Genomic DNA, 288358 nt, shown 5'->3' on the forward strand with positions numbered 1-288358 from the left:
TCACACTTAATATACATAAATATCCTTAGGAAGGAACGGGGCATTTGTATTGATAGTTTAATGTGTTGCAAAGCAGGATATATCATTATATACTAAATAAAGTTTTGTATAAGAAAAACAAAGTCTAGAAAGGGCTACAAGAAATATATGAAAGAGAAAGTAGTTATATATCATGTAGGAAATGAGAAATAAAAATTTAAAATAATTAAAAATGAAGATAATGGGGCCAGGAGTTTGGCCTAGTGGTAGAGTGCTTGCCTAGTATGCACAAAGACCTGAGTTCTATTCTTTGGTACCACATACACAGAAAAAAAGCTGGAAGTGGTGTGTGGCTCAAGTGGTAGAGCCCTAGCCTTGAGAAATCCCACGGACAGTGTTCAGTCCCTGAGTTCAAGCCCCAAGACTAGCAAAAAAAATTTTTTAAATGAAGATAATTAAAATATGATTGTTTTGATAGTTGACATAGGAACAAAACGATTGGACTAGGGGAAAACAGCAGAGAAGGGATACATTTAAAATTGTGATATTAGTTAAGGCAGCTTCTTCATTTTTGCCTATGCTGGGATTTGAACACAGGGCTTCTCTGCTGGGAAGATGCTCTGCGATGTGGGTCATACACCAGAACTTTTTCACTTTATTTTAAGAGAGTGTTTTGCACTATTTCCTTCTGTAGGATTGGCTTCTAGCCTTGGTCCTCCTACTTATGCCTCCCAGTATCTGAGATGAGAGTTACACTACCACATCCTGTTTGTTCATTGAGATGGAGTCTCACTAACTTTTTGCCTGGGCTAGACTTAATTGCAATTCTGTTCTCTGCCTCCCCAGTAGCTGAGATTACAAGTGTGTACCACCACTTCTTTTTTTTTTTTTTTTTTTTGCCAGTCCTGGGCTTGAGCTCAAGGCCTGAGCTCTGTCCTTGGATTTTTCTCAAGGCTAGAACTCTACCACTTGAGCCTCAGCACCACTTCTGGCTTTTTCTAAGTATGTGGTACCAAGGGATTGAACCTGGGTCTTCCTGCATGCTAGGCAAGCACTCTACCACTAGGCCAAACTCCCGGCCCTGTACCACCACTTCTATTCTTCAACATATCTTGAAGAACAATTGCAGACAGGTTCCCAAAAAGTTAGTTTCCTCGCCCCCCCAAGGAAGAAACTGTTCTTGTGTCAACTATCAATGTTCATTTTTAATTATTTAAAATTTTTGTTCCTCATTTTTCTATATGAGTCATGGTTCAAATGGTAGAGCACCCAGCCATGAGCAAGGAAATTAAGTAACTTCGAGGTCCTGAGTTCAAAGTACCAGCAGAAAATAAAATAAAATAAATGCTATTCAAAACTATTTAATTCATGAGGCCAGGAGTTTGGCCTAGTGGTAGAGTTTGCCTAGCATGCATGAAGACCCAGGTTTGATTCCTTGGTACCACACACCTAGGAAAAAGCCTGAAGTGGTGCTGTGGCTCAAGTAGTAGAGTTCTAGCCTTGAGAAATCCCAAGGACAGTATTCAGGCCCTGAGTTCAAGCCCCATGACTGGAAAAAAATTTAATTCATGAAGTATAAATTTAGTAAGGCAAGAGTAACTTTGTTATTCAATGAGAGAAAATGTGTAACATATAAACTTCTTTTTTTGAGACAGCCTTGCCATGTAGTCCAAGTTTGTCTCAAATTCTACTATGATCTCCTGCCTTAGCCTTCTGAGTGCTGGGATAATGTGTTCCCACACCCGCATCTGTGCACAAATATTTTTTAAATAAAAGCTTGCACTGAAGGGCAATGAGTATCGCATTTGATCTTGTTTTGCTGATGTTGCTATGATGTAGAAAGCGGGTGCACATTATAATATGATAGAAATAGGTTATGATTCATACTGGGAAGGACTAGAGAGGGGAACTGGGTCAGAATAAGGCACTAGACATGGAAATTATTAGGGCTACCATTTACCCCAGTTGGTCCAAAACAGGTCTGGTTTTATGTAGTTGTCCCAATGTAACTATTATTTACTAGTGTCTGCTTTCACTTTCAAAGTGTGCTCGTTTGGATGACTGACTATGGTGGCCCTTCATTCTGATGGCCATGCAGTCACATTATAGTTCACTTGAACGCACACTGCTAATAATAGTTCCCACTTTTAAGGCTGCCAAGTAATGTGCTGAGTACTTTACTAACAGTATTCCATTTAGTTTTGCCAGGGATCTGTGAAGCAGTTAGTATTTTAGTCTCCAATATGGAGATGAAGAAGCTCAAATTTATTTTTGCAAATGTTCTTGTCCAAGACTATCAACAGCTACATTGCTCATACCAGCACCCTTGTTTCAGAAGACACACAACATCAACATTTGGTATTGTGGATTTTCTCCACGTGTTTTAAAATGTCTTAAAATAAATTTAACTTTGATCATGTACAAAATGGTTAGGATAGGAAAAAAAACCATCAAGCCTATTTGGTAGTTTCTCTTTAATCATAGTTTCACTTTCCAGAGTTTCTGCTACCTATAGTCAACCATAGTGTGAAAATATTGCATGAAGAAGTCAAAGAAATGAACAATTCACAAGTTTTCAGTTGCATGCTGTTCTGGGGAACAGTGTGATGAGAGCTCATGCTGTTCTGCTCCATCCTGACTGGATGTGAATCATCCCTGTCCAGTGTATTTACACTGTATATATTATCCACCTACAAGTCACTCCGTAGCTGACCCAGTTACCAGATCGTCATGGTTTTTCACAGTGCCTGTGCTCAAGGATATTTTATGTAATAGACTAATGCTATGTCATGTCATTTATTTCATTATGTAGGCATTTTATCACCTCACCTCATCATAAGAAGGGAAAGGATACTATAATGAAATATTTTGTACAGTAAGTTATTCCCACATAACTTTTATTATAGTATAGTGTTACAATACTTCCATTTTATTAACTGCTGTTTCTAGTCTCTTACTGTGCCTGATTTATGAACAAGGATTGGAGCTATGGCTCAGGTGGTAAAGCAACAGCCTGAGCAAAAAAGTGCAGTTACTATGGCAGTCCCTATATTTAAGCCCCAGGACTCATATGCACGAGTGCTAGTGCGTGCACACATACACACACATCAAAAACAACAACACTTCAAAATGTTTCAGAAAGCTTTTCACAAATAGAGGCAGATTTTCCCTGTAATTCATAGTGCATTTTGACCTAGTTCATTTAATGTTTCTACATTTGTTTTCAACCTAACTCTATGCTAGTCTTAAGATTCCTTTTTCCTAAACGCTAAAACCAACAAGTAATTGTTTGCTATGGACTAGAAAAGGAGAAAGGAATAAGAACTTAAACACTGTGCTTTGTTGGCCTCCCAGTGCTTGTGCTTGGTTGCTCTGACAGGCAGTCCCTTTGAACAACAGTAGATATATTTTTTCTTTTTTTCTTTTGATGGATGACTTGTACAGTCCATGGAATGCTTAAGGCCTTCAGGCTGTCATGAGACAATGTCGCTTATCTCTAGCAGACAGTATTTCTTTCTTGAACTCTAGCTTTGGGAGGGAGAATCTCAAAGAAATATTTCAGGCCTTTTACAGATAATCCTAGAGAAATGGAATAGGAAGATCACGTTTTACTCTCAATAAACATTAGCTTACTCTCTAAGGTGGTCCTGGGATTCAGTTAATCATTTCAGAATCATAGCTAGGCAGTCTTGTTGAAGGTGGAGTTTTAGTTTTCTGTTTAATTATAAATGAAAAGTTCAGTCCATCTTTAGTTCAAGATCCTGTGGGAGGATTATAAAAGGAAATGAATTTGTAGAAGCATGGAACAGGAATGCCTTGTAAGAAAGTCCAAATGGAAGATCTGGCTATTTCTCTGTATGCTGCTCATATGATTTAGAGTGAAAGAGTCAGTGCTGAATAACAAAGATGAATCATTATCTCTGATTATTGGATGACCTGATCAGATAGTTCCTAATTTTACAGAGGCAGAATTTCTGGGAAGATACTTTATAAAGAGATGATTAAAGAATGAGTTGATAAAGTAAATAGCTACTGACAAGTGTATCTTGGCTTCCAATCTCTTAAAGCTAATCTTTCAGGATTCATTCTTTTTTTTTTTTCCAGTCCTGGGGCTTGTACCCATGGCCTGAGCATGGTCATTGGGCTTTCTCAAGGCTAGAGCTCTACCTTGAGCCACAGTACTACTTCTGGCTTTTTTCTATGTATGTGGTACCAAGAAATTGAATCCAGATCTTTGTGCATGCTAGGCAAGCACTCTACCACTAGGCCAAACTCCTGGCCCAGGATTCATTCTTAGAGCATGAGTAAGCAGGACTTATTTAACGATCAAATGATGGTCATTATATTCCAGTACTGCTCTATTTTCCATATGTTGTTCCAAAGAATTGAGGTACATTTCCCTCTCCTATCTACTTATACTCAGCATATGTTATTTCTATTTTTCAAATGCTGCTTTTAGGGAAACAACCTGATGAATTAGGTATGAATGAAGAGTAAGACTTAAAATACTGCCTTTTCTGGATTATGTTTGGTGCTTGAGACATGAACTCTGACTGGTGAATGGTAGAAATTGGGTTTTGATTATAGGGGCTTCTCTAGCCTGAAAGATTCCAAAATTGGGTCTGGGCATGAATTTAAAATAAAAAGGGCTAGGACCAGAGCAAGACTTCAGCCTGCAGATGTTGTCTGGTTCTACTTATTGTGGTTTGGAGGGAAGGTTTAGATTTATTTGAATGTACAGTATAGTATCATTTTTTTTTTCTGTGGTGCTGGGTATCAAACCCAAGGTCTGCTGTATGCTAAGTAAGTTCTCTGCTACTGAGCTACAAATAGAACATTAATAGGGTTTAAAATTAACCTGAGACAGGATGCAGCACTGGAATACCAGGATCCAGCTGGTTTTCCACTGGTTTGAGACATGCTTCTTCAGCTTACAGATAACCTTTTGAGTTCAGAGCCATGCGGATTCTGATCAGACTCAAAAAAGTGGACTAAGAAACCTTGTTCGTGACAATTAAAACCAGCTTGTACAACACAGTAACTTTAGCATTTTTGTGTGTGCAGTAGTTTATTCACATAAAATAGATATGCATCTTGATATTACTGATATGTCTGCCATTTCCAAGCTCCTAATTACAACAATAGCTATAATGCTATTACTCCTTTTTTAAATTTATTTATTTTTTTTGTGGGTCATGGGCTCTTCACTCAAGGCTACTGCCCTACCCTTGAGCCAAGCCCCACTTGGTTAATTGGAGGTTAATTGGAGATAAGAGTCTCAGGTCCTTTTGTGCCCGGGCTGGCTTTGAACCGAGATCCTCAGACCTCAACCTCCAGAGTAGCTAGGATTACAGGCGTGAGCCACCACGGCCCAGCTTAATGCTATTACTTCTTTCCAAAGAGACTGTCTTTGGAGTGACTTCAAGTGTTGGTCATAGCATAGACCTCACTTTGGTTTAATTCTTTGATGGATTTTGATCCCCCCCCACCACTTTGGATACAAGCCGAAACTGGTCTGTAGGACATATAGCTCTCTATTCAAATTTGGGGATACATTTATCTCTGGGCTACAGATGGAAGATCTGAACCAGTGACTTCAGGGACCCGGAGGCTAATAACCATCCGTGTACCCGTAGGTACAGTAGGGTGTGTGTGTAGGATGGTTTGCTCACTATTTCGTTTCCTTTCCGGGTAAAACAAGGGTAAGTCTTGTCTGTTAACATATTTAAAGCAGCAAGTGCGAAAACTGTGCAATGTTATGGTTGAGGCTTGTGATGCCATATGTGTTGACAGAATGCTTAAAGAGTCTCTCCCCGCCATCAACGCGAACCCTGCCAGGCGGAGCGATCCGGGCCGGCTCGGTTCCACGCCAGCGGCCGGCGGGAAAGGGCCAGGGCCGGGAGCCTACGTGGTCGCACGCCGCGCGCATCCAGCGTTTCCACGAACAAAGGCACTGTCGGGAGGCAGCGCGCGGGCCATTTTCCCCTTCCCCGCGCCAGCTTTGTCTCGCGGCCCGGGCGAGGCCGAGCCTTCGGGGGAGCCGGGGCGGCGGGGCGGGGCGGGCGGGTGTGGGAGGCTCCGCCGGGCCGCCGCGGTGGTTTCCTGCGACCTGAGCTGGCCGAGCGGGCGATGTCGGGGGGCCGCGGCTGAAGCAGATACCGGCCGCCTGGAAATCGGGACTGGGCTCGCGTCGCCCCTGGCGCCGGTCACAGACGTACAAAGAAACTCGGGAGGCGGCTTCCCGCCGCGTCCCCCGGGGGCCCAAGGCGGAGGCGGCCCCTCCCGTGGGACCCCCGGCCCGCCGCCGACTTCGGCCGGCGCGCGCTGACTGGCTCGCGCCGCCCCAGGGCCCGGTGGCGAGCGGCGGGGGTGCAGCGGGCAGGAGGCCGCCCCGCCCCCCTCTGCGGGCCCCCGCCCCGCCCCCGCTACTCCCCCCCCCCCCCCCCGCCCTCGCCTCCGCCGCCGGGGCGGTGGCGCTGCTGCCGCCGCGGTCTACGAGGCGGCGACTCCCCCCCCCCCCCCCCCCCCCGCCCCTGCCCCGGTCCGCCTCTTTTCTCTCCCTCCTTCCCTCCCTCCCTCCCTCCCTCCTCGCCTCCCCTCGCGGTCTCTCACTCGAGCGAAGGCGGCGCGGCGGCGCGGGGGACGCAGCCTTGCCCCCTGCCGCGGCCCCACGAGCTCGCGAGGAGACCGGGCTGCCGCCGGCCCCAGCCGCCCGCACCTCGCAGGGGAGCCTCGGACGCCGGGGAGGAAGAGGAGGGCGGGGAGCGGAGGGACAGCGGCGGGAAAACGGGAGCGGGAACCGAGAGGGCTCCGGGGCCAGTGGAGAAGGCGGAGAAGAGGGACGGAAGGGCCGACCAAAGGGCTGACCGACGGCCCCGGAGAGGAACCCGCCACCGAGCCTGCCCGGCTCCTCGGTTCCCCCGGCTCCGGGCGGCGGCGCAACGCGGGCGCAGGGCGCGGCAGGCTCATCCGAGACAATAACCCCGCCGCCCGGCTCGGGGGGTGGCGGCCAGGCGGAGGCGGCCTAGCGCGGCCCAGGCCCGCCGAGCACCCCCGGCCGTGTCCTCGCCCCCGCCGGCCGCTTCGGGCCGCCGTCGGGTTTGCGCGGCGCAGTGCGCCGGTGCCCGGGAGCCCGCGGCTGGGCGGCCGACGCCCCCCTCGGCCCGGCCCGGCCCGGCCCCGCTGCGCCCGGCTCGCGTCCCCTCCCCCCCGCGGCGCGCGCCGAGCTGGTTTTCCGGGTTCCCCTGGCCCGAGCTGGATCCTGCTCTTCGCCAAGGCAGGAAGTGAGTTTCGCACGGCAATTCCGGGCGGTGTCACGAGTGAAAAGTTGTCTTTCCCCCCCCTCCACCTCCTTCGACGGAGAACCTAGTCGGGGTGGTGGAAACTCCAGCCGAAGTCGGGACCAGGAAGCCGGCTCGCACCCCGGGCCCCCCGCCGCAGCCACCCACTCCCGGGCCGCGGGAGGCCGCCCCACATCCGCCCTCGGCCGACGCAGAAACTCGGTTGGCTCCCGGGGACCCGAGCGAGAGAGGAGGTCATGGCCCGCCGAGCCCCGACGCCGCTGCCCTGAGACACTCGTCCGGACGAAAGGTAATTCCCACGGAAAGTCGCGCCGTCCCCCTCTCCCCCCGAACTTCCCTCCCCGGGAAACGCGCTTCTTTTTCGTGTTTTGTGTTCTTTCTTTTCTCTCCCACTCGGCCCAGGTTGCCCCTACGTCCTCCTCTCGGGACTGCCGGGATCCGGGGTTTTAGTGGCGTGGGTTTTTTTTCCCTCCTGGCTACCATCTGGACTCGGGGGTTGCGTTTTTACGCGAGGTCGTGGCCAGGGGACGGGACGAACCCTTGGGCGGCCGTCGGGAGAAAGCGCGCCTTTGTTCGGCCGGGGCTCCGCGAGCTGGACTTTTTCTGGAGCGTCCGCACTGGAGGGTCGAGTTGCTGAACTTGGCAACTTTTTGTTTTGGAAGAAAGGTAGCTAGCTGCCGGGAGGGACCTGGTGGTTCCCGAGATGGCTGCCGCCCCGGCGTCTGTTTTGGTTTCTTGCGTGAATCGCGCGTTGGAGATGTTTCTGCCCACATCTTTACGCATGTTGTTTGTTGGACTTTCGAAACAAGCCTTGTCTTTCTAGTTGCTCTTTTTTTCTTTTTTTTTTTTTTGAGGGGGGTGGAAGAGAGAGGTGAAAGCGTGCCTTAAGTCTTGTGTTCTTTTCGGAAATTCAGCATCTGAACGAAAGCAAGTTTTCACTAGACTTCTTGGCAGGAAGAGGAGGTGGTAGGGATCAGGGGATGGAGAGGAATGGGTAAGGAAAGAAAACAAATCGTGTTAGTAGTTAGTTGATTCGTTGCAACTTCAGCCCTTGAGATTGAATAAGAAGGGAAGTAAAGCTCCTCAGGCGACTTTCATGGGAAATGTGTGATAAAAAGCTGGGCTTTGTGAGTTGCACGGTCTTCACATTTTTGTGTTGGCCCATCTGTTTTCGTTTGGTTCTGCCTAATGAGAGGTAGGTAGGGGCCATGCGGGAAGGAATTCGTGACGTTTGGCAGACATTCCTCCAGTCAGTTAGCAACACTTCGAACCAATGGGTAGTCTCCGCGCACCGAACTAGTTTTGCATGCAACCAACTCCAACTTCTTTTCAATGGCGTTGTAGTGTCGATTTTACCTTTGCCCCAGTGTTTGTGCGGTAAAAGGGAGGCGAAAGAGGATACTCTACTTTTGAATAAATATTAAATATAGGCTTTCTGTTAGTGTATCTTAAATACAAATTAGCTCACCAAATGGTACCGAATTAATTGCTAGAAATCTAAAGAAAAATAATTGCGTTTCCTGAATGGAAAGAAAAAAGATCTGTCTTAAAGGCCAGGATCAACTTATTTCACAGCTTGTTCTTTGCTATAGCATATTTTTATTAAGAACGCTCAAAAAGAAAAATTTTATTACGCTGCACTGCTTTGTTTTTCTACATTTGATTAGCGATTTGTTTCTCCAAAAGTTAAAAAAAAATAGTTGGTAATAATTTTCAGCCACGTAATTCCTGGTAAGACAAACTACCCTTATTAAGGAATTTGAGACGCATAACTGATCTACTGTGTGATTTGAACATAACATTAGACAGCAAAAGAGATTGTTCTTGGGTATTTGAAAGAGGGAAACATAATAAATGACATTGAACTTCAGTTTCCTTTTATGGCTTATACTTGGCCTGAAAGCAATAAAGCCTTGATAGAGCATGTCTTACTGAGAATTATCACTTTGCAAAGCTGTTTCTCTGTGTTAGTAAATTTGTATATAAAATGTATTATAGCACTTGAAAATGATGAGATCCTTGATTTCGGAGGGTTTTTTTTTTTTTTTCCTCTTGAGGACTGAATAGTTCTAGATTCTGACAACATATTTTTAAAGATGTATTCATCTTTGTAGTTGTCTTTGGTTCCCTTCCCCCTTCAACAGATTTACTTACAATTGTCAGCACTTACGTCTTTTAGGCATTATACTATTCTCACACTGTAAATGTTTTTAAAACTTCATTTAAAAATTGACAGTAGGTTTAGAAGGTTTTAAAAAGCAGTCATCAGTTAAGATTGATGTATTCATAGTATTGTGAATTTTTGTATTTTTTAAAAGTACGCTGTTTTTCCATAGTGTTTGCTCATGTTGTGTGTTTAAAGACATTGCTTATTAAAGTAATCGCTAAGTTTTCAGAGCTTCAGTTTATTCAAGTAGTAGTTTATGGAGTCTCTTTGCCACTTAAGATCAAGCTATTGAAAATATATATTAAAAGCTTACAGAGGTTCATATATGGGAACCAAAATTTTATTGTGTGATGCTTCTTAATAACCAAGTCAAGTGTTAACAAAAGACATCTATAGTTGATTAAAATCAGTCTAATTCTAGACATTGTATTGATTAAGCAGTATGTAAGAAACACTTGAAATTTCAGAAAATTGGGTGCATATTTAGCCATTTATGTGAAATAATTACTCATAGATAGTATGATTTAGAGTTTAACCTGCTTTTATTGTACGAATGGATTCTGGAATTATGCAGAATTTTAATGATGTTGAATAGCAAAACAATTTGCTTTGTAATTGTTACTTACCCAGATTCTTTTTAAATGTGCCTATTTTGTTGCTTACATTTTCATTTTGGTCCTGTCTTTACTCATTTTTCTGTTACATGCTTTATTAATTCTAGTAATACGATTGTTATAAAATATTTACAGATGTTTTTCTGGTTTTCTTCTCTGATAACCTATAACTCTAGTTGTTCATCATAGATGATTCAGTTTTTGAATGCAGTATAATTGTTGCTATGGAAAAATATTTTCATGAATTGTGCTCTTAGTATCTACTTTTGAAGTAGCTAAGGAAATCCATCCATCCTCCCTCCCTTCCTTTCTTCTCTCTCTCCTCTCTCCCCTCTCCTCTCTCATCACTAACTCTTTATACTACTACTGTTTTCGAATTTACATTTAAGTTTTCTCCTTTTTCCCCCTAATTGTAGAGAAGAAATGTAGCTATTACTCAACTTTCTCCTCAAATTCCTTTATTTTAATAGCTTTATAGCTGTTTTAATAGCTAGCTTCATTTACTTTACTTAATTTTCCGTGCTAATTATTTCTCAGTTATATTTTGCCTTTCCCTTCTTTTACAAACTTAGTTATGTTTATCATCTCAGAAAAACTGTTCAAAACATGCTATCTTTATTTGAGCAATCCCATTTAGCTCTGAATGTCTTTTAATTCCAACTTTGTGTAAGTGTCAATATTTTTATATTTAGCAGTATACTGTTCTATATGTGTTATTCCTCAAGTTTCTTTTTTCTCTTCCAGAATTAACTGTATTTAGGTTTTTTTTGAGGGGGGGGGGAGTTGTGGGCCTTGAACTCTGGGCCCCAGCACTGTCTTTGGAATTTTTCTTAAGGCCAGAGCTCTACCATTTCAGCCACAGCACCACTTCCAGCTTTTTTCTATGTGTGGTACCAAGGAATTGAACCTGGGCCTTTGTGCATCCTAGGCAAGCACTCTACCACTATACCAAACTCCAGGCCCTTGTATTTATGTTTTTATACAGTATATTCTTAGGCTTGATTGTGGTATCTAAACATAAACTCATTCTCTATCTTCCTTTTTATTTTATTCTTTACTTTTGTCTTTGCACTCAAGCTAGGTCTTATTTCTGTTAATGTCCCTACAATTTTGAAATATTCTTTCCCACCCATCATGAAACAAACACATTGGAATTTTGTCATACTCTTTATTCCTATCACCTCAAATTTTGTTCCAGATGGCCATTGGATGAAGGCCTTGCTTAACAGGCTTTACAGGTGATAGTTAATAAGACAGTAGTTAAAAACAAAAAAACACACACGCGCGCACACACACACACACACACACACACACATTATAAAATAAAGCTTACTTATCTGAACGTTATTTATTCCTAGGAAATGAAGATATCAGTGTAATCAAAATAGGTATATTGAAGTCTGGGATTTTAATTCATAGGAATATTCTTATGTAGATATTTGTACAGGGTTTACTATTTCTTTACTTTTTTTGGTGTATCAGAAGGGGTGAGAAAGAACACTGTCAAGCCATTATCTAACAAGAATTATTGTGAGCCAGGAGTTGGTGGCTCACACCTGTTATCCTGGCCACTCTGGAAGCTGAGATCCGAGCATCACAGTTCAAAGCCAGCCTGGAACTGGAAAGTCTATGAGACTCATTTCCAATTAACCAGCAGAAAAATGCAAGTGGCACTGTGGCTCAAAGTAGTAGAGCAGTAACTTACAGCAGAAAAGTTCAGGGACAGCGCCTAGGCCGTGAGTTCAAGTTCTATAACTGACCTCCTCCTCCCCCCCCAAAAAAAAACCCAACAGAATTACAGTGAATAGAAAAATGGAAAGAACACTAAGAAAATAACATATGCTCCTCAATTTGTGATGGAGTTATATCCAATAAACTCATAATAACTGAAACCATGCCAGCAATTCTTAGACTGAGATTGACTCAAGTGGTAGAGTGTTCACCTAGCAAGAATGAAGCTCTGCGTTCAGTTCTAGTATATAATGCAGGTTAATGGAGGGAGGAGGAGTAAGAATGAATTAATTTGTTCTACCTGCCAAGTATTATGGCTCCATAGCTCAGCCTCTATTAAACATGTCCATCTACTTGCTAATCTTACAGTTGACCAAAATAATCCAACACAAAGCTTACTTGGTAATATTTTAGGATATTTCTATTATATATTAATACATTTATTTATAATACTGGATTTCTAATATTTATTGAATTACCTGTATCCAAAATACCCTAGCAACACAAAACAGTGTAGAGTACTAGTTATTTACTCTTGGGATCCCTTGTTGTGGCTTGTACTTTGTACCCTGGATTGCTGGCTGGGCAGAAGATCAAAATTTGAAGCATAGTGTCCACTGATTGTTTATTGTTTTTGCATTATTGTGAAGTGAAACTGTGGTAAACACAACCCTTGTTAAGTTGGGGACCACTTCATTGAGTAGTCTGAGATGACTTATTTTGGGACAGAGTGCCATAAACCATTTCAAATATTTTCCTGTCCTAGGTATTACTCTATTAAGATATGGTGCAATTATGAGAAATAATAATAACCCTGTGGCTACTGTACTCAGTTTTTAGTTATTACATCCCTGGGTAAGTTTGGATTTATGTGCATTATTTATTCCTGTATTAGACATTAAAACAAACAAACAGCAATAAGCTGGGCGTGGGATGTGACTCAGTGGTAGATCACCTGTCTAGCAAGCATGAAGCCCAGAATTCAAACCCCAGTAACTTTTTTTTTTTTTTTTTTTGCCAGTCCTGGGCTTGTGCTCAGAGCCTGAGCCACTGTCCTTGGACGTTCTCAAGGCTACCACTCTACCACTTGAGCCTCAGCACCACTTCGGGCTTGTTTTCTATGTATGTGGTACCAGGAATCAAACCCAGGTCTTCGTGCATGTTAGGCAAGCACTCTACCACTAGGCCAAACTCCCAGCCCCAAACTCCAGTAACTTTAAACAAGCAAAACAAAAACCAAGACAATAAACCACTGCATATTGACATTGTTTTAATGAAAACATAATTATTTCTCAAAACAAGTAAAATTGTAGCTTTATATCCACGGAGGATTATTCCAAGCTGCTTCCCTCCATACCACATTTTGTGATGTTCAAGTCCTGTATATCAAATGGTAAAGTGTACATCTACTCAGAATACTTTAAGGCACATCTAGATTACTTGTAATACTTAATGCAGCATAAGTGGTAAGTAGTCATACTGTGTTTAGGAATAATGGTAAAGTTTGTTACGTTTAGTACAGATGATTTTTTTCCTCCATCTTTTGCAACTCGGTATTGATTGAATCCAGAATATGGGGGATTAACTGTAATTCAGCAAAAAGAATACTTAGTCATGTTCAGCTTCCTGTGGAAAGCAGCTCAAATCTCACATAAAGATTCTTCACTTGTTGCAGTAATGTTTTGGTTGAAATATATTGAGGAAATTCAGCCTTATACAGGTATGTTGAGGGAAGGCAAGGAATATTTAGATCTTATGAATACTCTGATGATAACAGAATTTGATAAATTACAGTGGTGTTTTTTTTGTATTGTTTTCAATACAGGGGCTTGAACTCAGGGCCTGAGCACTGTCCTTGTGTTTTCTCAAGGGAAGAGCTCTACCACTTGAGTCACAGAACCACTTTCGGCTTTTTCTATGTGTGTTGCACTGAGGAATCAAACTGGGTCTTCGTGCATGCTAGGCAGGCACTCTTACCCCTAGGCCAAAAGGCTCTGGCCATTGGCTCCCTTTTTTGTGCTGGTTTGGGGGCTAGAACCCAGAACCTGGGTGCTCTCCCTTAGCTTCAGTGACTCAGTGTCACTGACTTTCCTGCTTGATTGAGCTGGTTTAAAACTGTGATTTTCAGATCTTAGTCTCCTGAGTAACTAGAATTACAGGTGTGAGACACCAGCACTCCACTCCTGAGGATTTTGAGGCTAGTTTGGGCTATATAGTAAAACTTGTCTTAACAGAACAAATCTGGAATATGTGAGGATGCTGCTTGTGACACTGCTAATAATGGTTTCATTCTTGCTAACATACTAACAAGTTTTGTTTAGTTTTGACTTTGAGCCATTAATGTAAAATGTTAACATAATGGAAAAGGGAAAACATGAATTTTCAGTGTTAAAAGGAAAATAGTTTGAATTAAAAAGATGCCTAGAATGTGTCTTTCCAGAGTTAAAGACTGTTAGGATCTGTGAACCACACTTCCATTTAACTTTGTTTTTGTTTTTGGCATTATATTGTGGGTATCTTCTTTGGCTCACTTCCTTGGTTTTCAGTCTTTTGTTATTTATTTTTGGAATTAAAGTTTTAATAACTTTTGTCTGTAGTAGTTGATTTGTACTTTTATTTCATCATTATCATCTTCATCATCTTCATTCTTATCACCATTCTCATTCTCATCATTGTTATTATTTGCCATACCTTGTGCTTGAACTAAGAGCCTTCAGCTGGTGCTCTACCATTTGAATCACACCTCCAAGCCCAGCTTTTTGTTGGGTATTTAAGAGATGAAGTCTTTTTTGCCCAGGCTTGCTTCAAATGTTACCTGTTGGATCTCAGCTTCCTGAGTAGATACGGTTACAAGTGTGAGCCATAAGGCTTGGCCCTGAGTTTTGTTACTTAGCCATAATTTTGGTGTACATACAACATAGTCTCTGAGATAGTGGTTGTTATTCTAGGCTTGTCTTCTGTTTCCTGCTCGGATTTGGGTGTTAATTGTGTTTGGTACATCTGTTTTGTTTTGTTTTTTTCAAATATTAGAATTTTTTTGTAGTCAAGTTTTACATTATGGTCTAATTTATACATGCTGTATTGGTCATTTGATGTATTTCCCTACCCCAGGGGAATATGGTTCTTTTGACTTGGTCATTGCTTAGAAGAGGAAAAGGGAATGTTTAACGAATGGGTTTCTCCTGTAGGGTATGTGGACAGCTTAACTTCTTGATACTAGTGTTGGTTGTTCCTTAGGAGATGCCCCTCTGTTTTTGGTCACACTGTACAGTCTCCCATAGGACAAATAGCTGGGCATCTATGATTTTATTAACCAGTCCACTGACTTCCTAGATACAGTTCTCTTGCTCAGTCTTTTTTTTTGGCCAGTCGTGGGGCTTGAACTCAGGGCCTGGGCACTATCTTTGGACACTTTTTGCTCTATTACTACTTGATCCACAACACCACGTCCAGCTTTTTCTGAGTATTTGGTATGGAGGGATCAAACCCAGAGCTTTGTGCATGCTAGGCACAAAGTCATCTTCTTGCTAAGAAAATTAGTCATGTTTGCTTTATTCTTACTTTTGGTATCTAATCCTTCAGGTGCATAGTAATAGCCTTTTATCTTCTGTGAATAAGTTCCATGCCCCCTACCCACCCTTTTTGAACCATGGATAATGCCAGTATATCAACAGTGGCCTTTCCATCTGAACTAACTACTTTGCCACACATTGTGGCTGGAACTTTTTTTCTTCTAATTGCTAACTTAGGGCCTTATTCCTGCTAGGCAAAATGTTCTACCACGGACACCCCCTTCCCCCAATCCCTAGATGCAACATTTGCAGTGTGAGTGATAGCAAAACTAGCAAGAATTCTTTTTTCTTCTTTACAATTTCTTAGGTAGAGAAACTTGTTTTCTTTCTTTCTTTTTCTTCTTTTTCAAGACTAGCACTCTACTGTTTTGAGCCACAGTGCCACTTCCAGTTTTCTGGTGATTAACTGGAGATAAGAATACAGTAGGTTTTTTTTTTTGTCTTTATTAAGAATTTGTACCTTTTAACTGAAAAGTAAGCACTTATGGCTATTCTTTGGCTTAAAAAATGAAAAATTGCTCTTTGAGGCCATTCTTAATGTAAAATAAGGGTCATTTAAACATAAACACTAGGAATACTTGTACAGTAGAATTTTTTTTCACCAGTCCCGGAGCTTGACAGGGTCTGAGCACTGTCCTTGGGCTTTTTCAAGGCTAGAGCTCTACCACTTGAGCCACAGCACCACTTCTGGCTTTTTTCAGTGTATGTGGTACCAAGGAATGGAACCTTGCTAGGCAAGCACTCTACCACTAGGCCAAACTCCAGGCTACTACAGTGGAATTTTGATGGCAGCATAAGTGTGGATACCCTGGATATATTAAACATTCAGTTAAATATTTTCTTTCTTCTAAGCAGTTTTCAAAACAGAAAGAATAGTATTTATCTGGGCTGGGGGAATGTAGTTAGATAATCAACGTTGGACAATGGGCATGACATGAGCTTTGGCCTTGCTATTCAGAAATGGCATCTGATTGAAATCTATGGATAATTTCTGGAGTTAAAAATACTTTGGTGTTTAAAAGCAGGGTCTCACTATATATTCTAAGCTGGTTTTCAACTCATGATCCTCCTTCCTCAGCTTCCTGTGTTAGGATTGTAAGCATGTGCCATCACACTCACCTTTATCTAATATTTTTGGACAATAACTGACCATAGGTAACTAAAAGGTATAATTTGAAACTGTAGGGATGAGGGTACCTACTGTATTGCATTTTGGTACTGTGCCTCTCTAATCCTTACAGTATTTTCTCTCAAATTGTTTCTGCTCTTTTTTTTTTTTTTTTGCCAGCCCTGGGGCCTGAACCCAGAGCCTGGGCACTGTCCCTGAGCTTCTTTTGCTCCAGGCTAGGACTCTACCACTTGAGCCACAGAACCACTTCTGGCTTTTTAAATTTATGTGTTACTGAGGAATTGAACTCAGGGCTTCATAAATGCTAGGCAAGCACTCTACCACTAACATTCTCAGCATAGTTTCTGTTTTTGTCTATACACTTCCTTCCTAGGTTTTTTAGCATTGTTACAGATTATTTGGAGCTTTTGCAACTTTTTTTTTAATTGGTTTTTGAAAAGTGCTGGACATACATGAAGGTTGAAACAATTGCTCTGCACTATTTGACAGTTGTCTATCCAGTGCCCAGTCATTCTGAAATGATTTCATGTTCGTTCTACATGACATTCAGGACATCAAATCAGATCGTTAACACAGATACATTACTAACTTCTAAACCTCAACAGTTGTTCCCTGATGTATTATATTGATGCTCCTTCAATTGAAACAATTTCTGCCTTTATTTTGAAAGCATTGACATTTAACAATTATAAGCCTCATTTTGTAGAATATTTACTTTCATTTTTCTGATTTTTTTTTTACTGATTAGGTTTTGCATTAGATTTCATAATTGGATTTTTGTGATAATTTGTTTAACAGGGCCATAGGTTCACATCTATTTGGATTTTACTGACAGTATAGAAGTGCATCTTTGGAAACATTTTGGTCTACAGTACATACTAGCGTTCTATATTAGTCTTTTTATGTTTTTTAATAATAATAAGGTTTATATAGTTCACAGTTTGGGAGGTTGAAAGTTTAAACAGTATAGTGCTGATTCTGATGAAGATGGTTTTGGTAATGTCCCCATATGGTGGATGGCACCACTATGGCAGAGTGCAAGAGGGAAAGACCACTTGGCAAGAAAGGAAGACAGGGAGTTACTAGAGTTACACAATGGGCCCAAGGCTTCCCACTGTGCCTCAGTTTGTATGAGACTCATGAACCCATCATACATGCATGCTAAGCACATGTGCTACCACTGAGCGATATGTCTATCCCTAAGCATTTAGTTCATTTCAGTTTGTCTCCCACTTATTTCCCAGGGCCAGCCTTGGACTTGAGCCTTTTCCCCAACCTCTTAAGTGGGACTACACATGTCATTCACCACACTCAGCTCTGGTGTTTCTTGTTAGTGTGCATGTTCTATGTTCTAAGAAACAAGTATGTTTTGTTTATTTTAAAAAAAACATTATGGAGGCTGAGAGGTGCTGTTTGGGGGCTGGTTTATTCAATTTTATTCTTACCTGGCTAAGTAACTGTAGGGAGCAATTAATTTTTAATTACACTCTGCTAAAGACTTTTTAAAAATTCCCTTTAGATTAATATGTTTTCAATCTGTACAATTACAGATTTACCAGCAAAATCATATTTTATAATTAACCATACATATTAAGTTGTATATTCTAGTATTTTATAATTTAATATGAATACTAACATATTTAAAAATAATTGTTAGTTTGTAACAACTCTTCCTCCTCCTCTTTGTCCTCCTCCTTCTCCTCTTCCTTCTTTTTGTGCTAGTCCTAGGACTTGAACTCATAGCTTAGACATTGTTCCTTAGCTTTTCTGCTCAAGGCTGGTATTCTACCACTTCAGCCATGGCTCCACTTCTGGCTTTTTTGGTGGTATAACCTATTATTTACTTTTTTTTTTTTTTTTGCCAGTCCTGGAGCTTGAACTCAGTGCCTGAGCACTGTCCTTGGACTTTGTCAAGGCTAGAGCTCTACCACTTGAGCCATAGCACCATTTCCAGCTTTTTTTTTTTTAATGTATGTGGTACCAAGGAATCAAACCTGGTCTTCGTGCATGCTAGGCAAGCACTCTACCACTAGGCTACGCTCCTGGCCCACCTATCCTTTAAATTACACAATTCTCCATTTAAGTTCCTCCCATTGGTAGATATAGCAGTCTACGTAATAGCTTTACTGAGGAGGTTACAGAATTTTTATTGCTGCTCCAAGACCAGCATTGAAAATGAGGAGAAACAGGAACTCTACTAATTCTGAGTATCAATCTTCACTAGAGAAGCAAAAATCCTTGGGTCCTTTTAGAAGTTGGTGTCTGTTTTTTTCTTTTGTCCCATAATTGTTCCTGGGAGATACATTTAATTATATGAGAAGGAAATCTTGAGACTTGTCCTTTCTTTGCTACCTTTTTTTTTTTTTGGTCTGTCATGGAGCTTGAACTCAGAACCTGGACTCTGTCCCTGAGCTTTTTCACTCAAGGCTAGTACCACTTTAGGTTTTCCTGTTATTAATTGTAGATAAGAATCTCAAGAACTTTCCTGCATGGGCTGGCTCTCCTGAGTAGCTAGAATGGTGTGAGCCACCAGTGGCCTGCAGTCCACTGCTTTTCAAATTGTCTTAATTTTTTTTTTTTTCAGATGGTCGTAGGGCTTGAACTCTGTGCCTGAGTGTTGTCCTTGAGCTCTTCAGCTCAAGGTTTGAACTCTGCCACTTAAGCCACTTCCGATTTTCTGGCAGTTTAATTGGAGCTAAAAGTCTCCAGACTTTAATGCCAGGGCTGGCTCTGAACCTCATGTTTGACTGGCTCTGAACTGTGATCCTCAGATCTCAGCCTCTTGAGTAGCTAGGATTACAGGCATGAGCCACCAGGGCCCGACTTTGTCTTTAAAACTTTTTTTTATTAAAGAATTTATTCATGTTGATTTTTACATCATATTTTAAATGACAAGTTTAACAAACAAGTTCAAGAAGGGAATCTCTATTTACAATCACTGGGACTTAGTATTTAGAACTTAATCAAAATTAGGCTAAGGGTTTGTATGTCATAGAAACATTAATTTATGAAATAAAACATTATGTCTATAGAGTCATAAGTTTTTGTTTATAGTTATGTTTATGTTTCCATTACCATGTCCATAGCATTGGGTATGCAGATATTGAGTCCTCGCTCTTGTACTCTTTGGATTTAATAGCCACATATTAAGGATACCATGCGCCTTTTGTTCCTGAGGTCTTGACTTGTCTCACTCAACATGATTCGCTCTAGATTCATCCACTTCCCTGCAAATGCCATTATTTTATCTTGTCTGTTGGCTATGTAGAATTCCATTGTGTGTGTGTGTGTGTGTGTGTGTGTGTGTGTGTGTGTGTATATATATATATCACATTTTCTGTATCCATTCATCTGCAGTAGGGCATCTGGATTGTTTCCATTGCCTGTGAATAGTGCAGAGATGAACATAGCTGAGCAGGTGTCCTTATAATATCGTGGGTCATGATGTTCGGGATAGATGCCCAGAAGTGGTATGGCGGGATCGTAGGGAAGGTCTATTTTCAGTTCTTTAAGAAACCTCCACACTGCTTTCCAGAGTGGCGGAACTAGTTTACATTCCCACCAGCAGTGTAGTAGGGTTCCTTTTTCTCCACAACCCCGCCAGCAACTGTCATTGTCTGAGTTCAAAATCTTGGCCATTCTTGTTGGGGTAAGGTGGTATCTTAGGGTTGTTTTTATTTGCATTTCCTTTATGACCATAGATGATGAACATTTTCTCATATGCTTTTCTGCCATTTTAGTGTCTTCTTCTGATAAGTCTCTCTTTAGTTCCCTTGCCCATTTAGTGAATGGTTTATTGGGTTTGGGGGGGATTAGTTTCTTGAGTTCCCTGTAGATACTGGCTATTAAGCATTTGTCAGATATATTGTTGGTGAATATCTTTTCCCATTTGGTTGGCTGTCTCTCTACTTTTGCGACTACGTTTTTATCTGTACAGAAACTTTTTATTTTTAGGTAGTCCCATTTATTGAGTCTCTCTCTAATCTATTGTGACCCTGGGATTCTGTTCAGGAATCTTTTGCCTGTGCTTAAAAACATTTTATAAAATTTTTTATAAACATTTTACTTGAACTTATTTAGTATGGTGCACAGTAATGATTATGTCATTAAGTGAGAGTCAGTGGATCCTTCATTTGATTTTCATAATAAGTACTCTATTAAGGTATTTTCTTTTTCTTTTTTCTTTTTTGTGTTGGTCTTGGGCTTTGAACCCTGGGCCTGGGTATTGTCCCTGAGCTCTAGAGCCCAAGGCTACCGCCCTATCCCTTTAGTCACAGCACCACTTCTGATTTTCTGGTGATTAATTGGAGATAAGAGTAGTCTCACAGACTTTTTAGTGCCCAGGCTCACTTTGAACCACGATCCTCAGATCTTGGCCTCCTGAGTAGCTAGGATTACAGGCATGAGCCACAGTTCTCGGCTTCTACTAAAGTATTTCCTCTTGTTGTTCTGTTACCAGTGCTTGAACTTAAGAGTCCTGTATTCTCATTTAGCTTGCTCACTGCTGGTATTCTACTACTTGAGTCTGGCTTTTTGTTAGTTACTTGAAGTCACAGACTTTTCCTTCCAGGCTGGCTTTTAACTGTGATCCTCCAGATCTCAGCCTCCTGAGTACCTAGGATTACAGACATGAGCCCCAGTGCCTGGCTGCACTTATGGGATTTACACATAATATTCAATAAGGATCGCCCCTCCCTCCCTCCAGTTCTGTGGCTTGACTTGGCCTGGGTGTGTCTGAGCTTCTCTGGTCAAGGCTAGTACTATACTGCTTGATCCAAAACTCTACTTTTGGCTTTTTGTGCGATTCATTTTTGTGGTTCATTGGAGATGAGTCTCATGGATTTTCCTGCCTGGGCTGGCTTTATACTGTGATCATCAGATCTCAGCCTCTTGAGCAGCTAGTATTATAGGTGTGTGCCACTGGTGCCAACTCATTAAGGATTTTTATCACTACTTATACCTTGGAATTAATGTCTGTTGGGGCTGAGAGTGTGGCCTAGTGGTAGAGTGCTTGCCTAGCATGCATGATGCCCTGGGTTCAATTCCCCAGTACCATGTACACAGAAAAAACCAGAAGTGGCCTTGTAGCTAAAGTGGTAGAATGCTGGGTTTGGGCAAAAAGTGTCCAAGGACAGTGCCCAGGTCCTGAGTTCAAACCTGTAGACTGACAGAATTTTTAAAAAAATATCTGTTAATTCATGTTTTCTCTTCTTGTGATATACCTAATAGATACTTTGGTGAAAATGAAGAGTATATTCTCCAGAATATTGACCTTTTCCTCATATTCACTATATCACTGTAAATAGTTGATTTAGAAGTAGTTGAGCTTGAATAAACTACCTTCTTTTCTTTTTAATTAACAGAAACGGAAACTCTTAGCACAGTAGGGGAAGTGAACTCCTGGAGGAAATTTAGTTTATTAGTGACATTAAGTGAGATTAGAAGTAAATCCAGATCTCCCAATACTGTTAGTATTTTTTTTTCTTGTATTAACATTTTCCTGAGTATATTTTTAAAAATATATAATTATATATAATTTATTTAGAATAGTACTGTTGCCTAGTGTTTTTAATTAAGTATTAGGGGAAAACATTTTGGGTTTTGCATTAAATGAGAAAATTCTTGGCAGATGCCAGTTTGTGTTGCTGATTGCTTTTTAAAATTTTAGGAATAACTGAAACAAGAGCTAATTCTTTTTCTTGTTTTTTACTTTTTAAGTTGCTATTATAAAAGTGATGTACAGAGGGATTTCAGTTACATAATCTCTTTTTGGACATTTTCACTCCTTCTCTCTTTCCTCCCGTTAGCAACTACAAGTTGTATAGTTCATTTTCAGCATAATTTCTAAGGAGGATCACTGTTGCTTTGCGTTCACCTTTTGTCCTTCCATTCCTATGTCCCTTCTGTACTCTCCCAAAGACAGAAAAATGAATGAACAAGACAAAAGAAAACAGTCAAGCCCCATGACCGACTCAATATACACTCCCACACACACACACCCCACAAAGAAGAAACCTCTTTCTAGTTCTGGAGTTCATTTTGATAAATATTCTTTTATATGATCAGAGGCACAAAGGCATTGAGCCTTTGTGTTCCTCTCCTAAGAATATCCTCCTCTCTTTCTTCTTACCGTGTGTGAATGCCTAGAGTCTTGTATAATGTATCATGTCTCATTATATTTTAGATTTAGTTTTCACATGAGAGAAAACTCATTCTGAATAACAGCTAATATTACAAGAAATGTAAAAAAATCAAGCCTGATGCTGGTGGTTCATGCCTTTGATCTTGGTTAGTGAGAAGGAGTCTCAGATATGAAGTTCTTAATTTAAAGCCTGTCTAAGCAGAAAAGTCCATGAGACACTTATTTTCAGTTAACAAGCAAAATGCTAGAAGTAGAGGTATGTCTCAGTTGTTGGAATGTTAGCCTTGAGTAGAAAAAGCCAATTGAGATTACGAAGCCCTGAGTTCAGACCTGCCTGTATTGGTGTACACACACACACACACACACACACACACATATACAGACACACACGCTCGCGCCAGTGTGCGCACTCGCACACACTCACTAAAGTTGCCATGTCCTCGTTCTCTCGATTCTCTTTTTAACATCTTGAATTAATATAGTAATCTTTAGAATTTAAGAGCCAATATTGATACACATTATTATTATTACTAGGTTTTTTTTTTTTAATTGGTGATACTAGGCTTTGAATGCAAGCTTCCATACTTGGTACGCAGAGGTTTTACCACTTTAGCTTCATCCCTTCACGGATACTTTACTAATAATGTCAGTTGATTATATTAAAGTTCCTTCTTTAGTGTTTTATATTCTATGGGTTTTTGACAGATCTGTAGTGACATCCATGAATGTTGCTACAAAGTATATTCAGTGATACGGATTAAATGAATTGATTGGCAAATTTATCAGAGATGTAAGGGACTGAAACCTACCTCCCTCCCTTCCCCCCCTCTCTTTCTCTCTCTCTGTCTCTCCCTCCCCCTTCCCTCCCTCCCTCCCCCTCCCTCCCCCTTCCTTCCTTCCTTCCTTCCTTCCTTCCTTCCTTCCTTCCTTCCTTCCTTCCTTCCTTCCTTCCCCCTGCGCGCTCGCTCGCTCTCTCTCTCTCTCTCTCTTTCTTTCTTTCTTTCTTTCTTTCTTTCTTTCTTTCTTTCTTTCTTTCTTCTTTCTTTGTGGGTCATGGGGCTTGAACTCAGCCTGGGCACTGCCCCTGAGCTCTTTAGCTCAAAGCTACCCACCTTACCCTTCAGCCAAGCCTCACTTCCCATTTTCTAGAGGTTAATTGGAGATGAGTCTCAGTTCCTTTTGTGCCTGGGCTGGCTTTGAACTTTGATCCTCAGATCTCAGCCCTGAGTAGCAAGGATTACAGGTGTGAGCCACCAGCACCTGGCTCGCTTGGCTCCCTTCACCTTTTTGTGCTGGCATATTTTGAGATAAAATCTTGATTTTTTTTTTTTTTGTCCTGTTATGTACCCGGACAAACGTGATCTACCTATTTTAGGCTTCCCTTCACAGCTGAAACAGAAACACGGCCACCGTCAACACATTGGAATGGAGTTCTGCAGATTTTTCTGCCATAGGCCGACATTGAGCCATGACCCACCTAATCTCAGCCTCTCAAGTAGCTAGGATAAGTGAGCCACCAGCATCCAGCTTTTTTTTCTTTTTCTTTTTTCTGGGCACTATCTCTGAGCTTCTTTTACTCAAGGCTAGCACTCTACCACTTGAGCCACAGCACCACTTCTAGCCTTTTCTGTGTATGTGATCCTGAGGAATCAAATCCAGGGCCTCATGCCTGCTAGGCAAGCACTTTACCACTAAGCCACATTCCTAGCCCCATCCTTTTGTTTTGTTTTGTTTTGTGGCTCCTGGGGCTTGCACTTGGCCTGGAAGCTGTCTCTGAGCTCTTCAGCTTAAGGCTACCGACCTACCCCTAGGCCTGGGTGCTGTCCCTGAGCTCTTCAGCTCTAGGCCACTGCCCCTACCCTTGAGCCCAGCCCTACTTTGTTTTCTAGAGGTTAATTTGAGATAAGAGTCCTTTTGTGCCCAGGCTGGCTTCGAACCTTGATCCTCAGATCTCACCCTCCTGAGTAGCTAGGATTCAGATGTGAACCACCATACCGATTCCCATCCTTTTTTTTTTTTTTTTTTTGCCAGTCCTGGGCCTTGAGCTCTGGGCTTGAGCACTGTCCTTGGGCTTTCTCAAGGCTAGAACTCTACCTCTACCACTTGAGCCACAGCACCACTTCTGGCTTTGTTCTATGCATGTGGAACTGAGGAATCAAACCCTGGTCTTGCGTGTATGCTAGGCAAATACTCTACCATTATGCCAAAATCTCGGCCATCGCATCCTTTTTAATCTGCTGGTAAAGATAAAGAATGGTTGTGTTTATCACTAGGATCCTAGTTGTCCTTTTAGTAGGAGATCCCTTTCTCTCATTCTTCCCTCCCTCCCTTTTATCTTTTCTCCCATGTGTTAAATAAGTGAAATCATACAGTATTTACAGTACTAACTGTAGATAACTTAATCTGGAGGTTCAGACTTATTTTAGTTGTGGTTTGTTCATTTTCATTGTGTTGCAGTATTCTGTAGTATGGATGTACTACCAGTTTATTCCATATTGACGGGCATCTGGATTGTCCTCCCTCCCTCCCTCCCTCCCTCCCTCCCTCCCTCCCTCCCTCTCTCCCTCCCTCCCTCCTTCCACCTCCTCCCTCCTCCTCCTCCTCCTTCTCCTCCATCCTTCTTCTTCTTCCTTCCTCCTTGCTCCTCCCTCCTCCTCCTTCTTCCTTCCTTCTTTCTTCTTCTTGCCAATCCTGGTGCTTGAACTCAGGGCCTGAGCACTGTCCTTGGGTTTTCTCAAGGCTAGCACTCTAACACTTGGGCCCCAGCACCACTTTCGGCTTTTTCTGTATCTGTGGTAATGAGGAATCGAACCTAGGGATTTGTGCATGCTAGACAAGCACTCTACCACTAGACCATGCTCCCAGCTTTTACCCCTCCCTCCCTCCCTCCCTCCCTCCCTCCCTCTCTCCCTCCCTCCCTTCCTTCCTTCCTTCCTTCCTTCCTTCTCTCTCCTTTCTCTTTTTCTCTCTCTCTTCTCTTTTTCTCTCTCCCTTTCTCCCTTTCTCTGTCTCTCTCAGACTCTTTCTTTCTTTTCTCCTGAGGCTTGAACTCTAGGCCTGGATGCTGTCCCAGAACTCCTTTTGATCAAAGCTAGCACTTTACCACTTGAGCCTCCACAACTCTTCAAGCTTTTCCTGAGTAGTTTATTGGAGATGAGAATCTCTTAGACTTTCCTGTCTGGGCTGGTTTTGAACTGTTATCCTCCGATCTTAGCCTCCTGAGTAGCTAGGATTATAGGTGTGGGCCACTGGTACCTGACTATCTGAATTATTTCTAAAGAAGAAGGTGAGTCACATAGACTTCTTTTTTTGGGGAGAGGATCCACTGTTTAATTTTACCTCTATATGCAATAATATTGTTTTCATTAACTTACAGTGGTGTCTGTTTGGGGAAATCTTTTCAAATGATACAGGACAGCTTTAAAAGTATTCTTTATCCTTGTTAGTATTATTTAAATCAGGATCCCTATATGTTCAACTTGATTATTATACTTTTTGGAATGGGTTGATTGTTTTAGTACCTTTCTTAAAGATTTGAGATGACTTTTAATAAGATGTAGATATCGTTAATAAATAGAAATAGAAAACAAGATCCAAGGGAAGGAATGAAGAAATATATGTTTTAAGTATTTAGTATATTTACTGGGATAAAACATCACATTTAGCTACAGTTTCTTGGAACCAGGGTTCTCATTACCTAAGTAAAGAAATATACCACAAATTTTCCAGATTTTCCTTGCATTGAAGTCTAAACAATTTCTAAAAATGTAAATTCCTTTAGTATTCTTATATAAGCTACTGACAAGTGAATGGATGGTGTTACTGCAGTGATTTTAAGTACATATTCTATTATCTCATACTTTAAAATTTTTAAATATAACTATTGTTATCATGAAGGTGTTGTACAGAGGGATTACTGCTTCATAAATTGGGTAGTAAATACCTTTCTCTTTGGACAGTGTTATTACTTCCTTTACTTTCCCCGGTTCCCAGTCTTGTCCCTGTCTACAAGCTGCATGGTTCATTTTCTACGGTATCTAAGTACATGACTGCATTTACTCACCCTTCCTCCCTCCATTTCTATGCCCCTTTACCCCACTCAAGACAAAATTAAAGCAAAAACAAAAAACACCCCCAAAGCAAAAAGCAAATACCACCACTGCTACTGTAAACAAAAACCCCAAGTTTCCTGGAATTAGTTTCAATCAATATAGTATTTTAAAGGTTCAGAGTACAGAGCCTGGTTTCTGTCCCTGAGCCTCTCTGTGCTCAAGCTAGTGTTCTAACACTTGAGCCACAGAGCCTCTCCTTTTTTTTTTTTTTTCTGTTTATGTATTACTGAGGAATTGAACCCAGGGCTTCATGCATGCTTGGCAAGCATTCCACCACTAAGCCACATACCTGGACTTTCATGCCTTTTAATATTGATTTATTTTTAAATAAAGACAATCATAAAATAAAGCAGATATTTAGGGAAGAGGGATTATATATGAGGACAGGTTAATAATGTATTTCAAAAGTGTAGATTTTTGGTTTATTAGTCTGTTAACTAGATCTGAGGGAAAACACATATGTACCCAGTATTTTTTACTTTCCTCTAAGCTCCATTGTTCAGAGTTGGACTTTTGCTAAATTATGGTTGATAATTTTAAGTCTTCCCTTCCTCTCTCCCTTTCTCCCTTTCTTCCTTCCTCCTAAGTAGGAGGGTTCAACTAAGGGCCTTACATTGTATCTCTTTGCTGGCCTGCTCAGTTGGTGCTCTATCCCTCGAGCCTTGCTTATTTACTTATTTTTTTATTCTTGAATTTAGGGCCTAGGATCTGTTCCTGATCTTCTTTTGCTCAAGGCTAGCAATTTTGAGCCACAATTCCACTTCTAGCTTTTTTGTTAGCTTAATAGAAATAAGAGTCTCACCGACTTTCCTGTCTGGACTTGGCTTCAAACTGTAATCCTCAGATCTCAGGGCCACTGGCATCAGGCTTCAGCTTAGCCATTTTATGGTTAATTGGAGGTGGATGTCTCATTGACTTTGTGCTCCATTTGGCTTTGAAGATTACTGTCTTCCAAATTTCAGCCTTTCCTGAGTAGCTAGGAATATCCCACTCAGGATTTCACTTTTTATCTAGTGGAAGGATGGCATATCAGAATTTTGTTTGCATATTGACGCTCTAGAAATCATTTGAAGAAACAATATATTTAATAATAATGGGAAAGTTGAAGCCAAACACTGGTGGCCTGTACCTGTATTTCCAGCTACTCCGGTGACTGAGATCAAGTCTCTGCAACTCTTACCTTCGAATAACCCTAATCAGAAAAAAGTTAAAAATGGAGATTCGCTCAGGTGGCACCAACCTTGAATGAAAAAGCCAACTGAGTGTGAAGCACTGAGTTGAAGCTCCAGGACACATGAAAGTTGAGAAAATATTTATGTGTATGTAGAGTTCACTTCTGTTTTTTTTCTTTTTGTTGGTCATGAGGCTTGAACTCTGGACCTGGGCCCTGTCTCTGAGGTCTTCAGCTCAAGGCTATTTGAGCCACAGCACCAATTCCAGTTTTCTGGTGGTTAATTGGTGATAAGAGTCTCAAGAATTTGCCTACCTGGATTGGCTTTGAACTGTGATCCTGAGTTCTCAGCAGTTCACTTCTTTCTACCAGAGGAATTATACGTATTAGAAAGCTTGTATTTCCTCAAGAATAAGAGTTAGATTTCTCCTCCCAGTTAATTAATTGAAGAGCTTTATTGAGACCACTGAATATAATACAGATGATTTTGGTTTAGGGGATTTTTCAGACTTGCTCAACTAGTATTACCAGTTCCATATCTCTGCTGTTAAAAGCAACTCCTCCCCCCAATGATAATTCCAGGAAATGTCTAATATTGAACAGGATAGTGTTCTACTTTGCTTGGCAAACTAAGTTAGCTAAAAAGCAAATAAGCAAAGAACATATTTCCAAGTAATATGGAGAGGGTTCAATTGCAGTGAAGTATTATTTAAAACTGTTTAGTGACTGGATATTAGAATATGAGTGTCACTGGCAGAGATTATAATTCTTCTAGTTAATATATAATCATTTCCTTTTTTCAACTGTAAGTTAAAATACCAGGATTAATTGTTTCTAAACACTTTATTTTGAAACAATTTTGTATTTATAGAAGAATTGCTAAGATAGTTTATAGGGTTTCTGCATAGCCATGGTTCATTTGGCAAAAGTTAGAAATTAACTTCAGTATAATATTATTTAATTTACAGTCATTTTGAATCTTAACAGGTTTTCATTTAAGGTCCAGTTACTATTGTAGGATCCAGTTTAATGTACCATGTAAAATTTAGTTTCAGATCTTAGTCTTCAGTTTGTGACAGTTTCATGTCAAGACTACCACAGAAGGGAAATACTGTTAGGAAGATTACATAATTTTAGCATGATGCTAATTTTGATGACTTAGGTAATATCTGACAACTGTCTTCACTGTAAAGTTACTTTCTTTTTCTCTTTCTTTCTTTCTTTCTTTCTTTCTTTCTTCCTTCCTTCCTTCCTTCCTTTCTTTCTTTCTTTCTTTCTTTCTTTCTTTCTTTCTTTCTTTCTTTCTTTTTTTTTTTTTTTTGCCAATCCTGGGCTTGAACTCAGGGCATCAGCACTGTCCTTGGGCTTTCTCAAGACTAGAGCTCTACCACCTGAGCCACAGCACCACTCCCAGCCTTTTCTATGTATGTGGTACTGAGGAATCAAACACCTGTCTTTGTGCATTCTAGGCAAGCACTCTGCCACTAGGCCAAATTCCCAGGCTTAAAGTTACTATTTTTGACTTTCCATAATCTTATTTAAAATCTAGCCTACCTTCAGCAGAAGAACTAATTAAGCTCTACCTCCGGAAGAGAGAAAATATTAAGGCTTTTGTTCAAACTAGAAGATAAGTTATTTTGGGGAACATACTTTGTCATTTTATGGATACATTGTTTCTTCTGAAGGAAGATCTAAATTTTTATCTTGGGGACCAGTTATCTTTTAAGGAATGGCATATTTTTGTATATGAATGAGAATATCACATAGCAGGAGGGCTTATATCTTCTTAATCCAAAAGCTTTAAACCAGTAAAGAATACGTTAATAAGTGATTCAATCAAATACAGTCATTTTGTATGCTTGAAATTCATTTGATCTATACAATGTTCCTGGGCCTGATAATGTTCGGATGAAGATCAAGGGTGTACTGGGGTGCAGTTGGGTTTTTCTATAGAAACTGAATGCCAGTGACAGGCTAGTGGAAACCCTCAGTTTAACATTCTTCACAAACATTTGTCAAAGGCAATTCAAGTTGGCATTATTAGAATTATATTTCTGAAGACTACTTTTGCTTCTTAATGTGTTTTTCATACTACCTTCCTTCTGAACACTTTCCTTATTCAGTTTATTTTATTTTATTTTTGTCTTTTGTGTCTCTTTCTTGCAATAGAAGATCCATAGAGGGAAATATATGTTTTGTTCTGTACCCCATTGCCTTGAACAGTGTATGGCACATAGTGCTTAATTAGGTAAGTGAATGGAAAAATAAAACATTCTAGCCAGGCTCTGGTAGGTCATGCCTGTAATTCTAGCTACTCAGGACGCTGAGATCTGAGGATCAGGGTTCAAAGCCAGCCCTGGCACAAAGTCCGTGTGACTCTTACCTCCAATTAACCACCAGAAAACTGAAAGTGGCACTGTGGCTCAAGTCATAGAGCACTTGAGTTGAAAAGCTCAGAGACATCGCCCAGGCCCAGAAGTTCAAGCCCCCCTACCGACAATAAATAAATCAAACAAGCAGGGAAGCAAACATTCTGGTGAAGAATTTCTATATTGATGGTATATTCAGTTAAATATCTTGTGTAATTGTGAAGGACCGAAGTAGACTTTGAAATGGTATATAACTTGAGGGCTCTCTGGAAAGACTTCTTTTGGGAGGTGTTGGTAGTGGTATTTGAGTCTCATGCTTGCTTGGCTTTCTTGCTCACAGCTGGCACTCTGCTACTTAAGCCATACTTCCAGCCTAGCTTTTTTTTTTTTTTTTTTTTTTTGCCAGTCCTGGGCTTGACCTCAGGGCCTGAGCACTGTCCTTGGGCTTTCTCAAGGCTAGAGCTCTACCACTTGAGCCTCAGCACCACTTCTGGCTTTTTTCTATGTATGTGGTACCGATGAATCGAACCCGGGTCTTCATGCATGCTAGGCAAGCACTTTAACCACTAGGCCAAACTCCCAGCCCCCAGCCTAGCTTTTTGCTGGTTAGTTGGAGATGGACTTTCCATGGACTTTTCTGCCTATGCTGGCTTTGAACTGTTAACCCTCTGGATCACAACCTTCTTATAACCCTAAATAGGATTATAAGAACAAGAACTTTCATAGTGAATAATGTGATAGGTTTGGTCATTATAACTTTAACTTTCCCATGATAGGACATCAAACTGTCCCTAGCCTGTAGACTTTTCTGCTGGTCTAGGAATATATCGCTAAGGTAGGGTACTTGCTTAGCACATGAACTTGACTGGGTGTTTTCCTAAGTACTACATTCTCATAAAAGTAATTCCTAAACTTTTGTAATTTGGGGAGTGATACTTAAACTATTGGGGGGGGGTTGGTCATGGTATTTGAACTCTGGGTCTGGGCATTGTAAGCTGAAGGCTACTGCCCTACCTCTTGAGCCACAGTGCCACCTCTGGTTCCTGCACTTTCTAGGCAAGTTCTTCAGCCTAGCTTTTATAATTTTTTAATAAGGTTTGGTCTCATTTAATGAAAAACAGAATACTACTTCAGTGCTGTAAACCTCTTGCGTTTTTAGATTGCATACAATTAGAATATAAAAATTAGTAAATATTTTAGAAACAGTAAAATTGATATAAAATTTTTTGTGCTAGTCCTGGGGACTGAACTCAGGGCCTGAGCACTCTCCCTGGGCTTACTCAAGGCTAGAACTCAACCACATGTGCCACAGTACCACTTCCAGCTATTTCTATGTATGGTACCAAGGAATTGAACCCAGGTCTTCATGCTTGCTAGGCAAGCACTCTACCAAACTAGGCCAAACTCCCAGCCAAAAATTGATATAAATTTTAATGAATGGTTTTAAAATCTTTTTTATTTTTCTCTCCATTATACCTCAGTACTGAGGATTGCATTCTGGGCTTCATTCTTGCTAGACAAATACACTTTCACTGTGTCATACCTCCACTCCAACAACTTCAAACATGGTGTTTTATTGAGGGTAAAGTGGTTTAGTCATAATTGATCAATTTGTGTTTGACAAATATGTTCTATTAGTGCATTATGATAATTTTTATATTAAAAGCTTGGATAATTTCCAAATAGCTCCATAGATTTTTATTTTAATTTTTTTTGGTGAGAGTTCTGGGGTTTGAACTCAGGGCCAGGCATGAGCTTTACTGCTCAAGCTTAGCATCCTATCACTTGAGCTACAGTTCCAGTTGTGGCTTTTTGGTGATTAATTGGAGATAATAGTCTCATGAACTTTCTTGCCTAGGCTTGCCTAGGCTTCAGCCTTCAGAGCTCAGCTACTAAAGTGGCTGGGATTACATAAGTGAGCTGCTGTTGCCTAACTCATCATATATTGACTTTTCAGATACAAAGTATATTGTATATGTGTTTGCATATAAAACTGGTGTTTTAGTCTCAGCTTGTACTCACCACGAAAGTGATATGTCACTTGAATCATATCTCAGTCCTTTTAGCTTTAGTATATTTCAGATAGGGTCTCCAGGGTCTCAGGTTATCCTCTGACCAGGATCTGCAGTCTGCCTCCCATCTAGTTGGAATTACAGGTGTGTATCACTATACCTAGCTGTTACTTTTTTTTTTTATGGTAACCTCCCTAACTTTTCAACCTTTTACCTTGAACAATAATCCTTTGCCTCCCAAGTAACTGTGTTACTTGCTTAAGCCACTGTGTCAGGCCTGAGTCTGCATTTGTTTAGTACTCATTCTTCATCTGTGTATCTTGATGGTCAGACTTGCAGTCTTCAAAACAACAAGTTAAATATCCCCCCTCTTCTCCCTCTCTTCCCTTCTCCGAGAACTCTGTGTAGCACCGGTTTTGGATTCAGGGTCTCATACTTGCTGGACTCTGCAACTTGAGCTATACCTCCAGCTTTGTTTTTCTTTTTCTCTAGTTATTTGAGAACAGGTCACTAAGGTGTGTGTTTGAGCCATGATCCTATTTTAGGCTTTCCCCATAGTTGCTGGAATCACCGGCACATACCACCACATTTAGTCCTGGTGATGGAATTTTTAGACTTTTCTGTTTGGGCTGGTCTGAAATGGCAATTCTCCCCAGTTTCTGCCTCCCACATAGTTTGGGATGATAGACAGGTGTTATGATAGGCACTGTATGCAGTTATGGATTGATACAGGGTCTCTTGAACTTTCTTGCACTACTGGCCTCAAACTGTTGATCCTCCCAATCTCAGCTTCTCAAGTGGCTGAAATTATGGTTCCTGCCTCTCTTTTACCATATATCGGCCTCAGGCATTTTGTTATAGCAATGGAAAATTACTAATAAATGTAACATTTTTAATGCCTCTCTTCCAGTCCATACAACAGGGTTAAAAAAGAGCCAGAACAACATTTAATTTCCTACTGTTTTAAAATTGCATATATACTACATTATTTTTCTAAGTATTTTCCAAAAAGAAATGAAATGATGTTCTCAAAATCTGTTGGGAGATGTGTAACATCCTTAGAGTTCCCAAATTAAAGCAGCTGTTTATTATAGAAATGGATAAACAGATTATAGCATAATCTTAACACCAAGATGCCACTTTCCAGTCAAAAAAGAGAGAATTAGGGATATAACATAATCTCAGAAACAGTATTTAATGAAAGAAGCCAGACTCAAAGGAACAGATCCTTTATAGTTCTCTATTTATATAAATTTAACGTTTTACACATGAGACAGAGGAGTATTGCTTCTGGAGAGCAGGGGCATAAAGTAGATGGAGGACACAAGGGAAATTTCTGTGTAATAGAAATATCCTATACTCTCATTGAGTGTTGTTCTTATACAAATGTACACCTGAGACCTTTGCATTTCACTGTGCATAAACTTAGATCAGTGAAGCAAGTATATTATAGAAATTCTGATTTGATTTCTTAAGGATGTTGACAATTTTGAAAACCACTCCTGGATGAATTTCCTACACCTTGCAATCTGTATTCATTTCGTTTATAATAAGAGGAGAAGTTTTAATATGTGATAAAAGAAGATCCTTGAAACACTTGAATTTCAAGTCTAATAATCCCTTCTGTGAAGTTCCGGAATTCAGTCCTCCCCTCCCTCCCCCCCCCCCCCCCCCGCCCCACTGACTTGGTACATAAAATCTGTGTCGTGAGCCTTAGTTTTGGTATTAATTTATAGTATTAACTTATAGTATTTTGCCATTATGGTTATTTTGCACATTATACTTGCAGACATTTATAGATTTATAGTTTATAAATTATAGATGGGTGTTACTATTAGGTGGCTAAAAGTTAACACCAGCAAACATACTATTTTGAGAGTGATCTAATCAAATAGGTTCTACTAAAAACCTATAAAATTAAAGATAACTCTTGATGACATTTTCATTAGTTCTTTATTCTACAGTTGTGCTACATTTTCATTTGAATTAGCAAATGTGTGATGATGCATTTTTTAGGTATCTTTAGAGCCAAAGCTCAAACGGTTTTGAGAAAAAGTCAATTTGATACTCTTTTAACTGATACTGGACAATGTAATGCAAGTTAGAGTACTATATGTTTGCTGTAGAAAACTAAATATCTGATACTTGACCACAGATATTTTGTAAAATAAAGTATGTGCATGAATATAAATATCTGAATGGTTTTTTTTGTCAGTTTTGGGACTTGAACTCTGGGCCTGGGCGTTGTCCTTCAGCTCTTCAGCTCAAAGCTACTGCCCTATTCCTTGAGCCATGGCACCACTTCCAGTTTTCTGGTGGTTAATTGGAGATGAGTCTCACTGACTTTAGTGCCGGACTGGCTTTGAACCATGATCCTCAGATGTCAGCTTCTGGAGCTAGGATTACAGGCATGAGCCACTGCGCCCGGCTCTCAAGTTTAATATGGCACATTTATGTTTAAAGCCTGGAAGAGCAGTTATTTATAAGGTTATACAATAAATAAAGATAACTTGAAAAAAATTAGAAATGATTTTACACTTTTGGGCCTTTGACTTCTTTTCCGATGTGTCCCAAAATTCATTTGAATAGATCATATCATGTTTTCTGATTTTATCACCACTTGGAAAATTTTGTTGTAAGACTGTAAAATTGCCTTAGTGTGTGTGTGTGTGTGTGTGTGTGTGCGCGCGCACACGCACATTAGCTTGAACTTAGGGTACATGCTTGAACTCTGGGGCCTTGGCTCTGTCCCTGAGCTTCTTTTGCTGAGGCTAGAGCTCTACCACTTAAGTTACAGCACCACTTCTATCCTTTTCTGAGCAGTCTGAGTCTCATGGACCAGGCTTTCCTGTGCTGGCTGGCTTAGAACCTCAGATTTCAGGTCCTAAGTAACTAGGATTTACAGGCATGAGCCACCAGCACCCAGCTTCCTATGTGCTGGGCTTTATTTGCTCAGCCTGTCACTACTATTTGAGCCACACTTCCGCTTCCAGCTTTTTGCTCAGTTGGAAGCAAGAGTCTCTGGAATTTGTCCGTCTGGACTGGCCTTGAAACTTGGTTTTCAGATCTCAGCCTCCTTAAATAGAATTACAGAAATGAGCCACTAGTGCCCAGATACTATTTTTTTAACTACTGTAATTTTTAAATTTCTGTAACTTTTTAATTTTCAGTATGTTAAATGAAGGTGTATTTATATAATTAGGCATTTCATAAATGATGGTCTTTTTCTTTTTGGTTAGTAATGGGGTTTTATGTGTGGTTTATTGCTTGAAGCATGACTCCAGCCCTTTTTTTGCGATAGTTATTTTTGATATAAGATACAGCTTTCTTGCCTTGATGGCCTGGACCATGATCCTCCTATGTATGCTTCCTTGCAATAATTGAGATGACAGGTGGTGGACCTTTTGATACGTTTAGCTTTTACTGTTGAGATGAGGGTCTTGAGGATTTTTTGCCCAGGTTGGTCCATTTCTTTCTTTCTTTCTTCTTTTTTTTTTTTAACCAGTCGTGGGGCTTGAAGTCAGCACTTGAGCACTGTCCTTGGACTTTTTCTCTAGGCTAGAACTCTACCACTTGAGCCAGAGCACCACTTCCAGCTTTTTTTCTATGTGTGTGGTACTGAGAAATTGAACCTGGGTCTTCGTGCATGATAGGCAAGCACTCTACCACTAGGCCAAACTCCTGGCCCAATCACTGACTTTTTAAAGAAAGACTATGATGCCTTTACCCTTTGTTAAGACTCTTGATATTCTGGCTGTCTTGCCCAGTATATTGACTTCAAGTAAACAGTCTGGGGATTTATTTGGAAGTTAACAAATTGTTATAAATGAGTATGCTAATTAATTCATTGTTTTTGTTGTAGGTATAGATACTGGCCCTTGAATTGAAAGCCTGGGTGCTAGCCTTGAGCTCTTTTGCTCAAGTGTAGCACTATACCAACTGAACCACAACTCTGATTCCTGAATTTTGGTGATTAGAGATAAAGAGTCTCATGGACTTTCCTATCTGAGCTGACTTTGAACTGAGATTCTCATAGATCAGCCCCTGAGTAGCTAGAATTACATGAATGAGCCACCTATACCTGGCCGTCCTTATATTTTTCAGAAGAGTTAGTATTTGGGTTTGACATTTGATTCTATTTTTGGTTTGTAGTGGTTAATGTTTTAATGTCAATTTAGCATTTGATATGTTCCTTAGTTATAAAGATGCATTTTTATTGTTAATTTTGGTTCTCTTTTGCTTTTCATAGAATGTTGGCTCAATTAAGAAATACCAGGGAGATAAATTCAACCCAGTGGTAAGTAGTTTTAATTTCTTGTTGATCATGCTCCTTTTTTGGATGGGTTCTTTTTTCTCCATTGTAAGGAGGGTGTGTGTGTGTGTTTGTTCTGGAGCTTCAACTCAGGGCCTGGGTGTTGTCCCTGAGATTTTTTGCTGAGGGGTAGTACTCTACCACTTGAGCCACAGCTCCATTTCCTGCTTTCTGTCAGCAGTTAAATTCCTTGTACTTACTAGATGAATTATTTATTCCTCAAATGTAACCTTATAGAAATGTAGTTTGTGGGTTGTTTTGCAGTAGGCCTGGGGTGTGAATTCAGGTCCTGGCATTGTGCCTTAGCTTTTTCACTCAAGGCCCTTGTAGTGTATATGTACTACTTGAACCATAGGTCCACTTCTAGGTTTTTTGCTGGTTAATTGGAGATAAAAATATCATAGACTTTCTTATTTTGGCTGGCTACAAACTGTGATTCATACACCTTAGTTAGCCTCATGAGTAGGAGTGAGACACTGGTGCTTGGCAGGATCATAAGTATTAAGTAAGGTTTTCTGAATGTAAACTAGAGTTTTACATCAATTTTTTTTTTCAATGCTGGGCTTCCAACCCAGTGCCTTGCATGGCATGTGGTAGGTAAGTTTCTATCCTGAGCTGCATCCCCATACCTGGATGGAAATATTTGATGTTTGAGACCTTAGTGTCCTTTTGTGAGTCCTGATGGTATGTAGCAAAGACGTATGAATATGCAAATAAATCATTTTGGAAATCTAGCTCATGTATCAATTACTATAGAGAAGAAGCATATATGGGCAAACTCAAGTTACTTTATGGAAAAGAGACAATAGTTATATGCCTTAGAAAGTTGTAATCATGAAGAAACGGGGAAATGCATATACTTAAAAGAATTTCTTAGGGCTGGGAGTTTAGCCTAGTGATAGAGTGCTTTCCTAGCTTGCAAGAAGACCTTGGTTTGATTCCTCGGTACCACATTCATAGAAAAAAAGCCAGAAATGCTTCTGTGGCTCAAGTGGTAGAGCTCTAGCCTTGAGAAAGCCCAAGGACAGTGTCCAGGTCCTGAGCTCAAGGCAAAAAAGAGAGAAAGGAGGGGGGGTAGAATTTTTTTTTAGCATAATACTTTTGGTAATTGAGTGAAGGTAGGTAGAAATTGCAATCTTGCCTGTATTCAAACCCTTGAGTATCCTATATAATTTGAAGTAAAGAGTTACTAAATACAGTGCTTTTATAGAGCCTGTTTGATCCTGAGTCAAAGGAAAAATCAGTAATTCTAATCTCTATTTGAATACTTGGCATTTTGTTCATAAATGGACTATTATTCAATACTTAAAAGTTGTGTTGTGTTAGGATATTAATCTTTTTTTTTTTTTTTGACTAGTCCTGCCTTGAACTGAGGGCCTGAGCACTGTCCTTGGGCTTTCTCAAGGCTAGAGCTCTACCCCTTGAGCCTCAGCACCACTTCCAGCTTTTTCTAGGTATGTGGTACTGAAGGATCAAACTGGGTCTTCATGTGCATGCTAGGCAAGCACTCTACCACCAGGCCAAACTCCCTGCCCCTAGGATATTTATTAATCTTGATTATGGAGGTTTAAATATATTTTTCTTATATTTTGTTGCTTGAGGCTTCATTCATTACCCTTAATTTGGCTTGACCCTGGTTTGATGTAATCTAATATTCTGTCTCTGCCTAAGGGAAGAACTTATCATTTTGTACAAAGAATTGATAACACTAATTATCAGCCATCCTTAACTAGTTATTAAAATAAACCTTTCTTTGCTATCACAATCATAGCCTATTTGGAACTGACTATGGCACTACATTATATACATAATAAAATTGGTGTTGAATTTTCACTGTTCAAAATTGGCTTTCTTCTGTTCATTTGAAGTCTGTACTTTAAGTGACTCTTTGGAAAAAAATCTTAAAGACCAGCATTGGATTGGAACAAATATACTTAGGTAGATAGGGATTTCCACATGGAAGAATCGTAGGTAAGTTAAATAGTGGTTGATCTCTTGATGACTGGTTAAGAAATCCTAGAAATGCCTTCGCAGTATGATTTCCTACTCAGAACTGCATATAATCACTTTACTGTGAAGCATAAAACAAGAAATTAAGTCTTTGCTATATTAAAAGTGTTTTGAGTGCAGTCATATTCATGAAGCATGATTTTTGTAAAAGCCAGTAAATGGCTACTTCTTGGATTCCTTTTTTTTTTTTTTGCCAGTCCTGGGCTTGAGCTCAGGGCCTGAGCACTGTCCTTGGACTTTCTCAAGGCTAGAGCTCTACCACTTGAGCCTCAGCACCACTTCCGGCTTTTTTCTATGTATGTGGTACCGAGGAATCGAACCTGGGTCTTCAGGCATGCTAGGCAAGCACTTTAACCACTAGGCCAAACTCCCGGCCCCTGGATTCCTTTTTAAAGTGCAAAAGTACCTGAGTTTAGTTTGAAATCCAGTAGATACAGATATTGATATTAAAGCAGGGCTAAATGGTTTCCAGTGGGTGTATAAAAGAAGACAATTACTTATGTGTGACGTGAATTGTGACATGTGAATTGTAACAATTTATTCTGAAAAATTGTTATGATTATATTATAATTTCTCTATTCAAATATTACAGTATCTAAAATGACTACAAAACGAAGTTTGTTTGTGCGTTTGGTACCATGCCGCTGTCTGCGAGGGGAAGAGGAGACTGTCACTACTCTGGATTATTCTCACTGCAGTTTGGAACAGGTTCCCAAAGAGATTTTTACTTTTGAAAAAACATTAGAAGAGCTCTATTTAGATGCTAATCAAATTGAAGAACTTCCAAAGGTATGTTAATACTGTCAGGAAATTTCTATATTTCTGATGTTACCCTAATGCTGTATCTATGTGTGTTGTTTCTATTTTTAGGGTATTAGTTTTACCTTAAGGGATACAGTGCATTTCAGAAAATTTTAATTTATTTTTCTTTTAGACTTTTTAAAATTTTTTTATTAAAGAATTTATTAACGTTGATTTTTACATCATATTTTAAATGACAAGTTTAACAAACAAGTGTTCAAGGAGGGAATCTCACTGGGACTTAGTATTTACAACTTAATCACAATTAGGTTAAGGGTTTGTATGTCATAGAAACATATTAATTTATGAAATAAAACATTATGTCCATAGAGTCATAGGTTTTTATGTCTGTTTATCTGCTTTAATAATTGTCATATAACTTAAAATTTGTATTTACTTTTGTCATATGATAGCCTCTAAGTTAGGTAATGAGATTATACAACTGTAATCTTCATATCTCAGCCTCCTGAGTAACAATGATTACATGCACCAGCAAGCACCCCATGTGCTGATAATTATTGAGGCAGGGTTTCACTTTTTGCCCTGGCTGGACTGGAATAAAATCCTATTTATGCTTCCCATTGTTGGGACTTCAGAATGTACTACCACACACGAATTCTTTCTGTTGAGGTGATGTCTTACTAACTTTTGGCTTTAGATGATCTTGAAGCCCAATCCTCCAGTTCTTTTCTTCCTTAGTAGCTAGGCTTCCAGGCAGAAGCTACTGACACCTGGCGTATTATTACTGTACTTGAGCTACTTGAGCCACGGTACCATTTCCAGCATTTTCTATGTGTGGTACTGAGGAATTGAACCTGGGTCTTTATGCATGCTAGGCAAGCACTCTACCACTAGGCCAAACTCCCAGCCCCTGTACTTTTTTCTTTTTGTTCTGTAGTTTCCTGTGTTTTAGGAAAAGAGTGCATTCGTTTTAATTGTTAGGATCTTTGACCACCCAAACAGCAGTGCTTTTGAAACCATGACAGAGACTCATTGGCGGCTTGTAAAATACTTTAAATTTGTATCGGATGGGCCATGCTTATAATCCCAACGTTGAGGAGGCCAAGATAGGAGGATGTTTACTTCAAGGCTAGCTGGAACATCATAGTAAGACCTATCTCAGAAATGAACCACTAAATGATAGGAGTATATGTGGTCAGCAGATTTAGGATTATAAAACAGAAATGTAGAATATTTACTAAGAACACTAAGATAAGATTTTTTTTTTTGCCAGTCCCAGGGCTTGAACTCAGGGCCTGAGCACTGTCCTTGAGCTTTGCCCAAGGCTAGAACTCTACCACTTGAGCCACAGCACCACTTCTGGCTTTTTCTATGTGTATGGTATTAAGGAATTGAACCTGGGTCTTTGTGCATATTAGGCAGGCACTCTACCAGTGGGGCCAACTCCTGGCCCCTTAAATAAGTTTTAGATGAACAAGATAAGCTTGTACAAAACTGGGTACGGTGGCTCTCGCCTGTAATCCTAGCTACTCAGGAGGCTGAGATCTGAGGATCACAGTTCAAAGTCAGCCCAGGCACTAAAGACCATGAGACTCTTATCTCTAGTTAACCACTAGAAAACCAGAAGTAGGGCTGGTGGAGCAAGGGGTAGGACGGTAGCCTTGAGCTGAAGAGCTCAGGGACAGCGCCCAGGCCCCATAGCAAGCCCCACGACTGACACACACAAAAAGATATGCTTGTACAAAAGTTACAGTTTTTCTGAAATTCAAATGTAATTGAGTATCCTGTATTCAATCTAGCAACCCTAACTGCAGAAAGAAAAAAAATCTGTGTTGTGTATATATATGGCCTTTTTTGATAAAATCATTTATTTCAGGTATTAGTATTTACAAATACTAATGATAGGCTTTATTTGTTTATTTTTCCAGGGGCAGTGGTAAAATAAATTTGAAAGCCAATAGATACTTTTATGGAGAAATCTGTAATGGCTGTAGATAAAATATGAAATATCAGTTATATGGCTATGAATTACATAGCTGAAGTTATTGTAGGGTGCTTTTGTCATCGACTGTTTTTCATTTATGTCATTCTTCAGCATGTAGTTTATCTTTCATAGCCATTCTCCTAGAGAATATGAAAGACTAATTCTTTTCCTTTTTATGGCCAAAGAGGGTTTTGCTGTAGTAGTGCACATAACTAGATCATTTATCTATTCCTAACAGTTTTTACTTTTTTGAAAAATGTTCTTAAGTATAGCTTTCATTTTGAAATAAGATTACTTCAACGACAAGTTCAAGAATTTATTATATGTAAAACCACTTATTTTTTTACTATCTCAGCAAGAATATGTATTCTCATTATATTCAGTTTAAGGTAGAAATTTGAGGCTGCAAACTGTTCAGACCCATTATAACATAGCTGGAAATAATTAGAATTTTTTTGTATTTGTGTATATATTTTTTGTATTTGTATATATCTTATTTAGCTTTACTGTGATAATATTTGGCATAATACAAAAGAAAGCTTAGAATGTTTGTCTTTCTTCAATAGCAACTTTTTAACTGTCAGTCTCTACACAAACTGAGTTTGCCAGACAATGATTTAACAACGTTACCAGCATCCATTGCAAATCTTATTAATCTCAGGGAACTGGATGTCAGCAAAAATGGTAAGCATTGGAACATGTTTTACTAGTTGATTTCTATCATTCCTGTAAATAGAAATATAAAAGAAAAGTTTTTTTTTTTTTTTTGCCAATCCCCTGAATATTGTCCTTGGTTTTCTCAAGGCTGGAGCTCTACCACTTGAGCCACAACACCACTTCCAGCTTTTTCTATGTATGTGGTACCGAGGGATCGAACCTGGGTTTTCGTCCATGCTAGGCAAGCACTCTTACCACTAGGCCAAACTCCTGGCCAAAAAAGTCAAATTTTAATGTATTTACATATCAACTTCATTTAAGAATAAATATTTTATAAAATACTTTTTGCCATTGCAAAGATTTGTATCCTGTTTTATATAAAATGTAAAATTTTAATGTTATATGTTTGGTTAGGAACTAGTTTAAAAATATAAAACTTGACATAGCTAGAAGCAAAAAAATAAGTATGTTACTTTTGTATCTTCATTACTACTTGAATTTTTTCAAGCCCATAGATTTTCTATGTGTAAAAATTTATCTTTTTTAAACAAGATCAGTTTAACTTCTTTGATTTCAGTTTGAATGCCTTTTATTTCTCTTGCCTAATTAATCTGTTTTTTTTAGTTGCTTTAGGATTATTCTCTGAAAAGCACACTAAATAAAATGACAAAAATTACAAGAAACCAGAAAGAGTAGCTCAGATCTTTCTGTTTTATAATAGAAATGCTAGCAAAGTTAACCAAGACCTTTTTTGACTGATTCTAAATGTCCTGATTGAATTGAAAGTTTATGGTCAAAGTAGAAAACATTTGAACCTTTAAAAGAATTCAGATGACTAGTGATAAACTTGTGGAAATCTTTTCTCTTTAACCTAAAAAGAAGTTAATTAACAAAGTGTTACAGGTTGCTAGAGAAGTCTCTGTATTTTGATCTTACGCTTCAAATTTCTAAAATTACCTGTACTATATTGCTTTATAGTCAGTATAGGAGTTTGTGTTTCTGTATATGAGTATGTACAATAAGGACATGAGATGTGCTTAAGAGTTTAACATTTTAGATCACAATATGTTTTGTAAACAAAATGTAAATCTCTTCCTCAGTAAATTGGAGAGCACTGTTCTAGAAGGATACTCAACATTGAAATGTCGAATTAGATCTCTTGAATACATTCATTCTAGTGTATAGAAACTGCTGTACTCCTTAGGCAGTCACATTGTGAGCATGCCCCACTGGATTATATGAAAGAAGAAATTTGAGAAAAAGGAAATGTGAAAAATGGTAGGAAGCAAAGGAACATCATATGTAGGAAAGAGATGTTTCATTATCAAATGGACAGATAAATTATTTTAAAGCACATCCAAAGTTATATCCAGTACAGGTTTTTCACCTCTTCTGTCTTTAACTTTGTTTTCAGCTATATTTGTTTATGTATATGAGGAGCCAGCTCAATTTCAAACCTAGAATTTTAAAAGCAGTCGTTCTTTTTATAGGTGAAAGCTGCACAATGTTGAATTTCTGTGTTTTGTGTCCTGATTTTCATAAAGTCAAGGAAAACTAGTCAAAATAGTTAAGAGATATAAAGAAGAAAATGAAGAAAAGATAAAATAAAAAGAAACAAATTGTTATGGAGGTGATGTTGTGGTTTACATTAGTGGCATCCTGTTATTTTGTTCATTCTTTGTTAATACATTACTTTTTGAACCTGCAAACACACACACACACACACACACACACACACACACACACACACACACATATTGATGCAGATCTATAGAGATATGTGTTTTATTTTGTAAAATTAACTCCTTTGTTTGATTCACTAAAGTGCTAATTCTTTGGAATACATCATATGTTTTTTATCTATAACTAGATAACTGTGAAACATCCAATGTAAATAAGAAGTCTGAGGTGTAGGATAGACAAATAATGACTACCCTGACCATGTGGATGTTATAGTATTGTTGCCTTTTAATAATTGTTTAATTTGACTGTTGTTTGTTTTCTAGGAATACAAGAGTTTCCAGAAAACATAAAAAACTGTAAAGTTTTGACAGTTGTGGAGGCCAGTGTAAACCCTATTTCTAAGTAAGTCATCTCAGTTAAATTCCTAGTTGTTTTTAATAAAAACAATTATGAAACACTAGTAGAATGTTGCTTACATATTTTAACGAAATTTGTATTAATCTTTTTTGGGGGGGTAGTACAGGGCTTTGGACTCAGGATCTTGCACTTACTGGGCAGATGCTCTACCACATAAGTTATACCCTCCAAGTCATAATTATGTCAGTGTCAGTGCTTAAACAAAGATTCAAGTTTAGAATTTTTTTCAAAACTCTTCTAATTTTTATGATCCCAAATATTAGAAATATAAAACTGTGATTAAAAAGAGTCAAAAGGTTTTGCTTCAGTTCTCACATATATTTAGTATATTAAAAAAATGAGACTAGAGCCAAACATGGCTAGCTGATGCCTGTAATCGTAGCTACTCAGGAAGCTGAGATCTGAAGATGGTAGTTTGAAGCCAGCCTGGGCAGGCAGATTCAAAAGACCTTTATCTTCATTTATCTACTGAAAAGCTGGAAGCTGTGGCTGAGGTGGTAAAGTTCTAAATTTGAGCAAAAAGGCTCAGTAACTGCACCCAGGCCCTAAGTTCCAGCCCAAGTATTGGTGTATATACGCAGAAAGAAAGGGAAGGGTGGTAGCTGGGAAGAAAGGGAGCGGGGGGAGAGGGGGATTCTGTCATATTTTCTTGTTTACTGTTATTTGTGTCAAATATCTTTGCCTTAGAATCAGATTTATGGCACATTCAAGTTTTTTAATATAAGAGAAACTAGAAGGTCAGGAAGGAAAGCAAAAGAAAAATTACATGGTTTCAGCATTACCAGAGGTTATGTGTGTTCTGTGATCATGAAGGGTTATAAGCAAATTTTTCCTGGCACCAAAGCTGTTAAGTTTTTCAGAAATGGAATGGTAAAGCTAAAGATGAATAAAGGATAGCTTAGTAGCAATAAGTTGAAAGTGGAAACTGAGTTTCACATAACACTATATTTATTGATAAGTTTTTTCAAACTTAAAAAGAGTGTGGTAAATAGAGGCTTGTAAGGTTAAGGAAAAACAAGATGAATCAAAGTCCTCATACTGCAAGAAGATTTTATACTTGTTAAAATCTAGGACAAATGTATATAGGAAGGAAATACTCTTCATGGAAAGTATTTTTCTAATATCAAGTTCTGTACCTGTAAATTGTTTGTAAATAGTAATACTTGGCAGTTTTAAACATGTTTCTGGTTTTCACAATGGAGATGTGCATTTATTTTTGTGTATATGCACACACTATTGATGTCTAGTTGAGTAAGTATTGTTGCCCAAATCCTAAGGTGTACAAGACAGAGTCCTCACAACAAAGAATTCAACTCAAGATACCTCCTTCAAGGTGTAAAAAAATTGGTTATGTAGTCCTTTGAATTTTTGATGTAAGGTGAATTTGAAAGGTACTTACTGATTTCATACTTATGTCCTGTGTATATTTCTGTGTGTTGTGGCTCATGTGTTGACTACTTTGTACAGATTTTATGACACAGAGACACATTATCTCACTTCCTTTTCAAAAAGAGATGAAGTTACATTAAAATAGGTAAGTTATTACAAAAGGCAAATCTGAATTTGAGTGTTACTATTAAAAGAGGTTACTTATCTATTTAGAAATGTCTATTATATGGATTCTTCTAGAGATTTTAATAAAAGGCTGAAATTCTAAATATGAATTTAAGTTCTGGTATATTTTATATAGGCTCCCTGATGGATTTTCTCAGCTGTTAAACCTAACCCAGTTATATCTGAATGATGCTTTCCTTGAATTCTTGCCAGCTAATTTTGGCAGGTAAGTTACCATTTCTTCTTAAGGTATTTAATGTTAACTTTTTAAAGTTTACAAAAGTACAACCTAATTTAATATCACTTATCAATTACAGTTTTATAGACTCTTCTTTTGTAATTATTTCTAAGTAATGTGGTTCTTAAAGTGTTTTTAGATATTTTTTATTTTTTGCTATGAACTTACTTTTCCAACAAAAGTATAAGCAGAATTTTTAAAAAATGAAATTGGTTTTGGAGATGACAATCCAGACTGTTTTAATGGGTATTTGTAATACTGAATTGCTATTTCCTTAGTTTTTAGCAATTTCTAAAATGATTAACCTATTTTCCCCACTGGAATCAAAATTCTTGAGAATTAAGAAGCTGTTTCTCCACCCTCCTGCAATCTCTGAAAAAAATTTTTTTAAACATCAGAATGAGTGAATGATAGACACCAATTTACTGTTGAATTAATTACTGCAGAAAGGATTATATCAATTTTAAGAGTTATCTTTTTTTTGAAATAATTAGTGCACTTACTAGATTACTGTCTATATCTAGTATGTACATGACTTTATTGGCTCATTTCCCTCTGATTTACAATGAAATGGGCATCATTAAAATGCTAGAGGACTTTTTCTCCATGTCTTTTATATTTCCTTACTTAGTTTTTCTCAGAACTCTTCTCTAGAGTGGTATTAGTGTTCTGTAATCTACAACAATAAACAATGTTTGTTTTCCAATGAAAGATAGGACATTTCTTCTTAGATTGATAGTTAAGGACAATTTGTCTCTTTGACATTCTTCCCCACCCCCAGTATAATGTAAGAAGCAGAAATAAACTGTTCTTTTGTCCTTTGCAATATTTCATATATGGGTCTGCATAGTAATTAAAGCAATTAATGTTGGTTGTTTTAAAATATTAAAATGTCCATTAGTTTGTTATAGTCTTGTTTTATATATATTTAATCTTTGTTTTTCAGATTAACTAAACTTCAGATATTAGAACTTAGAGAAAACCAATTGAAAATGTTGCCTAAGTAAGTAAAGGTGCTATCTTTTTAATACTTTAATTTAGAAATTTTAATATTTAAGTTAGAAAGGATTAGTTTTGTTTATTTCTTGAGAAAAAGCTTTGTTCTATATCTCAGATTGACCTTGAACTAATAATTTCCTGCCTCTTAATTATTAGTGCTGGGATTATAGGCATGTGCAAGTATAAGCTGGCTTAGTGTTTTATTATCTAAAAATTTAAATGCAAAGTATTTTGAAGGACATTTGTGCTCAATCATATTTTACTTTATGGTGTTAAATACAAAAATATATGTCTGTTGTTGATGTTTAACATGACACTATGGTAATGGTGATTTTACAGTTCTCCAGAATTCACTATTTTATGTGACACAACTAAAAATAAAAAATAATCTAGCTGGATGACAGTGGCTCATGCCTATAATCCTAGCCATTCAAGGGGCTGAGATCTGAGGATCACAGTTCAAAATCAGCTTGGGCACAAAAGTCTGTTGGACTCTTGTCTCCAATTAACCACCAGAAAACCGGAAGTGGTACTGTGGCTCAAAGTAGTAGGGTACTAGCTTTGAGCTGAAAAGCTCTGGATAGCACCCAGAGTTCAAGCCCAACAATCGACAAAAAAAAAAAAATAATAATAATCAAAACAATAAACTCCACTTGGATCTCCAAAGGGATTCACTCATGAGAGAGATTCATGGGTTTTAATTCATAGGTCTTCATTCCTGTAGCTGTTTATCATTCTGGTCTACTGTAAATTAGAAATGTGTTGGTCCTGTAATGGCAAGTTTAATACCAAGAATAGATGGCAGTCTAAGAATAAAACTAGTTTGTTTGATATGGTTTCTTACTTTTAAGTAGAGTTTAATGAAACAGTCATACTCACATTTACAAACCACCTGCAGCTGCTATTGCAACAGTGAAAGACTATATGTTATATAAGTGTTTTAAGCTATGAAATTGAGAGCTTTTATGTAACTAGTATTTTTTTATACTTAATTCTTTATTACTCCATTGTTATTAGAACTATGAATAGACTGACTCAGCTGGAAAGACTAGATTTGGGGAGTAATGAATTCACAGAAGTGGTAAGTTTTCATCATTCTTCCTATCCAAATGTCTTACAATGAATTAAGAACAAAATGTAAATATGGAGTCATTTTTTTTAAAAATATAATGGATAAAGTACGACACTTCTGGTTGGTTTGTTTGTTTGTTTATTTATTTATTTATTTTATTTTATTTTATTTTATTTTATTTTGTCAGTCATGGGGCTTGAACTCCCCTGGCTTGAATGCCCTGGACCTGGGCATTGTCCCTGAGCCATTCTATCCCTGGAGCCACAGCACCACTTCCGTTTTTCTAGTGGTTAATCTGAACTTGCCAGATAGAAAAATGAACTAGATACATGGGAAAATCTAGCAAAAGTGTAGTTATACGATTAAGAGAGGCCCACGAAAGAGATACTTTAAAGTATTTAGTCGAGGATACAGAAAATTTGAGAGGTTTTAAGTGTAAAAAATTTTGATCTGATTCCAATGACGCGTGATATAATCCTGGCTACTCAAGAGTGAATCTGAGAATTGCACTTCTAAACCAGCCTGAGTAGGAAAGTCTGTGAGACTTTCTACTCTCCTGTTAGCTGTCAAAAGCTACAAGTGGAATGTGTGGCTCAAGTTGTCTTGAATTGGGGCACAAGTGTGAGCTGTGATTCTCATCCCGGGAAGCTGGGATGACTGGCATGTGCTACTTCATTTGGTTGAGAAGGGATCTCATAGATTTGACAGTGGTGATCTGAACTATAGTCCTTCCGTTTTCCACCTCTTGAGAGATTAGGGTTAGAGTCATGAGCTACTAAGGCCAGTCTAGGAATCAAAAAGAACATTCTTTCTATGTGATTATGCTTTTCTTTTATTGGACATCCAGGATATAAATTGCTGGGGTGTTTTTGTTTTTGTTTTTTTACTAATATAAGGAGGTAACAATGTTTTTTCTTCAGGCATTTTCTTAAGGTTTTTTGAAAGGCCTTATCTTTATATTTAATAATGAATGAGAGAATCTTTTTGTACATTTCTGGTCAGTAGATCCAATATTTTATTAATTATGTATTCAACTTTATTTTATAATGTAAAGCTTACATGAGTTTTATGTGATTTATGTTCTTATCCCTTTTCTCTTTCCTTAATATTTTAAAACTGAAGATTACATTAGAAATTACTATACCTTCTTTCACTACATAAAGACATCCATGTAAATTTTGTTTTCCTTTCTTAACTAAACAGCCTGAAGTTCTTGAGCAACTAAGTGGATTGAAAGAATTTTGGATGGATGGTAATAGACTGACTTTTATTCCTGGGGTATGTATAGAAAATTTTAAATGGCTTTACTGTTGGTGACTATCCTTTGCATTATTTGAATTTTTGCATTTGAAATTACTTTTTGTGTGTGTGCTGGTCCTGGGGCTTGAACTCAGCCTGGCGCTGTCCCTGAACTTTTATGCTCAGTGCTGGCATTCATCCATTTGAGTTACATCTCCATTTCTGGCTTTTTTGGTGGTTAATTGGAGATAAGTATGATGAGCTTTCCAGCTTGGTCTGGCTTCAAACTGATTTTCAGCTCCAAGGCTGGGATTACAGGCATGAGCCACCAGCAACTGGCTGAATAAGTTAAAATAGATTTTTATTTAATTACACTTTTTGTGGGCAGGTTGATACTGGGAATTGAACTCAGCCTTATATTTGATAGGTAAATTCTGTATCATATCACTGCTACACCCCTTTAGGTATATGGGGTGAGGAGAGCATACGTGTGCACACACTGTGTGTGTGTGTGTGTGTGTGTGTGTGTGTGTGTGTGTGTGTGTGTGTGTGTGTGTGTGTGTGTGTGTATGTGTGTATGTGTAGGCTTGAACTCGTCCTGGGTTCTTTTTTTTTATTGGTCAGTTGTGGAGCTTGAACTCTGGGCTTGGGGTGCCTCTACAACTTTGAGCCACAGCACCACTTTGAGTTTTCTGGTGGGTAATTGGAGATGAGTTTGGAAGACTTTCATGCCAGGGATGGCTGTGAACTGCAATCTTTAGATCTCAGCCTACTGAATAGCTACAATTACAGACGTGAGCCATAGAAGTTCAGCTTGTCCCTGAGCTTTTTTGCTAAATGTTGGCATTCTGCCACTCGGGCCCACAGCTTTACTTTTGGGGAATTTTCTTTTGGGTGGCTAGCTGGAAACTTAGCCTTAGATTGTGATCCTCAGGTCTCAGCCTCCAAAATAGCTAAGCTAGGATATAGGTATAAGCCACAGGCTCATCTTACTAATGTCCAGGAATCCTGGATTACTATTATCTGATTTACACTTGATCTCTGGGCCTGGGCACTGTACCTGAGCTCTTGGGCTCAAGGCTACAGCCCTACCCCTTGTCCTGGGCATTGTCCCTGAGCTCTTCAGCTCAAAGCTACCTACTTTTTGCTTAGTCTAGGCCTGGTACTGTAATCCTTAAGATCTTTACCTCCTGAGAAGCTAGGATTATAGGTGTGAGCTACTCATGACCCACTTAACTTATACTTTTTACTATGAGTACTTCTTAATTAAAATTGGAAATTTTCCATGATAAGCTTTTGTAAGACAGTCTGTTATAATGTTGTAGAGCAGTATATCTTACCTTCTGTTAGCAAGTGAATTTATTTCCTAACCTAGTTTGTAAAACAAACCTTTTACAAGTCTTTGAAATTATTATTACAAAGCAATTACAATTCCATAAGCTAGGTAATGTGTACTTTGCCTCTTGAACAATGTCACCCTTTCCTTTCCTTCATTTTTTCCCTCCTGTTTTACCCACAGTTTCATAATTCATTTTTTTAAGATTGAAATTTTAAATTTAAGTATTTTTTATTAAAGAATTTATTAACATTGATTTTTACATCATATTTTAAATGACAAATTTAACAAATAAGTGTTCAAGGAGGGAATCTCTATTTACAATCACTGGGACTTAGTATTTAGAACTTAATCACAATTAGGCTAAGGGTTTGTATAATTCATTTTTTGCATACTGCATTTTCTCACCTTTCCTCCCTCCATTCCTGTGTCCCCCTTTTGCCCCCACTAAAACAAAACAATACAAAAAAAAAAAACATGTTTCTACTCCCTGGAATTTGTTTTGATAAACAGTATTTTAGATGTTCAGAGGGATTATGCTTTTGTTTTCCTCCCCTAGCTATACTTGTTATACAGTTTACTCCTTGATGGTATTTTTTTTTTGGTGGGTCATGGGGTGTGGGCCTGGCTGCTGTCCTTGAGCTCTTTAGCTCAAGGCTACAGCCCTACCCTTGAGCCAAGCCCCTACTTCCCATTTTCTAAAGGTTAATTGGAGTCTCAGGTCCTTTTGTGCCTGGGCTAGCTTTGAACCTTTATTCTCAGGTCTCAGCCTCCTGAATAGCTAAGATTACAGGCTTGAGCCACCATGCCCGGCCTTGATGGTACTATGTTTTTATTTAAAGAAATTTTATTTTTGTAATTATGTTAATTAAAGGCTTGTGCCACCACCCTCAGCTATTGAGATGACATCTCTCTCATGTATTGACCAGAGCTGGCCTATAGTCTTCACTTTCCAGTCTGCCTTTTAAGTAGCAAGAATTAAAACTGCTATACCCATCTTACTACCTGAATTTTAAGAAGCATTTAGTAGAGTAATTATATTTTCTGTTTTCTTTTTTTTTAATTTAGTTTATTGGTAGTTTGAAACAGCTCACTTACTTGGATGTTTCTAAAAATAATATTGAAATGGTTGAAGAAGGTATTTCAGCTTGTGAAAACCTGCAAGATCTCCTGTTATCCAGTAATTCACTTCAACAACTGCCTGAGACTATTGGTAATTTGCATTTGTTACTTTTTCTTTTTTTTTGATTGGTCATATGGCTTGAACTCTGAGTGTAGGTACTGTCCCTGAACTTGAGCCACAATGCAACTTCTCGTTTTCTGGTGATTAATTGGAGATAAAAGTCTCACCAACTTTTGTGCCTGGGCTGGCTTTGAGTTGTGGTCCTCAGCTATCAGCCTCCTGAGTAGGTAGGATTACAGACATGAGCCAACGTCGCCTGGCTCTCAAGTCATTTTTATTAAACAAATTTCAGCCTTCTATGTAACTCATAATTTGTTAGTTTCACTGGATAGACTACCACAGAATAAATTGTGCTTTAATTTTTCTAGTATTATCAGCTGTACAATTTACTCCTTTGTTGATATTAGTACCTTTTATTTACTCTAAAGAAAATACATCTTTTAGTTTTAATACAGCAATCCCACCTTACAGATAATATAATGTTTTTTGTTCAAGTGTGATCAAAAATTTTTTTGCATATGCTTTATGTTACTTGGAGATGTGTGCTTAGTCCCGTGATATGATCAGTTGTATTTAGCCTCTGCATCTTCAATGTTCACAGCTTTTCCTCTTGGCAGTTTCATTGGAACTACATATCCACGGATACTAAGAGTATACTATATAAAGTTAGATTCCTTAAAAAGAAGTTACTTTTAAGCCAGATTCAAAGGAACTTAGGCTCAATGGTTTCCCTCATTCGTCATAATCAGTAGAAACCTTGGGCTCTACTAGCAGAGATTTGCAATAGAGCAAAATCTTGATACATAAGGACATATAATGTGAAGCTAATTGAAAGGACCTCCAGGATAGTGAAACAAAAGCCATATAATGAAAGATTGTTGTCCTTAATGTACTATGTTGTCTCTCATCTCCTTTGCTGTCCCTTGGTTATCTCATATTGGTATAGTATCTCACTTTGTTATCTGATATATTGAATTTATTTGTATTTGGATATTTGAAATTTGATAGGGAAGGGGGGAAAACCAAGACGGGTGAGGGGTGTGGGGGGGGAGGGAAAGGGGTACCAAGACATGTGAAAGGGTATCAATGTATGTGAATTAAAGCACCTTCTATCTGGCAAATATCATGTAACCCTTTTACTAATTACAATAAAAAATAAAATAAAATAGCAAAAAAAAAAAAGAAGTTACTTTTGCAGTTGGGGATTTAGCTCAGTGGAAGAGCCCTTGCCCGGCAAGTGGAAGGCCCTGAATTCAGTCCTCAGCTTCTTTTTTCTAAAAAGAAGTTACCTTTCCTAATTTTCTTTTAATCATAGTCCATATTTAGTAACTTTTTTTTCAAGTCTACTTCATTATAGGTGTAAAGGAAAAAAAGTCAACAGATACTTTTGGGAAAAAAACCATGTAGGGATCTATAGTTGTTACTGTATTGATATTTCTGGAGTCATTTGTTCAATGACGTATCAAGGGAATTTACTTATTTTAATGAAAGACTAACATCTTTGTGATGTCAATACAAATTATTTTTTGTTTTCCTCATTAGAACTATATAGTTGTTTAAGGTATATTTTGCAAATTCATTAGGTTTTTTTGTTGTTGTTTTTGAGACAAGTTTTCTGTACATACTGAGTAGAAACATTTTTAATTGAAAGTTTGATTCATAGATACTATCCCTGGAGGACAAATCCTGACTCCTCCTTCTACCACACATACACACTGGTTTAAACCCAGGGTCTAGTGCATACTAGGCAAGTATTCAACTACTTCAGCTCTGCCCCAGCACCAGGGTCTGTCCTTTGTGTAACCCAGACTGGCCTTGATCTTACCCTTCCCACTCTTAAGTAATATGAGTTTAAAGCTAGGTCTCACATTTCTTAGACTGGCACTCTTGACACATACTTGAAGCACACTTGCAGACCTGTGTTTTGTTGGTTTGTTTTTGTTTTGATAGTTATTTTGGTGACGACTAGTAAATTATATCCTGTCTAGGCTGATCTTTCAAACCAAAGTCCTTATATCTCAGACTTCTGAGTAGCCATGATTATAGATGTAAGCCATCCACACTCTGTTGGCCTTTATTAATACTCTTGTCTCAGCCTCCTGTGTATTGAGATTGTAGATATTTGCCATTCAGTCTAGCTGTTTTATTTAACTAGTAATTTTGTTAATTTTTTTTTTTTTGCCAGTCCTGGGCCTTGAACTCAGGGCCTGAGCACTGTCCTTGGACTTTCTCAAGGCCAGAACTCTACCATTGGAGCCACAGCACCACTTCTGGCTTTTTTCTATGTATGTGGTACTGAGGAATTGAACCCAGGTCTTTGTGCATGCTAGGCAAGCACCCTACCAGTAGGCCAAACTCCCAGCACTATTAATTTAAAGTTTTTTGTCATCCAATAATGAGACTTTAATATACTTTTACTGCTTTAATGCTATATACAAAGAATAGTTATATATCTATAAATAGCCTATATCCTGCCATTTCTTTGTTTCTGGGCCTGGAACTTGAACTCTGAGCCTAGATACTGTCCTTGAGTTTGTTTCACTCAAGGTAGGCACTCTACTCCTTGAGCCACAGTACCACTTCTGCGGTTGAGTAGTTTATTGGAGATAGGACTCTCACAGACTTTCATGTCTGGGTTGGCCTCAAACTACAATCCTCAGATCTCAGTCTCCTGAATAGTGAGGATTACAGGACTGAGTCACTGGCACCCTGCTAATTTCTTCAGTCTTTCAGTTCAGAAAGTTTGCAATAAGTTTTTCTTTGTTCTGTGGCATTGTTTTTAGAACAATTTTCTCATCTTACAAAGTTTATATTTTAGTGGAGAAATCAATAGATCTGTAACATATTAAAAGTTATATAGATAAATTGAAAATCTAACATAAGGAAAGTTAATGGGGTTGAAACACTGTCTATTTTAGATAGAATGATTTGGTAAAGTTCTGATTTTTGTCACATATAAGGTATCTCACATTGGCTGTTAGACTTGCTTTCTAGTTTGAGCAGTTTTATATGTTCTTCTCAATAGGTTCATTGAAGAATATCACAACTCTTAAAATAGATGAAAATCAGTTAATGTATCTGCCAGATTCTATAGGAGGGTAAGTTTTTTTTTTAACTTAATTTTTAAATGTGTTGACTTTGAGAATTGTGTTTTTATGATAGAAGGGATGACTGATCAAGAAACATAAACCCATAGGTGGACATGCTAAATTGTAACCCTCTTGTACAAGCTTTGAAAGTTCAGAAAAAAAACTAATAAAAAGATTTAAAAGAAAGGAAAGAAATTTTATTTTTAGTTCAGCTTGCATATATATTTTAGATACTTACATAAAATATAAAGGAAATTTCATAAATATTTACATAAGTAAGTTGAATATTTTTATAATAAAGATAAAGATAGGCTTTTTATTGGTGAAGTTTTAATTTTAACATTATGAAATTTCATAGGGCTTGGTAAAGTCATGCCAAAATATTTATTTATTTATTTATTTTTGCATTTTTTTAAATTGTAATTAGTAAAAGGGTTACATGATATTTACCAAATAGAAGGTGCATTAATTCACGTACATTGATACCCTTTCACATGTCTTGGTACCCATTTCCCTCCCCCCCACACCCCCCACCCATGCCAAAATATTTATATGCTGTTAAATTTTGGATTAGATATACAGAATCTTCTTAAAATGAAACATATTTCCCTTGATAACTAAAGGTTAATATCAATAGAAGAACTGGATTGTAGTTTCAATGAAATTGAAGCCTTGCCTTCATCAGTTGGACAGCTTACTAATATAAGAACGTTTGCTGCAGATCATAATTACTTACAACAATTACCCCCAGAGGTACTGTAATGTTTTACTTTCTTATCTTTTTGCCTTTTTCTTATTTACTTTAGCTCTTCGGCATTTTATTTCCTTCCTAAAATAACTTGTTAATTATTTCCTGAATAGTTATTAGCTATGTTAATGTGAGAGATATTCCTAAATATTTCAGTACATACAGTTAATAATTAAAAAGGTATAAAGTTATTTTTATAATTGAAAATACTTTTTATAGCTTTCATATGTTACATTCCTGTGCTTATTAACCTATAGACCATATTTTTTTATTTCCAATTTATATTTCTTTTTCAGATTGGAAACTGGAAAAATATAACTGTATTGTTTCTCCATTCTAATAAGCTTGAGACACTTCCTGAAGAAATGGGTGATATGCAGAAATTAAAAGTCATTAATTTAAGTGACAATAGGTGTGTAATGCCACATTTTTCACTTACCTTGTAGAATACATTGACTGAAATTAAAGTTGCATATGAAATGTGATAAAAGTTGATGGTTGTTTCTCATTTCATGTGTATTTGAAATTTTTTGATAGAATATTTTTTATTGTGTCTGCTGTAATTTTATCAGGCTGTGGTTTGTACTGTTCATTTTGGATCCCCACATTTTGTCAACCCTTACTCTCTTTCTATAATAAACCTTTCATCATTACTGAAGTCAGATCTTCCCCTTAGTGCTATTAAACAAAGCAATATTTAAATTTAACCTGTTGGTTATACTTCTCTGTGAATTTACTCAGCTTGGGCTATGGAGCCTGGATGCAAATTAATCACTAGCAAGCTAAATTGGAATAGGATTTATATTAAAACAGAGTATTCATAACTTTTCCTGAGGTGAAGATACTAAGAATGGTAAAGATCATTGTATTTTACCACTTTCACAGTATCTTAGAAGAGCTTCACAACAACCCTATGAAATAATAGCCTGACCAGTATTTCTCTTCTATATAAGAAATTTAAAAACACATATTTAATGTTCACACAATTAATGTATATTAAGTCATTTTTAAAATGCTTTCTTACTAAATCTTTTTAATTTTACATTTTTCATAAACTATGTACTAGGTTCTAACAAATTGCCTTGAAAAGTAGGCATAGTTGAAATATACCTAAATGGCAAGGTTGAAGAGACTTTTTGTTTAAATAGAATACCATTTTATCATTCTAATAAACCTGTATTACTTTGTTTTTACATATTAATTGTTTTTACATATTACTCATTTTAAAATAGTCACCTTGACTATGTAAATACTGGCTCACAGAAATCAGAGTATTACGGTTTTTATAACAGACTATCTTTAGGAATGCCTTCTATACCAGATTGTTCTAATACAAATAAACCAAGGCAGTTTTATGAGCTATTGCTTAATGTATCTCCCTCCCTCTCCTCCCCTCCTCTCTTTTTCTTTCTTTGTCCTGGGGACTGAATTCAGGGCCTGAGCACTGTCCTTGGGCTTTCCTCAAGGCTAGAGCTCTACCACTTGAGCCACAGCACCACTTCTGGCTTTTCTATGTATGTGATACCAAGGAATCAAACTCGAGTCTTTGTGCATGCTAGGCAAGCACTCTTCCACTAGGCCAAACTCCTAGCCCCCTTGTCTTTCTTGTAAGGCAGACAGTTGGCAGTTGTTTAACCAATTATTTGTGAGGGCATGCAAGTACCCAGGGCACCAGTGGTGGCACTTGAACTCGGGGCCTGCTTCCTGAGCTTTTTTGTTCAAGGCCAGCACTCCACCACAGCTTCACATCCAAGTTGTGGGGTGGGGGTGGGGGATAATTAGAGATAAAAATCTGATGGATTTTCCTACCTGGGCTGACAGTGAACCAGAGTCTTCAGACAAGCTGAGCCTCCTGAGTAGCTAGGATTACAGTGAAAGCAATTGAACTGTTACTCAGCAGATAAAATTTGAATAACTAGATTATTTGTTTTTGCTTGCTGAATTGGTTAAATTGAAATTTTTATTTTTAAAATTTGATAATTATGACTTAGATTCTATACAAAAACTATATTCTTTTCATTCTAGGTGCATATACTATTTTATAGCATATACTATTTTATAGATTTAGCTTTAATTCTTTTTTTTTTTTTTTGGTACTGAGGTGTCTTTGTACCAGAAGTCTTGTGCATGCTGTTACTGCTCTAAGCTATATCTTTAGCTCCACTTTGGAGGCTTTTTAAGTATTCTCATCTTAAAGTTTAATTATTGTTTGTTTCCCTACAGATTAAAGCATTTGCCCTTTAGCTTTACAAAACTGCAACAGTTGACTGCTATGTGGCTATCAGATAATCAGGTGGGCATTTGATTTTATAAATTGAGTACCATTGCTACATTAGTTTACCCTTTGTCCCTCTATTTCTGTGCCTTCCCTTGTACTCCCAAAAACATACAGGCAAACAAGACAAAAAAGAAAATCAGCAAAAAGGAAAAAATTTCATGTGTCCATTTCCTGGAGTTCATTTTGATAAATTATTTTGTAAGATCAGATAGATGCACATAGGCATTATGCCTTCTTGTTCCTCTCCTAAGAGTGTCCTCCTTTGATCTCACTGTTGTGAATGTCTCTTTTGTTGAGATGAGGATCACATTAACTTTTTGCCCCTGGTGGCCATATATCACTGTCTTTTTTTTTTTCCCAGTCATGGAAGTAGAACTAGACATTGTCCCTGAGTTCTTCAGCTCAAGGCTACCTCCCTGCCCCTTGAGCCACAGTGCCACTTGTGGTTTTCTAGTGGTTAATTGGAGATAAGAGTCTCAGGTCCTTTTGTGCCTGGGCTGGCTTTGAACCTTGATCCTTTGATCTCAGCCTCCTGAGTAGCTAAGATTACACCTAAATCACTGTCCTTTTTTCTTTTTCTTTTTTTTTGCCAGTCTTGGGCCTTGAACTCAGGGCCTGAGCACTGTCCTTGGGCTTTCTCAAGGCTAGAACTCTACCACTTGAGCCACAGCACCACTTCCAGCTTTTTTCTATGTATGTGGTACCGAGGAATCGAACCTTGGTTTTCATGCATCCTTGGCAAGCACTTTACCACTAGGCCAAACTTCTGGCCTTAATCACTCTCCTTTTGATCTCTGCCTTATGAATAGCTGGCATTACAGGCATAAGCTACCTCTTCTGGTCCATCTTTTTGCTGTTTAAAAAGCATAGTAGTAGGGCCAGGAGTGTGGCCTAATAGTAGAGTGCTTGCCACATAAGCAGAAAAAAGCCAAAAGTGGTGCTATGGTTCAAGTGATAGAGCACTAGCCTTGAGAAAAACCCAAGGACAGTGCCTAGGCTCTGAGTTCACAAGCCCAGGTTTGGGGAAGGAGGGGGGAATTAGCTAGGTACCAGTGGCTCACATCTGTAATTTTAGGTATTCCGAGGGCTGAGATCTGAGGATTGTGGTTCAGAGCCAGTTGTGGCAGAAAGCCTCTGGACTCTTATTACAAATTTGTCACCAAAAAACCAGAAGAGATGTGACTCAAGTGACAGAGTACTAAGATAACTGAGTAAAAAAACTCAGGAACGGGCTGGGAGTTTGGACTAGTAGTAGAGTGCTTGCCTAGCATGCACAGAGACCCGGGTTCAATTCCTTGGCACCACGTACTTAGGAAAAAAAAAGCCGGAAGTGGTGCTGAGGCTCAACTGGTAGAGTTCTAGCCATGAGAAAGTCTCTGGCTCTGAGCTCAAGCCCAGGACTGGCCAAAAAAAAAAAAAGAAAAAGCTCAGGAACAGCACCTAAGACCCCTGAATTCAAGTTCCAGAACCAACCCCCCCCACACACACACAAAAAAAGTAGTTATTGGGCTTGGACTCTGGCTCTGGATGCTGCCCCTGTGATTTTTTTTTTTTTTTTGCCAGTCCTGGGCTTGAGCTCAGGGCACTGTCCTTGGACTTTCTCAAGGATAGAGCTCTACCACTTGAGCCTCAGCACCACTTCTGGCTTTTTTTCTATGTATGTGGTACCGAGGAATCGAACCCGGGTCTTCATGCATGCTAGGCAAGCACTTTAACCACTAGGCCAAACTCCCAGCCCCAACCCCTGTGATTTTTAAAGCTAAAGGCACTACCACTTGGAGCCACAGTGCCACTTCTGATTTTCTGGTAGCTAATTCTAGATAAGAGTCTCAGGAACTTTACTGCCTGGGCTGGGTTTGAGCCACAATCCTCAGATCTCAGTTTCCTGAGTAGCTAGGATTACAGGAGTGAGCTAACTGCACCCAGCTTTGGCTCCCGTTTTTGTGTCACATTACAGTTCTGCTGAACAATACTGACTTTCCTGAATTATACTATTGAGAGAGCTTTGTAGCAGGTCTTTGCCTTCATTATTCCTCACACTTTTAGCATTATATTACATCCATTCTGGCCCACACTATGTGAAACTTAAGTGATCTTTTGATTTGATCCTAACACTAAGCTGATTTTTCTTCCTACCATGTAACTTAGACCTTATCATCCTGTAGCTACATATTTACTCTGTATATATTCATACTTTTACTAAATGGGTTCTACTTTGTAAGAATATTCTTCACCCTACCTGCTTCACTATTTTCTTTTTCTAACCCTAGATTTACTTGCAGGAATACTTTCATAATCATTCAAGGCAATGAATGATAATTGAATGAATATCTCCCCTATGTGTTCTCTAAGCACCCTGTACTTTGTAATTTACATATTGTTGCACTTAACCTATTTTGTTACCTGTGTCCTAAAGGCCACCAAGATAATTGTCATACTCCCATCTAATGGGGCCTTCTTCCTCCTTCTTTCACACTTGTTACACTCTTCAGAATTCACTGGGCCAATAGTTCATATATGTTCATTGTAACTATGGAAAAATTTTGTAATAAAAGCAGTGGTAATATAGGCTGAGTACCCTTATGTACTGTGCTTGAGGCTTAGAGGTATCTCTTAGATAGCCTGAAGAAAATTTTGTATAGTACTTGTAGACATGAGCTATGTCACATGAGGTCTGGTGTGAAATTCACGTAGGACACCAGGCTGTGCTCAACATTGTAAAATTTTGGAACATTACAGATTTTTTAGATGATGCACAACCTGAATATCAATACTACTGGTAGGTGAATGGATAACAAGAAATTGAATGTAGGGCCAGGAACTTGGCCTAGTGGTTAAAGTGCTTGCCTAGCATGCACGAAGACCCGGGTTCCATTCCTTGGTACCACATATATAGAAAAAGCTGGAAGTGGTGCTGAGGCTCAAGTGGTAGAGTTCTAGCCTTGAGAAAGTCCAAGGACAGTGCTCAGGCCCTGAGCTCAAGCCCAGGACTGGCAAAAAAAAAAAAAAAAAAAAAAGAAATTGAATGTAGAGGCAAGGTTTATACATACTTCAAAGGAATAAGAGTTTAAATTTAAGAATAAAACAGCAACAATCTCACAGTGGTATAAATGCTATCCTCACCTCCTGGTTTGGGGTGGATGTGGTATGGGAAAATAATCATCCTATTTTTGAGATTTCAGGGAAGCAGTATTGTGGGGAAACTATACTTCTCCTTCCCATTATCTTTGGAAGTTGATATTTGCCAGCTGGCTTGTAGTAGACAAGGAAGGGGGTCACAAAGTTTTGAATACTTGATCAGTAGTAAGATTACAGAATAAGCATAGTTATCAGGTTTTCACGTGAATTAATAGTATCATGAGAAGGGTGGGCTGTCTACCCTCTTGTCTACCTATGTTTACTCGAGGCTTTTATTGGGAAAATTCTAGCTGAACAAGTTGGAAAAACAATCAGGCATATTAAGAAGTTGATAGCATTTTTTAAGGAAAGAAAAAAACTGTAGGAAAAAAATGAAGTGTTCAGTATCTGGGGGCACCACCTCTGAGTAACATGGTGCCTTTTGTGAAGATGAAACAGTAGGGGAGAGAAGCAGCTTACAACTGGTTGTAAAGGTTATAACTGGATACAAATGGTTGTTCTAAGCACTCTACTTTTAGAGTGCTACTAACTAGAATAACTTAGATAATGAGGTTAGACCTTCCAAATGATTTTTTCCAAAAGCATTTTTGCAAAAGGAAATACCTGAGGAGGCAAAATAACATAAAATGGAAAGTCCTATTTTGTAGTTTTATTAAGTAAACACTGTAATAAAGTAATTTTTGGACTATATATGTACCTGGTGTATTCTTGGACTATATCTGTATATGTACCTGGGCTATATACAGTACCTGGTACTATTGTTATTTTAGTGATAACTACAGTACCCTGAGTTTGTCTTAAGCCAAAAACAAAAAACGTTTTTCCTATAGGTTTTTAAACAGTGCTTAGGAAAGTTTTTATATTTATATATAAATTTATGTATTTACATTTATACATACGATTTTTTATATATTTAAATGTTTTTATAACTTATGGTGAGTTTTTGTGAAGAAAACTTGCTAGGTATATATTTGCTTCTAAAGATTAAACATTTATTTTCTTTCCCTAGTCCAAACCTCTGATACCTCTTCAAAAAGAAACAGATTCAGAGACTCAGAAAATGGTGCTTACTAACTACATGTTCCCTCAGCAGCCAAGGACTGAGGATGGTAGGAATTTAAGAATTTCTTTTCTTTTCAAAAAAAAAAATACTGAATAATCAAAACAAAGATGCAAAATGAATTTTAGTTCTCAAAGACATTACTGCTTATTTGGAACTTTAAAATATTGATCAAAAAAGTTCTCCCATAATAATGGGAAAATAAAGTAATATCTCTTGAGTTACAGTCAATTAAACTTGGAAATTTAAGTGTATCATATGCTTCCTTAAATTCCTTCAATTCACATTACTAACATCAAGTGTAGATCTTTTTATTTTTAAAGCTCCATTTATTCAAATGTTAAAAATGCATCTTCAATGTATGTAATTAGAAGTACTAAATCAGAAGGTATTTCTAGTAATACCCTTGGATTCTATACAAAATTAGATCAATATAACCTATAAAACTCTGACTGTAAATATTACTCTTGCATTATTTGATAGTTTGTCCAGTAAGGCAGAATATACTCCTTAGTACTATGCACATATGTGTTTTTGTAGAATACTGTCTGAAGACTCAGGAACAGTTGTTTCTGACATACATTTTGTGTGTTTGTGTGTGTGTCTATGTGTATATGCATACTGTGTATTTCCTTAGCAGCCTAGGACTGAACTTGCTTTTTACAGAAATATACTGACTGATCAAAGCAAAAGTGCTAAATGAATTTTAAGTTACCGAGACTTTTTACTGTTTGTGAGGCTTTGGAGAATTTTAAGTAATTCTTAAAATATATGATTTTCATGTTTATGTGTCTTTTTTCTGAATTACTTGTAAACTAAGTCTTAACACAGAAGAAACTATAAAGTAATCGTGGTCTTAATTTGTAAGGGGTAATATATAGAGGGGTCACAGTTACATTCACCAGGTAGTAGGTACACTTCTCATACTTTGATAGGTGTTACTTCTCACACATTGATACCCCTTCTCGTGGTTTTTTTTTTCATGGTTTAACATATGATTATTTTTATTTTATTTTTTATTGTTGGGGTAATGTATAGAGGAGTCACAGTTACATTCACCAGGTGCATTATTTCTCACACAGTGATATCCCTTCTCATGTTTTTGTCCCCATTTCCCTTCCCCCACCTCCTCCCAATCATCTTGTTTTCCCCCCTTCCCTTTCCTATTTCAAATAAACAAATGTATATACAGTATACTAGGTAACAAAGTCAAATACAGTAACAATGTGAGATTGATCAAAGGGCAACAAAAGAGAAGAGAAATAACATAGTACACTAGAACAACAATCACACAAAGTAAAGCTCTTGTTTCCATATCCTAGAGATCCTTTCAATTAGCCTCATCCATCTTGCCCTTCTCATGTTTTTGTCCCCATTTCCCTTCTCCCCCCCATCCCAATCATCTTGTTTTCTGCCCTTCCCTTTTCTTATTTCATTAATTTGTAAAACATTCTACAGACAAGTTAAATATAAATAGTTAAGCTTTGGATTTCTTACCTTGAAATAAAGCTAAAGTTTCATTTGAAACCAGCTATATTCAATCATTTACATATTATTTATGACCATGTTTTTCTCCTCCAGATTGCATATTAGTAACAGACACTCTAAACCTAAAATACTTTACTAGATGGCCCATTGCTGCAACAGCTTTTCAAATTTACAAACAGGACATTACCGGGTTTCTAAGAAGTCATTCCATTTCTTTCCTCACAAGTATTAGGAATTCTCTTCCCACATAAAAGAACAGTCCTGAGCTAGGACATGATTCGAATGGTAGGCTTTGTGTTCAGCTTCTAGTACCACAAAAAAAGAAAACATTTGTACCTACTATGTAGCCAATCATATTTATAAGATGATCACACTTTCTATTTCCTATTAATCATATTTGGTGGTGGAGAAAAATGAAAGATTGAGACGAATTCCAAGTTAAACAAAACTTCTGGTGTATCTATTTAGTACAATTCTCCAGTGCTATATTTCTAATTAATTTGCATGTCTTTAATTTGCATTGTCTTTAATTGCATGACTTTAATTTCTAAAGTAAAATTATTATTACTTACATAAAACAACACATCAGTGCTGACACTGAAAACAAAGCAGTGTTATATTTGTATGGAAGTATATGAAGATTAGAGATGGAGTTGAATACTTGTTTTTGTTTTGTTTTTGATTTTGTTTTTTGTTTCCAGTCATAGGGATTGAAATCAGGATCTGGATGTTGCCCCCTGAGCTTTTTGGCTCAAGGCTAGCACTGACCCTTAAGCCAAAGCTTCACTTTGGGGTTTTTGAGGGTTACTTGGCAATAAGAGACTCATGAATTTTTTACGTGGTCTGACTTCAAACCTTCTGAGTAGCTAGGGTTCCAGGCATGAACTGCTGGTGTCCAGCATGGAGAGTTCACTTTTAAACCCATTCTCAAGCCCTACACTGAAACTTTTTTCTTTCTTTTCTTTTTGGCCAGTCCTGGGCCTGAGCTCAGGGCCTGAGCACTGTCCTTGGACTTTCTCAAGGCTAGAGCTCTACCACTTGAGCTTCAGCACCATTTCCGTTTTGTTTTGTTTTTCTATGTATATTGTACCAAGGAATTGAACATGGGTCTTCGTGCATGCTAGACAAGCACTTTAACCACTAGGCCAAACTCCCAGCTTCTTTCTTTTTAATTTCTTTCTTTTTTTTTTTTGCACAAAGCCAGGGCTTCAATTCTAGGTCTGGGTGCTGTCCTTGAACTTCTTTTGCTCAAGGTGAGCAATCTACCACTTGAGGCATAGCACCATATCCAACTTTTTTTTTTTTTTAAGTTTATTGGAGGTAACAGTCTCACACAGTTTCTTGCCTTTTCTGACTTCAAACTGTAATCCTCAGTTCTCAGCCTCTTCAGTATCTAGGAATATAGGCATAAGCCATAGGCTTACAGTGAAACTTTTTACATTTACATTTTAATTTCAAATTTAGTATAAAAGCTAAGAAGTTTTTACTACACCTAAATAAACATCAAATATACCTTATGAAATAAGTCTTTTTCCTTTAAAGAATAAGAAACTGGGAAATGTAAACATGTTTAGGTTAGGGGAAGGACTTTTCAGGGAGGGGAGAAGAGCACAGGAATAGGTGAAGGATGAGCAAATTCAGTGTATCTTATGTAAACATTGAACTATGTAGCTTGAGAGTAGAGATGGGAGGGGAAAATGAGAAAGAATGATGGAGGGGATGACATTGATCAAGATGGCTTGCATTTATAACCTGACTTATGGAATTGAAACCTTTGGACAGCTGTATCATCATCAATAAAAAGAAATAAGCTGGGCTGGAGACATAACAATGTGGAGAGCACCAGTCATGAGTGAAAAAGTCAAGTGAAAGCTGAAGGTCCCGAGTTGAAGTTCTGGTGCTGGCACAAAAGAAAAAAAAAATAAGAGACACAATAAGGCAGTATGGTTATGCATACCTATAATCCCAGCCCTAGGATGCTGAGGCAGAGGGGTCTTAAGTTTGACATCAGCCTAGGCTACATGACTCAAAAAAAATAGTGGAAAAGATAGTTTTCTTTTTTTTTTTCTTTTTTCTTTTGGTGAGTCATGGGGCTTGAACTTGGCAGGCCTGAGCTCTTCAGCTCAAGGCTACCTCCCTACCTCCTTGAGCCAAGCCCCACTTCCATTTTCTAGAGGTTAATTGGAGATGAGAGTCTCAGGTCCTTTTGTGTCCGGGCTGGCTTTGAACCTTGATCCTCAGATATCTCTCAGCCTCTTGAGTAGTTAGGATTATGTGCGTGAGCCACCGGCTGAAAAGATAGTTTTCTACTTACCACTAGTTATAGAAACAAGTTATATAAGTTCTTGTCTATTCTCTTGAAACTATTAAGCCTACCGTAAAAATGTTAGTTTGATAGCCAATTTGTTGTAGTCTAACACAGGATTAGGTACTTTATATCCTTCTCATCTTTACAACAACTTGGAAAATATAAACTGTTATCAATTGCCTCAGACTCAAAAACTTGAAATGTTTATCATCTTTTATAGAAATGTTCCCTGCTTTTCTTTACAAACTTTTATTATGAGCCTTCATCATGATTTAAATACTTGTGCCCTTGTTTTCCCATTTTGTCATTTCAGCTTATTTCATTTTTCTTCTTTTTTTTTTATTGTACTAAGATTTAAACTGGGCTTTATGCTTGCTAAGCAAGCAGTTTACTACCTGAGCCATGCATCAAGCCCTTTTTTTGATGAGTATTTTTAAGATAGAATTTGTTATTTTTGCCTGAGCTGGCCTAGATTGTTATTTATGCTTTATATACTCTACCATACCAGATGACAGATGCACATCTTTTGGGTTGAGGTCTATTTAGTAACTTTTTTTCCTGGACCGTCCTTGCTTTATAATCCTCTTGATCTTAGTATAGCTGCGATAACACTGCACCCAGATCTGAGTTAAGATAAGGCTCTCAAACTTTTTATTTGGGCTTACCTCAAACCACAGTTCTTTGCCTCCAGAGTAGCTTGGATTACAGGACCCAAGTGTTCCTACTTCTTAACCATAGTTCACATAAGAAGTTCATTTCTGATAGAAAGAATACAAGTAGCACTGTCTTGCCACTTCTTTTTTTTTAATTTTGAGTTGTAAAATGCAAGAGTCTGTTTTGAGAATATTTATGATACAAGAATCAATCATGATCTAAGTCTTCTTAAAGTTTACTTTTGGTGGTTCTTGGTTTATGACATCTCCATGTATCTCACTGTGACAGAACACTGATACAATAAACTCACAGTCTTGACTCAGAAACCACATCAGATATTGTAAGATGAATTCCTTTGAAGTTACAGGAATGCATTTATTTTTTTCTCATGCCTTGGGATGATTCAGACTACATGTATTATTCTTAGGTTGAGGTTTTTAAACTAAGAAAAACCCACACTTAGGGGCTGAGAGTTTGGCCTAGTTGTAGAGTGCTTGCCTAGCATGCACAAAGACCCGGATTCAATTCCTCAGTACCACATACATAGAAAAAAAGCCGGAAGTAGTGCTGAGGCTCAAGTGGTAGAGCTCTAGCCTTGAGAAAGTCCAAGGACAGTGCTCAGGCCCTGAGCTCAAGCCCAGGACTGGCAAAAAAAAAAAAAATGTTGAGAGAGATCATAATACTTTGACATCATTCAGGGTATTGGCAAGTCTTGGGTGAGAAAGCTTGGGGCCAAATGCTAGGATCCTCTGTGAAATCAAACTGTTCATGTCTAAGATGGGTAGAAACAATTACTTGATTTCCTCAATTTCAGAGATGTGTGACTTATACAGAAGAGTAAGTGTAGCTGCCAGAAGTTGGTAAGAATGAGAGGCATGGTCAAAGTTTACTTTCTCTATCTGGGATTCAAAATTAACTTTGGTATAAAATTACTTCAGCATAATCTAATGCAATTACACATTTTAGGACTGGCTGGTAATTGAATTACTACCCATGTCATATGAGGAATTATATGAATCATATAAATAGGTTTTGTTGAAAACTGTCTGGTTCTACTTGCTTTCCTAATGATACCACAAAGGTATTATCAACAGAAGTTTGAACTACATCCCATTCCTGTTTTAAACAAAAGGTCTAATTCATTAAATACAGGTTCAACAAGTTAAAAAAGAATTCATTCTTATTCATTGTGTTAGTATAAGTCTCTTATCCCAGTACTTTGGAGAGGGAGCCAGGAAGATCTCAGTTCCAGGCCATCTTGCACTACATGGTTAGACCCTGCCTTAAAAACACATAAACAGTTGGGTGCCAGCAGCTTGCACCTGTAATCCTGGCTGCTCAGGAGGCTGACAGCTGAGGATTGTACTTCAAAGCCAGCTCAGGCCGGATGGTCTGGAGACTTTTGTCTCCAGTTATGTTCCAGAAAGCCAGAGTGGTAGAACATCAGTCTTGAGCAAAAAACCTCACAGAAGGTGCCCAGGCCTTGAGTTCAAGCCCAGTATTGACAAAATTAATTTGAGTAAATGAATTAAATGGAAAATTTTAAATGTCCCATTATTTGTTGTTCATACTTGTTTTTATAACATTCTTAAGTCTGAATTTGAGATTTTAAAAGTGAAAATAGTTCAAATAGTCAATATAAATGATCATTTGAACTTTTTGGATATGCTGCCTCTATAAATGTTTAAATTGAGTATTTGATAATTCCAGGAACTTTTTTTTTGTTTTTTAGCTAATTTGGTGCTTTTAGTTTCTGTTTTGAATAGTAAGGATAGTCATTTTAATTGACAGTAGGTTGTGCTTTCATTTTGTATTGTGTTATTTTTGTAGAATGCATTTGTTAAATGCATTATTTTAAAGTTTTTCAGATGTCTAATAATAGCAAAAAAAATTCCTGACTGGTTAACTCTTCTTTAAATAACATACATAAGTTGAAATTTACATTAAATTTCCATTTTTTACACTTACATAGAAAATATGTTGTACTTTGTTAATAAGTACAGTCTATATGATGCATAATATTTAATAGCGACATAATTAAATGCCATCAAAGTAATTCTTGTTTTTGGTGGTGATATTAAGGTATGAACTCAGGGCCTGTGCTTGATAGACCAGCATTCTACCACTTCACCTTGGGCCAAGAGTAATGCTTTAAAAAAAAAAAAATAGCTCAATCAAACCTGTGTGTGCTCTTCTTGCGGCTTGAACTCAGGGCTTAGGCACTGTCCCTGAGTTTTTTGCTGAAGGCCAGGCCAACCGACACTCTACCACTTGAGCTAATAGCTTTACTTTCCAGCTTTTTTGGTGGCTAATTGGAGATGAGTCTCATGACTTTCTTTTCCCCATTTACTTTAAATCATGATCCTCAGATCTCTGCCTCCTGAATTGCTAGAATTATAGTGCCTAGCTTTCATCAAATCTTTTTACTCTTCTATAAATACTGAATTCTTGGAATTAGGAAGATGCAAAAAAAACAGGAAAGTTTGAATGAAAGGGCTTAGCTATAGTAATATCATGGTATATTGCATAAAACTAGATTATCTGTAGTGTTTTTAGCAACCATTTTTTGTAGTAAAATAAGACAAACATCAGATATGATTGACATGCAAAAAATCTTAATATCAGAGCTTATATACTATCTATCCTAATATTTATTGCTGACATTGACCAGCTTTATCTGAATTAGACATGTTGTGATGATTGTAACTTAAAATGAAAATTATGAGCAAAGAATAGTTTTCTATAATTACAGTAAAATATAATCTTTTTTTCTCTAGTTCTATTCATATCAGATAATGAAAGTTTTAATCCTTCCTTGTGGGAAGAACAGAGGAAACAGCGGGCACAGGTAGCTTTTGAATGTGATGAAGACAAAGATGAAAGAGAGGCACCTCCCAGGGTAAGTGTTAGTTTTTTTCAAAACTTCAAACAGGATGGCTGGTAATTAAGTGATACTCTATGCCTATATTATGTTATTTTGTTGTTTTGCAGTTACAAAGAATTACTAGATTCATTCTTTGTCCTCAAGTCACTGATTTGAACATTCTACATATGAGACCGTATAAAATTATATTGTGCTGGAAAACTTAATGTTTCAATGCTTATTTTTTTTTCTTTTTTTTCCTGTTTGGGGTTTTGGTTTTTGGCCAGTCCTGGGGCTTGAACTCAATTATTAAGGCTAGCGCTCTACCACTTGAGCCACAGCACCACTTCATCTTTTTCTATATATGTGGTACTGAGGAATCAAACCCAGGTCTTGGTGTGTGCTAGGCAAGCATTCTGCCACTACGCCAAACTCCTGGTCCCTTGTTTTTTTTGTTGTTGTTGTTTTGTTTTTTTAATTGAACTCCAGGATTGTAGCGCTTTCTGCTTTTCCTATTTGTAGTGATTGTGCTTTTCTTTCATTTTTAAAAAAAAATCAATTTCATTTACTCTATATAGGCACTAGTGACTCATACCTATAATCCTAGCTACTTAGGAGAATATGAGGAATGAAATAAAGTATATGAGACTTATCTGATGAACTTACAAATAGAGCTGCAGCTCAAATGATAGAGGGCTAGTCTTGGGCAAAAAAAAGAACTCAGGGATAGCACACAAGCCTTGAGTTCAAGCCCCAGGACTGGCACCCCCCACTAAAAAAAAATCTACATGAATTCTACAAGTAAAGAATTCTTCATTACAGACATTTCAGTTCTTTATAGGTTTGAGAATGAGTATTAAACTGTTTGAGTAGTATATAGCCTATTTTTAGGTTACATATTTGCCCCTACATTAATTAGTTGAATCCTAGAATATGATAGTTAAATTGACCTTGAAATGCTTAGTTTCTGGTGCTTGACATCTGAGTATACAAATGTCTTAATTTTACTTGTGTTCTGACAATATTTATTTCAAACATGATAAGTTTATGGCAATATTTCCAGCATATATCTTCAAATGAAAAATATTAAGTATACTTCAAAAGCTTTTGTGATATTGAAATTTACTATGGTGTTTTTGACTTTTGTAATAAAACTACTTATTTATTTACCCTAAAATGCTTTTAGAACCTATCATCTGTTTTCACAGTTGTCAGTGTGACCTCAGTGTCTAGCAGTTCAGATAGATTGAACGTTAAATTCTGAGATTGACTTTAGAAATATTTTATACTTTGTATTTCACTTATTTCTCTAGGAGGGAAATTTAAAAAGATACCCAACACCATATCCAGATGAGCTTAAGAATATGGTCAAAACTGTTCAAACGATTGTACATAGATTGAAAGATGAAGAGACCAGTGAAGACTCTGGGAGAGATTTGAAACCACATGAAGATCAGCAAGTTGTAAATAAAGATGTGGGTGTGAAGGTTAGAAAACTGAATTCAAAATAATTGACTAAAGCCACTTAAATTTTTTTTAAATATTGATAAAATTGTCACTTTTATCTACTAAATGTAGTCTGTTTTATGATTTTGTTCTGTGCTGCCTGAAGTGTGTGGCAAGCTCAGTGAACTACCTAATTGCTGTTATTCTCAAGCCATTGACTATCAGATTTCTATGATGTGTCATCATAACCTTTAGAACATCATTGTCTGACACAAAATAAGATGATTGACCAGGAAAAAAAATACTCTTTTTCCTCAGTTTTAGTAATACTGATCCACTGATTTTTAATGTAATTTATTATGACATATGACATTCACTCTCACGAATTCCTTTAATAAACTTCCCATGCACATGGTACCACAGAAACAAGAAATTTTATCATGTCTGATACTATGTATTACACAATAAGCAGAGGACATTCTTTTTTTTTTTTTTTTTGCCAGTCCTGGGCTTGAGCTCAGGGCCTGAGCACTGTCCTTGGGTTTTCTCAAGGCTAGAGCTCTACCACTTGAGCCTCAGCACCACTTCCAGCTTTTTTATATGTATGTGATACCGAGGAATCGAACCCGGGTCTTCATGCATGCTAGGCAAGCACTTTAACCACTAGGCCAAACTCCCGGCCCAGCAGAGGACATTCTTAACTATCCTTTGGTAAGTGTGCTAAGCTTAGGGACCCACATATCCTTTTGTCTGTCTTAAGCCTTTAATGTAGTTCACAGATTTATAGGCACCTGTCCCCAATATGGGCAATATTATCTTGGGTACTACTGTTTTCATGATTACAGTTTATGGTCCATTTAAAACTGAAGGTGATATGTTACTTAAAATTTTTAAATCTGAACTTCCATGCAAAAATAGACATAAAACTTAAAGAACATGAGGTCTTTTATCTTTTCTTTTACATAGACTGCAGAAAGTACAACTCTAGTAAATAATAATGTCAATGAAAGAGAAAAGTATATAATAGGAAACTCTGTCCAGAAGATCAGTGAACCTGAAGCTGAGATCAGTCCTGAGAACTTACCACTGATTGCAAATATGAAAGCCTCAGAAAACTTGAAGCATATTGTTAACCATGACGATGTTTTTGAGGTATGACTTCATGATTATTCCAGAGTAATTGCAAGAATTTTCAGTATGTTTAATGTTGCTACAAAAAGATAGACTTTATATTATTATAGAAAATAGGTTAATATATCATTCAGGAATTTCTTAATGTTTTCTAAAATATTACTCATTTGTCTTTTTGGGGGGGAGGGGGCAGTCCTGGGGTTTGAACTCAGGGCCTGAGCACTGTCCTTGGGCTTTCTCAAGGTTAGTGCTCTACCCATTGAGCTGCATCAGTTCCTGCTTCTTCTGTGTATGTGGTGCCAAGGAATTGAACCCCGGTCTTTGTGCATCTAAGCAAGCACGCTACCACTAGGCTATGCTCCCAGCCCATCCACCAATTTCTTTACCTGTATATCTTTCTCTGTCTCTCCCTGCCTCTGTCTGTCTGACTGTCTGACTGTCCGTCCCTCCCTCTCTCCCACCCTCCTTCCGTCCCTCCCTTCCTTCTCTTTTCTCCCTCTCTCCCTGTCTCTTTCTTTCTTTGTGGGTTCTAGGGCTTGAACTCAGCCTGGTCATTGTCCTTGGGCATTCTGAAGACTAGAGCTCTACCACATGAGCCACAGCACCACTTCAGCTTTTTCTGTATATGTGGTACTAAAGATTGAACCTAGGTCTTCGTGTGTGCTAGGCAAGCACTCTACCACTAGGCCAAATTCCAGGTCCATTCTCTGTCTTTGAATTCAGGACCTCATACTTGTTAAAAAATCCTTTATTACTTGAGCCGTTCCACCAGTCCCTTATAGTATTGGTTTTATGCTCTTGTACCATTGTTCTCAGTAGTTGATTGAAATAATGTCTTGCAAATTGTATTCCAAGATAGTCCTTGAACCATTTTTTTTCCTGGGCTCCACCTCTCAAGTAGTTTAGGCTTTCAGGATTGCACTAACGCAATGGGCTTCTCCTTATATATTTATTTTTTAAGTAATTGTACAAAGGTGTTTCAGTCCAACATATCAGTTTTTGATTACTATGCATCTTGATCAGTGTCATGTTTTCTGGTACTAGGGCTTGAACCACAGTCTGAACCCTGTCTCTTAGTGGTTTTACTCAAGGCTGATGCTTTACCACTTAAAATTCACTTTCACTACCAGCGTTTTGGTAGTTAATTAGACATAAGAGTCTCATAACTGGGCCGGGAGTTTGGCCTAGTGGTTAAAGTGCTTGCCTAGCATGCATGAAGACCCGGGTTCGATTCCTCGGTACCACATACATAGAAAAAATCCGGAAGTGGTGCTGAGGCTCAAGTGGTAGAGCTCTAGCCTTGAGAAAGTCCAAGGACAGTGCTCAGGCCCTGAGCTCAAGCCCAGGACTGGCAAAAAAAAAAAAAAAAGAGTCTCATAACTTTCCTCTGGGGCTGCCTTAGAATGCAATTCTCTTACTTTCTTTAGTGGTTAGGATTACAGGCATCATCTACTGGTGCTTGGCACCTTTTCTTTTGTCCATTTCTTTCTGTTCAGAATGCCACAGAATGTCATTTTTTTCACACTTAAATACTAAATGAAGTTACTTAAAATTTCTACTTTACTATCCACCTTCCATTGTAGTACAGTCAAGAACATGGTTGACAAATGTAATTTAGCCCATGGCCTAAATCTAGCCCAGTGCCTAGCCCATTGTCGGTTTTTGTTAACAGTTGCAAGCCGAAAATAACTTTACCTTATTTAAAAACTAATTAAAAACCAGAAGATTCATATTCTATAACCATGTGAAATTAATATAAAATTCAAACTTTGCCTACAGTTTTATTGGAACATGGTCGTACTCAGTTGTTTGCATATTGTCTGCATAGCATAGTTGATTTGAAACTAGTTGTGTGGCCTATGGCAACTGAAAATACTCATTGTTTCCTTTTTGAAACAATTTGCTTATCTCTGTCTTTATTTGGATACTGTGAGCACCTCAACCGTTTATTAACAGAGGTTTTTACATCATATTTTAAATGACATGTTTAACAAAAAAGTGTTCAAGAAGGGAATCTCTATAAAATCACTGGCACTTAGTTTTTAGAACATAATCAAAATTTGGCTAAGGGTTTGTATATCATAGATACATATTAATTTATGAAATAAAACATTATATCTATGGAGTCATAGGTTTTTATGTCTATGTAGTTGTGTTTATATTTCTAATACCATGTCCATAACATTGGGCATTTTTTATACTTTTTAAACAGCACTATTGATGTTCTTAAGTACTCATCTATGAATGACTTATCTTCCAGAAGATCTGATTTCATATTTATGTTCTATTTATAATTATTTACCAACAGATCTGGGACAGTTGCCAAATATTAGGGTAAACATCATAAAAAACTAAAGATTGTGTTTTCACATAGGGTAAAAATTTTCATTAGTTCATATTATAGTAGACCATCTCAGTCTACCTTATTCCTTGGAACCAAGAAAAAATACATAAATAAATAGATTTATTCTTAGCAAGAAAAATTTGCTGGGTGCTAGTGGCCCATGCTTGTAATCTTAGCTAAACAGGAAGCTGTGATCTCAGGATTATAGTTCAAAGCCAACAGCAAGGTCAGGAAAGCCTATGAGACTCTTTTCTCCAATTAACCAAGAAAAAGCCAGATGTAAAGCTATGGCTCAAGTGATACAGCATTAGCCTTGAGCAAAGAAGCTCAGAAATAGCTCTCAACCCTGAGTTCAAGCCCCAGGACCAGCACCAGGGAAAGAGACAGACAGACAAGAAAGGGAGGGTGAGTACATTTTTTGAGGGATGTGGGAAGGAGAAAGAGAAAGAAGAATTGCAGTTATAGTTTGTTCTTACCACTGAACGACTTTCCCAAAGAGGAGGGATGGATGTGTTCTATCATCTTGGTTTATCTATTATTCAACATAATACAGACACATAGTAATCACTAACATAATTGAATATGGCCACCACAGCAAATTACTCCACAGGTACTTATAGCATATTGTTAGTAAGTAGTAGTTTTATTGCTATATCTTTAAAATTTTAGCCAGGCGCTGATGGCTCATGCCTATCATCCTACCTGCTAAGAAGGCTGAGATCTTAGGATCTTGGTTCAAAGCCAGCCCTGGCAGAAAAATCCTTGGGGGACTCTTACCTCCAGTTAACCACTCAAAAACCAGCAGTGGTGCAGTGACTCAATTGATAGCCTTGGGTACAAAAAAACTTAGGGACAGCATCTAGGCCCTAAGTTCAAGCCCCACAACTGATGTTCCCCGCAAAATTAAGTTATATAATGGCTTTTTTATCAACTATTAACATGAAAAGATGATTTTAGACATTACATGTTCTTAGTATTCTTGGTTTCCTTTTGAAGTTTTTATGACATACTTAACTCTTTTACAGAGTGCATAATTATAACATTTTCCTCTTTTTCATTAAAATAGGAATCTGAAGAACTTTCTTCTGATGAAGAGATGAAAATGGCAGAGATGCGACCACCATTAATTGAAACTTCGATTAACCAGCCAAAAGTTGTAGCACTTAGTAATAACAAAAAAGGTTAGATGTTAAAGGATTAAACAAAGAACAGAAATGATCTGACTAAAATTTATAACATTTTTTGAAATAAATTTTCTTATGAAAATTATTATTGGAGGGATACAACTGGTAGAATTAATATATCTTAAACCTGTCTGGGAAAGAAAGAGTTTTTTTGTTTTATTTTTTGTTTTGCCAGTCCTGGGCTTGAACTCAGGGCCTGAGCAATGTCCTTGGGCTTTCTCAAGGCTAGAGCTCTGCCACTTGAGCCTCAGCACCACTTCTGGCTTTTTTTTTTTTTTGTGTATGTGGTACCGAGGAATCAAACCCAGGTCTTTGTGTGTGCTAGACAAGCACTCTACTACTAGGCCAAACTCCCAGCTGAAACAAAGTTTAAAGACATACCTTCCTGAAAATATCTCCTTTGTATTTCTTATTTTTAAGAATGATCATAGCATATCCTTTCTCTCCTTTCATTCAGGCTTACTTGTAAAGGCATAAACTTTACAGGTAGATAATCCTAGATTATTATAATTCCAGTTCTGCTTATCTACCATACCATCTTTGGATTACTTTTATTCATTCTGTATCTTAATTGTATATGCAGTAAGGCTAATATATTAAATATACTTTATTCATATTTAGCACAGTACTGTTATACAGTCATTCACTATTATTTTAGTCTTACATATCCTCAAACATTATTTTCCTACCCCCAACTCTTACCAGTTTTTTATGTATGCATGCATGCATTTATTGCCAGTCCTGGGGCTGGAACTCAGGGCCTGAGCAGCATCCTTGGGCTTTCTCAAGGCTAGAGTTATATCACTTGAGCCACAACACCATTTCTGGCTCTTTCTGTGTATGTGGTACTTAGGAATAGAACCAGGGTCTTCGTGCATGCTAGGCAAGCACTCTACCACTAGGCCACACTCCCGGCCCCAGTTTTGTTTTGTGTGTGAGTGTGTGTGTGTGTGTGTGTGTGTGTGTGTGTGTGTGTGTGTGTGTGTGTGTATAATTGCTAAACTCTTTAAGGAAAAAAAAAACCTATCTTAAAAGATACTTACCTCTTCACTATTCATCAATGTACTATCAACATGGCCCTTGTATGATAGTAATACTACTCTTATTTATCGAGCATTTCATTTACTAGTTTAGGTAATATGCTCATATCTTACATTTTATTATATGGTTGTCAAAATAATTTTATAAAGAGAAGAGAAAAGAGGAAATGATAGGAAAATGCATTTTTTTTAAATCATGTAATTTAATAATTCTTAATTTTTAAAGAATCCAAGATCCAGTTACATTGAAATTGAGATTACAAGACTTGAGCTCTGCTTCTAAGACCTGAAAACAGCAAAAATAACTGAGTTCATTATCTCCAATGGATGTGTCTATAGACATTGTTAACATAATTTGACTACAATAGAATTTAAAAGTCCTTTTCCATGGTGACTTTCAAAAAATATTACTTTGGCCACTCTGTGGCTCACGCCTGTGATCCTAGCTACTCTGGAGGCTGAGATCTGAGAATCAAGGTTCAAAGCCAGCCCGGCACAAAAGTACCTGAGACTTTAATCTCCAGTTAACCTCTAGAAAACGGGAAGTGGAGCTTGGCTCAAGGGTAGGACTGTAGTCTTGAGTTGAAGAGCTCAGGAACAGCGCCCAGGCCAAGTTCAAGCCCCATGACCCACCAAAAAAAAAAAAAATACTTTGTACCCTTCAAACATACTGTTTGAGTTCAGTGTAATTGTTAGATACACAGCCTTCTCATATATTAAGAGACTGACATTCATAGTTCTGTAAGTTACCATAAAAACATGTAGAAATAAAGAGCTGACCTTTGAAAAATCCCTTGAATTTGCCTATTGTATGTTTGTGTATTGATTGCATTACTTATTTTTATTGCTAGAAAAGATTGAACAAAAATTCCACATGCATAGGAAGTAATTTCTTACCCATGTATATTTAGAAAGATAAACTTCATAAAGAATATTTTAAATTATAAATTAATTGATTTACAGCTTAAAATTGTGAGAATACGATGTATGTCATGTTGTTAGTAAACTAAATCAAATTCATTATCCTAACATTGATTACATAAAAACTGATGTCATTTTTTTGTGTGTATATATTTAGGATTGGACTTTTATGGGTCCCTCTGATTATCTTATCTATGCAATCTATTTTAACTAATGTAAAGAACCAGAGCAATATAAATTTCGTTTGTAATAACTGCAAACCATATCTTCAAGTTCTTGGTGAATTTTTCATTAGACTAAATTTTTATTGTTTCAGATGATTCAAAGGATACAGATTCTTTATCAGATGAAGTTACACACAATAGCAACCAGAACAACAGCAATTGTTCTTCCCCATCTCGGATGTCTGATTCAGTTTCTCTTAATACTGATAGTAGTCAGGACACCTCACTCTGCTCTCCAGTGAAACACACTCATACTGATACTAACTCCAAAAACAGGTTTGTGAACATTGTAAAAAATTAAATACTTGTACAATAACTGTCAGTTTCTTGATGAAATGAATATACATCAATACTTTTAAGTATTGAGCAATGCATTTTGGATAATTGAAGTCAAAAGTACTGCTTTTGTAAGAAATATTACATCATTGGAGAGATACCATTGAACATTCATGACTAGCTATATATATATTTGGCTTAGACTTAAATTTGTATAACAAACCTTATGAGAGCAGAATAAATGTTAACAATTCTTGTAGCCTAGAATTTAATAGAAGTTTAAAACTAATTGTACTATCTAAGCTCTTTGGTTATTAAAACAAGATGACTGTAAGATCATGCCAGTAACTTTGACGCTATTCTGTTAGTTGGAGTTTGTGTATGAGAAAGATTTGAACTACTGATGAACCAACTGCTGATAGTACAGATATTTTTAACTATCATTTAGAGTTAAATTGCTCCTAAGTTCCAGGAATACTAATGAAAATTATTTAATATCATTCTGCCAAGAGGAAGAATTTTCTGTTTCTAAATACCTTTAGATATTATGTTGTTACAATGATATTTAATGATCTATATCTGTTCTCTGAATTTTAGACTATGTCTTAGATGTTTCAAATATTAAATTTATAATCCCTTAGCTGTTAATGCTTAATTTTAAAATTTGAGAGTTTTACTGTTTTATTGTTGAGGAAGTATTATGATAAGGCATGCTTTTTTTTTTTTTTTTTTTTTGCCTGTCCTGGACCTTGAGCTCAGGGCCTGTGCACTGTCCTTGGACTTTCTCAAGGCTAGTGCTCTAGCATGACTTTTGGCTTTTTTCTATGTATGTGGGTCTTCATGCATGCTAGACAAGTACTCTACCACTAGGCCAAACTCCAGGCCCATAGGTCATGCTTTTTATATTATGGAGTAAGGATTGAGCAAGCAATCAATGCATGTGGAAATACAACATGCATATAAAAGGACACCTTGTTTCTACTAAATATAAATAAAATATTTTGTATAATTTGGGAATAGCACTGATTATAAAACAGTCAAATGCAGTAGTCAAATGTAGTCATTAAGACTTGTGATCAGGCCGGGAGTTTGGCCTAGTGGTTAAAGTGCTTGCCTAGCATGAAGACTCGGGTTCGATTCCTCGGTACCACATACATAGAAAAAAGCCGGAAGTGGTGCTGAGGCTCAAGTGGTAGAGCAATAGCCTTGAGAAAGTCCAAGGACAGTGCTCAGGCCCTGAGCTCAAGCCCAGGACTGGCAAAAAAAAAAAAAAGACTTGTGATAAGGTTTCGTTTCTCTTTTGATCATTTAAAAATATTTAACACAGAACTTTGAGATATTATGCAGTTCTTTGTTTTATATATTTGCCTATATATTTGAATTTAATAATTAATAGTTAATGTAAAGCTTTAGAATTGTCACAGGTATTACCTGTGACAATGTCTTGTGTCTTTTAAATTGCTCAAGTTACTAGCATTCTTTTAATTTATCTGTCCCTTTTCAATCATTTCATTTTTTTTTTTCTTTTTGCCAGTCCTGGGCCTGAGATCAGGGCCAGGGCCTGAGCTCTGTCCTTGAGTTTTTTTTCTCAAAGTTAGAGCTCTACCACTAGTGCTACAGCACCACTTCCGGCTTTTTCTATGTATATGGTACCGAGGAATCGAACCTAGGTATTCATTCATGCTAGGCAAACACTCTACCACTAGGCCAAACTCCTGGCCCCATCCTTCTTTTTTTTTTTTTTTGCATATTTATGAAAGATGCAAGAGCAGAAGGGGATATATAATTTCCTTTGTCTTCATAGTTTTGCCCTATTAAACCATTTTGTGACAAAATATATTGAGCATATTGATGAAAACTAATCTTGATATTATCAGTAAGTTTTGCTTAGGTCTTGCTTGTCTATAAATTCCTATATACTTCTACTACTTTTGTCTATAGAGATGTGTATATGTGTGCATGTGCACGCCCGCCAATTCTGAATCTTGATTCAGGACCAGTGCACCATCCATGAGCTTTTTTTGCTCAAGGCTAATACTCTACCACTAGAAGCACAGCTCCACTTTGGCTTTTTTTTTTCTTTCCCGTTTTCCTTCTGTGTCGGTAATTAGAGACAAAGTATCTCACAGACTGGTTAGGCTGACTTTGAACTACAATTCTTAGATCTTAGCCTGCTGAGTAGCTATGAGCCACCAGTACCATGAGAGACAATTAAAAATACTTTTTTATTGTTACTATAAAGAGGGATTATAGTCACACAAGTCAGGTAATGAGTACATTTCTTTTTTTTTTTTGCCAGTTCTGGGGCTTGAACTCAGGGCCTGAGCACTGTTCTTGGGCTTTTCTCAAGGCTAGAGATCTACTAAGGAATCGAACCCAGTCTTCGTGCATGCTAGGCAAGCACTCTACCACTAGGCAACACTCCCAGTCCCATGAGTACATTTCTTTGTCCTTCCCTCACTCTGTCCCCAAACCTCCTGTCCCCACCCACAAATTGTATAGTTCATTTTTACCATAGTGTCTAGTAAGTACCATTGCTCAATTTTTTTAAATCTAAATTAGACTAATACATAATAGCAGAAATTACACATCAACATGTTATGGTAATGCTTGGATATGTGTATATTTTGAGACATGATAAGTTACATGAATAATAAACACTTTTCATCTGGGCTTTTATCAGTTCTCTTTAACTTATGCTAGGGGACATCTTATAAGTAGTTAAGAATGGTCTCCCATACCAAGAGAACAACTTTTTTTCATAAATTATCTTTATTTTAGGAAAGAAGATGAAAACTTTAACAGTCTCTTACAAAATGGAGATATTTTAAACAATTCACCGGAAGAAAAATTCAAGGTTCATGATAAAAAAGATTTTAACTTACCTCAGTATGATTTGAATATTGAAGAGCAATTAGTTCTCATTGGGAAAGGTGTTGACTCAACAGCCACATGTGATAAATCTCACAAATTAGACCATATCAACATGAATCTTAATAAACTTGTGACTAATGATACATTTCAACCAGAGATAATGGAAAGATCAAAAACACAGGATATAGTACTTAGAACAGGCTTTTTGGGCATTAATTCAAAAAGGGAAACTGAGCACTTAGAAAATGGAAATAAGTGTCCTAATTTGGAATCCATAAATAAGATAAATGGTCATTCCGAAGAAACTCCACAGTCTCCTAATACAATGGAACCACAAGACACTAATTCTTCGGTTGACATGAGTATTTCTAAGAGCACTGAAAATCTCTCCCCCCAGAAAAGTGGTCCAGTTGGATCTGTTGTGAAATCTCATAGCATAACTAATATGGAAACTGGGGGTTTAAAAATTTATGACATTCTTAGTGATAATGGACCTCATCAGCCAGCTACAACAGGTAAAATGACATCTGCCAATGATGGAAAAAATATTGTAAGGAGCAAGTCAGCCACATTGTTGTATGATCAACCATTGCAAGTATTTACTGGTTCTTCTTCATCTTCTGATTTAATATCAGGTTCAAAAGCAATTTTCAAGTTTGATTCAAATCATAATCCTGAAGAGCCAGATACAATAAGAGCCCCCACAGTAAGTGGCTTATCATCTACACCGCAAACATATGGTCCTCCACAATATAATATCCAATATAGCAGTGCTACAGTCAAAGACACTTTGTGGCACTCCAAACAGAGTCCCCAGATAGAGCCTGTCAATTTTCCTACTCAGCGCCTTCCTAGATCAGAGAGCACAGAAAGTCACAATTACGCTAAACATTCTGCCAATATGAATTTTTCTAACCATAACAATGTTAGAGCTAATACTGCATACCATTTACATCAAAGACTTGGTCCTGCAAGACCTGGAGAAATATGGGCCATCTCACCAAGTGACCGGCTAGTTCCTGCAGTAACTCGAACTACAATTCAGCGACAAAGTAGTGTGTCCTCAGCAGCCTCTGTAAATCTTGCTGATCAGGGTCCCACGAGACGTGCCCAAATTCCTGAAGGAGATTATTTATCATACAGAGAGTTGCATTCAGTGGGAAGAAACCCTGCAGTGTTGTCAGGATCTCAGAGACCTCTTTCTGCACGAACATACAGCATGGATGGCCCAAATGCATCAAGGCCTCAGAGTGCTCGACCTTCTATTAATGAAATACCAGAAAGAACTATGTCAGTTAGTGATTTCAATTATTCACGGACTAGTCCTTCAAGAAGACCAAATGCAAGGGTTGGCTCTGAACATTCTTTATTAGATCCTCCAGGAAAAAGTAAAGTTCCTCATGATTGGCGCGAACAAGTACTTCGACATATTGAAGCCAAAAAGTTGGAAAAGGTAATTGAACATACATTTGTTTTCAGATTCTTTATAAACTTATTTTCCTTAGGAATATTTGGCATTCTTTGATTTTTTTTTATCAAAAGTGAAACAAGACTAAATTATCTGCTTACAGGAATTTTTTTTCTGGTACAAGGAACATATTTAAACTTAACTAGGAGAGTTGAGATGCTATTGTAGGTATAGTTTCTAGTGGTTTTATATTCGCTTTATATCTTCATGTGTATACCTTTTAGGTACATGTACATATGTACCTCTTCAGAGTTATTCTGAACTCACTACCAATAATTACTGGTAAATATTATATATAGTATAATAAATAGTTTAATTGTATAATTAACAAATGTACATATTTCAACTAAGATATTTTTTCCCCACATTAAATGAACTAACATTGTCACTGACAGATGACTCTAGCATGGCATTTATTCTTGACTTCTCTGAACTGCATTTCTGATACACTTGAACACAGATGAGTATTTTGTGGTTCTGTACAGTTGATAAATGCTTATGTTCACTGTATAACTTTACGCATACATCTTTATCTTTTGAAAGAAATTAAACATTAAAAAAACAGAATAGTTCTGTAAAATTGCTATTATAGGGCTGGGTATATGGCCTAGTGGTAAAATGCTTGCAGGAAGTCCTGGGTTCTATTCCTCAGTACCACATATACAGAAAAAGCTGGAAATGGTGCTGTGGCTCAGGTGATGGAGTGCTGGCCTTTAGAAAGCCCTGAATTCAAGTCCAGGAATGACTAAAAAAGCAATGCTGTTATATAGTGATATGACCCAAATGTGTAAAGAATTCAGATTTCATTTTATATCTCTCACTGGGTTTTATCTAAGAATTATCTTTTCTATGTTTACTTTCTATTACTTTCCCATGTTTAGTCTCTATTAAACAGTACTTTTTAAAGAATTCCTTAATTGCCCAAAATATTAGTACTTCTCATCAATTGCATAATTATCAGCCTATGATTGTTAGCTCTTTCCATTGATGTTCACGATAGCAGGACATCTGCTGTTTCATTCCCATCTGTTCGTTTTGTTTCAGCTATAACTGAACATACCATTGAGGCTATTGAACATAGTTGTATTTTATAAGTAAACTGATGATGGCAGTGTGCATCTGGATTTTAAGAGGAAGATGATATAGTTGAGGTCAAGTCATGAAGCTACTAAGTGATTCATTTTAGAAATGAAATGTGGGGCCAGGAGTTTGGCCTAGTGGTAGAGTGCCTAGCATGCAGAAAGACCCAGGTTTGATTCCTTAATACCACATACATAGAAAAAAGCCGAAAGTGGTGCTGAGGCTCAAGTAGTAGAACTCTAACCTTGAGAAAGTCCAAGAACAGTGCTCAGGCCCTGAGCTCACGCCCAGAACTGGCAAAAATCATAATCATAATCATAATCATAATTTAAAAACATTTTTAAAAAAGAAATGAAATGTGAAGCCAGGTACGGTGGCTCACACCTGTAATCCTAGCTACTCAGGAGGCAAAGATCTGAGGATTGAGGTTCAAAGTCAGCCCAGGCTCTAAAAAACAAGTGACTCTTATTTCTAATTACTAGAAAACAGGGCTGTGGTAAGTGGGGCTGTGGCTCAAGTGGTAAGGCGGGAGCCTTGAGCTCAAGAGTTCAGGGACAACACCCAGGCCCAGAGTTCAAGCCCCATGACCCACTGAAAAAGAGGAAGAAAAAAAAAGGATGAAATGTGAACTGTTCAAGTAGAGTTGAGAACCCAGAATGAGTTCAAGAGGCATTTTGAAATAAACTTTACCAGGGTTTACTTCAGTTTGAAGCTTCCTATATTGAGTCATGGGAATAAAGGGGTAAAGCTTGAGATTTGTGCCTGTTAAAAATGCTGTTATTAGTGGACATAGGAAAGGAGTTAACAGATTTAGAGGAAGAGATGCATTTGATGTACAGTTTCTTGGAGAACATGAGATAGTAGTTTTCTAGTTGTATACTTAGATGTAAGAACTCAGTGAACCTTAAGAGAAGGCTTTAGAGGAAAACAGGGAAGACTCTGCATACAAATCTTCAGCCAACAGATGAACTCCCTATTTCTAAAGATACATGCATGGCACTCTTCGCCATATGGTACAAGCCATTGACTTCCCAGATTGCCAGTTGGATATGTTGTTGTATATTCTAGCTTCTTTCCAGCAAATACTATGAATGTACATTGCTCTGCTATATTTTTTTTCTAGGCCATTTTATTCTCCAAATTTTTAGTAAACTGATTTTCTTTATGCATCATTCTCTCTGGACTTAACATTTACATGAGACTGCTTATGTAAAAATTTTATCTTCAGATATTATGAAAATTCATATTTAAGGTGTCACATTTTGGAATAATTACATGCTAACTCTTTAAAAAAATGCCTTTTTAAAATTTTGTATAAGTCAATTTTTAATCATGCATTTTAATGGGATATGCCCATAGCAAAATTCATCACCTCACAATCTAACCAGATTCAGTTGTATATAAATTATGTCTTTTACAAGTATATACTTCAAAAATTGGACCCTTAAATAAACAAAAACCCAAACCAAAAAAATGGGCTAATTGCTTAAAGAGAGACTTTTTAGAAGTAAAAATGACCAGTAGACATATGAAGGAATGAATATTCAACCTCTCTGGCCATAAAGGAAATGCAAATCAAAACACTGAGATCTCATTTCACCCTAGTTAGAATGGCCATTATCATGAAAACTAACAAAAACAAATACTGGCATGGATGCAGCCAAAAGAGAACTATGGTGAGAATGTAAACTTGTTTAACCACTCTGGAAAACAGTATGGAGTTTCCTGAAATGACTAAACAGAACTACCCTATGATCTAGCAATTCCACTCCTGGACATTTATCCAATGGAGCACAAACAAGAATACACTACATTTGCCAAAACAGCCAAGTGTGTAGGTGTTGTACCTGAGCTCTTCAGCTCAAGGTTACCACCCTACCCTTGAGCCCAGCCCCACTTCCCGTTTTCTAGAGGTTAATTAGAGATAAGAGTCTTAAAAAATATCTTTTAACCCAGTGATTGTAAATAGAGATTCCCTCCTTGAACACTTGTTTGTTAAACTTGTCATTTAAAATATGATGTAAAAATCAACGTTAATAAATCCTTTAATTAAAAAAATATCTTTTAAAATTAAAAAGAAGCCATTCTGTTATATAGCATTAATTTAAACAACATAACTGTTCAGTAATCTTTTTCTGCTACAGTTTGATCCTATGTTATGGACCAAACATCCCAATTTATCAATGTTAATATCCTAGATAAACAGGGAAGTAAAACTAGGCACTTAAAATATTCTGTTACGGGGCCAGGAGTTTGGCCTAGTGGTAGAGTGCTTGCCTAGCATGCACGAAGACCTGGGTTCAATTCCTCGGTACCACATATATAGAAAAAGCCAGAAGTGGTGCTGTGACTCAAGTGGTAGAGTGCTAGCCTTGGAAAATCCAGGGACAGTGCTCAGGTCCTGAGCCCAAGCCCAGGACTGGCCAAAAAAAAATTGTGTTACCTGTTCAGCCACAAAATGCAACTTCTTCATTAGTAAGAGAGTTCATCCATTAGTTCAACAATTGTATTCTCTGGGAGAAAATGAGGGAGGGGTTGACTGTTCAAAAAGAAATGTACTGATTAGAGGCTGGGACGTTAGCCTAGTGATAGAGTGCTTACCTAGCATTCACAAAGACCCGGTTCAATTCCTCAGTACCACATACATAGGGGAAAAAAGGCCAGAAGTAGTGCTGTGGCTTAAGTGGTAGAGTGCTAGCCTTCTGGACAAAGTCTAAAGACAGTGCTTAGGCCCTGAGTTAAGCCCCAGGACTGGCAAAAAAAAAGTAACCTTTCTTATATAACTGTAACCTCTCTGTATGTCACCTTTACAATAAAAATAAAGAACATAGGTACTCTCCTAAAATTTCCTCTGATGTTAGGTGGATATTAATAAAATCTATACTCGATTTTTTAAATGTGTTTGATGCACAGTAAGCTAATTGAACAGGTAAACTTAGATTTCCCTTATCTTGATTGCTTCATCTGTAAAGTCAAGTACTAAGAAAGGACTGCTTAGAATTGTTATTAAAAATTGGGGGCTGGGAGTCTGGCCTAGTAGTAGAACAGGACAGGAGTTTGTCCTAGTGGTAAAGTGCTCCCCTAGCGTGCACAAAGCCCTGCATTCAATTTCTTGGTACCCCATACACAGAAAAAGCCATAAATGGTGCTATGGCTCAAGTGGCAAAGCGTTAGCCTTAAGCAAAAAGTGCCCAAGGACAGTGTCCAGGCCCTGAGTTCAATCCCCAGGACTGGCAAAAAAAGAAAAATAAGTTAGTTAATTTATAGAAAACAACAGTACCTGATACATGTCATAGTGATTACTATCGTTTTCTTTTTTAATAGCATACTATATGTATTTAATAGACAGTATTGGTCATAATTACTGAAAAACTCTTATTCTGAAAGACTATGGATGAGCACTTCTATTACGATTATTATCTTTTGTTGTATAAAGGACTTGCCATTTAACAAAGCAGTTTATGAATATATTATATCTTGATCAGTGTCAACATCCTCATTCATCTCACCCCAGCCCACTCTTTCCCTCACTCTTAGATTTCTAGTATAAAAATTGGATTCTTGTGTCTTAGATGCTTCTTCTCTTCATTGGTTTACCCCTTTCTAGTACTCACTTCTATGTTTTATGTTGCTGAATTTTGATTTGGGCTTTCTCAGGATTATACTAGTTGGTACTTCTCTTGAACCTACAATATTTCAGTTAAAATGTTTATATACACTTGCATACCACCCTATGTATTTACTTAGGAGTAAGCCAAATCTCGTTTCCACATATGAAGGAAACATGCATCCTTTGTCTCTCTGTGCCTGCCTTATTTCACTAACCATAGTTTTTTCCAAGTCTTTCTTTTCTTTAAAAACATAGTACATTATTTCCTAGCTACTCAGGAGGCTGAGATGTGAGGATCGAGGTTCAAAGCCAGCCCGGGCACAAAAGGACCTGAGACTCTTATTTCCAACTAACCTCTAGAAAAGGGAAGTGAGGCTTGACTCAAGGGTAGGGCTATAGCCTTGATCTGAAGAGCTCAAGGACAGTGCCCAGGCCCAGAGTTCAAGCTCCGTGACCCATAAAAAAAAGTAGAGTATCATTCTTTTTTAATGGATGAGTAAAATTTTGTATGCCTTTTCTTGGTCCATTCATTCGTTGAGGGGCATCTGGGTTCATTCTATACCTTGGCTATGGTGAATACTGCTGCAGTAAACAGCATCACAATATATGAACTGTTTTTGAATCAGCCAATTATGATTTTGTGGGGGGCGGTGGTCATGAGGCTTGAACTCTGGGCCTGGGTGCTGTCCCTGAGCTATTCAGCTCAAGGTTACCACCCTACCCCTTCAGCCACAACACCACTTCCCCTATTCTAGTGATTAATTGGAGTCTCTTGTTATTTAGTGCCCGAGCTGGTTTTGAACCTCTATCCTCAGATCTCAGCCTCCTGAATAGCTAGGATTACAGGTGTGAGCTACCGTGCCACTGTGCCTGGCAAGATTGTTTTGCTTCAGTCTTTTTGTGTGTTATATGAAGGGAAAGGAACAATTTTAAAAGTGGAAGAAGAAAAAATTTCATTTGGACACAGTAAAAATGAGGAGGGGCACTTTTATGTTCTGAACTGATTGACATCATTGAGGATGTATTTTAGGATATCTCATGTGTTCCACATGAGCTGGTAAGAGTTAGTTTAGGAATCAAGTTCAGTCATGAACTGCCAAGTAATACCTACCTGGGCTAGTATTGTAACTAAAATTGGAGATGAATCTGAAAGGCTGATAAAATGTACAGTTGCAGGGATTGCAGTCTTTGAAGTAATATGGTAGATTGGAGAGATTTAGCAAAAGGAAATGTAACTGGTTTTGAACATATTGAACTTAAATGTGATGATAGGATGTACAAATGGCTTGGAACACAATATAAAATTAGAGTTAATGACTTAGATTACAGTGGCTCAAGCCTGTAATCCTAGCCGCTTTGGGAGTAGATATCCAGGGATTGCAGTCTGAACAAAGTTAGTTCATGAGGTTCTATCTCAACCAAGGCTGGGTATTGTGGTTTGTGTTTTTCATCTCCAGAGAAAAGGGGAAGTAGTAGGATCACAACTCAGGCTCACTCAGGCTGAAAGTAAGACGTTGGCCTCAAAAATTACCAATATATAGAGTGCTTTCCTAGCATGCACAAAGACCTGGGTTTGATTCCTCAGTACCACATACATAGAAAAAAGCCAGAAATGGTGCTGTGGCTCAAGTGGTAGAGCTAATTTAGCCTTTAGAAAGCCCAAGGACAGTGCCTGACACTTGAGTTCATGGCCCAGGACTGGCAAAAAAAAAAAAAAAATTACCAATAGAAAAGGATGTTGGAAGCATGGTTTAACTGGTAGAACTTCTGCTTGGGCAGAGAGAGACCCTGAATTCAGTCTACATTACAAGCAACAAATTGAAGTAATAGATATAAACCCACACAAAGGAGGAAGGATATATGTGTGTATACATACACATAATACGTTTAAGTGATTTAGGTAATTTCAAATTTATAGTGGTACTAGACACATTGAGGTAGAATGTTTGAACTCCATATATATATATGACTTCTCCAACATCTTTATCCCCATTATTTGCTGCCAGGAATTTTAAAGGCATATTAGTAAACATTTGTGTGTAGACTTTTACCTTTTTTTCCTTTAATCTAAGTAAGTATTCTCATATTTTGTCATGTAGATTCTAAGGGATCTTGGAGATTCCCCCCCCCACTCCCCCCACCCTGGTCATAGGGCTTGAACTTTGGGCCTGGGTACTGTCCCTGAGCTCTTCAGCTCAAGGCTGCTACTCTACCCTTGAGCCAAGCCTCACTTCCCAGTTTTCTAAGCCTAACTTGCCAGTTTTCTAGAGATTATTTGGAGATAAGAGTCTCAGGTCCCTTTAGTGCCCATGCTGGCTGTGAACCTTCATCTTCAGATCTCAGCCTCCTGAGTAGCTAGGATTACTAGGATTATAGGCATGAGCCTACAGTCCTATTGTCAGGGTTATGTACAGATCGGTTACAGTTTACATATATAAGATAATGAGTACATTTTTTTCTCAAACATTGTTACCCCCTCCCACTTTTTTCTCTCACTTTCCTTCCCTCTTTTGGAGATTTTTAAAGATTAATTTTGACCATTTTGTGGGTTTTTTTGTTTTCGCATTTAATTTGAAAACTTGATCCTAACCCCTATAAATACTATATGGTGGTTTTTATTGAGGATAATCTGCTACTGTTTGCCATTATCATTCTAAAATACTGAAGCATAATTTGAGTAACCTTGAATTTTAATTATATTTCTGTAAGTTCCAATGCAGTTTAAACAGATACTTTCTGAATATGCTTCTGTTTGCCTTTTCTGTATTCTTGCTGGTATTCATGAAGTATAGGAATCATAATGCACAGCAGCATAAAAATATTGAAAATACTACTTCAGCTTTTGCTTTTTCTTTTCTTTTTTAAAAAATTTTGCCAGTCCTGGGGCTTGAACTCGGGGTCTAGGCATTGTTCTTGGACACTTTTTGTTCAAGGCTAGTGCTCGGCCACTTTATCCACAGCACCACTTCTGACTTTATCTGAGTATGTGGTACCAGGGAATCGAGTCCAGGGTTTCATGCATGATAGATAAGCACTCTACCACTAGGCTATGCACCCAGCCCTGAAAATACCACTATAGCAGCATATGCCTTATATGGATCATCATTTATTGCCTACATGCACAGTTAGATGGACATATCTATACGCAAACACATGCATAGCATAATTCTGGCAGACTAGGCATTTAAATTTTTCCCCCACCTTGTAAGTTAACTCCCCAAATTAAAATTTAGAGCTTTGCACAGTAAAATTCAGTAATATAACATCTTATTGAAACTTAGTTTTAAGCCTTTTTAGTTGCAATCTACTTATTCCTCTCCAGTAAAAACTGTGAATCTCTCCTTGAAAATCTCGACTTAATTAAAATAGTGAGCAAAATTTGAAAAGAAATGAGTTTTTAATCCCAAAGTTGAATTACTGTAATTGATAATATTCCTTTCTTCATAAAAAACTCTGATATAAAACACTTTTAAACTATGTGACTAATAACATGATAAATTTTCCATGTTTACTTTTTTATATATATATATACTGTTATCAAACATAGGGACTTGCTTACACTGAGCCATAACACCAAATCCTTTCCAACCGTGATCACTTACTGTACATCTGCCAGCATAATGAATAACAACATCCAGAACATCATGCTTAGCATTTCATTGAGCTGTGTACATTGTGTAGTTTTACATGGATGATGTCTGTGTACAAGCCTGAGTTAGTCAGTGAAAGGGTTACATTAAGCTTTCACATGTTTAGAGATGACCTGGAAAAGCTTTGTTCCAAAATCTGCATGTATTAGAAGATTCATACCTCCCAACACATTAATGCTCTGTGTATATAGGCTTATATACATATATAAAGGTTTTCTTTATGTTTATATCTGATCAAATGTTTATAAAAACCTGAAATTTCTCTGGAAAATCCTTATTCTTGGAGAAATGATTTGAGAACATGTAAGTCTAAACATAATGTCAAATTCATTTTTCTATTAGTTATTACCATAGAAATCACAAAATGGCTAACAAGTGTATAGTAATCCTGTTTTTTTCTTCTATTGGAGAAGGTATATATTTTCTTATACTAATATGTAATTGCTTATTAAAACATCTTAATAACAAGTCATGACTGGTTTCCCCAGTTTGACAACCAAGTGCTCAATACTCAGGGACATGACTAAAAATACCACATGAAAAAACAACAAGCAATTAACACACTGGGAATAAACAAGCAGGAACAATAAGAATCAGGGTGCGTGTTTATTGAGGTACATCTTCAATTTGGGATTACTGACAAGGATATTCATGTAAACCCTGAATGGGAGGATTCTAACACTACCTCTCCTGGTGCTCTTTTAGTGTGTTTTATCTGAAGGGCAAAGAATTTACTACACATGTATTTTCTACATTTCTTATCTTGTAATTGTAAAACTTTTCTAGTAATCTTTTAAAAATTACATCCTAAAAATTTTGCATATATTGTTAAACTTTTCTCTATGGTAATTTTGTAAGTGTGAAGGGAAAACTTTTTTTTTTTGTCAGTTGTGGAACTTGAACGCTGGGCCTATGCGCTGTCCTTGAGCTTTTCAGCTCAAGGCTACTGCCCTACCTCTTGAGCCACGAGGCCACTTCCAGTTTTCTGGTGTTTTAATTGGACAGAAGAGTCTCACAAACTTTAGTGCTCAGGCTGGCTTTGAACAGTGATCCTCAGATCTCAGCCTTCTGAGTAGGAAAAAAAAATTAATGTCAGTGAGCATTACTTTTTTTAAATCAATATATTTTTGTCAATATTATGTATACTTATATGTTCATGTTATTTAGACATTTCATTATATGAACATTTCTTTATAATGAATTGACTTTCTAGAAGTGCATTTGACTTAGAGTTAGTTGCTAGTTGTTGGCAAAATTATTCTTATATAGAGAAAATAGTTTAGGTATAATTGTATATAGATAAACATAACTGGGTATGTCAGTTTCTGTTTTCTGACCTGTTAGGAGTAAAGGAAAGAATATTAATAAAATAAATGTATGTTCTTACTTTCTTCCTTGGTGCTTAAACATGTGAATGGTTGTATTTACATGTAATTTATGTATATGTGTGTGTTGTCATGTAATGTGTGGCAGGTAGTGCCAGTTTCAGAGGCCCAGACTGTTGCATGCTATGTGGTAATGGGTGGGGTTATTTATAAGTAAATCTGCATACATAACATGTCTTGTGGATTTTGCATGCTGCACTAATCTCTGTTAACTCTATCCCCTCTTTATTCAGAGCATGCTGTCAAGGTCCTTTAATTCCAATTTCACTGCTGTAAGCAGCTGTCACTATGGCAGCTCTAGGGATCTGCTTGGCAGCCAGGGCAGTCTTGCCTTGAGTGTTGCAGACGGAAGAGGTTCTGGTGGGCACATTTTTCGAGTGAGTACCTACAGTAGACCAGTACTTATAGAGCATAGAAAGGAAAGCTCAAATTCTCAAATGTTTCAACATTCCTAGAAAAAAGCCCCCTGTCAGTTAGAAATTTTCATTTCCTTTTGAGTTCTTTCATGACTTAGTTCTAAAACTTTCCTCAAAGCTTGTTTACTTCTGGTTTAGTTCAAAACTTTATTTCCTCAGTTTCTCCCATCAGACCCTAATGATATAGTCAGTTCTTGTTCATTTATACAAAGAGGTAAACAGGCTGGGAGTTTGGCCTAGTGGTAGAGTGTTTGCCTAGCATGCGCAAAGACCTGGGTTCAATTCCTTGGTACCACATACATAGAAAAAAGCCAGAAGTGGTGCTGAGGCTCAAGTAGTAGAGCTCTAGCCTTGAGAAGAAGGTCCAAGGACAGTGCTCGGGCCCTGAGTTCAAGCCCCGCAACTGGCAAAAAAAAAAAAAAGAGGTAAACAGTAGAAATAACTATTTGAAAGGTTTTTTTTTTTTTTGGTGCCAGTCCTGGGCTTGAGCTCAGGGCCTGAGCACTGTCCTTGGACTTTCTCAAGACTAGAGCTCTACCGCTTGAGCCACAGCACCACTTCCGGCTTTTCTTCTGGCTTTTTTCTATGCATGTGGTACCGAAGAATCGAACCCAGATATTTGTGCATGCTAGGCACGCACTCTACCACTAGGCCAAACTCCCAGCCCCTAAAGGCCATTCTTTACAGTGTTTTGGTTTTTTTTTTTAATCTTCCTATTAAAATCAGCTTCCCACATGGTGTTAAGACTGTTTCGTACATGTGAAACAGGTAAGGTGGATTTCCAACAGTATTACAGTTTGAACTCAGAATCTGGGCACTGTCCCTTAGATTTTCTTCTCAAAGCTGGCACTCTGCCACTTTAGCCATAGCCACTCTGCCACTTTAGCCATAGCTCCACTTCTGGCTTTTTGCTGGAGGTAAGAGTCCCATGAATTTAGCTGTTCTGTCTGGCTTTGAAACTTGTTTCTCGGATCTTAGCCTCATGAGTAGCTAGGATTATAGGCATGAGCCACTAGCATCCAGCTAAGGAGGAATAAGTTTTTGTTTTTGGACAGTGTCACTCCTCCTTTCACTTTTCTTGTTTCCCCATCCCATCCCTGCCCACAAGTTAATATAGGTCATTTTTCACATAATGATTGCATATTTTTCATCTTCCCTTTCTGACTCCCCCTTCCCCCTAAAAGAAAAACAAAGTGAAAGCAAAATAAACACCAACAATAATAACAAGAAAAAAGCCATATTTCCATTTCCTTGGAGTTCATTTCAATAAACAGTATTTTAAGTGTTCAGAGAAGTTACACCTTTGGTTAAGGTGGAATATTTTTAACTTCATAAAATGAAAAATTTGCCACTAAAAAGTATATGTACATAGGTTTAGTCATACTTTGCTGGATGTCAATTTCAGACTAGAAATTGTAGTAAGTATCAGTGGGAAGGCAAATTCTAAATGCTTCATTGTCCATATTTCATCCTTAATCAAGACAGATTTACTATTCTAATGAAAGTAAAGGGTAAATCAAAAGGATACGCCTCCTATTAAGAACAGTAAAACCTTTGTAACTCATTAAAATGTTCTTCATGAGAACTTCGGGTGTTAGCATAGCCTCTAGATAATTTTTTTCTTCAATTCAATTCAGTTCTTTCTCCTTTTATTTCACTCCTTATCACAGTTTCGTTTTACTTTGCTCACTTTCTTCTGAGCTCTTCACTTCATTCCTGAGCATCCACTCCTTCTCATACACATCTCTGGCTTTAATCAGTTGGGTTAAGTTTACTTTGAATTCACCAGACCTAGTCTTGCTCTGTCCTCTGTTACCTGCAATCATTTGTTTTCTGTGCTTACAACAGCACATTTAAAACTTGCCATTTTTTTTCTTTTTAAAAATTTAAACTTTATTGTAAATGTGATGTACAGAGGGGTTACAGTTACATAAATAAGGTAATGAGTACATTTCTTTTTAAACAGAATTACTCCCTCATTTTCTCCCACTTTTTCCTCCCCTGACCTCCCACCCCACCCCCAAGTGGTAAAATTCATTTCCAACATAGTGTCTAGTGAGCATCAATGTTGAACTAGTTAACCCTTGTCCGATTGATTCTGTGATTCCCCTTTCATTCCCCAAATCAGATAAACTTCCTTATACTTTTATCATGGTAAAACAAATATTTCCTCTTTAAGGTCCATGTGGTTGCAAATAGTATGTTTCCTTCCTTTTTAGAAAAAATAATATTTTTATCTTTAAGAAGCTGTACAAGCCAGGTATGGTGGCTCATGCCTGTATTCCTAGCTCCTTAGGAGGCTGAGATCTGAGGATCGAGGTTCAAAGCCAGCCCGAGCACAAAAGAACCTGAGACTCTTAGCTCCAGTTACCCTCTAGAAAAGGGGAAGGTGTGGGGTGGCTCAAGGGCAGGGTAGTAGCCTTGAGCTGAAGAGCTCAGGGACAGCACCCAGACAGATTTTAAGCCCCTGACCCACAAAAAAAAAAAAAAAAGAAGAACCTGTCCAAAACAGTTTATGAATAAAGTTTGTGAACAAAGCAAATTATGAATACCATATATCTTACTCCATTTATTTCTCACTCTTAATTTTGTAAGCTGTGTTGGATTCTGGTTGCATTTTCCCAGTTTCTCTTCTTCATTAGTCTGCCCCTTTCTCTTGACCCTACCTGACCCCTTTCAAGAATCTGCTTCTTTGTGTTTATTTTGCTGAACTTTTATTTTGTCTTTCTCAGGATTTAAATTATTTGAGACCTCCCTTGAATATACCATATTCCAATCAAAACATATGTATACGCTTGCATACCACCCAACATATTTACTTACGAGTTTGTAAGTGAAAATCTCACTTCCACATAGAAGAGGATACATGCATCCTTTGTCTCTCTGGGCCTGATTTACTTCACTTGACATATTTTGTTCCAAGTCTTTCCATTTCTTTACAAATAGCAAAATATTAGGGCCTGGATAATGACCTTGAACTTTTTGCTCAAGGTTAATACTCTAACACGTGGGCTCTAGTTCTGCTGGTGGTTTTTCTTTTTCTTTCTTGCAGTTAATTGGAGATAAGATAATTGGACTTCCATGCTGGACTGGTTTTAAATTGAAATCCTCAGATCTCATCCCCCCCAAGCAGTGAGGATTACAGCCATGAGCCACTGACACCTGGCTAAATCGAGATATTTGTTTATGAGGTCCTTGGATAGTATTTGGCAGTACTAATAGTAGCGGGTATTATTGCCTATTTAGCAAACTTAAACACTTTTCTTGATGGTGTGGTTATTCAGAGAATTAAATTACTTATTTTTATAAAATGTACCATGTAATTACTATCACAAAACTGAAACTAAAATTTATACATTTTGTAGGAATATTTTTAAAAAATCATTCCTCTTAAATAAACATGGGGACAAAAAAATTAACAATTTTGTCTGTAGATGTGCAATCCATCACTTATTCTCTTATTTTTTTGGCCTACCTTTAAACCTGTCTTCTCTTTTCCTATTGCTCATTTGAACTAACCTGCTCATGTAAGAAATAGCCTACTTGGGCTTTTCACTTATCACAGCTTCTGTATTATACGTTCTAGTCTAAAACTTGTCATTTTAAAGGAGGGATAAAAGGGTGATAGCTGTTCAAACTTCATTCCAGCAAAGTCCAGGGAGTAAAGACTAGTCACTTTTATTAACTCTGGGTAATCATTGCCTCTAAGGGTTGTCTGGAACAGGTGTTCTTTCCAAATCCTTTTACAGTAATATTTGTGCTTAGTTTTCTTAAATCCAGAATCTTAAGTCTGTAAAGTTGTACATTTTCATTCATAATATGTTTGCTTTTTTAAATGTTGGTAAACTGTGACAATAAAATTTTTTTAAAAGAAAGAAAAAGAAAATGTTGGTAAGCATAGTTACACATTCAGCCTTGAGTTCAAATTTAAGCTTTAGCCTAAGTTGTTAAATATACTCAAAGCATATTGCAAGAAGAGAGAAGGAAAATGATGTATATTCTGAAAACATGAAATTAGATCAGATCATATCCAAAATTGCTAAACCATGGATTGACGTAGCTACTACTTGTGGTAGATCTAATGCAAATACAAGTTTTTAAATATTAAATTCTAAATTCTTACATTTTCTATAGTATGTCATAGTTACGTGGAATTCAGATTTTCAATATGCTGAATTTACATTTCTTTATAAAAATACAATCTGTTCTGTTTTCTAAACTATGTATGTGTATTAGAATTGACAGTGAAAAATACAGATCATGTATTTTCCAGTAGAGTTGTCAAAAGAAAGATTTAGAGATGATATATTGGGTCTCATTTTTCTTCCTTTTTAAAGCATTTGGTACGGTAAATTTTAGTAGACAGATATTATTTGGCAAATGAAAATATGAACTAATTCATTTTAAAGCATTTCTCCACATCACTAAACTAATGTTAATGTGATACAATTTAGATACACCAGATTTTATAAAATGATAAGTTTATTGATAGTGCTATTGCTATAATTTTTTAATTCTATATGGTTCTATGCTGTTAAAAAGGCAACATTAGTGTTCAGTGGGAATATATTAGTGCTTGTGAATATTAAGAATATTAGGACCAGAGGCTCATGCTTCTAAATTCCAGCTGTTAGGGAGATGGAGATCTGGAAGATTGTGGTGGTTCATGCCTATAATCCTAGCTATGTAGCAGTTGTAAATAGGAGGATGATGATTTGGGCTGGGGTCCAGCAAAAACCCAAGAACCTATCTTAATAAAAATCTAGGGACATAGGTTAAGCCATAGATTTCTAGCTTAGGAGTTAAAGCTTAGAAAGCCGTGATGATTATACTGTCTGATTTGGATCTGCTTTTTTATACTGCCTAGCAATATTTTTTCCTAATCATGTTTCAGGCATCATTGTCATTTTGGTTTCACATCATAAAGAGTATTATTATTTTTTTACTTTTTATTTCCTATACATTGAAGCATCCTCAACCATCCAGTCCAGGAGATCCTTGCCAAGATGATATGTTCATTTCAGGACAGCAGAACTACTCATCAGCTGCACTTAGTCACAGAGATGTTCTTCCAGACAGCTTGATGAAAGTAGGTGCTTAGCAAATATTAAAGAATTCAGAGCTGGGTGCCAGTTGCTTATACCTGTAATCTAGGAAGCTGAAATCTGATCACGGTTTGAAGCCAACCTAGTCAGGAAAGTCCCTGAAACTGTTACCTCCGGTTAATCACCAAAAAGCCAGAAGTAAAACTGTGGCTCAAGTGGTAGAGCCTTGAACAAAAAAGCTCTGGGAAGAGCACTCAGGCCTTGAGTTTTAAGACCTAGGACCGTTACCAAAAAAATCAGAAGTAAAAAATAGAATTTGGGGGCCGGGAGTTTGGCCTAGTGGTAGAGTGCTTGCCTAGCATGCACGAAGACCCGGGTTCTATTCCTCGGTACCACATACATAGCAAAAAGCCAGAAGTGGTGCTGTGGCTCAAGTGGTAGAGCCCTAGCCTTGAGAAAAATCCAGGGACAGTGCTCAGGCCCTGAGCCCAAGCTCAGGACTAGCAAAAAAAAAAAAAAAAAAATAGTATTTGACCTTGTTGCTTCTCAGTGTATTACATGATTTCTCCATACTGGAGAGCCATTTCCCTTTTGCCTTTGGATTTCTATAGTAGCCATTACTTACTATTTCAGACAAGGACTGTTGTTTTTTTGCTCCTGTTTTTCTTTTTTGAATTCTTGACAGTAAACCTATTTGAATAGAGAGTTGATGACAAATTAGTCTTAAATTCTTCATTCTAGCATCTCTTACTATTACTGAAACATTGAAAAATTCTTTGAGCTGAGTACTGGTGCCTCTTGCCTGTAATCCCAGGTATTAGAAAGCTAAGATCTGAGGGTCACCGTTCAAAGCCACCCAAGTAGAAAAGTCTGAAATTCTTACCTCCAACGGCCTAAAAACAGGAAGTGGGACTGTAGCTCTAAGTGGTGGAGTGTTAGCCTTGAGCAAAAGAGCTCAGGGATGGGGCCTTGAGTTTTTTACTGATAAAAAGAGAAAAAAAAATCTTTGAATATAGTTATAAATCACCCTTGGGAGTCTTTGTAGCAGAATAGGTAATGGTTTTATTCTTGAACTTTTTGCAAAAACAAAAAAGAAGGAAAGAAGTAGCACTCATATAAAGATGGCTTGTGGCCAATATTAGATAGATTGTAACCTGTAGAGATCTTGCTCAGCTATTCTTTCTCACTTTTTTAACTAATTACAATCCACTAATGTAGCTAGGTATACCTATGAAGGACTTTATTGCATAAAACTTTTATACTGCTCTTGAGAGCAGGCATTCCCTTTTAATCAAGCATTGTCATGAAGTTTCCTTATGTACATTTTGTGGTTTAGATTACTGAGTTTTTCTTTTTTAAAATTTCAAGGCATTGGCTAATCATAGCTTATTAAACATATGCATCCCATGTATATATTTAACACTAGCCTAGGCAAGACTAAACATGCAAGTGTCAGGGAAGGTCAAGAATAGGCTAGGGGAAGTAGTGTGTGTCTCAAGGGATAGGATGGTCGCCTTGAGCTGAAGAGCTCATGGACAGCACCCAGGCCCAGAGTTCAAGTCCCACGTCAGACAAGAAAAAAGAATAGGGTAGGCCAGGCAGGCTGGTACATGCCTCTAATCTAGCATGAAGGAGACTGAGGAAGGAGGATCAAGAGTTCAAGCCCATCCTGGGTTAGAGAAAAATTAGTGTCTTTATAAATTTCTTATAAAACAGTATTCTGGAGATGTAACTTAGTGGTAGCATGTTTGTCTAGCATGTGAGAGGTACTGGGTTAGGTCCGTTAGTGCAGCTAACACACACACACACACACACACACACACGTAGTGGTCACTAGTAATTATTGTCTAGATTTTTCTCAGGTGAAAGATACTGATTAAACAATATAAATGAAGAAAAAAGCCAAGGGTATATACATGCCTGTATATATACAATAAAGCAACTTGGTTACTTAAAGCAACTAGTTAATTACTCTTGGCATATCAGTTACTTTAAGTCCGGTTACCAAGTAATAATAGCAACAACCATCATTCTTTGCTTTATTTTCAAAAATTGTAGGGATAATTTAGCACCTCACTTTTCTTCATCTTTCAGGGAGATACATACAGGTTCACATTAAAAAGAGCAATTCTGAAATTTTGTCAAACTGTTCTCATAGTGTTTCTACTTTGGAGTAACTTTAGGGAAATGTCACTGAGCTGCCTCGTTACCTGTATGTTAATGATCAACAAGGATGCTTTAAATGAATGAATAGCTTTAAGCATTTACTTGCTTTGCTATGCAAAAAAAAAAAAAATCTCTCTTCCCATCCCCTTGGTAGGATTTGAGCCACATCTACAGATTCTTTATTGCTTTAGTTTGTTTTTCAAGTAAAGCCTTTCTTTGTCTTTTGCCTGAGTTTGGCCTCAGACCAAAATCCTACCTCTGTCTCCCAAGTAGCTGAGATACGCAGGCTGCCATGCTTGGCTACAAAATCTTCTTATATGCAAACACAAATATAACATCTTATTTTTTCAGCCAATTCCCTCACATTAACAAGTTATTTGATGCATTTAAGTTTAAATTCAGATTCTATGTATAAAAATTGAAAGGTATTAAAGATAGTTGTTAAAGTAGTAGTCTCACAATTTTGTGCATCTTGTGAAAAATTAGAGTAGCAGCCTTAGGTTTTATGGTTGATATTCTATGGAAATTAATATTTACAGAGTTTAAAAATTGTTGACATGTGCATTTTCACACATGTAAAGAATAAACCAGTTTCTACAACACAGATACCTGGATTGAATTAATTCTGAGAAGGAAGAAGTAAGTGTGAAAAATATATTCAGATTAAGAAAAATTTGCACCACAAGATTAGTTTATTTCCTGAGGAAAAACATTACTCCTTTTGCATATATGTGTCTAGATTTAGAAGGAGAAAGCATACCCTTCTGGGAGGCTTACTTAATGAACACAGTTCTGGCATCCTATTTGCCATTTAACATTTGGTGGTTGTAAGAAGGATACTTATGTTTTATATAATTTAAAATATAAATATGCTTTTTTGTTTAAAGAGTGAATATAAGATTTCTAAAATGTATATAGATGAGCTTAAAAGAATGAACTAGTGAACTAGCCATCTCTCAAACAAGAATTAAGTCATCTTTTTCCTTTAAGGTTTAAAAATAGAGGAAACTAGTAAGAGGCATGTTTCTGTAGAATGTAAAACTCCAGTGATTTTTGTAATACTCCCCCAAGAAAACCCAAGTATTTGTAATAATACTTTATTATCGGTCATTTTAAGATACTTCATGTTTTTCTTAGATGCCTTTGAGTAATGGACAGATGGGCCAGCCTCTCAGGGCTCAGGCAAATTATAGTCAAATCCATCATCCCCCTCAGGCATCTGTGGCAAGGCATCCCTCTAGAGAACAACTAATTGATTATTTGATGCTGAAAGTGGCCCACCAGCCTCCATATGCACAGCCCCATTGTTCTCCTAGACAAGGCCATGAACTGGCAAAGCAAGAGGTAAGAATAATCAAGACTGTTTGAAATATCAGACAAAGCTTTTCTTGTGTCTTTACAGGTTATTAGTAACAAATTCATGTAGAATTTTAACATAGCTTTGAAGTACATCTTTGTTTAAAATTTGAGTTTTCTATTATATTTATAAAGTGTTAAATTGTAGTTTTTAACTTGGCTTTATGATCATATGACATAGGACTTAATATTTGGGTCATTATTCTTACTTTTTTTGTTCAAGACTGGAACTCAAACTTGATAACTGTTGCTTTGGTCATTTTTTGGCACTTTACCACCTGAGCCTTACCTCCAGCCTCACGGTTATTAATTTTAACTCTTAAGACAATTATTTTTCCAGAACTACTTGATGTAACAAGTAGTTAGCCTTTCTTAGGAATATAAATAATACACCATTAAACTGAAATGCTGTATAGTCTTCTGAGATTTTGAAATTTCACTGTAGTTTCTAAATTACTCAGTATTTAATTTTAAAAATGTATATGGGCTTATGTATCTTGTTATATATCATTTTATATCTTATTAGCTTATTAATAAAACTATCAATAATATTAGAAACCTGCTTAGAAATCAGTTCCTTTATTGTAGTTGAATCTCTGGTAAAAGATTTTGTAATAAAAATTTAATTTTTAAAACTGAGAAAAGTGGCTCATGTCTGTATTTTCAGCATTCAGATGGCTGAAGCAAGGGCCAGTTTTGGGCTATTCCAAGAGTTCCACACTTAAACAAGAGCTTGTCTCAAAGAAAAAGAAATTTTTGCATCTTCTTTTACAGCAAAGTTAAATTACCAACTGATCAGCTTTTTTAAAAATCCCAACTACTTTGAAGCATATAAATAGAGTTAGGAAGTGAAGAGTCACTATAAAAAATATTAATGGATTTTTTTAAGCTATCTTACAAAGCCAGGAGAAAAAAAAATACTGTGTAATTTAGAGGTTCCACAAATGGAAACTGATAATAAAATACATTTTCTGTCTGTATGTACCAGGTCATGAAATTCATGTTGTCTAAAAAGTAAAGTAGAGTAGATAGACATTGTTGATGGACTAGTCTCATAGAATAAGCAATGGAATTAGGAGCTATGCTTTATAATCCCACTCTGCCTTTAACTCACTAACTCATTAACATAATGTTCTGTATTGTAGTTCCACTTCATCTGTGAATCCTTACATATCCATTTCCTTGAACTTAATTGATCCTCATCAGTATTTAAATAAGGATTTTGTTGTAAATATTTCTGAAATAGTAAAAGTTTCCTTTATTTTCATATTAAATCAGATTCGTGTAAGAATAGAAAAAGATCCAGAACTTGGATTTAGCATATCAGGAGGTGTTGGGGGTAGAGGAAACCCATTCAAACCCGAGGATGATGTAAGTTTTATTTATATATCCTAGAACTATTAAAAAGTTTATTTCAGCCCTTACATTTAAGAGAAAAATTGAGTTGATGTTTATGTAAATCTATATAGCTATTAATTTGTGTTGCCTTCTTTACTTCTTTTGAAACTTGGTCAGTTAATATTAATTTTTTAGAAAAAGAAAGGTTTAAATATTCATGATTTTAAGTTTAATTTTCTCACTGCTTCTCTATATATCAAGTGATTTCAGCTGGATGTCAGTGGCTCATGGCTATAATCCTAGTTATTCAGGAGGCTGAGATCTAGGATCATGATTCAGAGACAGCCTTGGCAGGAAAGTCTGTAAGACTCTTACCTCCAGTTAGTCCCTAAAACACCAGAAGTGGAGCTGTGGCTTGAGTGGCAAGGGTTGCCAGCCTTAACTTTTCAAAAGCTAAGAGACAGTACCCAGGCCAAGATCAACTCCCAGTATTCTCATTCACATGCATACTTGTGTGGGCATGTATGTACATGCACACGCGCACACACAAAAGTAATTTCATCACTTTATCAGAACTCCCTAAAGTCAAAATTGTTATAGGTAAAAATTACTTTGGGTTGTCTCAGTAGTACTCAAAGATGTCAGAGAGACAGCTTAACATGGTTTGAGGATTACTCATGGCTAGTCTTGTTATATTAAATTATCTTGTTTTTGTTGTTACTAAAGGGTATATTTGTAACAAGAGTACAGCCTGAGGGGCCAGCATCAAAATTACTGCAACCAGGTGATAAAATTATTCAGGTAATGTGAAATTTATATTTCTTTTTTCATTTTCATCTCTTCCTAATATTTTTGTAGCTTAAAATATTTCCATATTAAACCTTGTAAAGCATACTTCTATCTCATGCAGCATTTTGTTTTTCAGTTCCAAAATGTTTATTTTTACTGAATTAGAAATCAAAGTACTGGGGCTGGGAGTTTGGCCTAGTGGTAGAGTGCTTGCCTAACATGCATGAAGACCTGGGTTAGATTCCTCAGTACCACATACATAGAAAAGCTGGAAGTGGTGCAGAAAAGCCGGAAGTGGTGTTGTGGCTAGAGTAGTAGAGTGTTAACCTTGAGGAAAAAGCCCAAGGACAGTACTCAGGCCCTGAGTTCAAGCCCCCAGGGCTGGTAAAACAAACAAACCAAAGTACTACTTCTTGGAGGCAGGCTATCATGTCAAAATGGAAAAGAATATCTAAGAAACATTTTTGCTTTCCCATGTCCCCTCCCTTTCTTTATTCCTTCAACAACTCATTATACCTAAACATGTGTTATAGAAAGACAAGCTTCATGCATGGTCTCATTGATACGTGGCTATTAGATCCAAACTGTACAAGAACAATGACTCAGTATTTGGGTACCTGAGGTTATTGACACACTCTTGAAGTTATAAATATAACTAAAAATTTATGATGGGATATATACACTATAGATATAATGGTATATAGATCTACATGTATCTATGACATAGAAACTCTCAGCTTAATTTTAATTATGCTCTAAAAAAATCCATGTGCCAGTGATTTCATATAGAGATTCCCTTCTTGAATACTTGTTAAACATGACATTTGAAATATGGTGTAAAAATCAGTGTTAATAAAATTTTTCAATTAAAAAAGAAAAGAAAGACAAGCCTTAGACACAAATGCCTCTCTTTCTCGATCCCACCTTCATTGTTGTTGGTTCGGATGACAATGAGATAAACTTTCAAATTAAAAAAAGATGAAAATATTAAAGAGCATTCAGTAGCTGAAATAACTGTGGAGCCAGAAAACTTGAGCTTCAATCCCAATCCAACTCTTTTTAAAAGACATAATTTATAAAATAATAGCATTCGCAGGGAAGTGGATGAATCTAGAGCGAATCATGTTGAGTGAGACAAGTCAAGACCTAAGGAACAAAAGGCGCATGGTATCCTTAATATGTGGCTATTAAATCCAAAGAGTACAAGAGCGAGGACTCAATAACTACATACCCAAAGCTATGAACATGGTAATGGAAATATAAACATAACTATATAGACATAAAAACCTATGACTCTATAGACATAATGTTTTATTTCATAAATCTACGTTTCTATGACATACAAACCCTTAGCCTAATTGTGATTGAGTTCTAAATACTAAGTCCCAGTGATTGTAAATAGAGATTCCCTCCTTGAACACTTGTATGTTAAACTTGTCATTTAAAATGATGTAAAAATCAACATTAATAAATTCTTAAAAAAAAGACATAATTTAGTGCTTTCTGAGATGCTGCATATACTAAAATTGGGATGACGCAGAGGAGATTAGCAGGCCTCTGTGCAAAAGATGGCATACAAATTCATGAAGCATTTCATATTTTTAGGAAAATAAATTATAATTTTAATTTGAAACTCAGTGAAAATTTGTAAAATAATTAAAACCTGTGTGTGCATCATTTGGTTACCACATTGCCTTTAGCATTCTTTCTTTTTTCCTTCCCTCTGTACCCACACACTTTCTCAGAGTCATTTATTTTTGTGAACCATTTGAGATAAATGGTTTCATTTATGTAATTGAGGTTTCTGTTCCTGTCTGTGCTTGTGTTTCCTCTTAAATAAAATGAGAAGATTTTTGACTGTTAAAAATCAAACTATTTAATTCATGTGAAGCACTTCAAACTGTCTGCTGCAGAGTAAAACCTTCATAGGTATTAACTTTAATAATAAAAGATCAAATAACTCCAAAACAGTGGGAAAAGGATCAGTTACCCCTGCAGTTTGGTCCACCTGGATGCACAGCATGGACATACAGAGGAAGTACCTGTATGGCACTTTCTTAGAGAAGTGCTTTCTGACATTGATTAGGCGGTATTGTCTTGAGAACTTGGACGAAGTGTGAACTGCAGGGTCCATCTTTAGAGATTGTATTTCCTACCTATGGAATAGGGCTTATTAGCCTACATGTTTTAAATTGCCAAAGTGGCTCTTTTTCTGTCAAATTTATGAATTACCTGGCAGAATTGTACATGCATAAATGTAAATAAGTGACTATGAAAAGTTTTTCCTAAAGGTGTTTTTTTTTTCTTCTAGGCTAATGGCTACAGTTTTATCAATATTGAACATGGACAAGCAGTGTCCTTGCTAAAAACGTTCCAGAATGCAGTAGAGCTCATTATTGTGCGAGAAGTTTCTTCATGAGCACTGTGGGGAAATGGGGGGAAGGACAGCAAGAATTATTGGAAGATACATGCAGGGAAATTAATATTTTGACTATTTTTATATATAAAGAAGAATTCAATTATGTTGAAATTTGTACATTAATGAAATAATTGAGCTTGTGGTTAGAGGGAAAGAACCACTGTACAGAATATAAAGGAGACTGTTGAATTCATAACATATAAAACTTGTTAGGTTTTTAAACATAGCGATCAAAGCTACAAAAACAAATGTAGGTTGTTTTTGTATAAATTTAGTTTTATTTTTGGATTTCATACACATGACTGAACTGTATGCAAGGCAATAGTTAGCCTTGATTATAGCCCAGAGACAGATGGCAGAGCTATCTATCTCATAGCTTTTATGCCCTTGTTTTTATTCAACTGGTTTTCTGCTGAAACTACTTTTTTTGATGTGGGCAGGAGATTTGAAATGTTGGGTTTTTGCTATGTGTATACTGAATTGAAGAATGAGTAGGTGAAGATGGTGCTGGTGGGTTCACTTTCCAAGGCCAGATTAAAAGTTATTATAAAAATCTGCAAGCAAAGTAGACAATAAGTGTCTGTTAATGTGTTTTTATTAATAGAATAACGCAATAAAATATGCCATGTCTTTTTAAAGAGGTAAAAGACAATAATTGCATTTTATGAACTCTACAAGATCTGTTCTTATCATAGCCACTGACTTTACATTTGCTACTGGTGACTCAATTTTTAATTTTTTAGTTACAGGAAATTTTTAACTCTAGTGCATGTTCATAAATTTTCTGTACTATGGAAATCTCCTGATTTTTTTTCTTTATTTTTCCCCTCCAGGCAAATGGTGGTACTTTGCAATCTGTTTTATACTTAGTACTCCAATTTAATCTAATGTACAATTTTTTGTTTTAAGCAGCAAATGAAACTAAAATTTTTGGCCAGTTTTATGATTATGTTACCTGTGACAAAATATAAGAAGGTTCAGGAATACCTCTTTTGAGTTTTGTTCGGCCTTGCATTGCCTTGGTGAAGTAAAAGGAAACATGGAGCTAGGAAACCAAAGCAAGTTTGTGAAATTGGCACAGTGATGGGGAATTGCTGTGGAAAGTTGTAGAGCAGAAGGATAGGTCTTGAGGCCTACTAGTATCTTCGTGATGTTCAAAGAAAGGGCTGTTCTTACAGGTAACATTAAATGTGAACTACTCGACACTTCAGAGTCTTTAAAGGGTTTCTAAGTTGTAATTGTTTTACCGCCAACTGCCTTTGTTCCTACTTACTGTAACAACTATTGAATGATAGAGTTTTATTAATTTTGTTTATCCAAACCATTAAATTTCTTGTATGTAATCAAATAAAATTTGAGTAACATGCAATGGTAAGAATTAATGCATGGTTATTTGGACCAGCAAAACGTGCCATAAAAGACCAATAACTGTTTTAGTTGAAGCTAGTCTGAAATCTTTTATTAAAGCAATTCTTATGTTTATATGTTGTTAATTTCAAAGAAATATTACAGGAATTTTTAATGTATTGTGCTTTCTTTTCAACCTTGATTTAATTATAACTTACAGACTAGCTAAAACACCAACATTAATTTTTGCAAAATTTTGTTGGGTTCAGTTCTATTCATTTAGTCAATATTTAGGCAGCACTTTTTAAAAAAATATGTGAACTCAAATATTGCACTTCTTTCACATGTTAACTGGTTGTTGTACTGTATAGTTTTAGTACTTTGATTGAAACCCTTTAACAGCTCTTTGTAAATTTTAACTCATTTTAGTTGATTTTCAGTACTATTTACATAGGATTGATTTTTATGGATATAGTAGAAGAAATGTGCTGTATTTTGATAAATTCACTTGTATGTGTGTTGTAATCCCTAAAATAATGACTGCTTCTTTATGACAAGTCTTGGTGTTCTCTTTATTCTTAGTTTATTTTAAAATACTGATTTTGACATCGTAAAATAGTCACCTTGTCCTTTTACTAATTTTAGATTTTCACATAGTTCTACCTTTTCATAAGAATAAGTAGGTTGGGCTGGTTATGTGGCCTAGTGGTAGTGCATGTCTAGCATGCATGAAGCCCTGGGTTTGATTCCTCAGTATCACATACACAGAAAAAGCCAGGTGTAGCACTGTGGCTCAAATGGCAAGTGCTAGCTTTGAGCAAAAAGTGTCCAAGGAAGATCCCGAGCCCTGAGTTCAAGGTCCATGACTCCCCCCCCAATAAAAAAGTAGGTATAATTAGAAAGTTTTCAACTACTTAACCTTGAACCATATATAGAGATTATAACTTTGTAAAAAAACAAAATTATTCCCTACAAGATTGGGGCTTCTTTACCTACCTTCAGTTTTTTATTTTATTGTTGAGGTGATGTACAGAGGGGTTACAGTTACATTCATCAGGTAGTGGGAACATTACTTGAACATTGTTAGTAACAACATGAGGACCAAGAATTTGGCCCAGTGGTAGAGTGCTTGCCTAGCAATGCATAAAGACCCAGGTTTGATTCCTTGGTACTATATACATAGAAAAAAGGCGGAAGTGGTACTGTGGCTCAAATGGTGGAGTTCTAGCTTTGAGAAAGCCCAAGAACAGTGCTCAGGCCCAGGACTGGCAAAAATTAATTTTTTTTTCATTTTTTATTGTAATTAGTAAAAGGGTTACATGATATTTGTCAGATAGAAGGTGCATTATTTCACATACATTGATACCCTTTCACATGTCTTGGTACCTTTTACCCTCCCCCCACCCCCCACCCCCGTCTTGGTTTTCCCCCCTTCCCTATCAAATTTCAAATAATCAAATACAAATAAATTCAATATATCAGATAACAGAGTGAGGTACTATAACAATATGAGATACCCAAGGGACAGCAAAGGAGATGAGAGATAACATAGTACATTAAGGACAACAATCATTCGTTATATGGCTTTTGTTTCAATATCCTGCAGGTCCTTTCAATTAGCTTCATACTATATGGCCTTATGTATCAAGGTTTTGCTGTATTGCAGATGTCTTGCTAGTAGAGCCCAAGGTTTCTACTGGTTATGACAAATGAGGGAAACCATTGAGCCTAAGTTCCTTTGAGTCTGGCTTACTTCACTTAATATGATCTTTTCTAAGTCTTTCCCTTTCCTAACAAATGGGTCGATGTCGTTTTTTCTGACAGCAGCATAGAATTCCATTGTGTACAAATACCACAACTTGTTGATCCACTCATCAACTGAGGGACATCTAGGTTGGTTCCATATCTTTGCTATGGTGAATAGTGCTGCAATGAACATTGTTGTGCTAGTGGATTTAATATGCTCTAGTTTCTGGATGGTTGGGTAAATGCCAAGTAGTGGAATTGCTGGGTCATAGGGGAGCCCTATGTTTAGCCTTTTGAGGCACTGCCGTACTGCTTTCCATAGTGGTTGAATGAGTGTGCACTCCCACCAACAGTGTAGTAGTGATCCCTCCTGGCCACATCCCCTCCAGCATCTGTTATTCGTTTTCCTGATCCTGGCCATTCTAACTAGAGTGAGGTGGAATCTTAGAGTTGTTTTGATTTGCATTTCTTTTATGACCAGAGATGTTGAGCATTTCTTCATGCGTCTATAGGCCATTTGGTTCTTTGAAAGAATTAACAAAAATGACAAACTCTTAGCAAATCTTACCAAAAAAAGAAGAGAGCATATCGAAATAAACAAAATTGCAGACGAAAATGGTAATATCACAACTGAAATTACCAAGATCCAGAATATCATCAGGGAATACTTCTCAAACCTTTACGCCAACAAATTTGAGAATCTAGAAGAAATGGATGAATTCCTAGCCAATATTAACATACCCACACTGAACCAAGAAGAACTAACCCAACTCAACAGGCCTATATCAAGCTCTGAAATAGAAACGGCAATTAGAGAACTTCCACCCAAGAAAAGCCCAGGGCCCGATGGATTCACAGCTGAATTCTATAAGGTCTTCAAAGCAGAGCTCACACCAATACTCCTCAAGCTCTTCAACGAAATTGAAAATGAAGGTTCTTTACCAAACTCATTCTATGAAGCCAGTATAACCCTCATCCCCAAATCAGACATTCATCAAAGAAAGAAAATTAATTTTAAAAAAACTTAAGGGGAAAAGAAGAAAAAACAAATAGAACAATAATCACAAACATATCTCTTGATTCCATATCCTGGAGTTCATTTCGCTTAGCCTCATCCTGTATGGACATATGTATATAGCTTTTGAGCTATTATGATCCTCTGTTAGAATCTTAAATGTATATTAATTATTACAAATGAAGGGAAACCATGGAGCCTATATTTCTTTGAGTCTGGCCTACTTCACTTAATATGATTTTTTTCCAAGTCTTTCTATTTCCTTACAAAAGGGGCAATGTCATTCTTTCTGATGGCAGCATAGAGTTCCATGGTGTAAATATGCCACATCTTCATGATCATTCATCTACTGAGAGGCATCTAGGTTGGTTCCATATCTTAGCTGTGGTGAACAATGCTGCGATGAATATAGTTGTGCTGGTATGTTTAGTGTGGCCTTATTTCTGGATACTTGGGTAGATGCCCAGAAGTAGAATTGCTGGGTCATGTGGGTCATGTTTAGTGTTTTAAGGAACCTCCATACTGCTTTCCAGAATGGTTGAACAAGTTTATACTCCTACCAGAAGTGTAATAGCAATCCCTTCTGACCCCCTTCTGACCACATCCCTGTTAGCATCTGTTGTTTAGATTTCTTGATCATGGCCATTCTAACTGGAGTGAGGTAGAATCTCAGTGTTGTTTTAATTTGCATTTCTTTTATGACCAGAGATGTTGAGCATTTTTTAATGTGTTTATTGGTCATTTTTATTTCCTCCTCTTTAAGTCTTTAGCCTACCATTTAATGGGATAGTTGTTTCTTTTTTTTTTTTTTGCCAGTCCTGGGTCTTGAACTCAGGGCCTGAGCACTGTCCTTGGGCTTTCTCAAGGTTAGAGCTCTACCACTTGAACCACTAGGCCAAACTCCCACCCACCCCCCCCCTTTTTTTTTTTTTTGCCAGTCCTGGGCTTGGGTTCAGGGCCTGACCACTGTCCTGGATTTTCTCAAGGGCTCTACCACTTGAGCCATAGCACCACTTCTGGCTTTTTGCTACGTATGTGGTACCGAGGAATCAAATCCAGGTCTTTGTGCATGCTAGGCAAGCACGCTTACCAGTAGGCCAAATTCCCGGCACTAATTTTAACATCTGTATATTATATTGAAATACAACAGACATTATATGCATTAGCATCTTATGCATTGTAATTTTAAATTTTATTATGTTCTTGAAACACTTAATATTGAGTGAAAAAGTTGGCTAACAAAAGGAGTAACATATATAGCATTTAAAAAAGTTTCTCACCTAATAATTAGTTCTCAAGAATATTGGAAAATTATTATGGTAAAAAAAATAGTTTCAGGGCCGGGAGTTTGGCCTAGTGGTAGAGTGCTTGCCTAGCATGCACGAATTCCTGGGTTCGATTCCTCGGTACCACATACATAGAAAAAAGCTGGAAGTGGTGCTGAGGCTCAAGTGGTAGAGCTCTAGCCTTGAGAAAGTCCAAGGACAATGCTCAGGCCCTGAGCCCAAGCCCAAAACTGGCAAAAAAATAGTTTCAACATTCAAATAGAGTAACAATTTTTTAGGAAAACAAGGCATCTTTATATTCTGTAAATTATTCAGTGCTCAGAACTGAATTTTAGCAAGTATTAAATGAATTTTAGGCCGGGAGTTTGGCCTAGTGGTTAAAGTGCTTGCCTAGCATGCACAAAGACCCGGGTTCGATTCCTTGGTACCACATATATACAAAAAAAAAAAAGCCGGAAGTGGTGCTGAGGCTCAAGTGGTAGAGCTCTAGCCTTGAGAAAGTCCAAGGCCGGTGCTCAGGCCCTGAGCTCAAGCCCAGGACTGGCAAAAAAAAATAAAAAAATAAAATAAAAAAAAATAATAAATGAATTTTAACCAGTATTTTTGTTTATAAAAATTTGCCAGTAAACATATTACGCCAGGTACCAGTGGCTCACACTTGTAACCCTAGCGATTCAGGGGGCTGAGATCTGAAGATCACAGTAAAAATCAGACCAGGCAGAAAAGTCTATGAGAATTTTAACTCCAGTTAAGTACCAGAAAATGGGAGTTGGGCTGTGGCTCAAGTGATAGACTGCTAGCCTCGAGCAAAAGTGCTCGGGAACAGTACCCAGGGTGAGTTCAAGCCCCACAATTAATAATAACAAAAAATTACATTGATTAGAATAACTTGTTCAGTTCAGAATTACTGATGAAAATTTTATGCTGATTAAAGAATCATAAATTTGCATCATTAAAAACCTAAAATTCCTATTTTGTAATTTTTTTTTTTGCCAGTCCTGGGGCTTGAACTCGGGGCCTGACTACTGGTCCTTGAGCTTTCTCAAGACTAGAGATCTACCACTTGACCCAAAGCACCACATCCAGCTTTTTCTATGTATGTGGTACCGAGAAATCATACCCTGGTCTTAGAGTGCTAAGCAAGCACCCTACCACTAGGCCAAACTCTGGGCCCCCTATTTTGTAAATTTTGCCCCCTGTTTTGTAAATTTTTTTAATGCTCAGAAAATTTAATAATATAATCAGAAATGATATTCCTATTCTTTAACATGTATCACTTAACACTTTATTAATTTATTAACATTGATTTTACATCATGTTTTGTAAGTTTTAAATATTAATTTGCTGCAATTTAATAATTTCCATTAGTACTTTTGTAATTTTATCAGTCATCATTTACCAGGCTAAATTTATATAGATGGCTGATTGTTGAAAGTAGCACATAGAAGATAGAAATTAAAAGTAGTGCCACTTAAAGTTGTGTTTTATTTTATGTATACATGCCCCTATGTTTCTGAATTTAATTTATTTCAATATATTGGGATTCTGTTTTTAACAGAAGCCATGAAAACTGAAAAATGTTTTTCCATTGGAGATTTGGAAAGATTTTTTTCATGTAGAATGTTGCATTTTATTAATGTATTTTAATGTTTAGTAAAAATTTAAAATAGTTATAAAAGACTAAGCCTGGCTTAGTCCCAGTGGTTCACACCTATAGTCCTAGCTACTCAGGAAACTGAAATCTTAAAGAACATGGTTCAGAGCCACCCTGAGCAAGAAAGATCATGAGACATCTCCAATAAACTGCCAAAAGAGCTGGAAGTGGAGCTGTGGCTTAGGTGGTAGAGCACTAACCTTAGCACTCAGGCCCTGAATTCAAGACAATACGGGAAAAATTTTCTCTCTCTTTCCTTTTTTTTTTTTTTTTGTTTTGTTTTTTTAACCAGTCCAGGGTCTGAGCACTGTCCTTATCAAGGCTAGAGCCCTACCATTTGAGCCACAATTCTACTTCTGGCTTTTTCTATGTATGTGGTACCCAGGAATCAAACCCAGGTATTTTGTGTATGCTAGGCAAGCACTGTACCAGTAGGCCAAATTTCTGGCCAACATGGTAAACTTTCTAGCCATCATCTAGACTCAATTTTTTGAACATGATTTTATGCATTGTGTCACTTTTCTAGAATTTCATATACATTTGTTAGTGAAGCTTATTAGCACCATTCACAGTGCTTTTGTTCAGTATGTCTTGGTTGGGGTCCAAAATTATTCACTTTCCTAACTAAGCAAGTTCTCAAGTAATGTTGAGGTATGTAGTCTGGTAGTAACTGTCTGATAGAATAATTCTTTGTACCTGAGTTTTCCACACATTTTAGGGTAGGGTTTTGGCATTGATTCTCTGGCCATGATGGATGTATGATCCCTCCCAAAGTAATAAACAAACCAGGCAAAATATATGATACGGTGACTTTAAAAACATTGAATATGAAACGATGACAGGTTCAGAGGGCTGGCCCTGGAGAGACATGAGCCTCATGATTGCCCTTGGACTGCTTTCTTGAGAGAATTTTCTAACTTACGATGCAGGAAGAGAGAACCCAAGCAGAGTCTGATCCAGAACCTGAGATGAGATGAAGTTAAGAGCCTGGGCTGTTGAGACCAGTGCAGTGCAGGTATGTAACTTTACCAGGGAGAATATGAAGAAGAAACAGCAGCATGGAAAGACTTCAGAGATCTGATTTGTGAATTCAGCCGAGTACTGAACGTGGACAGAACTGTCTAAAAGGATTAGAGGTCACAGTCACCTGTAGTGGCAGGTGATGCTGCCTTTGTGCAAACAGTGTAATAGTGCTTATTTCCATCAGCGAGACTGGCCCACTTGGTAACACACACATAAGAAAGTGTATACAGAAGATTTTTACCTCCATGATAGGAAATATATCAACTATTCAACATATCAACAATATCACATTAAAAGAATCATATGGCACAACTTGGAACTGAGGGGTAATACCATATAAGAAAATCCAGTACCATACATACATACATAAAGCACAAAAACCATATGAGTCTTGAAATCAGTGCCAGGAAAGCTTTCACAGGTGATGGTTTTTGAAAAAGAATAACAGAAAACTGCCTCAATAAAAAGTTCACAATTGGCACATTAATCAGTCTTCTAAAATCAGTGACAAGGTTACTTTGAGGTGGGGAGAGGTTGGGTAAGGGTCCTCGGGCTTGGACTGTGGGTCTGGGCACTGTCCCTGGGCTCCTTTTGCTTAATGTTAATGCTGTGCCATTTGAGCCACAATGCCATCCCAGCTTTTTCTGTGATTAGAGGTGAGAATCTCATGGAGTTTCCTGCCTGGGCTGGCTTCATTCTCCTGAGTAGCTGGGATGAGTATGAGTCACTGGTGCCTGCCTGGTATACTCAGTTGTTAATAACAGTTTCAGCAGAGTTGCAGAATACAAATCACAGAAAAATTAGTTGCACTTCTATGCAAATGATATTGACCAATCTGGAAAGAGGTGATTTGGTCACATTGCAGCTAAAACTGCAGATAAGATGACTTTTAAAAAGTGGGAGAAAAGGGGCCAGGAGTTTGGCCTAGTGGTAGTGTGCTTACCTAGCATGCATGAAGGCCCGGGTTCGATTCCTTGGTACCACATACATAGAAAAAAGCCAGAAATGGTGCTGAGTCTCAAGTGGTAGAGCTCTAGCCTTGAGAAAGCCCAAGGACAGTGCTCAGGCCCTGGGCTCAAGCCTAGGACTGGCAAAAAAAAAAAAAAAAAAGTTGGAGAAAAGGGCCGAGAGTTTGGCCTAGTGGTAGAGTACTTGCCTAGCATGCACAAAGACTGGGGTTCAATTCCTTGGTACCACAAACATAGGAAAAAGCCGGAAGTGGTTCTGAGGCTCAAGTGGTAAAATTTTAGCCTTGAGAAAGTCCAAGGACAGCGCTCAGCCCAGGACTGGCAAAAAAAAAAGGTAGGGGGAGCAAAACATGGGAAGGGCATTTCAATGTTTAAGAAGTAATGTACCCACTACCTGATGAATGCAACTGTAACCCCTGTAACCCCTCTACCACTCCAACTGTAAAATACAACGTTAAAAAAAAGTAAGTGCCCACTCTCCTGAGAGCTAGTTACCCACCTCTAAAGAAAGCCAATATCTCTGTCCAAGAATTTCTCCTTTTGATTTTTTGTTTTTGTTTTTTTGGTCAGTTGTGAGGCTTGAACTCAGTCATGGGCAAGCACTGTCTTGAGCTTTTTTGCTACTCTGCCACTTTAAGCTACAATGCACTTCCAGTTTTCTAGTGCTTAATTGGAGATATGATTCTCGTAGACTTTCCTGCCTGCATTGGCCTTGGGCGCTGGTCCTCAGGACTCAGCCTCCTGAGTAGCTAGGATTACAGGCTTGGGCCTTCAGTGCCCATCTCTGTTCATTCTTTTTTATCCCTGTCAGCAAGATATAATCTACCTAATTGTCTCTTTCCCAGCTGTCTCAAATTCCAGATCTGTCACTTAGCTGGTACTAGTTATATGACCTTACACAACTTCTGGTGCTTTTGTGTTTTATTTGCATCCATGAAATAAAGATAATAATGGATAATAGTAATTGTCCAACAAATTACAAAAATTAAAAAAAGGATAAACGAGTCCCTTCATGATGTATCTTTAAGCTAGAACCAGAGAAGAAGAAATAATAAGCTAGAAGAGCTGCAGAATTAGTGATAACATAAATGAGTCCAGGCCTTCTTTGGAAGAAGGCATATAAAGCAAGCATTGTCACACTGTTCACTTTGAAGAACCAACCAGCCTCTTTGCCAACTGCCTGTGGAGAGGGACAGACCTTAGGAGCCAAGAGCCTCAATTCTGCTTACAACCTGAATGAGACTGGGAGAGGACCCAATCTCCCATGAATAATGCTTCCCAGTCAATAACTACAACCTATAGAACTTTGTGCACAGGTCTTAGGCAAACCCTGCCTAGATTCCTGACCCACAGAAGCTGAGATGATATACATACATTATTCTAAGCTGCTTAATGTGTAGTCATAGCAGTAGAAAATGAATGCAACTAGCCACAGTTTAGTTTGTTCACCTATTCTTTTAACCCTCTCAGCACTACTCAACAGGACTTATCCTGGAGAGCTCAGCACCCTGGCCCTGCCTTCATGCACAGAATCACACTTCCAAAGTTCCTCTCCCAGTCACTACTTTTGAGTCAACATGGTCTCCAGTGGGACTTCTTAGATTTGGACCTAGGGAGAGCACCTCCCGTCCTCCTCAGGCCAGAATGTCCTCTGAACAAGGTACTTAATATGATCCTCATTCTGCTGTACGCAAAATGGATGGAGGTTCAGAGTTGGTAAAATAGAATCCTAGAGTTGGTGAAATTGAAGACAATTGCAACCCACTAATGGCAAGGTTAAGGTCCTGGGACAGGAGAAGGGGATCTCTACCTAGGACATACATAGCAAATGTCAGTCAAGTGAAATGGAGACAGTGTTGGAGTGTTGGTGATGACGTCCAAGACTGGAGCTGGAGTTGAAGGGTAGATAGTTGCACCACAAATTGAAGTCAGAGAGAAAATAGGACATGATATCTCATGCAGAGGAAGTTTGTGTAAATAGACACCGAGGCCATTGTAAAGATAACATGAGGGCTTGGAGTTTTGCCTAGTGGTAGAGTGCTTGCCTAGCATGCATGAAGACCCGGGTTTGATTCCTCAGTACCACGTACATAGAAAAAAGCCAAAGTGGTGCTGTGGCTCAAGTGGTAGAGATCTAGCCTTGAAAAAGCTCAAGGACAGTGTTCAGGCCCTGAGTTCAAGGCCCAGGACTGGCAAAAAAAAAAAAAAAAGATAACCTGAGCACAAAAAGGAAGTGATGAATAGGGGGGGAAAAGGGGCAGGAAGGAGAGCCATGGACATTCATAGGAAGTTCCAGGCAGACTCACAGATTATATCCTTTGAAAACAAAAGATTTGCTATATATGTTGAAGCACTTGAGTTCAGTGAATATTTGCAGCTAAATGAATAAATTATGCATGTGCTATTCAGATGGCAACATGCTGTCATATAAAACAGTAAGGTTACACATTGATAATATTTCCAGGCATGAACTTACACAGTCACTGGAAAATTAACAATACTGAGGCTGTCAAAAGTAAGTTTCTACTTCGGCTGCTTGGCTCCATAGGAAGTTTTAAAGGAGCTACTGCTCTTGGCTTAAGAAAAAGTAGTTAAGATGTCTTCTGATTTGGCAGACTCTGATGGCACTTCTTTAATTGACTGAGATATTATGAGCACCGTATGCTAGGGCATTAGCCAGTTCCTGCTGCCAGCAGTCAGAGTAGCCTAGGGTTTGCCAAAATTCCCATCTGCTCTCCATCCTCAGTTTCTTCACAGTTCATCGGCATCTTCATTATCTTTAGCAAAAAAAAAAAAAGAAAAATTCCTAGTTTTTATTTTAAAATGAGCTAGATACAATTGGCTATCTTTTTCAAGTATTATTTGTTGGTTAATGAGGAAACCATACATGTATTGGCATACATCATCAGCTTTTCCATTTAATTTTTTTAAAACTTTTACTGCTTATGGTAACAAAATGATATGCAACTGCACATATTCATATCCTCCCTTCTGTGTGTGTGTGTGTGTGTGTGTGTGTGTGTGTGTGCGTGCGCGCACGCACACACACACACCATGAGGCTCGAACTCAGGGTCTGGGTGCTGTTCCTGAGGTTTTTTTGCTCAAGGCTAGAATTCTGCCACTTGAGCCACAGCTCCACTTCAGGCTTTGTGGTGGAGAACTGAAGGCAAAGAGTCTCAATGGACTTTACTTCCTGGACTGGCTTGGAACCTCAGTCCTCAGATCTCAGCCCCCTAAGTAGCTAAATCTACAGACATGAACCACAGGCAGTCAGCAGTGCATGAACTTTTGAATTGGTCATCATTAGGCAAAAATAAGATTTCTGGTATCAGTCTTACAAAGTTACAAGCAAAAAGCAACACAAAATAGTCAATAATATGAGAAGAACTAATGGTATAAAAATATTAACTGATAATTAGGAAGGCAAGAAGACATTATAGCTAAATGCTGTTGCATGCATAAGTGGAAAAATTATAAATACATATGATTGTTGCTACAGAAAAATTTATAGAATGTCTTCAGTGAAAAGTTTATGGAAAGTTAGTCCCTTAACAGCTTGACTTTTTTTTTCTTTTTTGCTGACCTAGGGATTGAAAACACAGGGTCTTTTATTTTTTTCCTCTGTTGGGAGGGTTTGAATTCAGGGTCTGGGTGCTGTCCCTAAACTCTTTCAACTCGAGGTGAATGTTCTACCACTTTAAGCCACAGCACAACTTCTTATTTTCTAGTGTTTAATTGGAGAGAAGCATCTCATAGATTTTCCTGCTGGGGTCTTCAAATCTCAGCCTTCTGAGTATGAACCACCAGGGTCTTTCAAATTGCTTTGTTACCTAAATTTCAGGAAAACTAGTGATCATGAGTGATTGTCAAATACAATAGCACATTTTTATCAGAACTAGTAGAGAAATTTGGAAATAGACATTGTATATAATTGAAAACAAAATATATTTTAAAAGATGTAATTCTTTTTCTGAAAGGATTACTTCACATAATATAATTTTTGTATTTACTATATACATGGAAGGCAGTTACTTTTCATAATGGGTCCTCTTCATTTCTCCAATGTTCTTCATAGTTTGTGTTTATCTGAGAGTGAATCAATATACCCACTCTGAATGTAATTTGATCATCTGGATGTGACATGAAAGGTGACCTGTGGTTGCTTATAGTCTAATTGTAAGCCTAAGGGGGGAGTTGCCATATGTCACTGCAAAGTTCCTTCTCTTTTTGCTAAGTCCAGACTCTCTCAGACCTGATTGCAGTATAAATGTTGTCATAACCCCCCAAAAGTTGTAGATCTAAAGCCATTTCCAAACTAAAGGAAATGTAGTTTCATTGAACTGTGTTTCATAAGAATCTATAACACTGCTAAATGCTAAGCTGTGTGATTCTAAGAAGACTTGGGTTGGCAACCTGTGTCAACATAGAATGTGGCTGTGTTCCCTCGCTCGTGCTGTGAGCAGCCCCTGCCTTCACAAGTGTGTTGAGGTATGTGGATTCTGTATTTGTTTTTACTTTTGTCAATTTATTAGTTCCCCCTTTGAGAGAAACAGTGATGAAACATTTTCTGAGAGTTCCTTACTTTCGGTCATTTTGATAGATGATATTTCAAATATTGCAAACGTTCCTTGAAAAAAAGTATTTTTCAATAACTTTAATAAATCTTAAGATGAGAGCGTTAATATTCTCGTTTGGTATTTCTTGGCTTATATGAAGAGATTAATTAGTATTATTCCATTGAACTGTCTCTTTGAGAAAGTATTGTTTCCTCAAAAAATATGTTACAAAGGCGGGCACAGTGGCTCACGCCTGTAATTCTAGCTACTTAGGAGGCTGAGATATGAGGATCATGGTTCTAAGCCAGCCCAGGCACTAAAGAACATGAGACTCTTATCTCCAATGAATCATTAGAAAATGGGAAGTCGGGCTGTGGCTCAAGGGTAGAGCTATAATCTTGAGCTAAAGAGCTCAGAGACAGTACCCAGCCCCAGAGTTCTAGCCCCATGATCCCCACAAAAAATGTTAGAATGTAAGTTAGCATCATCTAATGAACTTTCTGAAGTGATAAACCAAATTTCTATCTGGTCTGTACTGTATTGTAGCTGATGGCCTCATTTGGATATTGAACACTGAAATATGTATGATGTGACTGAAGAACGAGTTTTTTTTTTTTAGTTACACATAATGCTCATTACCCTTTGGCCAGAGGTAACTGTATTAGGAACTCATCTAGAGCCACAAAATCTTATTTGGGTCAGGGCCGGATGTGGCAGGGCACCTGCCGATGAGTGTAAAGCATCAGATAGCAAGGTCAAGTCCAACCCTTGGACATTTTTTTAAAATTTGGGTAGAGGAATTTTAGTGTTATTCTAAATACTGAGCCTGATCCTACAAGTGCTCTAAGTTCTTTCTCTTTTTGAGACAGATTTATGGAATATAACTTACTCTCCCTCACCCCCAACACACACACACACACACACACACACACACACACACACACACACACACGCTTCAATTGGCCCATAGCCTGTTTCATTTAAGCCTAAAGTATTGATTTATCATTATTTATGTGAAACATAATTTTGTTGAATGCTAGGGTTACAAGGCAAGCAAGACATCTTTTCCACAAACAGCTTACACTCTTCTAGGGGAAGAAAAGTTAGTTAAGTAAACAATGGTACCACAAGTAGCAAAGAGAATAAAAGCCATTGCCAGTCCTTAGAGGACCTCAGAATAGGCCATGAACCATAAACAATGAGAGTATTTCTATATGAATAAATAAATAAAACATTAATTTTGGTTAAAATTATATATCCTTCAAGGCAGAGTTAAGAATATGGAGGCCACGCCCATGCTTGGACCACTGAGGCAATGGCCTGCAGCTGTCTTTCATTGTCACTGCTATGGGACAGCCCCTACTTGTCCAGGCTGTGGGGATTGACTGGCCAGGTTTAGGAGGCACAGTTTTTAGGACTTCTCCCCTTTTCAGAACCCCATCTGGGGCTTGCTTTTACATCCACAAATCCTAGAATGTGGACACCATTGCCCATCTAGGCCTCTTATTAAGATTGTTGCGAAGCGCTTGGCAGAGTGGCTCAAGTGATAAGAGCACATGCCAAGAAAGCATGAGGCTGAGTTCAAACTACAGTACCATTTAAAAACCAACAACTTAAAATGCATTTCACTGGGCTCATATCTGAAATCCTAGTACTGAGGAGTCTGAGATATGAGGCTCAGTGTCAGCCTGAGCAAGAAAGCCCTTGAGACTTTCCCAATTAACTGCCCCAAAGCCAGAAGTAGATCAGTGGTTCAAGCAATAAAGTGTCGGCCTTGAGCAAAAACTAAAAGCTCAGGGACAGTGCCCAGGTCCTGAGTTCAAGCCCCAGGCAAGACAAAAAAGAAAAAAAAATGTTCACACACATGGTAAAGGATGACCTATACAGGCATGGTGCAAACCTGTGAAGTTGCTTTTCCCACAATTTTATCTTCCAGCTTTAGCTGGGGGGAGGCAAAAATGGGCATGCAACTATGAATTGATCCCAGTGGAAAAGAACTCCAGGGAAGCATTGCCAGCCAGTCTGTCCAGAAGCAAAATGGGTCCTTGTGAGTCAAAAAGTATGTGAGAAAATCTCTAGGTTTTTTCCTTAATACTTTACTTTTCACTTTTCCCCCCAAGAGTGACTGAGTCACAGATGTGATCTCTGCTGCTGGTGGTTTACATGTTTATAACTTGGAGAGAAAACCCAGAAATAGTGAGAAACGGAGGAAGGGAGATCATTCATCCAAAAATTGGGATCAAAAAATCAAGTTGGGGACCCGGGGTTTGGCCTAGTGGTAGAGTGCTTGCCTAGGATGCGTGAAGACCAAGGTTTGATTCCTCAGTAGTACATAAATAGAAAAGCCAGAAATAGTGCTGTTGCTCAAGAGATAGAGCACTAGCCTTGAGGAAAAAAACCCAAGGACAGTGCTCAGGCTCTGACTTTAAGCCCCAGGACACACACACACACACACACACACACACACACACACACACACACACACACACACACACAGAGAGAGAAATCCAGTTGGGCACTGGTACTTCATGCCTGTAAACCTCAATTCTCAAGAAGCTGAGAACTGAGGATCGTAACTCAAAGCCAGCTTCAGAAGGAAAGTCTGTGAGACTCTTATGTCCACTAAACTATCCTTCTGCCTCCTCTGTGGTGCTGTGGCTCAAGTGATAGAGCCCTAACCTTGAGCAAAAGCTCAGAGATAGCTCCTAGGTCCTGAGTTTATGCCCTGGGACCTCCACTTTTTTTTTTAAAATCACTATTATGTTCTCACCACTTTTCTTTCACAAGCACTTGAAGCTTGTGAGAACTGCGTGGAGTGTAAGCAGCTAAAACCGGAGAAAACTCACCTTTTTGACCAGAGGACCAGTAAAATGGGGCCCTGGGAACTAGGGAGTGTGAAAAGATTCATGGAGAGGAAAGAGCAGGAGAAGGAACATCCTCTCATTATATGAAAGCAAACACAAGGCACAGACCATCAGAAGCTAAGTGTAAGAAAGGGAAATGCAAAGTGAAATTAAAAAGTGTTGGGGACTGACTGTGGGGTCAGTGACCGTGACTGTGGGGTCAGTGACCTTGGACCCGCACAATTGAGTACACAAGGAAGTAAGCTCTTATCATGATTTTGGGCTGTGTCAATAGCTTCTCATTTAACCTGTTTGGGACTTGATAGCTTCTCATTCAACCTATTTCAGACTTGATACTGTTTGTACGAATGTAGCCCCTGGCAGTTCCCTAGTTTAAAGATGTGTATTTAAGATTGAGAACTGGAAATAAACTGGGCTACGGTCTTGGGCTACAGGCTTCTTAAGCTGTGGCTCCTGATTTGGGCTGTAGCCCTCCTGAACCCCATCTGTTTGTCTCTCTTCTATTTTTTCCTAGTCCTTGCCCCCTATTTCAGGAATCCCAATCTGCGAACCCTGGTTTGCTGCCGGTTGGCCCCTTTTATCTTTATTTTTGCATAGTATGCAATGGATTTTCACCTGGGTAGGGTTCTACTTGGAAGCACTCAGTTATAATTTCACAGATGGCAGCTTTATTCCATTGGCTTCTCAGTCATGTGTACGCCACATATTTAAACTTGTAGTCCTGAGCAGGATTACCGTGGTAACAACGTATTACCAGACTGTCTCATGATGGTCTAAAATAACTGAAAGTCTACACATTAATAATTGATTTGCCAGGAGCTGATGGCTCCTGCCTGTAATCCTACCTAATCAAAATGCTAAGATCTAAGGATCACAGTTTGAAGCCATCCTGAACTGGAATGTCCCCGTGATTCTTACTTCCAAAAAAGCACCAAAAAGCTAGAAGTGGAGCTGTGGATCAAGTGATAGATTGCTACGGGGGGTGGAGGGATAGAGGAGACTAAGTAAGGAGAACGTTCAGGGGCAGCACTCAGACATTGTGCTTAGTAAAAAGTAGTAAATATGATAGGAAATAAATAGGAGAAAGTCCACAACACAGTTAATCTCCAATTCTGGTTCTGGTTGAGAAAAATGGCAGATCTGCTGACTAAAAAGAAATATATGGGAAGTGTTGCTGTGGATCAAGTAGTGGAGTGCTAGCCTTCAGAAAAAGAAGCTCAGGGACAGTGCCTAGGCCCTGAGCTCAAGCCTTAGGAATGGCCAAAAAAAATTCAGAAGAAATGGACAATTCAAGAGGATGGACAGCTCCATATCTCTGGCCATCTGCACACAGTCATGAAGGACACCTGAGAAGATGTGGTGAAAAGAAACACTTGCAATGCAATTGATAATTGTTTGAAATTTGAACATATTCAAAAATATATGTACACATCCATAGGCCCAGCCTGGAACTCCACTGGCTTGTTTTAGCTTTTTCTCAGGTCAATCTGTGTCTATCTGACTGTTTAGACAGAGGGTGGCATCTGGGAAGTAAGCTAATATATACAAGTAAGAATCTGAAACACTGCTAGAACATTAATTACTAGTTACGACTGAAGAGATAGATTTGGTGCCTCTGAGCTCCAAATTCACCCTTGATTTGCACTACTTTGAAAATGAATCTGGGTCATTTATAGTCTTTTCCTTTGCACATGATACATTAATATTGTCGGTAGAGGGCGCTGGAAAATCACTGTGGTAGGAAAGAATTTCCCTCTTGGTTTTCCATGCAGCTTTCCATGGCTGCATCTCGAGTATGTACATGGTTTCTCCCCCCCCCCATTCCCCTCTCCCACTGGCCAAAACATGATGCTGTCTCCTATAAACATGTCATATCAGGAAAGAATCTTTCCTTGTCATACAAGGCAAGTTTTGAGAAATATAGGCAACGAACTTGTACTGAGTGACATTTTTATGTATCCCATCCAACATCAAGACACACATTCTTTTCAAATGCAAACAGAACAATCTTCATTAGGACATATACTAGGAAATAAAACTAGTGTCAATAAATTTAAGAGAATTGAAGTTATTCATAGTATGTTTTCTAACAAAAACAAATTACAGATCACTAACAAACTTTTATTTATAACTACTTCTAGTGAGATATCAACATCTGAACAGACAAAAAAGGTGCTTAGAGAAAAAAAATGACATTAAGTAATATTATTAGCAAACAAAGTATCAAGTCAGTAAGTTTTTACTTTATGAAGCTACTAAAGAACATTTTCTTAAATCCAAGGCAGGCAGAAGCCAGGGAATAAATCAGAGTAAAAATCCATGAAATAAAAAAGAAAAATACGGAAAAATCAATGAAACAAAAAAGTGCTTATTTGAATAGATCAAGAGAATTTATAAACATTTTGCTAAGCCTTCAAAGAAACAAAGAAGGCAAAATTACTATTAGGGTTGAAATAGGAACCATTATCACTGACCATAAAGACATTTAAAAGACACCAAGCCATTATTAGAATACTTTTTTTCTCCAACAAATGATTAATATTTAACATATAAATTATGTATTTACAACAGATAATAAAGATTACCATCCATGAACATGTGGAATTTACCCTAAATAAAAGGCAAAGGCAGAAATCATCTCAGCAGATGCCAAAAAATAAAACATTTCAAAAATCCAACATTCATTTATGTTAAAATTTCACAACATCTTGGAATACAGGAGAATGTCCTTAACTGTTTAAAAGTTTCTTAGGCCAGGAGTTTGGCCTAGTGGTAGAGTGCTTGCTTGCCTAGCATGCATGAAGACCCGGGTTTGATTCCTCAGTACCACACACATAGAAAAAAGCTAGAAGTGGTGCTGAGGCTCAAGTGGTAGAGCTCTAGTATGGAGGAAGTCCAAGGACAGTGCTCAGGCCCTGAGTTCAAACCCAGGACTGGCAAAAAAAAAAAATTCCTAGGCCTGGGCATGGTGCTTAATACCTAAAAATCCCAGCACTTGGGAACTGAGGTGAGAGGCTGAGGCAGGAAGACTAAATTGGAGGCCAGCCTGGGATACATAGTCTATGTTTCAAAATCACCACCAACAAAATGAAACAACAAAACTTTCTTTAGGGAGGAAACACTAGGCCTAGGGGTATAGGTTCATAGAGTCTTCACCAGAATGCATAAGACCCTGATTTTGATCCCCTGCATTAGAAATGATAGTGGTAACAAAATAAAGCCTACAGCTAGTGATTAAGATCAGGACAAAGACAAAGATGACTGTTCTCATTGTGATTTTTTTTTACATTTTACATGAGATTCTAATCTAATTTAAATCAAGCAAAATGATACATTCAGGGTACATGGATTAGAAGTAGAATAAAATATGTTCCTAATGACAAATATGATTCCATGTGCAGAATTCCAAAAGAATTGCTTAAAAAGGCCATTCAAACTAATTTAACAAGGCCTCAGTGTACAAGATCAATGCACATAGCTTTTAACAATTTAAATTTTATAAAAAATAAAATGTTATTTCTATGTATAAACAAAAATGAAGTTGAGAAAGTAACCCCATTCTTAATAGCATAAAAAAAGAACATTCTTTGAAATTATTTAATGAGGGGTACAAAAGAACTACAAAATGCTCTGGAAAGATAGTAAGCAATACCCAAAGTAATATATTCATATTAATGACCAGAAAGTCTCAGATTTTCCAGTCTCACTTATGGATTCAGTACGATCCTAGAAAGTCTTTAAAAGTGGATCAGCAAATCCTGAAATTTGTAAAAAAGTGAAAACCTAGAACAGCTAAAAACAATTTTTGTTCCTTTTCTGCTTAGCTTTTTCAGCCTATTTTCCTCTTGACTTTTCCAACTAAAGGGACTATCTCCCTCGTTCATATCCTTAGGAAATTTGCAATCTTATCACTACCCATTCTATACTGTGTAACACAAACTTTTAATATACATACACGGTTTTTATCAATACATTTTTTTTTGTCAGTCTTGGGGCCTGGGCGCTGTCCATGAGCTTAAAGCTACTGCTCCACCACTTGAGCCACAGCACTACTTTTGGCTTCTTCTGAGTAGTTTATTGAAAATAAGAGTCTCATGGACTTTTACCTACAGCTCAAAAAATTGAATCTCTCAAAAACAAATCTTCAGGGGCCAGGAGTTTGGCCTAGTGGTAGAGTGCTTGCCTAGCATGCACGAAGACCCGGGTTCAATTCCTAGGTACCACATACATAGAAAAAAAAGCCAGAAGTGGTGCTGAGGCTCAAGTAGTAGAGCTCTAGCCTTGAGAAAGTCCAAGGCTCAGGCCCTGAGCTCAATCCCAGGACTGGAAAAAAAACAAAAACAAAAACAAAAACAAAAAAAACCAAATCTTCAAAGAAACAACCAACCTATTCAAAGGTGGGCTAGAGACTTAAAGAGAGACTTCTCTGAAGAGGAAATTGGCCTATAGACACATGAAGAAATACTTGACATCTCTAGTCATAAAAGAAATGTAAATATCAAAACAAATTTGAGATTCTGCCTTATTCCAGTTAGAATGGCCAGTATCAAGAAATTTAATAACAAGGGTCCGGGCCTAGTGGTAGAATGCTCACCTAGCATACATGAAGCCCTAGCTTTTATTCCCTGTACCACATACTCAGAAAAAGTCGGAAGTGGTGCTGTGACTCAAGCGGTAGAGCACTAGCCTTGAGTTCAAACCTCAGAACTGGCAAAAAAAAAATCTAATAACAGATGCTGTTGGGGATGTGGCCAGGAGGGATCGCTACTACAATGTTGGTGGGAGTGTAAACTCTTTTGACCTCTATGGAAAGCAGTATGGTGATTCCTCAAAAGGCTAAACATAGGGGCCAGGAGTTTGGCCTAGGGGTAAGAGTTCTTGCCTAGCATGCAAGAAGATCCGGGTTTGATCCTCAGTATTACATACATAGAAAAGCTGAAAGTGGTGCTGTGGCTCAAGTGGAAGCATACATAGAAAAAATTGGAAGTGGTGCTGTGTCTCAAGTGGCAGAGTGCTAGCATTGAGAAAAGCCCAAGGACAGTACTCAGGCCCTGAGTTCAAGTCCCAGTACTAGCCAAAAAAAAAAGACTAAACATAGAGCTCTCCTATGACCCAGCAATCTCAAGCATTGGCATTTATCCAAATGTCCAGAAACAAGGACATACTAAAGCTACTAGCACAATGATGTTTGTTGCAGCATTATTTACCATAGCTAAGATATGGAACCAGCCTAGATGGCCCACAGTAGATGAATGGATCAACAAGATGTGGTATTTACACACAGTGGAATTCTATGCTGCCATCAGAAAGAATGACATTGCACCATTTATAAGGAAATAGAAAGACTTGGGGAAAAAATCATATTAAGTGAAGTAAGCCAGACCCAAAGAAATATAGGCTCCATGGTTTCCCTCATTTGTAATTAGTACACAGCTAGGATTCTGCTAGCTATGTGAAGTTATTTCTTTTCTCTTTTTTTCCCCTTATGGTTAATCTCATGCAGTTACTGTATCTGACTTTGTTACCTGGTATATTGTATATATGTTTGTTTATTTGAAATAGGGAACGGGGAAAATGAGGTGATGGGGGGGGAGGGAAACGAGGACAAAAGCATGAGAAGGGGTATCAAGGTTCGAGAAGTAATGTACCCACTATCTGACGAATGTAACTGTAACCCCTCTATACATTATCCTGACAATACAAAAAAAATCCCTCCCCAAAACAAACCTACAAAAAAAGTCCACATGCCAGAGAGTTAATGGTGTCTGCATTAAATCATGCATCAAATGTTTGTAGGTCTCATTCAAGTATAAAAATGCCACAATGAAGGCCATTATTTGTACAATTAATATGCATACTAACAAAACATATGTATGTATATATATATATAAGCAATTTTGGAAAAGAAGATCGTATGCCTTATACTCTCCATTTTAAAGTTTATTATAAACCTACAATAACTAAGATGGAGCACTGGTGAAAGATACAGACACAGATGCAACCCCCCACTGCAACCACACACACAAAAAGTATGGGAGAAGTAACCAGAGCTTCCACTTGTTCTTACTGAAAGCTTATGGAGTGGTTTGGTAACAGAGACGACAAGAATGGGCATGTTTTGTCTCTATCTTGTCATTGTTAGAGTCTAATTTAACATCTTTCACCATTCTTTTCTTTCCATTTCCTTTTCTTCTCTTAATTTTTGTGACTTATCCTTATTCTGAGCTCTCTTTCTAGCTTTGTCTTTGGCTCTTTGTTTTTGTCCCTTTAACACTATGTATGGCATTTTTGCCCTACGTATACTCTATGTATGCGTGCGTGCTAGTCCTGGGGTCTGGGGTTTGAACTCAGGCTAGTTTTTTCCCCTCAAGGCTGCCACTCTTATCACTTGAGCCAAAGCTCCTGTTCTGGCTTTTTGGTGATTGATGGAAGCTAATAAGAGTACCATGGACGTTCCCGCCCAGGTTCAATTCAAACTGACATCCTCAGATCTCAGCTTCCTGAAGAGCAAGGGTCACAGGAGTGAGCTACTTGTGCCTGGCTTCCCTACTTTCAATCTTAAATCATAAACTATATCTTATTTGTAGACATTTTCTTTAAATATCTATCTTTTCAAAAACATACCCATAGGAATCTCAATGTTTTCTTATTTTCTGCTTCTTCCTCACAAAGGTATTTTTTTTTGTTGTTCAACCTTAATTATGGTGTCACTGACTCAATCCTTCAATCTTTCTTCTGCTTTACTACCAACAGTAGATTACCCAGTCTGCGGAGTGTGCTGCTTTCCAATTGTGCAAACCAGTAATCACTGGTTTGAGAACCTCAAAATGAGATCCACAGACCACCAGTGCAGACCACCTGCAAACTGGCTAAAAGCTTTAAAATTGTAGGTCCCATTCTAAAGCTACCAAACCAGAAACCCTGGGAATAGGGCCAGCAATCTGCTTTAACATGCCCTCTAGGTGATTTCTCTTTTTCTTGCTTTCTTCTTCTTTTTTTTTTTTTTTTTCCAAATACTGCCTCAGGTTTATTGGTAGAAATGACACCAGCCACTGGCCTCCCTGATAGCCATCGAGGAGCCACAGCAGACCTTTCCTCACTGGCAGACAGAGGTCTTCATTGTGAGGCCTTTGCAGGGCCCTGGGCACCCTTAGGGGATGTGGCCTGGGAACCCTTAGGAGCTGGGGCCTGGGTACTCTTAGGAGCTGGGGTCTGGGCACTCTTAGGAGCTGCGGCCTGGGCCTGAGCTGGAGTAGCAGCTGGAGCCTGGGCCTTGGCTTGCGCGCTGGCCTTGACCTTGGCCCTGGCCTTGGGTCTGGTGAGCCTGTGGCCATTGGCGATGTAGGCACAGATGTGCTTGCCTAGCTTGGGGTGGGCGATGCAGGTGAGTCGCTGGAGCTTGCGTGGGGGCTGCTCCAGGAGCTTGCGTTTGTTGCTCACTACTTTGGGCTTCACCAGGGTCTTGACTGCCTTGGCCCCCGCACTCAGAGCCTTGGCATCGTTGGCCTGCATCTTCTTAAAGCCCTTCTTGTTGTGCTTCTTAGGCAAAACACATGTTCCTCAGGAACATGGGGTCCACCCGCTTCAGAGACTCCTCCTATCTCTGTGATCTGGGTTTCTTGATGCCATTTCTGTTCGCTTTCCGAGACTGGTTGTGCATAGTGTGGTTCTTGGACTTGGCCATGTGTGAACCGTCAACCCTCAGGAGGTGATACGCCTTTTTTTTTAATGCACCCCGAAACCTAAGAACCAATGTTTTAAACTAAGGGTTCATGATTAGATTTCAGGAAGCACCAGTAATTGTGAATGAAACTGGGTGTCTATGTTTTTTCTTAGTGGATAACTTTCTTTTTCATATTTAAGTGGATTCTGTCAGTCTGTTTTTGGAATAGCTCATTGATTTTCCTACTACCACCACTTTGTTCAGGACCTTGTTATAATTTATTGTTCTATTACTGCAAAGACCTTCTTAGCTCAACCCTTTGCTGCTTTATCATTTTTGTACCTTTAATAGTATGCATGGCACTTCTGCCAAAAATATCTACTTTGTATGTGTGTGTGTGTGCTAGTGCTGGGGTTTGAACTCAGTGTCTGGGTGCTGTCCCTTAGCCTTTCCCCTTAAAGCTGGGAGTCACTCTACCATTTGAAAAACAGCTCCACTTCTGACTTTTTGGTGGTTAATTGGAGTTGAGTCTCATGAACCTTCCTTCCCAGACTGGCTTTGAACTGCGATCCTTAGCTCTCAGCCTCCCAAATAGTTAGGATTATAGGCATGAGTCACTGTTGTCCACCTTCCTACTTTCAGGCTTAAATCATAAGCTATATCTTATTTCTATACATTTTCTCTAAGTATCTTTGCCTTTTCAAAGTACCTACAAGGTGAAGTGTCGGTGATCATTTTGAAATATACATTTGATTGTGGTACTTCTGGCTCTAAGACCTTCAATGGCTTCTATCACTTTAGGATAAAGTAACTTTTTAGCATGGCAAATACTTCAATAAGGCTTCTTTGTATGTGTGTGTGGGGGGGGAATCATGGGGCTTGAACTTGGCCTGGGTATTGTCCCCGAGCTCTTCATCTCAAGGCTACCACCCTACCCTTGAGCCAAGCCCCTTTTTCTAGAGGTTAATTGGAGATAAGAGTCTCAGGTCCTTTTATGTCTGGACTGGCTTTGAACCTTGATCCTCAGATCTCAGCCTCCTGAGTAGCTAGGATTACAGGTGTGAGCCACCATGCCCGGCTTAAGGCTTATTCTTTTGCATGCATCTGAATACATTCTTAGCCTCTCATCCAGCGTTAATAAACTTTGAATGTCTTAGGCCTCATTTATTCTCTGATACTTTCCCTGCCTTTGTGTATTCTGTCTGCTCATTGTGGAATGCACTTTATCATTCCTTCTTTCCACTTTCTCTCCTCATTGTGGAATGCACTTTATCACTCCTTCCTCCCCCCCCCCACCATTCCTCCACTCCTCTCTCTCTGGCTAATTCTTAATTGTTCAAGACTCAACCCAAGCACTAGCTCTTCTGGGAGGTCTTCCACAAAGAACCCTCTTTTGTGGGGTGGACAAAAAGGAGAACATGAGTGGAGGGAGGAAAAATGGACAAATACAGTGATTATCATTCAGGGAGGATAAAGATGGGTGGAGGGAAAGTAGTGACACTGATCAAGATACTTTGTATTCATAACCTGACTTAAAGGAATTGAACTTAATAGTAATATAAGTTTATACGGTGACACTGTTTCCTTTTTTCTTTTTCAAACTTCTCTAGTAATAATTGACCTAGTAGGAAACTACAAGATTCTCCTATCCCTGTATTTAATGTTATGGTATGTTTTTTTTTAGTATATCACCCTAAAATTGCATATTTTATTTTATTTTTTATTGTAATTAGTAAAAGGGTTACATGATATTTGCCAGATAGAAGGTGCATTAATTCACATACATTGATACTCTTTCACATGTCTTGGTACCCATTTCCCTCCCCGCCACACCCCCGACCCGTCTTGGTTTTCCCCCCTTCCCTATCAAATTTCAAATATCCAAATACAAATAAATTCAATATATCAGATAACAAAGTGAGATACTATACCAATATGAGATAACCAAGGGACAGCAAAGGAGATGAGAGACAACATACTACATTAAGGACAACAATCATTCATTATATGGCTTTTGTTTCAATATCCTGGAGGTCCTTTCAATTAGCTTCACATTATATGGCCTTATGTATCAAGATCTTGCTCTAGTGCAGATCTCTGCTAGTAGAGCCCAAGGTTTCTACTGATTATGATGAGGGAAACCATTGAGCCCAAGTTCCTTTGAGTCTGGCTTACTTCACTTAATATGATTTTTTCTAAGTCTTTCCATTTCCTAACAAATGGGGCGATGTCATTCTTTCTGACAGCAGCATAGAATTCCATTGTGTACAAATACCACAACTTGTTGATCCACTCATCAACTGAGGGACATCTGGGTTGGTTCCATATCTTTGCTATGGTGAATAGTGCTGCAATGAACATTGTTGCGCTAGTGGATTTAGTATGTCCTTGTTTCTGGATGGTTGGGAAAATGCCAAGTAGTGGAATTGCTGGGTCATAGGGGAGTTCTATGTTTAGCCTTTTGAGGCACTGCCACACTGCTTTCCATAGTGGTTGAACGAGTTTGCACTCCCACCAACAGTGTAGTAGTGATCCCTCCTGGCCACATCCCCTCCAGCATCTGTTGTTATTCGTTTTCCTGATGCTGGCCATTCTAACTGGAGTGAGGTGGAATCTTAGAGTTGTTTTGATTTGCATTTCTTTTATGACCAGAGATGTTGAGCATTTCTTCATGTGTCTATAGGCCATTTTTGTTTCTTCTTCAGAGAACAGCGCTGGAGGAATTTCAATTCCAAACTTTAGACTCTATTACAGAGCTATAATTATCAAAACAGCTTGGTACTGGCACAGGAACAGGCCTGAAGACCAATGGAATAGAACTGAGGACCCAGATATTAAACCACAGACCTATGGCCACCTAATCTTTGACAAGGGAGCCAAAAAAATAGAATGGAAGAAAGACAGCCTCTTCAACAAGTTGTGCTGGCAGAACTGGTTAAGCACCTGCAGAAAACTAAAGTTGGATCCTTCTTTGTCACCTTGCACTAGAATTAACTCCAAATGGATCACAGACCTGGAGGTAAAAGCTGACACACTGAAAACTTTACAGGAAGGAATAGGAGATACACTAGGCCTCCTTGGCACAGGTTGAAACTTTCTTAATAAGGACCAAGAATCACAACAAATCAGAGAAAAGCTGGATAAGTGGGACTGCATTAAACTGCAGAGCTTTTGTATGGCAAAGGACATAGCTAGTAAACTAATCAGGAAGCCTACAGAGTGGGAGAAGATCTTCACCAACCAAACAACGGACAAAGGCCTCATATCTAAAATATATCAACAACTCAAAAAATTGAATCACTCCAAAACTAACCTCCAAAGTAACAACCATCCCATTAAAAAATGGGCCAAAGACTTAAAGAGAGTCTTCTCTGAAGAAGAAACAAAAATGTTATGGTATGTTTTAGTTGAAAAAAAATGTGAAATGAATCTTATTTCTCACAAATAAGGGAGAAAATTATGTTATTAGCCTTTTGAGATAATTCTAGACATTCTCTTTTGACAGTGTAAAGATCCCAGGAGGCTAGGAATTAGGATCTCTGCAGGAAATACCATGCTGAGACAATGGAGTCCTAGTACCAGGAGAAAGACTGGTTGATAGAATCAATTGCAGTAACTGGGCCCTACAACTAAATCTATACATTCCTATTGTCTGGCGATTTTTTTGTTTTTGTTTTTCTTCTGTAAGTTAATACTGCTATGAGAAAGATGGATACAGACGGAGAATTTTTTCTTTTTTTCCAGTTGTGGCCCAAACTGTCAATTAATTCATTTATTTTTACTTTTATGTACATGGAATTGTTTTTTCTTAATGTAGTCAACCATCTGGACCCAGAACTAGGCGTTATTGGCAGCTAGCTCTAGTAACAATACACCAGACATGTGGTAGTTTAAAAGGGTAGTTGCAATACTCACCGAGTCTTAAGATCCTACCAAAATTTTTACATTCTATGATGTTGAAATCCGTCTTTTCTTGCATGTTCAAGAACCCTTTTGATTTTGTTTAATAGTACCCCAAAATAATTGTTAAGTTGCAGAGACAGTCCAAATGTTACTTCATCTATTTCTTAATATCACTGGTGATGTGGCCAGGTTTTTTTTTTGTGTGTGTGTGTGAGTCATGGGGCTTGAACTTGGTCTGGCCACTGTCCCTGAGCTCTTCAGCTCAAGGCTATGGACCTACCCTCGAGCCAAAGCCCCACTTCCCATTTTCTTGAAGTTAACTAGAGATAAGAGTCTCAGGTCCTTTTGTGCCCAAGCTGGCTTTAAACCTTGATCCTCAGATCTCAGTCTTCTGAGTAGCTAGGATTATAGGCATAAGCCACCGTGCCCGGCATGGCCAGTTTTTAAGTCTGGTAAAAGAGCAAATTAACCTCAAGGTGACAGGTATAAGTTTAACAACACTCATTTTGTGTGTGTGTGTGTTTTGAAAACCACCACACAAACGCTTTACGTGGAGACAACTATCCTACTGGGAAGGCAACAGGAATACTTTCTGCACAGTTACCCTTTAAAAGGTAAATATGCTAAGGTGCCGATTAGATCAAACTAGCATTTCATTTCTTGGTCAAGGATGTTGTTTGCAAATTTCTTCTTCTTGTGCCAGTAGTGGGGCTTTTCCGTTCGAGGCTACTGCTCTGCCTTTTGAACCACAGCACAGCTTGCGGCTTTTTGGCGGCTACTTGGACATAAGTCTCACATGGTTTAAACCACGATCCTCACATCTCTGCCTCCTGGGTAGCCAGGAATTAACGGGTGTGAGCCAGCGGCACCCGGCTCTCCTCTGAAGAATCTTGACATTGAAACAAACACACAGAGCAAACCTGAATGTACAGTGTGTTTGTGAGTGGAGTACTGGGACTGTCTGGGATCCTGCGAAGTTGTCAGCAGTTTCACCCATCGTTTTTAGACGATCAGTGCCAATGTCCACGAAGTGCAGAAGGTCAACAACCGTCTTGGGATCATCACGGAAGCCTTCTTGATCTTGCAAACCTACTGAAGGAGTCTGGTGACCTTTTGAGTTCTGCCCTAGCTTTCTGGGGGGCGTTTGGGGTCGTATGGTTATGAAGCTGCAAGTCCGAGGTGGTCTGTGTTTACTGTTATTTTTAATGCGTCCCCTAACAGCGTCAGTATTAATACCTGCAGTAACGAGTGAAGAGCTGCAGAGCCAAGCCTCCTTCGGAAACTCAACCGAAACCTCCGTTTCACAACGAGAACTCGCACGGTCGTTCACCTCGGGACACGGGCGACGGCTACAGGGGTCGGACGGGGCAGCCGCCATTGGGGGGGTCCGCTATTTATCTGCGGTGCTGGGGCGTCGTTCCTCTCCTGCACGTCAGGCATCCAGAGCGGGAAGAGCTGGGTTTCCAGGGCGGGGAGGAGCCCAGGAGAAGGACGCAGTGGGAGGGCCGTCCTCTGAGACTCACGGAGAGGAACCGGAGCCACTGTCACCACCGCGACGCCGGGAGCCCGCCGGGCCTGAGGGAGTGGAGGCCGCAGCATCGCGAGACTTTCCGGTTGCCCGGGCGACGCTTCCGGCTGGCGCGCGTGCGCGCAGCCGGGGGAGCAGGCGAGTTGTGAAACACGGGCTAGACTTGCCCGGCGCCGAGAATTCGCCCGCGGGAGCGCGCTCGCGGCCGCGCGTAGTTTGCTTTCGCGGCTCGGTCGCTGACGCGTCGTAGACGTTAGGAAGCGCGAAGGCCGGCGGCCGCGGGCTCGGGATGAACAGCGGCGGAGGCTTCGGCTTGGGTTTAGGCTTCGGCCTTATCCCCACGGCGGTTATACAGGTGACAAATCTGTCGTCGGCGGTGACCAGCGAGCAGATGCGGACGCTCTTTTCTTTCCTAGGAGAAATCGAGGAGCTGCGGCTCTACCCCCCCGAGTGAGTGCCGGGGCTCGGCTGGGGGAGGGGCGCGGCGCCATAGAGACCCGGCGGGGGCGGGGGGGGGCGCGGGCGGGGGCGCGGGCGGGGGCGCCGGTCACGTGACTGCCAGGCTCGCCGCGGAGCCCATCTTTGATGAGGGCAGCGGGACCTCGGCCCTGGTTCCCCGGGTTCTGGCTTTGCGGGGGAGAGGGGGGTCAACCTCGGCACCGAATCCTCGGGCGGGCCGTGGCGCGGCTTCCTTTCCCGAGCCTCCGGGGCCTGCGGCCGCCACTGCCTAGCGTTTGCCCCACGGTGCCCGGCGGGTTCCCCCGCCCCCCGAATTTAAGATGGCCGCAGGTGGGTCGGAATGGTCCTCATGGCCAGCGCCTGACTGGGAACGTTCTTCTGCCCCGTGAAACTGGCCGGGCCCCCAGGGTCCCGTTGTTCTGTGCCCGCGGGAAGCCCTGAGCCAGTGGCCGGGGCCCTGTCGGGGTGGTTTTTGTTCTCCAAGGGTATATTGGAGAGTTAGCATCTTGTAGGTGTATCCGACCCCCAGCACGTCATTAAAAATCACGTGAAGTCACACTTAGGGCCGCCCTTGAAATTTTCCTCTATGGCGGACAGACAGACCCGAACCTTTCTATATAAAACACATAGTGATATATGATAAGCTATCGTATGCATAAACGTTAACGGTATGTAGAATCGTGCGTAAATAACAGTAAAGATGTAGAATCAATGATGTAAATATATGTGTACAAGATCGTCCCTGCCCTATTCTTTTTCTTTTTCTTTTTTTTTTTTGATGCCGGTTTGGGGGCTTGAACCCAAGGCCTCATGCTCTTCGTTGTGCATTTTTGCTCATGGATGGCGTCCTACCATCTGAGCTATGCCTCCATCTCGAAACTTGGCTGGTTCATTGGAGATTCATTCCTGACTAGGCGTCCTTCAATCCACAGCCCTCTCGAGCTCAGCCTACTGAGGAGCTAGGATTACGGGCATGAGCCATTGGCTCCCCTCTTGCATACATACTTGTAAATCCAGAGTAACTGCCTTTCACAGATTGTGGATATTTCCTAGTAGTGTATGTTGAAGTGCTAAATTTTGCCTCCATAGTATCATCTAATGAGAAATCAGAAGTTTCTGGTCTTAAAGATTCTTGCAAAAACATTTTTTTTTTTAAGAAAGCCTCTTAAAATATTAAGATACATGGTTTTTTTGTTATGTCAAAATCCTTTGCAAGGAAGGGTAAGTAGTAAATCAGGATTACATTCTTTTGGGAAAAATTGCTTTTGATTTGGCTTATGGGGATGCATAAAGTCCTATTTTTCTTTATTTTCAACCTGCAGTAGTGCTAAAGATTAATAAGATTCATTTGAATATTCAAATTTACTTAAAAAGTTTTCCCCAGTTTTGTTTTGGAGTACTGAATGCCTACAGAAAAGATGAAATAATTCGTTGACTGTTCATCAGTGTTGTCTTCACATGCATTCCTTTATTCTTTTTGCCACAGTTGACTATTAGAATTTCCCAGTTTTTAAAATTTTAATCTAATGCATCATCAGAGACCACCTGTGACGTTTAATTTCTTAAGTCTGTGACAGATAGCTCCCCTTCACTCTCATCTTTTGGATCTGTCATGGCATTGACATTTTGAATCCTAGTTCATTTTGTCTAATACGTCTCAAACCTGTTTCTTCGTAAGATTCAAGTAATATCATTTGACAAAACCCTGCATAAACATGGGTGTACATTTTGGTTAATGAGCTATGGCATTAGAATTAAAAACTTTTGAAGATGCTTTCAACCATTTTGTAATGTAGAATGTTTCTTTTCTCTTCTTTTTTTGCTAGTCCTGGGGCTTGAACTCAGGGTCTGGGAACTGTCCTCGGACACTTTTTGCTCAAGGCTAGCACCCTGTCACTTGAGCCACAGCGTCATTCTGGCCTTGTCTGAGTATGTTGTACCAAGGAATCAAAGCCAGGGCTTCATGCATGCTAGGCGAGCACTCTACCACTAGGATACGCTCTCAGCCCTAGAATGTTTCTTAGTAACTGAAAAATATCTTTAATAAAGCTTTTATTAAAATGGATTTTTTATATCATATTTCAAATGTCAGATAAGTATTCAAGAATGGGATCTCCATATGCAATCACTGGCACATAAATTTAAGAACAATTAAAATTAAGCTGAGAGTTTATATGTCATAAATACATACCCATGTGTATAATATAACGTATGTCTATAGATTCTATCATCGATTTTTATGTCTCTGTAGAATAACTGAAAAATATTTGAGGAGGTGTTACATACTGCAATTATTGGAGCCAGTCAATAAGATATTCTGTACATGAACTCTTGTATATGAATGTTGGAATTCGGGGTCTTTTTTTTTTTTTTTTTTTTTTGCCAGTCCTGGGCTTAAGCTCAGGGCCTGAGCACTATCCTTGGACTAGAACTCTACCACTTGAGCCTCAGCACCACTTCTGGCTTTTTTTTCTATATATGTGGTACCAAGGAGTCGAACCCGGGTCTTCATGCATGCTAGGCAAGCACTTTAACCACTAGGCCAAACTCCTGGCCCTGGAATACAGGGTCTTATAATTAGAAAAAATTTATCATAGTATATATATATATATTTTTTTTTTTTTTAAGACAGGGCCTTGGTATGTAGAGCAGTCTGGCTTCCACCTCAGGATACTCTTGCTTTATCCTCAGAGTGCTAGTATTACTGCTGATGTTATGCTCAGCCCCACATATTCTCCATTACCAAACAAAATACCATTGTGTGGTTGAAATCTGGGTCTGAGTGTCCATAATTAAATGTTACCACTTGGAAGGTAAGAGCTTGGAGTTATCTTCTCCTATCTTCTTCAGGGCTAGTTTTGAATACAATTCACTGTCTCTTACTAAAACAAAAATTACTATTTGAAAACTTAAAAGTCAAAGTGAATAAAAAGCTCTTTGCTTATTTAGTTCATTAGAATGGAACTATGGGCTTCCATAGCAAAACTGTAGCATAAATATAACACACATAGACTGGGAGCATGGCCGAGTGGTAGAGTGCTTGCCTAGCATGCATATTAAGCCTTTGGTTTGATTCCTTGGTACCACACACATAGAAAAGGCCAGAGGTGGAACTGTGGCTCAAGTGGTAGAGTGCTAGTATTGACAAATCCCAAGGACAGTGCCCAGCCCCTGAGTTTAAGCCCCAGGACAGGCAAAAATTAAAATAATAAAAAAATATATATACACACAGACAAACACACACACACACTAAAATCCTTAATTTTCCTCTCTGTAAATTCAGTACTGTATCCTTGTACAGTGATGTTGACCTGCTTTATTAACTGATTTTCTTTTCTGTGAGGTTGCCATTACCTGGTTATTATACTGAGTATCTGGGTCTTGGTAACCTTTAGATCAGGCTGGTGTTTAAGCTGAGGGTTTCTGGATCTTTGCCTCTTCAGTAGTTTGGAATTGTACCCCCCCCCTCACCCCCACATGCTTCTCATTTCTAACATGGAAGGTTTTACTAATTTGTTGTTTCCCCTGTTGGTTTCTTACTTCTCTGGTCTTCAGAGTACTTAAAACAATGTAGAACTATCTATCAATTTTATATTTACTCAATTAAAAATATAATTACTGTTACTGTGTTAGTGACTTTTTGTTGCTCTGGCAAAGTACCTGAGAGAAACAGCTTAAGACAGAAAAGATTTATTTTGGTTATTTAAAGGTTTCACTTCATGGTCTGCTGGCTCTGTTGCTTTTAAGGCTTGTGTCAAGGCAGAAACACCCTGTTGGAAGATCATTGTTGGAGGAAAGCTGATTAAGGCACCCAGGAGGTAGTGAGACTGGAGTAAGGGTCCTGTTCTCTGGAAAGATTAGCGACTTAATTGGTGGAGCTGCTTTCTACCTTCTCAGTAGGAACTCATGAATGGATTAAGCCTTTCTAAATTTATAACCCTCTGATCCATACTTCTTAACAGGTTTTTGGATCATGCCACCAACTGAGAGTCAACCTTTTGGTACTTAATATGCAGATTCAAGAATGATTTTTATGGAAAGTAGAGATAAACATCTATGATCCTCCTATTTTATCTCACCTCCCCCCACCCCCAGGGTATTGAAACTTGAGCTTTGAAGAAATATGGAATTTCCATACAAAAAGGGGTTGGGGCAGGAAAACCTGATTTTCTAGATGGAATAGCAGATACAAAGAACCAGATTGTTGGTTTGAGTTCCTCTTGAGGACTGGCTTTCTAAATTATAATTAATTGAAGTTTTGAGTATTTAGATGAAGCAAGAACAGAAGAGTTACTTTGAAGCAACTTAAAGGTCACTGGCAGCTTTTGAGGAAGACTTAATGAACAGTTGAAGTTGGATTAATAAGGGTGGTAGGTTAGAAACTATTGTAATCTAAATGAGAAATGTTTCAGTCTTGAACTCTTAAAACATTGATAATAGGAAAAATAATTTAGCAGGTTTTTGGGAGATAGTTTCAGCAAGACTTACTGACCAATTGATGAGGAAAATGGGAAGTCAAGGCTGGTTAACATTTTAAATTGACAGGTTTTGTTTTGTTTTATTTTATTTATTTATTTATTTATTTATTTATTTATTTATTTATTTCGCCAGTCCAGGGCTTGAGCTCAGAGCCTGAGCACTGTCCTTGGACTTTCTCAAGGCTAGCACTCTACCACTTGAGCCTCAGCACCGCTTCCGGCTTTTTTCTACGTATGTGGTACCAAGGAATCGAACCCGGGTCTTCGTGCATGCTAGGCAAGCACTTTAACCGCTAGGCCAAACTCCCAGCCCAGATTGACAGGTTTTAAAACAACCAGAACCTTTTTGATAAAACAGATTTTTTTCTTAAACTGAATTGATAGGGTTGGGAATAGTAGAGATTCATTTGAGGAGCTAAAACGCACCCCCATTCTGAAACAGCCATCTGTTGTTTATGTAAACTGTGAGTGACCCAAAAGTGCACATAAATTAGAAAAACAGAATTGTGGTGCCATTAAGTCCCAGGAACTGACCTGTCTGTGTTAAAATTAATCAGAACTCCTGTAAATTCAAGGGATGGCATTTGTTTCCTAGAACCATAAAACTACCCTCAGACAGCTAATTAGGACTCTACTGGCATGGGAATCTCCCTTAGCTCCCACTGCCTTGAACTGTCCCTAACCCCTACCTTATCTCACTCCAATAACTGATTGCTGTGTTAATGTAAATCTAGTGTTTGCCTTTAAAAGCCCTGTAGAAAAGCTGTTCAGGGCTTCCTCCTAGGCTCTGGGAAGCCCAAGCTGCAGCCCGCCTGAATAAAGCCTTGCTTTTGCATTTTGGACGTCTGACTCTCAGTGGTCTCTTGGTGGTCGTCTTGAGACTTGGGCATAACACATTGGGGTACTCTGAGCTGAAGCTGATAAATCTGCTTACTGTGGCAGGTCAAAAGTAAATCAATGGCTCTTAAAACTTCTACAGAAGACACATGTTCTGCTCATGTGTAATTGAAAAAAAAAATGATTTCCATGGATGAAACTTAAGTTGGAGGAAAAGAAAAATCAAATTTACCATATACTTAAAAGGCAGTTTGGAGCTCTTTGGCAAACATCAGTAATGACTGTTAAAGCAGTGACAACCATAATTCAGCTAGGAGAAATGTGATGCAATCTTTCAGAGGAAGTGTAGTGAAGGAGGATGGTGACTGTATTTTGGTTTTAATGTGTTATTGTAAGAAATGAGAGGCGAACAACTGATAAGGGTTCAGGACTTTTTTGGGGGACAGATCTGCTGTGCTGCTCCAGGAATGACCGCAGCAGCAGTGGACAGGTGTGGGCAGAACTGAAACAGAATTTTAGGAGCAGTCACGGGGGGGGTCACATTACATGCATAGACAACGGAAATTGTGGGAGAGTCAGCTCTGAGAAGGAGATGTTACACAGGCTGTGGAAACTGAGGGGAGGGTCTCCTGAGGAGTGTAATAAGAGTGTTGTAACTGGGCTAGGAATTTATACATCACACAGGGAAACCAGTACAGCATTAGGGAAAACTGGTAGGAATGCAGGGACTTTTCAGGATAGTGAAAGCTGACCTCATCTTTTTTAATGTATAGGTCTAAAAAATAAGGGGCAGAGAGTGGAGTAGATAGCCTCCTGCTTCCTGCTGGTTAGGGGCATCAGGTTTGTTTGTTTTTCTTTTTGGCCTGTTCTTGGGCTTTCCTCAAGGCTGGGGCTCTACCACTTGAGCCACAGCACCACTTCCAGCTTTTTGTGTGTACATGGTACCGAGGAATTGAACCTGGGTCTTCATGCATGTTAGGCAAGCACTCTACCACTAGGCAAACTCCTGGCCTAGGGGGCGTCAGGATTTTAAGGGTAAAAGGTGGAGATGTTGTCTGGTCCCGGAGAAGGTAGCAGCTACAGTTTCTTGGTGGTTAACACACAAACACACACACACACACACACACACACACACACACACACACACGCTTGGATGAAATCTGGAGGAATTCTTACAAGACAGGGGCAGAATAATAAGAAAAGAAAAAAAATTATTAGAAGGCTTACAAACAGCAGAAGGGAGGTTAGCCATCTCTTCAGGGCAGAAAAGAAAAAAATGGATGACTTGGCTAGTTCCTGTCTCCTGCATTCCAGGCAGTCCTGAAGTTGGTGGATCATATCCCTATAAACTCCTGACTGAGTAACATCTGGCAAACTGTGTAGGGGAGAGCATGGTGGACTGGTTAAAAATAACCACTCAGAAGCTGGGGCTGTATTGGAGTTGTTAAGGGCCCAGTGGGAGGCTTTGATCATTTCCCAGACTACAGGGCTGTTAGAGTGTGGAATAGCAGTAAGAGACAGTAGATTCAAGTTCCTGCCCAGTTAAGATAGACAGATATTAACATTAGATAGCCAGGCTTATGAACTATTTTCTTTTGACCTCCCAGCTCTGATTAATTTTGAAAGGGCAAGTACAAAGTGACTCCTTTTAGGATCTGTCACCATCCGCTCTTGTCTGTGCCGTTTTTTCCAACTGCCAGGATTAGTTCTGTCCTGGTGGGTCTAGATGTTTTTGCTCATTGTTGGGATGGCATGTCCCATTTGGCATTTGAGTCCCTTTGGAGGGGGAGTGACTGATGGATTAAATGAGAATTTTTTTATTTTCGTTTTTTGCCAATAGCCCCCTTTTCAATTGAAGCAACAGGGAGATCAATAGAAAGAGGGTTTTTTTTTTTTGTTTGTTTGGTTTTTTTTTGGCCAGTCCTGGGCTTGAGCTCAGGGCCTGAGCACTGTCCTTGGACTTTCTCAAGGCTAGAACTCTACCACTTGAGCCTCAGCACCACTTCTGGCTTTTTCTATATATGTGGTACCAAGGAATCGAACCTGGGTCTTCGTGCATGCTAGGCAAGCACTATAACCACTAGGCCAAACTCCTGGCCTGGATATAGAAAGAGTTTTTAAGCAGGGCTTATGTGGAATTTACTAAGAATAAAAGTTAAGTTTGACCAGTAAATATTTATAAAAAGTTATTTTTCCCTCGATGGGGATCAAATAAGTCTGTAATAACAAAACTCCAAAGGGGTAATGACTGGGTACTGTTGGCTCATGCCTGTAATCCTAGCTCCTCAGGAGGCTGAGATCTGAGGATCACATTTCAAAGCCAGCCCAGACACAAAAGACCCCCTTATCTTCAATTAACCACCAGAAAACCAGAAATGGTGCTATGGCTCAAGTGGTAGAGCCATAGCCTTGAGCTGAAGAGCTCAGGGCCAGGCTCTGAGTTCAAGCCTCATGACCAACCCCCCCCCCCAAAAAAAAAAAAAAAAAAGTCATGATGAGAGTTTTGAAACAGCAGCTGATTGAACAATCTAAATTTTAACTGCATATAGCACTTTAGGCTATTAATTAAAATTGAAACCATTGTCAACTCTGTATCCAAAGCAGTTATACACTTAGGAAGCATATTAGATACATTTTCTTAGGAAACAGACACATTAGACCTTTGTTTGCACCCAAATCTGATGAGCTTCTTTGTGGTTTGAGTTTAAAACTGCCCAAAACTTCTTTTGGCCTGTGGAGCCAGTTAAGTCTTGATTATCTTAGAACTGCACAATGGCCCTCCTCAGCTCAGTTTACCCCGAGCAGTATGGCTCTGGGTAGCCTAACAAAAAATTTTCTAGGTTTTTATACCAATTCAAACTGTTCTTCCTCTCTGCCAAGGAGTTAGGCTCATATTCTAAGTATAATTGATTACCAGGGGGGCTGTCACCTCTTTTTTGTCGTAATAGTTATGATTGAAGTCAAAAAGCAAATTTTAGGAAATATCAGTACTAAAGGAAATTTTCTAGCATTTCAGTGGCAAAAGACATTTTTGCCCATTGCATATTAGAATCGTGGTCAATGCTAGAAAAACAGGCCAACACCAGACAAAATATGAGACAAAACTCAAAATGCAGTTGTTGTTCTGAATGTGCTATATTATTTCTCCTCTTTTTTGTTGCTGTTTGGTTAATCTCATACTGTATCTGACTACCTGATATATTGTATATACATTTATTTATTTGAAATAGTAAAGGGAAGGGGGGAAAACAAGATGATGGGGGGTGAGGGGAAGGAGAGAAATAGGGACAAAAACATAAGAAAGGGTATTAATGTGTGAGAAGTAATTCACCTACTATCTGGCGAAAGTAACTGTAACCACTCTCTCTACACATTACCCCAACAATAAAAAAAATGAAATTAAAAAAAAAAACTCAAGATGCAAACCTTTCACTAACATAATTTAACAGAATCTCTACACTTAGACAAACATTGACTGAGAATAAAATGAAAAGGGAGAAGAGCCATGCATGAAGCCAGTGAGCACAAGAAGACCATGAGACTGTTAAAACACCGAACAGCAGGAAGTGGAACTATGTCCCAAGTAGTAGAGTGCTAGTCTTGAGCAATAAAGCTCAAGAACAGAGACCCAGGTCCTGACTTCAATCCCAAAGATGAGCCAAAAAATTTTTTTTTACTATGCTTGATTAGTTGAATGATTAAGGTTGCATGAGATTTGGGATTGGATCATTTGTTTAAATTCTAACTTTGCCCTTTTATTAGCTCTGAGATTATGGTAATTTTTCTAGACTGATTTTGTAACCAAAGTATTTAGTACTGTTATTGTGCGAATCATGTATGATTTCTTGTGATCTTTTCTTTTTGAGTATGAAAAATCTTGATGCTTCCAATGATTGCAGCTTTTTGTTATCACACACACACACACAGAGAGGTTAGCTCTTTTTCTTTCTAAACGATAATTCTGGACTTTAATAAAATATAGTAAGTTAACAAAATGACCATCCAATGGTATATATATTTTTTAATTTTTATTTTATTTTTTTATTGTAATTAGTAAAAGGGTTACATGATATTTGCCAGATAAAAGGTGCATTAATTCACATATATTGATACCCTTTCACATGTCTTGGTCCCCATTTCCCTCACCCCCACCCCCATCCTTCATCTTGTTTTCCCCCCTTCCCTATCAAATTTCAAATAACCAAATACAAATAAATTCAATATATCAGATAACAAAGTGAGATACTATAACAATATGAGATAACCAAGGGACAACAAAGGAGATGAGAGACAACATAGTACATTAAGGACAACAATCATTTGTTGTATGGCTTTTGTTTCAATATTGATAGATGTAAAAGCTCTTCATTTGTTTTGTGTCTCATCCTTTTTTAGTTTGTCTGGCTAGAATTTCTAGAATAAATTGGATTAGAGTCTTCACCATTTTATATTACAAATTTGTGAAATTTTGGTTTGTAAAGATCTTTTGTGTAGAAAATTACATTTCTATCCTGAATCATCTGGCATATACAAAAAGCTTTAATTTAATTTCATATTATTTGATTGTTTCAAAAGTACTATGAATTAAATTTTTTTAAAAATCGGTGCTTGGATGAAACCATGACTTTATATGCTACCAGTGAACAACAATACCCTAATCCCTTTTTTAGTGATTTCAGTGAAGGATTGAAATGGTTACAAAATTTGTAGTCTTGAGATTGGAGCTTATAAGAGATAATGCCTATTTACGATGACACACTGTTTGAACACTTGGGTTGTATAAGGTTGTTTTTTAATTTTTACCTGGATTAAGGACTGATTTTTTAGATTTTGTATATTAAAACTGTAGGCCTTGTTGAGTTGTTACATATAATCCATACTTAGATAAGGTGAGAGAAAATCATGAGTTTGAGACCAGCCTTGGTAAATTTGAGGCTGTATTTCAACCAGGACTCCCAGATTGTGTATGTATCTGTGCCAGATAGCTGTTTTATTAGACAAGTCATTGTTAAATAACTAGGTTTTGTCATTTAATGTCTAAGTGATCCCTAGCAGCAAAAGTGTCACAAGTTTTGGTTAGTTAAGATTATGTAGAAATTGTAAGGAAGAAATTTTAAGTGGAAGTAACAAGACCAAATGTTAATTAATCTTTGTTTTTCTTTTTATCTTGCAGCAACACACCTCTTGCTTTTTCCTCCAAAGTATGTTATATTAAGTTTCGTGACCCATCAAGTGTTGGTGTGGCCCAGCATCTAACTAACACGGTTTTTATTGATAGAGCTCTGATAGTTGTTCCTTGTGCAGAAGGTTGGTATCTTGAATGTTTTTTTCCCTATTGTTTAAACTCTGTCTTATCTATTGCTACAGCCTCATGGCTTTTCTAGAAATGGTCACGTGAAGTACACTATACTTGGGGTCTGTGGGTGTATGTATGCACACATTTGTGTGCACATGGTGCACTCATGTTCTTTTATGTGTACACATCCACACTCAAATAAGAAATTTGGAGAAGGAAAGAATATTTGCTTAATAGAAAATTAAAGTGGTTAATTTATTACTTGTATACGTGATTTTATAACTTAACATTTAAAATATTCTTACACTGGTTTCTCTAGTTTGCTTTGGCTTTCTGTAGTCAGTTTGTGGATTACGAAGAGTCTTTTGAAATTCAAAAATATTTCACTCTATACACCCCTGTGTATGGTATTAATATCATGAGTAAGACAGTATACACATTTTGCCAACTTAGTGCTGAGATATTTATATTCATTAGAAAAATATTCCCAGTTTACACTTTTCGGTACTTTTAAATGTAATTTACCTTAATTGTTCCTGTGACTCAGTTGTTTCATCTTCAGTGTAACTGTTATGCAGCTGGAACTTTTTCCTTTTATTGGCTTTTTTGGGGGAAATAAATTGAAAGAAAAAAATTCATTCTTCAAAGTCTCCATCAAAGAAAATAGTTATCCAAGATAGGAACAGGGTCAGGGGTCTTACAGATAGTTATTAAATTTTATTCCTTAAACTGCTTTAATAATTATTGCTGGCTATTCTTTTTTTTTTTTTTTTTGCCAGTCCTGGGCTTGAGCTCAGGGCCTGAGCACTGTCCTTGGACTTTCTCAAGGCTAGAGCTCTACCACTTGAGCCTCAGCACCACTTCCGGCTTTTTTTTTTTTTCTATGTATGTGGTACCAAGGAATCGAACCCGGGTCTTCATGCATGCTAGGCAAGCACTTTAACCACTAGGCCAAATTTCCGGCCCTATTGCTGGCTATTCTTGCCTATAATCCAAGTTACTCAGGAATCTGAGATCTGAGGGTCATGGTTTGAAGTCAGCCTAGGCAGAAAAGCCATGAAACTATAATCTCTAGTTAACCACCAAAAAAGCCAGAAATGGAGCTGTGGCTCAAGTGGTAGAGCTCTAGCCTTGAGTGAAAAGGCTCAGGGACAGTGCCCAGCCCATGAATTGGTAACCCCCCCCCCCACAAAAAAAAAAAAGAACTAATTGTTGCTAATCCTTTTTAGTGACTTCTTTTTACAGAACCATTCACATATAATAGACTTGCTGAATTTTGACATTTCTGGTTTGTAATTAACTAGAGCACTGACTGGCATGTGTACGTAGACTTTAGAATTATTAATAAATTTAAATGTACTGTCAAATAGATATTTTCTGCCAGATGATAGTAACTATTTACAATAGAAACATTTATAGACTTTCATAGGTAATTTAAAAAACTTGTTATGAGGTTAGTACTGAAGAATTGTAGGGTATTCCTGAAGCAGTTTGATACTTGATTCAGAATGTCTCTTCTGGGATGTCAAAAGCATAGTCAAATACAATGAGTACGAGGCTGGTAATTTTGAAGTTCCAGAATAAGATCCTTCATTTGGGGTTAGAGTAGGTAGGGACTGTGCATGGATAAAAGTTAATTTTATGTTTAATAACTGCTTATCTGGTACTCTGTAAGGGTACAGAAAGTCCAAAGTTGGAAATTGAGGTGGGAAAGGAGCTAGTGTTTAATTCTATATACTTTATACTGAAAATTAGTACTAAGAAACTACTCAAAAGAAAACAAGTCAATTTATAAAACTGAAATATTATATAAAAATTGTGCCACCAGTAGCATAGGATCTATATTATGTTAGGTCATTACTGACAAATTGGAAAGAGTGAGGAACTGGATATCATTGTTAGAACCTTTCTATATTCCCATAGAATAATTCATATACTAGAGAAGCTGTATTTTGTTATAAATGGTCAAGGTTATTGGACTACAGAGCCTGTAGAGGTCTCTTTTACTTAATAGGGATGGATAAATGGACATTTAGTTATAAATTTAGACGTATTTTTAATACTACTATTTTAAGACAAATTTTAATAAATTGCACTTTAAGTAACTAAAAATATCAGAATACTAACCAGTAAAATAACTGGTATGAAAAACATTCAGATACATATTTTCATTAGTTATTTAAATACAATGGAGATGAATTTATGGAACTTGAAGATTTTACAGCTATTAAAAGTGATTAAGTATTTCTGTGCCAGTATAGAAATAATGCATTCTTACACCAAAAGATGGTCGCAAAGGCAGCTTGAAATAAAGCAGTGAGAAAGCTTTAGGGAGATATACTGTAGTGCTTATAGCAACCTCTGCACTTACCATTAACTATGTTCTTCCATTCAGAAATAATATGATGTAGATGAGAAAAATTGTAGAAAAATTAGCAAAAAGTCTTTTCAGTTTTCTTCAATTTGCTGATTTTAGGTTAGATGGGATAATGTGTTTGGTGTTATTATATTAACAAGTTCACAGCTATTAAGCAGTAGCTATTGTTGCTCAAACATGCCATTGAAAATAAAATGTACTTTCATTATACTTGTCTAAATATGACCTCTTTTTTGTTGTTGCGTGCATTTCAGATTTCTTTTTATAAATGTTAACACTTAGAAAAGATAAAGTCAAACATAACAGGTGTCAGCCTAATCATCAGTCATAAGTTTATGTCCACATTTTCTGGTAGATGGATTTTGACTATTAATTTGGTTTTGTATGTTTTCTCTATGTGATATTTGTGCATTATTAGATGACTAGACTGGCCAAGGCAGACCTGTTACACTTGCCTGAGTTAGGCATTGTTTGCCATGCCACTAAACCTGCCGTCAAGTGAAACCTTCATTGGGGAAATGCGATCGGAGTCTGAACCGCAGAAGATGGACGCCCTGTCTCTTGTTTTTTATTGTTTTACTTTAATTTCATTTCTTTTTCTTTATTTTGTCCCTTTTTCTTTTGTTTTTGTTTTTGTTTTGTTAAATCTCTTTCACTTTTAACTTGTGAGCTGGTTTTCCAGTTCTTTGTAAATGGTACTCCATTAAAAGTTCATAACGTATTGCAAATTATGTGGGGAGATGATTAACAGAACTCAGCCTTAAGATAAATTTTCATGCAGTAAGTTATAGTCTTGTGAAACCCAGTGTGAGTCCTAATTGGTGTTTATAGTTTGATGAGGTACATTTTGTTTTTGAACTATTAAAACACTTTAAGAATCTAAGGAACACTTCTAATCTCATTGCACTGTTTTGTAAGTTTTCCCCCTAGTCTGCAACTCTTAAAAAAACAATTGATAGCTTCTAATGTTTAATGTGTTCCCCTAAAATTCAGGCATAAAATGTCATCAAATAAAATAACTAAATTTTGTACATAACATTATCAAAAGAGAGGAAAGGTTTTTTTTTTTTTTTAGCTTCCTTATTTCATGAAGATCTTTTCTTACCCTATGTGGAAATAGATATTTGAGCGACCATTGATTATTTGTGTATATACTGTTTGCTTGAATTTTTTGTTAAAATTCTTTAGAGTTTATTAGCTTTTAAATGGCTTCCCAAGTTAGGATATATATTTGATTATTATTTTTTTTAATTTTTTTACTTTTTAATGGTCCTTGGACTTGAACTTGGGGCCTGAGCCCTGTCCTTGAGCCTTTCTGCACTCATGGCTAGTGCTCTACCACTTGAGCCACAACACTATTTCCAGCCTTTTCTGGCAATAAGAGTCTCATAGATTTTACCACCCTGCCTGGGCTGGCTTTGAATGGTGATCCTCACATCTCAGTCTCTTGAGTAGCTAAGATTACAGGTATACTGGCATCTTGCTAGGATTTATATTTTAATGATGTAAGAGAAATTGTCCTCACACCCCACTCAGCTTTCTTTGAAGAGTACAATCTGGGAAAAGTAACTTGTTATCTTACAATTTTATATACTCTGACAACATAGAGGATATATTTTATATAAAGAATTTTATTTTGGAAGTTAAGGAATGGTCCTTAAATCAAATTTAAGTACCTTAAATCAAATTTAAGAAAACTATCAAATTTATAGTTAATTTTTAGCAGATTTAAAACATTTTTATTTTTGCATTCATTTCAGATTTCTTTTTATAAATATAACACTTAGAAAAGATAAAGTCAAACACAATAGGTGTCAACCTAATTATCAATTATTGCTATCATGGAAGGCAGTAAGTGTTTGACAACCTGTGGATATGTTTTAAAGCTGGAAGTGAGATTTCATAGTACTAAGTTATCAACCTTTTGTTCCATTGAGTATCCTTTTTTGTTTGTGAAGTCTATACATTTCTTTTTAGGTAGTTTGGCATATTAATTGGCAAGTAGCATTAAATTTGTCACATTATTAGATTGGAATGTTTGGGTTTTTTTAAGGTACAAAAGTTAGGGTAATAGAAGTTTGCATCTCAGGACCCAAATTGATTTATCAGAGGTACTTAGGTTTTACAAACAATTTTTAAAATACCTATTACAACAGATAAATGAACGTAATATTTATATAAATAGTATAATATATATGGTTATATAGATACATGTGTAAATATAAGTAACTAATACATATAAAATAAGTTATATATTTCACATCTTCAGTAAGGCCATTTTGTTTCTTTTTATGCATGTTAATTTGCATTGAAATAACTGTCTTTTGAAATTAAAGTAACATAAAATTAGTACTGTAATGTTAGAAAATAGGCAATTGCTACAGCTACTAAAATTTATTCTGCTCACTAGATGAGATATGGCTATTACTTAAAGCAAGTTTGTAATTCCACCATGAATTCTATAATGTTTAGATATTTACCTCTGTGCCACTGGTTGTTTTAGACAGGATTTTGCCACTGAAACCAGGCATGGTGCTTTTGAAAATTTATTAAACATATTTTAGCTTAGTGTAATTTTTGTACACTGTTCTAGAATACTTTTCATGATTTCATAATGGGAATACATAGCCAACGACTGCATGAATAGTTCTAAACAAACATGTAGTCAACGTTTTAAAAATATTTCCTTTGCTAAGAAGATAAGGAGAATGTGAAAGTTTCAGTATCAGATTTAATTTATTATAATTGAGCAATTGAACATGACAAATCATGAACTTATTTTGGAGTAAATTTAATTTTTAGATTGTAGGCTTTTCCCCCCTTAGTTTCTAGGATTATTTTAGTAACACTCTTGTTATTAGTCAATTAAAATGTTTATAAGCAAGATAATACTAATCTTCCAATGAGTATCCATAAGTTGTTTCTAAAAGTTAATATTTTAAGAAGTTTCCAGAGACTTAAGCAGTTTTTTAAAATTCTCATGCAATTTTTTAAAAAATATTTTCTCAGGCCTATTCTGTAGAACTGGATTCTTTTAAGTATCAGATATGTATTCTTAAAGATATGCATTCTTAACTGAATGATGTAGGCTTCCTTCTAAACTGAAGCTGATGGCATGAAGTAGGTTTTTATATTCATCTGTTTGAAATTGAATCTTTTGGAGAGTAATCCTAATTATTTGCACCACAAGTAGGTTCAGTGACAGGATAGAGGCACTCATTAAGGAACAAATTCAATTCGCACATATTTGTTTTTTCTTTTTCTTTTTTTTTGACTAATTTGGTTATTTGCCATTTCTGGGGATTAAACTTTAAAAAATGTTCTTCTTTTCTGTATCTGATGTTCTGTGTGCTATTAGTGATGCAGCCAACACGAACGGTTGTCATGTGTAACACAACTTTCGATCACCGCGAAAACACCGTCCTGGGAAAGCCTCCATGCTTGATATCGTTTGGTTCATGAACATTAAGTTTCCAGTACAGGTGACCCATAGCTCAAAGTGTTAAATAATTGTCTACATTATTCAATTTTTAAAATAATATTCCATTAATGAGATTGTTAGTATTTGAAGTTTTGCTCACTTTTTATTTTTCCTAGTAGTGCAGGATAAAAGGAAAGACTTAAGTTCTTATTTATTTCTTTATACGGATCTGATAGATTCATTTATTATTATTATTTTTTTAAGTGCCAGGGTAATTGTAAAATCGTAGTGTAAAGTTGGTGTGGTGTTTCTGCCTTTCCATAATGTTTGGAACTTGCCTCTACAGGTAAAATTCCAGAGGAATCCAAAGCCCTCTCTTTATTGGCTCCTGCTCCAACTATGACAAGTCTGATGCCTGGGGCAGGATTGCTTCCCATACCAACCCCAAATCCCTTGACTACAGTAAGTACGATAAGTAGTCATCTAAGAAAGAAGTCAACATTGAACTATGTAATCGATTAATTTCCACTTTGGATCTGTTTTATATTTTGGCAGTATTGGACATTGAACTGGAGCCTTGAGCTTGTTGCCTCTTTTTGTTATTAAGGGAGAGGATTCAGAATTACTTAAATTTTTTCCCATATGTTATCACTGAATTGAGCTAGCTTTGGATTATTGCTGAAGTGACTTGGAGAGTCATTTAAATTTGAGAACTCAGGTAGACAATTCATTAGAAACTTGGTTATTGAAAGTCAGTTCATGAAGACAAAATCCATTTTAAAAGTATATGATGATTGGGCCGGGAGTTTGGTCTAGTGGTAGAGTGCTTGCCTAGCATGCACGAAGACCCGGGTTCAGTTCCTTGGTACCACATACATAGAAAAAAGCCGGAAATGGTGCTGAGGCTCAAGTGGTAGAGCTTCTAGCCTTGAGAAAGTCCAAGGACAGTGCTCAGGCCCTGAGCTCAAGCCCAGGACTGGCAAAAAACAAAACAAAACAAAAAAACGTATGTGATGACTGGGTGCTGGTGGCTCATGTCTGTAATTCTAGCTACTCAGGAGGCTGAGCTCTAAGGATTCCTGTTCAAAGTCAGCCCGGCATGAAAGTCTGTAAGAAAGTCTGTGAAACTCTTACCTTCAATGAACCACCAGAAAACCAGAAGTGGTTCTGTGGGTCAAAGTGGTGGAATGCTAGCCTTGAGCTGAAAACAGCTTAAAGACACACTCAGGCCCAGAGTTCAAGCCCTAGGACTGGCAAAAAAAAAAAAGAGGAAAAAAAATGTGATTAAAGTATTTCTTGTACTTAGTGTTACATTTCTCCTAGGTAGTTCTAGTATCTAGCAATACTGCTTATGAAACTTTATAGAATATAACTAATGAGAATCAGTTTTTCATTTTTGGAAATATACATAGTTTGAGGTTAGAAGTCTTTAGTCTCCATTCTTGTGAGGTTATTCCATTCTTCTCAAAACTATAGAGTAATAATTTGGACACAAATAGAAAATATAGAAAATGTAAGTTTTGTGTTTCTTTTCTTTATATCTATACAGCTTGGTGTTTCACTAAGCAGTTTGGGAGCTATTCCAGCAGCAGCACTAGACCCCAACATCGCCACACTTGGAGAGATCCCACAGCCACCACTTATGGGGAATGTAGACCCTTCTAAAATTGATGAAATAAGGAGAACAGTCTATGTTGGAAATTTGAATTCCCAGGTAACTAAGAAGAAATCAAGTGCTGTAGTTGCATTTATTCTTTTTCTTAAAAACCTTTTCAGTTGATAAACTAATACTTACCTAAGCCAAGCACCCATGGCTCATACCTACTTAGTCCTAGCTACTCAGGAGACTTAAGATTGGCGAAGCATGGTTCTAAGCCAGTCTGGGCAGGAAAGTTCATGAGTCCTCCCTCCAATTAACCACCAAAAAGCTGGAAGTGGAGCTGTGGCTCAGGTAGTAGAGCTGTGGCTGCACTAGCTTTGAGCACAATCAGAGACATTCCCCGGGCCCTGAGTTCAAGCTTTAGACCAGCACCAACAAAATAAACAATATTTGCCTGATTTTTTTTTAAAAACAAGAATGCATCCCACTGAAGTATTGTTTTTGTTTCCTCAGACAACAACAGCTGACCAACTACTGGAATTTTTTAAACAAGTTGGAGAAGTGAAGTTTGTACGGATGGCAGGTGATGAGACTCAGCCAACTCGGTTTGCTTTTGTGGAATTTGCAGACCAAAATTCTGTACCAAGGGCCCTTGCTTTTAATGGAGTTATGTTTGGAGACAGGCCACTGAAGTAAGAAATCCTAAACAAAGAAATTTTAATGGTCTTTACAATTTTTTAATTATATTTTATGTAATTAAGGCTTTTTTTTCTTTTTAATAGTAATTATCAATTTGTGGAAAGGAAGACTGCTAAGTATAAATCAAATACATGACATTTTAGCCTTTATATTTCTAATATGTTTGAAGATGTTTATTTTCTCACTTTAAGGTTTGATTTACTATTTATAAACCCTATGTAGTTGTTTTGGGTCTTTATTTAGTTTAAGAATTCATGTTGGTTGTAGAATAGGACTGGATACTAATGAGCAGGTTAACCTGAGGATGGAACTACAATACTTCCTGTAATAAAAATTTGGTAAATTCAAAATCCAAGAAAGAAAATAACATTAAGTGTACTCAGCAACATTTAATGACATTTTGCCATTTTGTATTTGTTCACCTCCTTGTTTGTAAAAGTTTAGTGTGGTCTTTCATGTACTTTAGAAATTGTATTTCCTGCAGATTATTAAGGCAATTAATGATTGTCTCAAGTTATTTGGTTTGAGGAAAAGTTTGCTCTTGCATCATAAATAGCTTTTTGTAGTGGGTGCTCATCTTAGTGTGGAGGGGACGTAGGACATATCAGGTTCATTTTCATGTGTCAGAGAAGCCACTCTTGTTTAGTAGAAGTTTTATCAGATGCCTCCCACATTTGAAGTGGTTCTGATTCAGCTATGGGACCAGGTTGATGGGCACAGTATTCCCTTCATCCTGTCCTAGCTTACACGGGTTACCAACAAAATCATATCTAGAAGTGATTCCATTTTAATATTGATATCGCAGTTAACATAATTCTAAGGTATGCAGAAGAAAAGTTTTCTTTTTCTTCCTCTTGGAAGTTGAGGATAAAAAAATGAATCTTGATTTTGAGGCCAATTTAGGTTACTCTACTTAGCTTTGTCATTCATAATGTGCTTCTGAGATATACTCAGATTTCTAAATATGTATAACATTTTTGTCTCCTGTTTCACAAAATGTATTTGTGATACATTAATATTTTTAATTTAGAATAAATCACTCCAACAATGCAATAGTAAAACCCCCTGAGATGACGCCTCAGGCTGCAGCTAAGGAATTAGAAGAAGTAATGAAGCGAGTACGAGAGGCGCAGTCATTTATCTCGGCAGCTATTGAACCAGGTAAGGCCATAACCTTGTTACATAGGTTGTAGTTTAAATATCATAGAATCTTAGACCTGGAAGGAATTGTAGAAATTGTATTGTTCAGTTCCTTCATTTTATCATTGAGAAGACTGAAACTCAAGAAATAGTAAGTGGCTTGCTCAAAGTAGTATGAACTGACTTTTCTTATAATACTAAATTAAGGCACAGTAGTTAATTAGTTCTTTATACTTTTTGAGCAAAAATCAGTGTCCAGAATTGATTTGCCTGAAAGCAAGGTATGAATAATATTGTGAGACTAAAAAAGGAGAGTAAGTACACTAAAAATATTACAATTAAATGGGTTTACTTTCTTTGTAAATTTTAATTCTAATGCTAGTAAAGGGAGACTTTGGTTTAGAAAATGCACAGATAAGTTTTAGCAAGGTAAAGGAATCTATTCTGAAAGTGTTTTTACCTTTGAGTAGATTTTCTGAATTAATAATTCATACTTAAACTTCAATTTTAGCAAATAGAGGAAAGACTTTAAATTCACTGTCATAGGAATACAGACGTGTTTTAATCATACGTTATGGCAGCAACAAAATACTACGAACAGCTGTTTATAATCATCTGGTTTATATGTACTGCTGCAGGGTGGCTGCACTCAACGAGTTTATGCAATGACTTTCTTGGATGTTTCTGAAGGATAATTGCACAGGAGGAGGATGTGCAGAGAGTAGGCCCCTTGCACTATATATGTGGTACATTCCACTTGTGCCTAATTATTAACTGGGATCTTTAATTGTTCTGAGCTTACACTGCAAAGTGGTTTTTTCCTCCCAGAGTCTGGAAAGAGCAATGAAAGAAAAGGCGGTCGATCTCGTTCCCACAGTCGCTCAAAGTCCAGGTCTAGCTCAAAATCCCATTCTAGAAGGAAAAGATCGCAATCAAAGCACAGGTAAGAATTTCTTAACACCGTATGTGAATATTTCCTTTCAGTTTTTATTTAAAATAGGATTTTATGAAGTTTTGTCAAATGTAAGAATTCAGAATGAAATTGTAAAGTGGTGTTTATCTGAAAGTATAAGTTGCCATTAACTATTGCTGTGATTATTATAATACTATAGTAATAATGGAACTTTGTCTAATAATTTTAACTGAGGTTCAGTTTCTATCTGAAGATGCTAGGTTTCTTTTTTTTTGTCTGTCCTAGGGTTTGAACTCTGGGCCAGGGCACTGTCCCTGAGCCCTTTAGCCCAAAACTATGGCTCTGCCATGTAAGCCACAGTGCCACTTCTAGTTTTCTGATGGTTAATTGGAGATAGGAGTTTCACGGACTTTTGTGCCTGGATCTCAGCCTCCTGAGTAGCTAGAAATACAGGCATGAACCACCAGTGTGCCAGGCTAGATTTTTATTTTTCTTAAATGAGCCTTTACACAAAAGTGGCAGTTACATTCTTATCTGGAAACAAGAGAGCATGTTTAGTGGCTATTGCAAAAATTAGTGTTCAAGCTGCAGCTGTTTTGTCATCTTTTCTTAATTCTCTTCAGGACTCTTAACTGGGGACTATCACTCCAAGTCTTGTTTCAAGCAGGGTTTTTTTTTTTTTTTTAAATTTTGTTTTGTTTATAAATCTTCAGTGCTATGAGTCTTATGAGCACTTTATCAACCTTGGTGCTTTGGGGGATAAGAGCTTCCTCTGTGCACTTTTAGACATGAAACTTCAGAGCAAGTTGAACCTTGATACCAATGTTGTGCTATGTGTAAGCTCTGTTTCTGTCATGTTGATTCTCTTTATGGTCATGGCTTTGGCATTTACATTTTCTCTTTATAACCCATCACTGATTTGTGTTTGGTGCAAGGGAGACTTCAAAATGTAAACATGAGTCATATATTTGTGATCTTCCAAAGATGTGTAAAGGGCTGTTGAAATGTGAGAGTGTAATGAGGCTTGGTTGCCTGTCATGCGTGCTACTTACACTCATGTCTTCAGAGAAAGAAAAGTATATGTATGTAAATTGTGTGCAGTGGAGGTCTAGAGGAAGATGCTGAGGATACAGCCTTACCTGCAAAGCTCAGTTTAGCTTTTCAAGGAGATTCAAACAATGCGATAACAAATTATGTTCTCTTTTTGTTTCTTCTGACTACTTATACTGATGTATACTTTTGTTACTATTAGTTTCAAAAATCTTTTGGTATCTGGTTTTTTAATCTCTGAGCTCTTATAGTAAGGCAAGTTGAGGATCAAGGGAAAAGGACAAATAACGTTTTATGTAGAAGGAATAAGGCAGTACAGCAGAAGCCAGAGTTGGAGAAGGAAAGTAGAACCAGAAGCACTTTGGTTTGAGATCATGGATATTTCTGTACATTGACAAAATACGTGGTAGATGGGGGCTAGGTAGAGAAATTAATGAAATACATAATTGTATTAAAGTATTACTTTTCTGAGGGGAAAAACAAAAACTAATGTCTTGTCATTTTGAAGGATTGATATAAAAGGAGAGCCAAGCTCCAAAGCTGCAAAAAAATCTAAAGCTTGATGATTAACATTTCTGTTAGTTTGATAATCACTGCCTGTAGCTTATATGTCCTTTTTAATTGAGCCCTACATTTTATCGCTTATACCATAAGCACATACGTGTGTGAACTCAAGAGCTTTTTACGCTCTTGCTTAGCCTTTTCATTCAAGGCTAGTATTCTACCATTTTTGAGCCACACCTCCACCTGTAGTTTATTGGTTTCTTAGAAGTAAGTCTGTAGAATTTATTTTTGGGGGCTGGTTTTGGATTTCAGTCTTCAGATACTTTCTATGTATTAGATACCTTTTTTTTTTATTAACCAGTCCTGGACCTTGAACTCAGGGTCTGAGCATTGTCCTTGGGCTTTCTCAAGGCTAGAAGTCTACCACTTGAACTGCAGCACCACTTCCAGCTTTTTTCTATGTACGTGGTACCGAGGAATTGAACCTGGGTCTTCATGCATGCTAAGCAAGCACTCTACTATTGGGCCAAACTCCCGACCTGGGATACCTATTAGAAGATAGTTCTTGACATATGTATGTCAAGTGTGTGTGTGTGTGTGTGTGTGTGTGTGTGTGTGTGTGTGTGTGTGTACACATATATTCTTTTTGGTCAGCATGTCTTATTTTTACATATACATATAGAAACATGTGTAGTCTTAAATATTCCTGAACAGATGCAAAAGAGGATGCATTCTCTTTAAAAGAAAGGGAAAAGCTCTTACTGAAAAAGATTAGATGTAAGGATCTTAATCTGGAAGGAGCCTTTTAGGCTCTAGGAATCAGGGATAGTAACATGCCTTTCTTGGCTTCCCCTCCCCTGCCAGAGATAGCTAGAATTCTCAAGTCTTGCTCTTATCCACTAGACCTAGCAGGGGTCTTGGTCCTGAGCACATCCTTATCTACTTTTTCGACATCTTCCAGTGCTTCTACAGCTGTTCTTCACCAGGCACAAAACCACTCCCATGTGGGAGCTCACAAAGTTTCTTTCATTCAATAGAATTCTAGTTCCTAGAAAGGGGAGAAGATGTAGTGAAGGTTAGATAAGAGGCACTAAAATACCCTTACATATGTTCTCATGTTCTACACTGTAGTAGGATGGCTTTAATGTACATTTATTATACCCTTTACAAAGAACTAGAGGAAATAGAATGTTGAATTCCCGTTTGATCACTGCACATTATACAAGTATTAATTTATCATATTGTGTCCCACAAATGTGTAAACTTCCCTAGCCATTGTTCTCTTTTCATGTTCTTTCCCCTTATGGTGGTAAGCAAGAGGAAGATTTTCCTTGTAATGGTATTCCTTGGGAAGTATGTTTCTTCTTTGTTCAAATTTTGGTACATGTTTTCTTTAGAGAGAACGTGTTAGAAAAGGTTGGAAGTACTATGTTGTGATTTTTTTTTTCCCCTTTCGTGTGTGTGTGTGTGTGTGTGTGTGTGTATGTTGTCAGTCCTGGGGCTTGAACTCAGTCCCTGAGCACTGTCCTTGGGCTTTCTCAAGGCTAGAGCTTTACCACTTGAGCAACGGCATCATTTACAGCCTTTTCTATGGGTGTGGTCCCAAGGAATTGAACCCAGGTCTTTGTGCATGGTAGGCAAGCACTCTTACCAGTAGGCCAAACTCCCAGCCCCGTGTTGTATTATTATTTTTTTTTTTTTGCCAGTCCTGGGGACTAAACTCAGGACCTGAGCACTGTCCTTGGACTTTCTCAAGGCTAGGGCTCTACCACTTGAGCCACAGCATCATTTCTGGCTTTTTCTATGTGGTACTGAAGAATTGAACCTGGGTCCTCATGCGTGCTATGCAAGTACTCTACCACTAGGCCAAACTCCCAGCCCGTATGTTGTATTTTTAAGTACCTTTATAGACCAGCATGGGAACGATAAGACATTTATTTTACTATATTTTAGTGAAAAGGAAATGAACTTTATTGGAACATAACTGTAAGTTATTTATAATTTAAAAGTACAATTTTGCAAATTAAGGCTAGGCGTGGTGGTTCATGCCTGTAATCCTAGCTACTCAGGAGGCTGAGATCTGAGGATGAAGGGTTCAAAGCCAGCTTGGGCACAAAAGGACCTGAGACTATTATCTCCAATTAACCTCTAGAAAACAGGAAGTGGAGCTTGGCTCTAGAGTAGGGCCGGGTAGCCTTGAACTGAAGAGCTCAGGGACAATACCCAGGCCCAGGGGTAAGGCAGTAGCCTTAAGCTGAAGAGTTCAGTGACAGTGCCCAGATCAAGTTCAAGCCCCATGCCCCACAAAAAAAAACAAAAAACAATAACAAAAAAATTTTTTGCACATTACATAGACTGAAAAAACTACTAGTGATAATGCATTTTGTTTATCTTTGGCTAGATTATATCTACTCTTGATTGTATTTATTTAGCATTCATAATCAGAAAACTGTTGGTAGTGAACTAAAGCTATGACAGTATTTAATGCCGACACTGGGCAATGGTTTTTCAATTTTATAGATATAAATGGTGAAGTAAAAAGTAAGTGATTGGTACAGTAGCTTATGCTTAGTTTTTTGTTTTTAAAAAAAGTTTCAAGTCAGGTGCTGTTGGCTCACACCTGTAATCCTAGCTACTTGAAAGTCTGAGATCTGAGGATTATGATTAGAAGCCAGTTGAGGAAGAAAAGCCCAGGAGACTTTTAACTCCAATTAAGCACTAAAAAAGCCAAAATTAGAACTGTGGCTCTAGTAAGTACATAAAAGCAAATATACTTTAAAAGATTATTGTATATTACCTAAGGTTTGGTGGCTCTCACCTATAATCATAGCTATTCTGAAGGCTGAGAGCTGAGGATTTTGGTTCAAAGCTAAGCCTGGTGAGAAAAATCTGTAAGACTTTTTTATCCAAATAACTTACTAAAACTGGAAGTGGAGTTATGTAGCTCAAATGGTACAGTGCTAACCTTGAGCCAAAAAAGGACAGCATCTACGCCCAGAGTTCAAGCCCCAGGACCAGCATCAAAAAAAATGAAAAACAATGTGATATGAAGTAATTGGGGTATGGCTCAAGTGGTAGAGCATTTACCTAGCAAGAACAAGACCCTGACTAAGTTCAAGTCTCAGCACTACCAAGAAAAAAGAGTATCAATATTTTTTATTGAAACTATGTAATAGACAAATTGTTGAAAATTATCTGTAGGGAAGTAAATTTTGACTAAGAATATGTTTAAAGGGATTTCGTTAATCACCAGTAGCTTGAGTCTGTAATCCTAACTATTGAGTAATTTGCTGTCTGAGGATTGCAACTCAAACTGAGCTCTGCTGGCAAGTCCATAAGATTCTTTCCAATTAACCACCCAAAAAACACCCAGGTAGTGTTTATGGCTAAAGCCATGAGCCCTGAATTCAAGGCCCAGGATTAGCACAAAAAGAAAATTCAGCCGGGAGTGGTGGCTCATGCCTGTAATCTAGCTACTTTGAAGGCTGAAATCTGAGGATTGCAGTTCAAAGCCAGCACTAAAGACCAATTAGCCACTTGAAAACCAGAAGTGGCACAGTGGCTCATGGGGTAGGGGGGGTGGCCTTGAGCTGAAGAGCACAGGGATAATGCCCAGGCCCAGGGTAGGGCGGTAGCCTTGAGCTGAAGAGCTCAGGAATGGTCCTCAGGCCCAGAGTCCAAGTCCCATACTGACAAAACAATACAAAAAAAACCATACAAATAAGATTTAATTAGTGATAATCATGTTTCTGGTTTTGTAGCATGTCACAAACATTGTTATCTATATGTTTCTTTTATAGATATTTAAATTATTAAAAGCATAACCATCAATAATAATAATGCTTTGAATTTAAAAATCTTTAAGCATTTACTCTGTAAGTCTTTTTTTTTTGCCAGTCCTTTGGTTTGAACTCAGGACCTAAGCATTGTCCTTGCACTTTTCCTCAAGGCTAGTGCTCTACCACTTGAGCTACGACACCACTTCTGGCTTTTTATTTGTATGTGGTACTGAGGAATTGAACACAGGTCTTCCTGCATCCTAGGCAGGTACTCTACCACTAGGCCAAACTCCCGACCCCTTCTCTGTAAGGTTTTAGGCAGTTTTACTGCCTAAAAAGGATCAGGTCGAATCCTCATGACTCCTATGGGAGCTCTAGGTGAGAATCTTCATAGGTACTAGTCAGAGCTCAAAGCCAGTATGTGTGTGTTTATGTCAGAGCTAAGTTTTAGGGCTATATTGTCAAGACTCCAAAACTGGTGAGACTGTTTACTTTGTTACTAAAGCTGCGTGTTTCTATTTTGTTAACATTTATTTAATAGTGCCTAATTATTTTCCTATCTCACCGTTGCTGAGTACTGAATTTCCTTCCACATTCTTCTAGTATACCACCATTTATAGAAATTTTTGAGCCATGAAACTCCCCATCAAGATGAATCATAATCAAATTACAAGCAAACCAACAGTTTATGGTGTGAAAACTTGGGCCTCTAATGTGAAACATCTATTATTTTGCTGGAAAAGGAAGTCTTACCTGAATATATCTACTTAAGTGACATAAGAAATAGCTATTTGATCCTTTGTTTTACATATTGAAGCATCTGGGGAAATTTCCAATTAATAAGCTTATAGTAATCTGACTAAAGTGTTATATAAGGGAGGTTTAAAAACATTAATACTATTAGGGTAAATTTTTACATTGTCTTATTTGAAAGACATTATATTGTAACTAGTACAGTTGAAGTTCTAAATATAAGTTTTGATTTCCTAACACTTGTTTTTCTTCAGAAGTAGATCCCATAACAGATCACATTCAAGACAGAAAGATAGACGAAGATCTAAGAGTCCACATAAAAAACGCTCAAAATCAAGAGAGAGGCGGAAGTCAAGGAGTCGTTCACGTTCACGGTGAGCTTCAGAGAAATTATAAGTTGATGGTTCCATTTATTAAAAATCTGTTGTGGATTTCATTTACAGTGAAAGAAATAAACTTTTTTTTGATTGTCTTAGTAATCTAGGATTCATATTGATTGCCACTTATTTGAATCTGATGATCATTGTGACTCATGAGGTTTCCAAACTAACTCAGCTCGGTAATCACTTCATTTAGATCTATGTACACCTGAGTTATATAGAAATGTATATGTAGTGTTTGTAGCATTATACATGATTCTATGTTGGTAGGGGTAGAATTGTTTTAGTTGTGAATTTATTTCTGTTTGCTTTTCAAGGGACAAGAGAAAAGATACACGAGAAAAGATGAAGGAAAAGGAAAGAGTTAAAGAGAAAGATAGAGATAAAGAAAGAGAAAAAGAGAGAGAAAGGGAAAAGGAACGAGAAAAAGAGAAGGAACGGGGCAGAAACAAAGATAAAGACCGAGACAAAGAACGGGAAAAGGACAAGGAAAAAGATAGAGAGAAAGAGCGGGAAAAGGAACATGAAAAGGAGCGAGACAAAGAAAAAGAAAAGGAGCAAGACAAAGAAAAGGAGCGTGAAAAGGACAAATCCAAAGAGATAGATGAAAAAAGGAAGAAGGATAAGAAATCCAGAACACCACCCAGAAGTTACAATGCCTCAAGACGATCTCGTAGTGCCAGCAGGTTTGCTAATGATTATTAATATTTTTCACTAAGGGGTTTGTTAATTGCCAGTGGAAACATGTATTTTTAATCAAAGAGGAAAAGATAAACTGAAAATGGGACCAGTCTAACGAGGGAACATTTACCCTAATGCTGCAGGACTGCATCTATGGGAAAGGAAAGAGGTGATGTTGGACGACATTATTGAAAAGTTTTAGTTTAGTTTTTTTTTTTCTGCAGTGCACTATTTTAATTATTTCCCTAGAGGATAGGATGTCAGGGTAGGTATTCAAAAAAATATTAGAATTTAAATGATCTATAACTATATATAAAATATTTATGTATATAAATTATGAAATTAGGGCATATATAACTAAATTGAACTATCGAGCTTCTGTTTTTCTTTGGACTAGCTTGGTAAATTTTAACAGGCAAACATAATCTTTTAGAGTTGTGTCAGAGTCATCTGAGTTATCTTTTTTTCTTTTTTTTTTTGGTGGGTCATGGGGCTAGAATTTGGTCTGGGCTCTGTCCCTGAACTCTTCAACTCAAGGCTATCGCCCTACCCTTGAGCCAAGCCCCACGTCCCCATTTTCTAGAGGTTAATTGGAAGTAAGAGTCTCTGGTACTTTTGTGCCTGGACTGGCTTTGAACCTTGATCCTCATATCTTCGCCTTCTGAGTAGCTAAGATTACAGAGTGAGCCACCATGTCCTCCCTAAGTTATCTTTTGTGTTGAGCAGTAACACTGAAATGTTGATTGTCCTTGGTCAGTTTTAAGCCTAGATGTTTTCCTTAGAATCTTTCAGTTTACCAGTAGGTACACTGCCATCTAGTGGTAGCACGTTGCTACAGTCAGGCCAGACTAAATAACCTTATCATAGTTACTGAAACCTACGAAACCATGACTATAAAATGGACTTTCTTAACTTACTAAGTTATCTCATAAAAATATAAAAAATACAGCAAATATTAAGGATGAATTTCCATTGAAAACAGTTTGAGATAAAGGAAGATGTTTCCTGGTTTTAAAATTTGTGCTTTTATGGTTTATTATTGTGATTTAATTAATACTAAAAGATAAGAGGTAATGCCAGACTTTTGTTGGGTGCTTTACTATGTGCCAAATACTGTGTCTGCTGACTTTTTCATGTCACATTAGTTCTCACACAGAAAACATAGGATACTGAAGGTTAGAGAAGGCATTCTATGTGTTCCATATTTTAGTATCAGAAGAGTAATTTTTTTTTTTTTGGTTAGGTGTAGAGCTTGAACTCGGGGCCTAGGCACTGTCCCCGTGGTCTTTATACTGAAGACTTTTTCTTACTAGAGACAGTAAGCTTGAGAATTTGTAACCAGTACTTTGTACTTGCTTTTAAAAATAGAAACAGTACAGTACTATATATATTACATCACTCAAAATAGCAGATTACTACTACAGTGCAACACATTGAACCAAAGAAGAAAATTTAACTCCCTTTGCTGTGGGAGTTTTGCGTTTGGTTGTGCACTTAAGCTATACTACAGTAGTTTTATTCATTGTCATGCATGCCTTTTGATGTGATGATTTCAGTGTTACCTTTTACAGTAACAGATGCTTTATATTTTTTCAGTATTTTTGATTGGCCATTTTAAGTCTTGGATAATTTAGAAAATTTTGAATGGATGAAATTACTATCAGTCATTATTCTGCCAAGAAATAGAAGAATAGTGCTAGGGGTGAGCTCAGTAGAAGAGCACTTGCCTACCTATCATGCAAAAGAGACCCTAGATTGAGTTATCAGAACTAGGAAGAGAGGAATGTTTATTGAGAGCACACTGTGTATAGAATTCTGCTTGATTCTTTTAGTAATAATGTTGTCTGTAACATAAAGGCTTGAATTACTATCTTCATTTTTCCACTTCATACTTCATAGTTATGTTTTCAAAGCTCTTAAGATGTTTGGTCTTTTAAAACATTACCACATACACCACAAATAAAAGCATAGTTTTAAATTTTACCAATGAAAAATGAACGAACAGTAAGAACTTGAATTCCATAGAGTTGACATGTATCAGTTCAGTGCTCACTGATTATCAGAGCTTTTTATCATGAGGTCAATAATATATAGATTACTCATTTCATAAATATATCCTCACACTTCATCTTTTGAATTATAGGTATAGTAAAGGTCATCGTTTCTAAATTAAGCTTTAAAATGAAGGTACTTAGCATGTGTCATTTGTTAATATGTTAAGCAAAATAGTATTGATTTTTAAATTTTTTGGTGAGTGCTGAGGTTTGATCAAGGCTTCACACCTGTTAGAAAAGCACTCTTGCCTCCTGAGTTACATCTCCAACCCTTTTTTCACTATTATTTAAAAATTAAAATAAAAAATGTTATTTATTTTTATTATTGTAAAGGTGATATACAGGGGTTACCGGTTCATAAGTCAAGTAATGCATACATTTCCCTCCCTTTTCATTTATTTTTTAAAATTTTACTGGTCTTGGGGCCAAAGCTCTGGGCCTGGCAGCTATCTCTGAGCTTCTTTTGCTCAAGTGCTAGTGCTCTACCACTTGAGCCACAACAGCTAGTGAGAAGACTTGTACCACTTCTAGATTTTTCTGAGAAGTTTATTGGAGCTAAGAGTCTCACAGACTGTTTTTGCTAGGGCTGGCTTTGAACCATGATCCTCAGATCTCAGCCTCCTGAATATCTAGGATTACAGTCTGAGCCACTGGCATCTAGCTGAGGACATTAGTTTTTGGACATTGTTACCCCTTCCTTTGCTCTCATCCAACCTTTTTTTACTCTGATTACTTTTCAGATAGGATTATGATTTTGGTTCAGGTTGGCCCAGACCACAATTCTCCTGTTGGAATAGGTCTCTTGAATTTTTCTGCCCAGGATGGCTGGCCTGGATCTTTGTTTCTCCCAATATTTGCCTCCCAAGTAGCCACAGCAGTTTTTAATAAGCACTGTGACCCTACCTATTTGGTAATTATTTCTTACCTTACCATATTTAGATCATAGATATTAGCTATTTGTGCACTGATTTTTAGGTTGGTAGACAGCAATAATGGTGGTAGGCAAGAAAGACAATTTCTTTATAAAACAATTTACATACCTTTTTTTGAGATATCAAATACTAGTTCGCATTTTGTAAACTTATCTTTCAGAAAGGAGTTTGTTCCTTTGTTAGAGATAATCCACAGAGGGGCAGCAAGGAGCTTAGTTAGATGCATGACAAAGGACCTGAAGGAAAAGCATTGAATTATTAAGAAAAATAGATTTAAGTTGAAAAAAATGAAACATTGTTTAAGTGTAACATAAAAATGAGATTCTATACCCCTTTTTTAATATGAAATCTTACATGGTGATTCTGTACATCTGTAAAATTTATGGTTTATATTTTAACCTTCATTAAAATCAGATAATAGTATGTGCTTATAAGGAATGTGAATTTAACTGGCCTTTAAGGAGGCTTGAGGTGTAGCTTAGAGGTAAGGTATTTATCATGCATTTCACTCATAGCAGCAAAAAAAGGGGAGGGGTGGAATTAAAGTATATATAAAAAGTATACATAAGGAGTAGTGGTGCTTTTATGAAGTTCCAGCACTTAAGAGGTTAAGTTTGAGGCTAATTTGGGATCTATCTTAAGATCCTGTCTAAATTAATAAACAGGCTTCTGGGGAGTACTATTTATTTGAGAATATCAAGGCCTCTTTTATATATGTACATATTTAAAAAAATTTTTTTGTTGAATGCTGGTGGCTCATGACTGTAATCTTAGCTACTCAAGAGGCTGAGATCTGAGGATCACAGTTCAAAGCCAGCTCAAGCACTAAAGAACGTGAGGCACTTATCTCCAACTAATCACTAAAAAACTGGAAGTGGGGCTGTGGCTCTAGGGGTATGGCGGTAGCCTTGAGCTGAAGAGCTCAGGGGCAGTACCCAGGCCCAGAGTTTAAAACCCACAACCGACCAAAAAAAAGTCTTGTGAGACTATCTCCAGTTAACTGCCAGAAAACCAGAAGTGGCACTGTGGATCAAGTGGTGAGTGAGTGCTAGCCTTGAGCCGAAGAGCTCAGAGACAGTACCCAGACCCAGAGTTCAAGGCCCATGACCACAAATAAAAAAGTTTAAGGCAGTGCCAGGTTTTGAACTTGGCACTAGGCTTACATTCTGCCAGTCCTTTCAGTCCTGATCTGCATTGATTATTGAGATAGAGTCTTGCCTATTTTACTCTTGCTGTCATAGCTTGGATCACAGTTACATGATGCCCAGCTACTAAGTGGGAAGGGAATCACAAGTGTATGTCAAGCTAGGCCTCAAGTGATCTGTCTCCCAAAGAACTAGCATTACAGTTATGAGCCACTGGTGCCCAGCTTGCTTTTATAGTTTTTACCCTTTTTAAATTTTTTTCTATTTTTACACAATTGTGAATTTTTAAAAATGACATTTCTGACTTCCAGGGAAAGGCGGAGGAGGAGAAGCAGGAGTTCTTCCAGATCACCAAGAACATCAAAAACCTTAAAAAGAAAATCTTCTAGGTCTCCATCCCCTCGGAGGTAGGTTGAAAACATGTGCTAAAGAGGAAGGAGAAAATTAAAAATTTTTAAGTTTTATATTTTCAATGAGTAAAACAGTTGCATTTTTTAAATGTTTTTTATTGTAATTAATAGAAGGGTTACATTATATTCACCAGATAGAAGGTACATTACTTCACAAATATTGATACCCTTTCTTATGTCATGGTCCCCATTTCCCTCTCCTCTCCTCCCACACAACTTGATTTCCCCCTTCCCTCTCCCATTTCAAATAACCCACTATGCATATATAAAATATATCAGATGACAAGGTGAAATATTGTTACAATATGAGATAACCAAGGGACAATAAAAGAGATGAGAGATAACATAGTACATTAAGGACAACAATCACTCATTATATGGCTTTTGTTTCTTTATCCTGGAGGTCCTTACAGTTAATAAAAAGGTTTTATGTGGAGCTGAGAGTTTGCCTAGTGGTAAAATGCATGACTAGCGTGCACAAAGGTCTGGGTTCAATTCCTTGGTACCGCATATATAGAAAAAGCCAGAAGTGGTGCTGTGGCTCAAGTGGCAGAGTGCTAGCCTTGAGAAAGCCCAAGAACGGTGCCCAGGCCCTGAGTACAAGTCCCAGGACTGACAAAAAAAAAAAAAAAAAAAAAAAAGATTTTATGTGTTTTAAAATATTACTTTGGGCCGGGAGCTTGGCCTAGTGGTAGAGTGCTTGTCTCCCATGCATGAAAACCCGGGTTCCACTCCTTGGTACCACATACATAGAAAAAAGCTGGAAATGGTGCTGAGGCTCAAGTGGTAGAGCTCTAACCTTGAGAAAGCCCAAGGACAGTGATCAGGCCCTGAGTTCAAGCCCAGGACTGGCAAAAAAAAAAAAAAAAAAAAAGAAGGTAAAGGATAATGCATGGGCCCTGAGTTCAAAGCTCACAACTGTCATACAAAAAAAAATTGCATTGATTTGTATGACAGTGTCTTCATTTATTGTACTAAAAGGGGTCTTTAATATCTTTGTTACAAATTAATGAACACATTTGGGCTTAACATTACATAGGAATGCAGGAAAAATTTCTCAGAAAGGTTTTATTCTGTAAAATTAATCATTCAAACCTATATATGGACTTATTTCTTGGCTCTCCTGTAGACCTTTGATTCTTACTCTAGTATCACATTTTCATGTATAGTTTTGCAGTCATTTTGAAATCAAGAAAGGTCTTCCAGCTTTTTCTTTTTCTTTTTAATGATTGTTGTAGCCTTTTGCAGGTCCTCAGGATTCCATGTGAATTTTAGGATGAATTTTCTGTATCTGCAAATAGTGTCATTGGGACTTTTTTCTTTCTGTAATGGGGTTTGAACTCAGAGCCTCTCACTTGTTGGCTGGAGCTATACCACTTGAACCACGTCTCCACCCATGGTTTTTGCTTATTAGGCCATGGAGTCCTGTAGATTTTTCTGAAAGGACTGGCTTCAAGCTCTGATTCCTTCCATGTCTGTTTCCTAATTAACTCAGTTTTACAGGCTTGAGATACCAGCACCTGGCTGCTACTGGGATTTTAATAGTGATTGCATTGAGACTATAGATTGCTTTTTGTTGTATTTTAATCTTAACAATATTTAAATCTTCTAGTCATAAACATGAAATGTATTTATGTCTTTCAACACTGTTATCTTTTCCTGTGCAGTTTTTTGCCTCTTTCACCAAGTTTTTATTTCAGCCTTTTTTTTTTTTTTTTTTTTTTGCCAGTCCTGGGCTCAGGGCCTGAGCACTGTCCTTGGACTTTTTCAAGGCTAGAGCTCTACCACTTGAGCCTCAGCACCAATTTGGCTTTTTTCTATGTATGTGGCCAAACTCCTGGCCCTATTTCAGCCTTTTTTGTCTTCAGTTATTTTTCAAGTCTTCTCCTATCCTTTCCCCTTCCTCTCCCCTTCCCCCTATGTCTCAGACGGCCCAAAAGAAGCATGTATGTCTGTCTAATCACGTACCTAATAACTTTGTGGCCTTTGGGTCAGATGTTCCCTGCAAGAAGGTTAGGTTTGAGCTTCCATGTCTTTAGTGGTCATTCAACCTGGCTTAGAAGCTACATCTGGTTCTTTATCTTTGTTCTTCCTTCTTTAATCCATTTTATTCCTATATTGCTTTGAAAAAATGCATAAGAAAACACTGTACAATTACTTCTTGATATCTGTGGGTGATTGTATCCCGGATTTCCTGTGATACCAAAATCCAAAGATGCTCAACCTTTACATGAAGTAATGTATTTATATATGATTTATGTAACTCATGTGTATTTATATCATTTATAATGCTTAATACAATGAAGATGGTTTTTATCTTCAGGAATTATGACCAAAAAAAAGTCAGGGCTAGGAATATTGTTCATTGGTGGAGTGTATCTTCTTAGTACCACCAAATAAAAAAGCTATGTATTTAGTACAGTTGCAACTTTTTTTTCCCCCCCAGTCCTGGGGCATGAACTCAGGGCCTGGCACTATTCTGAATTTTTCTCAAGGCTTAGATTCTACCACTTGTATGGTACTGGGGAATGGAACCCAGGGCTTTGTCCATGCTATGCAAGCACTTTACTACTAAGCCACATTCCCAGCCCAAGTGCAATTTTTTTCCCACATATTTTTTTTTTTTTTTTTTGCCAGTCCTGGGCTTGGGCTCCCACACATTTTTGATTAGTTAATTGAATCTGTGAATTCAGTTGGATTTCATTGGATCCTCAGGTACAAGCCAACTGTAATTGGTTTTATTTTTATCCTTACCCCAGTAGAGAAATAAACCTTGAAATTTTGAAAAGTAATCAAAATTGACAACATGTGTCATATTTTCTATGAGCACCTGGTGGTTGCTGCAAAATGTTTATCTGTAAAATGGGAATTGTGCTAAAAAGTGCATATCAGATAATAGGTCCCTATCCTTTTTTTGTCAAACCACTTTAATAGGATCATTTATAGTGCATTATTTTAGAGATATTGTGTTAGATGAGACCATTTAGTCAGGAATATAATAGATACTTTTTAAGATTTAATTGACATATATGAATGTTCTTCCAGCCGAAACAAGAAAGATAAAAAGAGAGAAAAAGAAAGGGACCACATCAGTGAAAGAAGAGAAAGAGAGCGTTCAACCTCTACTAGGAAGAGCTCTAATGACAGAGATGGAAAAGAGAAGCTGGAGAAGAATAGCACCTCGGTTAAAGTAAGGAGCAATCAGGTCCTGGGTACAGAATAACTGAGATTGTTTTTCATTGTGTAGAAGATTTTTTCAAAAGCTTTTTGAAGCAACAGTGCCTTGTATATTGTTAGTTGTTAAATACTGTTAATATTTAAAAAATTTTTAAGATTAAATTGTAAAGAGAGAGTATTGATGCAATTGTATTCCTTTAGAGAATTCAGAAAATGGCATACTATAAGAAAATTTAGAAAAACCTATATAGCCAGGGCCAGGAGTATGGCCTAGTGGTAGAGTTGCTTGCATAGCATGCACGAAGCCCTGGATTTGATTCCTTATTACCACATACACAGAAAAAGCCAGAAGTTGGTTCAAGTGGTAGGGCACTAGCCTTGAGAAAGCTTGAAGATAGTGCCCAGGCCCTGAGTTTGAGCCCTGGGACTGGCAAAGAAAGAGAAAGGGCAGTGGGGGAGAAAGGGAAAATCTAATGAATATATGCGATTTATTTATATTGTTAAGATTTCTTCCTAATGCCATTTTCTTCAGTGTGTTAATTTCCACAAATTTGACAAGACTTTCTGTAACTGCTTTTGTAACATACAGCTAGTTAGGTTTGTTGAATTATATATCATTGGTGAAAACCATTTTCTACCAAACAACTTTTTTCTTAGATATTTTATATACTTAGGATTATCTATTACATTACTATCTTTAAGGCATATTTATACTTGGAAATCATGAGTTCTAAAATTGTATAATTTTTATTTACTCTCATTAATGGGGGATTATTGCTAACACAAGTGGTGTCTATAGTATCTATTGAATATGTACTTTGTGCCACTTATTCTTTGGGCTCATTTGATTCTCATTTAAGCTGAGAGCAGAATTCTGCCTATTCTAGAATAGTCTTTCCTAATAGGATTTTCTCCATTTTATCTTATTTTTGTTTCTCATAGCATATTTGGAAGCATTTTTGGGCGGAGGAGGAGGCAGTCCTGGGGCTTGAACTCATAGCTTGAGCACTGTCCCTGAGCCTCTTTGTGTTCATGGCTAGTGCTCTCACACTTGAGCCACAGCTCCACTTCCTGTTTATTCTGAGGAGTATATTGGAGATAAGGGTCTCACAGACTTTTTCTTTTTTTTCTTCTTTATTCCCTTCCCTTCCCTTCCCCTCCCTTCCTCTCCCCTCCCTCCCCTTTCTTTTTTTCAATGGGTCATGGGGCTTCAACTCTGGGCCTTCAGCTCAAGATTACCACCCTACCCCTTGAGCCATAGTCCCATTTCCCATTTTCTACTGATTAATTGGAGCTAAGAGTCTCACATTGTTTAGTGCCCATGCTGGCTTTGGACTGCAATCCTCAGATCTCAGCCTTAGTAGCTAGTATTACAGGTCTGAGCCTCCTGAGCAGCTAAGATTATAAGCATGAACCACTAGCACCCAGCTGAAAGTAGTTTTATTGTTTCAATAGATACATCTCTTGTTCTTCAGTCTCTGGGTAACATTTATTCTGCACTTGGAATTTTTTTTTTAATTGGATAATGTACAGAGGGCTTACAGTTACATTCATCAGGTAGTAGGTGTATTACTTCTCACACATTGATACCCCTTTTCATGTTTTTGTTCCCATTTTTCTCCCCCACCCCCTCCCACTCATCTTGTTTTCCCCCTTCCCTTCCTTACTTCAAATAAATAAATATCCAGGTAATAAAGTCAGATACAGTAACAACATGGGATTAACCATAAGTGCAGGAAAAGAGAAGATAAATAACAACAATCACACAAGATAAAGTTCTTGTTTCCATATCCTAAGTTCATTTTATTTAGGCTCATCCCATCCTATATGACCTTATGTACATAGGTTTTGAGCTATTTGTAATCCTCTGCAAGGAGAGTCCTGGATTACACTTGTAATTTTTGTCTCATGTATATATTTTTTTGAATTTCCATGTATTGCCCAGCTTTTGTAGAAATCAAAAAGGGCAAATTGAAATGTTTTTGCATACTTTTTGTATGTGTACCAATCCTTGGGTTTGAACACAGGGCCTGGATACTGTCCCTGAGATTTTGTGGTCACTGCCACTCTACTTTCAGCTTTTTGGTGGTTACTTGGAAATAAGCGTTTCATGGACTTGGCTGCCCAGGCTGGCTTCACATTGTCATCTTTAGATATAGCCTCCAGTGGGGGCCGGGAGTTTGGCCTAGTGGTAGGATGCTTGCCTAGCATGCATGAAGACCCGGGTTCGATTTCTTAGTACCACATACATAGCAAAAAGCCAGAAGTGGTGCTGTGACTAAGTGGTAGAGTGCTGCTAGCCTTGAGAAAATCCAGGGACAGTGCTCAGGCCCTGAGCCCAAGCCCAGGACTGGCCAAAAAAAAAAAAAAAAGATATAGCCTCCAGTGGAGTGTAGCTACTATTATAGGCATGAGCCATCAGCACATTTGCATTTTTAGTGGAAGAAATGATTCCAGTTTATTACTTTACAAAAGATGAAGTTACATTATTTAGTGAAAATAGGCAGATTGAAAGTAGTAAATATGCACTTTAATATTCATTATAGGAGAAAGAGCACAATAAAGAACCAGATTCAAGTATGAGCAAAGAAGTAGATGACAAAGATGCACCAAGGACTGAGGAAAGCAAAGTACAACAGAATGGAAATTGTCAGCCAAATGAAGAGAGCCTCACTACCAAAACAGAAGTGGTATAGAACTTGTGTACCTTTCCAGTCAATGGTGAAATAAAATCCAAAGCTTTCCATTCTCTCAGCAAGGTGTAAACAGCAAGGAAACCCAATGAAGTATAAAGATAGGCACTAACAGCTTCTCCAGCTCTTAGTTGACGATATATACATCTTGTTACTGAGTAAGAAAATAAAGCATGGACAACATGAAAATTCCAGATGTTTCCCAACTCATCATCTAAAATCTGTGCATTTCCATGGTGGCTGACACACTTGTCGTGTGGTTTGTTAGTGTTGCCAAGAACCATTACAATCAAACATCACAGACTGAACTTTGTATTTCCCTAAAGACTTGAGATAAGCATTGGATACTCTCTTTAAAAAAAAAGAAGTCCTAGTTACTGAATTTTGTATTGTTTTACTTTTTTTAAAGAAAGTACAATATATACAGTTTGATGTGCTTGAAATCGGTGCAAATATATATATACACACACTTGTAAGTGCAAAGTATGTAAGATGTTTTAACATTTACTTCACAGGATTTACAGTAATTGTAGTAAATTCTCACTATTGTGTTTTCTTTTTTGCTGACTGTTTAGGACAGCAGTTTTTCTTTAAATAGTTTTACAGATTAAAGTTACTTAAATAAGTGGATTACAAAACAACTGACAATGCATGCTATTGTTCTCTTTCAAAAAGGATGAGCAACTGTGCTGAATACTAATACACATGTATTAGTATTCAGTGTTTAGAGTCAACGGGTCTACCCACACAGTAACAATTTCTTTTAGAAGTTTCTTTATTTCCAAGCTTATTATGAGTACTATTGCAGTGTGTCTTGTCAGCAGTATGTGGCAAAGATGCCCTTATCAAAAGGAAACTGGGTTTTTGAAACGGGCTATGGAGCACAAGCTGAAGCTTTAGTGCCTTCTACAATGTGGTATACTGTTTCTAGAGTTTTCTGTGTGTTAGTCATTCTCAATTCATTTGGCATCTAGATGGCTCCTCTGTTCACACCTATAGAGAAGTGTGTAAGTGGTATGCAGAAGAGCTTACTTAGAGAAGAACTCCTGTTTTGAAGACATTAGGGTTTAATTAAACAATGCAGTTTTGGGACCATCTGTTTTATACTGTGATAATTGGAAAATGAACGTGCTTTTATTTTCCTCAAATCTAACCTTTTAGTTAACTACATTGGATGGCCTTAGTTATTACCTCTCTCAATCATTTTCTCATAAGTGATGTGTAGAAATTATATTTAAAGGGAGGATTGGGAATATACAGGATCTTACTTGTTTTATGTTTAAAGATACATCTACTTGAGTTTAAAATAAAGGTCATCCATCATTATTAGGCTCACTTTTCACAGAAAGTATTCAAGTAGTAAAGTGACAACAGTGCTAAAGTTTTTCCCCCAAACAATAACTGTAGTTTCTGAACTCTGCATTGTTACATTTCCAAAAAAAGTAATACTTTAAGTTAGCATGTTAGAAAAAAATCAAGTATAATTATTTTAATACAGTCTAATACAATCAAATTACTCAGTTGCCTTACCTCATGAGATGAGTTACTTTTATAGATTTAAAGCTAAATAGCACATAAGTTACTTCGTTTCAACTTGAGTTTTGTTTTAATGTTACTATTGTTGAAACTTTTAAGCATTTAGTGGAGAATGGAGTTGCCCTTTTTGCAAGTAATGAAGCCTGATTTGATTATGAAGCTGCTTAATCATCTTCATGTGTTCAGAATTACTGTTTTTTTTCCACTGTGTACATTAAAATTTTAAAAAATGCTTTACTATGTAAAGTATAAATGATCATTGTAATCATTCAGCCATATACTTTGGCTGGTAAACAGCTTATTCTGATATAAGAATGCTTGGATGCATATGGGAAGATTGTGAAGGAGTGTGTGTCTTGCATCAACAACTGTCTTATTTATGATATGTAAGTAGAATAGAACATATGTTTGGATCTTTGTTATTTTTCAGTACCATTTATCTAATAAAGCTAAATATTTTAGAGGAAATTTATTTGTTTATACATTTCATAAACCATCTAACTTCATCTTGTTCTTGTTTTAGTTGGTATAGAGATTGTTTTGGGAAGGTGCATGTTTGTATGGGAACTATGAAATAATCCTTTAAAGCGTGTGTATTCTTGTACGCCAGATCTTCATTAAAATATTTTTTTATGTTGGAAGTTAGTAATTTGATTCCTACTGTTTTTGTTGGTGGTGGTATTGGTATTTATTCAGCTCTAAAATAATCATACGAAGACACACAGAACTGATTGGTTAACATTGAAAATCGGCAGGAACTCAAGATCTAGAAAAATAAAAATAAGTTATTATGTAGGATTATTCATTTGACATGGAAGCAAAGCTTTCTAGAGAAAGCTTGTTAGAGAAACAAGTGTATATAAGAGACTTTTTTCTCTGTGTTGTTTACTTAGACTGGGTAAGTTTCCATTTCTTCCAGGGTATTTTATTTTTGCTGTAAGACTATTCTCATCCAAGGTAGGTCCCAGTAGACAGGTTGGTAACTGGGTGATTTGTCTTTCTCACAGTTCTGCACCAGTTATGTTGGTGCCCTCTCTCACTCTGGCTTTAGCAATGCACACTAAATGATAACATCAGGTGATTGTTTATAACTTGCCGAGTTTCACTTGGGAGAGATAAACATTCTTAACTGGAACAATTATTTCCATGTTATTTTCCACCTCATCTAAATAGCTTTATTAACTACGTATACTAGTAAGATTGTGACCTTTTCTGTGTTGGGAATTCTTTTTGAACAGGCTCGTTGTTTATTATGTTGATCTTTATAAGTGTCAGAAGCTTAAATTTTGACATACTCAAATAAAAACTGGCATTTGCTACAAAAAGTTTTGTCAAATAATTTTTATTCCTATGTCTTGTATTGCTATCTTTCTTTTAAAATAAAAACAAAAACAAAAAGAACCTGTTCTCAACTGAAAACTTTCCACATTTAAGGGTTTGTACAGTTTACTAATAAGCTTTAAAATGACTCTAGCCTACATATAGAACAAGTATAGATTATGATTTATTTCACTTAATCATTTTTATTTGTTGAATCCACGAAAAAGGATACATCAGTCAGTCATTTCTTGTATTTTCACTAACGGTAAAGTCAAGCTATTTCCACAAAAATGTAGTAACCCTGTGTTAAGTGTTTCTATATTTTTTTATTTTCACTATGTGTATGGTTAATATTTTCTCATGTTAACTTACTAATGTAATAGTCACTCAGATTATTTTTATATTTCAAAAGTTAGTGTTCTTAAAAGGGTTTACATATCTGGAAGCAGGTATCTAGTGTAAATGTAATAAAGTAATCTTAGAATAAAACTAATTCCCTACTTAATCTTTGCTTTGTGGATGATTTATTTTGTTTCATTGAATTATTATTAGTAATAGTAGCAGTACCATTACCATTGGTTGTTTTGCTTTAAAAAAAAATAATAACATTATTTTGCCACTTAGAGGATTTTTTTTTTTTTTTTGGTGCGGGGAAATGAATATTCAGGTTAGATTCAAGTTAGATTTAGTGGCTTCTCTCTTCATTATTCTAGTCTAAAGTATTTTATGGTTTCGATGTATTTATACACAATGCAATTCTATGCTGTCATCAGGAAGAACGACATCACCCCATTAGTAAGGAAATGAAAGACTTGGAAAAAATCATATTAAGTGAAGTAAGCCAGACTCAAAGGAACATAGGCTCAATGGTTTCCCTCATTTGTCATAATCAGTAGAAACTTTGGGCTCTCCTAGCAGAGATTTACAATAGAACAAAACCTAGATACATAAGGCCATATAGTATGAGGCTAAATGGAAGGACCTCCAGGATATAGAAACAAGAGCCATATAAGGTTTTACTGTTGTTCTTAATGTACTGTGTTACTTCTCATGTTACCTTGTTATCTGATGTATTGTATATATATTTATTTATTTGAGGTAGGATAGGGAAGGGAAAGAAATGATGAGGGAAGAGAGTGGGGGAAGGAAATGGGGACAAAAACATGAGAAGTGGTAGCAATGATGGTTAAGGAATGTACCTTCTATCTGGCAAGTATACTGTAACCCTTTTATTAATTACAATAAAAAATAAAGTAATTTATGGTTTCTAGCAATCAGAGTGATTAGTTCATATCTAGTGCAACTTGGTTTAGCCATGCTTGGTGTCAGCCTCCCATCTGCCAGTGTCCTTCTATACCCTCCACTTCTAACACATTTTCTAATAGTTTTTGAGATAGCTTTTTTAATTTGTTGCCCAATTTTTAAAGCTTCTATGCAAATACATTTTAATTAGGAGTAACTTCAAGTTTGTGAAAATTACACTCAAGGAAATAGAGATAGGTGTCTTATGATTTAGGTACTCCACTGCTAAGCCACATTTCCAGCTAGGCTGAAACCATGCACCACTGTACCTTGCTTATTTGTTGGGATGGGATTCTCCCTTTTTAAAAAATTGTGTTTGTTTAGGTCCTGGCTGGCCTCAAACTATGATCCTCCCAATCTCTGCCTCCTGAGAAAGATCACAGCTGTGATTTACCATGCCTTTCCATTTTTCTTCCATTTTTACTTACTTTGAAACTTTGGTTATTAGGTTTGTAAGTGTTACATCATACTAAATTGGCCCTTTTATCATTATTAAGTTGTCCTTTTTATTTCTGGTACTGTTCTTTGCATTGAAGTTGTTCCCTGAAACTGACACCAGAAGTTAAAGTATTTTTTTGTTTTGCGCCAGGGTCGCTTATGCTCAGGGCGTGGATGCTGTTCCTGAGCTTTTGCCCAGGACTAGCGCTCTACCACTTGAGCTACAACCCCATTTCTAGCTACTTTTCATGTGGTTTACTTGGAACTAAAGTCTCAGGGACTTTCCTGCCCAGGCTGGCTTTGAAGCTCCTTCAGCTTCTGAGTAGCTAGGCTAAGGGATGACCCATCCACTCCCAGCTTTATTCACTTATTTTTAACATTAGCATGGTCTTTTCCCATCATTGAAGTTGAGAGTTTGCATTTTTGTATTTAAAATGTGTTTCTTGAGGGTGGTGTGTAGCTTGATTTTTTTTTTCTAAACAGTTTTTCTAAATATCAGGCTGTTTCCAAACCAGTAGTGTTACCTATATACTAAACATGACATCTTTTTCTCTCCCAAGAAAAACATTAAATAAGATATAATAAGAATGAACTGGGAGACAGTTTGCTTTACAGATTTCTTTGGGAAAAGCACACCATACTTCTACTCAAGGTCATTTTTTAGCTCAGAAGTCTGTTTTTTGACATCTCTTAGGTCATGAATTCATAGGGGTTAGGTTCCACCAGCTCATGCTTCTTCCCGTTGGTTCTCACAAAGTGTGCTTCTCTGGGTGGAGTAGGCTGGCGCTTCAGCTGAACCCAGGTTCCTTTCTCTTTGGCTTCCTTCTTTTTCTGGTCATTTCCTTCACCCATTTCAGGAAGCTATCTCGACTCTTAGAGTGCTAAACATGCTCAATGTGCACATTAATCCTTTTGGCAAGGATCTTGCCCTTAAGTTGCTTGTTCACAACAATGACAACAGCATGCTGGGTAACATTGTAGGCCCAGTTTTGCCATGGTAACATTTATAGGACATTCCTTTTTGAACAGTACCCCTTCCCTTGATGTGTACAGTATCACCCTTCTTGTAGATTGTCATGTATGTGGCCAAAGGAACAACTGCATGCATCCTGAAGGGCCTGGAGAACGTGTACCAGGTACCTCTCCTCTTTCCCTTGTGTTCGTCATTTTGGCAAATTATTGATCGTGCCAGACAGCTTGGAAAGGGGCCTTTAATGATGCCAGGTAAGACGGATGGCATTTCTCTGATCTTGTTTTTATTCAGTTTTATAATCTTTATAGTTTGAGCATTATATAAATAGCCAGGGTTACTGAGAGTTGCAAGCAACCTCCTGGTTCCTGGCTTAGCAAGTGGATTTAGTTTGGCATGCAGGCTTCCTTTCTTGTACTGGGCAGGGGCAGTATGCGATAAACAGATCTAAGACGTAGCTAGGGACCTATGACAGCAGTTTGTTTCAGCAAATCTTTATTCTTTGTCCTGTTGATAAATATAGGCACTATTATGTCACCAAGACACTAATTGGCTTAAGAAAGGTTCAGAATATAACTATGAAGTCCTAGGCCCTTGGGACACTGCAGAAAAATAAGAATGAACTGCAGGGTGCTGGTGGCTCATATCTGTAATCCTAGTTACTCTAGAGGCTGAGATCTGAGGATCATGCTTTAAAGCCAGCCTGGGCAGGAAAGTCCGTAAGACTAATTATCTCCATTTAACCACCAGAAAACTGGAAATAGTGATGTGGTTCAAAATGGTAGAGTGCTAGTCTTGAGCAGAAGAGTTCAGAAACAGTACCCAGACCCTGACTGAGTTCAAGCCCTATCACAAACAGATCACACAGAAAACAGCAATTTAGGGCCTAAGAGGATCATGAAAATGATCTAGTTTTTTCCTTCCTTCCCTTACTTTAGGTGAGGGGCGTTTTTGCAGGATACAGGGAGAAGCCTCAGGTCCAGTTAAGAAGCAGAGACTTCTGTTTCTAGGCTGTGTTCCATTTATGACCTGGTTCTCAACCAACATTAATTTGCCACTTTAATCAAGTTTGGATAGATTTTCTTTCAATGTCTTTCAATGTGCTGTTTACAATCTCTCCCCCCCCAAAAAAAATACAGATAAAAATCAGTTCTCTGGTTTGATGAGTACAGGGCTTGCAAATGTTATTTATAGCATTTGGAAAAATTCACTTCCAAGGAAGTCCTGGTTTCTGACAGTAATTTCATTATTCTTGATGAACCAACTGAGATATCTAATTTAATGTAATTTATGTTCAAAGATGTCTGAAAAGGCCAATGCAAGTTAATTCTTAGTACACAACTTTAGAAAAAAACTTTTGCATTCTAAAATAAACAATGAGAATATCTCCTAGTGCACTCACTCTAATGTGATTTTTCTGTTCTTCCATATCAGGAGGCAAAAGTTTAATGAGCAATTTAATTGCTTGATGAAACAGGCTTTTGTTATTCCAAAGGATGGAGTGACCTTGGTTCAAATGAAATGGTTCGAGAATTTTGCCTTGAAGGAATGGGACCTGCTTTAGATATTTCCCGGTCCTCTGAAGTTCTTCCTTGTGCTTAGCTTCCTTACTAAATACTGTTCAGTGAATCCACAGAGCTGAGAGCTAGATTTCACTTGAGAAGTATTTCCATGTTATCACACACCACAGATGAGGGGGCTTAAAATAGCAGAAACAGGGTTTGGGAAGTTGTTAGAAGTCAGAAATGGAAGTTTAGCAGGGCCGTGTTCTGGAAGCCTCTCTGGAGAAACTCTTCTGTACCTTTCTGTGAGCTTTTAGTATTGCCAGCAATCTTTGGTATTCCCTAATTTAGATATGGGGCACCCCAATCTCTCTCTGCCTCTGACATTTTCACTGTTTCCTTTTAAGGACATATCCTGTTCCTCATGACCTCGACTCAACAAATTTACAATAAGCTTGTTTCTGCATAAAATCACATAAGCTGTCAAAGTTTAGCCCATAAAACATTGTTTTAGAGGATGCAATTCCACTCACTGTCCCATGTAACGTCAGTATTTCTGTAAGTAGAACACTACAAATATTCACAAATTCCCATAGATTTCTATGGGCTCTTGGAGTTAAATGAAAGTAGACATTTGTAGGGCACCAAGGTATTCACAACAGTTCCACTTGTTTGTGGACCAACAGGTGATAAACTTGAAACCTTGAAGCATTCATTAGAAAAAATTCACATATAAGCTGTCCTAATCCGCTTGAGCAGATTGGATAGTGTCTATAAAACCAGCATGTGTTGCTTATTGTTGTAGAGCTGTGAAGTGCACCATTAAGGTCCTGGCAGATTTGATGTTCTGGTGCAGGTCCATTTCCTCAAAGATAGTGCCTTCTGAGTTCTTGAATCGGGGAGAGGGCTAGCAGATATCTTTTTTTTTTCCTTTTGGGTATGAGGCTTGAACTCTGGGGCTGGGCACTGTCCCTGAGTTTTTTCACTCAAGGCAAACACTCCGCCACTTGGAGCTACAATGCCACTTCCGATTTTCTGGAGCTTAATTGGAAAAAAAAAGTCTCATGGACTTTTCTGCCCAGACTGGCTTTGAGCAGCAGTCCTCAGAGCTGAGCCTCCTGAATAGCTAGGATTGCAGGCAAGAGCCACTAGTGCCTGGCCTCTCAAGTATTTTTAAAAATAAGGGCTCCTCCCTCAAGATCTGATTACCTCTTCTTAAAGAGCTGTTGGGTTTTACAGCTTTGTCCAAATACCTTGAAAGAGTCATGTCGCTTTCTCCTAGAGACACATCATCATTATTATTATTATTATTAAATTTATTTTTTTTACAATCCTGGGGCTTGAAATTAGGTCTGGGTGCTATCCTTTGAGCGTCTTTTGCTCAAGGCCTAGTGCTCTACTACTTGAGCCACAGATCCATTTCTGATTTTTTTGGTAGTTGATTGGAGATAGACTCATGGACTTTTCTGCCCGGGATAACTTCGAACCATGATCCTCACATCACAACCTCTTGAGCAGTTAGGATGGCAGGCATGGGTGCCTATTCTAGAGATACCTTATTAAGCCCTGTGCAATGCACCCCAGGTGAGTCTCTCCCTTGAGACCTTTCCTGTCCTGTGGGAGGGCTGCTTATCTTTTTCTTCAATAAATCTTTGCCATTTTCCTTCTCCCTCTGTGTCTGTGGACTCATTCTTTGTGACAAAGGACCCAATCCAGGTGTTGCATTATCACCAGCAAGTGAAATTGCAACGCCTGTGATAGCATAAGAATTTTGTTGGAGAAGGGACTGTAAACAATGTAAGTTGAAAACACCTGTATGATAGTAGGAAAACAAATGGGTTCTCTTAGCACTCAAATAGACTGGGGAGATTCCCCCTTGCCTTCCCCCCCCAAAAAAAAAACCTATACCACACCATCCCAGCATCCTTTAGTTCAATTCAATTCTGAATTTGAGTCAGGATTCCCAGGTTCAGAGCTTGGCCCCACAAAAACTCAGCACTTCACACACATGCAAACTCCATGTGTTCCTGACCAACTGAGTACACATGGGGGGCTCTCATGATCCTTTCTTCAAGTTTAGTCATTTATCTCACAGACCTCAAGAATGCATTTTATTTATATTTATGGGTTTATTATAAAAGATCCCACAAAAGATACAGATGAACAGAGATGCAGGACATAAACAGGGCAAGTTGTGAGGGAAGGCTGGGGGGTTTGCATACCCTCTCTGAGTGAGCTTTCCAATGCTCTGTCACCCAGAAATTCTCTGAATCCTGTCTTTTTGAGTATCTACAGTGGCTTTATTATGTAGCCCCAATTGGCAGTAGACTCTGGTAAGGGCTGGAGTGCTGCACAGATGCCCCTAGAGGCCTGGGTGAATTAAAGGCTTCATCTCCAGCAGGTGGGGAGGTGATGGAACCTTTAAGAGGTGGGCTCCAGGCGGAGGAGGGTGTATCCTTGAAGGAAATCTTGGGTACTAGGCCTCTGTTCTCTGCTTTTGGCAAGAAACCAAGTGAGCAGCTTTGATAGACTCCCTACCACATCAAGCTTCCTCACCACACGCTGAGAAGGAAAGCCAGGACCCAGGATGAAAACCTCACCCTGAAAGAGGGGTGGAATCAGGCATGAGCTACCAGCACCCAGCTTTGTATATTTCTTAATATAAATCATAGATTCAGTGTTACCAAGGACAGAACCAGAGCTGATAGACTTTCTTTGCGTCTTTACTATTAAATAGCTGTGAAACCCATTCCTACTATGTATACATGTGTGTGTGTGTGTGTACATGCACATACCCACACATGCTGTGCTGAAGGGCTTTCTGAGGTAAAGTGGAGTTCATGAGCCGAGACGGAGCTGAGCTGTCCAGATTGGTTTCAGCTGACGGCCTGGTCTTTGTTAGTGGAGGCCAGGCCCCTGCTATCTGTCTTTTTTCCCCCCGCATTTTCTTTCTGAATTCATTTCTGGGGCTTGACGCTTCAAAAATAACAAGCTTTTAAAATGACTGATGGCTGAATATACTTTTTAGCTTCACAGAGCCCAGCCATGTGTTCTAAGACCCCACAGCACAGTGCCCGGGACCCTGGACAGGGGCACTCTTGGCTGGGAGAGGGGAGCTGGGAGGTCAAGAGAGGAAGGTAACTGTACATGAGGAATGTACACACAATGGCTAAATTCTACAGTGCTCTTTTTTTTTTTTGGTTGGTCATGGGGCTTGAACTCTGGGCCTGGGCGCTGTCCCTGAGCTCTTCAGCTCAAGGCTGCTGCCCTACCCTTGAGCCAAGCCCCACTTCCTATTTTCTAGAGGTTAACTGGAGATAAGAGTCTCAGGTCCTTTTGTGCCTGGGCTGACTTTGAACCTTGATCCTCAGCCTCCTGAGTAGCTAGGACTACAGGTGTGAGCCACAGTGCCCCGCTTCTACTAGGCACTGAGTGTGAGCTTGAGGGTTTGAAACTAAGCCTGGAAGAGAATACAGGTGGGCAGGGGAGCTGGCCAATTTTGGACAGACAGGCCACACAGCAGTGTGCTGGGCTACTTGCAGAGGCCTGGGCACTGTTGGCGGAGGGCAAGGCAGAGCTCTCTGGGCACAGTGTCCAGAAGAGGGCTGGGGAAGGAAAAATGCTAGAATGGATTTGCTTGGCGAGGCTGGCGGGTGCTCCCATGCCACGAGCAGTGAGGATGTGCTGACGAGAGGATGGGGAGTGATAGAATGTCACCCACAACCAGGCATGTGTTCAGGGAGGGGGTGGCCGATGGACTTGACCTCAAGAATGCTTTTTCTCCCATAAAAGCCCTCTTTTGGGGCAAAACCACCATCTTTGAGCAGCAGTTCAGAGCAGAAAACATAGCCTCAGCCCCAATTGTACCCACTCACCCCCACATTCACACCATGTGGTACTTCTACTCCTCCCTCCCCACACTGCCCTAAACCAGGTCCTCTCCATTTCTCACCTGAATGGTCCAGGGCTCCCCTCCCTCCCTCCCTCCCTCCCTCCCTCCTCCCTCCCCCCTCCCTCCCTCCCTGTCTACTCAATGCTCTTTCTAAAGCTAAGACCCTGCCATGGAAGAAAACTTTTTAGAAGCTTTCCATCCCCAGGGCATGGAAGGCCTGGGACTTGGCTGATCCCATTCCCTGCATTCCAGGTAATTTGGGGAAGTTTAGTCAGAGCGGCTGAGGTCCAGTACCTGTTCACAAGCTGGCCTCAGAGTTATATACAGGGAGAGAAACAAGAGTTTTTTTTTAGCATTTGGTGCCATCCCTGGACATCCAGGTTATAAGATGACTCCTCCACCTTTAAAAAAAGATTCACTAATGGGGCCGGGAGTTTGGCTTAGTGGTAGAATGCTTGCCTAGCATGTACGAAGGCCAGGGTTCGATTCCTCGGTACTCCATACATAGAAAAAGCTGTAAGTGGTGTTGTGGATCAAGTGGTAGAGCGCAAGCCTTGATGAAAGCCCAAGGACAGTGCTCAGGCCCTGAGTTCAGCCCCAGGACTGGCAAAAAAAAAAAAAAATCACCAAGCTTAGTGCCAGTGGTTCACCTAGCTACTCCATACTCCACAGGCTGAGATCTGAGGATCAAAGTTCAAAGCCATCCTGGGCAGTTAACTCTGTGAGATATTCTGTCTTCTCTCTTAGTTTCTCTCTCTCTCTCTCTCTCTCTCTCTCTCTCTCTCTCTCTCTCTCTCTCTCTTTCTCTCTCTCTCTCTCTCTCTCACACACACACACACACACATCACTACAATCACTACATTTGTTTTTGTTTTTTTTTAATTTTTTTATTGTAATTAGTAAAAGGGTTACATGATATTTGCCAGATAGAAGGTGCATTAATTCACATACATTGATACCCTTTCACATGTCTTGCTACCCATTTCCCTCCCCCCCCCCCACACCCCCCACCCGTCTTGGTTTTCCCCCCTTCCCTATCAAATTTCAAATAATCAAATACAAATAAATTCAATATATCAGATAACAAAGTGAGATACTATAACAATATGAGATAACCAAGGGACAGCAAAGGAGATGAGAGACAACATAGTACATTAAGGACAACAATCATTCGTTATATGGCTTTTGTTTCAATATCCTGGAGGTCCTTTCAATTAGCTTCACATTGTATGGCCTTATGTATCAAGATTTTCCTCTATTGCAGATCTCTGCTAGTAGAGCCCAAGGTTTCTACTGATTATGACGAATGAGGGAAACCATTGAGCCTAAGTTCCTTTGAGTCTGGCTTACTTCACTTAATATGTACAATCACTACATTTGAAGTGAGGTTGTTTCTCCATTAAAAAAAAAGTTGGCTGAGAGTTTGGCCTAGTGGTAGAGTGCTTGCCTGGCAAGCATGAAGACCCGGGTTCGATTCCTCAGTACCACATACATAGAAAAAGAAGCCGGAAGTGGTGCTGAGGCTCAAGTAGAGCTCTAGCCTTGAGAAAGTCCAAGGACAGTGCTCAGGCCCTGAGCTCAAGCCCAGGACTGGCAAAAGACAAAACAAAACAGAAACAGTCATACCTAATATAGTCCCCATCAGGTTTTCCAGCCCAGGTTCCATTTTCTTCCTTTGATTGGACAGTCTGTCCTCCACTTACTCTCTGATTCTATCCTACTGCCCCATTTCCTGTCCTCTTCACTTGAAATGCCTTCTGCCAGCCCCCTCCAATCCCATTTCTCCAAGTCCAAATTCCACTGCTCCTTCAAGGCCTCACGCTGTTTTCAGGAAAAGTTTCTTCAGCTATTTAGTGGGATGATTAGATATGCTTGCTTGTCCTGCATTTTTCATCTCAGCCAGAAATATTCCAAGGTAACAAGCACTTGTGTGCACACAGCCCTGTGCCTTTTGGCAATGCATATGTTGTACGCAGACTGAGCTGCCAACACTGCCCTTAGACAAGACAGGAATCACACCATTTATCATAGAAATTGATTTTTCTCCAACGTGGATTGCTAAGATAGATCTATCTTACTTTGAACTTGGGATGTGCTGCCACAAAAATTGCAATAAAGTATTCAGCAGCAAGGTCGGGGAAGGTATTGATGCTCCCAAATCTAAATTGTTTCGTTCTGACCTCAGTGAGAATGGAGAATGGTCTGCAGTTGGTGCCAAATCCTTTCAACTGTCTGTCTTTTTTTGCATGCTATTAAGAGCTACCTCCAAGCCCTATCTGTCCCCAAATGTTTTGTTGGCCTGTATTACTTTTTGGTGGATGGTTGAACTCAATTTCAAAACAAGCCCAACCAGCCCAATTTTGTCAGGTTTGGAATTCAAGGACTAAAGTAGAAGCACATTGCTAAGGTTATTGTGGGTTGGGTTCTTTGAACCCTGGGAGATACCGGCTCCAGATTAGATACAATTTAGTAGAAATTAGTAAATTTAATTATTATACATAATGCAACTTTAAAAATCACTATGAAGATCAACTCTGTTTTCTCTTTCGTCGAATGGAAATGATCTAATCTACCTCACAGTATTTTGTTAAGAATTAGAAATAGGGGCTGAAAGTTTGGTCTAGTGGTTGAGTGCTTGCCTAGCATGCATGAAGGCCCTGGGTTCAATTCCTTGGTACCACATGCACAGAAAAAAAACCCAGAAGTGGTGCTGTAGTTCCAGTGGTAGAGCACTAGCCTTGAGAAAATCCAAAGACAGTGGTTAGGCCCTGACCCCAAGCTCAGGACTGGAAAAAAAAAAAAAGAATTAGAAATAAACTGGCACTGCTGGCTCATGCCTGTAATCCTGGTTACTCAGGAAGCTGAGATCTGAGGATCACAGTTCAAAGCCAGTCTGAGGAAGGAAAATCTGTGCAACTCTCATTTCCAATTAACCATCAGAAAACCAGAAATGAACTGTGTCTCATATTGGTAGAGTGCTAGCCTTGAGCAAAAGAGCTCAATGACTGCTCAGGCCCTGAGTTTAGGCCCCATGACTGACAAAAAAATAAAAATAAAAAAAGGAAAGAAAGAAAGAAAAAGAATTAGAAATAACACTTGTAAAAGCTTGACTCTGGAGGCTGAGGTCTACATATCATGGACAGAAGTCAGTCCAAGTAGAAAAGTCTGAGAGACCATATTTCCAGTTAGCCAGCAAAATACTTTACTGAAGACATGGTTGGAGTGGTAGAGTGCCAGCTGTGAGTGGAAAAAACCAAGTGGAAGAGTACCAGGCCCTGAGTTCAAGTGCTGGCACTGGCACAGATACATACAAAGACAATTAGAAATAATACTTATAAAGTACCCAGCATAGTATCTAGTACAAAGATAAATATCTGATAAATAAGTACCTGATAAATAATTAATACTGTATTAATTAATCCTAAATGGTAGATATAATCTATTGCTGCTATTGATGATGATAATGGTGCCACTTCTAGCTTTTTCTGTGTATATGGTACTGAGGAATTGAACCCAGGGCTTCATGCAAGCGAGGTGAGCACTGTACCACTAGGCCATGCTCCTAGCCTGGTGATGGTTTTTTTTTTTTTTTTGGTGGGTCATGTGGCTTGAACTAGGCCTGGGCGCTGTCCCTGAGCTCTTCAGCTGAAGGCTGCTGCCCTACCCTTGAGCCAAGCCCCCCTTCCTATTTTCTAAAGGTTAATTGGAGATAAGAGTCTCAGGTCCTTTTGTACTGAGCTGGTTTTGAACCTTGATCCTCAAATCTCAGTTTCCTCAGTAGCTAGATTCTGGTAATGTTTATTATTATTATTATTATTATTATTATTATTATTATTATTACTTTTTCTCAAGGCTAGAGCTCTTCCCTTGAGCCACAACACCACTTCCAGCTTTTTTGTATGTATGTAGTGCTGAGGAATCGAACCTGGGTCTTCGTGCATGTTAGGCAAGCACTCTACCATAGGCGAACGTCCTGGCCCATGATGTTTATGTTTTTGTTTTTTTTAAAGGACCCTCATGTAGCTAGAAACCAGATGCTAAGATGGTATCCAGAAAAAGGAGGGAAAGGCCTCAAGGATTTGGAAGGAAGGAGTAGTGAAGTTGGCTTTTGGAGGGCAGGGCAGAGCAGGGCGAGACCTTTTGGTGACAGAATTTCCTCTGGTCTGGACAATATTCTCATATCAAGAGCTCAGTCTTTCCCACTAAGTTCTTGTTTTAACGCCATTAACAGAGGCCTCTTCACCCTCCTTGGTTTGTGCTGTAGTTACCTTTTAGATGACACCCGTGTGTAACAAGAGTCCATCATCCAAGGATCACTGTGTTTTCATCCATCATACCTATTTTGAAGACCTCAAGGAGATTCTAGTATATTTACTGGTCATTTCCATTCCAGCTTCTTCCTTTCCTGTAGATCTGTATTTCTTTTTTTTTATTTTTGCCAGTCCTGGGCCTTGAACTCAGGACCTGGGAACTGTCCTTGGGCTTTCTCAAGGCTAGAGCTCTACCACTTGAGTCTCAGCACCATTTCTGGCTTTTTTCTGTGTATGTGGTGCTGAGGAATCGAACCCGGGTCCTCGTGCATGGTAGACAAGCACTCTACCACTAGGCTAAACTCCCGGCCCAGATCTGTATTTTTACCAAAGTCATCTGCTAGCTAAATTCCTTCACAAAAGTCATTAGCCACAAACTCTACTTTTCCTTCATCTAAGAATGTGTTTTACTTTGAGTCCTGAGGCATAGCATCCTGGAGAGAATTTAGCTAGGTTTGTTTTGTTTTCCTACTTTTGAATAGTGTTGCTCCTCTGCCTTCTAGCCTCCAGTGTTCTGAGGGGAAATGTGTTTATCTAAATGGTTGTTTCCGGTATATTGCACCACTGCCCTCAGAACTTTCGAGATGTTTTTCTTTTGCCTAGTTTTGTTATGATACATGTGGGTGTGTGTTTCTTTGCATTTATCTTGATGAGGTTTCTGAGATTCTTGATTAGGAGATTTGTATCTTTCACCCAATTAAGGAAGTTTTTTAGCCATTAGTTATTTTCTCTTCCCCCGTCTCCTCACAAGTCTTTGTCCTGCAATCTGTGTCTCTGATGATGTGAATGTCAGGCTGGCTTGTTCTGCAGGTTTCTGAAGGAAAACAGATTCCTTCTGATCTCTTTTCTACCTTTTTGTGACTCAAATTGACTTTTTCCTGATCAATCTTTGTGTTCACTGACTAATATTTCCTCAGTCCCCTCTGTTTTGCTACTACGCATCTTATGTAAGCTTTACAGTACTTTTTGTTTTGAAATTTTCTTTGTTTTGAAATTGGCTCTTATTTCTGTTTCTTTGCTGACATGTTCTTTCCATTCATTTTGAAGATATTTTCCCTTTCTAGGTGGAGATTACAGGCATGCACCACCATGTCTGTGTAGTGGGAAAATTGTATAGTAGTTACTTTGAAACGTGTGTCTGATAATTCCCACATTTGTAAATCATTTGCTTGTCTTTCTCCATGAAAATATATATGTGTATATATATATATTTATTTTACTGATTCTGGTTTTAAAAAATTTAATATGAAACCTCTTAGATTTTTTTTTAAGAGACTTTGAGATGTTTCACTGTTGTGGCTTATGTTGATGATATACATGCTTTTTTTTTTTTGCCAGTCCTGGGCTTGAGCTCAGGGCCTGAGCACTGTCCTTGGATTTTCTCAAGGCTAGAGCTCTACCACTTGAGCCTCAGCACCACTTCCGGCTTTTTTCTATGTATGTGGAACTGAGGAATCGAACCCAGGGCTTCATGCATGCTAGGTGAGCATTCTACCACTAGGCCACTCTCCAGGCACTGTATATTTCTTTATATAAATCATAGTATCAATGTTACCAAGGACACAAACAGAGATGACATACTTTCTTTGCTTCTTTCCTATTAAATAACAGTGAAACCCAATCCTACCCCATATTTCTGCACTCATGTCAAGTGAAGTATCTTTATTTAAAATATATATTCTAATCTGATAGATTAAAAAAGATCATTTACAGACTCCATTTAATTTCTATTTTGTGTATACTGTGGAATACTGTATTCTATGATTAAATATTATGCAGTGTTGGAAGGAACATTGTTTTCCTACTTGCATTTTATGCTATTTTACATAAGCTTCCATGAATGCTTGTCTTTTTCCTCTATGTACGCATCTGCCTGTCCATCAATACAGCCATCTAGCTGTCATCTTTCCCCATTGTCTATTTCCTTCCCTAGACTTAAAGAATGAAGTTACTGAGTCATACATTAATGTTACCCTCTTATCTTGGTTATAAAAGTAATTTTCATTCTAGAACATTTATAAAATAAAACTAATGTAAAGGAGAAGAAAATTTCTCCTTGTCAGAGAAGCTCACTACCAACCAAAATCTCCTTTTGAGTGTGTGTGTGGGGGAGGAAGAGATGATTAGTGTAAGAATTGATTTCCCAGACTCATACCAGCCTGTAGAGTATGTCCAGTGGCTGGGGGCAGGTCACCTTCAAAGCCAAGACTTTGAAAGTTCCAGGTGTATTTTCTCCAGGATTCTCCTACTAGTAGGATACAAGTGCTAATGAGGCTTCCGGGGATGTGAGAACCACAAGGTAGAAGGGCCCTGGATCTCTTGAGCACTGCCAGGAAGGGAGCAGAGTCACCTTCTCACCATGAACTCCATTGGGTCAGCTCTCAGCAACTGACTCAGTGAACTTTTATTTTAGGTTTTTTTGAGAGACAGATGTATTCAGTTAGAGGTCCTTCCACCCCTGACCCAGAACTTACACGTGCAATCATAATGTCATACTTTGTATGCGATTGTTTTTTTTGGGGGGGGGGAAGATTTCCCTGCATAGCTCAGGCTGGTGAAGTCTGTGGACTACCATGCCCCACTGTGATGTCCATTTTTGGGGGGAGTGGTCAGTCATGGGGCTTGAACTCTGGGCCTGGGCATTGTCCCTAAGCTCTTCAGCTCAAGGTTGCTGCCATATCCCTTGAACCACAGCCCCACTTCTGGTTTTCTGGTGGTTAGTTAGAGATAAGAATCTCATAGACTTTAGTGCCCAGGCTGGCTTTGAATCCTCAGATCTTAGCCTCATGAGTAGCTAGGATCACAGGCATGAGCCACTGTGCCCAGCTGTAATGACCATTTTTGAGCACATGAGCCCACTCAGGCATGAACCAGCCCACTCAGGTCTTCCCACTTAGGAGTTCTTATAGCCAGTTTCCTTTTATCAACAAACTGTCTCCCTATCCAGCTCAGTCTCTAGCTCACAGCTGGACTCATGAAGAGAACTTTGCAATTGGTGTATTCTACTGGGACTTCCTGGTTCTATGAACATGAAAGCAGAATCAGATTCCTAAGACATCTGTCCACCAGCTGTGCTTTATTCCTACAGTCATCCCCTTCTTTCTCTTCCCCCCCTTCCCCCTCTTTTCCCTGCCTGTCTTCCTTTCTGTCTTCATTTTCTGTGCTGGGACTGGAACTTGAACTCAAGGGCTGGGTGCTGTCTCTTAGCTTATTTTGCTCAAGGCTGTCACTTTACCATTTGAGTCATAGCTCCACTTCTAGCTTTTTGCAGGTTAATTGGGGATGTCCTTGAGGAGGTCTCCTCCTACTAAGGGTGTGGCCCATGCTGCCTGATTGAGATTGGTGTCTCAGGACTGTAGATGGGATAGCTGGCATTGATTAATGTTCCTCCCTTTGTTATGGGGTATATATGATACTAGAAGTCCCTCTGAGTGGCTTATAGGAAACGTTTGCAGTCCTCTCTATATTTGGATTGTATTTAACTGGGGCACGGATTGTTTTACATGATGTGGAGCACAATATCATCAGTCTAATCTCCCAAGATTCCACTTACCAAGTGGATTTGGACTTGTTGGCATTACCCTAGGACTTGGTCAGACATGGCTACAAGAACAGGTCCTAGTGATTGATTGTAAAGCAAACAGTGCTGAACTCTCAGAATGAGTACTTCTTTGTGGGGTGATGGTGGGTAGTGCTGGGGTTTGAACTCAAGCTCTCTACTACTTGAGTCATACCCATATCTCTAGGCTTTTTGTTTGTTGTTGTTTGTTTCTTTGCTTTAGTTATTTTTCAGGGAGTGTCCCAAGCAATTTTTTCCCTGGGATGGCTACTGGACTGTGTTTCTTTTCACTCCACCTTCCAAGAAGCTGGAATACAGATGTGATCCACCACAGCTGGCCCACTGTTTAATTTTCCATTCCAAGAACTCATTTCCTGTCCCATTCTTTCCATGTTCATCTGGCCTTTGTAAACTGTTTGCAGTCTGCAGTGTCCTACATGGCTCCATTTTCATAAAGCAAATTTATGTTCCACCTTGATAAAGGCTAGTAACATTTAAATTTTACACTTAAAATAGCATGTGTCTCAAGACCCCTGTGGGATAAACGGTAGCACATGTAAACAATTCTTGGCTGGGTGTGGTGGCTCACACATGAAATCCTAGCTACTTAGGAGGTTGAGATCTGAGGATCAAGGTCAAAGCCAGTCCAGGCACTAAAGTCTGTGAGACTCTTACCTCCAATTAACCATCAGAAAATGAGAAGTGACACTGTGGTTCAAGGGGTTGGGCAGTAGCCTTGAGCTGAAGAGCTCAGGGACAACACCCAGATCTAGTGTTAAAGGCCCATGACAGAACAAAAACAAACAAGCAAAAAAACCCAAAAATAATTCTTGGAGCCAAGTGCCAGTGGTTCACACCTGAGATCTGATGACTGTGGCTCAAAATCAGCCAAGAAAGACACCTATGAGAGACTCTGATCTCCCAATTTACCAGCTAAAAGCTGAAAGTAGGAGAGCTGATAAGTGCTGAAGCACTAGCCTTCAGTGTAAACAGCTAAAAGACAATGTCTAGAATCTGAGTTCAAGCTCCAGTATTAAAGCATGTATACACACACACACACACACACACACACACACACACAGACTACTGAGAAAAGTCAGGACAAATAAGATGATAAATTTTCCTTGTGCTTCTAGAAATACAGTGATTTATTATTTTTTTCATGACAGAAGCCTCCTGAATGAGTAATACCTTATTTATATCCTTTCTTGAATACTAGTGGTTTGTCCCAAATACTTGTTAAGCAACCTAAGCCAAGAGAACATGGACCTAATATACTTTTTTCGTAGTCCTGGGGCTTGAATTAAGAACCTGAGTGGCGCTCTCCCTAAGCTTTTATGTTCAAGGCTATCACTCTACTATTTGAGCCATAGCTCTACTTCTGGCCTTTTTGGTAGTTTGAGTTAACAGTCTCCCAGGCTTTCCCGTCTGGGCTGTCTTCAAACTTATCCTTAGGTCTCAGCCACCTGAATAGCTAGAATTACATACCAGCGCCCAGCTGCATGGATCTATTTTTTTTTTCAATGAGAAAATCCTAACTGTGCTGATAAGAAAGGAATTCAATAGAGGAAAAGGGAGGGAGAGGAGAGGAGCACCCCAAGAAAGAGCTCTTCCTGCTGGAAACAGGCAGGTCCCTTGAAAAAAATCTTCCATTGTGGCATGTTTTAGTGGCTCTCCCTAGAAACAGCCAGTAAGGTCTGTGGGAGATTTTCAAAGTCAGGAGGACAGTGAAAGCTGAGCGTCTCCCTCACAGCAGAGTAAGGGATGAGGAGACAGAACTGTCTGGGTCAAGGATCTCAGGCTGGTTTTGCTTTCAGTGAGGACCACCTCTGCCTGTGTCCTCTGGCGTCCTCTGCTGGTTGCCAGCCAGCAACACATATTGTTTGCTGCTCGTGTTGGTGGAGCACTAATCATCTGAGGCCCTGAGTCAATGATGAAAGAAGCTCTTTGGAAGCTGGCAAGCAGCCCGCTGCCAAACCAGTCTCTATTCAGGATAGCCTGGGATGGGTTGAAATGATAACTCTCCCAGAGTTAATAGTTTAATAGTTTTAATAAAACACACTTAAATTTTTTTTCAAAAATATATATTCTTTTTTTACATAGGCTTTTGCTAGGCCATCTTCATTTCCCTAGAACTCTCTTGATAGCTGATTGGCCTTGAATTCATGGTTTTCCTGCTTCAGTCTCCCTAGTGATGGGATTAGAGCCACCACAAGTGGTCATAAACTAATTGTGTTAATTAATTTGGGAACTATATAGCCAAAAGTCCAAGTATTAAGTCTGAATGTATGCACTGTAACATTACAGTTGAGATCTAGTAGTATCCTGGAGTCTTTCCTTGTGCCATACATGCATTATTCAACCTGTTGCCTAAGGCAACCGTTATTCTCATTTCTGTTTTTTTCTCATATATTTTTTATTGTAATTAATAGAAAGGTTACATGATATTTTCCAGATAGGAGGTGCATTAATTCACATATATTGATACCCTTTCACATGTCTTGGTCCCCATTTCCCTCACTCCCACCCCCATCCTTCGTCTTGTTTTTCCCCCTTCCCTATCCAATTTCAAAAAACCAAATACAAATTCTGTTTTTGAAAGTTTTTTTAAATTAAAATCAACAGAAGCACACATATATACTTTTGGGGATCATTTTTGTTGTCTGACATTTAAAAAATTATGCCAGGTGCTGGTGGCTCATGCTTATAATCCTACCTACTCAGGAAGCTGAGATCTGAGGACCACAATTCAAAGTCAGTCCAAGTAGAAAAGTCTGTGACACTCTTATCTCCAATTAACCAGCAGAAAACTGGAAACTGTGCTGTGGCTCAAAGCAGTAGAGGGCTAGCCTTGAGCAAAAAAGAGTTCAGAGACAGAGTCCAGATAGAGTTCAAGCCCCATGACTGACAAAACAAATTGATAAGGTTGTTATTAGTGGTAGTATGTTTCCTTTCCATTGCTACACAGTATTCCACTTTGAATAAATTGTGAGCTTTTTTTTTTTTTTTTGCATTCTATTGTCAATGAGCCTTTGAGTTGATTTAGGGTATTCAGAATATACTTACGTGCATGTTCTTAAACATTTCTTTTGATGTAAACATGTGCCTTACTTTTGGGCATGTAGCTAGAGATGGAATTTTCTAGGCCAGAGGCAATAAACATGTGTTTATTGCTTAGATGTGGACAAGTTCCAAACTAGCTTTTCCAGATTATATTTCCAGTGGTTTTGTGAAGGCACCCGCAATTTGGCACTTAACCATCATGTAGAATTTTCAGTCTTTACTTTTAAATACTGAGTCATGGTTAGGTAGAGATGTTTGGTGGTTTGGAATTACATTTCTTTGGTGAACTAGACAGTGCTATTTTCAAAAGTAGACTTACTGGCTATTTGATGTTTACTTTTGTGCTATATTTCAAGGTGTAGATTTCAATGGATGGCCTAGATCTATTTCTACATACATGCTCTATGTTGCTACATATATACCTCAAGAGGGTGAGAGAGTTTGAAGGTCTACCTATTTATACACCTACCTATAACACATAAACATAATCTTGCCTAACTCAGTATAATTGGGATAATGTAGTACAGGTTGGTTAAAAGACAAAACAAAAAAAAAGGACTGCAAATTGATCTCTTTCTCCTTTTACCTCTAATCAGACTTTTTGCAGCCTGGGTTTGAATGCCTCCTCCTCCTGATCAACAAGGAGCAGACAAGTTCCCCACAGAGCTTTGATGGCTTTGACTGGTTTTGGTCAGTGAAATACAGTGGAGGAAGATGCAGTGAGATTCTGAGGGCCCCTTAGGAGACCTGGCTGCTTCCCTGTCTGTCCTCCATGGAACTATGTTAGGCCTGTTTAAGGCTCATTTCCCCCTCTGTAAGCTGGAAATCACCTTTACTTTGTTTGGTACAAAGTAGATTTTCAAAAAACTACTATGTGTTAATCACTGTTATCAGTCATAAATGAGCTTATAATTGTAGAGTCCTAAGCTCTATTTTGTCTCGAGACATTTGAGTCTATTTGTGGTTAGTAACCCTGCACTAATGTTTTTTCTGTTGACACTGACACTTGTCCTTCTGCTGCCTGCCATTCTGATTTCCCATTTGGAAACACACATGTAAGCAGAATTTCTTCATTTCTATTCCCCATGCTTTCCAAGGAGGCTGAGTTTTTGAGTTATCACAGTATGTGTGTGTATACACCTGGAGTGCGCATGCGTGTGTCTTTCCCAGCCACACAAGGCAATCTGTCATTCTGGCAGTGAAGAACGAGTCTCTTAGACAGCGGGATTGAGAAGCAGAAAGCCCGGTGGTGCTCTTCCTCTGGGTAGATGACCTTGACCTTCCACAGAGGCCAGAGTTGTCAGCGTTGACACTAGGGTCATGACCAAATGAAGTGTTTGTGCAGCTGAGCTTCTCTGCCAGATCTGCTGGCTGGACTTGTGACTCTTCTGCTTTTGTTTTCCTCCATGTGTGTGTGTGTTTGGGGGGGCGGGCAGATTCTGCCGTTTGCCAGAGCAACACAGGAGCCACCTAAACCTCTTTAACTCCCCCAAGATGCCACACCCTGGCCATCCAGATTGCTATCCTCACACCAAGGCAATGTGGCCCCTCCAGCATTTTCAAAGGCTTTTGTCAGGTCCTCTCCAGGAATCCATGAGAACGGAAGGTAGCTTAAAGGAGTGAGTAAGTCTACTGGCTCAAATCCACCCACCTAGGTGCCTAGCTGTGTGGCCTTGAGTGAGTTAGTTTATACCTCTGAACTTCTGTTTTCTTGTTGGTATTAAACAACAAGAGAGCAGTTCCCACCATAGAGGCTTCCTGTGAGAATGAATGAAGTGAAAATATGTGACAAACTAACAGCCAACATCATACTAAATGATGACAAACTCAAATCGCTTTCTTTAAAACCAGAAACAAGGCAAGGATATCCACTCTCTCCACTCCCTTTCATCGTAATCCTGGAACTCCTAGCCAGAGAAAGAAGACAAGGGAAAGACACCAAAAGGATTCACATAGGGAAAGAGAAAGATGAAACAGGAATGAACAGAAAGGGAAATTAGGAAAGCAATCCCATTTGCAGTAACTTCAAAAAATACTTGGGAGTAAACTAATCAAAGAAGTAAAAGATCTTTACAGTGAAAGCTAAAAAATTCTGAAGAAAGAAATACAATATGGCATTAGGAAATAGAAAGACCTCCTAGTTCATGGATCAAAAGAATTAATATTGTGAAAATAGTCATACTGATAAAGGTGATCTACAAATTCAATTCGGTCCCCATGAAAATCCTAATGACCTTCTTCATGGAGATAGAAAAATTCATATGGAACAACAGAAAAGCTTGAAGAGTAGGAGCGATTTTAGGCAAAAAGGAAGTAATGCTAGTGATATCACAATTCTAGACCTCAAGCTCTACTACAGAGCTATAATAACAAAAACAGCTTGACACTGACACAAAAGCAGGCCCGAAGATCAATAGAACAAAGACCTAGAGAAGAAGAGGGGCTGGAAGCATGGCCTAACAGAAGAGTACTGGCTTCGCAAGCACAAAGCCCTGGCTGTAAAGGAAATGCAAATCAAAATGACATTGAGATTCCATCTCAACTTAGATTGGCCAACATCAAGAATTTGAACAAAAATATAGGTGGGGTTTTGGGGAGAAAGGAACCCTATTGCACTGTTGTTGGAATTTAAACTAGTATAGCCACTCTGGATGATGGTTTAGAGGGTCCTCAAAAAGCTAAATATAGAATGACCCTATGATCCAGACATACCATTCTTAGGCATCTATCCAAAACATTACAAGTCACGATACAGTAAAAACACTTGCACACCCATGTTCATTGCTGCACTATTCATAATAGCCAAGTTAATGGAAATAGCCCAGATGCCTTATAATAGAAGAATGGATAAAAAATGTGGTACACATGTATGCAATGGAATTTTACTTATCAATTAGGAAAAAACAGTATGTCATTGGCAGGGAAATGGTAGGACTTAGAACAACTCAGGTTACGTGAGATAAGTCAAGCTCAGAGAGACAAATAGTGCATACTGTTTTCAAAAATGTGGAAGCTAGATCTAAAATACAACTAGGTTGATAACTTGATGCATTTACACACAGAATAAAGGAGGTGTAAGTCCTCTGGACATCTACAGTACTGTTTATTAAACCAAATTTCAGGAAATGGAAACCTTTTGGGGGGTGACTAAAAGAGGAGTAGGAATGGAAGGATGTATGCTATGTAAAAAATGAACTGTGCAACTTGTGGGCAGGAAGCAGGAGGGAGAAGAAGGGGGAGAGGGACTGAAGGGGTCACATCATCAAGAAGCGTGATGTGGAATTGCAACTCCTTTGTATAACTCAATAACAATAAAAATGAATGAAGCAATTCAATGAGATGTTTACAGATACTAGGGTCTGGTGGCCGTATCTCAGTGGTGAGAGTATAAGGTGCTGGGCTTACTTGAGCACCCGAAGTAAAAATACAAATGCAAACAACAAACCAACAGGTAAGAACAATTTGTGGAAGGATTATTCTTCCTGCATTTGTAGTTGGCTTTCATCCAAGTGTTCACCAAGCAATCCAATACTTGGCAGTGTTCTGGAGACAGCAGCCCTACCCCCTGCCTCTGTGGGAGGGTGTCCATCTTCCCAGAGGGTGGACTTAGCTGAGAGCCTTTGTTTTGTCTGTCATGTCCATCTTCCTCTCGTGGGTCATCTTCAGGAAAGAGCTCTGTGCACGTGGGATCCTATTTATGGACTAGGTCTTCTCTGTGGAGAGGGCAGCCATGGAAGCAAAGTGTGCCTGTGAGGGGACAGGGTCACCCAACCATCTTGTGGAGCAGCAGGAGACACAGCCGACTGGGCCCCATGGATGTATGGAAATGGGTGGTGCCAGGCAGGGCTACATAGGGAAGTTCATAAGTTCTAGGATGTAACTGGCTGGTGGAAACCAAGTTTTCACATGGTCTGGGTTCTGCACAAGCTCCACTTCTGCCTTTTGTTTGTTTGTTTGTTTATTGGAGATAAGAGTCTAATGGACTTTCCTGCCCAGGCTGGCTTCCGACCGTGATCCTCAGATCTCAGCCTCTTGAGTAGCCAGGATTATATGCATGAGCCACTGGTACCTGGCTATTTACCCTTAATTTTAGTGTCCTGGAATCTAGCAGCTTGTTACCTTTCTGGAGAATGGCTTTACATTGTTCCTGTTGTTTTTGAATCATTCAGCTGAAAGGAGTTTGGGGGGAAGGAAGAGAAGGAGGAAGAGGGTTGGGGGGAGGGGGAGGAGGAGGAGGGTGTGTGGGTGCGCGTATGTGCGCATGTGCAGGCACATACACTGTGCAGAAGGAAGTTGGTGGTGGCATCTCTCTAGTTCCCCAGCAGGACTCCCAGCAGAGAGCATTGATTGACATTTCAGTGTGGCTTTGTGATTCTTTTCTTGGATCTGTAGGGGGCACACTACATTTCCTATTGATTTTCACTGGGGGAGGCCCCTAAAGAATCTAACTTGAATGGCCTGGGATTCATTCACAGTGAATGCCAAGGGTCTCCACTGGTTTTTGCCAGGCACCAGCTGCTGCAGCAGCTCCAGGCCTCCCTGACCTCACAGCTGATCTCTGCTGGCTCATCCTATGTGCTTTCTCATCGGCTTTCTTACAGGACGGATCTTCATTCATTTACCTTCTGGACAAGAATTTTTGTTAGCTTCTTTATTTCATTATTTAGAATTTATTGGTTTTCTGTATCTACCTGAGTGCTTGTGCATGAATGCAGGCATGCACAGAGGCCTACCCCCCCACTGTATGCTTTAAGGAGGTCATGAAAGTATTGATGGGAGCTGTGTGATAAGGGAAATGAGGTTTTGTGCTGGAATAATCTTAGTTGCCAGGAAGAACCCTGGAGGATGTGTAAGTGTACTTAAGTCTATAATGTATTATTGAAGAGGAGACTATTCTAATTCAGATCACAGTGATTTGCAGCTACCACAAGGTCATGATGACCTTTTGTGAGATGGCCTACTGGATCATCTAGGCTAGCAGAGAATGCTAAACTGTTGATACCCAATGCTGATTATTTTTTTTTCTGATTTCTTGCTTTACTGCTGTGTATCTTGTTGTAAAACATGAGGGGGGACAGGGGACAGGGAGAGTAAACTGTTAGAGAATTGAAAAGCCCCGAGGCATTTTGGACATGAATCATAAATAAAACACAGTTGTTAACACAGAGAATATATGAATATGGACATTTTTGGAGTATGTTACTGATGATATTATTTGATCAACTTCTAGTTTATCCTTGATCAACTTCTCCCAGTGTATTCTATCAGATGTCTCACAAAAAAGGAGGCAGGTGATTGGAGACAGGTGTTTTAAAACATGATGTAAATACGATTGGCATTTGTTTTTGTTTACCCTCTAGTGACAAAGTCAGTTTGTGAAGCCAAGTGAGATTTTTTCTCATGCTTATTTATGAGAAATGGCAGGTCTATAGTCCAGTCTCTTCTCAGCAATCACATTTGGCTGCTGCAAGCCTTACCTCAGACTAGTTAAACTACAATTGTTAGAGGCAGGATCTAGATAAACACTGGTATATATTAAAGCTCCCAAGGGTTCCTTGGGCAGGGTCAGGTTGGGGACAAGACAATGGGAAGGTGAATGACAGAGTCAAGAGATATTAAGGACAAAGAACTGCAGGTTCTGGTGATTGATTTGATGAAACAGGGATGGGTGGGAAAAGACTGAGGATGAGTCTGGAGTCTTACTGAAGAGTTGCTATAGCTACTGGCTATCAATTAAAATGTCCAAGGAATTAGTACATGTTAAGGTACTCTTCATACCAGAATGATATCACTGATAACTTAATCTTTCTCAGATTCAGATGGCACTTAGGAGTTTGCTCTATAATGAGGTTTGTTATAAAGCACTGAGCTAGACGTCCTGTATAGAAGATGGTAGTGTGTGTTGCACAGCAGTAGCTGTCCACAACCTCCTGTGACACCATTTCACCCATATCAGTGTTCTGCTCATAAACCTTTAGTACTCACCCAGATTTATATAATAACTTCAGTTTCCTTACTTGGAATTCAAGGCCTGATGCTTCCACCCACCCCCAAATAAACCTACAGCTCAGCCAACCTTATGTACCAGGCATTGTTCTAGGCATTCTTTACCCTGGCTTTCTAGTATGGTTGGCTTTATTATCCTGTCTTTCGTAGGAGTAAACTTAGGCTCCATAATATTACATAGTTTGACTAAGTTCTCACAATTAATAAGCAGCAGAATTTAGAACTGGAATTTGAATTCATGAAGAAGGCCTGTGTCATGCTTCATGATTCATCCTTCAATGCAAGCAGGAATTAGACCCTGAGTTGAACTCCCTGTATCACAAAGAGGAGTAATGAATTATTACTTGTGAAGTGGCTCAAATGGTAGAGCCCTAGCATTGGTGGAAAAAAAGCCTAAGGACAGCATGTAGGCCTGAGTTCAAGTACCAGGACTGGTGCACGAGCGTGTACACATGCACACATACACAGTATATTTTGTCAGTTTTTATAATTGGGTTTTAGTAGTCACCTTGTTTAATAACTGACTCACAACAGTCCTGAAAATGTAACAGTTCTGTCTCATGAGACCCTGCAAGCCAGCCCTAGCATACCCCTGTTTCCTGCCTCTTCTTGTCTCCTGTGATCCCAGTTCTGCCCAATATTCCAGATTCAGGCAAACCCCAACTGCTGAAAACTTATTAGGCACACTATCAGTTTTTTTTTCTTCAACTCTCTTAGCTTAGGCCAATCTCTGGCTCTTTTGCCATAGTTTAATGCTATCTTTTAGTTTTGGCCAATCTGTGTCTTAGTCCATTTTAACAAAACATGTGCGACTTAGTAATGTAGACAGAATTTTATCTAGTTTACAGTTCTGAAGAGTGGGGAGCCCAGGGCCAGGAATGTGGCCTAAAGGTAGAGTGCTTGCTTAGCATGCACAGAGCCCTGGGTTCTATGCCTTGGTACCACATACACAGGAAAAAAAAAGCTGGAAGTGGTGTTGTGGCTCGAAGGGATAGAGCTCTAGCCTTGAGAAAGCCCAAGGACAGTGCTCAGGCCCTGAGTTCAAGCCCCAGGACTGGCATAAAAATAAGAGTAGGAAGTCCAAATGTGTGGCCCCAGCCGCTCGTGAGGACCTTCATCCCAACATGGCAGAGAATGTAAGGCAGAGCAGCTGTGCCAGCTTAAGTCTCCTTCCTCTTCTTAGATAGGGGAGCTCCCTCTCATGACAGTCTACTCCTAACTACATCTCAAAGGACCTCTCAGAATAGGATTTGGCGATTAGGTTTCTAACAGAGGGTCCATGGAGAGACACCTTCAAACCACAGCTAACAGTTTTACCTGAATGATTGAAGTCAGGGAGCTTGCCTAGTGACACTTGTACTTTTTGACATCTTCTCCCCATGAGTTACTTGAGATTATGCTGCTGTAGTTGCTTTGTGCACATATTACCCATATGCAGTTGGTAAAATCTCCACTTGACCATCTCATGAAAGTAGCACAAAAATTTCTACCTGGTTCCGGGCAGATGAGAGCTCGTTGAGTTTGCATAGTGCAATCTCTGCTAAGCATGGCAAAGCTTACTCAGCATGACCGAGGATGGCACTTTTCCATCTTCAACTTCGAAAAGAGCCTTTTGGCTCTCAGATCTCTGTCAGCTCACACTCAGGCATCATTATTGTGAAACATTACTTGTTTCCCCAGAGTTACCTCATCCTTTTCTTACATGGGAGTTCTGTCTACCTGTTGAATTTTGAGTGAAAACCCAATGGACAGAAACTCTGCTCTGAATTCTGTATTTTGTTCCTTGCTGAGCTTCTATGAATATAAAATACCAGCAAAAAGGGGAGAGTCAGCAGGTAGAGATCAACACTATCCATATTTAATGGAAAGGGAGTTAGAGTTCACAGATAGGGAAAGTCAAGCTCACAGACAGGGAAAGTCAAGCAAGTTATATAACTTGCTCATGCTTACTGAGTGAGTTTCTAGTAGAAAAGGAATAAACATTATGATAGATGTTCACAACTTTGGACTTTAAAGTAGTACCATTGTTTTAATGCCTAAAGAGAAAAAAAGAAGCATGAATGTGATTAATTAGCAATTGGTGATCAGGAATTTTTCCTCTTTAATAATGGTATACAAAGATAAGAATACCTCTTAGCCTTCAGTAATAATCTGAGCTCTCTGTGACTTGACTAGTTCAAACTCTCTTCCTTTCTTCTTTTCTCCTAAGGATGAAGACACTGAAATGAGTCCAAGCTTTAGCTTTTTCTTGAAATCCTAGGGTTTCAAGGTGGAGCTGGAAGCATTGTGGTTTCCCTGTCCGCCTCCAGGTGTTCCTGACTTGTGGCTCCCACAGTGGTCCTGGGAAAGCTCTCTCTGACAGAAAGCCATCCTTAGTCTTGGGGTTTCAACCAGTGTATCACAGGATGGTCATCCTTTTGCCTCAGCCTCTTCAATGCTGGGATTAGAGGTGTGCAGCACCACATGTGGCGTTGGGTGAGTTTCCATGTCTCCCCCAGGAGATTCCTCCAGGAAAAGCCATGATACGTAGCAGTGACTTCTGTCCCAGTATCTGCAGCTCTCATCTTCTATTACTTCTGGATATCCTCTTAGGATTCCCACAATCTCCCCTGCATTTCTAACCTTCCTTCATGGGTACCAGGGCCTTCCATAGTTGGGCAGCCATCACGTTTTCATTATCCAATACACTAGAACATATACTTTTTGGAACAACTGCATCAGCAGGGCTGTGGGTGTACCTCATCTAGCCTAACATGGAGGAGGCTCTGGGTTTGATCCCCAGCACTGCTAAAAACAAAACAAAAGCCTAGCATAGAATAACCACATCAAGAAAGAAAGCATGGTGTTCTGCCATGTACCTCTTCCTATCCACACACTCCCTTTTTGCACTGGACCCTGAAGCAGCAAAAGAATAACCCAACTCCAAAAGATCTAGCATGACCATACTGCGGTGTATTCTTATCACAGCTGTTTGCTTGTTCAATAGCTGAGACAATAATTCAATCACTTGCCCAATATTTATCTAGTGCTTACTATTTTCCTGGCAGTATGGCAAGGAGATTGGACCCCAGGCCTCCCGTTCAATCTACTATTCAATACAGTTGCCTAATAACTATCATGGCCATCACTTCTAATTAAATCATGGAAACTCTGTATAGAATGCTTGGTATGTGTCATTTCTCAATAGCATGAAATAAGTATTCTCTCCAATGTATAGATGAGAAAAGTAAGGCACACTAATGGATAGTGGTGGCACCTGTAATCCTAGCATTTGAGGTGTGGAGGCACCTCAAATTTCAGACAGCCTGAAATACATAGTGAGACCCTGTCTTAAAAATCCAGAAAGAAGGACCAGGAGTGTGGCTGAGTGGTGGAGTGCTTGCCTAGCATGCATGAAGCCCTGGATTTGATTCCCTGGTATCACATACAAAAGAAAAAGTCAGAAGTGATACTGAGGCTCAAGGGCTCAAGTGGTAGAGTACTTGGCTTTAGAGAGCCCAAGGACAGTGCCCAGGCCCTGAATTCAAGCCCAGGACTGGCAAAACAAAACAAATATCCCAAAACAAAACAGCAATAGTGAAAAACAACCCAGGAAGAAGCTGGGTGGTGTAATCTTAGTGACTCAGGACACTGATATTTGAGGATAGTGATTTGAAGCTAGCCTGGGCAGTAAAGTCCATGTGACTCATCTTCAATTAACCACCAAAAAGCCAGACATGGAGCTGTGGCCCAAATGGCAAAGTATTAGCCTTAGGGGCAAAAAAACCTCAGGGACAGAATCCATGCCATGAATTCAAGCCCAATTACAGGTACCTCCTCCTCCCCCACCACCGTGCCAATGTAAGAAGGAATGAAAAAAAAGGGACAGGAAAAGAAAGAAAACAATGACACTGAGGAATTGAGTGTCCATACATATAAGTGGAATATTAACTGTTTCCTGTCCCAGCCTAGGACACAGGGAAGCCAGATATGCAAATAATGTATTTCAGAGTAAGGTGAGATTCACAACTAATTTGGTTATACACTTGTACCCAGATATCAAATTCTAGGATTTTCCAGAACAAGTTAATTTTTTTCCCAATTTATTTTTTATTATTATAAAGGTGATCCACAAAGAGGTTGCAGTCACATAAATCAGGGAGTGCATTTTTTTTCTGGAATTTTAAGAAAACATTCTAAAAAGAAACATGCAGGGAGACACTAACAAAATGAAACATTCATTTCAAGTGGAAAAAGGGTCCATTTGGCTTCAGGGTTAGGAAGGTCTTTCATTCACATGTCTTCTAGCACTGGCTCTACTCAGCCTGGACTCTTGTGGAGTGGTCTTTATGCAATGAGTGAGGAAGGGTCAGGAAGATTTGTGTTGCTAGGGAACTCAGGAGATCTTTTCAAAGTAGAAAAGATCAGACCCAAAGGGCCAGTTTCCCTGTCTGGAACAAGGTCTAAGATGCAGAAGAGAGATAGGAAGTGGAAAAGCTGCCTTCTATTCTGCAATCTTTGCTGGAAGTTACCCACTGCTCATGCATGTTGAATGTGGAGGAATACAAATCTCCCCATGTGATTTCTTCGAGAGTTGAGAGGATCTTGAGACTTAAATCCTAAGACCAACAGTTTGAGAAGCTTAATAAATAAGTCTGACTATAATCATAGGATACCAAATCTCTTACCAGCTTTAGTAATTTAAAGAAGGAAAGGAAAAAAAAAACTAATATAACACAAACCCTTACCTGCTAGGTTCCATGGAATTAAAAATCCTTGAACTGACAGTTCAGCCATTTGTTTTGTTGCCCACTAGTGGTTTTCTTTTTGCCTTTCAGTTGCTATGCTGTCTGCTTTGGTGGTCAGCTAAAACACAGGGAATCTTTGGTTATTCTGCTCCAGCTAGGGCAAGTTGAAATTTTTTTTTTTTTTTTTTTTTTTTGCCAGTCCTGGGCTTGAGCTCAGGGCCTGAGCACTGTCCTTGGACTTTCTCAAGGCTAGAGCTCTAGCACTTGAGCCTCAGCACCACTTCCGGCTTTTTCTATGTATGTGGTACCGAGGAATTGAACCCGGGTCTTCATGCATGCTAGGCAAGCACTACCACTAGGCCAAACTCCCGGCCCTGGAAATTTTTTTTTTGTCAGCAGCAACAGCACAAGCTATTGGCAGTGATTCTACACTTTTCTCTAGAAGAAGTTTAGATTCCAATGGACTCTTACAAGATAGAAGTCTGTTGACTTGTTCCTGTTTATTATTCCTCATCATGGAGAAAGAGTTACAGTGAATCTCTGAGTAAGACAGGGCATGTGATAAAAGTAATAATTGGTTGGATGGTGAGAGGTTGGGAGGGAGGGGCATGAACCACTATCCAGTTTGGCTTTAATAATTCCTTCCTTCCTTACTTAGTACAGATTATGCAGCACTTCTCTATACATTGTGATGTTTATTTTAGAGACAACTTAATGGGGGTGTATATGTATTAAAACCTTGTATGAGTCAGAATCTGGTGGCTCACTTCTGTAATCCTAGCTACTCACTAGGTTGAGATCTGAGGATTGCCCTACAACAAAGTCTGTGAGACTCTTCTCTTTTCCTACTACTTGAGCTGTGGCTCAAGTGGTAGGCCAAGAGTTCATGCACCCAGGCTGGCATAAAAAAAGTATGTGTGGCAAGGCTGGGGCATTAATGTAATATCTATTATGTTCATTATAAATAGTTTTGATCAGTTCATCATTTATTTTATTTTGCTCATGGTGTTTTGGCCTATTCAAAAGTGTATTATTGGTTTTGTAAATAATGTCCTGTTATCAAGTTTTATATGATGTTGTTTTCCGATGTCTTAACCTTTTCTCTTACTTGCTTCTGGATTTTGAGTCATAGTGAGAAAAGTTTTCTCTTCCTCTAATTTGCCCATATGTCTTGCAGTGTTTGCATAGCTTTATGGTCTACATTTACATCTATAGTCTATTTGGATTTCAAACTGAGTACGTGGGGTGACAAATGTATCCAATTTCACTTTTTACATTTTTGCTTTCCAGTTATTCTCTCAGCACTCCCATCATTCTTCACAATCGGAGGGGCTTTCTTCTATTGTGCATGGGATTTCCACATGCAGCTGGGGCCAAGTCCCCACCGCCCATTCTGTTCCATGCCAATCCCACACTGTTCTTAATTACAGGGGTCTTTTGCTATACTAGCTAGTCTCTTGGGTTTTCTTTCTTTCTTTCTTTTCTTTTTTTTTTTTGTTAGTCCTGGTCCTTGAGCTCAGGGACTGAGCACTGTCCTTGGACTTTCTCAAGGCTAGAACTTTACCACTTGAGCCATAGCACCACCTGTGGCTTTTTTCTATGTATGTGGTATGAGGAATCGAACCCGAGCCTTTGTGCATGCTAGGCAAGCACTCTACCACTAGGCCAAACTCCTGGCCCCATAAGCTAGTTTCTTGTACTCCCCACAATGGCTTCAGTTTTTAAAAACTATTCTTACTTACTATTTGGAGATGAATTTTGCAATAAACTTGCTTTTTATGTGGAGGTTTAATTTTATAAAATATTTCAGAAGATCTGATATGCTAACATATAGCATATTTTGGTATTTCTTCAACTGTGCTTCAGGGACTTTAAGAAGTGTTTTGTTGTTCTCCTCTTACAGGTTTTGGCCACTTCTTACTAAGTTTGCAATCATCTATTTTATTTCATGCCACAGTGGAACATTTTCTTCCATTATAACTACCTTATGCTGATATTATAAGGAAGCTTATAATAATTTTATAAGCAGCTATTTTACCATTACTGTAGTAGTTTTCCCACGGATTTCCCTTGAGGTTTCCAGATATAGAATTGTATCAGTGTCTGAGAGACTGTTTTGGCAATTTTGGCAAGGACTAAATCCTGTGACACAAATTCTGCACTTGGTATTCAGCAACAAGTTCCTCAACCAGGCTAGTCTCCACATTTCCTGAGATTGTCCTTGATTCTAAGTCTAAGCCTTTTAGAAAGAGAATTTAGCTAGGTGCCAGTGGCTCATTCCCATAATCCTAGCTGCTCAGTAGGCTGAGATCTGAGGATTGCAATTTGAAGCTAGCCCAGGCAGAGTCTTCATGAGACTCTTATGTGCAATTAACTATAAAAAATACTCAGAAACAGGGCCAGGAGTTTGCCCTGTGGTAGAGTGCTTGCCTAGCATGCACGAAGACCCAGGTTCAATTCCTTGGTACCACATACATAGAAAAAAGCCAGAAGTGGTGCTGAGGCTCAGGTGGTAGAGCTCTAGCCTTGAGAAAGTCCAAGGACAATGCTCAGGCCCCGAGCTCAAGCCCAGGACTGGCAAAAAAACCCCCCAAAAAAACAAAAACTCAGAAACGAAGCTGTGGTTCAAGTGGTACTAGCACTGAGCAACACAGTTGAGGGACAGCACCCAGGCTCTTGAGTTCAAGCCCCAGAACTGGCACCAAAAAAAAAAAAAGAATTTAAAATGTAGCATTATCAAACTGCCTTAATCTTAATCTGTTTGGGCTGAAATCACAAAGTATCATCAACTGGTGAATAATGAACAACAGAAACATATTGTTCATGGGTATGGAGGCTGGGTGCTGGGATCAGAACTCAGTAGTAGACTCCTGTTTCACAGATGGTACTTTGTATCTGTGTGTCTGTGTGGTAGAAGAAACCTCACCGGGCCTTTATAAAAACACCAATCCCATTTTGCAAGCATTCTGCCCTCTGACCACCACAAGGACCCCATTTTCTAGTTGTGGGGTCCATCATGGTCTAGTTTCAGCATACAAATGTTCACAAATGCTTTGTGCCTTCACATATACCACATTATACATGTGTCTATGCACATGTACACATGCACACAAATCTTACGTTTTGCTCTTGAGAAACAAGTGTATGTATCTATAGGCTGAAGGTATTTGTCCATTGAGGTCATCAGGTAGGTAAGTTAGTGCAATGGTTTTGAAGATGACAACGGCCCCCCGGGCTGCTGGGGATAAAATTTTGCCAAAGGAGATAATTCCTTATCCTTTTCTGTTTGTTTTCTAAATTCCTTCTTCTTGTGACCACCACTGCCTTTTATTCTCATCCATCCCATGCCACAGGGTGAGAGCTGGCTCTACTCATTCTTGTTTCCAAGAAAACACAGACAACTCTAGGTGGAGTGGCCAGGGAGAGGTAGGGATTAGAGTTTACGTGTTCTAAATCTTTTTTTTTCTTTTTTTTTATTATGAAATTATTTTTTTATTGTAATTAGTAAAAGGGTTACATGATATTTGCCTGATAGAAGGTGCATTAATTCACATACATTGATACCCTTTCACATGTCTTGGTACCCATTACCCTCCCCCCCACACCCTCCACCCGTCTTGGTTTTTCCCCTTCCCTATCAAATTTCAAATAACCAAATACAAATAAATACGTGTTCTAAATCTTACCGCTCATTTTTTCCTCAGATGCCTGTGAACCCTTCTGCTGTTATTAAAGCCCACTTCTTACCTGTCCTCAGAGGAAATGGGGAGCAGCTTCTCAGCATCTCCCATTATAACACCCCTCATATTCATGAACCCCAGGATTCCTTCGCTTCCAGATTCCCCTTAGGCAGGTTAAATAGCCCTGGTTCTGCTTTGTGCAGGGTCTGTCTTCCAATTCTATTGTCAGTTTTAACAAAGAGATTGTGACTCTTGGGTTCCTGCTCAACAGAGCTCTTCCTCATTATTTTGTAACCTTTATCCCTCCTTCCTGGGAGAGTTAAATAAAGCCTGTGGATTTTTGATATGAAAGTCTGGCAGGCTGGAGCTGTAGAGAAAGGTTTCCAGTGGGGCTTGCTGATGAAAGCGTCTCTCTAACCGTGCAGTCTCATTCACCGCAAATGAAAGGTGGTAGCCGTCTGCTCATCCCCAGCCCGCTAGTGGGACCCGAGCCCACCCGAAGGTCCAGATTCCACAGCCACTCTCATTTTTGGCAGGAAGAGAGATGCGTTGTAATGAGCATGGAGATGAGGAACCACTGGCTAATTACTTCAGGTGAATGATTCTTTTCTGAAAAGGCACTGTTGGTGTGTAAAAATTACCCCTGACCCAGAATTTCATTACTGCACCTGAGCCAGCCTGAAAACTAGAGAAATTAAATGCCATAAAATAGAAGCAATAAAAAAGGAAAATAAACCTTGAGAATTAACAGCTGCAGTGTTCTGGATGTTAAAGGCATGAAGCATGTCAGGCGTGCTTCTGTGGCCTTTTAAAAATGGCACCAGATGCCACATCTCTCCTAGCATCCTAGGGTTCTCTCCGGAACCCCTTCTCTCTGTATCTACTAGCAAAAATGACTGTGTGTGTGGGGGGGGAGGTAACCCATCCCGCAGTGAGGCAGGTGTTCCTCTGCTTCTTGAGCAGGAAGACACATCCTAAGAGTGGCATTTTAGAAAGAGTCTAATGAGGGCATGGTGGGTACATGGTCTGAGGAGCAGCAATGAGAAGGACAGCAGAGAACGACACTAATATCTATTGTGATGATAGCTCTCCCTGACCTCTACTAGAGGTCGATACAGTATAGTAAAGAAAATGCTGGATGATAAGGCTTTACCTTGGATTCTTCCTTTGCTTTTTAATTCCCTGGAAATCTTCTTAAAGTGCTTCTCTAAGCTAGTGTTGCAACGAGGATCTGTCGTGTGCGCTGATTTTCATTGGTCCATGTGCTTATCTTGGCTTGATTCTCTGTAGTCCCTGTGGCTGCCCATGGCATTAGACTTAGCACTTTCATATACTAGCCCAGCTCCTTGTTATAAATTTTGTTAAAATAGTGCTTTTATGTTTTTTTCTGTTGCCTGCTTCACACGACTAGTTCTTTAACTTATTGTCTTCTATCAAGCTCTTAAGAATAAATTAGTGATTAATAACTAGGATTGATATTATTCAAGTATACTAATACTGCTTTTCTCCTACATACATTCAGTTTTAATACCTTCTGGGAAAATTTATAGTAGCTAGAAAGTGTTATAGTTTATCATGAACTTCTCCCATTGATCTACTTGTTAAAGATTTATTTTTCAGAGTTACAATATTGGAAGGCTGGTCCTTTTGAGAGGTCCCTTGGGTATTGGGGCGTGACCTTGAAGAGGATTGTGAGACCTTGAGAGATCCCTTTCTCTTTTTCTCATCACTTCCTGCTCTTGGTCTACCAGCATGGTAGCATGGTATGTTGCCCACTATAGGCCCATACGAGAATGAATAGAAACTTCTAACACCTTGAACCAAAAACATCCTTTTCCTTTTTCTTTATTGGTTTATTATCTCAGGTTTTGTCGTTGATGCTGGTCCTGGAGCCTGAACTCTGAGCTTGTGTACTGTCCCTGAGCTTCTTTCGCTCAAGGCTAACACCCTTCCTCCCTACCAATTGAGCCACAGCACTACTTCGGCCTTTTTCTAGTGGTTAATTGGTGATAAGAGTCTCAGAGACTTTCCTGCTTGCATAGGCTTTCAACTCAGATCTCAGCCTCCTGAGTAGCTAGGATTATAGATAAGAGCCTCCATACCTCCGTTCTCAGATGCTTTGTAATGAAGCTAACTCACATAGAAAGCATGTTTGGAGAATTTTTGTTAAAATGTCAGATTTTATTTTTATCTGTATTGTTTTTGCTTCAACTTAGATCTTGCATGTATTTAGAGCCACAAATGAACCAGATGTCTGGTATTTGACATGACACCGGGGAATTTTCCAGAGCTACTTCTGTTTATTCCGAGAGTGCCTTGTGTGAGTTGTGAGGAAGGGAGACTGGATTTCAAAGGCAGAGCAGAGGGCACCCCTGTGACAGTCAAGCATATATCTTTATTTAGCAAAAGGGGACATCTGAGGCCCAGTTAGGGGAAGGACTTGCTCAGGGTCCAGGGTCCCAGGGTTCCACGACTAGAGCCCAGGACACTGCTGTTGAAATAGTGCAGTGCTTCTCATAGGCTACTCCTAACATGCTGCGTTCTATTTGGGACTTGGTTGAAGACTATCACCTAAGGATAATTGAAAAATTTAAAATTCAACACCTATACTTCGCTGCTAAAATCATATTCATGAAAATATGTTGTGATGCTTTCTTGCAGAGTAAGAATGTAGGCTAATTTTATTTTCCTGAAATCCTTAGGACTCGAATCTTAAAAACCAGATGATTAAAAGATATTCATTCCTTAGTCACAGAAGTCCACATAATTAATCACATTTTGAAATAATCATTTTGTTATGATAAATGCTTTTTTTTAACTTCAGTTTTCCTTTTTTCATTTTATTTACTATGGATTATTTTATCATTCACAAGATACTATAACAAGGTATTACATTTCTTCTATTAGAATATAAAATCCCAACACATTGCATAGAATTCACTTAAGTGATCCCTTAAAGATTAGAAATTTTTGGGCCGGGAGTTTGGCCTAGTGGTTAAAGTGCTTGCCTAGCATGCACAAAGACCCGGGTTCGATTCCTCGGTACCACATACATAGAAAAAAAGCCAGAAGTGGTGCTGAGGCTCAAGTGGTAGAGCTCGAACCTTGAGAAAGTCCAAGGAGAGTGCTCAGGCCCTGAGCTCAAGCCCAAGACTGGCAAAAAAAAAAAAGATTAGAAATTTTAATTTTTTTCAAGTTATTATTAATATACTGACTCCATCTTTTTCTCATTCCTTTTTTTTCTTTCCTTTTTCTACCTCTTCTTTGTCTTTCCCTCTCTTTCGTAAAAGGAAATCTTCGACATTCCCCCTGCATGCTGGTTAATGAAGCGACAGCACACTAGAACTGGAAGAAGTGGCAGAGATTCTTTACGTTAGAAGGTGATGATCTATGGTTTCCCTACACTTGTGAACTCCCAGGAAGCCTCTCAGAGGGATTCTAGCCATCTAGAAATGGTGTGAAACATTCTATGTCTATAAGCAGGTCTTTAGGAAGAAGGTCTACAGGCTTCATGAAATTCTGCAGGCTTCATGAAATTCTTTTTATTTATTTAAAAAAAATTTTTTTTTTAGCCAGACTTGGGGCTTGAACTCAGGGGCTGGGCACTGTCCTTGGGCTTTTTTTTTTTTTTTTTTTTTTTTGCTCAAGGCTAGTGCTCTACCACTTGAGCCACAGCTCCATTTTGTGCATGCTATGTAAGCATTCTACCACTAGGCCACACTCGGGCCCAGCTTCATCAGATTCTCACAGGGGTCCTTAACCTCAAGGGTTATGTAAGAGTCTGATTAGAAAATCAGTGTTTTCTAGTCATTCAGGCTCACATAACCATTTGGTAACAGAACCCAGAGCAGAAATTGGGTCTATTGGCTTCTAATACAGGCTCATATCAGGTGGCAAATTTAATTTCTTTTTCTAATGGAAGATATTATACATGTAGTTACGTCTTCTTAAATCCAGATTCCTTAGAATTAGAAAAATTGAATACAAACAAAACCAAAATGCTGACTAAATTTTAAGTGGTCTAATTACTTTCATATGAGATTTTACATATTTGGAGTATGACTGACAGTATATACCTCAATAGAAATTGAGAGAAGGTGGGGGGCATCATATGTGCTGGGATGTCTAGGATGAGAGGTCAAAACTAGTGAGGACTTCTAAATAAAGTCTTTTTTACTTCTCAAAGTCATGGGCTACTTCCCTTCGGGATTCTCATGAATTTCTTGAGAGTATCAGCTCTGGTACTTCCTCCGTTTTCATATCAAGAAAGTGCATCTGGATTCCAGGGTGAGTGAGGTTATTAACGATTGCAATGCCATAGGATTTTGGGCTCACAGTCCAGAGCCACATGCTCCCAGTCCTCTCTAGTAAAGCACCACTGTGCCATGTACATGATCCATGAGATAGAAGGAAGCCATGATCATTCCTATCTACCCCTCTTCCCTGGACTCCTGACCTATCTGAATGGTGGGAGGCCCTCTGTTTAGCTGTGTGATGGAATGGGTCTTTTATTCTAGTCTCTACACTTCCTTTTAGCAGTTTTATCAGAGCTTTCTAACTTCATTTTTTTCACATTAAAGTAAATTGTCCTCTTTTCAGACGCAAATAACTTCTTTTGAAATGCTCTAGTCAGGGGCCAGGTATGACTGGTAGCTACTGTGAGTGGATTTTAAATCCACTCAGCCTTCAACATACTGGGATGGATGCTTCTTGTTTTTTCCAGTGGTGATAATGATGATGGTAATCTTGCTTCCTTTTCCCCCCCATCCTTTTGGGTGGATGTGAATCATGCTCAGGCAGTTTAGCATACTTGTCATAAGAAAGGCTGGGTTTCTTTTTTTTATTGTAATTAATAAAAGGGTTACATGATATTTGCCAGATAGAAGGTGCATTAATTCACATACATTGATACCCTTTCACATGTCTTGGTACCCATTATCCTCCCCCCAACCCCCCCCACCCGTCTTGGTTTTCCCCCCTTCCCCATCAAATTTCAAATAACCAAATACAAATAAATTCAATATATCAGATAACAAAGTGAGATACTGTAACAATATGAGATACCCAAGGGACAGCAAAGGAGATGAGAGATAACATAGTACATTAAGGACAACAATCATTTGTTACATGGCTTTTGTTTCAATATCCTGGAGGTCCTTTCAATTAGCTTCATACTATATGGCCTTATGTATCAAGGTTTTCCTCTATTGCAGATCTCTGCTAGTAGAGCCCAAGGTTTCTACTGATTATGACAAATGAGGGAAACCATTGAGCCTAAGTTCCTTTGAGTCTGGCTTGCTTCACTTAATATGATTTTTTCTAAGTCTTTCCATTTCCTAACAAATGGGGCAATGTCATTCTTTCTGACAGCAGCATAGAATTCCATTGTGTACAAATACCACAACTTGATGATCCACTCATCAACTGAGGGACATCTAGGTTGGTTCCACATCTTTGCTATGGTGAATAGTGCTGCAATGAACATTGTTGTGCTAGTGGGTTTAGTATGTCCTTGTTTCTGGGTGGTTGGGTAAATGCCAAGTAGTGGAATTGCTGGGTCATAGGGGAGCTCTATGTTTAGCCTTTGAGGCACTGCCATACCGCTTTTCATAGTGGTTGAATGAGTTTGCACTCCCACCAACAGTGTAGTAGTGATCCCTCCTGGCCACATCCCCTCAGCATCTGTTATTATTCGTTTTCCTGATCCTGGCCATTCTAACTGGAGTGAGGTGGAATCTTAGAGTTGTTTTGATTTGCATTTGTTTTATGACCAGAGATGTTGAGCATTTCTTCATGTGTCTATAGGCCATTTTTGTTTCTTCTTCAGAGAAGACTCTCTTTAAGTCTTTGGCCCATTTTTTAATGGGATGGTTGTTACTTTGGAGATTAGTTTTAGAGTGATTCAATTTTTTGAGTTGTTGATATATTTTAGATATGAGGCCTTTGTCCGTTGTTTGGTTGGTGAAGATCTTCTCCCACTCTGTAGGCTTCCTAATTAATTTACTACCTATGTCCTTTGCCATACAAAAGCTCCGCAGTTTAATGCAGTCCCACATATCCAGCCTTTCTCTGATTTGTTGTGATTCTTGGTCCTTATTAAGAAAGTTTTGACCTGTGCCAAGGAGGCCTAGTGTATCTCCTATTCTTTCTTGTCAAGTTTTCAGTGTGTCAGCTTTTACCTCCAGGTCTTTGATCCATTTGGAGTTAATTCTAGTGCAGGGTAATAAAGAAGGATCCAAGTTTAGTTTTCTGCAGGTGCTTAACCAGTTCTGCCAGCACAACTTGTTGAAGAGGCTGTCTTTCTTCCATTCTATTTTTTTGGCTCCCTTGTCAAAGATTAGGTGGCCATAGGTCTGTGGTTTAATATCTGGGTCCTCAGTTCTATTCCATTGGTCTTCAGGCCTGTTCTTGTGCCAGTACCAAGCTGTTTTGATAATTATAGCTCTGTAATAGAGTCTAAAGTTTGGTATTGAAATTCCTCCTGCGCTGTACTTTCTGCTAAGAAGTGTTTTTGCTATACGGGGTCTTTTATTATTCCATATGAAATTTTGAATTGCCTCTTCTATTTCTTTAAAGAATAAGGCTGGGTTTCTTATGTAAAGATTTCCTTAAATTGCTCAGGTGGCCAAGTGTCCTGACATTTCTTTCCATAAAGGAAGAAAAGAGAGAAAAGAAAAGAAAAGGAAGGAGGGTGGTGGTGGGTAAGAGCTGGTTGCCAGTGGCTTATGTTTTGTAATTCTATCCACTTAAGAGTCTAGGATGTGAGTCTCACAGTTCACAGCTGGCCCAGGCAGGAGAGTTGGTAAAACTCTTATCTCCAATTACCTACCAAAAGGGGGAGCTGTGGCCTAAATGGTAGAGTGCTAGCCTTGAGCACAAAAGCTCAGGGATAGGGCCCATGCCTGAATTCAAGTCCCAGGACTGGTGTGTGCATGTGCATGCATGTGCACACACACACACACACACACACACACACACACACACACACACACACGAAGAGAAAGGAAAAAAGGAATGAGGAAGGAAGGAAGAAAAGAAAGAAAGGAAGGAAGGAAGAAAAGAAGGAAGGAAAGGAAAGAAAGAAGGAAGAAAAGAAAGAAAAGGTTGCTGGTTAATGAAGTGTTTAGCCAGGCTGTGCTAGTACTTACTTACTTTCTTTGGGTAAGTGCTTGTCTTAGTGCTTCCAGTTTTGAATTTCCCGTAAGCCCACATGGCTGCCTGTGACTGGGTGAGTGTGACTCTGATGGGCTCCTCATGTCTGCCCTATCCCATTGCAGACAAGGCCAGGTGATGTTGCTGGTGTACTCCCCTCTCTAGTACTTTTCCATCCCTTTCTGGATTTTCAGGGGGCAAGTAGTGACTTTCAGCAAGATTGAGATCTTGGCATTACAAAGAAGCATCATTTTCAACTATGTGGGGCTCAGTACCATTTACTAAGCCTCCGATGATGGGGACAATTATATGGTATCATGCTCTGAAAACACTCAGCATTTGGTGACAGACTGCTGTACTTGGACAGGGTGAGGAAGAGATGGGAATATATCAAGACAATTATTTGGCTGTAGGAAAGGTTATCTGCTAGAATATGTTTCCTGGGTGGAAGGAAGGCTCAAGAAAACACATGGAAGCAAGAGTAGTTGGTGTACTTACTTGGCTTCTAGCCTTAAAAGGAGTTTGAAGTCAGTTTCTCGGCAACATGGGGTGGGGGGGGTGCACTGTGACATCTGAAAAAAAAATAGCCATCTAAAGGCAAAGACTTTTTTTTGATTGAGTTCCTGAGATTCTTTTTCTTTTTGCAGGAGCTTTGTATTTTATTTGTATTTGATTATTTTTGTTACTATTATTTAAAACATTATGGACATCAAAATTAGATAGGAAGGTACTTTAACCTACCTGGCAATGGAGTGTGTGTGTGTGTGTGTGTGTGTGTGTGTGTGTGTGTGTGTTGGCTCTTCATAGTAAATTAGGGAAAGCCTGACAGCTTTTTAGGAGCAGTGGTCAAGAGAAAAACCTATACATAATTAAGGAAATGTCATTTGTTTCTTACCAAAATATTGGTGAAGACATACTACAATATAAACACACCTGTCATTACCCCGATGTAAACAATCTGTTTTAGTCCATTTAGAATGCTAGAACAAAACACCCGGGATTAGGTGGTTTATAAACAACAGAAATTTATTTCTTACAGTTCTGGAGCCTATAAACTTCAAATGCTGCAGGTCAGGACCTGACGAGGGCTGTTTTCATGGCTCCCAAGAAAGACTTTCTTCCTAAGTATTTATGTGATGTACAGTACAAGGAGTACAAGGAGAGTTCCTCTCCTCAAGTATTAGGGAGTGCTGAGATGTTATGACCAAATCAGATTCTCTAGACTCTCCCTCCTACTACAATGACATTAGGGGATTAGCATTTCAACATAAGAATTTGGAGGGGGACATAAATGTTTAGTCCACTACATATCCAAATACAGAACCTGAGAGGGACTGCCTATAATTATAAGGCAGATGGAATTGGAGTAGGAAAACTCAACTCAAACTTCAGTTTTGTTTCCAACACAGACTGCCTGAAAAAAGAAAAGAAAAAAACCCAAGCAATATCACACACCTCCCCACCATCTGTCCTCTCATTAAGAGAACTTAGTTCTTTGCAACATGAAAATGATCATTTACAGATCCTCTTTGAAGTAACAAAAGTACATTCATGGGTTTCCCCAGATGCCTCTATTATCATCTTTCATCATCTAGGCAGAGATGAAAAAACCCTCAAAACCATCTGAAAATGTAAAAAAAGCTATATCTATGTGCATGTATGACTGCAAATGTGCAAAATAGTAGTAGATCACTAATACTCATGGGAATGTGAGTTCAAGAAGAAGGCCACTGAGGAAAAAAACCTCACACAGAGTTCAGTGCTCTAAAGGAACTCAAATGTACCTATACTGTACAAATAGTATGTAACTTGAAACTTCATGGAATAACTACAATACTGTCACAGAAACTTATTCATTTATTTTACTCATTTTTCCTTATTTTATTCATTTTCCTCAGCTAACTTCTGCTGAAGAAATGCCACCTTTCAACAAATCTAAATACTTCACTTTAATACATAAATGGAGCCTTACTTTTGGATAATTTTTGCTCTTTGGGGGAAGCATAGTTTCATAGAATTATAATGGAGGAAACATATCACACAAAAAGTTAACCACAATGGGCCAGGAGTTTGGCCTAGTGGTTAAAGTGCTTGCCTAGCATGCATGAAGACCGGGGTTCGATTCCTTGGTATCACATATATAGAAAAAGCCGGAAGTGGTGCTGAGGCTCAAGTGGTAGAGCTCTAGCCTTGAGAAAGTCCAAGGACAGTGCTCAGGCCCTGAGCTCAAACCCAGGACTGGCAAAAAAAAAAATAACCACAACTGATGATAATGCGAAACTGAGGACTTCTCTATAGCAACATGCTGTGCAATGTGTACATGAGCATTTAAAAATTTTTGGTTTTAAGACTTCTTTTAATTATTCTATTTATTATTATGTTTTTGACCATGCTTGGTTAAAACCATGTGTAATGAATCTGTGAATAAAGCACACTTGATGTAGATATTTTGGGAAACGTAATCTTTACAACTAAATGTAGTAGAAAACGTTATAAATGAAATGATATTGTTTTAAACTATATAAGGCCAAGAACATTGGAAGTAGAAAGAGAATCCAAATAATGTTAGTAATAAGTGTTATTTAGAAATACAGCAATACAATTGTATAGTTATCTATCTGACTATCTATCTATCTAGCTATCTATCTATCTACTTATGCATCTAAAATCAGGTTTGTAAGCTGGTGCAGGTGGCTTACGCCTGTAATTCTAGCTAGTGAAGGGGCTGAAATCTGAGGGTCTTGGTTGGAAGCCAGCCTGGGCAGGAAAGCCTGTGAGACTCTTCAGAAGTGGGGCTGTGGTTCAAGTGGTAGAGGGGTAGCCTTGAGGACAAAGACGCTCAGGGGCAGTGCCCAGCCCAGAGTCCAATCCCCACGATGCACAAAAAAGTGAATTAAAATAAGTCGATAGATAAACTAAATTCAGGCCTGTAAAGGGGAAATGTTTTCTAGCATCTACGGAATTATTATTCAAATTACTTCAATTAGATTTTAAAGAAAAATAAACAGAAGCTAAAATGATCAGAATAGAAAACCCAATTATAGGAATTATAAAACATTTCTCTAAGTAGCTTTTGAATCCAAGAGGAAATAAGAACTGAAAGAATATATTCAGTAAATAAGCATCATTCCAAAGTCTCATTATACCCTCAATTAGAATGTTAATTTAGGAAAGTATAGCATCTTTTCTCTGATTATAATTGAGAAAATACTAGAACAACTAGTCTTAGAATGGCTTGGAGAAGATTTCTTATATAAGAATAGCAAGAGTACTCAGTGATCTCTAAATATAGCTGCAATTTTTACAAGGAAACAAAATTTTTCATTCCTCTGTTAATTAAAAGAAAATAACTTCTTTCAATCAAAAACAAAGTAAAAACAAAACAGTTTCCAAAACAGAAACAAAGAAAACAATAACCAAAGCAAACGAAATGAAATGAAACCAAACCAAACCAAACAGAAACATCCATCTCCAACCAAGCAAAAAACCAGAAACAAGGTAGTATGTGACACACATAGCTTTGTAATCTGGCTGAAAGCAAAGACATTTCTGAATCAGCGACCTCTCTAGGTTTTCCAGTTTGCCATGGTTTTCTACATGTTTTACACATTTACATAAACTCTGTGGCCCAGTGTACCTGAGTTTGCAAACCTTAATAAAGGTTAAGTTTAAGAACACAAAATGATTCTTCTTTAAAAATTGTTAATTTTTATTTTTTTTGCCAGTCCTGGGACTTGAACTCAGGACCAGGGCACTGTCCCTGAGCTTCTTTCGCCCAAGTCTAGTGCTCTACCACTTGAGCCACAGCACCACATACAGCTTTTTCTGTTTATGTGGTACTGAGGAAGTGAACCCAAGATTTCAAGCATGCTAGGCAAGTACTCTACCACTAAGCCACATTCCCAGCCCACAAAATGATTCTTACTATCTATTTTCCTTAGGGTCGAGAGCTATTCCATAGCAATTTATACTGAGTGGCGGGGTCCATGTCTCAATGCATAAAATGTGTTCATATAGCACCCATACGGAAAAGGACAGTAAGGCTCTGATAAGTTCTCATGAAGGATTGTTGTTCAATCTGGACTAAGGGGAGAGGGAACTATTATCTTTCTCAAGCAAAATAGACAGATGGAAATAAAATTAAGCAATGACTTGACCACAATAGGTGTATTAAAATACTTTAGATATAATTTCCTAGAAGCAATGGTATTCAGTATATTTCTAACTATGTTGCCCAGGTGTATTTAATTATTTGGCATACATGTGTCATTTCTGTTTGCTTCATCCAGAAAGGATTCGAGGCAGTTACTAAGTTCATGGCCTACCGATGAATGAGCGCAGTCCACTCTAGTGACAAGGAAATGTTAGTTTAAGATCATTAATAAAAACTGACAGCTCAGCTTGCTTTTCTTATCATGAGCCGTAGCAATTTTAAAGTATATCCTTCCTGCCAAGATAGAACACATTACTGCTTATTTGAATACAAACACCTATTCTTAACACAGGCGTTTGAATTTAAGTCATGCTTCAAAACTGTGTATCATTTCATGTAAACTGGTAAGTCATTGGCAGAAAAGTTTCATTTGTACTAGAGATCTATTTTTAGTGAAATATATATGATATGCCTACAAAATAATGAGTTGGAGTTCTTGGCTGTTCAGTCCATGACTTAGATTAATTTCCTGAAGAAGCGTCCTTTCTCTTCAGGTCATTGCTCAACTGTCACCATGATTAGCCTCATCTTGATTGGTCTGTTTAAGGTTGAAGAACCAGGAAAAAGTCAACTTTTTGGCAAGTGTTGCAAAAACTGTCAGGAATTAGCACCTTTATTTGTCCAAAATGGTGTTGTATGTCATCATTAGCATTTAGACTAGCATTTATTAGAGGAAGCTGTTTTTTTTGTAAGCGCGCATATCTGTAAGCAATGTCTGTATGTGCATAGTTCACTTTGCACTAGACCTCAAGCCAGTTCCATGTATCATTCTACTGGTTCTTCTTCAAGAGACTAGTGCTTATCCCAGCCTCATGAACGTAGGTTTAAGTCAGAGTCAAACAATCTTGCCACAGTCTGTAAGTGGACAACCTCCTAGCCCTTAGTGTCTTGCTTTGCTCTGCTCTGCTTTTCTTTTCTTTTATTCCTTCCTTCCTTGTTTTTTTTTTTTTTTTTTAAGAAATTTGGAAGGAAGGGTCAGGAAAGCAGGTTTACAAAGTCACTTGGCACAGAAGTACAGCTGGCCCTTGGACAGCACCAGTTTTGACAGCATGAGCCTACCTACATACTTTCATACTGCTGTTTTTGAAATTCATGGCTATTTGTGAGTCTTCAGATCAATAACAGCCAGTTAGAAGTTAAGATTTAGGGAATTAAATGTTATATGTAGATTTTTGAGTAAGTGTGGGGGCAAATATGTCTAAACTCTTCAACAGGTTAAGGTAATCTAACTGAGTGTGTGCACATGAGTGCATGTATGTGTGTGTGGCAGTACTGGGGTTTGAACTCAGGATTTTGCTTTTGGTAAATAAGCACCTTACCACTTGAGCCATGTCTCTAGTCCTTTTTGCTTCAGTTATTTTTCAGATGGTGTCTCATGCTTTTGAATGAGCTGGTCTTCTGCCTCTACCTCCTGAGTAGATAAAATTGTGTGTGTGTGTGTGTGTGTGTGTGTGTGTGTGTGTGTGTGTGTGATGGCTTTGAGATACAGCTTTGCTAATTTTTTTCCCTAAGACAGCTTCAAACTGCAACCCTCGCATTTTTGCCGCTCTATATAGGAACCACCACACTTGGTTCTCTACATCACACCAGCCATTCTTTGGGAAAGTTAAGATCAAGTAAATGCATCTTTACCCAAAGGAGTACATTCTACACATCTTTCTCTTAATTTTGAGCTATGTGTCCCAGGGATACTTACTTCTTAAGAATGTTGTGTTATTCACCTTTCAAAAACAGTCCTCTCTGTCACAGTAGAGGTCCTGCTGATTTCTTTTGGCACTGGTGTGTGCCTGTGACAAGAAAGGGCGCTTGTGTCCTGAGGAGAAGAGTGAAAGTTTTAGGACTGGATTGAAAATGTGAGTCCTGCCACGTGTAAGTACTTGAGAGGGATTAGTTCTTTTGCTGTCATGCCAATTTAGTGCCTTTGTTATAAGCTGGTCTCTGACCATCAGATTAAGAGTTGTGATCAAAGGGACCAGGGATAAAACAAACCCATCAGACACTCCACAGTTCCACGTGTGACATAATTCAAGATAGTGTTGCAAGGAATAACATTGTTCAGTTATTGCCTACAATCTGACCATGATTCTCAGGCTCACTCCAGGATTATGGGAAGCTAGAGGGGTCTGTGGGCTCTGCGCAGACTCCCTGACTGGCTGTGTGCTTTATCATAGTGGCTACAGGTAAAGATTTTTGTCATCTGAACCCAGTTGTTCATTCACAACTCTGTAAATTGTTCAAAAGGACTTTAGAAACCTTCAAATAGGAAGGCTACAAGAACCATGTACCTAAGAAGACGGATGGGACCACATTCACCTGTTTTACAGACCTTCCTGTTTTCTTTTCTTTTTTGTCTTTTGGGGTGGCAGGAAGGAAGAAAAAGCAGTCAGTTTGTGACTGGCAGAAAGTTGACTTTGGCAAGTTTTAAAAGGACCACAAAGCTCCTGATTAGGGTATAGAAATTGCCAATTGTCTGAATGAGAGACAGGTTGAAAGACTTTTAAACATCTCCTTAGGGGGTAATTATGAATATGATTTCATCTATCAACTATATTCTTGCAGATATATTTGAATCCACGACAGATTTTCTCCAGTTATCACTTTTCTTCATGTTCATGTCAGAGCCCTTGAAAAATTGGTTCCCCAGTGTTAACGCCTGGCCAAATAGGAAGGAAATGGTACAGTAGGGATTATATGAAAATGATTTAGCAACTGGCACTGTAAGTGCCAACCAGTCAAATGGAGTCCCCTTGAGTCAATAGAGAAGCACACCCGGTGCAGCTGTACCAGTGCTTGCAGTAGTAACAGGGTTTGGGCTGACCTTGGGACTTACTGGACATCTTCATTAGCTGCACCACACCACCGAAAGACACTGTCTGCTCCTCTCTATCTCTGTCTTTCTAACAAGAGAGATGGAGACCACCACATGCCTGAGGCATGGCAGTATCCCTGGAAGAAAAAGGAAGTATACAGATCAACTCAGGGCTTCTTACATAACTGGTGAAATGGAAATCCATTTTTGTACTATTGAAAAGAACAGAACCTATAGGTGGAAATAGAAGGCTTCAGTCCATTTCCATTTGTATTTCTGGGTGAGATTCACTGGCATCACCAATGCTGACACCTGCCGGTTGATGGTCGCCTACAGTCTAGACAGAGTTGATTGCAAAGCTAGGAGTCAACACACCATAGCAGACTGGTGTGGACTAGGCCAGGTAATCATGGCTGGTAGGCTGAGCTATCTCAGGTGGCACACGTGTGCTGTAAGACATCCTGGCTCTCAGCTGGTAATATGGTTGGTCACGGCTGGTGGAGGTGGCATTCCAGAGAAGCTTCAAATGGGGCTCCTGGCAGCCCAAGTGGAACAGGGTCTTCTGATTCCTCTGCACACCTCTTGGGTATCGAGAACAATGAGCAGCATCCTGTAATCTTGGGTAGGTTGAAGGGCTGTGTGATGCCTGGAGGAACCTTCAGCAGCTGCTGGTAGCGTACTGGATTGCTCCGTTATGGACAAGGAGCTGATAGGCTGTCCAGTGAGTCAGTGTTCTTGGTGCTTAAAGAGCAGATAGTTGGAGACAGAAGAGCAGCGTTTGCATATGATTTTTTGTGGGCCTAGGTCTAGTTCCTATCTTTGCATTAGTCTCTTTCTCTTTATATGTTTTTATTCATTTATTTAGTTGGACATGGGGCTTGAACTTGGGACTTGGGCGCTGTCCCTGAGCTTTTTTTGCTGAGAGCTAGCACTCTATCACTTTGAACCACATCTCCATTTCCAGTTTTCTGGTGGTTAATTGGAGATAAGGGCCTCACAGACTTTCCTGCCTGGGCTGGCTCTGAACCATGATCCTTAGATCTCAGCCCCTTGAGTAGCTAGGATTTTGTAGACATGAGCCACTGACAATCAGCCTCTGTCTCTCTCTATACACACATTTATATATAACTATACAGATACATATTGGTTTTTAAATTGCTGCTATAACAAAGAAGAATAAAATATACATTCATTATCTGGCAGTCCTAGATGTCTGGGTCTGTTATGAGGTTCTCAGAACCCAAATCTATAGGTCGGCTCAGGTTGGATCCCTTCTGGAGCATCTGGAGGAGAGCCTTGTTCCTTTTCTAGCTTCTAGAATCCCTTGCCTTTCCTCCTACCACAGAGCTCCCAGCAAGGCATCTTCAGTGTCCTCTCTCCCTTCAGCCTGTGTCTACCTGTCACACTGCCTCCAACACTGCATCTCCTGCTTACCACTTTCCTTATGAGGCCCCGGTGATTATGTTGGCTCTACAATGATGATCAAAATCATCTTCCTATCTTAATATTCTTAGTTTAGTCATATTTGTGGGGTTCCTTTTTACCATGTATGGTCATAGGTTCTGGGGACTATTGACATAGATATTTTTAGTGGGACTTTGGCCTACCACGTACAATGACTTTCTCGGTCTGTTTTGTAGTTGACTGATCTAAAGAGTCATTTAGAGTTCTTAAAACAATTTTAGCTGGTGGCTTATACCTGTAATCCTAGCTAGTCAGGAGGCTGAGATCCAAGGAACCTGATTCAAAACCAGCCCAGGGAGACAATCCATGAGTTATCTCCAATTAACCACCAGAAAACTAGAAGTGGAGCCTTCACTCAAAGTGGTAGAGTGTTAAACTTGAGCAAAAAAGCTCAAGGACAATGTACAGGCCTTGAATTCAAGCCCCATTATTGACAAAAAGAACCCTCCCCCCATCATTTTAACTATTCTCCTTCCTCCCTTCCTCTCCTCCCTCCCTCCTCTCTCTCTCTCTCTCTCTCTCTCTCTCTCTCTCTCTCTCTCTCTCTCTCTTTCTTTCTTTCTTTCTTTCTTTCTTTCTTTCTTTCCTCATTTCCTCCTTTCCTCCTGTGCCAGTACTGGGGCTTGAACTCAAGGCCCCATATACTTGCTTGGCCTTATAGGAGAGAGGGCAAAGTATTTATATACTCTCTGTCTCTTGCTATATCATGCTATCTGAGCATCCCATTAATATAAAAATTTTGGATCACAAAGAGAAAAGGTCATTTCATTTTGGTAATTGGTTTTAAAAGTTCCAGTCCAAGATTAAAATGATTTTTTCGCAGGTGGTATTACAATACCAGACTTCAAACTCTACTATAAAGCCATAATAACAGCAGTATGGCACAAAATAGACCAGAAGATCAATGGAACAGAATAGAAGATCCAGAAATAAAACCACGTACCTATAGTCAACTTGTATTTGACAAAGGAGCCAAAGATATACAGTGGAACAAACACAGCCTATTCAATTATTGGTGCTGGCAAAACTGGGCAGCCACATGCAGAAAACTAAAAATTGACCCTAGCCTTTCGCCATGCACAAGCATCAACTCAAAATGGATCAAAGACCTCAAAAATCAGACTGGAAACCTTGAAACTGCTACATGATAGAGTTGGAGAGACACTGGAACTCATAGGCATAGGCAAAAACTTCCTGAACAGAATCCCAGGGTCACAACAGATTGGAGAGAGACTCGAGAAAAGGGACTACCTAAAATAAAAAGTTTCTGCACAGATAAAAGCATAGCTACTAAAGTAGAAAGACAGCTAACCAACTGGGAAAAGATATTTACCAATAATACATCAAACAAATGTTTAATATCCAGTATCTACAGGGAATTCAAGAAACTAATCCCCCCCAAACCCAACAAACCAATCACTAAATGGGCAAGGGAACTAAAGAGAGACTTATCAAAGCAAGAAATAAAAATGGCAGAAAAGCATATTGGAAAATGCTCATTATCCATGATCATAAAAGAAATGCAAATAAAAACAACCCTAAGATACCACCTTAGCCCAATTAGAATGGCCAATATCTGAACTCAGACAATGACAGATGCTGGCGGGGTTGTGGAGAAAAAGGAACCCTACTACACTGCCGGTGGTATTGTAAGCAAATTCAGCCACTCTGGAAAGCAGTTTGGAGGTTTCTTAACAAACTGAAAATAACATAACATAGTATATATGTTTATTTGAAATAGGATATGGAAGGGGGAAAACGTGATGAGGGGTGGGGAAGGGAAATGGGGACAAAAACATGAGAAGGGGTAGCAATCATTGTTAAGAAATGTACCTTCTTTCTGGCAAATATAATGTGACCCTTCTATTAATTACAATAAAAATTTTAAAAAAAACCCTGAAAATAGACCTTCCCTATGATCTCTCCATACCACTCTTGGGCATCTATCCTGAGCATCATAACCCAGGATATGATAAGGACACCTGCTCAGCTATGTTCATCTCTGCACTATTCACAATAGCCAAGTGATGGAAACAACCCAGATGCCCTACTGCAGATGAATGGATACAAAAATATGGTGTATATATATATATATACACACACAATGGAATTCTACATAGCCAACAGACAAGATAAAATAATGGCATTTGCAGGGAAGTGGATGAATCTAGAGCGAATCATGTTGAGTGAGACAAGTCAAGACCTAAGGATCAAAAGGCGCATGGTATCCTTAATATGTGGCTATTGGATCCAAACAGTACAAGAGTGAGGACTCAATATTTGCATACCCAATGCTATGGACATGGTATTGGAAAAATAAACACAACTATATAGACATAAAAATTTATGACTCTATAGACATAATGTTTTATTGCATAGATTAATATGTATCTGTGACATACAAACCCTTAGCCTAATGTTAATTATACTCTAAAATCTAAGTGCCAGTGATTGTATATAGAGATTCCCTTCTTGAATACTTGTTAAACACATCATTTGAAATATGATGTAAAAATCAATGTTAATAAATTCATTAAAAAATGATCTTAGTGCTTGCTTTGGCAGCACATATACTAAAATTGGAACAATACAGAGATTAGCATGGGCCCTGCTCAAGGATGACAGGCAAATTCGTGAAGCGTTCCATATTTTTTTTTTTTGCCAGTCCTGGGCTTCAGCTCAGGGTCTGAGCACTGTACTTGGATTTTCTCAAGGCTAGAGCTCTACCACTTGAGCCACAGCACCACTTCCAGCATTTTTCTATGTATGTGGTATCAAGGAATTGAACGCAGGTCTTCATGCATGCTAGGCAAGCACTTTACCACTCGGCCAAACTCCCTGCCCTGCGTTCCATATTTTTAACAAGGGCATACTAAATCCACTAGCACAATGATGCTCATTGTAGCACTATTTACCATAGCAAAGATATGGAACCAACCCAGATGCCCCTCAGTTGATGAGTGGATCAACAAGATGTGGTATTTATACACAGTGGAATTCTATGCTGCTGTCAGAATGACATCGCCCCATTTGTAAGGAAATGGCAAAACTAGAAAAAATCATATTAAATGAAGTAAGCCAGACACAAAGGAACATAGGCTCAATGGTTTCCCTCATTTGTCATAATCAGTAGAAACCTTGGGCTCTCCTAGCAGAGATTTACAATAGAACAAAACCTAGATACACAAGGCCATATAGAATGATGCTAAATGTAAGGACCTCCAGGATATAGAAACAAAAGCCATAAATGAGTGATTGTTATCCTTAATGTACTATGTTATCTCTCATCTCTTTTGTTGTCCCTTGGTTATCTCCTACTGTTACAATATTTCACCTGGTTTTCTGATATATTGTATATATGCGGATTTGGTTATTTGAAATTGGATAGGGTAGAGAGGAAAACAAGATGAATGGTGGGGGTGGAGGGAGGGAAATGGAGACCAAGACATGAGAAAGGGTATCAATGTTTGTGAAGTAATGCACCTTCTATTTGGTGAATATAATGTAACCCTTCTATTAATTACAATAAAAAATATAGAAAATGATCTTACTCTTTTGGGGATCTGATAGGGGTTTTGTAAGGCAATGGTAGGTAATGTGTGTTAGAATAAGCCACTCATCACCTTAGCCAGGAGCAAAAGAGAGACAGGAAGGGGCCAGTGTTTCACAATTCCCTTAGAGGATTGATCTAAGAGACATCCCAGTTGCCTAAGGTTCTGCCACCATTCTCATTCATAAGCATCTACCTCCACTCCAATGATGTCACCATGGAAACTAGGTTTTTAATATATGAGCTCTGGGGCAGGGGATGTACTCAAACCAGAGCAGATGTCCTGTGATGCTTCGATCTCTGTCAGCTACTAAACCATGATCAGATGTCGGCCTTTAGTCTTACATCAGAATTGTGGGCCGAAATAAACATCTTTTATTTATGTTACTCATCCTTAGGTATTTTACCACATAACAGAAAACACACTCCTCCTCTCCCCCTCCTCTTCTTCCTCCTTCTCTCCTCCTCCTCCTCCTGCTCAGAGATTGAGCTCAAGGCCTGAGTACTGCCTCTGAGATTTTTTACTCAAGCAGATGAAATCTTACAGATTTTTCTGTCCAGTCTGACTTTGAACCCCAATCCTCAGATCTCAGCCTCCTAAATAGCCAGGATTATAGGCATGAGCCGCCAGCCCCCAGCACACACTAGAATACTTCTGAAGAGACAAAATAGTTGTGCTGGACCTCTCCCTTGGTTGGGAATTCTCTTTGTTGCAGCCCATGTGTGCTCCTTAGTTCTGCCTCAGCCTGCCCATCATGTGGCACTGAGCCAGACTGCTGCATGTCCTCTGTGGGGAGTAGAGAGGGAGGTTCAGCTCTGGCCTGAGTATGTGTCATCAGTTGCCCTGTATTGGCTGTCACAAGAAACCTGATGGCTGAGCTTGCTCTCTCTTTTAAGTAATGCATTGTTCCATCCACTGCTGCTGTGTATCCTAGGAAACTCAAACACAAAGTGGCCATGGCCCTAAGTTCTCTAGACTTCTCTTTCTGGTGGTTGGTGCAGTGATGGCCTTGTTACCCTCTGTGTGGTAGGCGTCTTCCCTTGAGGTAGGGTCCAGCTGTGTGGCATTCTGTTCCAGTAGGACTGATAACCACTGCATAGTTTTGTGTTTAACAAGAAGCACAACAAGAGCCTCTTTATGACTCAGAAAACTGAATGAGAGGCCAAGACTAGCTTCTGCAGCACTGGCTGGGGCCAGGTAGCAGAGAAGCAAGGCAGGTTACTGGGATAGTGTCTGGTCTTCTGTTTGGGGAATCTGTCCTCATGCGGGCCTCTCTCTGCCTGTCTGGTCTAACCCTATACTCTGCCTCCAGAATCTTTAAGCTGAGGTCTACAGGTTATAGCTCTATTCTATCTGATAGAATTTATGAGAGAGCGCCAGGCAGTCTTTTTGTGCTTGACATGGATGCAGATATGTGCTGTCTTCCATTCCTTTCCTCATTGCTGCTACCACCTCGCATCCCAGGGCTCTGGTTCTAATTCCTCTGTGCTATGCTTGCCATTTACAAAAAACAGAAGCGCGCGCTCTCTCTCTCCCTTGAGGCCTAGAAAGGCACTTTCCAAGCAGGAGGGCAGTTCAGTACAAACGCTCAACAAACCAAGTGTATGGTTAAGAAAGAGATGATCTTTCTGGAAGAAAGCAGAGTGTATATTTTGGAGAAATACATCCTTTAGAGAAAACTGACAGAAATGAATTTACCAAGGGCAAACTTTTTCAGTTCCCATTTTTTTAGGTTTACCTTTTCTTGCCTTGTATTTCAATTATTTTTTTTTATTAAAAGCATAGTGTATTATCTATCTGTATGTTTGTCTAGTTTTCTACCAATCACCTTTTTGGTATTTTGAGATAGACAGTGTTTTATTCTGTAGCCTAGGTTGGCGTCAAACCCATGATCACCTGATACAGCCTCTCGAGTGCTTGTCACTGGTATAGTACCACCTCACGAAGTCCCTACTTCACAAAGGTTACAGAAAATATAAAGAATAAGACAAAGATGGCTTATAATCTCCTATTGTCAGAGGTAATCCCTGAGGGAGTATTTCTTGAGGTTTTCTTTACACACACACACACAGAGTTGTCCTTGTATCAGTCCCATATCTATAGATAAGTTGTGAATAGTTAGGGTTGAGATATATTCTGAATGTATACACACATATACATATTCAGAAAAATTCCAATAGTAGTGGGCATGTATGTTTTTTCTAAACCTTATCCCCTAAAAGAATAAATTACTCATCTAATATTTATATTGTAAGTAATATCAACAATCTTGAGGTGCGAAAATATACTGCCCCATTTGATGAGAGGGACTAGAGTACCCAGGGACTTTTATATCCTTGAAAGTTATAGAAAGAAACCAGTCTACTAAGATTACTGAGGGGACTTTTTTTGGGGGTACTCTGACTTTCATAGTGAAGATGACAGATGAGTGATACCACAGTCAATTATACATTCATTCATTCATTCATTCATTTTTACGAAACTGGGAGTTTGTGATGCTGATTGTAAAATGTAAGCCTTTGTCTCTAATCCTAAGTACTCAAGAGGCAAAGATGGGAGTATTTCAGCTCAAGGCAGGTGTAGTCTCTCCTTCACTAAAAAAAATTAGTGAGACCCTGTATTGGAAAATAAGATGGTATTTGTGCTACACTATAATCCCAGCTAGGAAATGGAAGAGATGGAGGTCGGAGGATTGAGGCTTGAGGCCAGATTCATGTGGGATGGGGGGAAATAAAATAAAAATAAACCAATACCTGATCTAACAAAAGAAAAAAAAAAGGAAGAGGTGTGGCTCAAGTGGTCCAAGTTGAGGTATAAGATCCTGAGTTCAGACCCAGTACCACATATATGCAAGGATGTGAACCTTAGCAATACAAACATACCAGTTTATTAAGATGTCATATTAATATATATGTATTCGAAGAATGTTATATTTCAAGACTTCACCACGCTGACTCTTGCTGGGCTTGCCTAAGGCATGGGAATCCGCTAGACTATGTTTATCTCAACCTCATCCTTTGGAGGCAGAGTGGGGGAATGTGGGGGAGGCTGAATGAGTTAGAGACTAACTTGTAGGGTCATTGTGAAGGCCACTGTGAAGGTAAGATGTCTGAATGTGTGTTCCAGCTCCTGAAACTGATAGTGGAGTCTCAGTTAATACGGATTCCTTTCTTTAAACTCTTGGTTACAATGATTCATGCCTCTAAGCTCCCTTCTGCTTTCTCTTAATGTGAAAAAGATCCATTTTATGAATAGATGAGCTGAAATTACCATTGTTTTGATAGCTGCATCAGAATGTCTCACCGCCAACCCCTTTGCAGTTCCACCAATTCCAGATGCCACCAAGGCTGGATGTCGGGGCGACAGTGCAGGGAGACGGCTTGCCACACCAGATGCCTTTATTCTGCTGACTGCTCAGGCAGTCAGTCCAAACACATCATTCTCCAACAGGAAGGCAGCGCACAGTAATTACTAAGGAGCCCATGCTGTGGCAAGTACACACTCCTGCCTTCAGCTTGCCTGGTTACACAGAAAGCCAGGCCTCCTGACAGGGCAGGGAAACCATCCAATGAGGGAAAAATGACCTGGTCGAGAGACCCAATGGTGCCTAATGGTTCCAGTGATCCGACTGTAGGTTTCCAAATGAAGTCTTCATCACCCTTGACAAATATTTATGACTCCTAGCTTTGTGTTTGGCTTCTAGGGGTAACGAATGAGGCAGCAGAAGGTTTTGGGTTAAAAGGCCTCAGATCCATTTAACGCCTGGCTGGACATCAGAATTAGGCAGCAGATAAATCATGAAAAGTCTTTTCTGCACCAAGATGATGGTCTGTAGATTATTTCTTATATTTCATGCCTCCTACGTTCCTTGCATGTGCCTCGTCACTTTGTAAGTACTCCCTAAATGATGGGGTTTGTATATAAGAACTTTGCATTTGCACATACATGTGTTACATGAGTTATCTATGTATACAGAGGGAATCTAAAGGATTAACAAGAGATGTATATGCATGACCTATTTGGACTGAGTGTGGCAGTTGCTCAGGTGTCACTTGTGGACAATGAAGCTGTTTATTCTCAGACTTAGCTGCCTGGTACTGTCTGGACACTTGATGTCTCCAGGACAGCATGAGGCTCCATGCTTCAGTGTGGGCATAAAATAATGGGAGTTAACAGCCCCAGGCTTTGCCTTAATTTGGTTGAAGGCCTAGTACCTCTCATTAAGTCGGTTTCTAGACTCTTGTCCCCTGGAAGGCAGTGGGAGGGGATGGGGACAGCGATGAGGATGCTGCTCTCCAGTGATGTTCTCGCCTGAGAGGTGGATGGCTTGGCTTGTCCAGCTTCCTTTTCCATGGCTACTTTCCACTGTTGTTGTTTTCTTTTGGCTTACATGTACCTGATGCTGGGTCTTAGGGTAGCCCTTCTATATGGCTGCAGGTGGTAGGAGGGAGGGATGAGTGACTACAGGTTAGAGCCTGGGAGGTTGGGGAGAGGAGAATCCAAGTTAGAGATCAGAAGTGAGTGACAAGTAGGACAAGTTTATCTTTCCTCATTGGGCATTTCTGGGAAACAAGAGGAGTGTGATGTATCACAGTGAAAGAGGCCAGCCACAGGTGCGAAGCTGGAGGCCACTTCTATTGCTTTGCTTCTTTTCTACTTTGACATCTCTTCATAATATAGACCTCCACTGACAAGGAACTATAAGGACTTTGGAGAAGCAAACATATGTCCCCATGTCAGGTAGAGGCCAAGAGTGGGTTTCAGAGAAGGTCTTCAATGTTCAGTGCTGAGAATCCCCTGACTTCAGGACCCAGCTCTGCCATTCTGGCTATTGTACACCTGGGGTCAGGCCCAAGGAATTTGCTATTGAGGGGAACAAACCTTGAGGAAAGTCTGAGACTTTCCTACTTAATCCTGAGTTTTAGGACTACCTTCCTTTGAAGCTATTACCAGAAAAACTGGTAGGAACATTATTTTGGTATGTTTTTCTGTAGATATATATTCAATTTTGTTGAGCACACACTTGGAAGTAGATGGAATGTAGATAGGCCCTCCTGGTATATTTTGCATTTCTGCTGGCAGTGTGTACAAGTCTAAATTGCCCCATGTCGTCACCAATACTTGGTATGGTTAGTGCTGGTGCCCTATTGCAGTTTTAAAGTATTCACATATGCTGCTTCCACCCCCACTTGTTTCTCACATTTCCTTTTCAACAATAATATCAAACATATGTTTTTGGTGGTCACGTCTATTATTATCTTTTGGGTTGTTTGCCCTGTTATTGATCTAGGAAAGTTTTAAAAAATATAGTTCTTTGCATCTAAAGCTATACATCTCTGGGGGACCTAAATAGGGACATCTCCAATCTAGTGCTGCCACAGTGTCAACAGAGTCCCTATTTTATTCCCTCTTTATTTTAGTTTATTTTGTCCATCATGGGGTTGAACTCAGGGCCTGGGCACTGTCCCTGAGCTCTTTTTGCTCAAGGATAATGTTCTACCACTTTGAGCCACAGCTCCACTTCTGGCTTTCTGGTGGTGAATTGGAGATGACAATCTCAGTGACTTTTCTGCCCAGGCTGGCTTTGAGCTGTGATCTGCATATCTTGGCCTCCTGGAGTCACTAGGATTACCAGTGCATCCTTTTATCTGTGAACCCCAGGCAAAGGCAAGCAGTGTCGAGGGGCCAGCAGACCAGTGGTGGGCTGGGGAGGGGTGGAGGGTAGGATGGGGCACATGTGTGCAGGGAAGATTCATTTATTATCTTGACTAAGAGGATGGATTCTTGGTAGGCAATGTGTGTATGTCAAAGTAGTCCTAGAAGCAACTTCGTATGCAGTTTAGCATACTTCTAATATATCCCAGCATCCTGAGGCCTGTGCACCCTGCTTCAGTGTCCTTCAGGGTAATCTGAAGTGAGTGGGTTGTAAGGGAGTTAGCTTGAGTGCCTGATGTTTCAGGCCAGACAGAGCCTTTGGGATAAGGGAGGTCTCAGCCACATAAAAATGACCACTGGGTTGTTGGGAAGCTGTGGGTCTGTCTGTTGTGGAGCAGGTCAGAAACCAAGAGAGAGAAAGACAGTTACCAGACCTTTATTGTCCCTGTCCAATGTAATTCTCAAAACTACTACTTGCTCCTTCTACGGTTGAATGTGGTTTGTCCCCAAAGGTTCATGTATTGTAAACTGGGGGGTGGGGCTGTCAAGAGGTATTAGAACAATGAAAGGTGGAATCCAGAGCTGACTTCACCTACAGAAGAGCCAGCTGCTCGGGTTCCCAACCTTAGGGGTCTCAGCTTCCTGATCTTTGTGTACTGCCCCTCCGTCTTTGTGCTCCTTCACACACAACAGTTATCTACTAGCCCTGCAAACACTTCTGCAACCATATCCTCACTTCATTTTCTCCTCACAATGTCCCCCAGACACTGGGCTTGGTGGCACACATCTGTAATCCCAGCACTTGGGAGGCCAAGGCAAGAGGATTGCTAGCAGAAGGCCAGCCTAGATTCCCATTCAAGACCCTGATTCCAAAAAAGAAGAAAGAAAAAGATTCCCAAGAGTTTTTGTGTTCTTGAGCAAATGCTGATCCAGGAAATAACTTAAACATTATTTAACTTTTGGATTAGCATACGTATGGTATATGAGGGGCCTCATCGCATTTCCATACATGCACACAGTGCACTTTGAAGAAATTCCTCTTCTTCCTCAGGCAGTAATTTTAATCAAGCTCCAAACTGTTCTTACAGGGTCCAGCTTCATGAGCTTTTGTTCTCTTAGCAGTCAAGTTTGGTTTGGCAGCTTAGTGGAGCCTGACTTTGATGACTATGAACCCTTAGTATTATTATTTCAGGATTCCTTTTTTGATATAGAGACTGATAGATTTATCAATAATCAGCAGTGATTAAAGCCAGGGAAGAAATTGCCGGGCAACGACGGGAGGTAGGAATTTTATGCTGACAGCCCGTGTCCTCACACGCATCAGGATGTTAGGTATTAGACAAGCATTGTCAAAATGTGACTGAGCTCACCAGTCGATACTGTGCAATGACCTTGAGCTGACACGAGTGGTTTTTAACAATTTTCCTACATCTGTATTATATTTCAAAGACAAAGGGCATGGCTGATAGAAAGATGGTTTCCTTTTTTAGAGAAGGAAGGAATGAGCGATTGATGTTTTTCAGATATATACATACACATACTGTCATGAATGCATGTTTCAAGTGAGATGATTTTGATGTTGATTAAGGATAATAGCATAATTAATTCAAGAGGACTAAACCCAAAAAGAGATTTATTAGATTCCTAATATCAGAAATCTGGGGAAAAGGTAGACTTCAGTGCTGGTTTAACCAGGGGCTCTGTATCATTTTTTGGGGGTTTTTAGTCCTCCATTCCTCCCGACCTGTAGGAGGGATAGAGAGAACACGCCCCGACCAGGATGAGTCTAGAAAGGAGAGGGCCGACTGACCGCCCGCACCCAGCCCTCCCTCACCAGAGGACAATCAGACGCGTCAGGGAGACCTGTCAAGGCAGGAACTCATTTATTGAGGAAGTACATTCAGCTAATATAGGGTGCAAGAGCCTATCAGCACAAAGGTGGGCAGGGCAGAGGAGGTCCACATATTTATTCTCACTATAGGTCTCAGCAGAGAGTGATAAAGCAATAACGCATTTGTACCCAAGGGTAATCAAGTCTCATCTGAAAGTGATTCACAATACCGACAATCTAGCTCAAAGTTAGGCATGGCATTCATACATGACAGCCCATTTCTTTGTCTTACTCAGTGATGCACATACATGGGCCAGCCTGACCCTGTACTCGGCTCCCAACAATTTTCCTAAGTTGCTCTTGGCTCTGCTGGCTTCTGGCTCCCGGCTTTTTCCTATGCTGGTCGCTGACCACAGTCTGGCACTGTCTAGAAAAAGAGAGCAAGAGTTACTCCTGGGAGCTTGAGAAATCCTCATCAAATCTTTTCTCACATGTCTAAATCCACTTATGTGCTTGTCTAGAGCCAATCATGGGGAAAGGATGAAAATAACATTACGCTTGGAACATTCTGGAACTATAAATGAGGTTAGTTTCCCATATGGGCTGCATGGAAGTAGTTCAGTGAGGGAGGAAGGGGGACAAGGGCTAGAGTAATTAAGACTGGAACAGCAGAGGGGAGGGCACAGGTCCTCTCCTGCTCTGTCTGTGAAAAGCCCTCTATGTTGACATAAGTGTGTGTCTAACAGACACTTGTGAAGCTATTAAATCTATGGTCCATACTCCATACTATGCCAAACACCAGAGGTAAAAGGCATAATAGAAATATTTCCTATCCTTTGAACATCTTGTTCACTTGGTAAACCTACTACATGAGAAATAGGTGTTGACTAGGGGAAAAAGAAACTCTTATAAACACTCAGAAGGATGATCAACTGAAGGGGTGTGGAAGGAGGCTGAGGGGACAACTTGACAAATCTGGAGACAAGAAGGGTATCCCACTCAGAGGGAGCAGCATACACAGGGCACCGAGCCATGGGAGAGGGTGCAATGTTCCCTAACATAAAATGCACAGTGAACACAGTGAGACATACATCATGAAAAGTGAGCCCTAGGACCAGGTTATAGAGAGACTGGGACTTCATCCAGTGTATGATGGGAGGAGAAATTTAATGGCTTGGGAGGCCATGGGAGGCAGGGTTGATAAGGCTGTTGTGTGGAGAAATATTTGGAGGCAGTGAGCCTGGAGGCAGAAGGTTGTTTCCATATAAGCAAGAAAAAACAGGAGTGAGAGCCCTGCACGGAGGCAGGACTGCAGCAGAGGTAGATTTAGAACTGAGTCAGCGGGACCTAGTGACTTCCAGCGTGGGCCAAGGCTGGAGGATGCTGAGAGAAGCCAGTGGGAAGGGGAGAGGAGCCCAGGCAGTTGTGAGCAGATGGTGAAGTGTCAATCACTGAGACAGGAACTCAGGAGAAGGAGGAGGGACGGCCTGGGAGGAAGATGACAAGATCAGCTTTTCACGTGTTGAGGGTGGAATGCTGGCATGTGTAGCTGGCAGTCAGGAGGACTATGGGTCTGGTAGCTGGCAGGGCAAGGGTGGTATTTGAAATAGATGACCAGCAGAGGTCATTCTCAGATCTTGAATGAAAGCACACAGGAAGTCATACGCACAGTTCCTCCAGCACCTGGCAAGTTCTCCAGGGCACTCTTCCCAATTGCTATAGCACTATGGGAGAAGGGGAGTGTGGGGAGGTAGCTGCCCATATGGCATCCACAATAACCTTTCCTCTCTTTGGGGTCTGTGGAGGCAGGATGCTGTGTATTGGTGAACTCTGATGAGAAGACTGGCCTGGGTGTTGAGTTTCTTAGCAGCTTGAGGGTTCCCTGGCCTCTAGCTGGGCTCCTTTTTCTTTCTCTCACTCCTGACTTGCCAGGGAGCGGACAGTCTACAACATCGAGCCATGCTGTATTCTAGATCTCCAGGTCCTGGGCCCCAGCTGGTGCAGATAGTGTTCCCGATCTCTAGGAAACATCCTCACCAGCTTCCTGGTAGCCGAGGCAGCTTAGAAGATGGCATCTTAGACACCTGGCCCGGGGTTCCTGGGACACTTGATGTTCTTTAAAGTTATTACTGTGCTACCATGAGGCTTGAGTAAGGTGTAGTTTATGCTGGCTGGGTTGTCATGATATTATAAGAAAGTGAGTTCACTGGGTAGAAGAGTGGTAGGTATTATTTTTAGATATAATTTTAAAAGCCTTACTATTTCAACAGGGAGTTTGCTGTTCATTCCTTTGATAAGGTTATACTAGGCTGGTAGCAGGTGATATTTCATAGCCTATTGATTGCAGATTGGCAGAAGGATGCAGGCACTTGGTAGCACTAACTTAAAAATAAGAGAAATACAATCTTCCTAAAGATGTTCTCATCCTTTCTGTGATTTTCATGACCATTTCTGCCACTGGATGTAATTTCTCAAGTTCTGGTCCATGGGGAAATAGACCAGTGAGGCTGAAAATTGCAAAAAACTATATACTGACAACAGGGAAGCTAGGTGCCTTCATTGTTTGGCTCTCCTAGAAAAATACCCATGGTGGGGCCAGGAGTTTGGCCTAGTGGTAGAATGCATGCCAAGCATGCATGAAGACCCAGGTTCATTTCCTTGGTACCATATGCATAGGAAAAAGCGGGAAGTGGTGCTGTGGCTCAAGTGGTAGAGTGCTAGCTTGAAAAAGCCCAAGGACAGTGCTCCATCCCTGAGTTTAAGCCCCAGGACTGGCAAAACCAAAAACCAAAAAACAAAAAAACCCCCTAAAAACGAAAAACAAAACACCCATGTGCTTTTTACAACTCACACCACTAGATGTCAGTAAATATCAAGCTTCTTAGAACAATTGGGTTGGAGGGCTAGATGGCCAACGGTATCTCATTCTATTAATATTTTCAAGGAAAACACTGTATTTTTACTTTGTACCTCTTCCCCATTGAATATTTTAAATGTTTAATCTGACATTCATTCCTAGGAATCTAGAGCTGTCCTATTAGGCCCTAAGCCAGCCATTCTTTGGCAGGGGATAATTTTTAGTCCCTCCTTTCTCTGACAAGTGAGTTCAGATTTCATTTGCTATTATCATCTCCTGATAAAGATGTGCTTGATTCTGCTCTTTACACTGATGAAGTACCTATACCAAGGCAGGCTTTGCCTGACGCAGTACAAAGTAACCAGCTGGAAGTTTCATCACCTTACAACTGTGTTAGGCTCTGATCCTCAGAAAGTGACTTCTAGAGGTCATTTCAGCCATCCAGAATCATTATGTAGCACGCAGGCACGCGCGCGCGCGCGCGCGCGCGCGCGTGTGTGTGTGTGTGTGTGTGTGTGTGTGAGTGAATGTGTGAATAAATGTGAGGGCTGAAGGGATAGTGATTTCTTCCTAGAGGTCAGTTCAGCCATCCCAGGTTCATTATGTAACCTCTCTGTGTGTGAGTTTGTGTAATAGTGTGTGAGTGTGAGACTGTGTGTGTGTGTGTGTGTGTGTGTGTGAGCATGTGTATGTCAATGTGAGGGGTGAAGGGAAAGCCTGGGCTGCATTAAAGACCTCCATGGGAAGATCTTTGCTCAAACAAAACCTTTTTCTTTGAAGTCCCTTAATCCCTTTATCTTTCTTCAGGCTTCCTTGTCATATTTTCTATGACAGGTCTCCAGGGACCAAGACCAGCAGAATTTTCTATGCCTAGGGAATATCTATCCCCATCAGCAATTCAGACAGTCGGAAGGAGAACTTGTCGTGGGTCCCCAGGGGAACCCTTCAATTGTGCATTTGATGTTGACGGCTTTCTTTGTCATGAAATTCAGGGGTGTATGTGTGTGGATCTCACAGTATAATGATAAAACTTGGGAGTTGTATCAGGTGTTACAATTTATAGAGCCCTTCCTATCCATCACACACTTTGTTCTCACAGCAATGTGCTCAGAAAGGCAGGCTGGAGATTGTCATTTCTATTCTTTACATGAAGAAATAAGCTCAGAGAGGTTAAATAGTTTGCTTAAGGTTTCTCAGCTATGAAGGACAGTGTCCAGAGTGCTGGGCTCTGAACTATACCCCTGAGACCAAATTGTGTCCCCACAGGGGGATTACTAAAGGCTGACAAGAAACGGACCTTCTAGAAAGGCTGTACACATAAAGCTGACAAGGGCTAAGGATCTGGCTCTGGAGAACTTAGGGCAAGAGACTAGCATCTCTAGTCCTGCTGCTGCTAACCACCCAACTTCCCATGGCAGCTAGTGAAGGCATACCATCATTGTGTGTGTGTGTGTGTGTGTGTGTGTGTGTGTGTGTGTGTGTGTGTGTGTGTGTGTGTATGTGCTGGTACTTACTGGGCCTTGAACTTACATTCTATCACCCTGAATTGGCTTTCTACCAGGCTGGCATTCTACCATTTGAGCCATACCTCCGGGCCTGGCTTTTTGCTGGTAAATTGGAAATGTGAGTCTCAGACTTTTCTGCCCATGCTGACTTTGAACCCCAATCCTCAGATCTCAGCTTCCCGGATAGCTAGGATTACAGGCATTTGGCCTAATCTTGAGGCTTGCTGAAACTGTTATTTGAGAGATGTGACAAAGATGGACAAGTAAAGATACCTCAGTCATCTCAAGGTACTTGGCAAAGCAAAAGGGTTCAAGGTATTGTTCATTAAAAAAATGAAGAGAAATCGAATACTGTTGTCAGGTCCAACCCAGAGCTTAAACTCTTTGGGGGAGTGTAAGAAGTGGCGAGAAGGATAGAGTAGTTTGGTGGAGACAACTGTCTTAGGGTCTGTGGGATGAATTTACTTCACTCCTAGGCCAGGGAGGGGAAAGGATGCCTGGAAGAGAGATACTGGGAGCTCAATACTGGAGTCAATGCGTGACCGAAGTACATCTATAGTATTTTGCAAACCTGATGAAAACTACTGGCTAATCACTAAAATAATCTGTTAATCTGTTGACTGAGAATGCTTTCTTGATAAACAGAGGCTTTGAAAGATACTGCTTAATCAATGATGACCACTGAGCTAATTTTCAGTCACAGCTAGTATTTGAGCATAGAGCAGACACTTCCTATGGCACGTCTGGGGTTATATCTGAAGAAAGGTTTACCTTTATGAATTCCAAAGCAGCTTGATTTTTCCAGTATTTCTTTCCCTTCTCCTTTGCCAAGTCTGGTCTTTTCTTGCCAGTTGTCTAATTATTTTATTAGGTCCAACCCCAGTGCCATTTGAGAAACAGGCGTTTGTGTTTATCTTTGATTTCCAGGACTGGTTCTGCAAGACTTGCTCCTTAGTTTTCAGTACCATCAATGGTTCCCAATCTTGGCCACATGGAGAATTGCTTGATGAGCTTTCAAAATTGGGGATCCCAGGGGCTGCACCTGTGGATGTTCCAATTTAAGTGGTTTAGGGGTGAAGCCCAGGAACTGGGATTTTTAAGTGCCTCAGATGACTCAGTGCGTGGTCTGACATTAAAGTAGTCATTGAGCAGTTTTTTCATCATTCACATTGGAATAGCTAGGTACTGGTTAACATGCAGATGCCTGAGCCACCCTCAAGACCTGTGGAGCAAGGCACTGCAGTGGGTGCCCAGGAATCTTCACCACAGCAGTTGTTCCAGAGAGTTTTGGTGAGAGTAAGCACCATGATGGCACTGTTTTCAATTAGTATTAGTCTGTGTGTCCCAAGAACATTGGTATAGCTTGATGTTTGCAGTAGTTCTTGGTGTTATTATTTTATTCTTGTGATTGCAAAGCTTTTAGCCTTCCTTGCAGCCTACTATCAGGTCTCCAGTAGACAGTACACTTCTTTCTTTATAGGTTGTTGGCTGTTAAGAGGGTCAGGTCCATTTTACTTTTGGCATTTCCAACAAACTTAAAGGTCCCTTGTTCTGCCCTCAAATGCATCCCAAAGCGGGAAAAGAAAGCAAAATGAAGTAGCAGCATGATGTCACAGGCCTGCTTAAGAACCCCACGATTGTCTATTTCCAATTAGCAGTTTTCCTGCCATCCGGTCTCGGAGTCTCTCTAAGCCTGCTCTGCGTTCAGGTTTCCAGCTGCTTGGTCTTTGCTGATTAATTTGCATCAAATCATCCTTTAATAACAATCGTGTACAAGATCAAACACCTCTGCTTTTTGGCACTGTCTTTTCTCAAGAATTTGGAGCTACAAAGTCAAGCTCTACTCATCATGTTGAGAACCTATGATGAGAGAGCACTCTATATTTATAAGGAGTTTCTCCATGCATTGGAAGTCATTCAGATTCCTGTGTTGCTATTGTCCTCATTCTGGTTCTGGTCCTTCCAACAGTAAACAGATTCTGGGTGGCTTCATTGTATTTCTGTAGAATATATTCTTCAAATCAAGTTGCCTTAAATCCCTGAAGAATTAAAGTGATGCCTTCCCAGTCTGAAAGCCAGACAGAACACATCCCTATCGTTTTGAATTACGGAAAGGAAGCTAAATTATTCAGTTATGTTATAAAGACTCAAGTGGAATCTTTAAAATGAGAAATGGAATCATTGAAATAAAAAGCTCAGTAGATGGGTTATAATAAATTAGAAACAAATAAGAATAGTGGTAGAATTAGTGATTAGAATTAGAATAGTAGAATTAGTGATTTGGAGAAGAGGACTGACAGTTTTCCACATGTAGCACAGGGAAATCAAGAAAAATAGAAATATGAAAAGAACAGGGAGATGGTGAGTAATATGAGAATCTCCAACCTAAGCAGCTCTATAAGCAGAGAAGCAACAATGGAAGCCGATATTTAAAGTATGGGTGTCCAAAGAATGACTAAATATGAAGACATAAGGCTCTGTAAATAAAAAGTCAAAATGCCAAGATAAATTTTTAAAAAATCCTTTGATAGATTCCACAGTGCTAGAATGACAGAATACGAAAACCTTAAAGTGCTCCAGAATGTTGTACTAGTGAGCTACAAAATTATCTAATTGCAGTAGCAGTTTGACAGCAGACTTGTTTCTTAGTAGAGGACAGAAGATCATAGATGCTGGAAACACAGAACCGACAGTGTCATACCCAGCTGTTAAGAAGGAACCTAAACTCATCTGAACGCTGCTTTATTTTGGTGGGCTTCTGTCAGAAAAGCAGGTTCCAGACTGAATTCTGTCTTACTCACAGACTATTTTGGGAGAGGGGAAGGTGGTGATGGTGAGATATCTTACATGCACAAATAATAGTCACACTTTTTCTTTCTTTCTTTTTTTTTCCCCATCAGTCATGGGGCTTGAACTCTGCACCTGTATGCTGTACCTGAGCTCTTCAGTTCAAGGCTCTACCACTTGAGGCACAGGGCTACTTTCAGTTTTCTGGCAGTTTAATTGGAGTCTCCAGATTTTCATGTCCAGATTGACTTTGAACCATGATCCTCAGATTTCAGCCTCCTGACAGCTAGGATTACAGCCATGAGCCACCAGTACCTGGCCACACTTGTTTTTCTTTTTTCCCATATATTTTTATTATAGTTAATAGAAAGGTTACATTATATTTGCCAGATGGTGCATTAATTCACATACATTGATACCCTTTCTCATGTCTTGGTCCATATTTCCCTCCCCCCCAACCCCACTCCTCATCTTGTTTTCCCCCCTTCCCTATCCAATTTCAAATAACCAAATACAAATATATCCAATATATCAGATAACAAAGTGAGATACTGTAACAATATGAGATAACCAAGGGACAGCAAAAGAGGTGAGAGATAACATAGTACATTAAAGACAAAAATCATTCATTATATGGCTTTTGTTTCTATATCCTAGAGGTCCTTTCATTTAGTGTCATACTATATGGCCTTATCCACACTTGTTTTTCTTTTTTCTTTTTTCTTTTTTTGCCAGTCCTGGGCTTGGGCTCAGGGCCTGAGCACTGTCCCTGGATTTTTTTCTCAAGGCTAGGGCTCTACCACTTGAGCCACAGCACCACTTCTGGCTTTTTGCTATGTATGTGGTACCGAGGAATTGAACCCGGGTCTTCGTGCATGCTAGGCAAGCACTCTACCACTAGGCCAAACTCCCGGCCCCCACACTTGTTTTTCTTATAAGTTCAATAAAGTTTTAATTCTCAGTCTTTCAGTATTTCTTTTTATTTCTTATTGGTCTGAAAGAAGGAGTTGAACTCAGTTCCTGATGCCTTTGTTCACTGGCTAATGCTCTACCAACTGAGCCATGCTTCCAACCCCCTATTGTTATTTATAACAATTTCTTGCATAAAACCCTTTGAAGGTAGATGTAACACTATTTTAGAAGTAGGATCAGCTGGACTTCCTGTTAGGTCAAGTGACAGTCTCTGCTAAAATGGTGGAACATATGTCCAAGGAGCCCATTATTCTCAGTTGTTCTGCAGGCTACAGCAAGGGGGCCAGTCTCATTGTATACTCTGTTTATGCCGAAGCACAGTTGATGCCTGTGTGATACTTTTCCTATAATTTGGATAGCTGTTATTTCAACAATAAAAAGGTATTTCCAATTACTTATTCCCTATGTGGTCTTACAGAATGGTATATATAAAGTTTGAAAAAGTTGCCTTAGAGGATGTAGTTTCTTAAAATTAATCTTTTAGATTATAACTTCCAGTTGTATCCATTATTTTGCAAATAAAATTTTGTTTTTCTTTATGGCTATATAATGTTCAATCATACATACGCACGCACACACATATATACACATGTATATTTCACTCTATCTATCCATTTATCTATGTTACATTTTGATATATTTATCTATCTTTTTTGTTTTGTTTTCCATATATTTTTATTGTAATTAATAGAAGGGTTACATTATATTTGCCAGATAGAAGGTGCATTACTTCACATACATTGATACCCTTTCTTATGTCTTGGTCCCCATTTCCCTCTCCCAACCCCCACCCCTCATCTTGTTTTCCTCCCTTCCCTATCCAATTTCAAATAACCAAATATGAATTTATCCAATATATCAGATAACAAAGTGAGATACTGTAACCATATGAGATAACCAAGGGACAGCAAAAGAGATGAGAGATAACATAGTGCATTAAGGACAACAATCACTTATTATATGGCTTTTGTTTCTACATCCTAGAGATCCTTTCATTTAGCATCATACTGTATGACCTTATGTATCTAGGTTTTGCTCTATTGTAAATCTCTGCTAGGAGAGCCCAAGGTTTCTACTGATTATGACAAATGAGGGAAACCACTGAGCCTATGTTCCTCTGAGTCTGGCTTACTTCACTTAATATGACTTTTTTCTAAGTCTTTCCATCCTTACAAATGGGGCGATGTCATTCTTTCTGACAGCAGTATAGAATTCCATTGCGTACAAATACCACATCTTGTTGATCCACTCATCAACTGAGGGACATCTGGGTTGGTTCCATATCTTTGCTATGGTAAATAGTGCTGCAATGAACATCATTGTGCTAGTGGATTTAGTATGCCTTGGTTTTTGGACAATTGGGTAAATGCCTAGTAGTAGAATTGCTGGGTCATAGGGGAGCTCTATGTTTAGTCTTTTGAGGAACTGCCATAATGCTTTCCATAGTTGTTGAATGAGTTTGCACTCCCACCAACAGTGTAGTAGTGATCCCTCCTGGCCACATCCCCTCCAGCATCTGTTGTTATTAGATTTCTTGATCCTGGCCATTCTAACTGCAGTGAGGTGGAATCTTAGAGTTGTTTTGATTTGCATTTCTTTTATGACCAGAGATGTTGAGCATTTCTTCATGTGTCTATAGGCCATTTTTGTTTCTTCTTCAGATAAGACTCTCTTTAATTCTTTGGCACATCTTTTAATGGGATGGTTGTTACTTTGGATTGATTCAATTTTTTGAGCTGTTGATATATTTTAGATATGAGGCCTTTGTCCGTTGTTTGGTTGGTGAAGATCTTCTCCCACTCTGTAGGCTTCCTAATTAATTTACTAGCTATGTCCTTTGCCATACAAAAGCTCTGTAGTTTAATGCAGTCCCACTTATCCAGCCTTTCTCTGATTTGTTGTGATTCTTGGTCCTTATTAAGAAAGTTTCGACCTGTGCCAAGGAGGCCTAGTGTATCTCCTATTCCTTCTTGTAAAGTTTTCAGTGTATCGGCTTTTACCTCGAGGTCTTTGATCCATTTGGAGTTAATTCTAGTGCAGGGTGACAGAGAAGCATCCAACTTTAGTTTTTATTTATCTATCTTATATCTTGATATATTCAGTCAGCTCTAGAGTACCTGGGCTGATTGATGATTGATTGTGTAGTGAAATAAATCAGGTTTAGGAAAACAAAGGTTGTATATTCTCAGGAATCTAGACTGTGTGTGTGTGTGTGTGTGTGTGTGTGTGTACATAAATAATATAATTGTGGGACTTTGCAGGGAGAGATGAGAGGGAAAGAGAATGATATAGGGTGTATAGTGTAAAATATATTGTGCCTATGTATGAGGATGGCATACTAAAACTCACTGGAGGTCACTGAAAATTAATGGAAAATGGGGACAGGATAAGAGAACAATGAGTGAAAGGACAATATATCCTGTGGGGAATACTATGGTGATATCCTTAATATAATTTAATATTCACTGTTAATTTTTAAAAATTGCTCCTTTGGGCTCATTATCGACTAAGTAGCTTCTCATTATAATCAACTTGACCACAGATGGTGCTGGCATACACCAATAGGTACATGTCACCATATCTCTGCTGAGGTATTTTAAAAAAGTCATAGACTATATAACACCAGCCAAATGATATTTAAGGGAGCATGTGAGGGTGGGGAAATTTTTAGACTGAAAAAAAAAGAACTTGGATAGTTTACCACTCTGAGAAAGAAAGAAATAACAAAGGATGGTCTGAAGCAGGAATGAAAACAAATCTACAAGGAAGGTTGTGATGCTAGAAGAAATGTTTAAAAGTAAAATATAGTTAACATTCTGATGATGTAATTGCAGGGGTTTGGGTTGGGTTAGTGTGGGAAAGGAGTTAATGCAAGTCAAGGTTTGGGAGGTGAACACAGATGCCAAATAACTTCACACTTGGCTGCAAGAACATGAAGTTAAGAGTCCATTTCACAGCCTCGATGCCCCAAAAAGAATAGAAATTAGGAGCAGAAAATAGAAGATTCTGAATCCGATCCATGCAAACAAAAGGATTGTGAAGGGCACATACCACATGGATGATTGTGATTTTCTGAGGGTGTCGATGGAGGGGTGAGAGTGAAGGTGAGAAGGAGTGAGTTACAAAGCTAGTGACATAATGCTGTTTAGTGTTTTAATACATTATTCTTTGATTTTTTTGCACCACTTTTTTTTTTTTTTTGCCAGTCCTGGGCTTGAGCTCAGGGTCTGAGCACTGTCCTTGGACTTTCTCAAGGCTAGAGCTCTACCACTTGAGCCTCAGCACCACTTCCGGCTTTTTTCTATATATGTGGTACCGAGGAATCGAACCTGGGTTTTCATGCATGCTAGGCAAGCACTTTAACCACTAGGCCAAACTCCCGGCCCCGCACCACTTTTTTTTTAAAGGAAGTTTTAAAACAACAAAAACATGAGTTGAAACTTAAAATACACTGCCTGCATACTGGGTCTGATACATAGACTGAGAACCTGGAGCACAAAGACCAAGTATGTTTTGGTATTAAGCTCATAGAAGGTACTCAATAAATACTTATAGATTTGATTCTGAATACTTAATTGCTTTCTTCTTAGAAATTCCAATACTTGCCAGCAACTACTTTTCTCTGAGGATTCTAGATGTCTTCTGAGAGTCTCTGCTGCTGCCTTTCTCCTTCTGTCCTTCCTGAGTTTCTGGCTGAGCACCCCCCTATCATGATTACAGCTCTATCAGAACCACTGTGAATGTCTTGCCTTCAGGTATCATCAAGTCCTCTGGGCCCACAAAATCTTATCAACCTCTTTGTTGGAGAACATTATGCACATTCCTGGGAATATTTGAAGAACACTCCCTCACCACCATTCCTCAGGGTGGCTGACCTCTGCCTGGGTGTGTGTCCTTTACCTCTACTTACCTGTGCTAAGCTTCCTGCTTTCCCAGATACTTATGATGGCCTTTAGCCCTCTTGGTAGAAGGAGAAAATACTCATCTTTTCCCCATGATGCCAAGAGAACTGCTAAAGAAAGAATGTTTTAGCAGTTCGATTTGTCCTATGTAGTATTGAAAGGAATTTGAGATCATCAGAAGTAGACACACTGGTAGTATTCAATCCAGACATGGTCAGGTTGGTACTCTGAACCCTTTCTAGCTGTGGGATTGAAGGATTCCAACATCACTGGCATTAACCTCCAGAATCAGGTTAACCCTAGAAAATGTGCTTTTACAGGGGGCCACTAGGCAGCTTCTACATGCTTCATGAAAAGAATCCACACTGTGGGTAGGGTGCTAGAGCTCTAGTGCCTTGACACATTAATGAGGTATTTTCCAGTAGTTTCAAAGTTTGTTCTAGACAATCTAATATTCCATCAGTGAATAAAATCCTTCTCCAAACAAAGGGATACTAAATCCACTAGCACAATGATGTTCATTGCAGCACTATTTACCATAGCAAAGATATGGAACCAACCCAGATGTCCCTCAGTTGATGAGTGGATTAACAAGATGTGGTATTTGTACACAATGGAATTCTATGCTGCTGTCAGAAAGAATGACATCGCCCCATTTGTAAGGAAATGGAAAGACTTAGAAAAAAGTCATATTAAGTGAAGTAAGCCAGACTCAAAGGAACATAGGCTCAATGGTTTCCCTCATTTGTCATAATCAGTAGAAACCTTGGGCTCTCCTAGCAGAGATTTGCAATAGAGCAAAACCTAGATACATAAGGCCACACAGTTTGAAGCTAAATGAAAGGACCTCTAGGATATAGAAACAAAAGCCATAAAATGGGTGATTATTGTCCTTAATGTACTATGTTATCTCTCATCTCTTTTGCTGTCCCTTGGTTATCTCATATTGTTACAGTATCTCACTTTGTTATCTGATATATTGGATAAATTCGTATTTGGTTATTTGAAATTGGATAGGGAAGGGAGGAAAACAAGATGAGGGGTGGGGGGGGAGGGAAATGGGGACCAAGACATGAAGAAGGGTATCAATGTATGTGAAGTAATGCACTTTCTATTTGGTGAATATAATGTAACCCTTCTACTAATTACAATAAAAATATATGGAAAAAAATCCTTCTCCAGGCAGTGCTGAACTGACTGACCAGGGGCTCCTGTGATGGTCAGTTATTTGCTTTGTAATTAGCAAAGGAAATGAAATTTTTCCTGAACACTGATAAGATACCAGACATTAAATTTACTCTGTTCTTTGAATTTTGAAGGCATCCAGCATCCATTTGGTATTTGTTACACACCACCCTGCTTTATGAGTTAATATTAGATGAACAAGTCTCCTCCTCACCCCCAGTTCACACAGGGTCCAGCAGAGGGTTCTATGCAGATTGGGTCCTAGCAGTCATTTATTGAACCATTGGCAAGAACAATATAGAACTTGATAGAAAGTATTCAGGTTGCACTCATTTTGGAGATGATAGGGAGTGTGTCTTGTGGGCAAAGACTCTGGTTTTATGTCAGGTTTCTTCATTCCTGTGTTTCTATCAGCTGCTTCCATGAGGCCTATGAATGACAGGATTGTATTGGCATTTATACAAAGCAGAATGATGTTCAAGAAGGAATTGTGACAGAATAGCTCCAAACCAGCAAAGAAAGAAGACATGTGACAGAGGGAAAATTCAAAGTAAAATTAAGTATTCACAGTAATTGCTTGGGTTCCAAGACAGATCCATAAGTAAGAAATTCAGTGTACATAACTTATCTGGGAGAACCATAAGGAAGAGAGTGGGCTGAGAGACAGGGAAGGAAACAGAGGGAGATGCCTGGCTACCAGCCATTGCACAAGGCTCTTGGGGTTCTGATTTGAGCTAGGTATGTGTAGGGCTCACCAAAGTTACCCACTTGGGGGTTCAATATATTACAACTCCATTTTTTCATTTGTTTAGGCTTCTTCCTGCAACATGATCTTTCTAGCTTCTCTGTGTTAACTGAGTGTGTCCCCACGATGAGAAAAAAGAGTTCTCCTCTATCATGCCATCACAGGGGCTCCTACCAAGCAGCTGGTATGAGACTAGCACAGGATGGCTGGGCCATCTCAGGTATGGTTCAATGCTACTTTGATGGATGCAAGAAGCCAAGACAGGAGTGGACTGTCCCGAGACAGGGCTGGCTCACTGAGAGTGGAGGGCAGGCCAACTGTTCTATGTCACTAAAGTTGTTTGAACAATCTATGGAGGAGATTGAAGAAGTGTACTTATTATTTACTTGTTTTAGAAGAGAGTACATGTGTTACACATGTCCTTTTCTCTGCCTAGACTGAGTAGAGCTGATCTCTGCTGTGTTTTACTACAATCAACTTGGAAGACTTTTGTGTTATAATATTGCTTCTTTCCACTGGGCCTGTTGTGAGAAAAGACAATCATTTTGTGGCAAGAAATCTAGACTCTGGGTATGTGCTCTTCCTCACCCACGTACCCGCCAGAGGTTAACATTTGTAAACCCTTTGAAATTCAAATGTACTTTTCTCCATTTAATTCTCACTCTGACCCTCCATTAGATGCATCCCTCCATTAGAGAAGTGAAAAATCAGTGTAGTGTGGTGCAGGCATTTGTTCCTGGTCTCACAGGAGGGAGTGGTACTTGAACCCAGGCTGCCTAACCTCCAATCCTATGTTGCTTCCCATACCCCACTCTTTCTCCCCTGGAAGATTGTATAGTCTCAACACCAACTGTGCCAAACAATGATTTTGAATGCAGTGGCGGTCCTGTGGCTCTCCCTCATTTGTCTTTCCTGCTGGGGGCCTGGGCTTCTTGAAGTCCATACATAATACATAGTTTAGAATGTTGAGCGGATTCCCACACTTTTTCAACAAGCTTTCATTTCTTCCTGAGATCAATACAACTTAAAAGAAAAGGAAAAGCCAACTCAGCTGGCATGGGGAGCGGGGACCCTGCTGCAGCACACACCGCTTTCCTGGGGTGTGAGCCATGCTTGATGGCTCAGCTTTCTTGTCCCTAATGAGATGGGATGAGGTTGTGCATTCAAAAATCCAGTAAGTACTCAGTGAGCATGCTTGGATCCACACCACTAACTACACATAGACAGACATTTCTTTTGGAGGGCCTGGGTGTGGACTTCTAGTCTGTATTATTACTGCCTCTGAATGAGGGTGAGGCTACTACAGCTAAGCTTTCTACAGGACTTACCAGAGATGAAATCACATTGGGAAAAGGAAGAGGAAATAACACCTAAGTCCAAAGCAAAAGCTGGACATATCAGAAAAGGAAGCAAAATAAGATCCATTCCTGGCCCAACTCAATATCCAAAAGAAACTGCTCACTAAGAGCTCAGGCTGCTGTCAGCCCCAATGATACTAGGCACAAGCTGGGAAAAGGCATTATGTGCAGGCACATTCAGGTCTGTGCCAGCTCAATGCCAGACCCCTAGTGCTGCAACCAGGCTTTTGGCAGGGCCGAGCCTGCCCAGCTCGGTGAGGGGTTGTGAGTGTTCACATGTAATTTGCTCATCTTTCCAACCAGTTCTTTTCTCAGATTTTCCTTTTTTTTTTAAGGCTCAGTAGCTACCCTCACTTTTTTTTTAAGGACCATGAAGCTGTAGCCCCTGACACGATATGTAGATAAAAGTTGTCATGGGGATAGGAGCTAGAGACAGCATTAACAAGAAGCGCTTAGACCATCTTCAAAGCCCCTGTGCGGTGTGCAGAGGGCTTGAGAGCGGTGGAGCGCTGGGTGACACGGGTGTCGGTGGACTGCCGTGCCAGCTCAGGCCTTGCTCTGATGAGCTGGGCAATCGGGAGACTGTTTGAACAGACCAAAGAAAAATATCAAAAGGCAAATTGGAGTCAGGGAGAAAATGAATAGCCCATGATCTCCAAGGGAGATTACACAGGTAATGGCAAAGCAGCCAGTCTTTTTTTTTTTTTTTTTTTTTTTTAAAGGGGCGCGTATTCCAAGAAGGATAATTTCATTCCCCATCCCTCTCTCTTCTCTCTCTCTCTCTCTCTCTCTCTCTCTCTCTCTCTCTCTCTCTCTCTCTCTCTCTCTCTCTCTCTAAATAGAAAAGTAGATGAAGAGATCACCACTGGCTAAATCATCACTGTCAGATAAAAGATAAATCTTTCATTAGGGAACATTTCTTTGCATGCCCTTTTGACATTGAAGAATATATTTGATGGTAAGGATTTGGGATTTTATCCAAGCTGTAATATGCTAAAATAAACAAAACCACACTTACCATTTTTTTGAGAAGAGTGGCTATTGGAAAAAATGAAAGGATTAATAGTGTGCTTTCCTACAGAAGCATTATTCTTTTTAGAAACAATTTAAAAATGAATCATACATGCTGAATGTTTGCAAGTAGAAGCTGGGATAACAAAAGAAACTGCCTTGGGTCCCAGTAACAGGTATAAATTCACACCCACATCTTCTAAGACTTGTAAAGCCTGCATGTCAGATGACTGCTTAGACTACCTCTGTGCTCTGGGGTCCACTGAGAAGCTCAGCTCCCTCCCTCAGCTTTTCTGATTCTCAACAGCATACTGACATCAGGGAGATGGGATAAGAGAAGGCCTGGCCAAGCAGAGATCCTTAAAACAGTCATCTCCATTTGAATCCCAGTGATTCTGCTAGGTTTCTCCTTCCTCCCCCCACACCAATACCCCTTTTAAGTCCTGTTACACCGGACTGTGCACCTGCCAAGTCTTCCCAAGAGCAATGTTGGGCCATGCCATGACTCCCCTTGTACCATCTTAGGCCACCACACAGACAGACAGCTGCCATGTCTTTGGAGTGAATTCTGTCCTTTGGCTAAATTTCACTCATTATCCTTGGGGAGAATTTCCTGGGCTCACACTCTTACCTTAACCCCTTGCTTTCTCTGGATGGCTTCTAATTAAAAAATTATGTCTTTTGCCTCTTCAACAAATGGTGCTGGCAGAACTGGTTAAGCACCTGCAGAAAACTAAAGTTGGATCCTTCTTTGTTACCTTGCACTAGAGTTAACTCCAAATAGATCAAAGACCTCGATACACTGAAAACTTTACAAAAAGGAATAGAAGATAAACTAGGTCTCCTTGGCACAGGTCGAAACTTTCTTAGTAAGGACCCAGAAACACAACAAATCAGAGAATCTGGGATAAGTGCAAAGCTTTTGTATTGCAAAGGACATAGCTAGCATATTAACTAGAAAGCCTACAGAGTGGGAGAAAATCTTCACTAACCATACAATGGACAAAGGCCTCAAATCTAAAATATATCAACAGCTCAAAAAATTGAATCACTCCAAAACTAATCTCCAAAGTAACAACCATCCCATTAAAAGGTGGGCCAAAGACTTAGATTTCTCTGAAGAAGAAATAAGAATGGCTTATAGGCACATGAAAAAATGCTCAACATCTCTGGTCATAAAAGAAATGCAAATCAAAACAACTCTGATTCCACCTCACTCCAGTTAGAATGGCCAGGATCAAGAAATCTAATAACAACAGATGCTGGAGGGGATGTGGCCAGGAGGGATCATTACTACACTGTTGGTGGGAGTGCAGACTCATTCAACCACTATGGAAAGCAGGATGGCAGTTCCTCAAAAGACTAAACATAGAGCTCCCCTATGACCCAGCAATTCCACTACGTGGCATTTACCCAATCATCCAGAAAAAAAAGACATACTAAATCCACTAGCACAACAATGTTCATTGCAGCACTATTTACCATAGCAAAGATATGGAACCAACCCAGATGTCCCTCAGTTGATGAGTGGATCAACAAGATGTGGTATTTGTACACAATGGAATTCTATGCTGGTGTCAGAAAGAATGACATCGCCCCATTTGTTAGGAAATGGAAAGACTTAGAAAAAAGTCATATTAAGTGAAGTAAGCCAGACTCAAAGAACATAGGCTCAGTGGTTTCCCTCATTTGTCATAATCAGTAGAAACCTTTGGCTCTCCTAGCAGAGATTTACAATAGAGAAAAATCTAGATACATAAGGTCATATAGTATGATGCTAAATGAAAGGACCTCCAGGATATAGAATAAAAGCAATATAATGAGTGATTGCTGTCCTTAATGTACTATGTTATCTCTCATCTCTTTTGCTGTTCCTTGGTTATCTCATATTGTTACAATATTTCACCTTGTTATCTGATATATTTTATATATGTGTATTTGGTTATTTGAAATAGGATAGGGAAGGGGGAAATCAAGATGAGCGGGGGGGGGAGGGAAATGGGGACCATGACATGAGAAAGGGTATGAATATTTGTGAAGTAATACACCTTCTATCTGGTGAATATAATGTAAGCCTTTTATTAATTACAATAAAATACATGAAAAAAAATCTCTTTTATATAGCACATTTATTGTGTGCTAATAGATAGATATCATGGTTCATTCTGATATTTCCATACATGGAGATAATGTAATTTTTTTTGTCCACATTAGGTAGGACTTGAATTCAGGGCCTAGAAGCCATCTCTTAGCTGTTGATCTATTTGCTATGTGATCCACTTCCAGTTTTCTGGTGGTTAATTGGAGAGAAGAGTTTCATGGACTTTCCTGCCTGGGCTATCTTAAAATTATGATCCTTAGATCTCAGTCTCATAAGTAGCTAGGATTACAGGCATGAGCCACCATTGTCCAGCTATATAATATACTTTGATTGAATTAGCTCCTTTATTAGTTTCTCACTCCTTACGCAAACAATTTAAACATATTTTATTATTCTATTTTTCATACATGTATATGAATCATTTTAATCATGTTTGCTTCCCTTCATCCTCTCCTTTTCCCTTTTCTCTACCGCTAAACAGTCCTCCATTTTACACTGTGTAATTTCTTTTGGATGCTGACTTCTGATTGTCTCCTGTCTACAATCATACTACCTTGAACAAACCCAATCTTGTTTGACTGTCTCCTGCCAACAGCCATGTTCACAACTTAGTATCTGCCCCATCTGACAAACAAACATGTCCCCCAGACTCCCTACCTGTGCACTCCCCCATTAACTTTCCCTTGGTAGGAAGAGTTCATGGGGGTTCATTTATGTGGCTCTTCCACCAACACACTGAATGGTAATGCTCTGTGTTTTCATTCCATCCTCTGACGATTTCGAGTTTTTTCATCCTGCAGTTAACATCTTCTTTACATTCCATTCCTCCTACAGCACGTATCTTAGAACCTCAGCCTCTTCCTGGCTCATCTAGTTTTCCTCTTTTGGCATGCATGTTTTCTTTTTCTCTCATGCATACTCTCTGAACTTTTCTGCTTCTCAACAACTGCTTCACTGTGGTATTGCCAAGAAATATTATTTGTCCAGCCTACTTTTTTTTTTTGTTGTTGTTGTTGGATGTAGGGCTTGAACTCTGGGCCTGAGCTGTTGTTTCTGAGCTCTTCAGCTCAAGGCTACTGCCCTACCCCTTGAGCCACAGCACCACTTCCAGTTTTCTGGTGGTTAATTGGAGATAAGAATCTCACGAACTTTAGTGCTGGGCTGACTTTGAACTGCTAGAACCATGATCTTCAGATCTCAGCTTCCTGAGTAGCTAGGATTACAGCTCTACTTTTTTTTCTTTTAACAACAACAACAACAACAACAACAACAACAAACTCAACAAAACTAGCGAACTAACCAAAGAAGGGAGGTGGGCAAATGTATGAACTGCTTAACCTTGAATTTTGTGGTTTCTCCAGGTTCCACCATAAAAGTGGTCCACTCACAAAAGGGACTGTGGATGTGACACAGTCTCTTGGTAAGAACTGAGAATGGGCCAGGCACAATGTAAGCCTCCTATCTACCACATTTTATTTGCGATCAGAAGTTCACATTGACAAGGGGTTTAGTTATTCCATTGAATTTGAAAGCAGCCTTGACTCTGTCTAGGTTAAAATAGTTCACTAAGTCATCTGAAGCTGGAAGAAAGTTAATGAAATTAGATTCTGAATCCGGTGAAGGAAAAATAAAATTCTGAAACAAACCAACAAACCATGGAGAGGCAGCATTGAGTGATACAGAGATTGCTGAAGGAAGGACAGAAAATTAGGGTTGGAATTGTCTGTCTCCTTCTGCCAGCCATTTCCCTGTGGCTGCAGGAGACATGGAGTTTCTTCTAGAGCTCTGTTATTGGCCAACTGCTAGCAGCTCACTGCTCAGTTCTGTGGAACCATCCACATCCTGAGCTTCTTTTGCTCAAAGCTAGTGCTCTACCATTTGAGCTACAACTCCACTTCCATCTTTTTCTGAGTGGTTCATTGGAGATAATCATCTCAAGGACTTTCCTGCTTGAGTTGGCTTCAAACTGTGATCCTCAGACCTCAGCCTCTTGAGTAGCTAAGATTAGAGGTGTGAGCTTCTGGCACCCCACTTTATCTCATTTTTATTTTCCTAAACAGGTAAAGCTTAGAAGAAAGTTAGTGATGGTAATAAAATAGCAGGATTTCTATGTAGCTTGCCACGCATTTGCTGCAAACTAAGTATGTCTTACCAATCAGATCCTAACTTGATTTGGTTACCCCTGTGTGTCAGGTTCACATTACAATAATTGATAAACCTCTCAGATGACTAACTTATAGGAGTGGGGGTTTATTTTGGCTCATAGTTTTAGAGGTTCAGGTCCATGACTAAGTGGTCTCAGTGCTTTGGGCATGAGAAATGCAATGGCAGAAAATTTATGAAACTAACAAATTTTATCAGCCCGGGTCTCACAGTCTTCTCCAAAGACCTCCCACTAGGTCTCCTTTCCTGCTTCCACCATCCCCCATTGGTGCCATTAGGTGACCAAACCTTGAATTCATGAACTTTGGGGAGAGACTTATCAAAATTCAAACACCCTGGTTATATGACTTGGAGAGTTTCAGTGGTAAACATTATAGAGTCTGTGACATGCTGAACCATGCAAGCATTTCAGGGTGGCATATTTCTGGAATGTGGACTAGGTAGTTGCCAGCTTAGCTGGCTGGTACGTGCCAACACCTAGGCAGATATCTGAAAAATCTCACATGATGTTCTTACATAATACACATTGTTGGTTATTTGGGAAGCAGGCTCTGTCCCTAATTATTTGTATCTAGGCAATGTAAGTGACAGATGATTGTGTTATTTTTAGTTCTAGCTTAGGTCATGGAAACACTGCAGATAAGTTAATAGCAAAGTAGAAACCTTGCAAAAGGCAAACTTCTCCCTCAATAGGAACTTAAAACATGGTTCAACCATAGTGATGATGTATGGTTCAAACTATCCAGTGATTCCCTGTCTGGTCTTAAAAGTTACCAGTATTCTCCAGAACTTTCTCACCCAACCATTAACAAGTAGTCATCAGTTACTTTCACTTAATTTCAACCTAAATGGAACCCCAACCTAAACTAAACTCTTGGACATGAGGTGTTTGGGCTGGAACTCAAGACCCAAGTGCTAATTTTTTTTATACTTCATGTTATTGGTGTGACAAGGCAGCCAACACTCCTGTGGCCAAACCGTATTAGCCATCAATGAGAGGTAATTATTTATTCCCAAAGGACACTTTGAGAGCTGCTTTGGGAGTTCTTGGGAAAGGCTTGCCTCAGCTTCGGCAGGCTCAAACCACTTCACTGTTCCCTCAAGCATACATACCTAGGCTGGGAGGCCAGCAGTGTTGAATTCAGCAGTGAAGTGGTTGTTCAATCTGAACACTGTCTGGGCAGATACCTTCTAGCAACCTTGCTTTGCTTGAGCTATACTGGGGGCTGTGGTAGGAGAAGGAAGAGTTGATATTTACTCAGGGCTCTATTATAACATCCCTGCCCTATGCTAAAAGGACCCACAGAGTGGTCTCCAGGCTGCTTTTGCTATTTGCTATTTGTCTTCTGCTATCGCTTTTTTTTTTAATCACTCCTAGGGATTGAACTCAAGGCCTGGGCACTGTCCCTGGACTTTTTTATTCTATCACTTTAAGCCACAGCTCTACTTCTGTTTGTTTGTTTGTTTTTTTCTTTTTTGGTGGTTAATTGGAGTGTCATAGATTTAGCTGCCTGAGTTGGCTTTGAAAAGCCATCCTCAGATCTCAGCCTCCTCAGTAGCTAGGATTACAGATGTGAGTCACAGGTGTCTGGCTCCACAATACCAATGATCATACAGCTTCCAGCCTCCAGGACTGTGAGAAATAAATTTCTGTTTTTTGTTTTTAAATTAACTACCCACTGTCCAGTAGTTTGTTATAGCAGCACAAAAACTGACAGTTGACACCTGGGGGGTGAAGAGTTCTAAACTACAATACTCAGAGCACAGGCACTTTGAGAACTTGACATGGGGCATGTACCCTGCTCAGAGCAGTGTGGGGAGGCAGAGTGGGTGAAGCACAGGACCTCAGGATGATGACCAATGGAACTTGTGATACTAATGGACCCCTCGCTTAGAGTGTGTCAGGTTCACTCCTACTGTAGGCAGGGACACTGTGGTGAGCTGTCCTCTAGAACTGAGCTGAAAAAACACTTAGTTGTCCTTCCATGGCAGAGTTAGAGAGCAGGGTCCAAGTGAGACTCTCTCCAACGCATGCATTGGGAAGCCTTTCAGTGAGGGATGTGGAGGAGGCAAGGAAACCGAGAAACCCAGAGATAGGGTCTGAAGAGCCTTTCACAAATGCTTTCTACCATCTCCTGGTGAGTGTGCCTTGAGGAAGAGGGAGGTTAGCTCTATTTGGTTCTGTATATCCTAGGGAAGAGAGCTGCAGAAGTTTTCAATAATAAACCTAGGTGTTTGAAGCTCCATAGCCCTAAGTGAGGAATGAAGCTTGGTTGTCAGGATCTTGAAGGAAAGCTTGAGTTCCCTGTGTCAGTGTGTGTGTGTGTGTGTGTGTGTGTGTGTGTGTGTGAATGAATGTGTGTGTGAGGTGAGATGACCGTGGCCTGGGTACCTTATTGCACTCATGAGTCATGGGAATACATTGAATCATGGATTCACTTCCTTTCATGGTGGATACACCTTACTCAACAGCCCCAGAGGATGACTGAGCAGCTTCCGCTTCACCCCTTCACTGACAGGAAACTTACTCATTTGCCTTTTAACAATGAGAGCTTTGAACATGCTGCCATAGGCCAGCCTTTGCTTCCTGGTGCAAAAATGGAATACGCAGCCTCTTGTTCATAGTTCTGTTTAGGGCTAAGCAGTTACATTGGCTTTCAACATATTGTCATTGGAATTTCTGAACAGAACTACTCTACAATGCCCTCTCTGACCCGCTAAGTGTTTTCTTTTTCAGTTGGTCAGGTTTTATTTATATCATTTTTCAGAGACCCAAACTCTAGCCTCCCCCCATTTTTTCCTTTATCATCTTTTTTTAAATTGTAATTAGTAAAAGGGTTACATGATATTTGCCAGATAGAAGGTGCATTAATTCACATACATTGATACCCTTTCACATGTATTGGTACCCATTACCCTCCCCCCCACACCCCCCACCCGTCTTGGTTTTCCCCCCTTCCCTATCAAATTTCAAATAACCAAATACAAATAAATTCAATATATCAGATAACAAAGTGAGATACTATAACAATATGAGATAACCAAGGGACAGCAAAGGAGATGAGAGACAACATAGTACATTAAGGACAACAATCATTCGTTATATGGCTTTTGTTTCAATATTCTGGAGGTCCTTTCAAATAGCTTCATACTATATGGCCTTATATATCAAGATTTTGCTCTATTGCAGATCTCTGCTAGTAGAGCCCAAGGTTTCTACTGATTATGACAAATGAGGGAAACCATTGAGCCTAAGTTCCTTTGAGTCTGGCTTACTTCACTTAATATGACTTTTTTCTAAGTCTTTCCATTTCCTAACAAATGGGGCGATGTCATTCTTTCTGACAACGGCATAGAATTCCATTGTGTACAAATACCACAACTTGTTGATCCACTCATCAACTGAGGGACATCTGGGTTGGTTCCATATCTTTGCTATGGTGAATAGTGCTGCAATGAACATTGTTGTGCTAGTGGATTTAGTATGCCCTGTTTCTGGATGGTTGGGTAAATGCCAAGTAGTGGAATTGCTGGGTCATAGGGGAGCTCTATGTTTAGCCTTTTGAGGCACTGCCACACTGCTTTCCATAGTGGTTGAATGAGTTTGCACTCCCACCAACAGTGTAGTAGTGATCCCTCCTGGCCACATTCCCTCCAGCATCTGTTATTATTCGTTTTCCTGATCCTGGCCATTCTAACTGGAATGAGGTGGAATCTTAGAGTTGTTTTGATTTGCATTTCTTTTATGACCAGAGATGAGCATTTCTTCATGTGTCTATAGGCCATTTTTGTTTCTTCTTCAGAGAAGACTCTCTTTAAGTCTTTGGCCCAATTTTTAATGGGATGGTTGTTACTTTGGAGATTAGTTTTGGAGTGATTCAATTTTTTGAGTTGTTGATATATTTTAGATATGAGGCCTTTGTCCATTGTATGGTTGGTGAAGATTTTCTCCCACTCTGTAGGCTTCCTAATTAATTTACTAGCTATGTCCTTTGCCATACAAAAGCTTCGCAGTTTAATGCAGTCCCACTTATCCAGCCTTTCTCTGATTTAATCAGGAAAGTAACTCCTTTCACAATAGCCTCAAAGAAAATAAAGTACCTAGGAATTAGCTTAACTAAGAATGTAAAGGACGTTTTTGATGAAAACTTTAAAACCCTAAAAAAGGAAATTAAAGCAGAACTAAGGAAATGGAAAAACCTCCCATGCTCCTGGATTGGAAGAATCAACATTGTGAAAATGACAATCTTGCCAAGGGCTATCTACAAATTTAATGCAATACCCATCAATATCCCAATGGCATTCTTTAAAGAAATAGAAGAGGCAATCCAAAATTTCATATGGAATAATAAAAGACCCCGTATAGCAAAAACACTTCTTAGCAGAAAGAACAGAGCTGGAGGAATTTCAATTCCAAACTTTAGACTCTATTACAGAGCTATAATTCTCAAAACAGCTTGGTACTGGCACAAGAACAGGCCTGCAGACCAATGGAATAGAACTGAGAACCCAGATATTAAACCACAGACCTATGGCCACCTAATCTTTGACAAGGGAGCCAAAAAAATAGAATGGAAGAAAGACAGCCTCTTCAACAAGTTGTGCTGGCAGAACTGGTTAAGCACCTGCAGAAAACTAAAGTTGGATCCTTCTTTGTCACCTTGCACTAGAATTAACTCCAAATGGATCAAAGACCTGGAGGTAAAATCTGACACACTGAAAACTTTACAGGAAGGAATAGGAGATACACTAGGCCTCCTTGGCACAGGTTGAAACTTTCTTAATAAGGACCAAGAATCCTTTATCATCTTTTTAAAAACGATTTTATTAACGTTGATCATTACATCACATTTCAAAGGTCAGGTTTAACAAACAAGTATTATAGAAGGGAATCTCTATAGGTAATCACTGGCACATAGATTTTAGAACAGAATTAAAATTAAGATGAGGGCTTGTATATCATAGATACATATCAATCAATATAATATAACATTATATCTATAGAGTATATATCTCATCATAGATTTTTTTTTTTGCCAGTCCTGGGCTTGGGCTCAGGGCCTGAGCACTGTCCTTGCACTTTCTCAAGGCTAGAGCTCTACCACTTGAGCCTCAGCACCACTTCCGGCTTTTTTGTATGTATGTGGTACCGAGGAATCGAACCCGGGTCTTCATGCATGCTAGGCAAGCACTTTAACCACTAGGCCAAACTCCCCGCCAATCATCATAGATTTTTATGTCTAGGTAGTTATGTTTATATCTCCAAGACCATGTCTATAAGCCTGGGTGCCTGAATATTGAGTCTTCATGCTTGTACTGTTTGGCTCTAATAGCCATATATCAAGGAGACCATGTTCTTTTTGTTCCTTTGGTCTCACTTAACATGAACTCAGACAATGACAAATGCTGGTGGGGTTGTGGAGAAAGAGGAACCCTACTGCACTGCTTGTGGGAGTGTAAACTAGTACAGCCACTCTGGAAGGCAGTTTGGAGGCTTCTTAAAAAATTGAAAATAGGTCTGGCAGTTTGGCCTAGTGGTAGAGTGCCTGTCTAACATGCATGAAGACCTGGGTTCAATTCCTTGGTACCACATACATAGAAAAAGCCAGAAGTGGTGCAGTGGCTCAGAGGAGAACACTAGCTTTGGGGGAAACCCAAGGACAGTGCTCAGGCCCTGAGCTCAAGCCCAGGACTGGCAAAAAAATTGAAAATAGAACTTCCCTACGATCCCACCATACCATTCCCGGACATTTATCCTGAACATCATAACCCAGGATATGATAAGGATACCTACTCAGCCATGTTCATCTCTGCACTATTCACAATAGCCAAGCAATGGAAACAACCCAGATGCCCTACTACAGATGAATGGATACAAAAATGTGGTACATATATACAATGGAATTCTACATAGCCAATAGACAAGATAAAATAATGGCATTTGCTGGGAAGTGGATCATATTGAATGAGATAAGTCCCTCATGCTCTTTTAGGTGTTTCATGATTGTTGTTGCTATGTCCCAAACACTTTCTTCTTTTTACACTAAGAGCATGGGGCATTGGATTCTCCCAGATGTGGGATTCTTTTTCTGGTAGTCTAGCCTGCCATATGCCTGTTGACTATTTTTGGCTGTCCAAAGGTGAGGGCTTTGCCTAGAGTGGGATACTCTGGCCCCTGGGAAGCTGTTTATTCCCAAGAATTGGATTTTCCATAGAAAAAGTGAGTTGTAGCAGTGTGTCAGTCTTCTTTGGGGATCAACTTATTTCCTGAATGGTTCACCTTTTGCATCATCTCCTAGACTATGGCCTTTAGGTGATGGGTCTCAATACAGAATGAATTTGTGCTCTAAAGAAAAGATGGTATTTACCCAATGGCTCAATCTACCCATGTGTACGTACATCCATCCATCCATCCATCCATCCATCCATCCATCAATTGAGTCAATTAGAAAACATTTGAGGGCTGGAAGAAGCAAGCTAAGCTAAAAGTAACAGCTAATATCATTGTTACATTTTATTTCATTGAAGTCGATATGCCTAATTTACTTAAAAGTTGCACAACTTTAAAAGAGGGCAAGAGGTATTTGCATTTATCACAAGGGGGCATGTTTTTTTTTTTTAACCCTAAGAGCCCTTCGCTTAGAGCTTATTTAGAATGGTTAAAAACCTTCCCTTTATTATTTCTGGTTTCCCTTTCTCCTACATGAATGTGGCTATTTTTACTCTGTGACTTACAGTCCACTGATTGTGAAGAATGAGGAATCTTTTCTTAGCATATCCTATAGAATAACTTCTGAGATCTTCTCTTTGGGTCTCTGGCTGCTTACAGACAGTTGGGGCCTAGGAAGAGAGGTCAGGATATTGCCAGGAGGTAGCATTTTGTTGTTGTCCCCTCTACCATTGTCTAGTTGCTCTGCAGGTCACTTCCTTTAATATGTCCTCAAATCCTTGTTCTCCTATGCCAGCAAACACCCAGGCTCTTGGGCCACTCCAGCCTCTGCAAAGAAACTGAGTCTAGATCAAAGGTGGGTGATACTTCACAGGTTGAAGGTGTCGACACCCAGAGCAGTCAGCAGTAATTACAAACTCAGAGCGGCAGGAAGTGTAGGAATAGTGGGCAGGAAATGTAAGAATAGGGAGCAGAGATATGATGGGGTCTATAGCATCCTGTCCAGCTGCTTGCACCAGTACCTGGAGCCAGTGGGCACAGATCTGTTTCCAGGTTCTCATGTTTGCTACCAAAATTTGCTCTATCTTCTGGGAAAGAATTTTTCTGACCAAAATCTCCTGAGATTTAGCTCGTTCTTGGGCTTCTTGGGGGAAAGGAGGGAGGTATTCCTTTACCTTTGGTTCCTTGAGCTAAACACCTGTCAGTTCAAAATGGAATTTGTTAGTGGTCAAGAAGACAGGGTTAAGTCCAGCCTTAAGGGAATTTGAAGTGAATAGTACGTGCTCAGGAGATATGGGTCGAATGAAAGACAAATAAGGCTGAATTGCTTGGACCCTAGAAAAATGGCCTCCATGGAGAGAAACCGTCCCTGTGCATTGAGATTGAGGAGCTGCAGAGGAGCTGGGGAGGGTCATGTGGATGAGCACATCTGGTAGTAGAAGCTAACAAGCATGGTTTGTATCCAGAGACAAGGGTATTGGGAGGGTATCTGTGTCTGACAGGCTCAGGAGCTTCCGAGAATGGGGTGGGTTGTCTCAGAGGAGCTGACAATAAAGGCTTATCATTCATAAGAAGCAAGAGAAGGGCCCACTACTTAATTTGTGGGTCCAATTAAAAATTAAAATGTTCCTTGTTAAGAGACTCTTACAAATTTCAGAATGTGACAGCAGATGATTAAACAAACTCTTTTAAACATATGATTGCCCAGGTCACATGCCCATGAAGTCATCTCTGAATGCCCATCCCTATTGCCACCTTAGAGGAAGGCAACAGCTTGAGAATGCAGCTTGATGGCTAGATGGGGTGGTGACCCACAGGTGACCCACCTGTGACCTCAGGAACTTAGAAGATGGGAGAATTTCTTCTGAGGCCTTCCCAGGCAAAGAGGTAGGCAATATTCAAACAAAAGGGCTATGCTGGATCCTGGTAGCTCATGCCAATAATCCTAGATATTTAGGAGACTGAAATCCAAGATCACAGAAGTCAGTCAGGGCAGGAAAGTTCACAAGGCTCTTTTCGTTTGTTCTCTTCTCACTCATACGTTTTTCCTTCAGAACTTGTATCACATACCTAAAGACCTCATTTTTTCTGTTTATTCCTTAAAATTATTAATCCATGAGACAATTACCTCCAATTAAACATCAAAACACTGAAGTGTGAATCAAGTGGTAGAGTGCTAGTGTTGAGCAAAAAAAAAAAACAAACCCAAAAAACAAAAACCTAAGGGCCAACACTCAGGCCCTGAGTTCAAATCCCAGTGCTAGAACATATGAAGAAATGCTCAACATCTCTGGTCATAAAAGAAATGCAAATCAAAACAACTCTAAGATTCCACCTCACTCCAGTTAGAATGGCCAAGATCAGGAAAACTAATAATAGCAGATGCTGGAGGGGATGTGGCCAGGAGGGATTACTACTACACTGTTGGTAGGAGTGCAAACTCGTTGAACCACTATGGAAAGCAGTATGGCAGTGCCTCAAAAGGCTAAACATAGAGCTCCCCTATGACCCAGCAATTCCACTACTTGGCATTTACCCAACCATCCAGAAACTAGGGCATACTAAATCCACTAGCACAACAATGTTCATTGCAGCATTATTCACCATAGCAAGATATGGAACCAACCTAGATGTCCCTCAGTTGATGAGTGGATCAACAAGATGTGGTATTTGTACACAATGGAATTCTATGCTGCTGTCAGAAAGAATGACATCGCCCCATTTGTAAGGAAATGGAAAGACTTAGAAAAAAGTCATATTAAGTGAAGTAAGCCAGACTCAAAGGAACTTAGGCTCAATGGTTTCCCTCATTTGTCATAATCAATAGAAACCTTGGGCTCTACTAGCAGAGATTTGCAATAGAGCAAAACCTTGATACATAAGGCCATATAGTATGAAGCTAATTGAAAGGACCTCCAGGATATTGAAACAAAAGCCATATAATGAATGATTGTTGTCCTTAATGTACTATGTTATCTCTCATCTCTTTTGCTGTCCCTTGGTTATCTCATATTGTTGCAGTATCTCACTTTGTTATCTGATATATTGGATATATTTGTATTTGGTTATTTGAAATTGATAGGGAAGGGGGGAAAACCAAGATGGCAGGGTGGGGGGGAGGGTAATGGGGACCAAGACATGTGAAAGGGTATCAATGTATGTGAATTAATGCACCTTCTACCTGGCAAACATCATGTAACCCTTTTATTAATTACAATAAAAATATAAAAAAAACCCAAAAAACAAAAACCTAAGGCCAGCACTCAGGCCCTGAGTTCAAATCCCAGTGCTAGTACACAAAATAAACAAACATATAAACAAACTTACAAGTTGCTTTTGCCAAAAGGCACTGACTTGGGCCCACAAATTCAGTAAAAGTAGAAGACAAGCTTGGTATCCCTGCATCCATTTTATATCTGTCTCCATTCTTCTGAAACTCTTTCTTGCAATCCCTTTGTGTCCTAGACAGGATAGGAAGAGACTGACAAGAGACTGAATCTACCCTCAAGACAGGGAACAACAGAGCTTCACAGGGCAGCCCCACCCCCAAATGAGAACAATTACCTGTAAACATGAGTCTGAACCAGGAACTCCTTGCAGAATGGAAACTGAGATGATGACCAGATTTGGACCAAGACTGCTTAATTATACATACCTCTCACCTCCTGCCCCAATTATCCCTCTATTTAAACCTAAAGCTCATGTCTGTACCTTAAAGATAGGCTGAAAGAAGTGCTTACTTCTTTCCAAGGCATACCCATTCCACATGATAAATCTCCTTTCTCTGTCCTTAACCACTTCTTGCTCTCTTTAGTTGGCATCGTAGGGAGAGTAGATGAACCTGACATGTTGGGACCCTGGACCTCCAGCCTGTCAGTTACAGCTTGGACTTAATTTGCCACTCAGAGGTACCAAGTGCAGTCTAGCAACTTCTTCTTCTGAGTGTATTCTGCGCTTATAGTCCATCTTCCTTCTTTCTCTGGGAATCTTGAGTCAATAATGTAGCAATGTAGGCAACTTGTTCTCTTCCCAAAGACTCAGCCAGAGAAGTCCCCCTTCCGCTGGTTCCTCAGTTCCCTTCCTCAGAGCCTGGGCTGGCTTTGAGGCATGATCCTCAGATCTCAGCATCCTGAGTAGTAAGGTTTATCGGTGTGAATCACCAATGTCTGGCCCTCTCAACCTTCTCAGTATGCCTCAAACAGGAGGCAAACTCCAGTGCTCTCATCTCCCCAGGATGATGAAAAGGGCATGGCCATGAGAACAAGGCTGCCTGAGTTCACTTCCCATACTTGCAGGGCTGAAGAGACTTGGGATGAGCAGTGTCCAGGTAACATCCTCCCTTCATGCTTGATCGGAATCCCTTCTGTGAACCTGCAGGAAACTGGAAAGGCAGGTATGGCCAACACTATAAAATTCATACAAAGCAAAACCTCATTGCCTTCCTGCTTTCACAATCAAGGCTTACATGTGCTCATCACTCCCCTCGCCTCACACAGCTACTGTCTCATGGACAGGTGACTTGAAGAGACATTTCATTGGGCTCACATCACTCAGCCTGTGGCCTCATGGTTGCCTGGCCTTAATAGAATGTCACCAAGTCTCTGAGTTTGCCCACTGGCTAAAGAGTAGCTGGTTCAAAGTCTTCTCTCACTTTTCTTCTACTGGGATTAAGTGTGGGCATGTGTGGTATGGGCTCTCACTTAGCTGAGCTCATTCCTTCACCACTGGTTTCAGATGCTGAATAAATTGAGAGAACTGGTAGGAATGATTTGCTGTGTCTTCCCATTTGGGGACAAAGGTTGCATTGGCAAATCTCATTTTGAAGCTGTCATTTCTACCTCCAGAATATTCAACAGGACAGCTCTTTACATAACTAATGTAGAAAATTGATTTTGTGGGCTTGCTGGGCCATTGGGGATTTCACCCTTTGGATTCACAACCTAAGCAATGAGATTCTGATTTGAGGAAGTCATAGTTATTTGGAACATCAGCTAGGAAGACCCCAAGCCCAGATTCTTCTGCAGGAGGAAACTCAGATAAGCAGGCTGGTTTGTTGTTCTTCTCAGCTCCTTAATGGAGACTAATTGTTCGTATGCAGTAAAGAATCAAAGCCCAGGGCCAGGAACATAGCCTAGTGGTAGAGTGCTTTCCTCGCAGGCACAAAGCCCTGGGTTTGATTCCTCTATACCACATACATAGAAAAAGCTGGAAGTGCATTGTGGCTCAAGTGGCAGAGTGCTAACCTTGAGCATAAAGTGTCCAAGGACAGTGCCCAGGCTCTGAATTCAAGCCCCAGAACTGACAAAAAAAAAAAAAAAAGAATCAAAGCCCAGAATCTCTAAAATATTTATTTAAAAATCATTCATTTTACTTATATTATTAATAAATTATTTCTTATTTCTTTCTCTTGTGCATATACTTTGTGCCTCCCCCCCTCTCTGTGTCAGGGTATGTGTGTATGTGTTAGAATTGAGATATGTGTATCAAGCTAAAAATAAAAGATGAGAACATTTTATAAAGAACCTTTCTCCTTTTCCTCTCTCCTTCACTCTCTGTACCACTCCTCCCTACCCCCTACTTTGCAAAGGGGCTACATTTCACTGAAATTCCACCCTCTCCTCACTGCTTGGAGATAAGCCTCCTAGACCCATGTATACCTCATGAGACATGGCAGTGTTTATCTTTCACTATGTAATTGTGGTTGAAAGTCAAAAGGATGCTCAGGTTTCAGGAGTAAGAAAGGAGACAGAAGCCAGCAGAAATCTGAGATCAGAGCTACTTTATCCACGTTCAAATGGGGAAAGACAATCCTGTCTACTGCACTTGCTGCTCAGACAAGGGCTGCAAACACAGGCAGACTTCCGCAGGCCATTTGAAAAACCATTTCTCTGGAATAGGTGTCTGTATAGGCAGGATGGAGGGAAAGGTAGTAAAAGACTGCCTGAGATCGCAGCCACCGGAGACGGCTGCTGATGAAAATTGTGCATAGCTGAAAGAGCAAATCGCTGGCGCTTTTCAGTGATTACGCTGGATTTTGAAATGAAACCCAGCAGGGTGAATGTACCTGCCTGAGTTGAAAAGCTGTGAACATCTATTTTTCAAGCTCTGGAGCTCTGTGCCTTCCCTGCTGCTGCTTCAGTGTGACAAGTCACAGGGTTGGATCTCCTTTTAGCTCTACTGTAGAGAGGAAAGAAGCATCTTTTGCTGCGGCGGTGAGAAGGGATAGGGGGATTTAGAAGGATAGGGGATCGATGGCTTAGACAATAAGTCACAGCCCTTCTTATGCGCCCTCCCCCACCATCCATAGTGGTGGTAGTTTTGATCCTTCTTTCTCAGCCCAAGTTTAGGGATGATTCAAATTGTTCAAAGTGGAGTCTAGCTCTCATGATTTCTAATTCCAATCACTCAGTCCTAAAATGAGTCCTAAATGGGGTGGCATGTTTTTCTACTAAAGATCAAGTGCTTAAAATTAGTGGGGAGGGTGAAAATTCCATGCAGTCAAATTAGGATTCAAAAATCCCTAAACTCAGTTTGGTGCCAGTGGCCCTGTAACTCTAACTGCTCGGGGCTGATCTGAGGATCACAGTGTGAAGCCAGCCCCAGCAGGAATGTCTGTGAAATGCTTATGTCCAAAAAAGCTGGCAGGGGAAGTGTCGCTCAAACGGTAGAGTGCCAGCCTTGAGCAAGAAAGCTCAGCTCAGCTCCTGAGTTCCAGTACCAAAACACACATGCACACACAGAGTCCATTAACTCACTGGCAAAGTTGTTTCAAATTAATTAAACTTGGAAGGAGGAAGGCTGGAAGAGTGGCACCCTGGTTGGGGAGCTGAGATCAGGGAGTGCCCATCATCCTGTGCAGCTTATTTTAGGCACTTATTCTCTGGGAGAAGCCATAGAGGGTCAGAATGTTTGAGAATCCCTCTGTCAGTCTCCTCTGGCTAGCTGGGCTTGCTTGGATTTGTTTAAGTGAAACCCATGTGGTAGGCGGCGTCACAGTGTTCTTTGGAGATACTTAGTATCTCCAAAATATGCATCCATTTTTATGTAGAAACAAAGGTGGAGGGAGAGAGTCCCCACAAGAACTTGAGTATTAATAGCCCTCCTTGATCCCAGGGACACTCTAGCTTCAGTGAGATGCATTTACAGGCCAAGCTAAGAATAGCAAACATATGACACTGAAAAGGGTAGGCACAGACTGGAAGCACTTTACATAATTTAACCCACTTGATGCTCACAGTAACTCAATAAGATGAACTATATTTTCCCATTTTATAGATGATAAACCAAGTCTTAGTGCCTTTGCAGTAGCTTAAGATGAAAAGTGTTAAGAGAGTGTATGGTCTTTTGAAGAGAGCCAGAATTTTTGCTTTAAAATAAAATTATTTATAATCTTTAGATGTACAAAGGACCTGCCATTTAACAAAGCAGTTTATGAATGCAATATATCTTGATCAATGTTCCCTTTCAACATTCTCACCCATTATTCCACTCCCCACCTCTTCCCTCACTCTTCTTAGTTTTGCAAGGGTATATATTGGACTCTTGACTTCTCCCATCTTCTCTTCATTTGTCCACCCTCTTCCCCTTTACCTCCTTTCAACCCTTTCACTGAACTTTGCCTTTCTAAGGAGTTACACCATTTGGGTTTTGCTGCTCTCTCTGTCTTACATTGTGAATATACACTACATTTTCTTGATTGATTTGTCCACTCAGGGGCATCTGGGTTGTTTCCATATCTCTGCCTTGCCATCAGTTTAGGAGCTTGGCTGAAGTCTACCCCCTATACTCCCACCCTTTCTGTCCCCCCACCATCTCCATTTTGTCTTGGGACCAGGGATGCTGGATATTCTGAAGCTGGCCGCTCTCAGCACAGAGTCTGTCAGGCTGTCGTAGCTGGCTGATGCTGGCCTCAGGAATGCTGAGTAAGAAGGAGCAAGTCTATCATTTCCTGTCCAGAATCCAAAATACAAGGCACCTCCCACTTAACAGCAGCAATCTGCTCCTAAAAATCAGATGTGGTGCACAAAAGTGGTAACTGGAGCTTATTTCCTATTACTTTAAATGGGAAAAATTACAGTGTGTTATATATCAACCTCAAATCCCTAAGCAATTTCCTAAAACATAGCTAAACCATAGCAAAGTACCTATTTGTGACTAAAAGACTCTTCGATGAGGATGTAAAATCCTAAAACCCCTCTTCCCTATCTTCAACTGTTAATGTGGTGACTGCAGCAAACCCTCTCTCCTGGTGTGCTGCTTTTCCACTTTGGCTTTCTAGTAGTTTTACTTAAACACTTCCTCAAATTTTGCATACTTGAATTGTTCACACTACACAAAGATCAGGCAAGTTATCCAAGCCTCTGAAAATCTGTTTAGGGCAAGTATACCACAGGCAAAGAATGGCTCATCATTTCTCTCCTTTGTATTTTTTTTTTTTGGCCTATGGTTTTAATCATTTCCCACCATTTATTATCTCTGGAGAGTCTAATCTCTGCCCTTTGTTAGGTTGGTAAGTAAGTGCCAAGTATTAATGGCTTCTTTGAACTACTTTCTTTGTGAGCTCCAGAGTATCCAAATAAGTGCTGTCTATCCTTTCATCAGTTTGACTGGTAGACCTGCCCTCCAAACGCTGAATCTAAAAGGGACGAGGAAAATCAGGAGCAAAGCTCCACACCCCTGCCTCTACTCTGGATCTGTGTCTTTTGCTCTGAGCTGTATTCACTTTGTAATCACCTTGAAATTCAGGAAAGACAGGATTGACCGATACTATCTTGACAAGGAAGGATGGAGAAACCTGACCCTCAGACAAACAGTGGCTGCTTCTTATTATGATTGGATGCCACCTTGACATCCACAAGTAACAATAAACTAAGTAAGCAAATCTTCTTTGCAAAAAATGTATTGGAAAGATGATGTACAGAGGGCTTATAGTTATATGATTTAGATAATGAGTATATTTTCTTTTGAGCAAATGTGACCCCCTCCCTCATTCTCTCCCAACTTCCCCCCTCTGACTTCCCTCCCTCCCAAGTTGTAGAGTTGATTTCCAACATGATGTCTAGTGGGTTTCACTGCTGAATTGGTTTACCTTTTGTCCCATCATTTCTGTGCTTCCCATTATACTCCTCAAATTAGATAAACTCATAAAAAAGACAAAAGGTACAGAAATCAACTTAACCAAAGAAAGAAGGAAAGAAAAAGAAAAGAACCACAAATAGCATAATTTAAAAAAAACCTTATATTTCTTGGAGTTCATTTCAACAAGCATCATTTTATGTGATCTTCTACACATAGCAATGGATCCCTTATAATCCTCTTCTAAGAATATCATTCTTTGTTCTTATTGTGTGAATGTTTAGATTACTATTTAATTAATCATGTCCAGGTATAATAATTTGTCTTTTACTGCTTACTGTCCATTGGGTTTACTTATAGATATTTTTGGCAGTCATGGGGCTTGAACTCTGGGCCTGGGCACTATCCCTGTTCTCTTCAGCTCTGTCACTTTAGCCACAGCACCACTTCTGGTTTGCTGGTGATTTATTGGAGATAACAGTCTCATAGACTTTTGTCCCTGAGTGAGCTTTGAACTGAGATCCTCAGATCTCAGCCTCCTGAGTAGCTAGGATTACAGGTGTGAGACACTAATGCCCTGCTTACTACTTACATATTTACAGGCACATTCTAGCTATTACAAATGAGGGAAACCATGCAGCCTATGTTTCTTTGGGCCTAGCTTACTTCGCTTAGTATAATTGTTTGTAAGTCTTTCCAGTTTTTTGTTTTTGTATTTTTTTTTTTAACAAATTGGGCAATGTCATTCTTTCTGATGGCAGCATAGAATCCCATTGTGAATATACACTACATTTTCTTGATTGATTTGTCCACTCAGGGGCATCTGGGTTGTCTCCATATCTCTGCTATGCTGCAATGAAGATGGTTGTGCTGGTACCAGGCTTTAGTGCAGTCTGGTTTATGGTCAATTGGATAGATGCTCAGAAGTAGGATTGTTGGGTCATAGGGAAGTTTTTCAGGAACCTCCAGACTGCTTTCTAGAGTGGTTGAACACATTTACATTCCCACTAATAGTGTATTAGTTTCCTTTTGGGCACATCCCTGTCAGCATCTGTTATTATTAGTTTTCTTGATAAATGATCAATCTATCTGGGGTGAGGTGGAATCTCAATGTCGTGTTGATTATGAGTACATCTTTGACCAAATCACCTAATTACGCAAACCTCGTGCCCTTGCCCCCAATCCTTTCCCTCCTTAATATTAACATTTATGCCAGTACCCTAAGATAATCTTGGGGTCACTGAAGGACTTTATCTTCTTGATGCAGCTGCACTTGATTAATCCTCCTCTGTATGCTGTTCATTAATGTGTGTCTCTTTACTTGGTGGATAAGGGAAGGTAGTTGATCCTAGTTTGGTTGGGACTTCTAGAATTGGTGTTGCTCATCCTAAAACACACTTTTCAGTGCTTTTCAAAAAGCTGTACCATCTTAAACTTTCAATTGCTTTATTTCCATTTAATCTTTTGGAACCATGGTTGGCTTTGGGTAACAGAATTGAAGGGGAAACTCACTTACGTTGCGTGTCCAGATATATGTGGTTATGGTATCGTTTGGAAGATACTTGCCATTTTGTCTAAGATAGGCAGTGTGCTAAGAACCATGCACTTAGACCTATATAGTTCCCATTTAGTGAAGTCAGGAACATGTTCCCCAAGTCATGCTCTACAAACAAATGCCTATGTCTTCATGGAAAGCACAGATGAATGCATCTGGGGATCTACGTATTCATGGTGAATGGTGGTCATCTTTTAGTATTAAAGATGGGGGAATTGGGCTGGGAGCATATCCTGGTGGTAGAGTGCTCACCTAGCATGCATTAAGCCCTGGATTTGATTCCTGGTACCACATATACAGAAAAAGCCAGAAGTGGCGCTGTGGCTCAAGTGGCAGAGTGATAGCCTTGAGCAAAAAATGTCCAAGGACAGTGTCCAGGCCCTGATTCAAGCCCCAGGACTAGCAAAAGAAAAAAGATGAGAGAATTATGAGACAACTCAGCTTTTAGTGGTCCCATGAAAGCCATTGTGACCACTTCTATCTCTCTGTGCCTACAGGAGACCCCTCTAATTAGTCATGGCTGCTCCCTCCTTGTTCTGTGTGTCCAGACAAGTTTCCAATCCTTTCTCCTCCAAGTGCACTGAGGCCTATAAAGAAGCTAGAAAGGAGAGCATTCTCTTTTTACAGAATTTTCCAAGCTTTTTAATATCATAGTTTCAATTTTTCAAAACTTTATTCCTTGGATGGAAGCATAGGTGATCAACTAAAGAAACAGTAATTCATTGTGTAGCAAGAGGTAAGTATAATGCCTTGGGGATAACAATCTTTTCTTTTACAAGATAAAAATGGACAGGGCCCTATTTGAAGGCTTCCAGAACTCAGTTAGCTGAGGACTGATGGTGATATTAATTTCTCTGGATTGAACTGTGCTCTCAACAGAATTAGGCCTTAGGCTGCACCAACCTTCTTCTATAAAGGCTTTGGCTATCCAATAGAGAGACAAGCTTGATGTTAGCTTGCTGTGGACTGCTTGATTATGTCCTTAGTGCCCTTCCCTTGGACTCTTTTTTTTCTTCATATATACCTTTTATTGTAATTAATAGAGGGGTTACAGCTATATTCGCCAGATAGAAGCATTATTTCACAGACATTGATACCCCTTCTCATGTCCTGCCCTTAGACCCATTAAAAAATTTTTTTGGGGGGGAAAAAGGACATGGGGCCCAACAGTCTTGATTGTCTTGATAATTTGTTGATTAAGTCTAGGAGTTGCCGGCATCTGCAAATATATCTTATTAGGTGTTATCAGGCAAGTAAATTGTCCCTGTCCTCCAGCATGCTACCATAATTAACTCTAATACTAACAACTAAAAGTTAATCACAGCAGGTGTACAGCCTGGCTCTCTTTGTCTGCATGAAAACCTCTTTCCCATCATAGCTTTAAGGTGTTAGCTGAGAGACTGGGAACAGGTTCTTTGAAAAGGAGCCTTTCCTTTCAGTGAAACTGTTCTACATATTATTATTTTAATTTAATTAGATTTTAAAAAGGTTAACCATGACATTTTAATAGCTTAAGCTCATATTAATATTCTGAGAACACTGTTTAGCCCAGCCACTTGTGATTCAAAAAGATGTTTTTTTTTTCCAGAACAGGAATTGGCTTTTTAGGACAATTACTGAAAAATAGCGTTTCATTAGATTAAGATGGATCTCTTGCTATTTTAAAAGTTATTGAAATAAAATACATATAAGACATGGAAAAACATTAAAATGGTAGCTTGATGCAATTGATCTAGTAGAAAGGGAGACTGGGCCATGTTTTTATGGAAATTATCCCAAAGGCAGCTAATGTCCTTTAGCAATGAACAAATTAGTGGACTGTGCTTGTGATGTGCCGTGTGTTGTCAGCCTAATGTTTTATTTATTTGCCTGAGAGCTGCTATCTTCATTAGGGAGTTTAGAGAGCAAAGCAAGATGATATTTACAGGCTTGGCAAACTAATAAGCTTTGCTTGTGTTTCTTCTTTTGCTATCATGGCTAATCGTGGATTTAGAAAAAATAGCTATTCAATATGCTAATAGATCCCATGGGAACAGCATTAAACCATAACTTTTTGTGGAGGAAGGCAGTGAGGAATAATTCAGTCTCCCATTTGCCTGTGGCTACCATGTGCCAAGCATCATGTTAGTGATGGAGACACAGAGGTACTAAAGCTCAGGGCCAGCTTTCCAGACACAGGGGAAACTAGAACCCATGACACAGCTAAATCTCATTCCTCCAGTACATAGCCATAGGTGCTTGTTCTTGTCCCACAGAAAAAACAAGCAGGGGACAGGCATGACTTCAGTTTGGTGTGAAGGACTGGAGATTGCTCTAAAGAGTAGGGCTGGCAGACTCAAAGGAACATAGACTCAATGGTTTCCCTCATTTGCCATAATCAGTAGAAACCTTGGGCTCTCCTAGCAGAGATTTACAATAGAACAAAACCTAGATACATAAGGCCAGATAGGATAAAGCTAAATGAAAGGACCTCCAGGATATAGAGACAAAAGCCATATAATGAGTGATTGTTGTCCTTAATGTTACTTATGTTGTCTCTCATCTCTTTTGCTGTCCCTTGGCTATCTCATATTGTTACAGTATTTCACCTTGTTATATGATGTATTATATATATATATATATGCATATTTGGTTATTTGAAATTGGATAGTGAAGGGGGAAACAAGATGAGTGGCGGGGGTGAGGGGAGCAAAATGGGGACCAAGACGTGAGAAAGGGTATCAATGTATGTGAAGTAATGCACCCTCTGTCTCATGAATATAATGTAACCCTTCTATTAATTACAATAAAAATATATGAAAAAAAGAGTAGGGCTAGCATGTGAGGTTGGTACCATTACGAGCATCAAGATTACTCATTTGTCTAAGGAAAGCAAAGCTTGCATAGGAAATCAGTTGGTGTGAAATTATCTAGGACGTTTAATTCTACTGCTGAGAAATTTAATAAACATGGCGTTCTTATTTTAAAAAAAGAGTAGGGCTGGGATTTGAGAGGCTAGAAAGATCTTTGCCAGATGAGGCAGACTGTTGCTTTAGTTTGTTGTTCTCAGGCTGTGGTCCCCAGCATCAATGTGACCTGACACTTAATGGAAAGTACACATTTTTGGCCTCACAAGAGACTTTTCAATCAAAGGCATTGGGAGTTAATTGTGATGTCCTCGTGTGTGTGTGTGTGTGTGTGTGTGTGTGTGTGTGTGTTTCTGTGTGCGTGCACATGCGTGTGTGTGTGCATGCATGTGTGTGCCTATGTGCACGCTTGTGTGTTTTCAATAGTATCCCAGATGTTTTGTCACTTTCCAAGGTCAAGGGCATATTCATTTATGGCCCCTCTATAAACAGGGACACATTTGAATCTACCAGTGTGTTGCAATGGAAGGAAACAGAGAGAGAAATGGGCTTCTAGGCCATGAGACAAGACAGGCCAACTAGAGTCAAATTTGAAAGAAGGGAGAAAAAAAGGAAGGGGAGGGTATTAATATGGGGATTAGCTACCTTTATGCATGAGTGTTTTTCTGATGACAGATCTGGTGCCGGGTAACAGAAATCAGCTCAAAGTAGCTTAAACAAAAATAAAATTTATTAAAAATATACTGTGAGATCTCATTGAAATCCAGGGGGAGAATCCTATAGCCAGGACTCAATAAAGTATTTTTTCTTCTTCTTTATCTCTTTCATATTTTTTCCTTAGGATAGATTCCAGATGTAAGGTTACTGGTTCAGAGAGTGTGAACTATTTCATGACTCTTGATGTGTATGATCAAATAGCTTTCATAAAACTCGTCGCAGTATGTAAGGTCACTGGGGTTGAACATACCATGGGTTTTACTTCATCTTTATCAACATTAATTTTATTGTTTCTAACTTGATAAAGGAGAAAAGTCAAATCACTATTTGCAACTTATTATTATTATTGTTATCTGTAATGCTGGGAATTTAACCCAGGGCCTGACATATGCTAGGTGAGTACTCTACTGAGCTGGCCACTGCTCTCCTCTGTCTGCAATCGGTTATTATTGAAGTCAATTATTTTAAATCAGTGGAGTTATTAGTTCTGTAACCTAGAGTGAAAAGATTCTCTGTTCTTTTTTGTCTTATTCTTATTTACTTGTTTATTTTTTTTGCCAGTCCTGGGGCTTGGACTCAGGGCCTGAGCACTGTCCTTGGGGATTCTGCAAGGCTAGTGCTCTACCACTCGAGCCACAGCACCACTTCTAGCTTTTTCTATGTATGCGGTATCAAGGAATCAAATCCCAGTCTTTGTGCCTGCACTCTACTACTAGGCCACACTCCTGGCTCCTATTGTGTTATTAATGTCTTTTTATTTAATTTGCCATGATTTTATCAGAAGAGTACTTGGTCTCTTTTTCTGGGATCCAGGGTATCAGAATATTTTTTATATATAAATAATTTTTCATTGTGATTAATAGAAGGGTTACATTATATTCACCAGATAGAAGGTGCATAACTTCATAAATATTGGGGTTTCAGAATTTTTGTTAAAACATAAAGGAAATCACAGTGGTTTGGGTGGCTATAAGGCTGTCAGCTTAGCAATGGGAATATCCTCATTGTTCTCCTTATTAGCTGCTAAAAGGGCCATGGGGTAGAAAACCACGACCGCATCCCAGCAGTACCTTGAGATGTGGTATAAGTTTTTGCATTCCCACAAGTCCAGTTTTTCCTCTAGAAAATGGAACGAGCCTGTGGTAGCTAGGTCTGTTTTGAGGATCGGAATGAGAATAGGTAAACTGCAAACCTCCGAGCAAATAGAATGCCACTATTGTAGTACTGGTTTGTCCATATCAGTCTCCAGGAGCTCATACCAGGTCAGGAATTATTGTTTCCCTTTGACCAGAAATATATCACAGGGCTGAACCAGTGTTTTCAGTTTCCACACAAATTGGGCTCAATTCGCACATGCAAATTTAGGAAAGACATGCAGCTGCATTTTAGGTATTATTTTTATTCTCACTAGCCATTACTGGGCTTCTCAACGAAATAGGGGGACCTGACAGTTCGTACCCCATGGATGTGTAGTTTACTTTGCTCATTTCTTTATCATTTAATGTGCCAAGTATTGAGGTGAATACTGAGCAGGAGCTGACTCGAACCCTGATTCTATAGAGCCGGGTGCTCATCCACAAGGCATACCACGTGAGCATCCCAAGATTGACAAGAGTCTTTAATCAACTGAATGGATTTTACAGTTTACAAGGCTTGTTTATAGTGATTCATGCATTTGGTTCTGCCAATTAACTTATAAGAAAGGTTAAGAGACACCATGTTTTTGAGCCAGAAAGGTTAGGTGACTTGTTTTTGACCTCATGACAGAGTACTGGGCTAGGCCCTGTGGGTCTCTTCTCTGGCACCTATTTCAGCACCTTTCCCAAGTTACTGCACTTATCAGCCTTTTTCATTCTCTTATCTACAGTAGAGGAAGCCCTGCCCTGCATTGATTGCGGAAGTGAGATGACTTATATTTTCCCACAGAATCTCAACTCACCTTAAAACTGGGTTGGAGTCAGGAGCTGTAGTGCTAGTCTATAATCAGGAGGCTGAGACAGGAGGTCAGCCTGAGCTGCATAGCGAGACCCTGTTTTAAAAATTAGATACCATCCCCCCACTACAAAAAAGGACAAAAATCAACCCCCAACAATGTAGATAGGCTTTTGTTCTGTGAAATGCAGCTCCAAATGTAATTAAGAAAAGAAAGCCTGGCAGCCAGAAATTTAAAAGCTAAAAGAAGAAGGTATGGTTAGGAAAAAATAAAATCCCTGCTGACCTAAAATAGCCAAGCAGTGGACCCACCTGGGTCAGAGAGCTGAGAGGGGGCGGAGGACTCAGCTCTGCTCTGATGGGAAAATGTCCCTGCCAGTCAATGGAATTACTGCGATGGTGCTGAGGGATAAAGGGAGATAAGTGAGCCAGCTAGAAAAGCTTGCAGAAAATTGAACAAAACCAGAAGAAGATGATACAGGCTAAACAAAAGCAGCTCAGGACACCTGGGTAAGAGGGGAAGTCTGCTTTCTTAGCCTGTCTTTCACCCAGGATGCAGAAGAGACTAGATCAGTGCCAGCACCAGTTGCTCGAGGAGGAGCAGGGTCAGGCTGAGTCTGTGCTGGGACGACCTCCTTCCTGAATTGGTGGCACAAGGTGGTTCAGCTGTGTGCTACCTCTCTGGTAACCTCCACTGCACTGTGACCCTCAGAGGGCAGAGTGACCATGTTCAGCTTTCACCTCCAGCATTTGGCATGGTGCCCCGAGCACATCCAAGCTGGCATGCGAGCAGCAGGGGATTATGTGAAGCAGTGCCCACCAAGTTCTTGTTTAACAGGGGAAGCCTTTTAAGTGATTGAGTTATTTTTTTTTAATACAAGATGGTATTTTCCTCCCCCCAGTTCCCTGATTCCAGTTAAGAAAGGGATCGAGTAGGAAACACACCTAAGAATGTCTTATGTCCTTCAAAGTGCTGTGGAAAACATTATCCCACCGCATATCTGCAGAGTCGAGAAATAAGAGGATGACCTGTCTTAAAGACACAGCACTAACTTAGAGCAATGAAATGACAACTCTGGAGATGGAATGAGAACTAGAAAGTGCAGGGTTGAGAACTGACATACTCCTCTGCCTGCTGCACCGGTGCCCACATTGGGTATCCATGATTCTAGATAAATAGAAAAATCCAGTAAGCCTGTCTTCTTCACAGATTTATCATCTATCAATTTTGGATCAAGTTTGGCCAAAGGAATAATACTTTTTAAAATCCAAAGAAATTTTTATTTTTGCTAGTCCTGGCCCTTGAACTGAAGGCCTGAGCACTGTCCTTGGGCTTTCTCAAGGATAGAGCTCTACCACTTGAGCCACAGCACCACGTCTGGAGTTTTTCTATGTATATGGTACCGAGGAGTCGAACCTGAGTCTTTGTGCATGCTAGGCAAGCACTCTACCACTAGGCCAAACTCCCTGCCCAAAAGAAAATTTAAAAGCAAAAAAAGAGAAAAAAGCTAATGCCTCACACGGTATATAGCTCAGTTGACAGGAGAAGCTTTCAGCCTCCTGAGTAGCTAGGATTACAGGCGTGAATCCAGACTGCTCTGGCTGTCTTCACTTCCTTTATGGGTGGTTTTCACAGCAAGCAGCTTTCTCCTGGAAATGTGGGTTTTGTCCCTCAAGGTTGGAGCTAGAGACTGTACAGCCTTCACCTTCTAGATACTTTTGGTGTGATGAATGACTTTGAGCACAGTGCTCAATCGAAGAGAGCACTGCCACAGCACAATCAGAGAGCCATTGCTTTCAGAAGTCCACACACAAGTAGGGACACTCCAGCAGCTGAGGCAGGTGTGATGGCAGACAGCAGTGAGTGAGTGATGCTCACTGTGTGACCACATGAATGATGGGAGTGGTGGTCCCACTTGGACCATGGGACTTGCCTCACACGTTGCCCATGCTCACGTTGTTGCTGGCCAGGCCTCTAGTAGAGGTATCTCCCAAGCAGTGCTGGCTACCCCAGAGCGTTTGTCTCAAGACCAGCTCAGACACTGCATGGGAAAAGGCAGTGGCAGGCACCACAGTGGCCCCTCTGGGGCCTTTGCCCCATCTTCATAGAAGTGGGTACCTAGGAATGATGGGAGGGTGGGAGAGAGGCTGGAGTGATAGTGATGCTCCCAACCCCTTCAACAGCACAAACCTGCAGGGGGCGGGGCAGGTAACCACAGGAGTCACTCCATTCAGTAACAGAGATCCCCGAGGCATAGGACTGGCAGGGGATGGGTGGAAGGAACTGTGAGGGTGATTGCCTCATTCCTGGTATTAGCATGTGCCTACACTTGTAGAATGTGCCCTTGGTCTCAGAAGGCACATACTGTAATCTTCTGGCTCTTTAGGAGAATGCCCTCTATTCTAATTCAGGCTGCAATATCCATCTACTGCAATGTAGGTATCGAGTAGGCTTGAGTGCTGAGGTCAGAGTTATTTTGTTATAAGTTGGGTTACTGAAGCTGTGCCCTGTGCTAGATCAGTTCAGTAGAATATTTGTGGGGTCCTAGAGATAGGAATATGACATGGAAGGTTTAGATTCACCTGGAGTTGATTTTTACATATGGTAGTATTTAGGAGATTCCCTTTTATCTGACTCCATATGGACAATTATTTTATTTTCCAGTTCTATGTACTTAATCGTTTCTCCTTTCCCCATTGATAGGTCTTGCCAATCCTAACATGGACCAGAGATCCATCAAGCATTCCCATAATGAGATATTATATAGTTCAAAGAAGATAATTTACATGCAATGATATGAATGAATTCATGCCATATGATGAACTAATGAGGAAAGTGTGTCAAGCATAGAGGACTATGCTGGATTGAATTCTAGCCATCTGAGGTCCTGGGGGAAACAAACTCAACTCAATGATTTGTCCAAGCCAGCAAAGCCTTAAAACTTGAGAACCAGTTCATCCAAATGTCAAGCTTTCCCCTCAGGTGATATAGCACAGTCAACTCATAGCCCTTCTAGAAACATGCCATTCTGAAGATATCAGCACTTCAAATACTTTTATAATGCCAACTGATAAACAGAGTACCACATAGAGTTAGAAGAGATCTTCGGGGATTTTTAAAGGTCCTCTCTGTAGTATCATCTCCCTCCTATTCATATCTGAGCTTTGTCTCTTTTAGGCTCCTTTTTATTGATGAATATGCCAGGATTATTGAATATACGTATATCTTTCATCTTGATAAAAGAAGATAAAAAGAAAATCTCTTTGATCATCTGCCCAGCCCTTCTCAGCACCAATGCATCTTATCATAGTTCTGGTTCTCTCTCTCTTATACATAAAGCTCAGTAGGGCAGAGGCAGATTGCTTATTTACTAGTGTACCTAGGTTCTAGCACATTGGGTGATAGATATTGAACTCTCAATGTATATTTGTCTAATGGATGCATAAAGGTATTATACTTTCTTGTTTATATTGTACTATTCCTAGTTTCTGCCTTATCTTGGCTCTTGGCTTCTTCTCTTTTTTTTTTTTTGCCAGTCCTGGGCTTGAGCTCAGGGCCTGAGCACTGTCCTTGGACTTTCTCAAGGCTAGAGCTCTATCACTTGAGCCTCAGCACCACTTCTGGCTTTTTTTATGTATGTGGTACCGAGGAATTGAACCAGGGTCTTCGTGCATGCTAGGCAAGCACTCTCCCACTAGGCCAAACTCCTGGCCTTTATCTTGGCTTCTTTAAGGAGTCTTGAACTGTAGGAATTTGTTCTGAATGGGTAGTTGATGGTTGATAAGTCAGCATTGTTGCTGATATACTATGACCATGTGCTTTAATTTGAATAACTGAGTTCTTCTCTCATTCCTGGTTAATAAGCTTTCTGCCTCAGTTCAGTGCCAGAAAACAAGTCAGTTCCTCTGGCAGTTATCCTCAGGGGCATATGAACCGTGTCATGAGCTTTGTTTCTCTTTATTGAGTCTTTGCCACTCCCACCACATGCCTCCAGCCTATGGCATATAGACTTGTCCTGGCTGGAGCCAGGTTCCCTTCCACCATCTTAGTTCTGGTCTGTGCCTCCTGCAGGGACATTTGATAGGATTATCTATCTCATTCACACTTCAGATTTAGCCTTCCAATTCTTTTGAGGCCATTGCTCATCTTAGTACAATAGGGAGACCAGAAGGACCTCCAGGATGTCTTAAGAATCATTTCAGGCATAACCACCAGTCTCCAGATTCATATTCTCTGTGAAGGATGAGAGATGATTTCAAGGCTGGGACAAGAAGGCAGGAGGGTAGTGGAGAGAAAGCTCCAGGAAGTTGGTGGTAGCTAAGTCTTTCTATAGATCTAATACTTTGAGTGTAGCAGAGATTCTATCAAAGAGGAATAGGTGACTCAAGTTGAGGAGGGTGTGTATGTGTGTGTGTGTGTGTGCGCGTGTGTATGTGTATTCAGAGATAGAATATCTTGTCTTCTTATCCTAAGTCTTCTCACAAATGCTATTGTAAACAGGTAATAGAAATATTAATGGGATGGTGTAAGTACTTTCTTTTTTTTTTTAATCAAACCTTTTTTTTTTTTTTTTGCCAGTCCTGGGGTTGGGCTCAGGGCCTGAGCACTGTCCTTGGACTTTCTCAAGGCTAGAGCTCCACCACTTGAGCCTCACCACCACTTCCGGCTTTTTTCTATGTATGTGGTACTGAGGAATTGAACCTGGGTCTTCGTGCATGCTAGGCAAGCACTTTAACCACTAGGCCAAACTCCCCGCCCTGTAAGTACTTTCTTGTAGGCTGTGTCCCTAGCACCTTGTGTAAAATCAGTTCATCACCAAGCTTCAGTTTTTCCACCAATCAAGTATTTTCACAGTATTGTTTCAAAAAAAGAAATAATTTCATGCATCTGGGAATGTGATAGCAATAATCTCCAATAGCTTCAGCATATTATTCCATCTGTTGGAGGTTTTAAATATGTATCTCAATGTATGTACATTTATTTAAAAATTACATTTATATTCTTTATGTTCACATATCATAATTTTTTTAAGGACAGGGAAAAAAGAAATAGAAGTTCTAACACATTTGTTCTGGATTATATTTTTCTAAGTTTTAAAACATTATTATCTTTAAGTAGTTGTACAAAGGAATTGGCATTTAACAAAGTAGTTTATGACTATAATATGTCTTCATCAGTGTGACCCCTTTCGATATTCTCACCCATCTCTCCCTTACCCATCTGTTCCTTCACTCTTCTTAATTTTGTAGTCTCTACATTGGATTCTTATCTCCATTTCCCCTTTCTTCTCGTCTTCATTTGTTTACCTCTTTTCTCCTGGCCCCATTCTACCCCTTTTGAGTTGGGTTGTGATTTTGTTTTTCACTTTAGAGAGCATGACTTGGAAAATCTGACGTGCCCCACAGTTGTCAGGCTGTTCTTACTCCCAACATTTTTGACTTTAAATGTGTGTTGTGTTTTGTTTTGTCTTCCAAACAATAGTTCAACTCTCAGACACCAGCTGGGGGTCCCAGAATTCAATTTAATTCAAGCATTAGCATCAGATCCCACAAATTAAAGGATCAGTCCTCTAGGACTGCTTCCATTTCAGATGCTGGCTGCAATTTTCAGGTTGTCACTCCATCTGCTGCCACAATGTATGCCTCAGGTTCAACAATCTAATAGAAATGATACTCAGAACCCACTCAGGAAAGCACTGTACTTTTGCATTTCTAGTTTGTTAGGAAAGGATGCAATACAGGCACAGGCAAAGGGTAGAGATATTCCAGGGAAGGCTCAGGGGAAGGGTAGCTGTTCCATGACTTTCCACTCAGGCCACCATCCCAGCACCTCTACTCAGAGGCTCTCCAAATGCCTTCCTTTAGGGGTTCTCATAGAGATTTCATTATGGATGCATAGTTGATGAGAGCATTGGTCACTTCTGATTGAATTTACTCTCCAGTCCTTTCCTTCTTCCCAGATATCAGGATAAAGTGTCAATCCTCTAGTCGTATGATTGGTTTCTCTGGCCAACAGCCCCCATCCTGAAGCTATCTAGTATAGTTACCTCATTAGCATAAACCCAGGTATGACTGAATGACACAAACTATTCCAATCAACTCCGTCACTCAGGAAATTCAAGAGTTTTAGGAACTCGGTGCCAGGAACGAGGGACTAGGATATATTTCTTACAGAGAATGGGTTGTTGCTCACATTTGCATTTTAATGGTTAAATAGTAATAACTCATTGGTCCATTGGTACTTATCTGATCAGTAAAGTTTCTCAATAGTACATCTCCTCACCACTCTTTCCATCCCTTAGGATTCACAAAAGACACTTTCATATTAAATTTTAAAATGCTGATCATAAACATTTGTGTTTTGTCGGATTTGGCTCTCAACCAGAAAAGGTTGCTCACCACTAGTTTAATGTCACTAGTAATCACATGTGTTCCTGAAAATGTAAATTCCTGGGCTTGTTAAGGCAAAATGTTCTCTAGGGTACTATAAACAGATGTTGTGAGTTAGTACTCCCATCAACAGAGGAACAGTTCCCTCTTCTTTCTCTATCCAGGAGACCGAGATTCATCCTTCTTTCATCTGACAAGTACTTACTGAGTGCTAAGCACTGAGCTAGTCCCTGAGAATAAAAGATTAAACTGGAGTGCTATAGCTTTTTCCTTCATAACTCTGCAAGCTCTCTGAGGTGAGAGATGGCAACAATGACAACAGAAAACTGATGAAACGGTGCAGAGCGAATATTAGAGTTTGGGCTTTTCTTCAATATCCCTGAACGGTCCCCAGGCTTCTCTCCCTCAATTTTCTCCTTTGCTTCTTGGTTTGAGATTCAGCCAGTGGTTTTACTCTGACATACCCTTAGTCTAATGAATTTCCTTATTACAGGTCCGCAACAATGGGGCCAACTGATCATAGACCAAAACCTTCAGTGCTAGAAGCCCAAACAAAAATTTATTTTCTTAGGCATTTTGTGCTAGTGATACTGTTGCTAATGATAAGGGACTGGGGAAGTCCCAGGATGGGGAAACTGAGGCCTTCACTTAGTTTTTCTATTTTTTTTCCCATTGATAGGAATAAGACAATCCAGGGAGCACATGGAATTAGGAAGGGAAGATCACGATCAGTATGAGTACAAAGGCAAGTTCATTCTCAAGAGGAAAGCATGGGCTCCTGGGGTAGGGTTGGGAGGGGGAGGATTGCGCCCCCCCTCAAATCCAGGATTCTAAATAACTTGTCTTATGGGTGAGCTTTAAGGGAGGGGAGGATTACTCAGAAGTTAAAGTAGGGAAAATGTGAGGAGCTCTAAGAATGGATTGGAATCTTTTGGAGAAAAGGCTTCAACTCTTTGTCCTTTTATGGAGTCTTTTGATGTGTTGGAATGTCAGGTACAGGATTGGGACAGCCAGCTCTGCAAGATTAATAGCATAGAGATACCATTTTAATGAAGCAAAAGACAGTAGTTGTCTAGGTTGGTCCCACTATCTCAGCCAGTGCTAGGCGGTTTTCTTCTGTTACTGTTCAGGCAGCCCCGTGATGCTCTGCTATAACACAGCTCTATAGCCATATCAGCCTTGAGCTGTCAGGCAATTTTTCTCTCTTTTTTTTCCCCCCTCCAGTTATGTCTGTCTAGCCTGCCTCCACGGAAGCCAGTTAGCACGGTAGGCCTGTGAAGGAAATGCTCTGAATGCTGACATAGAGAACAGAGAGGTGAGGAGTGGGCACAGAACCTCCTGATACCCAGGAATATGTCTGTGAGGAGATGGCATCTCAGTTCTTTCTGAAGGAGGAAAATTCTGATGAAGTGACCAAGGAGCTTCGGTCATGAGCCCGTGTGGTGTATTAAGCATGAGTCGGGAGAGGACTTGGTGGGCTTTTGAGACAATATGATGCAGAGAGGCAGAAAGAGAGCATCCAAGCAGAAAATTAGAAACACAGGGAGGTAGAGGCCAACCATGCAGTAACGTAAATGACCATATCATGGCTTATACCTTAGTAAGGAGTCAGAATTAGAAGTTCAATAAGATGTCATTGAAAGGTCAAGAGGAGAACCACATAGCGAATGTGCTGTGAAAAATGGGCTGTGAGCCCAGAGTGGGGGAGGGGAGAGGTCTGTTTATAAGGATAATATGTTTAAGTCAAACCTCAAATATGGTATAGAAATGTATTGTGCAATATTTCCCATGATGGTTTAACGTTTTCATTCTTCTAGGCAACAGGATCTTTATCTAGAATCGAGACTGGAGATTCTAGAAGATTCTAGAGAGTCATCAAGTATTTCTTTTATCATTTTAGGATTTCATATCTTCTCTTCTCCCCCTTGTCCCTGGGCTGCTTGGTCTAAGTTCTGGGGTTTGTTTGCACTTCCTGACCCTAAGGAACCGGATTCTACTCCATGGGTATCATTTGCCTTTGTAGCCTACCACTTCTCTGAGATGAACAGCTCTGGCTGAACTTCTTCATCTTGTTTTGTTTTCCCCTTAGTTTTTTCGAAGTGAGAGTTCCTTGACTATTAATATTACTTTATCTACTATGAATTCAAAATAGTATGCAGAAACACTGTGGGATTTGACTTCAGTCTTATTGAGGTTAGTTTCAAGTGCATGTCACTGGGTGTGGGGTGGAGAAGGATGGCCTG

The 288358-nt window shown here is 39.2% G+C and overlaps 2 protein-coding genes, 2 non-coding genes and 2 pseudogenes across 11 annotated transcripts; 4 read left to right on the plus strand and 2 right to left on the minus strand.

Annotated features, from left to right (window-relative positions):
- Positions 1-7201: 7201 nt before the first annotated feature.
- Erbin (erbb2 interacting protein) lies at positions 7202-107431 on the plus strand. 6 transcript variants are annotated; one of them, XM_090331751.1, is made up of 27 exons: positions 7202-7569; positions 36549-36596; positions 39214-39410; positions 41934-42051; positions 44031-44109; positions 45815-45904; positions 46863-46919; positions 47933-47996; positions 49191-49265; positions 51631-51775; positions 54771-54843; positions 55458-55587; positions 55879-55994; positions 57806-57875; positions 62008-62107; positions 69286-69407; positions 70685-70858; positions 71784-71969; positions 75359-75473; positions 77754-77937; positions 80719-82264; positions 92238-92381; positions 97390-97509; positions 100769-100975; positions 102266-102358; positions 103052-103126; positions 105426-107431. In XM_090331751.1, exons 3-27 carry the CDS (start codon positions 39222-39224, stop codon positions 105531-105533), a joined length of 4380 nt encoding a protein of 1459 aa, XP_090187877.1. In that variant the 5' UTR covers positions 7202-7569; positions 36549-36596; positions 39214-39221; the 3' UTR covers positions 105534-107431. The 6 variants fall into 6 exon arrangements, with proteins under 6 accessions (XP_090187877.1, XP_090187878.1, XP_090187880.1 ...); XM_090331752.1 differs by having other exon boundaries at positions 100847-100975; XM_090331754.1 differs by lacking the exon at positions 100769-100975.
- On the plus strand, positions 104613-104717 carry LOC150064334 (U6 spliceosomal RNA). Its single transcript, XR_016535368.1, has one exon. It is a non-coding gene; the product is annotated as a U6 spliceosomal RNA (small nuclear RNA).
- A 20491-nt stretch (positions 107432-127922) lies between the features above and the next one.
- LOC150064335 (large ribosomal subunit protein eL29-like) lies at positions 127923-129672 on the minus strand (annotated as a pseudogene).
- A 5688-nt stretch (positions 129673-135360) lies between these two features.
- Srek1 (splicing regulatory glutamic acid and lysine rich protein 1) lies at positions 135361-174232 on the plus strand. Of its 3 annotated transcripts, none has more exons than XM_090331758.1 (12): positions 135361-135537; positions 146035-146168; positions 152302-152417; positions 153505-153669; positions 154069-154247; positions 155285-155415; positions 156223-156337; positions 162648-162767; positions 163091-163459; positions 167897-167992; positions 171041-171185; positions 173719-174232. In XM_090331758.1, the coding sequence occupies exons 1-12, from the start codon at positions 135377-135379 to the stop codon at positions 173866-173868; spliced, it is 1881 nt and encodes a 626-aa protein (XP_090187884.1). In that variant the 5' UTR covers positions 135361-135376; the 3' UTR covers positions 173869-174232. The 3 variants fall into 3 exon arrangements, with proteins under 3 accessions (XP_090187884.1, XP_090187886.1, XP_090187885.1); XM_090331760.1 differs by lacking the exon at positions 135361-135537 and adding an exon at positions 151893-152016 and having other exon boundaries at positions 146092-146168; XM_090331759.1 differs by lacking the exons at positions 135361-135537; positions 146035-146168 and adding an exon at positions 151612-152016.
- Positions 174233-179151: 4919 nt separating this feature from the next.
- Positions 179152-179701, minus strand: LOC150064337 (large ribosomal subunit protein eL21 pseudogene; annotated as a pseudogene).
- A 48656-nt stretch (positions 179702-228357) lies between these two features.
- On the plus strand, positions 228358-228461 carry LOC150064338 (U6 spliceosomal RNA). The gene has a single exon (XR_016535340.1). It is a non-coding gene; the product is annotated as a U6 spliceosomal RNA (small nuclear RNA).
- The last annotated feature ends 59897 nt before the right edge of the window (positions 228462-288358 follow it).

Source organism: Megascapheus bottae, chromosome 4, assembly GCF_031878675.1.
Source record: "Megascapheus bottae isolate mThoBot1 chromosome 4, mThoBot2.hap1, whole genome shotgun sequence".
NCBI lineage: Eukaryota > Metazoa > Chordata > Mammalia > Rodentia > Geomyidae > Megascapheus > Megascapheus bottae.

Excerpts from the sequence above, each read along its gene's own strand:
- Srek1 (XM_090331758.1), top strand. The coding sequence starts at position 135,377 with ATGAACAGCGGCGGAGGCTTCGGCTTGGGTTTAGGCTTCGGCCTTATC. Across the intron at positions 156,338-162,647 it reads AGATCGCAATCAAAGCACAG|AAGTAGATCCCATAACAGAT; the intron begins GTAAGAATTTCT and ends GTTTTTCTTCAG. Across the intron at positions 163,460-167,896 it reads CGATCTCGTAGTGCCAGCAG|GGAAAGGCGGAGGAGGAGAA; the intron begins GTTTGCTAATGA and ends TCTGACTTCCAG.
- Erbin (XM_090331751.1), top strand. The coding sequence starts at position 39,222 with ATGACTACAAAACGAAGTTTGTTTGTGCGTTTGGTACCATGCCGCTGT. Across the intron at positions 49,266-51,630 it reads GACTGACTTTTATTCCTGGG|TTTATTGGTAGTTTGAAACA; the intron begins GTATGTATAGAA and ends TTTTTAATTTAG. Across the intron at positions 70,859-71,783 it reads ATAAAGATGTGGGTGTGAAG|ACTGCAGAAAGTACAACTCT; the intron begins GTTAGAAAACTG and ends TCTTTTACATAG.